The sequence below is a fragment of the Sarcophilus harrisii genome, chromosome 2 (genome assembly GCF_902635505.1).
Source record: "Sarcophilus harrisii chromosome 2, mSarHar1.11, whole genome shotgun sequence".
Lineage (NCBI taxonomy): Eukaryota > Metazoa > Chordata > Mammalia > Dasyuromorphia > Dasyuridae > Sarcophilus > Sarcophilus harrisii.
Genome location: NC_045427.1, coordinates 441659756 through 441948113, shown reverse-complemented (window position 1 = coordinate 441948113; position 288358 = coordinate 441659756). Strand labels below are relative to the sequence as shown.

The 288358-nt window shown below is 35.4% G+C and overlaps 1 protein-coding gene across 2 annotated transcripts; it reads left to right on the top strand.

Annotated features, from left to right (window-relative positions):
* Positions 1–59128: 59128 nt before the first annotated feature.
* Positions 59129–229934, top strand: BRINP1 (BMP/retinoic acid inducible neural specific 1). Of its 2 annotated transcripts, XM_031954194.1 has the most exons (9): positions 59129–59605; positions 109279–109461; positions 110251–110518; positions 166995–167185; positions 175172–175341; positions 178795–178900; positions 202402–202638; positions 205677–205899; positions 228311–229934. In XM_031954194.1, exons 3-9 carry the CDS (start codon positions 110301–110303, stop codon positions 229449–229451), a joined length of 2286 nt encoding a protein of 761 aa, XP_031810054.1. In that variant the 5' UTR covers positions 59129–59605; positions 109279–109461; positions 110251–110300; the 3' UTR covers positions 229452–229934. The 2 variants fall into 2 exon arrangements, with proteins under 2 accessions (XP_031810054.1, XP_031810053.1); XM_031954193.1 differs by lacking the exon at positions 109279–109461.
* Positions 229935–288358: the final 58424 nt, after the last annotated feature.

Genomic DNA, 288358 nt, shown 5'->3' with positions numbered 1-288358 from the left:
GTTCTATGACCTGGGGCAAATCACTTTATCTTAGTTTCCTCATCTGCAAAAAGAAAATAATAAGGGGACAGGGCCAAGATAGTTTGTCATTTTCTTCTCTAGTCTTTTTTTCAGATGAGAAAACTGAGGTAAACAGGGTTAAGTGCCTTACCTGGGGTCACCCAGTAGCTGCTTAGTGTCAGACCAGATTTAAACTTGGGTCTTCTTGACTCTGGGACCAGTATTCTTTCCAGCTTTGATGTATAGAAATCATAAATATCATTTAAAATAGGAAAAATAAGAAGGAAACAGAATAGAGAGCATAATCATAAGAGAGTTTTTTTCTGAACTTCTCCTTGGACCCACAACTAATTACCAAAATCAGCCTCTGAATTGGTTTTAGACCAGCAGAATTCACAAATATTGGGAGTTCAGCAAATTACCAGCAAAAGATAATTTTGAAGCTCGCCAGAAAAGGTCTGTTTTTGCTGGGAATAGGGAGATGGCCAGGCTCAGGCAAGGAGGCAGAGCACGGAGGCCAGCCCACATTGGGCAGACCCAGGGCAGGGTGCAGTCTCCATGAGGCAGAGAATCTATCGAGAGGACTCTACCACAGTACTGGCTACTCCGTCCTGGTTGCAAGCCAGTAGATCAGCAGAGAAGTTATAAAACATCCAACACAAATGCAAAGTTGAAGAGTGAACCCCAAAACGCTAGAATCTCCCAGGACCTAGCTACGCCGACCCAGCATGGGGAATGACTCAGTGTGATCCCAGCCCAACCACTGCCACTTGGTGGGTGACTGTAAAGGAAACTTGGAAAACCTCCCCTGCCCTAAAAGCAGATCCCAACTTTTAAAAAAATGAATAAAAAGGCAAAGCGAACTCTAACTATAAATAGTTTCTATAGTGAAAGAGAAGAGCAGATTTAAAACCCTGAGGAGACTAAAAGGAGATTGTCTCCAGATGAAGCCCCAAAAGGTGATATAACCTAGTCCCCATCACACAAAACTCTCTTAGAAGAAATTAAAAAGGATCTTAAAGGAGAGCTAGAAGAAAAAAGGAAAGGAAAACTTTGCACGAGGGTTTGGAAAAGGTATATAACTCATTAAAAGATAGATTTGATAAAGTGCAAAAAAAAATTTCGCTGAAAAACAGAATTTGTGAAATGGAAAAGGTTAAAAAAAACTCCTAGAAAAAAAAAATTTGTGAAGTGGAAAAAAATTCCACAGGACAAAACAACTCATTTAAACAGTCAATTGGACAAATACAAAAAGAAGAAAGTAAATGAAGAAAATAATTCACTAAAAATCATAATTGAACAAATGAAAATGATTGAGTCAGTGAGACTTCAAGAATCAGTCAAGGAAAGCAAAAAAAAAAAAAAAAAGAAAAAGAAAAAAAGAAAAGAAAAGAAAAGAAAAAATAGAAAAAAATCATAAAATACCATGTAAAATGCTTACTTGGGAAAACAACTGACCTGGAAAATAGATCTAGGAGAGACATTCTAAGAATTTTTGGACTCCCTGAAAACTATGATTAAAAAAAAGAGCCTAGACACTATTTTCCAGGAAATCATCAAAGAGAACTGCCCTAATGTCATAGAATCAGAATGTAAAATAGGCATTGGAAGAATTCACCAAACTTCTTATGAAAGAGACCCAAAAATTAAAACTCCAATAACTATCATGGCTAAATTTTAGAACTATCATACCAAGGAAAAAAGATTACAAGCAGCCAGAAAAAAAAAAGAAAGAAAGAAAACAATTCAAATACCGAGGAGCCACAATAAGGATCGCCCACGATCTAGCAGCTTTCAACTTAAGAATCAAAGGGACTGAAATCTGAGATTCTGAAAGGCACAGGAACTTGGAATACAGTTAAGAATAAACTACTCTGTTAAATTGACAATTTTCTTCCAGGGAAGAAGATAGGTATTCAATGAAGCAGGTGAATTCCATGCTTTTCTGATGAAAAGACTAGAGCTAAACAAAAATTTTGACTTTCAAATATAGGACTCAAAAGAAGCATAAAAAGGTAAAAATAACTCTTGAGAACTGTATTTCTGTTATGGGTATACATAGTGCATGTATAATTTGATTTTACTATTATAATATAAAAAAGGAATTAGAGGTAGAAAGGGTACATAGTACCAGAAAAAGGGAAAAGTGGAGGTAAAATGAAGGAAATTACATCTCATGAAGAGGCAAAGGAAACCTATTACATGTAATGGGCTGAAGTTCCAGTTGATGTACTGAGGTCCCAAGCACGTGAGGCTAAATAGCAATTGAATGATACTCTATTATATGCTTGGAGAAAGAATAGCCCTGCCCACTCTCTGTGCAAGTTTTGATGTGTTGTATAAGAAATGACATAGAGACAATTTTGGTGGGTGGAGAGAGAGAGGCAGAGAGACTGCTGGTCATTGTTCAAATTGCAAGTGCTCTCACTTCCTATCGCCATCCCCCTTCAACTCCGCAAAGAATAAAGATGGAGAATTTTCCCTTAACCTGAATTCCTGACTCCAGCTGATTTTAAACTACGCAGTCAACACAATTACATTTGAAGGAAAGAAGGGAGGAGGATGATTGTTGTATGAATATTACTTTTATCAGATTTGGCTCAAAGAGAAAATATTCGATATATTTAGTTTACAAAGAAACTTCTCTCACCTTATTGAAAAGAGAGAGGGAAGAGGGTAAAAGGGAAGGAGTAGGTTAAATAGAAGGAAAAACAGAAATAGTAGGTTGGAACACTGAGTTTGGAATCAAAAGAGGAGTTATCTGTTTCTGGTACTTGCTTCCTGTGAGACCTGAATGAAACAACTTAATTTTTCTAGGCCTCTGTTCCCTCATGTGTTAAGGAAGAGAATAGAATAGCTGCCCTATCCTATCCCTTACAGTTCATGATTTATGAATCTATGATTTTAAAAAAATGTTTACTAAAATTATTTTGTGCTTTATACTATAGTGTAACAGCATTTGAATTCAACTTCGGGTGAAACTTATGATGTAGATCATAGAATTAAAGAGCATTTATGTTGCTTAGTCATTTTTTCAGTCATTTCCAATTCTTTATGATCCAATTTGGAGTTTTGTGCTAAAAATATTTCGTTTGCTTCTCTAATTCATTTCATTAATGGGGGAACTGAGGCTTGGGTTAAGGGACTTGCTCATGATCACACACCTAGTAAGTCTCTGATGCCAGATTTGAATTCAGAAAAGGAGTCTTCCTAACTCCAGATCTGGCACATTATTAACTATGCTACCTAGTTGCCTATTAAAGAATATTAAATAACTCAAAAGATAACATTTCATAGAACCATAATATTAAAACATAGGATCAAGAGTGTAAGACCTGAAAGAGGTATCATGATGGACATGGTACATCACAGCTAAACTCTGAATTAGAATGGATTTCAGAGTTCCTCCAATTTTATTCATACCTGGACAAGAAATCTTTTTATGGCAGTCTTCCAAAGCAACCACCTAACCTCAACTTAAAAAAGATCAGCAATAAAGAACCCTGTAGTCTATCTCCATCATTTATAGGTGAGAAAACTGAATCCTAAATAGGTTAAGCACACAATGCCACCAAACCACAAATTTGAAAAAAAGATCTAGGAACACTTTTTCAAACAGAAAATTCTTATTTCACCCTTCTATAAATGTGGGAGGCAGTGAGAACATTTGTTGGAAAAATCAAGGGGATGAGTTAATGTAGTCCAGGTAGTTTGCATTCTGATGACTGAAATAAATCCAAGGACAGACCTTAGCAAGCCCAGAAGAAGAGATGGTTGACATGTTCATTAGACTATCCTTCCCAGGTACCTTATATATTAAGTGACTCTTTGCAGGTATTGTATCCCAGTCAATTCATGACTGAATTCACTAATAAGTGGCTATAGCACTTATAGACTGTTGATGGAAGATAGAGTCACATGCTTGAGAAAGCAAGATTGAGAAGAGAAATTACCATATTTCTGTGTGAATTTAAGAAATAGACTTTTATTCTACTTTCCACATGACTCCTTTCCTCATTCTTTCAGCTATAATTTCTCCCACACCCAGAAAATTACCTTCAATCAATTAATTGATGAATAAAAAAAAGTTTATATGCAAAAAACTATGTTAAGCACTAGGGATACAAACAGAAAAAGAAGATAGCCTCTACTTTCATGAAAGTCACATTCATTATAATAGGGAGATATAATGCATATAGGAAGCACTCATGCTCCTTTGGGTATGGAGCTAAAACAAATAGTAATGCATCATCTTAAATATAATCTCCAATGAAAAATTATCATATCTATTTCTGATATTGAACCATTTGACAGAATTCCGCTATTACTATTGAGAATACCAATGCTCTTCACAATTTCTCAAGCCTGCAACCTCAGGAGCTGTCCTGATTCTCATCCATACTCATTCCACATATCTAATACATAGCTAAGTAGGGTGACATTTTTACCATTGAAGCATCTTTCACATATTTCTTCTTTTCTCCACTCAATTGCCACCTCATATAAGCCTCTATTATCTCATTCTTGGACTACCATAAACTTTTTGGTTAGTGTCCCTACTTTTGATTTTTCTCCCACTCCAATTGATCCTCCCCTCAGCTGTCAAAATGTTTTTCTAAAATGTAGGAGTGATCATTTTCACCTTGTACCATATGCAGTAAAGACCAATGGCTCCCTATCACACCCAGAAACAAATATAATAACATCTGTTTGACACTGAAAGACCCTCACACGTTTATTTTTTCATTCTTCTTACACTTGACTCACCACATTCTATAGTATGGATACCCAGATCTTCCTGTTCTTCACATCTAATTGTCTCTTCTGAATCTGAGCCTTTCCACAATTTTATCATCTCTGCCTTTCTTCAAGACAGTGTAAATGCCACCTTTTGAATGAATCCTTTTTCATTCCCTTCTCCTATATCCCTCACTGCTATCAATCCTTTGGTATTATCTTCCATTCTCACTGTACGTATCTTGTATGTACAACTTTTTGCATGTTATGTCTTCCATTAGATTGTGACCTCACTTTTTCAAACTTCCCTATTACCATAAAAAATACCACTAGTTCTTCCAGTCAAACATATTCAAAATCTAGACATCATGCTTAACTCTTCACTCTTACTTATCTTGTTATATCAGTACAATCAAATTATACATGTATTCTTTTTGTATATCCACAACAGAAATACAATTCTCAAGAGTTATTTTTACCTTTTCTGCATTTCTTGAGTTCTATGCTTGGAGATCAAATTTTTGTTTAGTTCTGGTTTTTCTTCAGAAACAAATGGAATTCATTTGTTTCATTAAATATCCATCTTCTTCCCTGGAAGAAAATGCTCAAGCTTAGCTGGGTAGTTTATTCTTGGCTGCATCTCAAGTTCTTGTGCCTTTCAGGAATATCATATTCCAGGCCCTTCTTTCCTTTAATGTAGAGGCAGCCAGATCTTGGGTGATCCTTATTGTGGCACCTCGGTATTTAAATGGTTTTTGGCTGCTTGTAAAATTTTTTCCTTAATCTGATAATTCTGAAATTTTGCCACAATATTCCTTGGGGGTTTTATTTTAGGGTTTCTTTCAGAAGGTGTTCAATGAATTCTTTCAATGCCTATTTTACCTTCTGATTCTATTACATCTGGGCAGTTCTCTTTGATGATTTCTTGTAAAATAGTATCTGGGCTCTTTTTTTCATCATAGTTTTCAGAAAGTCCAATAATCCTCAGATTATCTCTCCTAGATCTATTTTCCAAGTCTGTCATTTTTGCAAGTAGATAATTCATGGTTTTTTCCAGTTTGTCATTTTTTTGTTTTTGCTTGACTGATTCTTGCTGTCTCAATGAATCATTAGTTTCTATTTGTTCAGTTCTAATTTTTAAAGAATTATTTTAAAGAATTATTTTCTTCATTAGCTTTTTTTACTTCTTTCTGTATATGTCCAATTGAGTTTTTGAATGTATTGTTTTGGTCTGTGGAATTTTTTCCATTTCACTAATTTTTTTTTTAGTGAATTATTTTCTTTTCAATTCACAGATCCTACTTTCTTGCGTGTTCTTTGTCTTTTCAATTCACGGATCCTACTTTCTTGCGAGTTCTTTGTCTTTTCAATTCACAAATCCTACTTTCTAGTGAGATTCTTTATTTTTCAATTCACAATTCTTACTTTCCTGAGATTTTTTTACTTTTTCCAATTTGTATTTCAGGAAGTTGTTGCTCTTTTGTAAGGCTTCTCTTTCCTTTCCCCATTTATCTTCTGACTCTCTTTTGAGACTTTTAATGGTCTCTTCTATGAGAGCATCATGTAAGGAGGACAGTCTGATGCATTTTTGCTGTTTGAGGTCTCTTCAGGTTTGCTGACCTGCTCTTTTTCTGCATAGAAGCTGTTGATCGTTCTTTTCATCTTTTTATTCATGTTTTAAAGCCTTTAGGGTAGGTCTCCTAGGCAAGGGGTTACCAGCTTCCTCTGCAGAGCAGGGAAAGATGTAAACCGATTTCAGGCTCAGAGGTATGGGAGTGCTCTGAGTGAGAGTCTTCCCTTCAGCACTGGCCGAGCTATCAAAGTGCCCAGTTGGGCTGAGTGGGTTAGCGATTGCCCTCGGCTAGAGACTAAGGGGTGAAAGTGTCACTGCCCCAGGCCGGAGCCTCTTGTGGGACTGTGAGTATTAGCAGCTGACCGCAGACCACAGACCGCAGACCGCAGACCGCCTGGAACTCTGCCCCAGTGTCTCTGCCCAATGCAAATCGGCCCTGGAAAAGCTCTATGGCCCCAAGCCGAGCTCCCCACTGCGCAGATTGGAGGCTAACCCGGGCTGCGTCCTCCTGCCGTGCAGGATCACAACTGCCCCAAGGAAAAGCCCGTACTGCGGGTTGGGGCTGCGCGCTTGTGCTGAGATCTGCCTTCACCCTTGGTTTGAGACTCTCCTCGGAACCTAATTTCTCTCCCGTCTGCGTGATCCTCCCCTGGCCCCGGAACCAACCTTTTTGCCGAGACTGCAGATTTTCTTCGGCCGGTGAGTTGTTCTACTTCTTATCTTTACGAATTGTAGCAGTCAAGACTATTTTTGAGGCTCGATATAATATTGATAAAGAGGGTAAGAGAAGAGCTTAGAAAGTCGCGTGTGTCTTCTCTGCCATCTTGGCTCCGCCCCCTGTCCACTCTTACTTATCTTATGTATGCAATAAATTATCAAATCTTGAAGTTTCTAGCTTAATAACTTCTCTCAAATCTGTCTTATTCTCTATCCACATAATCACCATTATAGGTCAGACTCCTGACTTCACATCTAAACTATTGCAGTAACTTCCTATTTGATCACCCTGTCTCAAATCTCTTACCACTCCAATCTATCCCACACATAGCGACCAACTCAATAAACTCCATTGCCTCTCTAATACTGCGAGACCTGTTGTCATTTAAAGCTCTTCACCTGCCCACTTCTTATATTTCCATTCCCCTTAGATAGTACGTCCCTCTCTTACTCTATGATTCAGTCATATTAACCAATAGTACTTGCTATTGCTGCTCACATGACAATCCATCTCCTGGTCTCCATGACTATGTACTTCCTGTTCCTCAATTTAAAATGTTCTTACAACTGGCTTTCTGGAGGAGAAGAAAAAAAAAAGTGTATATATGCCAGATATAGTTTTAAATTTCAGCTACATCATTAACATTTTCTACCAGTTTCTTAACTCTAGAAAATCAACAGTAAATAAAGTTCTAATTTATAGGTTTTGTCCATTTCTAAGGTATAAGTGTTTCAACATTAAACATTTAACAATTGGCTCTCAAGAAATAATTCAGTCTAGCTTTAGGAGAATTCTGCCTTCTTTTGAATATCTCCATTTTCTTCAATACTCTGCATATTCAGGACTTTCTACCTGAAAACTTTTCTGATCACTTTCAGTTGCTACTACAACTTCTTCTCAAACTATAATGCATTTGTTATTATTATACTGTATTATGTTCTATTTATATTTATATATGCGACTGTTAAAATATTAGCTCCTTGAGAACAGTGACTGGTTCCCTAGTCAGTGTATCACTGGTGTTTAATCATTTCATGTCAATTCATTAATTGATTGATATTGACTTTCTATCTCTAACTCATATACATAGGGACCCTATGTATGGCCTGAATGGAAAATCCTTAGTTACTGAATGAGACATCATTTTGAGCCAATCAAGAAAAGTAAGCTACAAAAGTGCCCTTTTTCAAGCCCTACCCTTAGGGTAAATTGGCTATTGGATTAATTATTTTTATTTTTAAGGTTCAGGAGATGATACCTACCCTTTTACCATGTATAACATTAAGCAATGACCTTGTATGGCATGTTGGAGAAAAAAGAATATATGATTCAGTTAGATGTCAAAGTCACTGAAAAAGTAAAGTCACTTTAAAGTCTGAGGAAAAAAATAATAAAATCTTAAGGAGAGTATGAGTATGAGAGTTCAGATTGCTAAACCATAAGGTGCTATATAAAGTTTTCTTTTTTCATAATTAGTGCTGCTCTTAACAACAAAAATCTTAATTGTATGTAAGTTAAGCTATGCTTCCCAAGACTATCTTCTTAGTAAAAATTAAGGTAAATTTTTTCCTTCCTATCTCTACATGGGTTTAAAAATTCTTGTGCTCCCTGAGCCAGATCCTTCTGTACTCAGAAGAACGCCCTAGGGCAAGAGAAAATTCCAAACCATAAGTACTGCAAGGAATCTGAGGCCCTGCACTAATCTCCCTGGGATAAGCTGTTGCAGCAAATTCTTTCCCAGGTTAGTAAAAAGGCTTCAGGCCCCAGGAGAACAGGTGCTCACTTGACCTAAGTGTCATGTGCATCCATCTAATATATCACATTTGCCTAAGGGAAATATAGCCTCCTTCATCCCTCAGTAAAGAAGCAACTGCAGAGGAAGAATAGTAAGCTCACTGAGAGAGGAGCCCAGAATCTTTTTTTTTCCAGAACACGTGAAGAGGGTGTGACCTCCACTGAGGTGAAAAAGAACTACTTGTGATGGTGTACCTCATCTCAGTCCTAAGTATGGTCTATATTTGGAAGGTGCTTTTATTCAGAAGACTATGAAATTAAATCTTTGCATAATAACCAAAGATCCTGAATGGCTTTCAAGAGGGACAGAAACATAGATAGCTTTAAACAAAAGTTAGTTTATATGGCAAAAGAACTCATCCAGTCACAATTCTGTCATCAACTAAGTGTGTAATCTTAGGCAAGTTTCCATCTCTCTGAGTTTCAGCCTCTTCACCTGTAAAATAAGAAGATTGAATCAGAATATAATCACTAGATGACCTCTAAAGTCTCTTCAACATCTAAAATTCTATGTGCCTCTGGGAGGATTAATGCTCTAAAGGAATATTAATTCCCATATATCTTAGTGTGAATTAATTTAATTCACCAGAAACTTGAGGAAGTTTTAGGAAATTTAAGTTTTTAATGAGGGATGTTGCTGAAAATGAGGAATATTTAAAGATATAGTTATAAAAAGTACAAACATTCCTTTCCTGTGTTGGGGATAAGATGGACATATTCATCCCAGGGCTACTTCAGTTTCTGGAGAAAGTGGGCTTATATTTAAATTAGCTCCAAATTCACCTCCAAATGCACTCTAGCTAATAGATGAATGAAGCTGAAGCTCAACTATTGCTGGACTAGATAATACTTCAGAGCTTCTTTTTTTCACTGGAAGTCCTGACATGGGCTCCAATTCCTAAACTTCTAATGGCTTTCTCTTCTTTTTTTTTTAAGTTATAGTTATTTTCAGTCTTCTTTATCTAAAATCAGGAAAAGCAAAGATAAAAGAGAGAATGAAATAACAAAAGAGCTGGACACTCTTAATTTCTTGCTCTGAAAAGTAAAAAAACAAACAAAAACAAAAACAAACAAACAAACAACAACAACAACAACAACAACAACAACAACAACAAAAAACTTGGGGTCATTTTCCATGCAGAAGCCTACAACACCACATCCTCTTTTCTTGATTGCGTGCGAGATGGGAAAGAGGAAGGGAATGAAATTTTTGAAGATGGAGTAAAGAGGAACCTTTAATATTAAAAAAGAGGATACAAAGCTTATGATTTCACTATTTTGTGAAAAATAAATAAATAAATAAAAACAATTCAAGTTCCTCTCCTAGATCCCAACTTTGTCCTAAGCAATCAAAATCTAAACTCTTCTTAAGTAATTTAACTAAGTGACCCTTGAATGGAGGTCATGAGAAAAAGGGGTTTGTCATTAACAATCACTGTCACAAACCTGGATCACTGTCAGCATGGGAAATAACGACAACTCTCACACTGCTTGAGTTTTGTTTGTGAAATTATCAATGAACTGATCATTTCCACGTCTAATAAAAGCTTTACAAATAAATGATATAGAAAACACTACAATTAAACAAAATGAAAGCAAAAATAATTATGAGTGAACAATGTTCCAAAGGATTTCATAGACTCAGGGGTCCAGGTTGAGTGTATAGGTTTATGAGGGAATGTCTATATGGGAACAATGTGTGAGCCATGGTATGTTATAGGGAATATTTATAGGTATAAGGGAGAGATTATATATGTCTGTGTGTATGATTCTTTGTGTTTCTGTAAGGGATTATATGTGGTGCATGATTGTATGTATGTTGGCAAAAACTGTGTTTAGATAAAGAACTTTATTTATGTGTTGGAAAAGGAGGGGAAGAACATATGGGTATGGGGATATTATATGTATGTGTCAGGGAGTAAGGAATACTTGTCTTTTCCCTATATCCCTGCCTTTTAATCATTACTCCCACTCATTTTCTTTGTATTTCTCTGTTTTTCTTTCTCTTTCTTTCTGTCTCTCAGTCTTTCAGTTTCTCTGTCTGTCTCTGTCTCTCCTCTCTCATTCTCCTTTTATTTCTCCTTGTGTGTCTCCTATTCTTCCCCCCTTTTTCCTCTCTCTTTCTCTCTCTCCTATTCCTCCTTCATTCCATTTATCTTTCTTTCTATCACTCTATCTCTCCATCCTCATTGCTGCAAGAGAAAAAGAAATTTTTCTCTCTCCTTGAAAAGCCATGACTTCCATGGTAATGACTTCCTATTCTGGAAACTATGGATAATTATAGTATTCTTAAAGATGGCAGATTTGGTAGTGGCAGTAAAGAGAATTCTACTAGAAATGCTGTTATTGGAACTTGTTGGCAGTTGTTCTCTGCTAACCATAATCACCATTCCCTTCCAGGTCCATTTATTCCAACATCAACAACAGTAGTGGCAGCGGCGGCAGCAGCAGCAATAATAATAACAATTGACATTACTATAGTATTTATACCTTGCAAAGAACTTTATATACATCATCTAATTTAATTCTCAGATTAGACCTAGGATCAAAGTGCTATCCTTATTCTGATTTTATGGATAAGAAAACTGAGGTTTAACAAAATAAAATGACTTGCCCATATATTTTGGTAAATTTTTTAGGCAAGATCAAATCCAGGGCTTCCCAACTCAGACCAGCATGCTATCTACTTCATGCTGATCACCTTCAAGAAAAATTCCTTGAGTAACCTCACCCTGTTGAATATAACTCAGTTCCTAATCAGGACATAGCATTTTATTGCATATAGTCTTTCATTAGAGACATTGTAGTATAATGAAACATCCACCACAAATTTTTCATGTGATCTTTGGCAAATTATGGACTGTCTCAGAATTCATTTTCCTCATCTATTAAAATATGGAATTGACTGGGTGATTTCTAAAGATCCTTCTATTTTTTTTTTCAATTTCCTTCAAGCTGCAATATTCCATCTAATAAGCTTCCTTTCAACTTTCATAGATAGAAAGATAAAGCATGTATTACACAATTTCTGCCAGACACTGTGCTAAATGCTGGGAATACAAATAGAAGCAAATAAAATGGTCTCTGACCTCAAGAAGTTTATGTTTATACAATCATGCCCCACATATAATCCTTTATAGAAACACAAAATTCATACACAGAGACACACCAACACATAAACACAGTTCTTGATATACACAATTTTTATCAACATACATATAATCATGCCCACATATAATCCCTTACAGAAACACAAAGATGGAGGAGATGATACATAAGAGAGAGGCAGAAAAGTTCAGATTGAGAAAATAGAAGAGGCAGTATAATGTAGCGATGGCAAGGAAGTGAGTTGAAGATCTCAATTCAGGTATAAGCACAAGTGAAAGGGGATCAGAGAATAGGTGAGTTCTAGGTGCTTAAAATAAGGCTTCAGTGAAGGGGAGATCTACATTAGAGATGTCAAAGACAAGTCCAGACTTGTAGCCAAATTACAAAGAAATTGGGAAAGATTTAACAAAGAAATAAAATATAATATAATATAGATATTACATTTTAAAATTAACTCAATATGTGCTCTCAGAGATCCTAATTATAGATTAGTGGTCTGCTTTTCTATTTGTTTGACATCATTGGTATAGAGGATGGCCCAAGAGGAGAAGAAATAGCAGAGAGATAGCTAGGAATAATTATTTCTTCTATATCTATAGTTTTAAAATTTCTCATCTAACAGTCCATATTTTATTATTCCTTACTCTTCTATGTAAAAATTTTAACTATTGAGACCAGGAGCTCTTTATAAATTTCATCTTTGAAGACACAGCACTTAGAATAATATCTTTTATATAGGTTAGTAAATACTTATTGAAATGAATTGTATTTTATTAAAATCTAATGCTACTGGTCATGGAACTTATACAAAAATTGATCATATATTAGGACATAAAAACTTCAAATTCAAATGCAGAAAGACAGAAATAGTAAATGCATCTTTTTCAGATCACAATGCAATGAAAATTACATTCAATAAAAAGGCAGGGGAAAATAGACCAAAAAAAAAGGAAACTAAATAACCTCATGCTAAAGAATGATTGGGTGAAATAGCAAATCATAGACATAATTAATAACTTCACCCAAGAAAATGACAATAATGAGATGTCATTCCAAAATGTGTGGGATGCAGCCAAAGCAGTAATAAGGGGAAATTTTATATCTCTAGATGCCTACTTGGATAAAATAGAGAAAGAGAAGGTCAATGAATTGGACGTGCAACTAAAAAAGCTAGAAAAGGAACAAATAAAAAAGCCCAGTCAAACACTAAACTTGAAATTCTAAAAATAAAAGGAGAAATGAATAAAATTAAAAGTTTAAAAAAAACTATTGAATTAATAAAACTAAGAGTTGATTCTATGAAAAAACCAACAAAATAGATAAACCCTTAGTAAATCTGATTTAAAAAAGGAATGAGTAAAATCAAATTGTTAGTCTTAAAAATGAAAAGGGAGAACTTGCCACTAATGAACAGGAAATTAGAGCAATAATTAGGAGTTACTTTTCCCAACTCTATGCCAATAAATTCAATAACTTAAATGAAATGGAAGAATACCTTCAAAAATATAGCTTGCCCAGATTAACAGAGGAAGAAATAAATTGGTTAAACAATCCCATGTTAGAAAAAGCTATTAATCAACTCTCTAAGAAAAAATCCCCAGGACCAGATGGATTTACATGTGAATTCTACCAAACATTTAAAGAACAATTGTGAAGTCTATGCTAGCTCCCTGGAGGCCTCAGGATCAGCTAGAGTCAGGATAAGCAAAAGTCCTTGATCTTGAAGGGGAGGAGTGAAGGAGATGGACAAAACTGCCAGGAGTTTTGCCAAGGATCTAGAGTTCAGAATCTCCAAACTTTTCTCTGTACTGAGACCAAGTGAGTCTGGCTCATCTCATTTCACCCTCTAATGCCTCCTATGATTATCAGTATACACCAAAATATTTAGCCGGCACAGAATAGTGAGAAGGGCCATTTTTCCAAGCATATGCTGATAGAGTTACTGTCCAGTAGGTAATTAGCCTTAAGTGCTTGGTTGTCTGATTCAAGCACACCTTTTAAGAGTTTCAGCCCTTTACAAACAATTAACTCCAATGCTATATAAACTATTTGAAAAAATAGGGATTGAAGGAATTCTACCTAATTCCTTTTATGACGCAGACATGGTACTGATACCTAAACTAGGTAGATTGAAAATAGAGAAAGAAAATTATAGACCAATCTCCCTAAAGAATATTGATGCTAAAATCTCAAATAAAATATTAGCAAAAAGATTACAGAAAATCATCCCCAGAATAATACATTATGACCAAGTAGGATTTATACCAGGAATGCAGGGCTGGTTTAATATTAGAAAAACTATTAGCATAATTGATTATATCAATAACCAAATTAACAAAAATCATATGATCATTTCAATAAATGCAGAAAAAGCATTTGATAGAATCCAATATTCATTCCTAATAAAACACTTGAGAGTACAGGAATAAATGCACTTTTCCTTAAAATAGTCAGGAACATCTATTTAACATCATCAGTAACCATTATATATAATGGGGACAAACTGGAACCATTCCCAGTTAGATCAGGAGTGAAACAAGGTTGCCCATTATCACTATTATTATTCAATATTGTATTAGAAATACTAGCTTCGGCAATAAGAGTTGAGAAAGAGATTAAAGTAATTAGAGTAGGTAATGAGGAAACCAAATTATTACCCTTTGCAGATGATATGATGGTATACTAGACCCCCCCAAAGATGCTACTAAAAAGCTATTAGAAATATTTTACAACTTTAGCAAAGTTGCAGGATACAAAATAAATGCACATAAATACTCAGCATTTTTATACATCACCAACAAAATCCAACAGCAAGAGATACAAAGAGAAATTCCATTCAAAATAACTGTCAATAGTATGAAATATTTGGGAATCTATCTACCAAAGAAAAGTCAGGAATTATATGAGCAAAAATATAAAACACTTTTCACACAAATAAAGTCAGATTTAAATAATTGGAAAATATTAAGTGCTCTTGGATAGGTGGAGTTAATATAATAAAGATGACAATACTACCTAGATTAACCTATTTATTTAATGCTATATCAATCAGACTCCCAAGAAACTATTTCAAAGACCTAGAAAAAAATAACAACAAAATTCATATGGAAGAACAAAAGGTCAAGAATTTCAAGGGAACTAATGAAAAAAAAAATCAAATGAAGGTGGCCTAGCTGTACCTGATGTAAAACTATATTATAAATCAATGGTCACCAATTTGGCGTTGGCTAAGAAATAGATTAGTTGATCAGTGTAATAAGTTAGGTTCACAAGACAAAATAGTCAATAACTATAGCAGTCTAGTGTTTGAAAAACCCGAAGATTCCAACTTTTGGGATAGGAACTCACTATTTGACAAAAACTGCTGGGAAAACTAGAAATTAGTATGGCAGAAACTAGACATAGACCCACACTTAACACCATACACCAAGAAAAGATCAAAATAGGTTTATGATTTAGGCATAAAGAATGAGTTTATAAATAAATCAGAGGAACATAGGATAGTTTACCTCTCAGACTTGTGGAGGAGGAAGGAATTTGTGACCAAAGAAGAACTAGAGATCATTATTGATCACAAAATAGAAAATTTTGATTATATCAAATTCAAAAGCCTTTGTACAAACAAAACTAATGCAGACAAGATTAGAAGGGAATCAATAAACTGGGAAAACATCCTCACAGTTAAAGGTTCTGAGAAAGGCCTCATTTTCAAAATATATAGAGAATTGACTCTAATTTATAAAAAATCAAGCCATTCTCCAATTGATAAATGGTCAAAAGATATGAACAGACAATTTTCAGATGATGAAATTGACACTTTCTACTCATATGAAAGGGTGTTCCAAATCACTATTGATCAGAGAAATACCAATTAAGAAAATTCTAAGATACCACTACACACCTGTCAGATTGGCCAAGATGACAGGAAAAGATAATGATGAATGTTGGAGGGATACGGGAAAACTGGGACAATGATGCATTGTTGGTGGAGTTGTAAACAAATCCAACTATTCTGGAGAGCAATTTGGAATTATGCCCAAAAAGTTATCAAACTGGGCATATTCTTTGATCCAGCAAGGTTATTACTGGGCTTATATCCCAAAGAGATACTGAAGAAGAAAAAGAGACCTGTATGTGCCAAGATGTTTGTGGCAGCCCTTTTTGTAGTGGCTAGAAACTTGAAAATGAATGGGTGCCTCTCAATTGGAGAATGGTTGAGTAAATTGTGATATATGAATGTTATGTAATATTATTGTTCTGTAAGAAATGACCAATAGGATGAATACAGAGAGGCTTGGAGAGACTTACATGAACTGGTGCTAAGTGAAATGAGCAGAACCAGGATATCATTATATACTTCAACAACAACATTGTATGAGGATATATTCTGATGAAAGTGGATATCTTCGACAAAGAGAAGATCTAATTCAGTTCCAGTTGATAAATGATGGACAGAACCAGCTACACCCAGAGAAGGAACATTGGGAAATGAATGTGGACTACTTGCATTTTTGTTTTTCTTCCCAGATTATTTTTACCTTCTGAATCCAATTCTTTTTGTGCAACAAGAGAATTGTATGGATCTGCACACACATATATTATGTCTAGGATATATTTTATCATATTTAACATTTATAAGATTGCCTGCCATCTAGGGGAGGGAGTGGAGAGAAGGAAGGAAAAAGTTGGAACAGAAGTGAGTGCAAGGGACAATGTTGTAAAAAATTATCCATCTATATGTTCTGTCAATAAAAAGCTATAAAAATAAATAAAATAAAATCTAATGCTACTAATTATATTTTTTCACTATTTGAAATTTGACTTGTTTCTATCACCCAGTCTGTAAACTCTTTGCAAAAGGAGATATATGTTATTTTTATATTCCTATAATATATAATCTTAAACTTATTGGATGTCAATAAATACTGAATAAATAAATGGGTTAGTGGATGGATAGATAGATTACAATATTCTTGCTTCCCATACCTGAAGTATGCATTATCTTACCTTTCTGATGATGATAATGCTCCTGACACAGGAGGATTTTGGTGAAGCCTTTTCTATATTTACTGTTCATCTATAGCAGTTCCTCAGACCTGATACTATGTCATTAAAGGGGTATTTATTTCCTGACCTCTGTCTTTCTGGATGACATTCCTCTGATTCTCTGGTTCTAATCTTAAATTATATGACTTTTGTTTATATCACTCACCTGTAAAGTATATCATTAGGGGAGAAATGCACATACATGCAAATATAAACATACTCAAGCAGATAAAATATGTAAAATAAATGCCAACTATTATTGCCATTATGTATAGGCAAAAGTGTCCACAGAGGCCCTCCAATATCTGTATATCAATATATCATAGTCAGCGATTTGAGATTAGTAATAAGGGAGCTCAAATTTCATCTTTTGATTATCTTAGTTATCTAAGACTTAGATGGATTAAGTGACTTGTCCAGTATCATACAAAAGTGGGATGGGTCTGTGACACTATGGAAAAAATTACTGGATTTTGAGTAAGAAGACAGAGATTTAAGTCCTTACTCTGTTTTTTATTTTCCATATTACTTTGAACAAGTCACTTAATTTCTCTAATCCCTAGGATCCTCATCTAAAAAATCGAGTGTGGGGAGAAAAGAGAAGACAATTATATTTTTCTCTCAAGGAACTTACATTACAATTAGAGCAGATAACATATATAAGAGAGCAGTGACCAGAAATAAGTTTAGTTTTAAAAGTTACCTGATTGGTGAATAAAATATAGAAGGGTTATATTGATACAATCTAGTAATGGTACCCATACAAATCTGTATATGGTCCCACAACTAGAAGAAGTTTGGGAGGGGGAAGGTGAGTCCCAAATAGAATATGTTTAGTGGAAAGATTATAGTCACAAAGCATGACTAGAGATGTACTGACATAGTGGAAAGCATAAAACACACATTTGTTAGGAGGTTAGGGACTCAGATTGGGAATTCTGGAGATATGACATTCTTTTGTGCATGGGCTTTGGTACCAACAACAAGGCAACTGGTGAGAAGATGGCCTGGAAATAATGAATTATTTCATACATAAACTGCTCTCACACATGTATGCACATACATGCCCCCCATGTACAATTTAAAAAATAAATACCTATCACCCTGTTCATAGATAAAAGGGGCAGGAATATGCAGGAAACTTGTCTCCATAGGTGTGACATTACCCAAATGGCTGGAGACTAGACCCAGTATATATTGAGAATAAAATTCCCAAATCCTAGGGCATCAGCAGAAGTTCCACAATTCCTGCTTTGAAATAAACCTTTATATTTTTTTAAAAAAGAAACACACCACACACACACACACACACACACATATATATATATATATATATATATATATATATATATACACACACACACATACATGTATGCATATGTGCATATATATATATATACACAATATACATATATCCATATATATGTTTGTGTGTATGTATGTATGTGTGCGTATCTGTAAGTGCATGTGTGTGTGGACATATTGGTCCTTTAGTAGAATAATAGATTATCAGTTCATTGAGGGTATGTTTCAGGTTTCAGCTTTGTATCCTTATGACTTAGTGTAGGCCCTGGCATATAATATGCACTTAATAAATGCTTTTTAATTAAGTGATTCTATGATCAAGATTACAATAGTTCTGCTGCACATATACATACATGTATGTGTGTATATATGTGTGTGGTGTATTTACATATATATTATAAAACACAAAATAAATTTGAGGTAATTTTCTTTGTTGTGGTGTTAGAAGCTAGAAAGAAATCACAAGGGTGAATCGTAATAGGTAGTTTTTAAATTGAATTTTGGGGAAAATAAGGTATTCTAAAGGCAGAATAAGGAGGGAATGATTCATGCAAAGGGGAGATCAAATGGCAAATATGAGGAACACAGTGTCCTATATGACTGGATCACAGAGTGTGGGAAGGGGAGTCATATACAACACAGTTAAAGAGATGAATTGGAGTAAGGATGTGAGAGCTTGAAAAACCAGACAGAGGAGTTCATATTTGATCCTAAAGATAATAGGGAGGCTTTAGAATTTACTGAATTGGGTAATGACATGGTCAGATCTTCTTTTTAAATAAGTCAATTTGGCAAGTGTGTAGAGGATGGATTGAAGTGGAGAGAGATTTGAATAAAAAAGACCAATGAAAAGCCTTATTTCAATTGTCCAAGAAAGAAGGGATGAGTCTGTGAACTAGAGTAGTAGCTGTATCAGTATAGAGAAGAGAATGTCTGTGAGTGATTAATCACTTCATTTACATGCATTTATTAAGCATCTATCCAGTGCTAAGCCCTCAAGAAAGAGGTAAAATAAAAGTATCAATCTCTCCTCATAAGGAACTTAACTATATAAAAAAAAATAAAACAAGGACCTATGCAAGTGTCTACTAAACATATATGAAGAGAGGAAACACAAACTTTGATATGTAGAAGTTTGAGGGGAAGGGCATTAGCAAGCAGTTCAGAGGATCATAAATGGCTTTATATAAAAGGAGGAACTTAATAAAGTGAGGAACTCATGAGAGAAAGGAATAATTCTCTGGGATACAGGAGAAAAGAGAGTATATTCTAAGTATTGGAACTAAAAATTGCAAAGGTGCAGAGATAGGAAATGAACTATTGAATGTTAAGAACACCAATAAGGTCATATTAACTAGATCACAAAGGGCTGAAAGGAAAGTATTATCCATTAACACTGGAAAGATAATCTAGGACAAGATCATGAAGGGTTTAAAAAGTTAAAGAGAAGAATTTATATTTGATTCTAGAAGCAATAATACAATGAGGTTTGTTGAGTAGTGGTAAAGGTGGCATCAGTCTTTAAAGAATATAACTTTGACAGTCATATGGAGGCTAGACTGAAATGGGAAGAGACAAGGCAGAGAAAACAATTGCAAAGACTTTAGAGTGATCCAGGTGAGAAGTTATGAGGAGCTGAACTAAGTGTGAGTGAGTAGAGAGTAGGGGTCAAATTGAGAGATTTTGCATATATGAGAACATTTATCAAATGATTACATCTCTGGGTCAAAAAAATGAGAAGTGAACGATAATGCAAAGGTTCCAAATCTTAGAAACTGAAAATATCCTGGAACAATCAAAGGAAATCTGGAAGTTTGGAAGAGGAGTGATTTGGTGAAGGTTAAGAAGGTAATGAATTCTGTTTTGGAAAGGATGAATTTCTCTCACATATTCATTTTCAAATATCATATAGGTAAGAGGTGATGAGAAACTGAAGGTTAGGAGAGACATTGGATCTGGATATATAGATTTGCAGGTCATCAGAACAGAGATAATCAAATCAAGGGAGATGATAAAATGTGTGTGTGCACGTGTACACATGTGTATGCATACATGTATGTATATGCATGCATGTGCACACACACGTGCATGAGAAATAGAAGCAGACAGACACAGAAACAGAGAGATGAGAGAGATAAAATTTGATGAATTATTTCATATGAGAGCTGATTAAGAGTTAGCATTTTAAAATAATCATGAATTTGCAACCCAGAAGAATGTTGATATCCTTGATAGAAATAGACAAGTTCAGAAAAGGTATAAGATAGGAGAAATTCTGATGATCTCTGTTTAGACATGTTACTTTAGAGAGGCCTATGACATGTATTCAGTTTTAAATATACAATAGGCTATTGGAAACTAGAATTCAGCAGAGAGACTAGGGTTAGTTATATAGATCTGGGAACAAAATACATAGAAATGTTAATTAAACCCATGGGAACTAATAAGTTCCCCAAATGAGAGATTGAAGAAGAAAAGAAGTACAGTCATCAAGTCACTCAGTGAACTTGAGTTTCCTAACCTTTAAAATGAAAGGGTTAGACTAAATATCAGAAGTATTTTTTTGAAAAAAGATTGGTGAAAAGACTATCTATCTAGATGTTCATAGATGTCTTTCTGCAAAAGGACTGACTTTTTTAATCAACTGTGGAAACTAATACTGTAGAAATTCCCTATATAGCTGAGATGGTCTTGCATATTTTCTCTGACTCTCTGATTTTTGTTCTTCTGCTTTAAAGAATTTTTCTTGATACCTCTCTATTAATAAAAGTTTAACTTCAAAGTTACCTATTGTGCTTAGAGATCTCAAACACTGGCTAATATTGTTGGAACAGAGTTTCAGACAGTTTCCATGCTAGTGTTATAGTCAGTGTACTTTCTCAGAAAGGCCTTATCATCAAAGACTCACCTCTTCTGAAAAATTGACCCCCAACCTCACTCCAGTCACTGGGGAAGGACCAAGTAAAGTTATATGAGTACATGGACACCCAGAGGGAGAAAAAAAGTAGACAAAATAATCAATCCCTTTGACCACCTGCCAAAAGTCAGAATTCTAGAAGAGATGGATAAAAATGAAGCTACATCAGAGGAGGCTCCTGAAGATCCAAATGAAGTTAGCCTTTCCATTCATGTGAATTACAAGCTTATGAATCTGGTTTTGAATTGCAAAAATCTGTCAAGAGGCTCCTTAATACAATTGTCTTATAAGTAATAAACTTAATAAATTAAAAAAACAAAAATGTCATTATATAGCATCTACTAAGTGTCAAACACTATGCAAAGTGCTTTACAAATATCATTTTATTTTATCCTCATAATAATCTTGGGAGGATTAATTATTATCCCCATTTTACAGTTCAATAAGATGATGGAATCATAGAAGTGACTTATCCAAGGTCTCAAAACTAGTAAGTGTCTGAAACTGAATTTGAAGTCAGTTTTTTTCTGACTCCAGGCCCAGTGCTCTACTGCCCAACCTTATTGCAAAACACTTATCAATAGACACTGATCTTTGCTCTTCTTCAATCTCCATGTTACACTTTCTGACAAATACACAATACTTTCACATTGAAGCCCTGTTGGGTCCAGTTTTGCTGACCATGGTGCTGAAATCGCCTTTCCCATAAAGCTCACTAAAAGCACAGTTCTTTTTCCTTTGAGGTCTTATAGCACTGATTGTCCAGGAGAATCTAGGTTACATCCCTAGTACCTAAAAGAAGTGCTATTTCTTTATTTTTATTTAACTGGTAATTCATTTTACTTAATAAATGTTTAGTTAAGTTGAGTCTCTACCACCTATGAAATACATAACTTTTCCTCCAGTGTTATTAGTTCTATTTTTATGTGTCAAACCTGTATCTTTAAGAAGAATATGAGTTCCCTTACTTTACAAAAGTAGATTGGATTTTTAAAAGAAGAAAAAGAGATCATTCCCCATTCCCTTGAAATCTACCAGATAAATGATCATATATTCAACTTACGATTAGTTCTTCTCTGGGTTCTACTCAAGTGTTAGTCCTCAAGAGAACTGAGAAAGAATTTTAGTTCCCATAATGCTTTCCAAAGCATTATCTTAATTAAGATTAATCTCTTTAGGAATTTTCTATGGATGACTGTCATTCCATTATAATAAATATATACCCTTAATGTAGATAATAAGATTGCTTTTCCTTTTTGTTATTGTGGAACAGAATAGACAAATGAAGGGTCCATATTTTAATGCTTGTCAGATTATATTTAGAGACTCTTCCTTTAACATTTACCCCAAAGAAAAGATAATTTTGTTGGGGGGAAGGAGAATAGTAGGGAATAGTTAAGGCTTAATTATGTCCAATAAATTATCTTGAAATGTAGGGTCATGGTTCCATCCAAGCCTTCAAACTATGATTGCTTCATCCTGATGTGGGTATTTTGTATTTTTATCTTGTGGGAGGGGATCCTCATAAATTCATTAAAATTTATCTCTACTCCAATGTTTTTAAGACTCTTTAACAATAACATGAGTGTGTGTCATAGGAAAACAGTCAATGATTACTTTTTAAAATGCCCAGTAAATGTGTTTGAGGGTGCAAGGGGTCACAATTGTAATTCATTGTGACAAATCAGGTTCTATATGCTGAAAAAGATGTAAGAAGTATTTACATATCTGAAAAATCCAAATTCCTGCAACCTTCAGTCCTTTTATCTAAAAGATAGAGGAAAATGTGAAAGAATATTAATTAGGAAACAAAGAGTCCCTGGATTTGAATCCTGGCTGTTCCAGAATGAACATGGGTAAGTTACCTTTCCACTTGATGGCTGTTTCTTTGCCTAGAAAGAGATATTGATGTTCAAATGATTGCTAATTTTCTTAATATCCCCTATTAGTCACTGAGGATTCAAACTCAGATCCCTTTTCTCCAAGATAGGTACTCTTTCAATTTCCAAAGAAGTCAAGACCTAGAGAGAAGTTCTTGCCCAAGATCACACATAAATTAGTGACAAAATCAGGACTGGAACCAACATCCCTTGGCTCCTTGTGCAATGTTCTTTTCACATGTTTGTTTTTGTGCTTTTTAGTAAAATAAGATATCTTGATACAGTGTAAAAAATCCTGGTTTTGCATCACAGGAACTGGATTTGAATATTGTTTCAGCCTCATTTTGTGACCTTTGTCAATCATTTGAATCTCAGAGCCTTAATTTCCTTATTTATAAAATTTATAAAATGAAGGTATGATCACCAAGGTCTCATATAACTCTAATTCCTTTACATAGATGATATTCCCAGACTCCAACCTATTTTGCATCTTCTTAGAATCATATAGGTTAGACCATGAGAAATTGAATATTTATACATAAAATGTAAAATTTTAGCTCAAAATGTATTATAAATCATTTAATATAATCTCAAAATATATAGAAGGAAAAACAAGCTCACAGAGGTCAAAGCCTTAACTAAGTTCACAAACTCATGTAATAACAAAAGTGAAACTAGAATTTAGATCTTCTGAGCCTATTAAATGCTGTAATTATAAGACATATTTGACTGTCCTTTCAATTCTGTCTCTGACTCTGTCTGTCTCTCTGTTTCAGATTCTCTCTGTCTCTGTTTCTCTCTCATTCCATATCTGTTAAAACAAACAAATATAGATTCTATATTCTGATCAATGAACAACCCATGGGGAAATTCTGAAAAAGGTCAATCTATCTTCACTATTTTACTTTGTAGATTTGCAATCCCCGCTTTTATTAAACTCACGTTCCAAGTGCCCAGAGTTCCAACCAGGCATTTTTTCTCCTATCCACTACCAACTGCTCTCCATGGAGCAAAAACAAAGAAACTGGAAAATTCTGAGCTACTTAGGTACCTTGTGAATCAACCTATTTGACAGAAACATAAGGTACCTATAAGGAAGTCGTGGGAGGTAAGTCTGCAAAGGCAGACTAAGGACAGATTATGCATGGCCTTGAGTGCAAAAGAGAGAGTTAGGAATTTATCTTGAAGGCAGTTGGGAGCCTCCAAAGGGTTCTGGGCAGGACAGTGGCAAGATCAGAGAAGATTAATTTGGCGTTGGTGTGCACTTATAGGGGAGACCATAATTTTTCCTTCCCTTGTATCACTCACACCACCTAAACCAACCTGGAAAATACCCAATAAACAGTAGAAATATAGGGTTTTCTAGCTTTAAAATAATGTTAGACATCACTTAGTCCAATTCCTTATTTTACTAATATTAAGTCCCAGAGAGAGGAACATGTTTCCAAAGGTCACATGGGTAAAAACGCAATAAACACAGGTCTTCTCATTCCAAATCCAAGGCTCTTTCCCCATACCATGTTGTCTCTTGTTAAATGGTTAACCCTAGACCTGCATCAACCAATTACTATCTGTGAGACCTTGAACAAGTCACTTCCTTACTTTTGGATTCTGTTTCCCCTTCAGTAAAAGGAAGCAGTTGAACTCAATAATCTTTAAAATCCTTCCTAGTCTATATCCTATGATCCTATTGTTGATTCTGAAAATAAAGTGCAGAGTCCTCAGACTCAGAAGTCCAGTTATCAGGGAATGGAATAATTTCAGCATGGCTGAACTTCAAAGATATATAGGAAGTCTTCCTTCTGGCACTACTAAATTACCAAGCATGAATCCAAGTGCCTTTCACTTCATGAGTCATCTCACTGGTTAGTATGGATCCCACACTGCTATGCTAGCTAAATCCTTATAATCACATGGAAATGTAGACACATAAATAAACATTATCTCCTTTACTCTAACACCAACTGGGCTACCTTAGTAAACTGTCCATGTTATCTTGGAGACTATTAATTGCAGCATATGGAGAACTCCTTGTGTTGTGAAAGAATTAATGTGCTTGGAGGGGCTGCGCCTCTAACTTTTCATGTTGTCTAAATTTGTTACCTGTAAGACTGAATTTCCATAAGTTTTGAAATGCAGTGTGTACCATACCACTTGGAGTTCCATCAGGATAAAAAGAACTTTGGAAATATAAGATGTTATTATTGTATTTGCCTGTGCAAGAGAAAACAGTCAAAGAAAGACAAACAGGGGGGGAAAGAGAGATCTGAGATAGATGAATCCTCCCACACTCCCTGAAATCTAGAAAAATGATAAGCCAGTTTAAGAACAAATCGTGAGTGAAGACTGAATGCTATAATCAGTCTTCTATGTGGGGAAAGTTTGTGTGTGTGTGTGTTGAATACCACAGAAGAGAATTAAACCCACTAAGGGAAGAAAAGGAATTATTACAAGGAGTTATGACAAATCCATTATCTGACATTTCAAGAATATGCCTGTTAAAATAAACCTGTTAGATAAATCTGCTGAGACACTAATTAGGTCAGCATCATACCTCACTCTGGTCTTCCTTCCCTTCAGCCAATCTTTAATGATTGGATTAGCTCAGGTATGCAATAAAAGAGAAATTTAAAAAGATCTACCCACTAGCAGGGTCTTCAAATATAACCTCCTTAAAACTTTAAGAAGTTTTTAAAAGTTTAATGAAAAGCAGGCTAGTACTTATGTATTCATTCATACAAACATTAACTTCATAATGAGTCTCTTTTGTTCATTTAGATTCCTCCATTTATTTATAACAGCCATTTATGGTTAGATGAGTGATTGGCTGTTCTAATGCTGCCCAAGAATTCAGTCCATTGGGTGAATTCCTTGAAAGAACTGATCAGTCTGATGAAAAAAAGAAGAGGTCAGACAAGTTGCTTTCCATAAGAGACTGGTTAACAGTGAAAACAACCTCCCCCCCCCTAGCTTTTAAGTTCTTTTGGAGGATTTCAATTTTAAAATCTCTCAACCATGGATATTCATATAATTTTCCTTCTAATATGTCTATTTCTCAAGTTAAAAAATAAAGCATTTGAAATGAGTTAGACCATATAATGATTAAGGTTATCTCTCATCTTAAAATTAATACTGATAAACATATAGCTCAGTGTGTTATAATGTTCTTTGTTACAAGACCCTTATCTATTCAAATGTTTTCCATATGCTCTAGTATTATATCCCTCCAAGATTATCTTTCTGTTGGCTAAAGTCATTTGTCTGGGAATATTATTAGTCATTCTATCATCAAAGTGTAACCCATACCCTTATCTTCCAAATAATAAACAGACATTTTATGAATAGACTATTCACTATGTTTAATTTCCTTTAAGGACATTAAATGATGAGGGGGAACCAAAAGAACTCATTATGAAAAACATAATTTCTTGCTCTAAATACTTCTCTAATTTTGTTTGAAATTGGTCTATGGGAAAACTGAAGAAGCCCTTCAGATTATTATATAGCAAATACAATTAAAGGGGAAAGGGAGATATGTATTTGTATAGTTTATAAAGTTTATTTGTATATTTCTGATGCCACAAAACATTATAAAATTATTACTTCATTGGAACTTCTTCACAATTCCAAATAGTAGATTGGAATCTTGTCCAAAGTTACTCATCAAGTCTATGGCAAGCCATGACTAGAACTCAGGTGTAATGACTTTGGTTCTAAAAAAAAAAAGACTTTTGCTTTCAAAAGTAGACAATCTTAGGAAATGTTGTCCTTGATTGAAATTGAAATTTCTTTGCATCATGATTGCATTATAAGAATGGGTTGGGAGGAAGTAGGGATATCTTCTTGCACCCTCATGTATAGTCACTTCTTTAAAGATAATAATTACTAATAATAACAATAAACATTACATAGTATTTGCTATCTGCCAGGTACTGTGCTAAACTTTTTACAATTACACACTAATTTATTCTGGGAGGTAGGTACTATTATTAAATCCATTTTTAGATAAAGAAACTGAGATTAAGTGACTTAAAGTCATGGCTAGTAAATACCTGATCTAAATTTGAAATCAGGTCTTCCTGACTCCAGGCCCAGCACTCTATCTACAGTACCAACTAGGTGTCCCCTACAGTCATATATCTGGTAAGTAGCCTTTGTTTCCAATATTGCAGACCAGATGTACCCTAGATTTGAGATAGTCACTGTCAAAACAACTGTGAGTAAAAATTGGTTTAACATCTAGAGATCAAGATCTACTGTTGCCTGTTGTTCTATTCCAACCTTTAGCAATCAACAACATTACTCATGATAACTGTTATTATTCTGCTTCTTATTTTAACCCTCTCCACGATCTTTGTACAACAATAGTAGCAACATATATACTTCTTTCACAATTCTCTTGTGAAGCACACATCATTATCATCAACCAATAAATAGAGTCTGAGTGTCATATGTAAAAGTAACTTTCTCATAGTAACACCGCTAATTGCTGGCTTGAAATTTGAACTGATTTTTTCCTCATTACTAGTCCTGTATATCTTCTGTGCATTACCCTACTTCTTAACACCATTAGCCAATTAACAACAGAGGGGAGAAATGCTATAAAACAATAATAATAGTAATAATCAAATGGTATTTCAATTTAATAAAATCTCTTTTCTGCACTAGCCAAAAATGCCCATGAAAGAATTCAATGACCCCCTATTTGAAATCTGTAATTAGTTTAGGATCTAGGTGATATGAGATTAATTCTAAAGAAGTTAAATAGAGGGAAGGAGCATAAAGAAAAGATAAAGAGGAAAAAGAAAGAATATGTTCATAGAACTATAGAGTTTTATAGATCAAGGGACCTTTGAACAGTGAATGTTAGTTTTGGAAGAAATCTTAGAATAGCAAATGTTATAACTGGAAAGGATCTTATAGAGAATATTTAAAAAAAGAATATAAAATAGAAGATACTTTAGAAATTATCTAATACAATTTTTCTTAACCTAAGATCTATGAACTTCTTTTAAAATATTTTGTTTGCTATATTTTAATAACTAGTATGTTATGTTTGTTATATTTTAATCACTAGTATGAATACACACATATATATATGTACATATTTAATAGAATTAGTATGAGAAACAGTTCATAGGTTTCATCAGACTGCCAAAAGGGTCCATGAAAGATACAAAATGATTAAAAATTTCTTGTAATTAAATCAAATTCTTTCATTTTTTGCATGACGAAACTGGTCAATGAGAGATAAATCTTGGAACAGGAAAAACATGTGTATAATCTGAAGAAAATAAAAGAAAAAAGAAAATAAAATTTTAAAATGAAGAAAAGAAAAGAAAAAAATTCCAGGTTCCTCTATTCCATATCACGACAAATTTACTGATCCAGTACTGAAAGTGTGAACAAAAGGCCCTAGTTGAAAGATGCATTTTTTCCTAGCTTCTGGCTGAACAGCTCACCCAAAGACCTTTTCTTCAATATGCTGTAAGCACACAAGAAATGGCCAAAGAATATCTACATTTTCTTTCAAGTGGAAAGTTGGGCCCTCTACTTCATGTCATCATGAATTTCCAGAAGCAGACTCAAGAAAAATCTGTATGGATTTTCTGCTTATGTTCCCAATACTAGCATCTCAACTGCCAGTCTTTTTTTAAAAATATTCTATAGATGGGGAAGCTAAGCCTAAGAAAAGGGGAAATCACTTACTTAGCATTATACATATAATAAGTAGCAAAGTAAGGAGAGGAAGACAATTGTATGCCCCTGTCTTTCTGTGCAGGAAGAAAAGAGTTCTGCGAATTCTCACCTCATTTCCAACTAATAAGAGTAGATATTTTGGGAAATGTCAGCTTGCAAGAATAGGAGGACAGGAGAGGGTTAGCTGGATGACTATAAAATTTTGCAGGAAGACCCAATTCATAGCACTTATCCACCATCTAAAGACTCTGGGCAGACACTGAAACACTGATGCACATTCATTTACTGATCTAGAGATGAAATTCTCCATTTCCCATTATCAACTCCAGTAGAATTCCACTCCCACTGGAGCAGTACTTGCCAACCTGTTATCTCTCTTTACCCTATCTGTTTCATAAACACAGATTCATGCATAGAACTAACTCTTTCTCCCCAAAAGGCAAACTATTTTTGTACTGCACTGGGCAGAGAGTGGAGGCCCCCTATGATTATAGTAAACAAAATAACTGGCATCAGTGTGCCGGAAGTTATATCTGGAAGATATAACAGGATATTTGGTGTCTAAAAAGAACCAGAATTAAAACTTCAGAATCACTGTGGATGAAATAAAGTCTATAGAAGTTTAGAGTAGAATTAAACCTGCCATTGTTGTTATTATTGTTGTTGCTGAACTATGTCTATCTTTATGATCCCATGTGAAATTTTCTTGGCAAAGATATTGAAAAAGTTTGTCATTCCTTGTCCAGCTTATTTTTACAGTTTGAGGAACTGAGGAAAGCATGATTAAATGACTTATGTAGGGTTACAGAATTAGTAAGTATCTGAGCCCAGGTTTGAATTCACAAAGACTAACTCCAGGCCTGGAATGCTATCCTACTGAATCACCTACCACCTTCTTTACAATGGCTTTCTTTATAATCCCAGTACACATGAGCTCTTTTTCTCTGTTTCTGTGTCTTTGCATCTCTCCATGTCTCTGTATATCTCTGTCACTATGTCTCTGTATCTCTGTGTCTCTGTCTCTGTTTATTTTTCTCTCTCTGTGTCTCTGTGTCTGTCTCTCTGTCTCTCTGCCTCTGTCTCTCTCTGTGTCTGTTGTGTTTGTCTTTGTCTCTCCCTCCCTCCCTCCCTCCTTCTCTCTCTCTCTCTCTCTCTCTCTCTCTCTCTCTCTCTCTCTGTCTCAACCTCTAGCTCCAGCTCACACTCCTTATACAAATTTGATCCCTTACTGATTCTACTTTTCTAGCTGCTCCCCACTGCTTTAACTCTATTTGAACCTTCTAGTTTCCTAGATCTTTAATCTTCCAGCTCTCATGACCTTAGTTTCCAATCTACCTCAACTATATACTTAAGTGATCCTCTTACTTTATGCTTTCCCAACCTCCCAACCCCAAACATAGAATTGTTCCATATGTCAAAGTTCCCAATTATATTTCTGGTAACTAGTGATCTTATCCTTCCTTAAATAATTACATAAATACTTTTACATTTATAAATTGAATCTCTTCTATAGAGAATGTGATATAGTAAGGTTTAAGAAGAATGGAAAAGTAGGAGGAAGGGGAGTTGTGAAACACTTTAAATGACAAATAATATTTTTGGAGGCAATAGGAACTTGCTGAAGTTTATTGAATATGTGTGGGGTAATGACATGGTTGGTTATGAGATTTGGGTAAATTACTGAGAAGACTGAATGGATGATAGATTAGGATTGATAGAGACTTTAGACAAGCAGGCTATTTCAATAGTTCAGAAGTAGGTGATGAGGGAATGAAAAGGAGCCATAATATAGTATAAAAATAGGAAACAAAGAGTGTATGGGTGTTAATTCTCAGCTCTGTCTCTAACAAACAAAGTAATCTTGTAAAAAGTATTTCCTTCTACTATGCATTGATTTTCTCATTTGTAAAATGAGGGGGTTGAATTGGATGATAGAAAAGTTTCTTTCAGTTCTAGTGTTATAGGTTCTAGGTTCTAATAATCTGGGCCCATTGTCCCTTTAATCCTGAAACTCTTATGATTCTATGTAAATCAATAGGTTTTCATTTTTGCTGTCTGAGATTGTGTGGGTCATTTCTAAATATTTGAGCCTTCTTTCTTGCTGTAATAGCTTCAAAGGTGTTAAAGGTGAAAGAGTGGGAACAATTCCAGAAGAAGCCTGGAAAGTTGCCCAGTGTGAAGGGGAAATAATCTTAAAACTAGCTTTGGTTTTTAAATTTTATTCATGCATCTATTTTTAACATTCATTTAAAGACATTTGACTTCCAAATCTTTTCCTTCCCTCCTACCCTGCCTACTCATTAAAAAGCAATATGATATCAATTATACATGTGAAATCACAAAAAAAGTCCATACTAGGCATGTTACAAACAAATAAACCAGGATATTAGGAAAATAATGAGGGAAAAGTATATTTTGATCTGCACTTAGAATTTATCAATTTTTTTTCTCAAAGTGGCTACTATTTTTGATCATAGTTCCTTTGGAATTGTCTTGGAGCGTTATCTTGATAAAGGTGACTAAGTCTTCCATGGTCAATCATCATTACAATATTACTATTACTGTTGATGATGTTCTCCTGGTTTTGCTCACATCACTTTACATCAGTTCATATATGTCTTTCCAGATTTTTCTGAAACCATACTGCTCCTCATTTCCTACAGCACAATATTATTCCATTATAGTTATATGGTATAACTTGTTCAGTTGAGCATCCCTCAATTTCCAAAGCTTTGCCACCACAGAAAGAGCTGGCATAAATATTTTTTGTATATATACATCTTTTTATCTTTTCTTTGATTTTTTTGGGTTACAGACTTAGAAGTAATATTGCTAAATCAGAGTAAGGGCAAACAGATTTATATTCCTCTGGATACAGTTCCAAATTGTTCTTTGAAATCATTGAATCAACTCATAAGTCCATCTACAGTGCAGTAGTGACCCTCTTTTTCAACATACTCTGAACAAAAAACGTTATGTTAGCCTGTTTGAAAATGGTGAGATGGTATCTCAAAGTTGTTTTGATGTGCATTTCTCTAGTTAATGGTTATTTAGAGATTTTTTTCCATATGACTATCAATAGTTTTAATTTCTCTTTCTTAAAACTGTTCATATCCTTTGGCCATTTATCAATTGGGAAATGACTTGTATTCTTATAAATCTGATTCAATTCCCTATATATTTTAGAAATGACACCTTTATTAAACAAATATGATGTAATTCCCCCCTCGCTTTTTCATTTTTTTTCTGATTTTGACTGCATTGGATTTGTTTGTGCAAAATCTTTTTTTAACTGGATGCAATCAAAATTGTTCATTTTATTTCATGTGATCCTCTCAAACTTTTCTTTGGTCATAAAGTTTTCCTTTAATCACAGATCTGATGGGTAAATTTTTCCATCCTCCTTTAATTACTTATGATATCTTTTTATGTCTTAAATCATTTATCCATTTTAACCTTATTTTTGGTATACGTTGTGAAATGGTGACATGTAGCTAGTTTCTGCCAAACTGTTTTCTAGTTTTTCCAGAAATTTTATCAAACTTTGAAAAATTCTAAGAAGAGATTCAAACATTGTCCCATATCTTCCATCTTCTCCTCCATTGTAAAATGTTTTTTCTTGTGAGATAATTTGCCACATTCCCCTTTTCCCTTAATGTTTTGGGAGGATAGGGATATCATCTGATTATAGTGAAGTCACACCCATGCCCTCTGTTTATGTATACATACTCCTTCTAACTGTTCCAATAGCATATAGTTCTTAAGAGTTCCAAATATCATTTTCCCATATCTCAATATAAACAGCTTAACCCTATTGAATCCTTTATGATTTCTCTTTCCCATGTACATTTTTGTGCATCTCTTGAGCCATGTTTAAAAAATCTTATTTTCTATTAGTCTTTTCATCAAGAATGCTTGATAGGCCTCTATTTCCATATTTCCTGAGAAGGATTTTACTGAATAGGGTGTCATTGGTTATAATCCTACCTCTGTGTCCTCCAGAATATTTTTCCTAAGTCCTCTGATTCTTTAATGTAGAAGCTGTTAAATCCTGTGTATTTGTGACTGTGACTAAACAACATTTTAATTGTTTCTTTTAGGCGGCTTGCAATATTTTCACTTTGTCCTGAGAACTCTCAAATTTGGCTATAATATTCCTGTGAGTTTTTGGTTTAGGATCTCTTTCTTCTGGAAGTTGATGAATTCTTTCAATTTCTATTTTACCTTCTGGTTCTTGCATATTAGCAAAATTGTCCTTGATAATGTTTTAAAAGATGATTTTAGGTTCTTTTTAAAAAATCATAGTTTTCAAATAATCCTATAATTCTTAAACTATCTTTAATCAACCTATTTATTCCCCTAGGCTATTTTCCCAATGAAGTATTTCACTTTTTCTTCTGGGTTTTTTCATTCTTTTGATTTTGTTTTATTGTTTCTTGATGTTTTATGAAGTCATTAGCTTCCACTTGCCCAAAATCTACTTTTTGAGAAATTATTTTCTTCAATGAGCTTTGCTTATCACTTATTATATATTTTTCCAACTTTACTTTTTAAATAGCTATTTTCTTCAATGAATTTTTGTACTTTTTTTTTCTATTTTGGAGGGGAAGGTTGCTATGTTTACCAAACCATTGATTCTTCTTTTTGTTATTCTCTTATATAATTTTCATTTCTTTTCCCAATCTCTACTTCTCTTATTTGATTCTTTAAATTCCCTTTGAACATTTTTAGAAATTCATTTGGGGCCACAGATGGATTCACAGTCTTCTTTGAGGTTTTTGCCTATAGCCAACATTCTCTGTTCTGAATTTGTGTTTTTATTTTCTTGGTCAGATCCCTTTGGGTTTTCTTTTTGCGTGTTCATTTATCCAAGCTATTTCATGACTTTTAACTTTATGCTATGTTTAGTTTTATGCTCTGTTTCTGGATGAAGAAGGCACTGTCCCAAGCTTTAGACTTTCAAGCTATCATTTTCAGAGCTAACTTTAGGTATCTGTAAATTTCAGTTCTTCGAAGCTAAATGTGTTTATTATTCTTTTGACTGTGTTCTTCTCTCATGGTAACTACATTCTTCTCCACCCTTGAATTGCGTCCAGAGTCCCTGCTCCTGTGTAGTTGCAAGCTCTAGTGTATTTATACTCCTTCTTGCCTTTGGACATCGACCCAGGACTGTGATTCAAATCTGAGTATGGTCAATGCCACAGTCCTACACTCAGTGTCAGCAAAGGATAATCTCCTTCTGACAAGTTGTCTGGCACCCTTATCATCTGCGGGCTGAAAACTCTGGAAGTTTCTGTGTTGATTTGGTTTCCTCCTGGGTATAAATTGGCTTGCTGGGATATGGCATTACAGCTGCCTTACACAAGGAACTCTGTATGCTGCACTTTCCTCCACTCTCACCCCACAGAAACAGACTTTTCCTGTCAATTGTCTAAACTGTATTGTGTTGGAAAATTGTTTCATCACATCCTTTTGTTGGTTCTGCCTCTTGGAATTCATTTTGAGGTATTATTTTAAAGTTGTTTGGAGGAGAATTTGGAAGAGTTCATGAAAGTTTCTGCATTTATTTCATCACCTTGGTTCCACCCCACTAATTTTACTTTTAAGTAGGTTTTTTTTTCCCTTCACTGAATTTTTTGTATCTTGTTTTCCAATTTGGCCAATTCTTTTTAAGAAGGTTTTTTCTTCAGTGGATTTTTGTGCCTCTTTTCCCATTTGACCAATTCTAGTTTTAAGCTCATTTCTTCCTCCTTTATCAAGCTGCTGACTCTTTTTTCATGAGTTTCTTGAATAAATCTCATTTTTTCCTACTTTTTCTATTAAGTATCTTATTTGATTTTTAAAATCCATTTTAGGCTCTTCCAGGGCTTGAAATAAATTCTTATTTTTTTCCTTTGAAGCTTTGCATGTAATTTCTTTTATTTTATTGTCTTCTGATTTTTTTTGTCTTTCCTGTAATCATAGTAACTTTCTGTTATCAGGTATTTTTGTAATTGTTGTTTATTCATTTTTTTCAACTTATTTCTTGAATTTTATATTTATATTAAAATTGAACTTAGCTCTTGAAATGGAAAGGGCATTATTCCAAACCTTATAATTTCCATTCTGCTATTTTCAAAACTAATTTGGAGTTTTTATAAGTTTTCAATTCCTCCAAGGTGTTATGATCTAAGGAGATATAAGATGAATGCTCTCCTGGATTGTGCTCTTTTTTGTTAATGACCACAAGCATTCTTTTCAAACTTGTAACCATGAACTGGGTCTCTGCTCCTATTAAGTCTCCTCCTTGCCTAAAAATTATAACCTGGAAACACAAGTGGGAAATGCAACAGAGTTCTTCTCCTAGTGTGACCAAAGGTTCCAAATTCTCTCTTTCTGACTTCCTTACCTTCTGTGGGCTGAGAGTTCTGAAAACTGCTCCTATCAATGATTCAGTAGCCCCTAAAATATGCTGTTGGTTGTTGGATGGGACTTGTATTGTACTGAGCTCATCCTAGTGAGACAGACCTTGCATGCTAACTTAAATTGTCTTAAGCTAAAAATTATTTTACTCCATCCTATTGTGGTTTCTGTCACTCCAGAATTTATTCTGAGGCATTATTATAATGTTATTTGAAGGAAAATCTCAGACAATTCTGGTGAATCCATTCCTTTATTCCATGATTTTGGCTCTGTTTTTTTAAGAAGTTTTTTTCATAAGTGAACTTTTGTACCATTTTTACTATTTGGCCAATTCTGTTTTTTTAATGTTATTTTCTGCAATATTTTTATATCTTTTTACCAAACTGTTAATTGTCTTTTTATAATTTTCTTGTATTTCTTTTCCCAATTTGTTCTTTTACATATCTTATTTTTAATATCATTTTTTATCTCTTTTAGGAATGATTACTGGGCTTGTGCCCTTTTGAGGCTTTGCTTGTAGTTTTTACATCACTTTCTTTTACTGAGTTTGTGTTTTGTCCCTCCTTGTCATTATAGTAGCTTTTTATGGTCAAAGTTTTATTTTGTGGTTTGCTCATTCTCCATCTTATTTGTTAATTCTGAACTTTATATTAAAGTTTAGATTCTGTTTCTGTGGTAGGTAGGGAGTTTCAGAATTTTTTGTACTTTTGTTTTCACAACATTATCTGTAAGACTTTGGAAGTTTTCAAGGCTTCCAAAGTTGTGTGATCCTGGGAAAGTTAGGCTCACTGCTTTCCTAATCTATGCTCTGGTCTTTAAGGTGGAAGGGCACTTCTTCCTTGGAACTACAAGTGATTCTGATCCTTTGGGCCCCTACTTTCTGGTGTCTATGATCACTAGTTTCTGATTTAGGATTCTGACTTAGAATAAACAATAAATTCCCAAGCCACTCTTGGTCCTAAGCCCAGAGCCAACAAAGAACTCCTCTGTAGTTTCTTTCTGACCAGTTGCTCAATCTCCTTACTGCCTCTGGCTTGAAAGCTCTGAAAACTTCTGCTGCTTTCATTGGTGATTTCAAGGCCTATAGCTATTACAGGAAGTTTTTCCTTCATGTGGGTTCTTGGACAACCCTCACTTCACTGTCACAGACCTCTCTTTCTGACCTCTTAAATTGTCTTTGGCTAGGAAAAAATATTTCACTTTGACCTTTTCCTGGCCATACCACTCCAAAATTGTATGTGAGGCATTATATTAAAGTTGTTTGAAGGAGAATGTTGGGAGAGCTCAGGTGTAATGCTTTCAGTATTGTGACATCTTGACTCCATACCTTCAGCTTTTTTTATGAAATTCAAGTTATTTTTATCATTAATATGCCCCATTACCACCATTAGCTATTCAGAAAAGCAAAGAAACTAAGAATAGATTCAGACCAAGCTGAAGCCTCTTTCTTTTTGTCCTGTGCTTAAATAGGTAAAATGCCACTGTATTCCAAGGGATTCTGCTGTGAAGTATGAATGTTGGTGGATCCAAAAGACTATGAATTATGCTAGAAAATTCACTGAATTTAGAACCAAAAATAAGGATTAAAATTCTATGTCTTCTACATATTAGCTCTATGAATTTGGACAAGTCATTTTTGTTCAATGAATTAAAGCTTCCTCATTTGTAAAATGAGACAATTGGACTAAATGACCTCTAAAGCCTCTTCTAATTCTAAATTCTGTGATACTAAGTGAATAATCCTGGTGCTCAATGTGCTTCCTCCCAGACTGAATAGACCTCCTTAGCTGCACAAAATAACTCTTTTCTAGCTGAATAGAGTTGGTAGTAAAAAAGACAAAAGAAATTACCCACCCCCTCTACACTGCCACTTTCATCACTTCTATCCATTGGAATGGAACGTTGTATTCAGTGGTATCATCCTGATTTGTTAGTGGGTTCTTTACCATTTTCCTAGAACATGATGTCTTTGACAATAACTATCTCTCTTGAGTCAGTCTATCCTGGAGAAATTTGTTACAAAGAATATGTGAATATTAATTTGAAGAAAAGGTGACTTTAGAATTCTGGAAGCAGAAATTCCCTGCAGATAACTTCCAATGACCAAATCCTTTGGAATACCTATGTCTATTATCAGAGACAGGTTTAAAGGGACAGATGAGGTTAAAAGGGAAGTGGCCAGCTGAGCATTTTGCAAGAAATCATGGTACAACTTCCAAATATAGATAAAATGTGGAATGCTGAAAAGATAGCTTGGTGAGTCATTAAGCCTTGTGCACAATGGGTTGGGATCACCACTTAGTGGGATACTATTACCAGAAGAGTAACATGATATACATTTCATTGGAGACCAAGAGTCTACCAGAATATCAACAGGAATACCATCCTCCCTTGGCACATTTAATCAATTTTGAGGCTGTAATAAACAAAGAGAACTCTGCCAACTTGACAATAAAGCATGATTGAAATTCTCCGAAGGAGATGAAAAACCATATGTATTCACAGAATATTCTCAAACACAATCGTATACATGTAAACAGCCTCACATTCATGCATGGTGCATTTATTGTGCATACATATATATGTATGACATATGTAAAAGCATGACATTATGTCATTTGGATTTATGCATATAATAGTTAATTCAAATTTTAGAGTTAGAAATAACCTTAGAGATCATCTAATTCAGTGACTATACTTTACTGAGGAGGAAGCTAAAGGCCAGAGAAGAGAAGGTGCTTGCTCAAAATTGCCAGAATTTGAAGCCCTATCTGCTGGCATCTAGATGACAGAGTAGATACAAACACAAATTTGTACAGACAGAGACAGAGAGAACATAGCCACATGTGCATAAACATACATTTGCCATCACAAGTCCATGGGTGGGTTGTGTATATTATATATACATATATATGTACATATGTATATACACATATGTGTATGTGTATATACACACATACACATGCACTGTACAGTCATCTATGATGAACTATTCATGAAAGAAAATCCACAAACATATGCATTTCAAGGCACACATACATATGCAGCAATACATAGTGTAACATAATGGGAAAACAGTGAATCTGAAGCCAAAAAATATGGAGCATTTAATAATAATAGCTAGTAATTTATAGCCCTCTAAGGTTTGCAAAGCAAATTACATATATTACCTATATAATCATGGCCATCCCCAGCACTTGGGGTGCTGCTGCTATTATTATTCCCACCTGACAAATAAGGAAACTAAGGCACAAAGAGGTTCAGTGACTTGTGCAGGATAACGCAACTAATATCTAAAGCAACATTCAAACTCAAATTTTTCTGAAACCAAGCTTTATGCTATATCTTTGAAGTCAGTCATCATGGTCTTAAATCTTGCTGATTTTGAGTAAATTCCTTCTCCCTTTTGGCCCTTAGTAATTAGATAGATGAACTCTAAGGTTATTTCCAGTTCTAAATTCCTGGAATACTATGATATGTATTAATCCCAATCGTACAATTCATATACATACATTTATCTATATACCTATAAACACACACATATAAATATATGTATATATAAAATATGTATCTGTATTTATATGTATTTACATATATAAATTATTGCATTTTATTATTATTTATACACAAATATCTATGATATTTATTAATCAAAATCATTCAATGCACATGTATGTGTGCCAGAATGCAAATTCTGGCAATTTGGAGCAACTCAATACATAGATGCAGATCTAAGTGTATGTAGACTCCCCACATTCTTAAATTGCATGTTTATACATACATACAAACATACATACTACATACACACACACACAGAGAAATGTACTCTATGCAAATGTACACACACATACACAGATACCATGGCAATAGAAACACTTTGACCTTCTGAATTCTGCCACAATCCTGTTCTGTAGGAAATCTGCCACAGCAACAGTGTTTTCGCTGCTCAGATACCCTTTGGAAATCTTAAAAGAAGTCCTACAGTGTAGAAGAAAGCCTGGAGAGTCTCATCAGCACTTCTATTCTATCAACCTAGGGGGAACATGTCAGATGTTTTTTGAGGTCTTTTCTAACTCCAGGAAAGAGCCCAGCTTATAAACTTAGTTTCTCAGAACACATCAGATGTAAAAATTAATGACTCATATTTCTGTTATTTTCCAGAATTCCTTGCCTACAGATGATAGACGAGACTATGCTATGTAATCTTTCTCTGGAAGTAGGGACATTTCACATGACAAGGCCAGGTTTTTTATGTTGAAACAGTTGAAACAGTTTATTTTGAAACAACAGTCCCCAAACAGAACATTCTCAGTCACCAATAGTCCCACTACCATCAATAACTGCTCTAAGCAATTACTGCTAGATGGAGCAGTGGATAGTGCACTGGTCCTGGAGTCAAAATGACATGAGTTCAAACCCAACTTCAGACACTTGATGTATACTAGCAATAATTTCTCTTAAGCCTTACATAGTTTATAAATTTATAATCACTTCTCTAACAGCAGCTCTGTGAGATAGTTTGTATTAATAATATCATACCTGTCTTACAAATGGGGAAACATAAACTTAGAAAAGCAAAAAAAAATTAGAATCACAAGTTTTATAGCTAGAAAAACAATATTATTTGAGATCATGTAGTCCAATCTACATTTTATAGAGAAGGGAGTGGAGGCCTAGAGAAATAAAATTATTTATTTAAAATCATACAAATAATAAACAACAAAGTAGGGAATTTGACACTTGCCAGGCCTTCTGTTCTCCATTATTTCATTCAGCTATATCCCAAATTATATAATTATTAAATAGTGAAGCTGCAGTTCAAAGCTGTCTTATAATTCCAAGTCCATTGCTCTTTATACCATACGTAAAAACCAATAAGATATTTCGGTAAGAATCTACTATATTGGAGGCCTTGTGTACGTATTATAAAGCCCTTAATTGAAGAAAAAAAAGTAAAGGACATATGGTTCAGACTTACAACTACAGCATTGGCATATTAAGAAACCATGAATTTATCTGAGTTAATAAGAGAAACAATGCCTTGGTTCTTAACTCATCCAGGGTAGTTGATTCATCTACATGAGAAGAGGAGAAACTTAAGGCATCAAAACTGAGGGACCCCACCATTCAGACCCACTTGATAATTATTTGACAACTTCCAATATCTGTCTTCTAACCTAATTTGTAGATTAAAAATTGAAAAATGTATTGAACAGCTACTATATGTTAGAATGTAAGGTCTTTCACTGAGTAAAATGAACCAGAAACCTGAAATAGTGGTTGAAAAAGAAGAAAAGTTCTAAGAGAATCTCTTAGCAGATTATGTCCTGTATTCTAAAGAGGTTAAATTCTAGAGGAGATATTTTTTGGTTGTCATAGAAGTAAAAATGACTGAATTAGTATTGTACATCTAGTTACTTTTAAAACTGAGATAAAAACTTAGATCTCGTGTCTCCCTGTCCAGTGTCTAACCCTGTCCACAATTTTTCATGTGAAATTGAGATTTTTTTTTTACTTATTAAAAATGCAGGTTGGAGTAGACATAGCTAAACAGAATTTCATGTGAAAGATACTTGGAATATTAGTAGACAGATAGATCAAGATGAATCAATAGTATGACATAATAAACAAAATAAAAAAGCTATCACAAATTTAAGTTACATTTCAAAATTTAAAGGGTTCATAAAAAGGGATACAATAGTTTCTCTGCATTTTGTCCTACTTAAGTCTCATTTGTAATATTACATTTAGTTCTGTGTGAAATATTTTAGCTGAAACTTTGAATACTTAGGGTATAACCAGAAGAATATCAGTAAGGTAAGTATGTTAGAGATTATAACACATGAAAATAAATCAAAGATATTGGAGCTCAGTTGTAAAGAAAAGAAAATCTAAGGAAGACATTTTTACTGTTTTTGAGGATTTGAAAAGCTGCCAGGAGTAAGATTAATTAGAGTTGATCTACTTGATCCCTGAGGACAGAACTAAGAGCAGTATGTAGAAAATTTCAGAAAAGTCAATTTCTGTTTGATGGAGGAAAAAAGATTTCTAACACTGAATGTCATCCAAAAGTAGAATGGGTTACCTAATAGATATTTGGGTTACATCACTGGAAATTTTCATGCTTGCGTTGTCAGGACTCTTATCAATAATACTACAGAAAGGAGTTCTTTTATTTTGTTTGATTTAGGATACAATTTGAAGTCCTTTTCACCTTTAAGAATTTGTGATTCCATGAAAAATCAAAACAAAAGGAAGAAAATAGCCAAATTAAACAAAGCTCAATCAGTTTAGTTAAGCTGCAGGAAAGTGATAGGAGACTTGTAAAGAGCTCATGTGCTGAATTATTAATCATAATAGGATATAGAAGGAGGAATTTGTAACAGGGATATCCCTTAAACATTAGCTAAATTTATGGCATTTCCTAGTTCATGTGCTGAAAGACATTCAAAAATTAGATGTTAATAGCAGCTTATAGAAACTTGTTAAAAAATACTTAAAAACATCAAAAATATCACTTTAGGTTCTTCTAGCCCAAGTGTTTAATTAAAATGGGGACACTTAGAAAGAGTTTGTAGGAAATCATAGGATCTTAGGATTTAGAGTCAGTATAGACCTTAAATATACCCTATGTCCCTCATTTTATTTTAAGGTGAAAAAATTCAGTCATGTGAAGGGAAATGACATTATCAGAGTCACACAAATAGGAAGTAGTCAAGCTTAAATTCAAACTCAGGTTCTCTAATACCAAATGCAGTGTTTCTAATATACCATGATACTGTCTTAGAAAGTTAGTTATTTCTCTAGTTCCATCTTTTAGTGAAATTTTAAGTCTAGAAAAGCTTATGTTTGACTTTCATATGAAATTGAATACCCCACCCATTTCACAGTCTCTACTAATCATATGAAGAAGTAGATTTCATAGTGAGGAATTCCCAAACTGGAGAAGTTAGTGTGGAAATATGGCATTGTGTTGGTTGACCATGAACTGAAGCTAGATCCAGTAACTACTTAGTTGGGAATAAGAGTGGTTAGATTAGCAAACTGGTTCAGCCATTTCTGGCTAGTTTAGTGATACTTTAAGAATCATATATCTCTATTCTGAGGCTCATCAAGACTCTGTGAGTTTTGTTTATTTTATCTCTTCTCTCATAGTAACAAAAAAGTACTTTATTAATAAAAGAGAGAAAAGGAAAAAAGAAAGAACATGAATATTGTCACATAATAATGAATATATGATTTTAGAGAAGATTCTAAGATTTGATTCCTGGATTCCCCATGTGCTATGTGTCTTTGAGCAAACAAGCTACTTTACCTTTTTGAACCTTAGTTTGCTGACCGATACAGTGAAATTGATATTAATTATACTATCTACTTCGCAGACCGATTTGAGAAAGCAGTTTATGTTAATCACTATTAAAAATTGAGTTATTTTTAGTGATAGAGAATATATAGCCTACCTTTATCAATTCCCAAAGCTTGGGGAGTCAGGATGTTCAGGGATATAATCCATAGTTCATAAATTGAGAATTGAAAGTGACCAACATGCTCAATTATAGTTGTGGATTCTGAGTCCAAAAATGTTTAAATAACCTTCCAAAGGACACAGTGACAAACCTGGGACTAGAAACTAGGTCTTTTAAGTTGAAATTATACCAAACTGGTTCATGAAAAAATCTGGGTGAATGGTATGGAATATATGTACAAAGGTTAGTCATTTCCTCCCTCAAGTGCTTTGCTTTCAGTTCCTCTTCAGAGAAAAATCCAGAGATGGTTAACCACAGTTGTCTGTGATTTATTAGTGATTACAGATAATATTTTAAAGTGTTACTCAGGAATAGTTGCATATGGAGACTTCCAGAGATGGAGCCAAGATGGTGGAGTAAAGCTCTCCCACTTTCCCTTGAAAATCACAGGAAACCAAGTATCTGAACAGATTCTGACAGAATGAAAACACTCTCTCGCTCAAGATAAGGTCAATCTTAATGGGATAAAAAGGATGTTCTGCCTAACTCAAATAGATTCTGGGAAAATTGGTGAGAGGTTCTTAATCATAGCAAATCAATAACTAAGATCCTCAGTTTTGGCTCAGGAGAGGAGCAAATCAATGGGGCAGCTTCCAGTCCCAGTTTAGAAGGCAACTTTGAGAATCCAGGCTTGAAAAGAGCAAGCAAAGCTAACCCCTGCAAACACAGGGGGCCTCTGTGCTCAAAGCCAAGGCTCAGAGCTGTACAGGAAACTTGGGACAGCACCCCATTTATACCAAGTGCAGAGCTCCACCATAAAAGTAAAAAAAAAGAAAAATACCAAAAGAAAAGGAAAGAAAATGTCCAAGAAACAGAAAAGAATCCTAACCATAGAAATCTACTATGGTGACAGGGCAAATCAAAACAAACTCAGAAAAGGACAGGGTGTCCACAGAAGGAATCTTAAATGATCTCAGGCACAAAGAGGTTACTTGGAAGTGCTCATAAAAGACAAGGCAAAAAAGGCAAATAAGAGAGTTAGAAGAAAAAATGAGAAAGGAAATAAGAGGTATGCAAGAGAGAGTTAACAGTTTGGAAAAGGAAGGGGAAAATTGTCAGAAGAAAACAATTCCTTAAACAGTAGAATTAGCCAAGTGGGAAAAGAGATACAGAAGATAATTGAAAAAAATCACACATTAAAAACAAGAACATGATGAATGAACACTAATGACTTTGTGAGACAGCAAAACTCAGTCAAACACATTTTAAAAAATGAAAAAAATGGAAGAAAATGTGAAATAACTCAGTGGAAAAAAAACATTACGGAAAATTGATCCAGAGTAGATAATTTAAAAATTATTGACATGACCAAAAAAAGAGCTCATTAAGGAAAACTGCCCCAATATAGAGGATGTGGGGAAACTGGGACACTAGTACATTGTTTGTGGAATTGTGAATAGATCCAAACATTATGGAGAACAATTTGGAACTATACCCATCAAACTGTGCATACCCTTTGATCCAGCAGTGTTTCTACTGGGCTTATATCCCAAAGAGATCTTCAAGGAGAGAAAAGGACCCACATGTGCAAAAATGTTTGTGGCAGCCCTTTTTGTAGTGGCAAGAAACTAGAAACTTAATGGAAGCCCATCTGTTGGAGAGTGGCTGAATAAATTATGATATATAAATGTCATGGAATACTATTGTTCTATAAGAAATGATCATCAAGATGATTTTAGAGAGGCTGAAGAGACTTACATGAATGGATGCTAAGTGAAATGAGCAGAACTAGGAGGTCATCGTACATGGTAACATCAACATTATGCAATGATCAATTGTGATAGATATGGCTCTCTTCAACAATGAGGTGATTCAAACCAGTTCCAATGATCTTGTGATGAAGAGAGCTATCATCCAGAGAGAGGACTGTGGGAACTGAGTGTGGTTCACAACATACCATTTCCACTCTTGTTGTTGTTTGCTTGAATTTTATTTTCTTTCTCATTTTTTTCAAGTTTTATTTGATTTATCTTGTGCAGCAAAATAATTGTATAACTATGTATGCATATATTGGATTTAATATGTATTTCTACTATGTTTAATATATATGGGACTACTTACCATCTAGAGAAGGAGGCAGGGAAAGGGGGGAATAAATTGGAACACAAGGTTTTACAAGGGCTAATGTCAAAGAATTATCTGTGTATATGTTTTGAAAAATAAAAATTTTTAATAAAAAAGAAACAGAGGTGGAAAACTGATTGAAAAAATCCATCAATCACCTTTGAAAAGAGATCCCACAAAGAAAACCCTAAGGAACATTGTTGTAAAACTTCAAAACTGTAATCTCAAGGGGAAAATACTGCAAGCTTCTAGAAAAAAAAACAAATATCAAGGAGCAACAGTCAGGATTACCCAAGATCTGACAGCTTCTGTACTAAAGGATTGAAGGGCCTGGGATATCATTTTCTGGAAGGCGAAGGACATATGGTTAGAAACAAGAATTAATAACCTGGTGAGACTGAACATCATCTTTCAAGGGAGATGATAGAGCTTCAATTCATTGTAGTAAACAGTTTAGTTTACATTTCTAGATGGGAAAATGATATCTATAACTCTTGAGAACTGTTTTTGTCACTGGGGCAGATAGAGGGGAGCAACATATGGACTAAGAGTGTGGTTATAAGTGGACTGTAACGTAATGACATCAAAGAAAAAGGCATTAAGAGGTGAAGAGGGACTATACTGCAAAAAAGGAAAAGGGGAGGTATAATGAGAAAATTAGCTCACCTGAAGAGGTATGAAAGACCTACTACAATGGAGGGAAAGAAGACAGAAGAATGAGAATTATCTGAAGTTTGATTTCATCATTATTGGCTCTAAGAGTGAATAACTTAATAATTCAGTTGGGTATAGAGATTTATCTAATCCCATAAAGATGTAGGAAGAGAAAGAGAAAAAGAAAAGGGAGGGAATAGAAGGAAGGACAGAAAGGAAAAAAAAGTAAGGGGGGAAGGGTAGAAGATAAAATAATGGATGGAGTCGGTTAAAAACACTAGTAAGAGAAGGAGGAGGTACTGAGTAGATAAAAAAGCAAACTATTAAGAGCATGTTGGAAAGAAAGAATAAAAGTATATACAGTGGAGAAAATGGGATGGAGGGAAATATAGAACTGGTAATCATAACTGTGAATGTGAATGGAATGACCTCTCCCATAAATCAGAAGCAAATAGCAGAGTGGATTAAGAAAAAGAATCCGACAATATATTGTTTGCAAGAAACATTTGACATACACAAATACAGAGTAAAGACAAAAGGCTGGAACAGAATTTATTATGTTTCATGTGATATTTAAAAAAACAGCAAAAGCAATTCTGACCTGAATTAAAGCAAAAGTAAAAACGTATCTTATTAAAAGAGACTAGAAAGGAAAGCACATCTTGATAAAGGGTACTGTAAATAATGAAGTAGTAATGATACTAAATGTGTGTGCACTAAGTGGTAGAGCAGGAAAATTCCTAGAGAAGATTTTAAGCCAATTATAAGGAAGAAATAGACAACAAAATTATTTTAGTGGGAGATCTTAATCTTCCTTTCTTGGGATCAGACAAATCTAACCACAAAATAAAAAAGAGACTAGGAAGATTAATAGGATCTTAGGAAACCTAGATATAATAGACCTATGAAGAAAATTGAATAGGGGAATAAAGAAAAACAACTTTTTCTTGGCAGTACAGGGCACCTCCACAAAAAAAATGACCATATATTAGGTCATTAAAAACCACACCATCAAATGCAGAAAGGAATAAATAGTAATTGCTTTCTTCTCAGATCACAATGCAACAAAAATTTATATTCAATAAAGCTGCAGGGAAAGATAGACTAAAAACTAATTGGAAATTAAATAATCTAATTCTAAAGAATGAATGGGTCACACAACAAATCAAAGAACAATACATAATGTCATTGAAGACAATAACAGTAATGAGACAACATATGAAAATTTATAGGATGCAGCCAAAACACTTCTTATGAGAAATTTTTATCTCTAAATAGCTACATGAATAAAATAGAGAATTGAAGAAGATAAAGAATTGGAAAAGATAAAGAACTCCCAAGAAAGTAAGATTTGTGAATAGAAAAAGATAAAGAACACCCAAGAAAGTAGGATTTGTGAATTGGAAAAAGAAAATAACTGAATAAAAAAATAGTGAAATGGAAAAAAACAATTCCATAGAGCAAAACAACTCATTTAACAACTCAATTGGACATATTCAAAAAGAAGTAAAAAAAAAGCTAATGAAGAAAATAATGCATTAAAAATCAGAACTGAACAAATAGAAATGAATGATTCATTGAGACATCAAGAATTAGTTAAGCAAAACCAAAAAAATGAAAAACTAGAAAAAAGTGTTAAATATCTACTTGGAAAAAAACAGACTTGGAAAATAGATCTAGCAGAGATAATCTGAGGATCATTGGACTTCGCAAAAATTATGATGAAAAAAAGAGCCTAGATACTATTTTGCAAGAAATCCTCAAAGAGAACTGCCCAGATGTAATAGAATCACACGGTAAAATAGGCATTGAAAGAATTCATCGAACACCTAAGCTAGAAAAATAACAAATTAAAGATCCCCAACTAAATGCCAAATTAGAAATTCTGAAATTCAAAGGGGAGATTAATAAAATAGAAATTAAGAAAACTATTGAACCAATAAATAAAACTTATAGTTTATTTTATTTTTTTTTTAATAGTAAACCTTTGGTTAATTTGATCAGAAAAAGGAAAGGGAAAAAACCCACAAATTATCAAGATCAAGAATGAAAAGGGTGAACTTAGTGCCAATGAAAAATAAATTAAAGTAATAATTAGGAGCAATTTTGCCCAACTGTAATGACGGCAAGTTTGACAATCTAACCAATATGAATGAATATTTACAAAACTATAAATTAACCTGGTTAAAAGAAGAGGAAATAAATTACCTGAATGGTCCCATTTTAGAAAAAGAAATTGAACAAATCATTAATGATTTCCCTAAAAAATTTCCTCAGGGCCAAGTGAATTCTTCCAAACTTTTAAAGAACAATTAATCCCAATACTATGTAAACTATTTGGAAAAATAGGTCAGGATAAAGTACTGTCAAATTCCTTCCATGACACAAATATTACACTGATACCTAAACCAGGAAAATCCAACCCAGAGAATGAAAATTACAGACCAATCTCCCTAATTAATATTGAAGCAAAAATTTTAAATAAAATATTAGCAAATATATTACAGCAATTATCAGCAGGGCAATACATCATGACCAAGTAAGATTTATACCAGAAATGCAGGGCTGGTTCAGCATCAGAAAAACTATTATTATAATCGATCATATCAATAACAAAACTAATAGAAATCATGATAATCTCAATAGATGGTACAGTGGATAGACTACAGCCCTGAAGTCAGAAGAACTTGAGTTCAAATATGGCCTCAAGACACTTAACACTTCCTAGCTGTGTGACCCTAGGTAAGTCACCTCACTCCAATTGCCACAACAATAACAACAAAAACAAACAAACAAACAAAACACTAGAGAGCATAGGGATAAAGGAAGTTTTCCTTAAAATAATAAGCAGTATCTTACTAAAACCTACACCAAGCATTTCTTGTAATGGAGAGAAGCTGGGTGCATTCCCAATAAGATCAAGGGTGAAACAAGGATATCCATTATAACCATTATTATTTAGCATTGTACTAGAAATGCTGGTTCTAGCAATAAGAAAAGAAAAAAGAAATTAAAAGAATTAGAATAGACAATAAATAAATAAAACTATCATTCTTTGTCAATGATATGATGTTATAGTCAGAGAATCCTAGAAAATCATCTAAAAACTTACTGGAAACAATAACACCTTTAGCAAAATTGAAGGATATAAAATAAACCCACACAAGTCATCAGCATATCTGTATATTACTGATAAAGCCCATCAGCAAGAGATAGAAAGAGAAATTCCATTTAAATTTGCTGTAGACAAAATAAAATAATACTTGGAGTTTTACCTGCCAAGACAAACCCAAAACTTTTATAAACACAAAACACTTCTCACACAAATAGTCAGATCTAAACAACTGGAAAAATATTGATTATTCAAGACTATGCAGAGCTAATATAATAAAAATGAGAATTCTGCCTAAATTGGTCTGCTTGTTCAGTGCCATACCAATCAAACTGCCAAAACATTATTTTATAGAACTACAAAAATAATAACAAAATTCATCTGGAAGAACAAAAGGCTAAGAGTATCAAGGGAAGTAATGAAAAAAAAAAAATAGAACGGATGTGGCTTAGCAGTGCCAAACCTAAAATTATATTATAAAGCAGCAGTCATCACAACCAATTGATACTGGGTAAGAAATAGAGTGGCAGGTCAGTGGAATAGATTAGATACACATAAGACAATAATCAATGCCTATAACAATCTAATATTTGATAAACCTCCAAACTGCAGCTTCTGGAGTAAGAATTCACTATTTGACAAAAATTGCTGAAAAAACTGGAAAATAATGTCAAAAACTCGGCATAGATCTACATCTCACATCCCACAACAAAATAAGATTAAAATGTATACATGATTTGGGCATAAAGGATCATTAGATAGAGCAAGGTATTAGAAGACATTAGGAGAGCAGTGGATAATTTATCTATCAGATCTTTGGAGAAGGGAGAAATTTATGACTAAAGAAGAATTTGAGAAAATTATGAAAGATAAAATGGACAACTCTGATTACATTAAATTAAAAAGATTTTGCACAAACAAACCCAACAGAAACAAGATTAAAAGGTAAATACAAATCTGGGAAAAAATCTTTACACCCAGTGTTTCTGTTGGAGGTCTCATTTCTAAAATACATAAAGGACTATGTAAAATTTATAAGAATACAAGTCATACTGATACATTGTTGGTGGAACTATGAATGAATCCAACCATTCTAGAGAGCAATTTGGAACTATGCTCAGAAAGTTATCAAACTGTGCATACTCTTTAATCCAGCAGTGTTACTACTGGGCCTATATCCCAAAGAGATCTTAAAGGAGGGAAAGGGACTCACATGTGCAAAAATGTTTGTGGAGGCCCTTTTCATAGTGGCTAGAAACAAGAAACTGAATGGATGCCCATTAATTGGAAAATGGCTGAATAAATTATGGTATATGAATGTTATAGAATATTATTGTTCTGTAAGAAATGACCAACAGGATGATTTCAGAGAGGCCTGGAGAGACTTACATGAACTGATGCTAAGTGAAATGAGCAAAATCAGGAGATCATTGTATATGGCAACAATAAGACTGTACGATGATTAATTCTGATGGATGTGACTCTCTTCAACAATGAATTGATTCAGACCAATTCCAATTGTTCAGTAATAAAGAGAGCCATCTACACCCAGGGAGAGGACTGTGGGAACTGAGTGGGAACCACAAAATAGTATTTTCACTCTTTATGTTGTTGTTTGCTTGCACTTTTGTTTTCCTTTCTCAGTTTTTTTTTTCTTTCTATATCCGATTTTTCTTGTGCAGCAAGATAACTGCATAGATATGTAGACATATGTTGTATTTAACATATATTTTAACATGGTTTGGAATACCTGCCATCTGGGAGAGGAGGTGGAGGAAAGGAGGAGAAGATCTGGAACAAAAGGTTTTGCAAGGGTCAGCGCTGAAACCCATGCATATAGTTTGTAAATAAAAAGCTATAATAATAGTAAAAAAAAAAAAAAAAAGAATAAAAGTCATTCCCCAATTGAGAAATGGTCAAAGGATATGAATAGACAATTTTCAGATGACGAAATTAAAGCTCTCTATAGTTTTATGAAACAATGCTTGAAATAACTATTGATTAGAGAAATGCAAATTAAAACAACTCTGAGGTACCACCTCATACCTCTCACATTGGCTAAGATGACAGGAATAGATAATGATACATTTTGAAAGGGGGATATAGGAAAACTAGAGCACTAATGCATTATTGGTGGAGTTGTGAAATGATCCAACTATTCTGGAAAACAATCTGGAACTATTTCCAAAGGGCTATAAAACTACATATACCTATTAATCCAGTAGTGCCATTACTGGTCTGTATTCCAAGGAAATCACAAAGGAGAAAAAAAGATCCATATGTGCAAAAATGTCTGTAGCATGCTACAACAATGAGCTGTAGCAGCTCTTTTTCTGGTAGCAAAGAGTTGAAAAATGAATGGAAACCCACTGATTGGGGAATGGCTGAACAAATTGTAGTATAAGAAGTTAATGTAATATTATTGTTCTATAAAAATGAACAAGCTGATTTTAGAAAAACTTGGAAAGATTTACATGAACTGATGCTGAGCAAAACAAAAGCCAGGAATACATTGTACACAATAACAAGAACAATTATCTAGTATGAAAGTCTTGTTTTTTCTCAGTGGCTCAGTGATCCAAAGCAATCCCAATAGACTTTGGAAGAAAATGCCATCTGCATTCAGAAAAAAAGAACTAAGGAAACTGAATAGAAATCAACACTTGCTATTTTCACTTCTTTTTTCCATTTTTTATCTCTCTCATAGTTTTTCCTTTTTGCTCCAATTTTTCCCCCCCAACATGATTCATAAAGCAATATGTGTAAAAATGAATTAAAAAATAAAATGAAAAATAAAACTGAAAAATGGAATAGTTTCACATGGATAGGAACCTTCTGAATAAGGGGAAGCTTTGGAGCTCTGAAAGGATGTACCTCAGTGGGATTTGGGGCAAGGTAGAAGAGTGTGCTTTCCACTTCAAATCACTCAAAGTAAGTAAAGCATTTTCCGGATGGTCTTCAATCAACTGATCAAGGGATGAAAATTAATAGACACCTGCTATGTGCCAAGTTCCATACCAAGTATGGAGAAAACAAATACAAAAGTGAAACAGCCTCTTTATTAAAAAATCAAAAAAACAAAAAACAAACAAAAAAAAGTGTATTCTAATTGGAAAGTCCACAAATAAACACAAAAGTACATACAGGATGTATACAATTGTGTATGTATATGTGTAAGCATAAATATATCTATATCTCTCTCTATATATGTCTACATACATATATATATATATATATATATATATATATACACAAATATATTTCTACCTGCTTAATTTAGCTCCCCATATATTTGTGTATGAATGTATAAACACATAAACATGTGTGTGTATATTCTGCATAAGGGTAGCTAGATGGTACAATGGAGAGAGTACCAGTCCTGGATTTAGAAAGAACCATATTCCAGAGTTTAAATCTGGCTTCAGATACTTACTAGCTGTATGATTCTGGGCAAGTTACTTAAATCTGTTGTCTCAGTTTCCTCATCTGTAAAGTGAACTGGAGAAGAAGATGGCACACTAGCTTAGTATCTTTGCCAAGAAAACTCCAAATGGGATTACATGTCAAATACAACTGAATAAAAACAAAATATGTTCTGTATATACTTATATATATTATATATGTATGTAAATGTATGCATATATATACTATATGTCTACACACACATATATATACAAACACACACATACATACAGAATATAAAGTAGTTTGGGAATGAAAAATACTATCATCTAGGGGTAGATAGGTGGAGACCAGTACTAGTTTCATGTTGAAGAATTGAATGAATTAAATTATCATCTATAAGTAGATGATTGTCAGACCTATTTATCTAATTCTAACCTCTCTTCTGACCTCCATTCTTGAATCTTTAACCGCCTAGTAAACATTTCAAATAGGGTGACTGTAGATACTTTAAATTCAACATCTCCAAAACAGAACTCAATATTTTTCTCCTCAAATTCTCTTCTTTCTAATTTTTCTGCTACTGTTGCTAACATCATCATTCTCTCAGTCACTCAAGACTAAAATCCTAGATACATCCTTGACTTCTCACTCTCACTCATCATATCTAATCTGTTGCCAATCTTCTCTTCCTTCTTAATATCTATTATATATATATATATATATATATATATATATATATATATCCTTCTCTCCTCTGATTATACAACTAACTCAATGAAGACCTTCATCACAACATGGCTAGCCAATTGCATTAGTTGGCTGATTGTTGTCCCTACCTCAAGTTTCTCCTCATCCCTTTACACCTTCACTCAGCTGCCAAAATGATCTTCTTAATGTACAGGTATAACCATATTACTTCCCCTATTCAAAAAACTTTTGCATCTACTTCCTACCTCCTATATCAAATACAAAATCATCTGTTTGAAATTTGAAGTCTTTCATGACCTCTTGTTACCTTTTCAGGCTTTTTGTGCCTTATTTGCCTTCAAGTACTCTACAATCTACTAACACTACACTCCATCCTTATTTTTCATATAAGATACTCCATCTCCCAACTCCTTACATTTTCACTGGGTATAAGTTAAACTTCAAATGTTTTCCCTCCTTATTTCTACCTCTTGAATTTTATGACTACAAGTCTCAACTAAATTTTTTACCTTCTTCAGGGAAATTTTTCTCATTCTTCTTAGTTGTTTGTACATAGGTGTTTACAATTTGTTTCCCCCATTAGAATGTTAACTCCATGAAGGCAGGTACTGTTATTAATTTCTTTATATGTCCAACACTTATTACAGTGCCTGGCACACATAATTAGTGCTTAATAAATGCTTATTGACTGATTGACAAATGGACATTTATTGATGGGAGAAATTATGTGATAAAACCCAAACATTTGCAAAGTCACTTTGTTAGCCATTTTGGAAAAAAAATTGGAGTTAGGAGAGATTTAATGCAAGGAAATTATTGTAAGAGGAGATTATTGTAATAGTTCCAATAGATAATAGGAGATTATTTTAGTAGTTCCAAGTAAGAAAAGATGAGGATCTAAATGAGGATGAAGATATGTGAATATAGTAAAAGGAATACATCTGAGAGATATTACAGAGATAACAAGGAAATTTTGCAAATGACTGATATGTACTGTGAATGAGTGAAAAAGTACTAACATTTTGAATTTGAGTGAATGGACAAATGGATAATGGTGCCCTTCACAAGAATGCTGGTGTTTAAAATAAAGGCAGATTTGATGAGGGATGATAATAAGTTGTGCTTTGGATATGTTGAGTTTGAGATGCCTATACAATAATTCATAATACTCTCTAGTGAATTCATATAGTTTAACTTTGAGTTTATGATGTGGGCATGGATCTTAGGAGAGAGAGATAGAAAGACTAGAGCTGGTTATATAGATTTGAGAATCATATATAATAACTCTATTAATTCTTTATTTTTGCATAGTACTTCCAAGTTTGTAATGAGGGACCCTGTACTATAGTGGAAAAAGTATTAGATCTATTATCAGGAGATATTTGGGTTTGAAACCAATTCAAATGACTTAATCTCTTCAAGGTTTATTTATTTTAATATAAAAAGCAGGCAATAAAAATTTCACTACTTTATTTCAAAGGTCATTGCAAAGAAAGCAGTTGATTTATCCCCAAAATACTATAGAAATGAAGTTATTAATATAATAAAGCACTTCACTTATATTATCTCCACCTTTATGTCATGTAGTTATGTAGAGTTGTCAGTGAAAATGTAATTGTGTCCATATTACAGATGAGAAAAGTAAGACTTGGAGATACACAATGATCTTCCCAAGGTCACACCAATAGTGGCAGAAAATGAACAGAAATTATTTTTTCCATGGAATCAGGCTGTGGAATGAAAAGCACCCTATTAATTAGTTATAAACTTTTGAGCTGAAGTAAACTATAAAGATCATTTACCTAATCTTCTCATTTTGCATAAATAAATCTGACACTCAGAGAAGGAATATTATGTGTTCCAGAAAGTGACAGAACTGGAATTCAAACCCAGACTTCCTGCCTTTAACTTCAACTCATCTATTGATACTGGGAGACTGAGATATGTCTATAGGCTGTGGTCTCAGCATATTCTGGACTGGAGCCAACTTTTATTAATCTCTTCCTTGCTCTCTGATCTCTCAGGCACTCTGAATCCCAAATCTCTTGAAGTAAGAAATTTAAACAGCTTTGGGATCTAAACTGGGCTACTAACATAAGATTTTGGGATACTACATAGTGCATTAGATCATCCAGTATGTATATAGATGAATCTTTCTTATTATTAGAACAGAAGGAGAAGTTGTAATGAAAGCTTATTAAACATTTCCTAAAAACTTCTGTCTGCTCCCTATTCCCTGTCTCTTTACTTCTCAACCTCTTAATTTAGGAGACAATCTTTGAAATTCCAGGTCAGACTGGATCTTGGAGATGTCATATATACAAAAGCAAAATCATATAAATCAGAGGTATCAAGCATATAGCCAATGGGTGACACATGGCTCACAACATGCCTGAGGGCAGTCAAAAAATTAAATATAGTTCCTATCTGATTTAAATGTGTTGATGAATAATAATAAAAAGAAACATATGAACACATGTGGTTTGCTCAGTCAATATGTAATCCACAGGGTCCCTTATGCATGGTTTAATGGTCCCTGTTTTTATTTGCATTTGATATCACTGATTAAAGTCATTTAAAAAAAAGAGCTTTTGTTAAATAGCATTGGTAGAAAAATTTCAGAATGACAGAATTTTCTAGCTGGAAGGAGCCATGGAATGATAAAGATCATGTAATCCAATATCACCATATTACAGATGAAAAACCTGACATAGTGGTATGAATATACAAACAGTGAATAAGAGATAAAATGAATGGGAAATTTCATAGGATGTCAGAGCATGAAGAGACCTTCAAATATAGAATGTAATAACTGGAAGGGACCTTAGAATATAGGAATATTGATTTTAAAAGGGGCAAAATACACAGTGAAGCAAATATGGATAGAAAACTGGTTTTAAGCCTGAGACATAACTGATACATATTGGCCATATGACTCAGAAAATCAGTGTCTCAGTGTCCTAAGCAACTAACTCTGAGACAGAGATATATACAGAGAATGTTCTGACCTGGAACAGTAGAGAGAGAGTTTCCCTACCCAACAGTTCCATTAGATATTGCATAATTACATAATTTTATGGAAGAAGAAACTGGATGAAGCTAGGCAGAGATTTTGTGGAAGAACCAACATTAAAAAATAAAATAGAATTGGATTTCAGTCAAATCTCTTAATTTCTTCTTGACTTTGGATAACCATTTCATATTTGTAGGCCTCAGCTTCCTGATTTGTAAAGAGGAAGATTGAATTCTACTAAATTTCTTACAACTTTGAATCAATGAATAGGATTTAAGTCTACTGAATTCCAGTAGGTCATTTTTTAACAAGTCAAGGACTTCCACAGATTAGTATTCTAGTATATTCAGATATTTTTAGTCTGAAAATCAGAAAAACTTTTGCTTTATGGAACAAGTCTTTTGGCATTTTCAATGAAATTAACAAACAGATGCTCACCTCCACCCTCTAGCATGGGCGAAAACAACATTTATCATACATATCAAACTGCCTGATATATTCCTTCTTTAATAAAGATTTGAAGACAAGAATTTGAATTAGGAAAAAAGGAAGAAGAGGAGGAAAAAGAAAATGAAGAACAAATAAAGATTTTGACTTCTAAACATTTTCTCTTCTGTCTTCTCACTAAATCCTGCATGTTTCTACAAAAAAAAATCCATCTCATATATTTCTACTTGTTTTTTCATAACTCATTAAAAACATTTCTCTGTTAAAATGAGTCTAGAAATATTTGATATGGTTCTCCAAGTCCCCCTTCACAGAGGTGGGAAACTGTCAAGTGCAAATTAACTTACATTCAGAAAATCTGAAGTTTTATTTGAAACTCAGAGGTAAGGTATTTTCTCCTCCTCTTCCCTTCCTTCTCTCTTTCTGTTCCCTTCCCGCCTATCTTCTTGCCCTATTCCCTTTTCTTCATATCCTCTCTCTGTATCTTATCTTTCTCTTTTTCTCCCCTGCCTACATGTCTCTGTGTCTTTCTCATCCATCAATTTGAATAAGAAATGTTAATTCAGGTCCTGTGGGAATGCGTATTTGTGTGTGTGTGTTTGTATGTGTGTGTAATATTAGAAATGGGGGAACAGATATAGGGAGGGAGGATTATTGCTCTTCATTTTTGGTTCCCTCCTGTCTCGGGCATTTGGAATAAAGCCCATTCTGAGATTGATCAGGAAAGCAGACAAGGTGGGAGGAAGCAGTATTGAAGTCCAACTTGCCTTTTGCTTCCTTGATTCTGTGTTACTAAATTGTTTTAAACCTATTTCAAGTACAGCAAATCTCCTGTTCCAGTAGAGTTCCTGTGTTCAAGGTGGGGAGCGAGGGAAAGAGAAGGAGAGAGAGGAGGGAGTGGGAAAGAGAGAGAGAGAGAGAGAGAGAGAGAGAGAGAGAGAGAGAGAAACAATCAGACTCGGGGCTATGTAATTGTATAAGTGGTGGATTCATGGAGCAGAGGTTTGTGTGTGGGATTGGAATCTCCATTCGGTCTTATAAGATAAGGACAAAATTGCTAACGAATTCACGGAGTACAGACACTAGGTGTAGACCTCAGTGGGAGTAGTTTTGTTCAGCTCAAAATACTCAATTCAGGATTGGAAGCTATGTAGCTGTCCAATGTTCTGAAAACCTCTGCTTACTGGACTAGAGTCAGAGAAAGTCAAATCTGGCCCCGGTACCCTGAACTCTGGGAATCTACCTGCTGAACTAACTAACTCTATCTGTCTCTCTCTGTGTGTCTCTGTCTCTGTCTTCCTTCCTCCCTCTCTCCTTCCCTTCTTCATTGTTTCCTTTCCTCTCTCTTTCCCTCTCTTACTCCCTCCTTTCCTGTCTCTTATATCTGTCTGTAACTTTGTCTCTGTCTCTGTCTCTCTGTCTCTCTTTTCCTCTCACCACCACCACCCGTTTGTGTTGAATAACAGGATCCTGTTCTCTTCTGAACTTATTACTAATGAAAGGCTCTTCATCCAATGACTTGGCCTTCTTCATAGTCAAGTACCTCCAGCTGTCCTCTTCCTCCTACCAGTTATTTCTGTAATACAGTGAGCAAGAAGAGAGATAGCCTGTTTCCTTGCTCGTGACAATCGCTAGTCTCTATCAGTCATCGAGGCTCCTGCTCTTATTTATCCTTACTCTCATCTACGTTCTTGGCTTTAACATATCATCCCCTAATCCCTTTGCCTTCCTCTCCCCCATTCCTCGCTGTCTTTGGAAGGCATTCTCATGCTCCTCTGTCCTTCTTGAGCTTCCATTCTCCTTTTGTGGGGGTCCTTCGCAGGACTCTTTTCGAGTCTTCATTTCTTCTAATTGGGTCCCTCAACCCCGACCTATCTTCATCTCGTCTCTTCCAAGTTATCCTCCCCAGACATTTTCTACATTGCTCTTCCCTCCTCCCCCATCAGAGGACTGCGTTTTAAAGCCTCCGATTTTATCAGTTAAAATCGAAGAATATTTTTTTAAAAAATCTTTCCTGGCCTCCCGTGCTTTGGGCGAAGCCCCTACAGCCGCACTGCCCAGCCGCATTTCCTGGGTTTCCTGTCTCCAGGAGAAGTCGGAGTACGCTGCTCTACGTGCACAACCTTTTCCATCCGTCACCATCTCTCTGTCTCTCTCTCTCTCTCTCTCACACACACACACACACCACACTCCATCCATCCCCTCCCAAAGGCTCTCCTTTTCCTGCGGTCCCCAGAGAACTTTGCCGGCTCCGCCCCTCCACTTCTGTGTCCCATGCCCATATTAAGAGCATGCTGAACTCTCGCATGCCTAGACACACTCAGCAATAGAACGCTTCAGTTCATACACCCACGAACACATATAGAGCCATCTAAGCACGCATATGTAACATTCAGTAACCTTAGGCTCAGCTTCTTCCACAGATTTGCAGCCACACATGGCCAAATTCATGTTCCTTGCGTCTCACTCACATCCTAGTGTAGGATTCCTTGCGAAGGGAGACACAACCACACAGATACACTTTAGTGATCCCACGCTCCGCTTCTCACACATACGTGGGCACACTCTCTGTCTAGCATCTATGTGAGCTATTTCTTCCAAGGCAGGCACAGCAGTGCACAACCACATCCGCGCCCGGCAACAGCACGTTAAGCACAAGCAGACACAGGGAATCTAGCGTTCTTGTGCCCATTCCAGAGATGCACTCCCCACTCCACGCACACACACACACACTTATACACACTTATACACATACACACATACAGAAGCACGTTCCACAAGCAAGGCGAGCGCGGGGGCGCGCACACACGCACACACACACTCACACTCCTGGGACCCACCCTTTCCCCTTTCCCGCAAGGCTTCTCCCCAGTTCCTCGGCAGCCATCCCTCCTCCGCTCGGCCTCGCTCCCCTCCTCCTCTTCCTAATGATGCTCAAAACCCTCCTTAGAATAAAGTCCCCTAGCAGGGCTCCTCCTCCCTCTCCGCCTCCCATTCGTTTCCGCCCGTCGCCGTTTAAGTCCCTCCTACCCCCGCGTAGTCCAGCCTCCGCGGCTCCCCGCCCGGAGAACGCGTCTCCTTTGGACCTGCCCCTCTCCATTCTCGGCCCGCCGCGCTCCTGTGCCCACGGCTGCGGGCTGAGAGCTGCGAGCTACGGGTGGATCGGCTAGCGGCAAACCAGGGACTCAGAGTGGGAGCAAGACAGCTAGAGAGGGAGAGCGGGCGGGTAACGGGGAGACTGACAGACCTGGGGACTAGGAAAAGACTGTGCTGAGCCGGGCTGTGCAGCCTCCCTAGATGCCGGCCATCTGGATCACGGAAGGGGACTTGAGAGCTGAGTATGAAAAGGATTGCTAGCATCCAGGTATCCCTACCCCTGCAGTCGCAGCACGGCCCCCAGTATGCGCGCCGGACACACGTCTCTTCTAAGTTCCCCCCGAGCCGAATAAAAGCCACCCGCGTACAGCTCTCGGCCCGCGAGGGACATTGAGATCAGGTAAGGCGGGAGTCGCTCCAGCGGCATTGGGGGTGGCTAGCTCGGCCCCCGACCGCATTGGAGGGGTAGGGGAAGGGATCACTCTTGTGGCTCCCCTTCCCTCTTGGGTCGCCTTCCCTCTCTCCCTCCGCTGTTCCAGGGCCCCCGCTGGCTGGGCGAGCTGTGTAGAAGCTCTGACCTGCTGGGGTCTCCTCATCGCCTCGGGGAGCAAGGAGTTAAATTCAGCTTTGAGAAAGTGTGTAAGGAGGGTGGGGGCCAAAGAGGGGAGACTAGAGGTCCTGTAACCTACTTAAGGTCTGGCCGTGTGTGTGTTGTGTGTTAGTGTGGGGTGAATTTGCGTGCGTTTGGTGTCTGGGCTGCGCGTTTGTGTGGTTGTGTGATGTGTGGTTGTGTGGTGTGTTACATGCTGTGTGTTTGTATGTACTGTGTCCTGTCTTTGCTGTGTGTGTATGTGACTGCTTTTAATTTGCGTCTACACGCATAGGGATTTGGACCACAGCATCACGTAGCCATCAGCAACGCTTTGTGGACGCCCTTTGGGGGCTGAGGGGATTTGGGGGTGTATGGAGGAGGAGGAGCGCAAACTCTTCTTTAATTCAAATGTGGATACAAATGAAAAAATATCTCAGATAGATCTGGTGCCTTCTGCACTTAACCCACCATTTGATTTGGGCTAGGGACAGAGGAACTGGGGAGAAAAATGAGCCGCTATCACTTTAAATCCCATATTGGGCTGAATGCTTTGGACCCTGATGGGAATTCGGAGAAACTGGGTAGGGTAGAGAGGATGAGGTTGGAAAGATGGGTGGGGGTAGGGCTCCTAGTCTGGAACCTGTTCAATCTACAAATGAAAGGTTGCTCCTCCTGGGGCAGGAACAACAGCAGGGTCACCTGTCTTGGCTTGAGAGACGATGCAGGCCAAGTTTGCTAGGGTTCTTCTTAGGGAGATGGAGTCACCCCTCTCACCAGTTACTCTCACTGAGGGGATTCTGACAGGTTTTTTCCTTTCTTTTTTAAAAAATTAGGCAGTTTAGGGAAAGGGATGGAGGTGGGGAGTGTTCCTTTAAGCTGGACTTCTTTGGAGGTCTAGATTCAGGATTTCAGTTTGTTCTGTGCACTCCCGTATCCTGCCTGATTCCTGAAGGGATATGGGGCTTAAAAAGAAGCATGTCTATGAGCAGAGCTGGAATTCTTTTCCTCTCTCCGCATCTGAGGATCTCTATATTGAAGTTGGGGAGCAGTAACTGGAAGATCAGGGGACAGTTTTATTTTATTTTTTTTCATTTTGAAGAAAACAGGCTTTAGAGGATAAGCGAGAGGGTGGGGGTATGTGGGTGGAAGAGGCCTGAGCTTGTGGATAATTGACTCAACTGCTCTGGATTTCTTTATTCACTATAAAATGACTGAGAAGGGTATGGAGGCCAATTGGAGGTTTTCTTAGGAGTATTGTCTTCCTACCTTAGTCTCTGGACCCAAGAGTCTGTTCCTAGCTACCTACCTGCTCAGGGTCTGGAGCTCTATAAGTCTCTTGACCACTGAATAGCTTCTGGCATAGCCTTAGGGGCTGCCTAAGGATTTGATTCCTGGTTTTCTGCCACTCAGCAGAAAAGGTGCCTACACTAGGTTTTATGACTCTTTGCATGTCTTCCAGACTGAGCAGCTGTTACTCTATCAATATAGAATGATAACATAATAAGAGTTGAAAGGAACTTAAAGATCATTAAGTTCAGTCCATTATCTTATAGATAAGGAAACCAAGGCCCAGGAAAGAAGTGTGTTGTCCAGTCCAAGGTCACACAGGTAATGAATGACAAAGTAAGGATTCCAATCTGAGCCTTCTGACCTCAAATCTAATGCCCTATCCATTATAACATATTGAGAAGCTTTGGACAAAACAATGGTACAAATTCAGTGCCAATCTATGGGAGGTGACTAAGGAGCAGTTATGGCTCAAGCTACCTACTGTCTGGGGAGGAAAATTCCCTGAGCTTGGCTGGGATTGATGCCTTTCTCTCCCTTGCTTCAGTGAGAGTTAAAAGGGAACATGTGTTTGCAGGAGTCTGCCCTAGCATGCGTGGGTGCCTGTGTTACATGCAGGCACATGCAAACAGCAGAAGTCTGCTCACTGGAGACCAAGCCTCCCACCTCAGAAACCCCTCATATGGTCTGGAGGAAATGTGTCACTTGCTCTAACAAGCCTATTTTGAAGAGGAACTCCAGGACATTAGGGGAAGGGGGTGGTGAGAAATGATGCTACTAGAAGTTTGAGATTTCTCATGTCTAGGTGATTATTCAGACACTTTAGGGCACCCTCCTCCCTCCTTGATTCAAGCCATTTTTCCAGTGAAGCCTTTCCTCTGACCTCTCAAACTTCTTATTGCACAGACATATTAAGTGTGAATCACTCCAATTAGAACATTTGTCCCCAGAGGGATTACACCCCCATCTTATGCACACACTTGAAACATGCACATTCTCTTAAGATCCTTAAAGATTCATGCTCACATTCACAAGATTTGAACATACCTACCAATAGAGGTACATTTAGTAGGCAGATATATGTAATCATATATACAAATGGTAATACATATGTGCATTTATGCACATTAACATACATTTGTGCATTCATAGATTTATATAGCCATACATACATATATAATCACACATGTACACAGAGTAGCTTGGGACAATTCTATACCACCAAGAATACAATCTATAAAGGCTTCCTGGAAGCACAGCAAGTCCTCTATATCACTTCATCCTGAGCTATTAATTAAAGAAGACAATATGGTGTTTATGCCACAGAGCTATAGATATCAAGATATAGATATATAAGTGATTATACATGTTTTTAAACAAACCTATTTCCCCATTAGTCAAAGACTTTCCCAAAAGCTTGTATACTAATGCACATAGAAGCATAAGTATCCTTGCCATTTCAGTTCCTTGATAATTTGAGTTAACTCCTCCCTCCCCCCAAAAAAATACTTTTGTATTTTTCATCATCAAGGACTCACATGTTCCATTTTTTTCTTACTAAAAAGACTTGGGGAAAGAACTAATTATGAAGAGTCTTGGGGCAGTTGTAGGACAGAAATGGTCTCTCAGTCTCATGGAAGGCTCATTCTTCTTGGAGAAAGATTCTAGGAAACCTTGCTGAGGGAGTGTTGGGGGTTTCTGTGTCCCTTCTGCCAAGAGAACCTCTTAACAGGCTTTTTATTTTTTATTTTTTTGAGGTTGAGGGTGCTTTGGCTCCCAGAAGGGGGAGCTCTGACTCCACTTGAACCACTAAGGGAAATACCAGCTAGGATTCAGCTGTTGGGACCCTGCTGAGTTTAGACAGACTGGCCCTGGCTGTAATAGGTTTAGGGCAGTACCATCAGAACCCACCTAATAAGCTTCTCTCTCTCTCTCTCTCTCTCTTTCTTTCTCTCTCTCTCTCTCTCTCTCTCTCTCTCTCTCTCTCTCATCATTATCTAATTGTCCTCTAGAATTTGAGGTAAGGACTAAAGAGACAAAGAATTTACCTTCTAAAGGGAGCTCAAGCACACAGAGGTTTTTGTTTGTTGTTTTGTTTTTAGTTATGGTTTGTCTCAATTTCTGGAAGTTAGAAGGTATACTAAAGTGGAGAAAATATTGAACTAGAAGTTCAATATGAGACTATTCTTTTATCTATTATCTGTGAAGTCATTGTTAAGTTATGTTCCCTGCAGGTACCTCTTTTTTCTTATTTCTAAAAAAACTGAATTAAATTATTTCCCTTAAAATTCTGAAATTCTGTGCTCTAAGGTTACTCCTATCTTTATGCTATTAGACTTTTTCTAGTTTTCATATATTTTGTTCTATATTCTAAACACCCCTTCCAGTTCTAACATTTTATGCTTTAATATTCCCTCTAGCTCTAATGTGCAAATTTGAAAAGTCCCTCCATGTCCTGAAATTTAATATTCTAAGGAATCTTCCATCTGGGACATTCTTCATACCAGGTAGCTTTCATTTGTAACATTCTGTGTTCTAAGGGTCCTTCTGATTCTTGTATGATGTTCTAAGGTTCTTTCCAATAATCTATAGTCTATAATTCTATTGCAAATAAGATCATAACATTATAGATTTAGAATTGGGAAGCTTGTTAGAGAGGGGATGGATAAGAAAACTGCGAGTTATACTGTTCTTTCCAGAATATATATCTAGCCTACGCTGTTGACTTTCTTCTTTTGATAATTACCATGCCATTAGTTGATGACAAAGTATTGTATCTCATATGATAAATGTACAGGATAGTATAATATGTGTGTATAATATTATACATAGATTTAGAGAAATTCAAAGACTATGGATCGTCTATAGATTGTTGAAGGAAAATTAGCAATGTTTTTGGGCGACACCATTAATCCTGTGATTTTAGTATGGAAAAATTAGTCTCAGAGAATTTTAGAATTGGGAGAAATTTGGTCCAACTTCCCAACCAATGTGTAAATTTCTAATATATTAACAAAAATATTAAATATGGTAATAAAATCTCTGATTAAAAACTTCCAATTGCACATAGCTCTAACAAAGCACAGAACCAAAGCTGTAACAAAGCATTCAATTTAATTTTTGAATGACTCTGATGATTAGAAAGTTCTTTTTATTGACTCAATATTTTGCTATGAGACTTTTACCCCCTGGTCCCTAGTTCTGTCCTCTGGAGGCATACAGAGTAAATCTACTTTATTTTCTATAACATAGACTTTGAGGAAAGCTTTATGACTCTCTTCTTTTTTTTTGTACCTCCTCCTTTCCTTTCCTTTTATATTATTCTCCATTTCCATTTTCTCAATACATGCTCATATGATTTGTTTTCAATATATTCTCACACTTTGGCTTCCTTTTTCTGGATGATCCTATGTTTGTCAATGTTATTCTCAAAATATAGTTTCCAAAACTGAATTCCACACACCAGATTGCTAAAGCTATTGCTTTACCATATTGTTTCCAAATCCATTTTATGATGTCCCCATAAGAGAAATATTCTCATCTAGCTGGATTAACATGTTCATTTCTGATAACCATCATCCAGAATTATTATTTTCTGTACTTCATCCATCTAAATTCTAGTGATAACTGAAATAAATGACTGATTATGCTTCTAAGTAGGAGAAAATACTAAATTGGTGAGAACCGAAGCTATGTGAGAGATCCTGTTGACCCCAAAACAAAAGGGGAATAATTGCAAGTTCCATACCAAATTTTCCAGTCAGAATTGCATCTCATTGATCTTTTTTTGCCCCTAAGGAATCTAATGCTGAGTCCCTTAATATTAACATTTCTATGACTACTCAATTCTTTTAACCAAGTTCATTGATATCTATTGTCTTTATATCATCTATATATCTTTTTATGTCTCTCCCCAACCTCTCTCTGAGAGCCAAAATTAAGAGTATTCATATACATGTATATATATCAAAACAGAAGAAAGAAAAAAATCCACAAAATTAACATATCAGTACGATATTCAATATCCATGAAGTCCTTTCTGCAAATGATCAGGAAATATCCTTTCAATCTCTTCTCTGAGGTCAAACTTAGTCATTATAATTTCACAGCATTCAGTTTTGGTTGCTTTGTTTTTGTTTTTCTTTCGGTTTAAATTTTTGTAGTTCTTGTGTGGGTGTTGTTTCCTGGTTCTTCACTTTTCATCAGTTAATTTAAGTTATTACATGCTTCTCTGTATTCATTGTGTTGATCATTGCTTATGTTTATGCACCACAATTGATTTAGCCATTCCCTTGTTGATGGATATCTGCTTTGTTTCCAGTTCTTTGCTACTGCAAAAAAAATGCTGATTTGAATATTTTGGTATATGGAAAGCTTTTCCTTTTACCATCAACTTATTTAGGGTAGATGATTAACAATGGGATTTTTATATCAAAGGATTTGAACATTTTAGTCACTTTCTTTGCAAATCTAGGAGATGGTGAACTCTAAATCAATAAGGAGGGTCAAAATATGTGAAAGGGGAAAATTGGAGATGGTAAGTTGTGAAGACAAAGATGATGGATTTTGGGGAATATAACTTGGAAATATTATATTAAACGTATATTTCAAAAAAGAAAGACATTGCCTCAAACCTGTGACAAGGAGAAACTTATTTTATGTTTTTATGTTTTTTATGTTTTTATGTTGATGAGAATCTATAATAATTATTATTTTATTCATTCACTGAGAATAAACTGGGGTAGCTGATGGAAATTTTATTTTTCCTTGTCATTGGTGGGGGAAAAGAAGCAGAGTGCTAATTATTACATGGAAAATTCATGTCACATCTACTATTAGAACACAGGTCTCCTCACCTCTATTTACAGATTTTAAAAATCTGTTTAAATTTCACTTATATATTCAAGTAAAAAGCTCTGGAGACTACAACCATGATGTGAGGATTGATGACATATTTGCGTGGACTCAGGCAATTCACTCTGTCATTCCTAATACCCCTGCCATTGTAGGTATTAAATCAGACTCTTATTGGGGAGATAGTTGCATTGCTATATTTGAGGTTGCTGGAGAGAGCTCAAAGGTTAATCCAGAGGTTCAATGAGGTGTTCATATTAGAAGATGAAAACCCTCCTGTATGCTATTCCAAATTGTGGTTTCTCTCCAGAGAATGAGATCTTATCTAATAGGGTTCTAGAATAATAGTGTTTAGAATTCATCTAATTTCACTCTTTCCTGGCAGCCATCTAAGGTAGGATGAATGTGTTTTTTCTGTATTTTACCACAGACAAGTAGTTTTTTCTCTATAAATCTATTGGTACGAGTGGTTCTCAAACTTTTGATCCCAGATCTTTTACAATTTTTTGGATGATTGAGGATCCTCCAAAGAATTTTTTGCTTATGTAGGTTGATATTTACTTTATCTGAATTTTAAAAGCTTAATATTTTAAAGGTAGTTTGACCTAGAGGACTTCTTCCCCACAAGGGCCTCAGGGACCCATAGGGTTCTCCCAGGTTACATTTTGAGACTGCTCTTCTATATGGTAGCAAGCCTAAAGAATCATTGCCATTGAAGGTGATAATAAGTATGAATATGTATTAGAACCATTTTGAAATAGCTCAAACAGTATTTTTTTTAATTTTAAAGAGCATAATAAATTCTTATTGTAAGAGTATTGGAATAAGAATTATTATCTATATATACCTACATATATATATAAATATATATACACATGTATATATATATATATATATATATATATATATAATGTGTTTTGTTTGTATACATATATATGTAGTGTGTGTGTATATATATATATATCTATATCTATATGTATCTATATCTTTCTCTTTATATATAATATGTGACATAACTTAGAAACCTTTGTTTTCTTCTCCTAAGTTTGGTTTCTTCCTTTGTCAAGTGTATTTGTATTTGTCAAATAATAATAAATATACTGACTAGTTCAGATTTTTAGAATTTTAGAATTGGACAGGACCTCAAACATTTTATTATTTCTTTGTTTTACTATAATCAAAGGAACAGTACAATTGATGGTGCAGATAGGAAATGAAAAATTGCTGTCAATAACCTAAGAAAGACAAGGTTTATTTTCTGTAGTAGATAAAATCAAGGAGAGTCAGAACCTCTGAGCTGCTGTTTGTACAGGCTACATATTATACTAGTACTATAGAGTACATTATTTTGAATGGAGGGCAAACAAGAGAGCCAGGTATGATTTTATGGGAGAGTTCTGTAGTTTTGAAGCTATTGTGTCCATGGGTGCCATTTCCTGTATTTCTCTGTATACTCTTGTAATTGTATGATTTCTAGGAAACCAAGTGCCAGGCCATACTAAGCTGCTTTAGGTATGAGGCACTGAGAACATAAAAGGGGATAGGAAATGATGAAAGTTTGTAACAAGGCTGGTGGCATCTGTGTTCTTGATTATATTCTCTATTATTTTGGGCATGAATCTCAGAAATCTTCATCACTTGATTCAGTGTAATCTGTGGGTTCTTAATTTTATATATATATATTCTGGACCCCTTTGGTAGTCTTGAGAAACTCAATAACCTTTTTAAATGTATAAAATAAAACACATAAAATTACAAATGGAATGTAGATATATTTTGTATATACTATTTATCTCTAGATGTCTAAATGTGTAACTCCCAGGTTAAAAACCCCTGATTTGGTTTAGGTATCTTATTTTATAGAGACAGAATCTGAAGCCCAGAGAGGGGGCATCTTTTATGTAAGGATACACAGCTGGCTAGTTGTGATCCTGGGGTTAGAGCATAGGACTTATTATGCCAAGTTCAACACACAACTTCCTCATTGTCATGAAAAACGATGAGAAAGAACTTTTTTGGATCAGTAAGACGTATAAGTAGAAGAGGCTAAATGTGAAATAAAGAGGATTTTTGGGTGGTTGCTGAAAAATTAGAATTATTGAAGAATTTATGGGGGGAAAGGAGTTAGGAAAAAGATTCAACTGAAATCATAGTTCTGTGGCTGACTATGTGACTTGAGGCAAGTCACTTTTCCTGTCAGGGCCTCATTTTGCTCATCTCCAAAATGGATTTGAACTGGAAAATCCTTAGTATCTCTTCTACTCTAAATCCTGTGACCTTGTGATATACCTGCCACTGAAAGGCTTAGGTCAAGAAAGACTGAAAACTTCCATTAAAGAAAGGGATAAGTACTGATTTCAACAAACACTAGGCGTGTTTGGCTATTGAACTGAGGGAAGACTAACTCCGTGATGCAATTCAGGACAATCTGAAACATGCCATCTCTGAGAAAGCTGCTTAGGTATCTGTAGACCCTCTGAGCTACTGAGGAGAAAATTAAAGACAATAATGAGGCTGAGGAGAATTTAAATTGATTATTTTCATCTGAGAGGAAAGAGGATATTTTTCTCTCAAGGGAACTTTCTTTTGGAGATTGAAAGTGGCTATAAGGAGAATACATTGCATAAGGACACAGTGTGAGAAGCTGAAGGACAGTAAATTATGGGACCTGGATGATATCCATTTGAGGAGTCAGAAGGGAATAAAATACAAAGCAGCAGAGGTCCAGATAAGCATATAAAGTATTTCTTTGTGGACAGCGCCAGTTTTCCAAGAGCAGGGGGCTGTCTCGCCCAGTGCCCTGCTTTGTATAAGGACACAGGAGTGATCCTGGAAACCATAGGGAGACTGTCTCCCCTAGGGCAGCAGAGGTAGATTCATATGGCAATTAAGAAGATCAAGGTGCCATTTTTCTGTGAAAGCTTCAAAGGTCAGAACAGCAGGACTTCCTACAAATGCGAGTCTGAGCACTTCGAACCCTTCACAAGGGTTAATCCAACCACAGTCCTAAGAGGTTCCCAGGACATAATTTATTTGGATTTTCAAAAGTCCTGTTGATGAGCCTGTGGGAATCCCTATGAAGAATGATGGTTTGTGGAGGTTCCAGGGAGCAATGGTCTTATAGATGAGAGGTTGATTTTGCCATAAAAAGACGAGCATAGCCAGTTTGTGATTTCTTCTCTGACGAAAACTAATTAGAAGCAGAGCCATTATAGGCAATCCATCTTCAGACTTGAGCCCAAGGTATTACCAGTTTGGAGGAAGAACATCTCATGAATCAGTAGAAGCCAGGGGTGGTTGTAAGTTCTCAAAAGCTGGAGAAGTCTCAGCAAAATTGTCAAGTACTGCAAGGTCCTGTGACAGAAACATCGACCTTAAGTAAGTACAAGGCATTTTACGTGATGGGGAGGATATCCTAAATTTCTCATAGAGCTTGATGAGCTCTGGGTTTATAGGAGCCTCAGAGGAAAAAGACCTACAAGGAGCCTTGGATAGCACTATAAAAATGTCTGCCCAATGCACAGGAGGCATTAAAAAAGAAAATAGGTACTTGTGTATGTTTAAGAGAGTTTGGGAAATATGGGAAATAGATTAATCTGCCCAAGTATGTAATAATGTGATCATTCAACCCCCCAGTATACACATAGTGAATATCTTTGAATCTAAAATTTTAAAAGAGATAAAATGCCCATGGCAAAAGGGAAAGGACATAAATGACCAGAGGTGGGTAAGAGCTGAATGACATCATAAAGAATTGAATTTTAAATGCATAAAAACAGGATTGAGTCATGCAGAGAATAGTTAGTAGAGTTTTGTACATAATTCCCAGAGTGAAAATGAATAACCCACTTTTATTTTTAGTCAGCTTTCTTTTTGTTCTTAATAGTTGGGCTGGAGTATTTGCTGTTCTATATGCTCACATTTGAGAGGTACCTGGGAAACTGCCTGGTAGTTCCAAATTGGCGTTTCTATAATCTTTGGCACTGGTGATTGAATCTCTGCCATTAAAACTCAATGGAATTTTCAAGCTAGAAGAGAGTTTAGAGATTATCTGTCAGAACTACCTTATTTTACAGATTAATAAACTGAAGACCTAAAAAAATGTCAAGGTCACACAAGAAGTAAATAGCAGAGCGAAAATTTGGAATCATTTCTTTTGATCCAAATTCAATGTTCTTATAATTAATTTATTCATAAGTTAATATAAGACCATAGAACTTAGAAATAGAAGAGACCTTAGAGATCTTCTAATATAATGTCTTTATTATTATAATTTTGGAAACTGGTAGCTCAGAAAATTTTCTAGTCCAAGGTCCCACAAGTGGAAAAGTATATCTAACTACATTCCTATTTCATAGTAGCATACTGAGAGCCATTCCTTTGGATTCTATGCAGTCATCTTTTCAAATTTCAATCTTTCTCCCACCTCCCTCTCTTTCAGGACTGAAAGTTCATCTAAATCCTTAACAGAGTAAATAATTCTGTTTATCAAAAGTTGTAAAGAAAAGATGTTTCACAAAACTAGGGGATACTTGGGGACTGAGAGGGAAGATTGAAAAGAGGAGAAAGGGCACTGAAAGGGAGGTTGCTAGGTTTATAAAAAGAAAACTCTCAACTTTTACTAGGTACTATTTGACAGAACCAAGTAATGTGAAAAGTAGTGTTCTTTTCTGCCTATGTGTCTGGAATACTAGTGCAGAGAAGTGGAAAAATGGCAAATTTAGGAGCACTTGAAGTTACTGATTCAGTGTGCTTTCTGATCCTATCTCCAGAGATTCCAGTATTTTCTACCAGTCAGTTCTCTAAAATGCTCCTTAGAGTGAACTATTTTTTGTCAGATTATCCTTAATGAGTCTTTTTTCTTTTGGGGGGGGGTCAGGGAAGAAGATGGTGGTAAAGGAGAAATAATGATATGGAATACAAAGTAATTTTCAGCCTTTTTGGTCTCAGGACATCTTTACACCATTAAAAAGTTATTGAGAAGTCCCTACTCTCCCCCCATCCAGAGTTTTTGTTTATATATGTTATCTCTTATGTTGTTTACCATATTTAAAATTAAAATGTTTTAGTTTTAATATAAAAATAATTTTGACCTAATAAAGCCCCTGAAATGATCTCATGGACTCTCAGGCTTCCAGATCACATTTTGAGAACTGTTAAAATAAAATATAAATTGGAACAAAGATTTAAGGATGGTACATGAGCTCTATCAGTTGGAATACCATCAGAAAAATTGAAGTGAAATATGGCAGGGTTATTTCTGGGAAGTGTGTGTTATATGTTGTGTGTGTGTGTGTGTGTGTGTGTGTGTGTATGTGTATGTATGTGTGTCCCTCCTAAATCTTTTTTTCTTCCAAGCTAAACACTCTTAGGGTAGCTCCCTAAATTTTGGGTCTTATTGACATTCTCACAAACCTTTAGCATGGTACCCAGGTTTTTTTTATAGAAATGGCTCTGTTACAAAATTATAGACCAGTTTTATCTTCTTCTGTGCTAAATTGGAAGTACTTAATTCCATTTTTCAGCCTTACCATGAGCTGCTACTTATATGGGAAAGTAGTTCATCTTAAAGGGAGAGTCAGGTATTATAAGGAAATCTTTGAAAGTGCATCTATAAATGTTTTACTTTGGTTTTTGCTATTATTATTGTTGGTGGTGTTCTATTGGTGAAGAATGAATAACTCACCCTTCTGACGCTGTCTACCTAATGACTTCAAAATTCCCTAAAATCATCTAGGAGTCTCACAAGGTCTTCTTGAAGAAATGTAAAGAAAGTTAGTGACATGGTAACTTCCCTCAAGAAGCTTACAGTCAAAATTCAAATTTAGGACTTAGAATTAAGGAACAGCTAAGTAGAATCATATATTTTTCAAGTTTTTTTTTTTTTTTTTTTGGTGATGGTGTTTTTGTTTTTGTTTTGCTCTGGGCACCATCTTTATAAATGCAGATAAGCTACTTCCCTTTACCTTAATAGATTAATTTACAAGTTATTGATGATAGGGAAGGGGAGAAATTGTCACCTAGTGGTCAACAGTGGAATGATAATTCTCTCCAAATTTAACTTAGATTGGTCCAACAAATTGAGGCATAAAATGTGTTGGCAGACTAATATATCAAAGGCTCTCTAATTTGTAGAACCTTCCAGAGCTTGTTTTTTGATGTTTTAGCCATTTAGAAGCTATGGCCGCTTGCAGACCACCTTGACACATGAAGAAAAGTATTTTAATGATTTTTTTTTTGAAAATGTAAAATAAAAATAGATTATTGTTTGGAGCCATATTGGAAAACATAACACTAGAGAGTTAAAACATATTACATTATCACAGTGATGGTTATTTTGGTGAGAGTGTTGATTGTAGGAAAGAACCCTTGGGACATCTTTGGGATTTTTCCTGGCAGGTTATGCCAATAGTAAATAACACTACTTAAAACAGTCCCAGGTAAGATTTCATACCCCTGCAGGGGTACAGGGGCAGACTTAATTATCTTAATAGGTATTATAAAATTCTCAAAAATAAAGTAAGTTGAATTTATTTTCATTAAAACTTTTCATAAAAATAAATGTACCATTCACAATGTGTATAGGTAACAAGTATTTATTTAGCATCAGTCTCTGTTCTACCAAGCATTAAATGGATTACAAAGAAGAGTAAGATACAGTCTTTGCCCACCATGAGATAATAATAATTCAATGAGTCCACTTTCTATAACACTTGAAGTGCTATGTTAAATACCAAGAAGAATCTATATGGTACAGCTTAGATTAAGTAAGACCTGAGTTCAAATCCAGAATCAGGTACTGACTAGCTGGTGATGGTAGACAAAACATTTAATCTCTGCTTGCCTTAATTTCATGTAATATAAAATGTCAATAGTAACAGCACCTGCTTCTCATGTTGTGAGGATCAAATGAGATAATATTTGTAAAGTACTTTGTAAACATTAAAAAGTTCTATAAATGCTTGCTATAATACTTATTATTACCCACAGAGTGTGACATTAAGTTGCCATGGGAACTCAAAGGTCAAAGAAATCACTGATCTTCCTGGAAGAGAAGGATTTGAATTGAGCATTGAAGGATAGTTAAGAATTGGCGAGTCAAATAGGAAGTAGATTGTCATTTTGAATGTGCTGTATGTCAATAGAGGAGGACAGCAGTAGCAGAAGCAAAGAAATGATATTAATAATGAATTAGGAGTGTTCAAAGGACTATGAAGAGGTTGACCTATTGAGTAAATGGTCCCTCTTGTGGGATAATGCATGATCATAATAGACATAGTTGAGGCCTATCTGTAGAGAGCCTCAAATGTTAGCCTGAGTAAATGGCTCAATTTTGTATGTATGGTTGAAATTAAGAGGCACTCATCATTATAGATTAGCTTAAAAAAAGGAGATGCCAGAGCCCTAGATTATCAAGGAAGGCTAGATATCTTCCTTGATTAATTCAGCAGGTGTTATACTTCTTCTAAGAAGAGTTAAGGTTGAGTATGTGATAATCATTCTTGGTGTCCAATTCTGAAATCTGATACCTGATAATATGTGTGTATTTTTCCACTCAGGAAAATGTATTTATTCCTGTGAAGTAATACTTTCTCTCCTACTTTTTGGCTAATGGAATCCTTTGGAAGATAACAGAGAAGTAGCATGGTGAAATGAAAAAAAAAAGACAGGATTTTTAATCAGGAGACTTGAATTTGAAATCATTCTATTACTGCTTAGCCCTAGATAAGGTGTTTATATATATATATATAAAATATATATGCATATGTATACACATATGTATATGTGGACATGTTTTATATATATATATACATATATATATATATATATATATATATATATATATATATATATGCAAGTGATGAGAGTGACAAAAATCATGTTTGGGAAATGATTTATCAAGAGAAGTCTTAGAAAAATAAAAATCAGAGAAAGAAATCATTGACTTCGAGACTGAAAGGGTGGACCAAGTAATTCAGAGGGTCCCTAAGTTTCTTTGTGGATAAAAATGCATAGTACATTGAAAAGATTAGGTAACAATAGATTTGAGTTTGAAAAGGATGGAAAGAAGGAAGGGATGAAGGAAAGAAGAAAAAAGGAAGGAAGGAAGGATACAAGTATTTATTAAGTACTCAACATGTGCCAAAAGATTCAGTATTGTACTATGTGATACACATATACCATACACACATGCACACAGAGATAAAGATATATCTATATATGTATGTAGGTATTATATATGTATAATTTATATGCATATAGATAGATATGTATATATTTATATATATTCATACAATTTAATCTCACAACAAATTTGGGAGGTAAATGCTTTTAATAAGCCATTTTATAATAATAGAGGAAATTGAAGCACACAATGCCTAAGTGATTTGCCCTGGGTCATACAGATAATTAATGTGTGAAGTTGGATTTGAACTCAAATCTTCCTTATTCTAGGCCCTGTTCCTGTGCCACCTAGATCTTTCTGCCTACTTGCTCAACTCTAAGTAACTGTTGCTTTGAGCAGGTCCATTCCATTCTCTGGGTTGCAGTTTTCTATGCTGATAGGTTACAAGCTCTATATAACTTCAAAGTTCTCTTTCCGGTCTGAGGATTTATAAATAATCCTATTAGTATGCCAGACCAATTAAGATCCCTATAAAGTGTAATCTTTGTCTATGTAGATAGCTTTCAAGGCCTGGACCATTGCTAAGTTGTGAAATGAGGGTAAAAAGCTTTGGTAGAAATATAAAATTGTTCAATAGGGAAATTAATGTTTTCTCTTCATTGTGATGATGAATTTGAAGATTGTATCTTTATTGTAGAGACACTTTCTTGGGTATAAGAGTTTCTGTGTATCTGTTACAGGTTAAAGTTAATATCCACAGCAGGGAAGAGCAATTAGCAGAAATGTGAATTGTGTCCTTGCATACATTTCTATTCTCAAAGCTAATGATTTGTTTAATTAAAATTTAATGTCTTCAAAAAAGGTGCTATCACATGACAATATGTGATGAGCCTGCTGTGAATGTAAGATGTGGCAAAACCAAATATACCTTTGAACAGAGAGTATTACATCTAAATCATAAGGTTTGGTAACCAAAATGGGATTTTTGTCTTCAGGAAAAGGGATCTGAGAAACCCATTGACACTTTAGGTCATAAAATCTCAAAGAAACAAGGGGCTATGTTTGAATGGAAACATATTTGTATGTAGGGTGCAAGTGAACCTATGTGTATTTATGGATTAGTATGTGATTTTGAGTAAGTTTGTATTTATCTTTGGATAAATGTTCTTATGTGTGTGTATGTTTATGAGTGTGAGATTAATGGATGTTTATAGATCATTAGAGTGGGTCTCTAATGGTATTGTAAATATGAGTATATAAATGTGTTTATGAATGTATTTTGTTTAAATGTACATGTATTTATATCCAACAAATATTCAACAAATATGTTTAGTGCCTACTATGGACAAAACAATATATTAGGGAAAAGAGAAAGAAAAAAAATGATTTCATCCCAGCCTTCAATAACTTTACTTTCTACAATACATGTATGCTCACACGTATTACAATTATAATGTCATATGTTTCTATAACTCTTTGCAGTTTACAGAGAGTCTTCTATGAGGTAAGTAATGCAGTTATAATTATTTCCATGTCACAGAACAGGAAAAAGACTTCAGGCTAAAGGGAACTAGAAGCAGATCTCAAAATCAGGTCTTCTGAGTCCAAAACTTATGTTGTTGTTTTGTAGTTAGTAGTGGTTCACTGCCATGAAAAAATGTCATTTCCCAAATTAGGCTATTATCTGTATAGGGACAAACCCATTTACAAGATCGGAGTACTTCCATGGATGGTTCTATCATCTGAGAATAGATGAAAGAATAAGACCACTCACTGTCCCTGGACCTAAATCCTGACTTTTAATTTGAGGCATTGCTCTTTGGTCTCAGTTTCCTCATCTGTAAAATAAGGAGGTTAAACTGGGGTGATCTCCAGAGTCTATTTTGGTTGTTAATTCAATGATTCATAAGCTGAGAAAATTATTATGATAAATTTAGATGATGTTTTAAGATCCCTTCGAGTTCTCAATTTTGGATTTTAGGATTGTATCACCTGCACCCTCTAGTGGTGAGCAAGTAAAGACTTTAAGGCAAGAAGAATTGGGATAAAAAAGAATTAGTGAAGGGGAAATCATATTGTTGAAGGGTCCCCTTCTACTTGACAGAGGAGGAAACTGAAGTCCACAACTATCTAGAACAATTTGCTTAAGGTTACTCAGTTTAATAGTAATAGTTCTCTGATGTTACAGTCTGTTAATTGTAACCATCTGATAAAAATTTGATACTGAGTCTATTATAGATACTAGGAATAAAATTCTGGATAAATGAGTTTTCTTTCTCCAAGGATAACCTTTTTATTTTAGTCTATTTTGAGGAAAATTCTTTGAAAGGTCTTGAAAGATCATGTAATCAAAATCTTTTCATTTAAGAGATGAGAAAACTGAGGCTTAGGTAACACAATTTGCCTTGTTGTTTGGTCATTCAGTTGTGTCCAACTCTTCATGTTCCCATGGATCATACTGTTCAGTGAGTTTTCTGGGCAAAGATACTGGAGTGGTTTGAAATTTCTTTCTCTAATGGATTAAGGCAAATAAGGGTTAAGTGAGTAGTTCGGGATTATACAGCTTTTATCTGCAGGTGGATCTGAACTCGGGGCTTCCCAACTCTAAACTCAGTGTTCCATCTCCTGAGTCACCTAGTTGCAACTTCCCTGAGATCACACAAGTTAAAGAGCTAGGATATGAACCAAGACACTAGACTGAGAATCAAAGTTCCTAAATTCAAATCCCATCTTTGGCATTTATTATCTGTGAGACTTTAGGTAATCCACCACACCTCTAGTTCTTCAATTGTAATGTGCAGGGACAGCAGGGTGTGTGTTCTTAGATGGTCTTTAAGGTCCCATCCAATGGAAAACTGATAGTCCTCCGATTTTCTGATTCTAAATGCAGATCCAGAGATTTTTTAATTAACCAGCGGAAAAGATTTAAGGGACAGAAAATATAAGAGGGGACAGAATAAAAAATTGGACTATGGCATATGGGGGTTATGAGAATGGGATGAAAAAATTTCGAAATAAAGAAGAACTGGATTTTTTTTTTATTGCCATTATCCAACCTGAGAGTTTTCTAACACACAGCAAGAACTCACACAAATTTCAAGTCTGCTGAATCCCAGCCAAGTATCATAAACATATTTGTCTCACTGTTGTTATACTAGAAGGGGGTTGAAATAGGACTTTGAAAACCTCTCTCACTTTTAATTAAAAAAAGATTTAGGATGAGTTGGGGTTCCATCTCTATTTAACTATAACTACTTTTAACTTTTGTTTTATTGTTATTATTGCAAATCTGATAAATTGGCCATCTATTTTTTTCTTGGTTTCTGCTCCATCTGTAATGGAGAAAACATTTCCTGAACTGTTTCTTCTTGCTTTTCAAAACTATATTTTACTTTTTGTCAGAGAAAGGCATTAACCAAAGAGGGCAGAGAATAGCTCAAGAAGTCTTTAATTCCTTCTTTCCTTAAATGAAAGCATCTCAGAGTTGAAGTACTTCAGAGATAGGTAGTCCAACTCATAACTAGACAGTAAAATGAAATAGTTCAGAGTGCTACACTTGAAATCAGGGAGATCTGAGTTCAAATCCTGCCTTAGATACATAATGGCTGTGTAACCTTTCAAACATGTGACTTATTGTATCTGATTTTTTTTCATCTTTAAAATAGGATAATATTGGCACATATTGGCACCTACCTCAGAGGGTTCTTTTGAGCATCAATTGAGATAACAAGCATAAAGTTCTTTCAAAACATTAAGAGACTAAATAAATAGTAGGTTCCTCTCCTCCTGTTCTTTCTCCTCATTCTTCCAGGCTTTCTTTTTTTCTTCCAATTTCCCCAAAGTTTTCCTAGTAAGGCCAAATAACTCAAGGCTAATCCCTTTTCTAAACAAAAACTTTTTCCCCTCAGGCAATTGGGGTTAAGTGACTTGCCCAGGGTCACACAGCTAGAAAGTGTTGAGTGTCTTAAGACCAAATTTGAACTCAGGTCATCCTGAATTCAGGGCTAGTAAGCAAATAATTTTTCAAAGCTATCATACTTGATTGTCCTCTACTTGCCCCTACCCCTCCTTTTTTTCTTTTAGAGGCTAAGCATCCTCAATTTCTTGAAATCTTGATTTCCTTCTTCTGGATTCTCTCTAGTTTATCACTTTTTTCCCCTAAAATCTAATATCCAAAATTGAACATGTTACTTTAGTTGTAGACTGTTTAGGACAAAAAAAGAACTTTAACTAGGATTGAGTAACTTATGTTTTGCCCCCAGAGTGCTATTTTTTGGGGGGTGATAAACATTCCTCTTTGCCACCATTCCATTACCTCCTAGTCCTCTTCTGACCTAAAGGGACCTGAACAATTAACATTAGAATTGTCTAATTTTATTCCCTAATCCATTACCTTTCTCTATATTTATTGTCAATATCCTGGAATCATGAATGGCCATTGTGTTGAACATAGTTCTTACAATTTTCAAAGAGATTAGGTTTTCTAGTGCTGATGCTGTTATTATTAAAGACTGATCTAATTCTGCTTATTTAGTTCGTCAGTTTATCAAATTCCTCAAAACTGTGTATTTTTTACAATATTGATACTAAAAGTCAAAATTATTCTTTTGGTCCTGCTCACTTCACTCTAAATCAATTCATTTTTCCATGTCTTTTTGAAATCATTTATTTCTTCATTTGTCATAGCACAATAATAATCCACCTTGTCCAGTCATTCCTTAACTAACTGATAGACATGCCCTTAGGTTTTTTTTTTATTTTAGCCTTATGGTGGCAAAATTGCATAATTGTTAAATGTAATTATGTAAGGTGATTATAAAATAATGTGCAGAAAATAAGCTTAGGTCAAGAGTAACCTAGAGCCCTATAAAAGAACAGGAAACAACTTTGAAAAATTATTCCATTTATCTATCTATCTATCTATCTATCCTTCTATCTATCTATCTGTCTATCCATCTATCTATCATCTGTCTTTCTATCCTTCTGTCTATCTGATTGCCTTTCTATCAATATTTGGATATGGTCAATGCAGGAATTAATTTTGCTTGACTATTCATATTTGTTATAATTGTTATTGAAATATTTCTTTTTTAATGAGAGGGGATAAGAGGAAGAGGGAATGGAATTGATAAAAATGGAATTTAAAACAGAAAATATCTTATTCAACTTATTCTTCTTAACATCATGTAGAATGACACTTATAATTATATACTGCAAATTGGAAGAACTACTTTTTTTCTCTCTCCACCCAAAGAACATTCTTTAGTCACAGGAGGAGTACTTATGACACTCTATTTCTGGACAAACCACCCCTTATTGTTATGAAGAAGTTGAGAAGGAAAGAAATGAGATCCAAGTTGGACCCAAGTTCTGAGAGTGATGTTATTTTCCATTCTTGAATTGTTATCAAGTGTACTTAGGAGCTGAAAAGTCTGGAAAGGTTTTCTGTAGAGAGATTTCTCCCTTTCCAGCATGCGAGCAAAATCAGATGTGTGTGTGAATATTCAATGAGACAGGGGTTAAGGGTCCTCCTAGCATTCTGAGTTCTGTTTGTTGCCAGAGATTAGGCTGCCATCTGGTTAGTACCTGAATCCAAGAAGTTGCTGAAATTCTTGCTGATTTTAACAAGTTTTAGATGCATAGTATTGTACATAAAAGCATAACAGATTTCAAGTCGTAAGAGACACCATCAAGTAAAACCCCTTCATTTTACAGATGAGGAAACTAAATTTCAAGGTAATAATGAGATTTCCCAAAGGTCATACTTTGGAATCCAGAAGTGGGATTCAAATCTAAGATGTCTCTCTCCAAAACTTTTCCCTCTGTACCAATAGGTAGCATTTCCCTCTGTACCATTAGAAGAAAGTGGCTTAGAACATTCTATCTCATAGCTGGAAGCATTGTGGGAACATATATGATCATAGGAAAGAGAGCCTCAACCATAAAGAATTAACAGAATTCACTAAGTTGTGGTCAGGACCCTGAGATTCAGAAGAAACTCATTTGGTTTCACAGGAAGGTTGGCAGAATAGGGATTTGAACTGAGGTGACCTGATTTTTAGTCCAATGGTGTTCCATTATGATTTTGTTTTCTGAAGACTCCAGGAGAGTCTAGTCTCAAAGTGCCTGAGTGTCACTAGTAGAGATCTGGTGGTAGGAGAGTTGGTGGTGAGGAGGGCTTTGGATCAAAGGATTGGTACCTCCTGAGCATTCTAGTCAAAAGGAGTGTAAAAGACATAAAACTTTAAATTAGAATTCTCCTGTGCATCACTCAGAATTATAAAATGCTGTAACCAAGAATGTTAGGGATGGAAGGGACAGCATATACAACATAGAATGCACATGTATTTTTTTTTTTGCTTTTTTTCCCCGAGGCAATTGGGGTTAAGTGACTTGCCCAGGGTCACACAGCTGGGAAGTGTTAAGTGTCTGAAGCCAGATTTGAACTCAGGTTCTCCTGACTTCAGGACTGGTGCTCTATCCACTGTGCCAACTAGCAGCACCACCTAAGTGAAGGGGCCTTAGACTGTAGAGTATTAGATCTGGGACAGACTTTAAAGACTATATAAAGACTGTATAGAAGAAACAAGTTAAAGTACGGATAAGGATTCAATAAGGATAGTGAGTTAGTCATTGTCATAGAGTTGGTAATAGATCAATGACTAGACCCTAGGTATTTTGCTTCCCAGCCCACTGCTTTTGGAGATAAGATCATAGATCTGGTATTGAAAGGGATCTGAGAACAAATCATTCCCTAATTGATAAATTGTCAAAGGATATGAACAGATAATTTTCAGATGAAGATATTAAAACTAACTATAGTCATATAAAAATGCTCTAAAACACTATTGATTAGAGAAATGCAAATGAAGTACCACCTTTTACATCTCAGATTTGCTAAGATGAAAGGAAGAGATATATGATGAATGTTAGAAGGGATGTGGAAAAACTGGAACTCTAATGCACTGTTGGTGATTATGAAATGATCCATTTCTGGAGAGCAATTTAGAACTATGACCAAAGGGCTATCAAACTGTGCATACCCTTTGCTCCAGCAATGTTTCTACTGATTCTGTACCCTAAAAAGATCATAAAAGAGGGAAAAGGACCCACATGTACAAAAATGTTTGTAGCAGCCCTTTTTGTGGTGGAAAAGAATTGGATGCATATCAATTGGGAAATGGCTAAGTTGTGGTATATGAAAATAATGGAATATTATTATTTTCTAAGAAATGATGAATAGGCTGATTTCAGAAAAGCCAGGAAAACTTACATAAACTGATGCTAAGTGAAGGTAATAGAACCAGGAAAACCTTGTACACAGCAACAGTAAGCTTGTGTGATGATCAGCTATGACAGACTTGGTTCTTCTCAGCAATTCAGTGATGCAAGAAAATGCCATTTGCATCCAGAAAAAAACTATGGAGACTGAATGTGTTTTGAAGCATACTGTTTTCACCTTTTTTCCTTCTGTTTTTTTTTCTTTCTTGTCATTTTTCCCTTTTGATCTAATTTTTCTCTCCTAACATGACACATATAGAAATATGTAAAAAATGAATGAATATAAATATATAACTTTAAAAGTTTAAATTAAAATATAATAAAATATTTTTAAAAGAAATTTAAAAAAGAAAGGGATCTCAGAGGCCATTTAGTGCAACTCCCTCATTTTATAGATAAGGAAACAGACCCAGGAACATAAAGAATCTTGCTAAATGTCATGCAAGAAGTATTAGAGGCAGCATTTGAACCCATATTTTCTCACTCCCAAATAATTGTCCTTTGAATTTATTGTGCCATTTAGTCCCTCATTTGCTCTGAATGATGTAAGCAGATTTTTATTTATTCTCCTTGTTCTCTCTCCTTCTGCCTTTGCCTCTCCCTCTCCTTTTCCAATCCCCCCCCACTCTCTTTCTTCTCTCTCTCTCTCTCTCTCTCTCTCTCTCTCTCTCTCTCTCTCTCTCTCTCCCTCTCTCTCTCTCTCTCTCCATCTCTCTCAAGAATCTTAGATTACTGTTTCCTCATCTAGCAATGATCACTCTCTGCACAGGGACTTTGCAAGGCAGGATTGGCTTACTGACCTAATAAGGGACACCTAGCTGGTATGAAGATACAGATTAAAAAACAGGCACTAAATGTAGAAAATGAACTTCTTTCTACAAGATTCTTTTTGGAATCAGAGGGAGGCTGTCAAGCAAGAAGGTGTATTGAGGTGAGGGAAATTAAGTGTTAGAGGATATAAGATCCACAAAGTCAAATGCATAAATGTAAGTGAAGAAGGAGCAAGGGAAGGATTCTGATGTCAGACAGGAACTAAAGCAGTTGCTAAGACCAGTGTTTATGGCTTAAGAAGCATGACCCATATAGCCAGATTTCTCTTACTGATGTGTTTTTAATCAGATGGTCTTCTGAAATTCACCCTCCACTGACTCTATCATTCCCCAAAGACAATCTGGAGCAATCTGTTTGCATCTGCAGTATGTACAGATGTGTTTTCTTTCTCCAGTCACACCTTGTAGGTCATTTCTTAGAAGAATCACAGAGCCCAAAAAGGCATTCAGCGTTTGAAAGTTGAGTAAAGCTTAACCTGATATAGTTTTTCATAAGAACCTGTTATCAGCCTATATGTTTTGGTCAGTTGAAAGCTAGATAGATTTTTTTATAAAGTCAAGGGTTCTTCAGTGATCTCTGAGAAGATCTTGGGGAAAAATCCTACCAGACTTCAGGAAGTACCTCATTCATGATCTTATTTTTAAGTTTGTTCATAATTAGCACTGGCAACTCACTTAAATACATCAGATTATATTGTTTACCACACCAGTTTTCAAAGTATGGTCCTGATATCTCTGGGCACCCTGAAGATTTTTTAGGGGGTACATGAGGTCAAAACCAATTAGATAATCATACTAAAGATGCTTTCATTTCTCAAGTGGTAAATATCAATAGATATAACCTACATAAAGAAAAGCTCTTTGGGATCCTACTCATTTTAAGAATGTCAAAGAATCCCATGACTAAAATGTGTGACAACTGCTGCTTTTAATAATTGGAGCAGGGCAACTAAATGGTTCAGTAGAAAGAGCACTGACCCTGAAGTCAGGAGGACCTGAGTTGAAATCCAACGTTAGACATTTAGCACTTCCTAGCTTTGGGCAAGTCACTTATTCTCAATTGTTGTAGGAAAAAAATCAATAATTGGAGTTATTGAAGTGAATCCTGTAGAGGAGTATTATCAACAGATCCTGAACATTGGAAGAATTATTTATTTGGATTGAGCTTTGGAAAAATTGAAATGATAGCATGTATAGGATAGATTGGATGGGAAAGAGCCTAGAGTTCATTAGGAAATTGTTTCTTTCAGATGGAAAGTATTGAAGTCTGGACAAAGATAGTTGAAATGGGAATTAAAAAGGTAAAAAGTATAAATTTCTTTGTCCCCTATATTCCTTTTTGATAAGAAGAAACTAAAATTCATCATATCTTTACATAAGTCTAATGTCTGATATTTTAGGACTGGTTGCTTTTAATCCATGGCCAGTGAAACAGGTACTGACTAGTATTTTAATTTGCATCTGAAATGGGAAATTCAATCATGGGATTTAGTAAGATAATTTTTTTGGATCCCCTGATATTGCAAATAAGGGAATTGGCTGGGTCCCACAGAATTTAAGTCATAGGTTACTGACTTTTTTGGTCTCTGCCTTCTTAGATTTTCATTAAAGTTTCTTATACCTCCTTTTTGATAGGAAAGATAATACATTCTAGAATTTGCCACACATTATTTACACAAGCAAAATAAATTAATTTCAAAAGAATAATATAGTTCTTTGTCAAATATTCTTCTGACAAGCTTCTTGAGGTTCTTGGGATACTTGTACCCCAGGTTGGCAACTCTGAGATCATTAATTTTGTCCGAGGTCACATAGATGAGAAGCCTGGAGTTCAGACCCAGTTCTTGCATTTCTTATTTTAGCATTCTTCATTTCTCTTCATTCTTCCTCTTTCTTCCCTCCCATTCTGTTGTGCATTTGATAAAGCTTTGCTTCCATGAAATATCCCATCTGTTCCCCATTTCCCCTATTATTTTCACCCTTCACAAGCATGTGGATAATAATTGTATATCAGAGGCCTGGGTGGGTGCTCACCAAGTCCCAGGAAAGCCAAAGATATGGTCTGAGCAATTCTCAGCAATGAGCCCAGCTTCAAATAAGTATCAATATCAGTGTTTTGTAGCCCTTCTCTCGTCTCCACTTCACTATAGCAGAGCTATTTATGTTCTACTCTTTCCCCAGATCTCTTCTTCTAAGACCTATCTATTCCTCACTGTGTATATCTCTTTTTCATTTTCCAAATGCCTTTCTGTCTCACCCACCTTCCCCCCAAACTCAATCCCACCACAATTACAGCAAGAAAGGGCAACATTAGGAATGAAAGGCCTTCATGTTTAAAACAAAATAAAACCAATAAAATACTACCATTCATACAGACCATCACCAACTCCTGTATTTTCTGAAGAAGCTGCTTAATATGGATGTAGCAGAAAGAATTACTCTAATAGCTGTTCTAATTTAAATTTTCCCACTAGGTCAATTAACTTCCCCATCCTGTTTGCTTATCTGTAAAATGGGAATAATATTTTTGTACTACTTATAGAGGCTTATGGATATATGTTGTCACGAGCCTTAAATGTGATAGGATAGACTGAGTTCTTTCTAAACCCTAATGGTTTAGGATATAATGGAAAAAATGTATTAAATTCTTTGGATAAAGCTGAAAATACAAATAGAAAATTGAAACATATTCTGTTTTCAAAGAGGGCATTTTACTTGAGAGAAACAAAATGTACAAGATAATTTACCTGTAGGGATGCTAAAAAGGTCTGGTGATCTTTGAGGTACAGAGAGTAGAGAATGGCAAAACCCAGGAATACTTAGGCAGGCACCAGGCAGGTGACATAACTAGAGGATCTTCATGGTGTAGCTGATGGGCAAGTGATAAAGTCTAATGGTTCTTAGGATCTGGTAGCGGGGAAGATGGTAAAATGTGATCTTCTATATAACAGGATGCAATGTAGTTATTGAAATAAAATGCGTATTGAAATGAAATGGTATAAACAACTTCCTCTGCACTACAGTTGGGAGGCTTAGCAAAGAAACCCACCACTGTTAGTAAGGAAAGACTCTAGTGGAAATCAACCAGTAGGTTGAGAAACTAGGAAAGACTTTTGGTTGACACTCTCTTATAGTATATAGATCTGGTACACATATAGTATACATGGGTAAGCAGAGATTGGGTTGGGGTCTTTGGGAGACAGGGTCTCACATGCTAATAAATTTTAGCTCCTATTATCAGCAAGTTGACAAAGTGAACATAATACTGGACTTGTAACTAAGAAGACCTCAATGAAAATTCTGCTTTAGATACTTAATAGCTGTGTGACCCACTTGTCACTTCTCTATTTGCCTCAGTTTCCTTTTCTGTTAAATTGGGATACTAATAACACCTACTTCCATAGTTGTTATAAAGAGAAAATTAGATATTAGTAAAGTCTTTTGTAAAGTTTAAAGGATTATATTTAAATGCTAGTTATTATTTTTTGTTGTTATTGTTGTTAGCATTAGCAGCAGCATATTTCTCTGAAAAAATGGAGTAGTCAGACAAGACAATCTCAAAGATACTTTTTAGCCCTGAATCCTGAGATCTTACAATTCTTCACAAAGGGCAGTATAATAGAGAAATAGAAATATCTTCAAACTAGAATCCTCCCCCACAATCTAAAGTTCTTATAAGCATTCTTGCTTTAAATATCTTCCTCACTCTCTTCTCTTTCTTTCTTTCGTAACTTCTTTCCTACTTTGATTTACTTTTATTGATGTCTTTGGTTTTTACATCCTGGCCATCACTGTAAATCAACAGATCTCAGTTTTAAAGCAGTTTAAACAAAACCTGTCAAGATATGTGTTTTACAAAAATAATGTGTTATTTTACCGCTATTGTAGCCTATCTGTCCAGTAAGAGGAAAAAGGTACAATTTCTCAGTTCTTCTCTGGCTGCCACAATCAGTTGTTATAATTATATAATTATTACAATACTCTTTAATTTCATTTTATTTCATTTTTCAGTTACATTGCAGCTTCCATTGTATACTATTTACCTGTTCCTGTTTATTTCATTGTGCATTAGTTCATAGAAGTCTTTCTTTAGTTCTCTGATTTTCTTATGGTAATCATCATCTTTTATGGCAGAATAATATTCTTTTATGTTCATATATTAAAATATGTTCATGCATTCCCCAGTTGATGGGTAGTTACATTGCATCAAGTCTTTGATAGCACAAGAAAATCTTCCAGCTTCATTTGAGAGATGGGGGGGAGAGAGAGGGAGAAAGAGAGAAAGGGGGGAAAGAGAGAACAGGCAAAGGGAGAGGGACAAAAAAGAAAGGAAGGAAAAGAATGAAAGAAGAATAGACTTCATGAAAGAAAAATTTAGGTGAGACATAAAGAATTTCTCTTCCATAAAAGAAGCAATAAATCCTATTTTACTATAGTTTAATTCAGTATGATCTGCTGATCATTTGTAGATAATAGGGTTCGAATGATAAATCATTTATTTGAATCCCTTTACATTAGGAGGAGGAATTTGAGCCTCACGAAGATGAAGTAAGCTGTTCAGGATCATACAGATATTAAGTAGCAAAGTTAGAATTCAATACTAGAACTTCCAATCCCCAGTCCAGGGGTCTTTCCATTTTAAGCACTGCCTACTTATATGATCTGTGTCGGGGGTTACAAAGATGAAGAAGACATGTGCTCATGGGGCTCATGGGGCTCATAATCTAACAAGCTTCTCAGGGAAGTCTTTCTTTCTACATCCATTTTTCTATTCCTCTCCCTGCCCAAGCCTTATTCTCTCCCATTTGGTTTCTGTCAAGAGAACATTATAATCTTTCCTCATGATCTCCAGCAGGGCACTGCCATGCCATCACTCACTGTTAACAGACCCCATTGAGAACTTATAGTATATCTTGAAGCCATTTTTTGTTTGGAAGTCAATGGCAGTCAGCCAAAATTCCAGCAATATTTGCTTTCCTTAAGGCTTAGACAAATCAAACCCATTCACTTCTTCATACTCTTATACCTCATTGCCATGTCTCTTGCTACTTGTGATTTTCTCCTTGTTTAAGGTGAGCCAAGAATCTTTTTTTCCCATTCATCTCCTTCTGTTCCCTCCCCCACCACCATAAGATGTTAGAGCTAAAAGGAAACTTAGGGCATAGAATGTTAAGTCTGGAAGAGATCTTCAAATAGAGCACATATATATTAAAGGCTGAAGGGAATTCAGAGACTATCCAGGAGAACTTTTTCATTTTACAATTAAGGAAGGTGAGATAAGATCATTTGCCCCAATTAATACTCCTTAATTAGCCTGTCGGCACACTATCCCTTAATTAATTAATTTATATTAATTAATTTATTAATTAATTAATAGTTAATCCAATAAACTTATTCAAGCTAAAGTGTAATTGGTTGATATCAGTTTAGAATTATCTTACTTGTGACATTTTTACTTTAACTAGAATAGACCTGTAGTTAAGTTCCTGATGGGAATATTTCTGGCATACTTGAAGTTGGGAAAGCCTTACTTTTTTAACTACCTTTCAAATGTACTGAAAATATGCCTGAGAACTGGATCTGAAATCAGTGAGATCTCTGTTCATATCCCAGTTCTACTACTTTGTATGTGAATGTATATGTATGTGAGTATGTGTGTGTATGTATGGAAGAGACAGTGACAGAGAAAGTAACAGAAATAGCAGTAGAGAGAGAGAGACAAAGAAAAAAAATGAGAGATTGACAGAGACAGAGAAATAAAGCAAGAGACAGACTGAGAGACAGAATCAAAGAAATGGAGAGGCAGAAAATAGACAGAAAGATAGAGTGATTTTTTTAAAAAAAAGTCATTGGCTAATGATTCTCAGATATACTAACCTCTCTCCTAATCTCCAGACTTACATTTATATTTTTTAGACATTCCCAAATAGATGTTCTATAGATGTCTTCAATTCAGCATACCCCAAATTGAACTTGCTCATTTTCCTCCCAAGTTATTTCTTCTTCTTAACTTCCCTTTTATCTAGTATTCTTCCGGTCATCCAATATCATAACCTAGATTGTTGTCCTCGATTCCTCTCTCTTTCAACCCCCATATTCAATCTATTGCAAGTCTTGTTGATTTTACTTTTGTAAAACATAATGCATAGCCCCTCTTCTCTCCTCCAACTACCCCCTTGTGCAGGGACTCCATTACCTCACTCCTGAATTAGTTCAATAGCTGCTGATAGGTGTCTCTGCTTCAAAATTCCCATCACTCTAGTCCATCCTTCACTCAGCTCTCAAATGAATCTTTCTAAAGTGCCTCCCTATCCAATAAACTTGAATGGTTTCCTATCACTCCCAGCATCAAATATAAAATCCTTTGATATTCAAAGCCTTTCCTAACTCTGCCTACACACACACACACACACACACACACGCACACACGCTCTTGCAATCTCCTTATACTTTATACCCTCCTCCTTCCATATACTTTGCCATTCAATGACACTAGCTTCCTCATTGTTTCTTGAATAAGATACTCCACTGCTGGACTCTGGGAATTTTCACAGGGTAGCTCCCATGCTTGGAACACTCTCCTTTATTTCCCCTTCTTGGCTTTCCTTCTTTCCTCCAAGATCCAGTTAAAATCTTACCTTCTTTAAGAAGATTTTCTAAACTTTCCCCACCTTCCTTAATCCTAATGCCTTCCTTCTGTTAATTATCTACAACTTATTTTGTACATTGCTTGTTTGTTGTTTGCATGGCTTCTACCCCATTAGATTGTAAACTCCTTATGAAAACAGTTTCTTGCTTTCTTTTTATCCCCAACATTTGACTTAGTGCTTTGCATGTAAAAAGTGCTTAACACGTGCTTATTGACCAATTAGTAGAGACAGACTTTGAGGAAATTATTTCTTGTTGTGGAATTTCATTTTATCATCTTTAGAATGAGGGGTTTGTACTAGACCACCTCTAAGGTTCCTTCTAATTCTAGTTCTATGATCCTCTATCTCAATCCTATATCTCAAAAACCTCCTAATTCGAATTATTCAGTCATTATCAGGTACCTACTAAGTGCAAAGTTCCCTTGTACCTTAGATAGATGGTTCATCCTTTTAGAGAAATTAGCCCTGAAAATCTGGAAACCCAAGCTGTTTTCTCTGCTAAAAGGACTTCAGGCTTCCCTGAGGAAATTTAGACTTGAGATTGCTTTGGTCTGGAAAAAGGTAAGGCTTTGAAGATTAAAGAGTAATTTTACTTAAAAAGAGGCATTACAAAAATTCTAATTGAATTACCCCATTTCTTTTTGAGGTGAGTAAAAACACTAAAAAAAAATCAGCAGGCATGTCCAGGTTTAGCCAGAGGCAGAGTGGGTAGCCATTGACAAAAAGGAAATTGAAAGGCACAAATAACATCAATAACCATTCATTCCTGTGGGTTAAACATATCTGTCTGTTTGTCAAAGATGGGAGCATACCTTCTCAAAGTCCTAAAGGTCAGAAAATACTTGACTTTCTCTGGATTCTTTCATCTTTATTTGGAGAGATTGGGGCACCATAAAAATACAGGGTATCTATAAGGCTGTTGGGATTGAAGAAATATGAGAGGGCTCTGGTTTTGTTTTTAAAAGCACAGGATGGCATAATTGGACTGGACACTGGAATTCTAGCTCCATTGCTTCTAACCTGTGTGAACTAGAATAAGTCATTTAATATTTCTGGTCCTCAATTCTCTTATCTGTAAAATTAAATGAAGGGATTGGACTTAGATTATTTCTAAGGGTCTTTCTAGTTCCAATGCTCTATCATTGTAAAAATAATCTTACTTTTCTCCTGGCATAAAAGCAATGACATCACATGCTATGTGCATTAGAGGCACTAGTCTCATAGGAAAGTTTTCAGAGATCTAGATTTCCTCAGAATAGTGGAGAATCAAAGTGGAGATAAGAATATTTTCCAAATCTAAGGCCACTCCAACCCACCTGATAATCAGAACTCCTTAGTACATATAACACACCTTTAAGTAAAACATATTGTAAAGCTTCTTATTTCTCAGGTCTTATGTTTTCCCTGATGATGATGATAGAAACTTAATTGCCTGCTTTAATTTATTAGTTCATCATTAATAAATTACTCATTATATTTTAAAGGATGAAACAATTCCCTAAGAACTAACATATTTCTGTGAACTTCCATTCAGGAATTGTCAGAAATCTTCCAATTCATTTCTTTAGTGAGCTGCTAGAGGCATCATACCAAAGGCCATGTTATTTGTTAGGCAAGTTTTTGAGATTCAGTTCAAATAGCAGCCCTGATGTCTTATTCTATTTTTTCCTGAATAAATGGAGAATAGCCTTAGGCTAGAATTCAACCAAGGTTGCCTATTGAGAGACTGAGTCTTCTATCCTCTTTCCTACTATGATTCCTGCTTCCAATATTGGTGTCCATTGAAATAGCACCCAAATGTTATACTATGGAATATGTGAGCCTAAATAATTTCTGAGGCTGTGGAAGCATCCCTCCTGGAAAGAGATGGCAGAAACTTAGATTAGCCCTTTATGCTTCTCAGATTTGTGGGTAGAGAAGTAAGAAAAAAGAAATGTATAAAAATAGTATTTATCTAACCATTAAATAAACTTGCCTATTTGTGAAAGAATAGATGAAATATAAAGTGAAGGAAGGTAATGGGCAGATGCCTTGGTATTTTAGAGAGTTTTTTATTTTTGTGTTTGTTTTGAGCTCTATGATGAGGAAATACCTTATTCTAGAAGAAATGAGAGAATATAGAATGGAGAATATAGAACATTGCATGTTAAAGCCAAGGAGAGATTATAGAATGTTAGTTATCAGAACAACAAGCACAGTATGTTGGAATACCAGGGGATCTTAGAGATCATTTATCAAGTAGTTTTCTTACTCTCCTCAAACCTATTACACACACACACACACACACACACACACCCTTTATGGCACATTATTGTTCCTTCCCTTGAGCAATATAAGTGTATTATAGAGGAACCTGAGAGACTAAGAGTGCATCCGTGATTGTGAGTTTCACATAATTCCTGACACACCTAAGTGTACTATAACACACCCTTTGGAAAGTCTAATTCCTTAATCTGATTTTTGAGGAAATAAAAGAATGTGAAATCCCAGGGAAAAAAATATAGCAAATCATTTCTCTTATCTCAAATATTTTAAGAAGTTTTTGTGTGTGTGGGGGGGGGGGGATGATGATGATGAGAGTAGCAGGAATTTCTTCTTATTTCTTCACTTTTCCTCTGATTTTTTTTTGGGTTTTCATAATTGTAGACATGGACATGCTAAAAGAGTGGAAAATTAGATTACACAAAACTTGTTAGATTCCTAACTACTAAAAATTTCCTACAATTTCCCTGTTTCTTCTTGTTTTAAATATTTCTGGACATTTTATTAGTGCTATTTCCCTTTTTACTCACTACCTGGCTTGAAATGTAAACAGGTCGCCCCTCTTAAAAGACTATTTCTATGATCATTAACACAGTCTTTCTTTTGTTTAGGGTGAGTTGAGAAGATATAGGATATCCAAATTTGAGTCATTCATTATAGTGATGAGATTTCAGGTGATCAGCTAATTTTGGGAGGGAAAGAAGAGAATGTTCTGTGGTTTTAAAGCCAAGTAGAGCTGCTGATGGAAAATCTCCTCTCACCTTTACAATTTTTACTGAAATTTTTAAAACTGCCTCTTTAATGAAGTCTTTCTGGTTCCCCAGGCAACATTTTTTTTTACCTTGGATCTCATAAACGATTTTATTTATGTAACTTTATGTATGTTCTTAGATCAATTTTTTATCACATTTATATGGAGCATTCCTTTTTTTTTTTGAGCATTCCTTTAATTAATGCAGTTCACAGTCTATCCCTACCATAACTAAGTATTTAGTGACATCTTTTCATAATCACTTTCATTTCTGGTTATATTCCTTCTTCACTCCAGCCACATGAAGCATTCCTTATAACAAAGAATAACAAAAGAAAGAGAAAAAAATTAACAGAATTAACCTACCCATCAACAGAATCTTACAGTCTATGTACTGTTTTGCACCCATAGTCCCCCACTTCTGCAAGTAAGGAAACCATACATGCCTTCTCATCTAGTGTGGTTCTTACTCCTGTCCTTCAGTATATACTCTGTAGAGAATTCAACCAATACGCTGAAGACTTTTATGCACTTATTATATGCTAATCAATCAATAAGCATATTATTCCTACATTAACATATAGTGTTACTATTTGTTAGATACTGTTTATATGAGACTTTATGGTTATAAGTTTATAGAATCAGAGAATTTCATAATTAGTACTAACCCCCCTCCCACTTGAATCTCCACTAAAGCATCACTAACAAGTATTCACCTAGCCCCTGAATGATAATTATGAAGTTTATCATTCCATTGAGGTCCAAATCTGTCTTTTTGCACTTTCGTTCATCATTCTCAGTTTCATCAATTAGAAAAGTAATTTCTAATCTCCTTCCCACTGGACAGCTGCCTTATGAAGGGAGGGACTTTTTTTCATCCAAACTTTGACTTTCCCCAGCCTTGTATACTTCTGCATACTACTGTGTCTTTAGTGTAAGTCTGTTGAATTGAATCAGCTCAGTGCATGAAGTGCCAAGTGATGTAGGATGTCTTTCTGGCAGGACTGGGGTTTCCTACAATGTGTTGCTGAATTCTAGGACTCTGTTGTCAATAATTTACAAAAGCAAACAATTAGAAAAATGCCACTGCGTGTGGGATGAATCCAATTTCCTTAATAATACCTCATGCTTCTGCAGAACACTGTTTAGCCAAGGAACCCATGTGCTTTACAAATAATTCCCATCTTCATCCATACTTGGCAGACGTAGAACTAAGGCAGCAACAGGGTGAATGACTCATTGAGGGTCACGAGGAAAGCAAAGGCAGAGCCAGAAATAGAATTTGTATTGCATAGAATACTGAGCTTTAGTGGCAGGTAATATCTGTCATAATGCACCACACTATGCCATTAGTTGTTTGATTTTTTTTCCAGAATAAATTACGTGTTCCCAGATTCATGGTGGTTTACAGTCAGTGTCAAATTGGTTATAGCAAATAGGGATTATCCTTTCACAGTGGGTTGACTCTATGTCTCTATGGTGCTGGTGATGGGTGGTAACTCAGGGAGGCAGCACGTGGGAGAGAGAGATGTGACTTGTAACTAGCATCCTTAGAGGAAAAATCCAGGTACAATGTATACCAAACAACAAAGAAACCTCCCACTCTCTACCATTTTCAAAACAAGGAAAGAGTAGCTACTTTCCCTCTTCTTTCACATTCTTCAGTGAAATTATATTGTTCTTTTGCTAACTCTTCACCCCTGTGATACTGCCATTGTATCTCCTTTACCCCATTTCTTCAAGATTAAAATGCATTGTGAATATAGAATATATGGCAGGTAGATCAAAGCAAGCTTTAGCTATAGTTTTGTCTATATTTTTCTAAAGTATTTTACAATCCTATAAATAAGATGATGTGGGAGAGTTAAGTTAGAAAGCATTAATTAAGGTCCTATAGTGTGTCAGACACTGCTAAGTGCTAGAGGTACAAAGAAAGACCTAAAACAGTTTTTGCCTTCAAGGAACTCACAGTCTAATGGGGAAGACAACATGCAAATAACCACATGCAAACATAATATATAAAGTATAAATTGGAAATAATTTCAGCCAGAAAGCAGCAGGTACTTTGGAAGTGGGACAAGGAAGGTTTTTTTTTTGAAAAGGCAGGACATTAGTTGAGACTTATAGGAAGTCAGAGAAGCTGGAGGTAGAAATAAGGAAAAAGATAGTTCCAGGCATGAGAGACAGCCAAAGAAAATGTCAAGAATTTGGAAGTGGAATATTTTGTGAAAAAAAATTAGTTTTGTATACTAAAACACACACACACACAAATACACAAAAATTTAAACTGCATTAAGAGAAAAATACAATTGGAAATTAAGGAAGCAGTAGTCTTCTTGTACATTAGACAGGACAAAACTATTATTTAGAAAAAATATTGATATACTGGAGATCATCTAGAGGGTGACTAAGACGGTAAGAAACTTTGACATCAATTCATATGTCAAATGAAAGTATTGGAAATGTTTAGCCAGAAGAAAATGATTCAGGGACAACATGAGAGATGCCTTCAAGTATTTGAGGTACTGTTGTGAAAGAGATTGTATTGTCTGGCTTGGCATCCAAAGGCTTCCAGAATTAAAAGACATAGATAGAAATTATAGAGAAACAGATTTCAGCTTGAGGTCAGGAGAAATTTCTTAACAAAGTTAATTCAAAGTAGTCTGAGGTATCTCATGATATAATGCCATCCCCTTCATTAGAGAACTTCTACTTGTGGGTAGTTGACTAAATTTTTTTGGTATGATATAGAGAGGGTTCTTGGTTAGGTGTGACTTGATCCAAATTTTCATTAGAATTTCTTTCAATCCTTTGATTGTTTCTATGAGTCTGCAGTCTTGGATTTGGCTGTCCATCCACATTACATATATTTCCCTTTCATGACCTAAGCTTGCTCACTTGCTGTCATTATAGAGACTGACTAGAAGAGCTTATTCCTAGAATCTTATGATAATCTATATATATATATGTATATTCTCACATACATGTCTATTGTAATATATGTTATATATTCACATGTAGATAAATATTATCATATACACATCAGTATATATAAACTAGATATGTAGGTATATATAAACAGGCATGTCTTTAAAGTCTGCAACATGCTTTATATGCATCATTTACCTTTTTAAAAATTTGTATTCATCTCTAATACTTGGAACAATTATCTAACACATATTAACATTAATGAAGTTTATTGACTAAACCATCATAGCTACCTTTTAAGATAGATATTCGATATCAGCTTATAGAAGAAGATAAAAATTATCTGTAAAACCTCAGGAACATTAAGTGACTTACCCACTGTCACATGTCTAGAGAGGTAGAATTTGAACAAATATTCTTATAATATATTATTTTACCTTAGAAAAGCTAATGGCATATGTGGTACATTATGACACATATTACCTGTCACTCAAGCTCAATATTCTGTGTCACAATAATGGTCTAGTTCCTCCTAGAGGAGATATATATATATATATATATATATATATATATATATATATATATGACACAGTGGATACAGTGCTGGAACAGAGCTTAAAAACATCCAAGTTCTGAAAAACACTGGATAAGTCATTTAATCTCTAACAGACTCAGTTTCCTCATCTGTAAAATGATGATAATGACACCAATCTCCCAGGATTTACAAATAAAACATTTATAAAATATTTAAATATGAGCTGTTATTTTTTAGTATTTATAGGAAGAGGGAAGAAACAAAACACAAAATTGCATTATTCTTTGATAGACAGACATTGGAAGGGGAAACAGGGGAAAGAGTTGACTTTTTCTTGCACTTTCACTCAAGTCATATCTTCTCTCTATTATGAGATGCCTACAGTTAATAACTCTTTTAAGAATTTCCCTCCTGGGGCACATCTCAATTTTATGTTACTTCTCCAAAGTGTGCTAGAAATGTCATGTTTGCTCCAACCTCTTGAATCCAGACCCTCAGAATCTCCTTCTCCAATTCCAGAGATCTATGCATTGTGCCCTAATGCCTTTAACAGGGAAAACTGCTTTAAAAACAATTTAATTTGTTTATTAGCAAGCACTATGTTAAGCACTGAGGGTACAAGTAAAAAGAAAGACATTTCCTGTCCTCAAGGAACTTACAATTGAATGGAGAAAGACAATATACGAAAGAAATATAAAAAGGTCATGGATAGAAAAAAGTACCCTGAGGGCAGAGCCAACATAGCAGAGAATATACAGGTCTTTGAACTCTTACTAGGTTTCCATCAACTCAACAACAGATCAAGCTTCTGAATAGATTTTAGAGTGTTGCGGAATCCACAAATACTTGGAGTATAACATATTTCCAGCAGAAGATATTTTGGAAGAACTTCAGGAAAGGTCTGTCTTAATCAGGCAGTGGGTGGGTTTCAGGCCAGTACACACTGCAGTACAGTGCAGGGAGACCTAGGGTGGAGAGTTTCCATGTGCTGGGAGAAGCTAGTGGGAGGCTTGTAGCCAAAATACAGCAGTGGTTGCTACTCTGTCTTGGTTGAGAAGCCAGCAGATTAGCAGACTAGCTGGGAGATGTCCAACACAACTACAGAAGGCAAATACTGAAACCCTGAACTCCAGGATAACTTGGGACTTGGGCACACCCACCCTGGGAGGAAGCCTGAAGTATTAACCCCAAGTCAGTCCTCTGTTGCTTGTAGAGGAAGCTTGGGACAATCTCTTCTTTGCCTTAAGAACAGATCTGAACTTTTAAAATGAGCAAAAAAGCAAAAAGAGCTCTGACCATAGATAGCTTTTATAGAAACATGGAAGAAGAGACCTTAAACCCTGAGGACAATAAAAATAAAACATCTCCAGATGAAGCCTCAAAGGTGAGATATAATGTGGTCCCCATCTCACAAGGCTTTCTTAGAAGAACTCCAAAAGGATCTTAAAAAAGAGTTAGAAGGAAAATGGAGAAAGGAATTGAGAACTCTGGTAAAATAAATACAAAAATTGTATGAAGAAAATCACTCCTTAAAGAATATTCTTGGTGAAATGGAAAAAGAAAACTCCTTGAAAAACAGAATTTCTGAAATGGAAAATAAATCCAATGAATAAAACAATATATTTAAGAGTTCAGTTGGCCAAATGGAAAAGGAGATAAAAAAGCTAACTGAAGAAAATACTTCACTAAAAATGAAAATTGAACAAATGAAAGCAAATGACTCAACGAGACATCAAGAATCAATCAAACAAAACCAAAAAAAGAGAAGAAAATGTAAAATACCTCATCAGAAAAAGAACTGAAATGGGGAACATATCCAGGAGAGACAATCTATGAATTATTGAATTGCCTGAAAAGCACAATGAAAAAAGAGCCAAGACATCTTCCAAGAAATCATCAAGAAAAACTGCCCAGATATTCTAAAACCAGAGGGTAAAATAACCATTGAAAGAGTCCACTGATCACCTCCTGAAAGACACTCCAAAATGAAAACTCCAAGGAATATTGCAAATTCCAGAATAATCAGATCAAGGAGAAAATAATGCAAGCAGCCAGAAAGAAACTACTTAAATATCGTGAAGCCACAATCAGTATTACTCAGGACCTAGCAGCTTCCACATTAAAGGGTTGAAGAATCTGGAATTTGATACTCTGGAGGGAAAGGGAACTTGGCCTGTACCTCAACTATCCAGCTAAATTAAGCATTATGTTTCAGGAAAAATGTTGGACATTTGAACATTTTGTGAACCTGAATCTCATCAGATTTGGCTCATAGAGAGAATATCAGACATACTTAGTTTGAAAAAGAAACTTCTCTCATCTTACAGGAAAGTAGGAGGGCAAAGAGGAAAGGAAAGAGGGAAATTAATAGAAGGAAGAACGGAAGTAGAAAAGGAAAGGGATAAGAAAGGGGGAGGTGCTGTACAAAGGGAGGACAGATTGAGGGAGTTGGACAGAAAGAAAACATTGATGAAATAGGAAAGAGGAAAAGGAAAGAGAAAAATATAATTTGGAAAAATAAGATAGTGAAAAAATACATTTAGTAATTTTAACTATGAATGTGAATGGGATGAACTCTCCCTAAAAATGGAAGTAGATAGCAGACTGGATTAAAAGCCAGAAATCGACAATATGTTATTTGCAAGAAACAAAGCAAAATGATACATACAGAATAAAATAAAAGGCTGGAGCAGTATTTATTATGCTTCATCTGAAGTAATAAAATCAGGGGTAATGATCCTAATCTCAGATAAAGCAAAATCAAAAATAGATTTAATACAAAAAGATAAGGAAGAAAATTACATCCTACTTAAAGTAATATCAATACTGGAGATATATTTACCAAGTGGTATAGCATCCAAGTTCCTAAAGAAGTTAAGAGAGCTGCAAAAGCAATAGATAGCAAAACTATACTAGTGGGGAATCTCAAACTTGTTCTATCAGAACTAGATAAATCAAACCATAAAATAAATAAGAAGTTAAGGAGGTAAATAGAATTTTAGAAATGTAAGTATGATAGATCTTTGGAAAAAAGTGAATGAAGACCCAAATGAATATACTTTTTTTTCTTAAAGGTATATGGAACCTACACAAAACTATTAATACTATATTGGGGTATAAAACCCTCAAAATTAAATTCAGAAAAGCAGAAATGGTAAGTGCATTTTTTTCAGAACATGATGCAATAAAAATTACTTTCAATAAAGGTCAGGGGAAAATAGACCAAAAATTAATTGAAACCTCAATATTCTAATCCTAAAGAATCATGGGTGAAACAACTAATCATAGACACAATCAATAATTTCATCCAAAAGAATGATGATAATAGGACAATATACCAAACTTAATGGGATGCAACCAAAGCAGTTCTTAGGGGAAGTTCTATATTTTTAAATCCTTATTTGACTAAAACAGAAAGAGAAGAACATTGAATTGGGCATGCAACTAACAAAGCTAGAAAAAGAACAAATCAAAAATTCCTAATGAAATATTACATTTTAAATTCTTTTTTTTTAAATTTATTTTAAGTGATTTTTTTTAAATTATAGTAACTTTTTATTGACAGAATCCATGCCAGGGTAATTTTTTTACAACATTATCCCTTGCACTCACTTCTACATTTTAAATTCTGAAAATAAAAGGGGAGATTGATAAAATTGAAAGTAAGAAAACTAATGAACTGAAAATCACAACTAAGAATTGGTTTTATGAAAAAAATAGATAAATCTTTAGTTCATTTGATTAAAAAAAGGAAAAAAAATCAAAGTATTAGTATCAAAAATGAAAAGAGTGAACTTTCTGCCAATAAAGAGGAAATTAGGACAGTAATTAAGAACTATTTTGCCCAATTTTATGCCAATAAATCTGATTTAGATTATCATTGTAAAATGGATGAATACTTACAAAAACATTGCCCAGATTAACAGAGGAGGAAATAAATTACTTAGTTTCACTTTATAAAAAAAGAAATTAAACAAGTTATTAATCAACTCCCTTAAAAAAAATCTCTGGGATCAGATGGATTTGCATGTGAATTCTAAACATTTAAAGAACAATTAAATCCAATACTATACAAAGTATTTTGAAAAATAGGGAAAAAAAGAGCCTGCCAAATTCCTTTTATGACACTGAATTTGGTGCTAATATCTAAACCAGGTAGGATGAAAACAGAGAAAAAAAATTATAGACCAATTTCCCTCATGCATATTGATGTAAAAATCTTTTTAAAATATTAGCAAAGAGATTATAGCAAGTTATCACCAAGATATATCAACTATATGAACACAATTACAAAACACTTTCCACACAAATAAAGTCACATCTAATCACTTGGAAGAATATCAAATGCTCATGAGTGAGCTAAGCTGATATGATAAAAATGACAATTCTAGTTAAATTAATCTGTTTATTCAGTGCCATACCACTCAAGGTCCTAAGAAGTTATTTTACAGAGCTAGAAAAAATAAATAATAAATTTGATCTGGAAGAAAAAAATGACAAGAATTTTAAGGGAATTAAGGGAAAAAATGCAAATGAAGGTGGCCTAGGTGTACTATACCTAAAACTATATTATAAAGCAGTGGTCATGAAAACCATTTAGTACTGGCCAAGAAATAAAGTTGTTTATCAGTGTAATATGTTAGGTTCGCAAGACACAATAGTCAATGACTATAATAATCTAGTGTTTCATAAACCCAAAGAACCCAGCTTCTGGAATAAGAACTAACTATTTGACAAAAATTCCTGTGAAAATTGGGAATTAGTATGGCAGAAGCTAGGCATTGACCCACATCTACCACCCTCTACCAAGACAAGGTGGAAACGGGTTCATGATTTAGACATAAAAAGTGATACTATAAGCAAATTAGAAGAACAAAGGATAGTCTGTCTCTCAGATTTGTGGAAGAGGAAGCATTTTGTGGTCAAAGAAGAATTGGAGTACATTATGTAAGACAAAATGGATAATTTTGATTATATTAAGTTAAAATTTTTTTGTACAAACAAAACCAATCCAGACAAGATTAAAAAGGAAGCATTGAACTGGGTAAAACTTTTGCATCCAAGAGTTTTGATAAAGGCTTCATTTCTAAAATATATAGAGAATTCATTCAACTTTATGAGAATGAAAGCCATTCTCCAATTGATAAATGGTCAAAGACCATTTATTTGACATAGACAATTTTCATATGAAGAAATTAAAATCATTTCTAGTCATATAAATACTCTAAATCCTTTTGATCAGAGAAATGCAAATTAAGAGAACTCTGAGGTACCACTAGCCACCTCTCAGATTGGCTAAGATGACAGGAAAAGGTAGCAATGAGTATTGGAGGGGATGTGGGAAAACTGGATCAGTAATGCATTGTTGTTATTGTTGTGAAATGATTCAACCATTCTGGAGAGTAATATGAAATTATGTCCAAAGGGCTATCAAACTGTTCATATCCTTTGTTCCCCTGGTGTTTGTACTGGGCCTGTATCCAAAATAGATCATTGAGTAGGTAAAAGGACCCACATGTGCAAAAATATTTGTAGCAGCCCTTTTTTCAGTGGCAAGCAACTGGAAACTGAGTGGATACCCATCAGCTGGGGCAATGGTTGAATAAGTTATGGTATGTGAATATTATGGAATATTGTTGTTCTGTAAGAAATGATCAGCAGGATAATTTCAGAGAGACCTGGTGATAATTACATGAACTGATGCTAAGTGAAGGGAGTAGAATCAGGAGAACATTGTATACAATAATAGCAAGATTATATGAGGATCAGTTCTGATGTATGTGGCTTTTTGCAACAGCAAAGTGATTTAGGCCAGTTCCAATGGTTTTATGATGAAGAGAAATATCTGTACCTAGAAAGAGGACTGTGAGGACTGGATGTGGATTACAGCATAGTATTTTCACTTTTTATTTTTGTTTACTTCCATTTTGTTTTCTTTTTCATTTTTCCCCTTTTTGATCTGATTTTTGGTGTGCATTATGATAATTGTGAAAATATATATAGAAGAATTGCACATGTTTAATATACATTGGATTACTTGCCATCTAGAGGAGAGGGTAGGGGGAAAGGAGAGAGAAAAAATTTGAAACACAAGGTTTTGCAAGGGTGAATATTAAAAATTATCTATGCATATTTTTCAAAAATATAAAAGCTTTTTAAAAAAGGAAAAAAAAAAGTACTCAGCACAGAGTAATGATGGAGAAATTCAAGTCAAAAAGAAGCATAGCTGATGGGAAATGGGGAAGATGCAATACTTGTCTTCCTTATGGGACTTTAAACAGGAAAAGATGAAATCAGTGATATGTTAACACTTCCAAAATCAATATATTCCACCCTCTGATATCCCCTGAGGAAATCCACCCACTCAGCAATATGGCATTAGTAGAGAAGGGCTACAATGTATGGAACAGAAATTATAGAGATATTTAAAAGGTACATTTAAAGTACATATTACTTCTAGAATTGGAATATTTCTCATCTCATTTTTATAGCTGATCCTTGGTGCTTCAAGGATCAAATGTGGGTCCAGTAGCTTGAGTATGCTTGCCAAACCCTATCTTATACTGTCAACATTTGGAATATTGATAGGATATCTTATGTCATCATTTTGACTCTACTGCTACTTTACCATAATAGTTTCAGTCCTTTAGTTCTCAAAGTTTTGTATCCTTCATGATCTCCCTGTGAAGATACTTATTTTTTTTCTTATTGATATAGCTGATAGCCTAATTAACAATAATTTAGATTTACATCTTTCTTTAAGGTTTGGGAAGCATTTTTTTTTTAAAAGAAGAAATGAAAAAATATTAGGTTGTTAAAAAAAAGTTTAGATACTACTTTTTCACAACAATTCAGTGAGATAGAGAATGTTTGTTTAACATTTCTATTTTTCAAGATAAAAATGAGACTCAGAGACAGGTAGGGATTTATCCATGGTCACATGATCAGTAGGTGTTAGAATTAGACTCATACTTTTGATGGCAAGATCAATGTTCTTTTCCATTACAATACTTATCTGTTGGTCTTTTGGCCTTGGTCAGCAGAAAGCTAGACTCCAGAGAATTGAGAGGGATTGAGGAGGTTAGAACAGGACTTAAACTTTTTCCACTCACTGCACCGTTTTGCCTGAGAAATTTTTATGTGAACCTGGGTAAATATGTATATAAAATAGGTATATGAATCAAGAGTTACTGATAATAAATCATAATTCCATGACCCCCCCACATTCAATTACAAAACTCCACTATGAGGTCATGAACCACAGTTTAAGAAGATGGAAGGGCAAGTGACAGAGCGCAGAAGCAGTCACCAAGGACATATTTTATCTTATTCACATATTTTCCCTGTAAATTATTGTTTTTTTTTCTTAAAGGCAAGCAATCCTGTTATCAGGGTTTAGCTGAATTGATGAAAAATAGCTTTATACTTGATATGAATGTTAATATCCAACACTGACATTTCAGCCCCATGGGGAGAGCAGGGAGAGGTGTTGATGGGGAAATCAGTGCAAAACATTCAGCTTTATTGTGACCACAGTGCCCAAGAGGGAAATGTATTTTTCATGTAGGTTGCATTTCCTCAGATCAAATTATTGCCTCCTCTCTGCTTCTTTCACTAAATACTAATTTTCCTCTTATTTTAAAGTGGTCCTAAGTTTATGTCTCCTTAGCAAAGATGGAACAGTGAAATCTCATGTGATTCAAACAGTAAGGACACTGAGAATCTCAAGTCAAAAGGGATCTTCAAATGGCAATGTGGTATGATAGAAACCAAGAATTGAAACCAAGTCTGAAATCCTGACTCTTATTCTTGTTGTCTTTGTGAAAAAAAAGATTAAATTTTTCAAAAATAAAAAGCTTTTTAAAAAGAAAATAAAAGAACAAAAGGGGAAAAAAGTATTCAGCACAGAGTCATAATGGAGAAATTTAATTTGGTCCCAAGTTTGTGTCTCCTTAGCAAAGATGGAACATTTAAATCTCATGTGATTCAATCAGTATTTGATTGTTACTTGACCTTTCTGAGATTCTCAAATTAAAAGGAACATCAGAGGTCAATATAGACCACCTGTTCCTGTTGGCTGGGGGAACGGGGAGAAAGAATGCCATGCATCATACTCAATGAGTGATCATCTATCCTTTGCATGAAGACTTCCATTGAGGAGGAATTTACTTCCTCCTGAGATAATCCATTTTATTTTTCAATAATTCTGACTATTAGGAAGGTTTTTCTTTTTTTTATTGACAAATTTAAAATATATATTTATTATCAATAGTGCAAATTCTCCAGCTAATTAAAAAAATTATTGTTTAGAGACTTAGATGTTTAATTGGGTGTCCCATCTGTTAATACCTTCTCCATTCTGAATTTTTTTTTTATTATAATAACTTTTTATTGACAGAACCCATGCTAGGGTAAATTTTTTTATAACATTATCCCTTGCACTCACTTCTGTTCTGATTTTTCCCTCCCACCCTCCACCCCCTCCCCTAGATGGCAATCAGTCTTATATATGTTGAATATGTTGTAGTATATCCTAGATACAATATATGTGTACAGAACCAAGCAGTTTTCTTGTTGCACTGAGAGAATTGGATTCAGAAGGTAAAAATAACCTGGTAAGAAAAACAAAAATGCAAACAGTTTACATTCATTTCCCAGTGTTTTTTTGTTTTTTTTTTTCCTTTGGGTGTAGCTGCTTCTGTCCATCATTGATCAATTGAAACTGAATTAGGTCTCTTTGTCAAAGTAATCCACTTCCATCAGAATACATCTTCATAGAGTATCATTGTTGAAGTATATAATAATCTCTTGGTTCTGCTCATTTCACTTAGCATCAGTTCATGTAAGTCTCTCCAAGCTTCTCTGTATTCATCCTGCTGGTCATTTCTTACAGAACAATAATATTCCATAGCATTCATATACCACAATTTACCCAACCATTCTCCAATTGATGGGCATCCATTCATTTTCCAGTTTCTATCCACTACAAACAGGACTGCCACATTTTGGCACATACGGGTCCCTTTCCCTTCTTTAGTATCTCCTTGGGCTATAAGCCCAGTAGTAGCACTGCTGGGTCAAAGGGTATGCACAGTTTGATAACTTTTGGGGCATAATTCCAGATTGCTCTCCAGAATGGTTGGATTTGTTCACAACTCCACCAACAATGTATCAGTGTCCCAGTTTTCCCACATCCCCTCCAACAATCATCATTATTTTTTCCTGTCATCTTAGCCAATCTGACAGGTGTGTAGTGGTATCTCAGAGTTGTCTTAATTTGCATTTCTCTGATTAATAATGATTTGGACCATTACATTGAATTCCCAATCCCTATATTTATGCCCACCTGCATTTTTTATTTCCTTCACAAGCTAATTGTACAACATTTCTGAGTCTGATTCTTTTTGTACAGCAAAATAACGGTTTGGTCATGTATACTTATTGTGTATCTAATTTATATTTTAATATATTTAACATCTACTGGTCATCCTGCCATCTGGGGAGAGGGTGGGGGGTAAGAGGTGAAAAATTGGAACAAGAGGTTTGGCAATTGTTAATGCTGTAAAGTTTCCCATACATATAACCTGTAAATAAAAGGCTATTAAATAAAAAAAAGAAAATATAAAAAAATAATGATTTGGAACACTCTTTCATATGAATGGTAATAGTTTCAATTTCATCATCTGAAAATTGTCTGTTCATATCCTTTGACCATTTGTCAATTGGAGAATGGCTTGGTTTCTTATAAATTAGAGTCAGTTCTCTATATATTTTAGAAATGAGGCCTTTATCAGAACCTTTAACTGTGAAGGAAGATGTTTTCCTAGTTTGTTGCTTCCCTTCTAATCTTGTTTGCATTAGTTTTGTTTGTATAGAAGTTTTTTAATTTGATGTAATCAAAATTTTCTATTTTGTGATCAATAATGGTCTGTAGTTTGTCTTTGGTCACAAATTTTTTGACAATAAATATAAACTCATTTTTTCACCTTCTACCAGTTGAACCAAGATAAGCCTCTAGGATTAAAGAGAATAAATGGAATTCTTCTTATATGCAATAGGACTTCAAATCCTTGAACCTATCCTTTTCCCCTAATAGCTTTACTTTTCAAAGGTAAATGAAGCTAGTCATATTATATCATCTTGAGACTTTTCACAACATCATTCCCACATGCTGGATGACTTCCATATAGCCTATTAGTGTCTTTCTGACAAGTGGACATCCAACCCTGGACAAAATACTTGAAATTTATTCTGACCAGGGAAAAGTATAAAGAAACTATTTATCTCCATCATATTATTGCTAATAATCATTTTTATTTTCCCCTTTCCAATCCAAAGATCATTCTTCCTGGTAGAGAAAATAGAAATAAAACAATTAATATAATAAACTTTTCTTTCTCTGGGTCATCAGTTATTATCATTCCATGTGCCCTGAGAAATGATCTTATCCCTTCTTTCTGTATATCTCTCTTTTGGCCTTCTTGTCTATCTGTCATTCTATCTCTTTATCTCTTTATCTATCTGTCTGTCTGTCTGTCTGTCTCTCTAGCTAACTGGCTATCTTCCTAGAATCTATCTATCTATCTAATATTTAGTTTATTTTGAGCTTTAAAATACAGGAAATAGTCTTAATGTTATCTCCTTATCCCATTGTTATGATCTTTCATCTTCTTCTATCCTTTTTGACCTCCTGAATGTTTTTCCCCTAAAATATGTTAACTGGATAGTCTATTCATTTATTATAGTTTATACTATGTGTATAAAATATATATATATATATATATATATATATATATATATAAAACATACATTCATATATATATGTGTGTTGTGTGTTTTGGGTGTGTTTATATACCACCTTCCATCCTTCATTAGAATCCTTTCTCTTTATTTCAGAGAACTCATCCCTCTTGACATGACTTTTTATAAAATTTTTAGTCAGTCCACTACCTTTTTTTTTTCTGAAACCTTTGAAATTTGTTTTCTCTAAATCTAAGATACACATTACTTGTACTACTATAGTGATAATGATGATGATGATAATAATAACAATCTAGCATTGATATGGAGCTTACTGTATTCCAGGCCCTGTGCTAAGAACTTTTAAAAAATTATCCCATTACATCTTCATTATTACATTGAGAGATATGTGCTATTATTATCTATGTTTTATAGGTGAGGAACCTGAGAAAGACAGAGATTAAGTGACATGCCCAAAAACATACAGTTAGCAAGGGACTAAAGCTTGATTTCAACTCACGTCTTCCTGATTCTAAGTACAGTACTCTACCCTTGGTATTACCAAGTTGGCTGTAGACAGACGAGACTGACTGTAGACAGACGAGACTGACTTTTCTTGTCTCTTAGAATTACATATTATATAATACAGTTGTCATTTCCTCAAATCATACAGATCATCATGACACTTCAAAGAATTTGAGAATTGAAACATCCATTAAGTTCAATTTATTACTGAAAAGCAACCTCCCAATACTATAAAATCACCAAAAGATCATCTAGACCTCACTTAAAAAAAAACCTCCAAGGAAGAAGTAGCCACATTCTAAGATAGCCGGTTAAATTTTTGGATAGTTCTAATTTCTTTTCTTTTCTTTTCCTTCCTTCCTTCCTTCCATCCTTCCTTCCTTTCTTAGGCAATTGGGGTTAAGTGACTTGCCCAGGGCCACACAGCTTAGGAAGTGTTAAGTGTCTGAGGCCAGATTTGAACTCAGGTTCTCCTGACTTCGGGGCTGGTGCTCTGTCCACTGTGCCACCTAGCTGCCCCCCCTGAAGCTTTTCTTTAGGTCTCTTTGCAGCTTCTTCCCATTGTTTGGAAGTCTCTCCTTTTGAGTCAAGTAGAAGAAATCTACCCTTTTTTCCATATAAATAACTTCTAAATGTTTGAAGCTAACTATTTTCCCACTTTCAAACAGATTGCAAATCTTAAGAGTCAGTATTTTCCATGATTTAGCTCCCAATGGCCTTACCAGGATGGTGTTAAAAAGATAAAATTTTGAAGCAAGAAATACCTTGGGGCCATTGAAACCCCTAAACAATTTTCACCATGTTTTCTAGCAGAAGGCCTTGGGCAGAGAAAATATTTGGTGTTTGGCTGAATTAGCACCACAGAGAATAATATCACTTTTGAAGAAAATGATCATGTTCTCAATTTGTTCATCTATTAAATTAAAGTTAAATTAAGGAACTTGTAGCTAATGATTTAACTAAGAGGAGTTTGTCATGGTGGAATTTAAGACAGTGACAGGTTAGTGAAAAAGACATTGACATCCAAAAAAGCTTTTCAATAGTCCTCAAACACTGCACAAAGCTATAACAATTTGCCTCTGATAACATTGCTTTTGTCCCAAGGAAACGCACATTTTAATTTAATAAAATCATTGCAGATTTCTCCATTCTTTAACAATGCATCTCTTCTTTCCCACTCAGTTCCCAAATGCACACAGACTATGTTTCAGCTCACAAACCACTAACTTCCATGAAATAGGTCACTTTTTGGCCAATCAGTTTATGTTTCTGAACCTCAATTTCTGTGTCACCCAAGTGAAATAGTTGGGACAGCATTCTACATTCTTATGTTCTCTCCAGGCCTAACATTTTATGTCATAAATCCTAACATTTTTTCTTAAATTCTAACATTATATTCTTAGGTCCTTTTCAGCACTGACCATAGGAATGATTCTCTAATTCTATAACTAATGTAGCTAAAACTCTTCCCTTTTTCTCATGCACGCTTCATGCATAACTCTGGTTCATACCCATATCCACCCTTTTTTCACCATCACCCACACCAACATATTTGTCAGTACTGTGCATATAGCTTGATATTTCCTTAAATACATAAAATTATCTAGATTCTGTTTTTTTGTAAATAAAGCCTTCACATGGAGACATGCAGAAATAACATGCACATAGCATCCATCTGCCTCATAACCCATGAAAGATGGGTCATCTTGGAGCTATCTCAACTTTTCCAGGTCAGGCAAACTCTAGTAAACTGTTTTAGTAGAACTGCTGAGGCGCTATATTTTATGAAGCTTACCTGGAGTTGGAATTTAAACAAAACTTCAGAATCTAGGTTCCTTTATCCCCAATTTCCCCAGCTACATCCCACCTATGTGTCATATCTCAATACTTGCAGTTAAAGCTTACAATGCTAAGAAAATTTCTAAGTCAACTTTGAATAATAAACCATAATAAACTAGTAGAGCCTAGTAGTAGTATGAGGATGGTATCCAGTTGAGCAGAAAAGACAATTCTCCCATTTTATTACCCTTTTCTTAGACAGGGCTCCTTCTCTATCTGGCCAAAAAGGAGAGAACCATTTTATTCCTAATAATAACTCACATACCTATATCATGCAGTCCACAAAAATGTTTTCCTCAAAAAAATTCCTATTTTACAGAAGGAAAAATTAAGGCTCAGAAAGATTTAGACATTTTTCCATAGCCACAGTTTTGAGAAGAGTCAGAAATGGAATTGGACCTGATTTATTTTGATAGAGCTGAATTTTCTCCCCACTTTATCTCTTAAAAATCTATCCATTTCATTTTTCTCATCAACAATGAGATGATTCAGGACAATTCCAATGGACTTGTGATGAAGAAAGTCATTTGCAGTCAGAGAGAGGGCAATGGGAACTGAATGTTGACCACAACCTAGTATTTTCACTCCTTTTGTTGTTTTCTTAGGTTTTATTTTGTTTCTCATTTTTTTCCTTTTTAATTTGATTTTTCTTGTGCAGCATGATAATTGTGGAAATATGTATAGAAGAATTGTACATGTTTAACATATATTAGATCACTTGCCCTCTGGGGAGGGAGTGAGGGGAAGGGAGGGAAAAAATTAGAACACAAGGTTTTGTAAAGGTGAAGGTTGAAAATTATTTGTGTATATATTTTGAAAATAAAAAGCTTCAATTTAAAAAAATACCCGTACATTTCCTCTCTTCCCTCCATAGTGACTTCAAGAAAATAAAAACTTAGCAGTTGTGCTGAAGGAAGGTGAGATAAAGAAAGGAAAATTTGCTGAAGATCTAAGATCGTGATGTTTATGAGAATTTCTTCAGAGTTGTGGTTGGGTCATCTTGTAATCTCCCTCATTTCATAATTTAAGAAACTGATTCTCAGAGAGGATATAATGGGTAACTATCTAGCTTTGAAGTCTTTAAGATCTCTTGAGTACATATCCTATCTCTGACACATACTGACTGCACGATCCTAGGCAAATCATTTAACCTTTTAACAAACACTTGGAGTTTGTTGCTTGTAAAAGAACTGAGGCATCTTTATTCGTAGAGTGTACTTCTTAACAAACAAATAAACACAAACTTTTTTTTAAAAAAAATTATTCCTAGATATGGGACATAGGGCTAGGATTAGAACCCACTAGCTCCTAATGACAGAATCTTTATAATATTACTCTGTTGTCTCTCCTGATTCCTTTGCCTTCTACATACTCTCTCTCTCTAATCGTCCCCCCTTCCCTTATGATGATAACAGAACTTATCAGTTAATGAGCATTGATTAAACACTTGTTATTTGCCAAATATTAAAAAAAAGGCGCTACATGTCTCAGAGAACAAGTGCAAAGAACCCTGAAGATGACAAGGAATTTTTTCTCTTGGGGTTTCAATTTCCCCATATATAAAATGAGAGATTCCTCTGATAGCCATTTCTGGCTTTAATATATTAACTATTCTATAACCTAAAATTTATGCTCCAAGATTTATTCCAGTTTAAACATTCTTGAATGCTGTCTTCTAATATTCTATGATTTAAGGTTTCTTCCAGGGAAAGAGCCTTCTAACACTTTATAATCGTTGGGATGCTCACTTTCTTTTCCTTCATATTAACCATTGTCCTCCTCTCTCTTTCTCCTTCCTCCCTTCCCCAACCTCTTCCTTCTTTCATTTCCCTCCCTTTTTCCATAGGACTCCACAGAATGGAGCAAGAATGAGAGGAATAAGGCAGACAGAAAAGCATGAACTGGAGGTTTGTTGAGTTCATCTACTTCCTGTTTATATGGGACCATATAACAGTGCAGTCCTCCCACCAGGAAACAGCTGTTACCGACCAACATGTCTCCAAGGAATTTGATTGGCTTATTTCAGACAGGGGACCTTTCCATCACTCCCGGAGCTACCTATCCTTTGTGGAAAGACACCGTCAAGGATTTACAACCCGATATAAAATATACAGGTATGTCCTGAGCTGACCTGGCTCTCCCTCAGTACTCTCAGTAGTAGTCTTTGCTTTCACATATTACTCTGCTTGGGTGGGCCAAACTTTGTCTTAGGTATGGCTTTAGGAAGGGAAGCCAAGCAAAGTCATCACAGTCCTTTCAACAGAAAGGAGATGTCGTTGAGTCTACTGGCTTAGCAACAAGAAGCAGCCTTAAGAGGTTGTACTTGCAAAGTATTCACGGGCACCTGAAGTCAGACAGAAAGCAGTCCACACACTAGTAAATAATAAACATTAGTTGTCATTTCTATAGTACTTGAAAGTTTATAAAATATTTTCCTAACAGTAGCCATTGAAATAGATGCTGCAAGGGTAATATTCTCCATTTTATATATGAGGAAACAGATTTTGGGAGGGAAGAACATACTTGTCCATGGTCACAGTAGGTTATTGGTAGATCTGGGATTCAGTCCTTCATTTTATTCCAGTGGGAAAGGGGCTGTATGAATATAAGCAAAGGGAAAATAAACATGATATGGAAACAGAGGAGAGGTGGGAAAAACCAGTACCCAGAAAGCACTGACAAGAAAAGTGATTCATCAGTGGTCTCCCAGCTAATACACAGATCGGTAGCAAGGCTTGAACCCAGACTTTCCTGATTCCAAGTCTACCCCTTCTATAAATTATAATAAACATCCTTTCTCTTAGAATATGCATATGGTAAAAAATATTCTTATCTTAAACAATATTTAAATACCTTCTGCTTATCTTTCCAGTTTTATTTATTTATTTTTCACATGAATTTATTCTAGACTCTAGATTCTAGCCAAATTAAATTGCTAATATTTTCCAATCCTGTGTGTGTGTGTGTGTGTGTGTGTGTGTATGTATGTGTGTGTGTGTGTGTGTTTCTCCCTCTCTCTGTATCTCTCTGGCTTTCTCTTTCTGTCTCTGTCTGTCTGTCTCTCTCTTTCACACTCTCTCTCTCTCTCACACACACACACATACAAACACTTCTCACTCTTGATTTTCAAGATTCTGATCAGCTTGTTACCCATGTATATATGATGCTATCTTCCTCTCTGTGAAGTAAATCTATCCTTCAAGGTCAGGTTTAGGAGTCATCTCCTCCATGAAGGCTTTCTCAGTTCTACCTGGATCAAAGTGCTCTCTCTCCTTGTTTTCCTGGAGCACATCATTTTCTTTGCTCCTATCACATTACCACTTATATTATGCTTATTCATATATTGATGGTTGATGGTTTATTAGATTAAAAACCCCTTAAAGGCAGGAACTATTTCCCCTTTGTATAATCATCATGTGACCACAGAACCAGCATAGAAATGCATTGTCTTGCACATGGACTAGGTGCTTAATGTTTCCTAAATTGAATTCAATCTCAAACCAATATTCTCAAAACCCTTTCCCTAAAAATAGACTTCCCTTAGAACATCATTATATTGAGAGGTATGCATGCATAAGCAAAATATGGAAACTTGTGACAAGAGAATGCCAGTATCAATAAACTGTCCTGAAAGTGAGGGCTAGAATGAGGTCCAAATATTGGAATTTGGAGTGTATGGGGAAAAGATTGAATGTGTGGTACATTACATAGCCAGTTTGGATTCTCTAAATCCTTGCATACTAATATGAATGCTTTGATTGAAACTATAATGTAATGTTCATGTGGTGTAATTAATACAATTTATTTACGTGTAAGTGGCCTTTACTATATGTATGCTAGTATATGTGAGGAAAGCCCCACCTAAGCCAAGTTTCTAGAGGAATTTGATATTTTCTCTATTAAAAATAGAGTGAACTGGGGCAGCTAGTGCAGTGGATAGAGCATCAGCCCTAAAGTCAGGAGGCTATGAGTTCAAATCTGGCCTTAGACACTTAACACTTCATAGCTATATGATCCAGGGCAAGTCAGTTAACTGCAACTGCCTCAGCAAAGAAAAAAAAAAAGAAAGAAAAAAAAGTGTATATGTTTGTGTGTGTGTGTGTGTGTAGTGAATTAAAATTTGTTCTCTTCAAATACGTGAAAAGGTAACATGTAGAAAACTCTTATCCTATCCAAATTCAGAGAGAAGTTATAAGCCTATTGAGTATAGGTTATGAGGAGGCATGTCTTGACTAAATATGGGGGAAAATAATAATTCCTAATAATTTGAAATGTTCAATAAAGAAATGGTATATGTTGGTAACTAGTGAACTCCATGTCACTTTATTAATAAATAGACTTATGAATCCCTAATACCCTAGAAAGTAGAAGCTAGACACCATCACTGTGGAAAAAAAGACATCTGTCTTATTAGGCTTTAGACCTTAAAGAGGTCCAGTGGCAAAAAGGAGCTATTTTTGGTCTTTTAACCACAAGATTCTAGAAGTCATTTATTAGATGTGGTGAAATTGTTTGTCAGTGGAGACAGTCTGGTATAGGGAAAAAGAACTGCCCTCCAGTTAAAGACCTGGATTCAAATCTTGATTGTGTTATTTACTGCATGTGTCATTGTCAACAAGTCCTTTTCCTTCTCTAGTTCTCATCTTCCTTTTCCATAAAAAATGGGAAGGTCAGACTAGGTATTCTCTAAGTCCTCTTCTGGGTCTGAGTTTGGGTAATTTTAGTATTTTTTTAAGAATATATATTCCAGCCAAGCCAATGTTTCCTAATCAAATCCTATATTCCTTAGTCTCAATAAAAAGCATGATTGTTCACAGGAAAATCTAGGTAAAAGATCATGGATGGTCATATACTTTTCTTCCTTGCACTTAGAGAAAATATTCTAAGCACAGTGGTCACCAGGTGGCAGTTTGGGAGTGATATCATGGTCTGTAGAGGGAGATGCTTGGCTAGTCTGCCCTGCCCCAGCCAGGGGGAGGTATGGACTCCCATCTTAGCAGAGAGTTCTCAGGCAGGTATCCAGAGAATTCAGCTCATCCATGAAAAAAGCTGAGCAAACAATGACATTTTTACATGGACATGCTCATCAGAACTGTAATGAATTGGCAATTTCTCCCCTAACAACACATGGTTTTGTTGAAATCCTGTCACAAGCTGACTGGTGATTTCCCAGGGGGTCTGGCTGTGAGGTAACTTGGACACAGCACATTAGAAGCATGTCATTTTCATTGCAGACCTGCAGGAGATAAAACCCCTGCCAGAGTTGAGATGCACCATAAAGCCTGACTATCATGAGCATCCCGAGCAATTGTTTGTGCAACACTCAATTCCCCAGTCTTGGCCCACCCCAGTTCCTACATCTCTCGAGCATCAGGCCCAGTAGTCAGAAGTACCTTTACTCAACTCTCAATCTGTCTGCACTAGGCTCAGAGGGATTCTGGGCGTTGCAGGAAGGGAATGAGCACCAGGCAGATCTCTTCCTTTTGCACAATCAGAATAATAGCCATAGCTCATGCATATGTGGGGAGGGGGGCTCTTTCTAGCTCTTTTTCCTCTGTCAGACTCACTATGGGAAGAGAGGGTAAGAAAGAATCAATGCTGAAAACTGCAATGAGAATCTTTTAAATTAAAATCCTAGAGTCTCGTTGTGCTGCATGTTGCTTTACTGAGTGATAATCATAGCAATAACTACACATCTGGAATTCAGGTTTGTACCTAGTGAACAGAAGCCTGCTGCCCAACCAGGGTTTGCTCCTCATTTTGAAGCAATGGGGTCCATGGGGAATGTGACACTTATTTGGCTTGGAAGGGGAGGACATACACTTTATAGAAAGGAGAAGGCCCTTACTTTTACTTTCACACTTCACTTAGGCTTCCTAGTGATGGGCATTCCCAATGGGACATTTCTGTTTTTAACAAGAGTTTGGAGTCCATCTCTCTGCAATTCAAGGTGAGCCTCTTCAGAGTGCTTAGAACTGGATGAGACCTTATAGGTCAGCTAATCTTTCTCCTTCCTAACATTTTACAGATGAGGAAACTGAGGAATAGACTTCCCTATGATTGCACACATGATAGAGTCAGACTTAGGCCTGAGTCTTCTGATTGCATAGCCTGTATTCTTACCTGAAATATACATCTATCTTAATGCAATGAGCTTTAAAGTATTACATCAATGTAAACATTTTTTATTATTAAGAATGACACTAAAGTAGAAAGAAATCTTAGAATGTGTAATATTAGAGGGGAGGAGACTTTAGAAGATGGAATATCAAACAAATTATAGCACAGAGAATTTTGGGGCTGGACAGGACCTTAGGATGTAACATATTAAAGTTAGGAAGTACCCTAGAAACAGAATTTTAGATTATATATTACAGGGAATGTTAGAGATGCATGGGAACTTCCAACATAGACTGTTAGATCATGGAATTTTTTTTTTACTTTCAATTTTATTAATCTCTCCTTTTTTAAAAATTTATTTTATTATAATAACTTTTTATTGACAGAATTCATGCTAGGGTAATTTTTTACAACATTATCCCTTGCACTACTTCTGTTCTGATTTTTCCCCTCCCTCCCTCCACCCCCTCCCCTAGATGGCAAGCAGTCCTATACATGTTAAATATGTCACAGTATATCCTAGATACAATATATGTGTGCAGAACCAAACAGTTCTCTTGTTACACAGGGAGAATTGGATTCAGAAGGTAAAAATAACCCAGGAAGAAAAACAAAAATGCAAACAGTTTACTTTCATTTCCCAGTGTTCTTTCTTTGGTGTAGCTGCTTCTGTCCATCATTGTATATCATGAAATGTTAGGGTCCTCTGAAAATATCTATGTCAATACCATTATTTCTTATATACAAGGAAATGAGGGGGTGGGAGGTAGAAATAAGCATTTATAAAGAGCTTACTATGTGTGCATCACTGTGCTAAGCACTTTACAAATATTATCTCATTTGATTTTTGAATTAATTCTTTGAGGATTATAATTCCCTTAATTAACAATTGGGGAAACTGAGACAAATAGAAATGAATATGAGGGGTACACAGCTAATTTCTGAGATTGGATTTGAACTCAGACCTTCATGATTTCAGACTCAATTGTCTGTCCACTTTGGCTGCCTATATAAAGATTTAAAAGCTTACCAACACTGGAAAATTAGTGGATGCCAGAGCCAATAATACTTTACACTTCTGCTACCATGGTTTCATAGAATTTGGGACTCTAAGGAATATTATCAGTCATCTAATTCAATTCCATCATTATACAGATGTAAAATTGAGGTTAGGAAAGACCCAATGAGTTCCTTGGACAAGGTTGTATGTAGCTAAATTGAAATCCAGATTCTGCTCTTCCTTATAATCATTAAATATAAATCACGATAAATTACTGAAACACATTGCCTCTAATTTCTCCCCGAGCACTGCCTAAGGTTTGCCAGTAATTCCCTATGAATTCTTCTCTATTTTCAAAAGTCGTTAATTGCTTAAATGATAGCTAGTTGATCAAATTTAATGGCTAAAAAAACTTTAAGACAGAAAAATCACGTAGAATGGAAGGAAAGAAGCTACATCTTATGTACCATGGGCAAAGAACAGTTACAAAAAGAAAGGAAGGAAGGAACAAAAGAACAAGTATTTTTTGAACATCTTCTATGTGCCAGAAACATAAGCACTTTACATTTTACTTTCATAAGGTTTGAAATAAGGTTGAAGTCTGATTCAGTGGCTAGGGAGCTGACTTTGGGAGTTGTAACCTATAAATTTGAGTCTCAGGTCTGGCAGCTACTAGCCACATGACTTTGACTAAGTTATTCTACCTCTGATCCCTGTTTTTCTTTATTTTTTTTTGTTGTTTTAATTTTTTCTGTCAATGTAGATAAAGATTTAATTATATTATTTCAATATATTTTATTAATATTAAATAATATCATAATATTATTTAATTTATTTTTTATCTGCAAGTGGGGATAAACCCTAGTATCAACACATTCTACTCTGAAAAATTGTAAGGAAAGAATTATTATTATTATTATTATCATTGATGAGGCAATTGGGATTAAGTGACTTGCCCAGGGTTTCACAGCTAGGAAGTGTTAAGTGTTTGAAGTCACATTTGAACTCGGGTCCTCCTGACTTCAGAGCTGGTGCTCTATCCACTGCTCCATCTAGCTAAGCCTAGAATTATTATTATTTTTTAGCTATTGTCATGATATTGAATGTGTATAACCCTTATGAGAAGCAAATGTCTTCTTAAGAAATCATAACAAGATTTCTAGTTCAAAGCTTCCGAATTTTGAAATTTTCATCTTTTAAAGAAGTAACAGAACTCAGAGAGGTTCAATGACTTATCCACAGTCGCACAGAGAGTAAGTAGCAGAATTACTCGGAACTCAATTCTAGACCCGCTACCTCCAAACCAAATTTTCTGTCCATTCTATCAAGCTTTCTCTCTTTTCCCTTTCCCATATAATTGTCATTTCCGATTATAGAACTTCCTTTATGCTAATTGTCTTCTAGGATTGTCTCTCTTAACCAGCGACTTTACTTCCTAAGTTAGAAACTGCAGAGACAAGCTTCAGCTCAATGAAAGGAAGAGCTTTTTAAAAACTAAAGCTGTCCAAATATGGTGTGCTTCCTCAGGAGGCTGCAGGAAACTTTAAGGGAACTGTACTTTATTCTGTTTCCTTTTCTTCCTCTTTCACTCTCCTTATTTCTTTTTCTTTATCTCTTTTCTCTGTGTGTTCCTTCTTTCTTTAAAAAGTAATTTATTTATTTTAACATTCATTTTTTTAAAAATTGAGTTCCAGATTCTTTCCTTCTCTCCTGTGTCTCTTCCATTCACTGAGAAAGAAAACAATATGGTATCAAGTATACATGTGAAACCAGGCAAAACACTTCCATATTAACCATGTAGGGAAAAAAAATCAAGAAAGATAAAGTGAAAAAAATCTATTTAAATCTGCACTCAGAATGTGTCTATTCTTTCTATATGTCATGCTCCCATACTTGTTCCTGTACAGTTGTTTGCAGATCAAATCTTTGTAAATATAATCTGCTTTTCATGCAAATATAATCTGCCTTACATGCATCAAATAGATGTTCCAGTTTCAGTTTTGACTTGATTTTTAATTAATTCTTAATGGTTTGTTTTTCCAGTTTCTCTGAGTACTGGTTCCCCCAGTAATGGACTGGGGGAAAATTTGTTATTTAAAGTTAGTCATTCTGTATTATAAATCATTATATGCTTCTCAGATTCTGAAACCTGAATATTTCTATAAAGGTGGCAGAAGTGATAAGCTTTTGTATAATGTCTACTATATGCTAGACACTGTACTAAGCACTTTTTACAAATATTGTCTCTTTTGATCATCACAACACAAGGTAGGTATTATTTTTCTTCATTTTACAGTTGAAGAAACTGAAGCAAAGAAAGTTTAAGACACAGCTAGGAGATTTTAACCTGTGTTTTCGACTTCAGACCTAGAATTCTATCCACTGAGCTGCTAGCTGCCTCAAATCTCTTCCCTTTCACAGTTTTGTGGAGTAGGTATTGAAAGAATTATTATCCTCATTTTGCAGATGTGTAACCTGTAACTCAGAGTGATGAAATGGTTTGCCCAAAGTTATATAGCTAATAAATGAGTAAGTGGAAAAGTCAAAATAAGGAACCTAGAGTTTAGAACTAAAGGGGAACTTAAGAGGTCTAATCAAGAGATTTGACTCAGCATCTAAAATGTAGCAAGAGTCAGAATTCAAATCTAAGCCCTCTGACTTTATAATGAATATGATTTCAAACTCTATATTCCAGAATCTATCCTTTTGAGAAGGTTCAGGGTGTTCTGGGGACTTTTTTGTGTAGTTACTTAGTTTTTATTTGTGTTTAACTCTTTGGGATCATTCTGAGGTTTTTTTTTTTTTTTTTGGCAAAGATATTAGAGTAGTTTGTGATTTACTTCTCTAATTCATTTTACAGATGAGGAAACTGAGGTAAGCAGGGTTAAGTAACTTGCCCAGGGCCATACAGTTAGTAAGTGAACTCAGGAAGTCTTCTGATTCCAGGCTAGGTATACTATCCATTGAGCCACTTTGTGGGGAATAGGAGATTTATTTCATGCCTCTACATCCAACTCTGACCTAAAGGGAAGAAAGAAGAGTTTTCAGTTATTACTGTGGGTGACCTAATATTCTCATGCTTTCAATCAAGCTAATGCTTAAAACTGGAAGCATTCCCTCCTCTTTAGCTACCCAACCCACCTTTTTTTTCCTTTTCTTTCATGCTGCATCTGGGGTTTTAAAAATTCATTTATGTTTTTGGGGGATTTTTTGTATGACTGTCACTTCCAATAACACATGCAATAAAATTCTCCCTTGTAACAAATAGAAACAGTTAAATAAAACAAACCTGCACATTAAACGGCTGAGAGCATAGGCAGCATTCCATTTCCATAGTTCGTTGGTTTTCTGTTAAGGGAGGGAACTCTATTTTACCCTCAGTTCTTTGGAGTCAAGATTGCATATTATATTAATCTGCATTCTGATGTCTTTTATTATTATTTCCTTTTTGTTATTGTGGTCATTGCATATATTATTTTCTTTTTCTTTACATCAATTCATACAAATCCTATCATAAATTTTGTATTTATATGCTTGTTTTATGTTACTGAATCCATTTTTTAATTTTTTAAAATTCAATTCAATTACATGTTTTTCAGTGCACAAAAACCTGTGTTTGCTCCCTTAACTCCTTGCTTTCACAATTGGGGAAAAATAACAGCAGCAACAACAACAAGAAAAACAATATTGTAAAAGATATATACAGTCAAGCAATACAAATTCTCTCATTGGTCATATCTAAATGTATGTATTATCAATAGTGCTCTGGTGTTTTAACAAATGGCTTTCCAAAAGGAGGAAAAAGGATGTTTAATATGTTTTTAATTGAAATTATCAGCGTTCTTTGCAGCAATTCTTAAAATACAGAAAATCAACAAATCATAAATCAATTTCTGATTTGTATCATTAATTGATTTCTTAGGTGTAAATGATTACATTGAAAATTTAACAATTTGGGACAGCTAGGTGGCACAGTAGATAGAGAACCAGCCCTCAAATCAGGAGAACCTTAGTTCAAATCTGGCCTCTGATACTTAACACTTCTTTAGCTGTGTGACCCTGGGCTAGTCACTTAACCCCAATTATCTCAGAAAAAAAAAGAAAACGTAACAATTGTCCTGAGAGAAAGTATAAGCTAGCTGTAACATATCTCTGGCTCTTTTTTTTTCTTGAGTATCACTTGTCTATTAGCAGGTAGATAGAATGCTTTATCATTGATCTTCAAGAATTATGGTTGCTTTTTAACTCTTACTTCTCATTATTGGTTGCTTAAATTATTGAATTTCATAGGAATGAATAAGGCCTATCCATTGATATTTGTCCCAAGTCTTGCAGAGAGAGTTGTTGTCACTTACAGGAGGCAGAACTATATACCAGAACAATGAATCGGGAGACAAAACCCTTAGATTTGCCATGGTTATGCCATTATGTGACCTTAGACAAGGAATTTTAAATTCTTTTGGCCTCAGTTTTTTAATCTGTAAAAACAGGAGGTTGGACTAGCTAAGTGTAATTTCATTCTAATAATTTAGCCTAATATTTTTCTTTCAAAATGTCTATCTTTAACAATTCTTTGATTCCCATTTAGTTCTGTGATTCTCTAATTGTCCATGCTTCTATAGGTTTTTGGATTTCTATCCAAGATCATTATTCTAGCTTAGTGACCTGCAAGTGTAAAGCAAATGCAAGGCAGCCTTCATGAAATTTTTTACTCAGATAACTCCAAATGTTTATACTTGAGAAGGATCAGAAATGGGAAATTTTGTTTCCTATCTATTGTGTTACTCAACTATTTCTTTTATTTTTCTTCTGATTCCTAATTTTGAAAATTCCCCTCAATGTAAAGGACATGGTAACTTTAGCAGTTAGGGCAGAACCATCTGTCGTTTGATCAAATTACATGAGTTTTTCATTTTGTGTAGATCTAGCCACGGAGAGCTTGCTGGTGGGTGGGCGAATGTGCACTGCATTATGATTTCTGTAGGAGGACCATTTCTGCTCCAGAGAGGGTGTGTGGGTGAGTCTGCTCATAGTTTGTGAAGATCTCTAAATTTGGGAACACCTGTCTCTCTTCCATCAGGCCTTTGGGAGGGAAATCCTCAGTGTTCTTCAAAACTCCATAGATGAAAGGCTTATTAGATAAGGGTTGCCTGCTCCATATTCCCACGGGGTCCATATTAACACTCAAGACAAGACTATAAGAAATAACACATCAATTCAGACATTGCTGGTCCTTGTGTTTGGGAGGTATTTGCCAATCATGAAGGCTAGCAAAACAGGGAGGAAGCTGTGAGTATGATGCTGCTGACATTTCCTTCTTTTAACAGTAAGCAGCAGGGAAGCCATCAGACTTAGCAGGTATGCTGAAGAAGCTTTTCCTTATTGCATACATATATATTGAACTTAAAGAGGAGAATCCTGGAAATTCAGGAGGTGCCTTCTGTATAAGTTAGGAGACATGTACCAACAAGAAGCAGTATTAAAGAGAATTAAAATTCTAGGGTCATAGAGCTGTAAGGTACCATAGGCCGTAGTACATTGAATGCTAGAGCTGGAAGGAACCTTATGGTTGGAATTTAAAACAGAAATTGTTAGAGATGAAGCTGAGGCCCCAGAGAAAATTCATGAGTTTTCCCAAATTATAGAACAATTTAGCAACTGGATGAGGACTGAAATCCAGGTCTATTGTCACCCATGTTTGCTACCATTGACCATTTACCTGGATATCATTATTTCTCCTCTTTTGTCCTTTGAACTAGTCTAAGTGGTCCATGTGGATAGCAGTATCTCTTCTTAGATGGAGAAGACAATGGTTCTGGAGGAAGGTAGAGGAAAGTCCAAGAGAAAGAACAAGGAATGGAGAAGTTTCTGATTCCATACATCTGTATAGCATGACTTCTTTAGTCTGGGGTGCATTCAAACTTTCAGTGCTTATTGATTTATATACACTACCCACGTACTCTCATTTGCAAGTACCTCATCCCTTAATCAGCCAGGTGATAGGGACAGTCTGTACCTTCTGGTCTTTCAGCTCACTCCTCAGGTTGAATTTGATCTATAGAGCCCTAGAGAGGCTGGGGTCCTCTGGGACTGTTTTCACCTGAGTACCATCACAGCAATCAGCATTATTTCAGGAGTGCTGACTTGTGCTTGCCTCGGAGGGTAGCTTCCTGTTTCATTCAGGGCCAGCATGGGGGAAGAGTATGTAAGCCTAGACTTGATTGACAGGGCACAATTGCATGTGATATGTCAAGCTCTCCATGGGCCTTATATTACATCCTGCACCTGGGAGACAACGCAGGTGGTTCAAGGAAGAAAGAGATGATATGAATGGTGCTGTGACCTGGATGATGTTTCCCTCTCTGATAATCTGAGCTCCTGGGGAGCAGGATATAGACTGACCATACAGACACTAAGTTTGAATTCCCTCCAGGATTCTGATAGAAGATAGCACTTGAGACATAATAATGGCATGAGGATGGCTTGATTTCAGAATATTATTTTAGGATAGCAGTGAATAGCAGCTGTTACATTGGACAAAGAGTAAAATATAAGCCCGTTCTATCTGCTAGGTAGTTAGAATGAATGTGTGAGGACAGTTGACCCAGACAAATTGACCGATGAAAGGATATGTTGTACTGTAAAATAATGACTTCAATATTCTTTTGATTTATAAAAATGTTCTGAGAATGAGTCCCTCAGTATACTCAACCACAGAGAAACTTGGATACAAAGGATCTTGTCCTGATACTCCAACTGTGTGAGTGGCGTAGTGGAAGGAAGCTTATAATTAGACTGAGAAGACCTGAGTTTGAGTCCCGTTTCTCCTTAAGAACTTTTTGCGTAACCAGGGGCCCTCTCAGTTTTCCCATCTGTAAAGTGGAGATAATGATATTCATATCACCTATTTTAAGGTTTTGAGGCAGGCACTTTATAAACTATGTGGTGCTATACAAATGGGAATTAGTATTATTGCTTTGACTCTCTTACATTGTTCAGCACAATAAGCAGGGCAGTAGACTACTATGAAGGTGACATAAGGGCAGAGAAAAGGACAAAGAAAGTTCAGTGATATGCAGCACCATGATAGTCAGTCAGTCAGTAGTCTAGTTAGTATTTATTAAAATCTTGGCACTAAACTAAAAGTGCCAAACACCAGGAATATAGATACAAGTAAAAAGAAAGACAATTCCTGTCCTCAGGAGCTTACACTCTAATGAAAGGGTATCAAAGATAGGGCTGGATTTGGAGTCAATAAAACCTGATTTCAAATTCTGCCTTTAGAAATTATTAGCTGGGCACTCCCAGGCAAGTGTTGCATTTTCATTATCTGTAAAATGAGGGGGATGAGTTAGAAGGCCTTCAAGATCCTTTCCAGCTCTAAATTTATGCTTAAAATTTTGTAAAGGGAACAGTGCCAATTACAAGCAATTACAAGCAAAAATAATCCCACCTAACAGAAATATCCTATCCAGACATTTGAATAATGCTTCTCCATGGCATTTCCCAGTTTTTAAGACACTCCTCTGAAAGCAGGAACCACAAATAATATTGTCCACATTAGGAAAATGAGGAACAAAGTGGTAAAATTATTTGCCCACATAGTTACCAGGTGGCAGGGGCACAAGTCAAAGCCATGTTTTCTGGCTTTCAGTGAAGTTAACTTTCTAGTAGATCATCCTATTTCTTAGCTGAACTGGGGTGAAATGTAGAGTTCTAAGTATTGAGGTAAACATGGCCTCCTAGGTCACCTTGTATAAGTCCCTCATTTCACAAATGTGGAAAAATTGGTGTAAGCAAATTAGGCATTTTTCTTGAAGTTACATAAGTAATATCAAAAGCTGAATTTAAACCAAGCTTTTTTTCTGATTCTATAGTTATTATTCTTTCCACTGTACAACATAGGAACCTCAAGCCCCAAGAAAATAGATAATAAAACAAAGTTAAAATATCCTGACCATCTGACTGTTCATGGAACTTAGCCTAAGCATATGTTTTCTAAGTGAGTTAGAATGAAAACAAGAATATTAATTAAAAAATCATCCAGTGTTCTGAACCAGAAGCAGACTGGAATTTTTTTTTTATATTTAATATTTGTCAAATTTGATATTTTACAAAATCAGTTGCAAAACTTATATTTGAGGAGATTATGATTTTGACCAATTGAGAATTGCAAAGGACAATCAATGTTCTTGAAATGAAAGTGAGCATCCTGGTATCATTCCTTTTTATGAGTTTAGTTTACAAACATTTCATATTCTGTTTCTGCATGTTAATTAACTATTCCTGGTACTAAAAAGAAGGTGTTCGGTCATCTGGCGGTAGGGATTGGGTTAGTGCTGGTTGAAGCATCTCTTCTTTATTATTTATTTATTTTTAGAAGCAGGATAAAATGTTCTGTGAATACAGTTCCTTTCCAAGGCAAACATCTTCATCTATCTGTTTATGCAGAGTAATCAAGAACACTAAAGATTTTAGTCACTAAATTTAAAAAGACAAAACCATCACCAAAACTGACCTTGGAATCTGAAGATAATTTAGCTTTCATCTGTTCTTTTGAGATCCCAGGAAAAAGCTCATTTTTTTGCAGAACCATTTTGCTCAAATATTTTTTCCTGGAAATTTGTATAAATTGCTATTCCAACGTGGATATTATAGTCATCGGATTGCAGAGCAGAATGGGAACTTGAATGTTCATCTGGGTCAACCCTTTTATCTTATAGAGAATATCTCATCTAAAATCTTTACAACACAATGCAATAGGGAAATGTGTTCAATTAGAGGTGAAGAAACTTCACATCTAGTCCTGATTCTCCCACAAATTGGCTGTGTCACCTTTGAAAGGTCACTTTCCTTCACTGTGATGCTGCTTTCTCATCAGTAAAATAAAGTCAGATTTGTTGATCGTTTAAGGTTCTATGCAGTTTTAACTTTTTATATTTCTAAGATTCTTTCCAGTTCTCATACTCTTTCATTTTATGCTTTATCTGTAACTATTCAGAAAGCATTAATGAATGTCCTGTCTATTACTTCCCCCACCCTTTTGATGGTCACCAAACATGACCACCATCAGAGTTTTAGACTCTTATTTAAAATATAACTTTGAGTTGACCTTAATCAGTTTACCCAATCTCTCTGAGCCTCTGGTCCTTGAAAAACTTTTATCTTTGTAAAATGTTACTAATTAAGCAAAAGAGATCTTTAATGCTGATTTCATATCATTTGCTATCAAATGCTATTAATAGCATTTATATGCTATAAATGTGTAATTGTTTTTTAAAGACTTGAAAAACTGAGGAAAAAACCAAACTTGGTTTTGTGACATTGAGATACCCTTGATCTAGATGTATCACAGTATGGAAGACAATTTTTGTCCTGAACTATTTCCTCCATCTAACTTGGTTATTTCTCCTGCTCCTGAGCTTAAATAGAGCATACAGTACCCTCTGCCAACCTTGATGCTTGTCTTCTTCAAGGCAGGTAAAATTTAGTCTACAAAGGTTCTCAGCTTCCCCCCCCCCACATAAACAAGAAACTCTACTGACTGTTACCTTAACTGACCTTGGAGTGAGCAAAGACTTTAACCTTAATTATTTTTCCTAAAATAGGTATCTTATAGTGGTAGCTTAAAGAAAAAAAAGGAAAAAAAAGAAGAAAAAATCCCAGTGCATTTAAGTATAAGAATTCTTTTGTTCTGGTGTAAATGGAAGGAGGATGGTGGGAAGGTACATGATGGTACCTTTTATGTCTTTCTATTTCTGGCTCCCCTATAATTCTCTTCCTTTTGGGGAAAACTATTCTTTAACTAAGAACCACCCACTTGCCTCTGGGATACAGGGCCACCTCAAAGAGATTCACAGACGTCTCAATTGCTTCCTTGAATTCCCTTCAGTGGGTACTGGGTTGTCAACAGCAGTTTGAGACTCTGCCTCTAAAAGGGATAGGTAGGTGAAGCCAGGTGTAGGTTTTGAAAGCCCTCAACCTACATTTGTTGAATGGTCCCTGTGAACATAACCATCTGTTTATTTTGGGGGATTCATTAGATGGTGCTCAGATATAACTCTTACTTTGAGTAGAATTGTAAGGTCAAGAAAAACTAGTGTTGTGGGAAAGAATAATGTAATCAGAAGATCACTGGATTAACAGTTTAAAAAAAAAACTAGACTCAAGTCTTGGCTCTAGTACTTAATATTATATTATAATCTTAGGTAGATCATTTCATTTCTCTTAGAATTAGTTTCCTTATTTGTAAAATGAAAAGATTGAACTTGATAATATATAAAGTTCCTTTCAGTAATGACTTTGGTGATTTTAAAATTCAAAGTTATCATAAAATGGTTTTAGGATTATGGATTGCAAAACACTTTGGTGGATATTTAATAATGGGCCTAAATTTAGGAGGTAGGGTGAGACTTTTAGGTGTTTGGAAAAGTTGTGTCTTCAAAATCAGAAAAAGTAGGCTCAGCTTCTCTGACTTTGGATAAGTTGCTTAAAAATGACTTGATCTAACACTGAAACCCAAGAGTGATTTGTCAAGGAATAGAGATAGCAGACTTAGGACTTGAATTCAGGGCTTTGGATAAGTTGCTCTCAGTTTCCTCAACTATAAAACAATAGATAGTAATACCAAGCCTCCCTATTTCCTGGATTCTAGTGAGACATACAAAAGAATAATAGTGATTCAAATTTCTGTAGTATACTTTAAGGTTCAAAAGTGAATACTGAGTTGTTCTCACAGGGTTGTATTACTATCTGAAAGATAAATAGTGCAAGCCTTATAATCCCCAGTTTCCAAATGAAGCTCAGAGGTGTATAATCCGGGGCAAAGATAGATTCTTGCTAAATTGAGTTTTCCTATCTTCAAATAGGTAGATATTCTTATATTTCTTTATCTTATTTAAAAGTTTTTTTGGAGATCATTTATTTTTATACCTTCATTTTTAAGAATATACTTCTTTCTTTACTGAAAAAGTTATCCTACAAGGCTGCTTTAAATAAGGTGCCTTATAAAAGTACTATGTAAATTCAGACTGCTATTATTGGTGTTACTACAACTATTATTACTCAGATTGATAATATATTTTTTCTTTTAAAAATATTTTTATTCATGCCTATTGTTTTATGCTACATTTGCCAAATATATTTCTCTTTTCTCCATTACACAGTGAGCCATGTCTTGGAACAAGGAGGGGGAGAATGCAGAAACAGACAGAGAAAGAAAGAGAGAGGTGGAGAGACCAAGACAGAGACACAGACAGAGACAGAGAGACAGAGACTAAGACAGAAGGAGAGAGAACAAGAGAGAGAAAGAGACAAAGAGACAGATAGAGATACAGAGACAGGAGAGACAGACAGAGACAGAGAAAGAAGGAGAGAGACAGATACAGAAAAATAGACTGGAAAGAAAGAAAAACCCTATTTGATGCAGTCTTTTAGTATACAACTTTGGAATCTGACAAGATTGTGGACACTAGAAGGAACATAACATAAGGCAGAGGTTTTTAACTAGTGGATGTTATTATTGTTGTTTGGATAGATGAATGGGTATATGGTTAAGTGGATAACTTGGATCCTTTTGCTAATTTGGTGACACCTATAAATCAGATTAAATTACAAAGGAAACCAATTGTGTTGAAATTCATTTATCAAAGTGTTAAAAGCAAGTTCACAGATCTCGGGTTAAAAATCCCAAGTATTATAGAAATAATTCTAACTGGATTCAAAAACCCTGAATTCAAGTCCTAAGTCTGCTATCTCTATGACCTTGACAGATCACTCTTGGGTCTCAGTTTCCTCTTCTGTAAAATGAGAGGATTTGACTAGATGATCATAAGGTACTTTCTAGCTATGAATAGCATAATAATATGACTTACTCCAGGTCACTTGGCTGGGGAGTGTTAGATCAAGAGCTCACACCTATTTTGCCTGCCCCCAGGACAGCTCTCAAACATATATAAAAGTGCTTTACAAACTGGAAAGTGCTCTCTAAATACAAGTGGTTGTTCTAGCCTTCCTCTGGGTATTGCTGGAGTCTACACTGGGAGGAGTAGGGGGGAACAAACAAACACTACATGGGAGGATGCTTCTCTCCTGGGAGTAGCTCATACCCAGACTAAAGAGGAGGTCAAATTCCAGGAAGATGCAGGTTGCCTTTCTCACATTTGGCCTCGAAAAGTCTTACACTGACATAATCATTCACAGTGAATTATTTAGAGGAAGCTACAGGGAGGTTGGAGTTATTTGTCCTGGTTAAATGAATCCTATCAGGCGAGAAGGAAGAAGTGGGGGTAGGGATAGGAGGAGAGAGGCCTTCTATGTAAAATTCTCATAGCACTTATATATCCTCCAACATCCCATGACATAGCAATATAATATAAACTATGCAAAATCTTAGGCCCTGTCTGTCTACCCACAGCTTTCTGGGGATGGATAGAAAGGAAATAATTTCATTTTTCTCTTAGAATTCAATGACCTAGAATAATTTGGAGTCAAAGGATCTGGGTTCAAATTAAAATGAATGCCTTTTTTCCTCTGTGACCTTGGACACTTAAATTTTCCTCTTTAACTTCAATTTTGTCATCTGAAATTGAGAATATTGGACTAGATCTATTCTTTATAATCTCTAAGATGCTTTCTAGCTCTAAATATGATTAAGCCTATAAAACATTTTTATCACCTGTTACATTAAGATATAATTGATTTAAAATTAAAATTTCAGGAACCTCAAAGCTTATTGAATACAACTCCTCTATTTTATAGGTAAAAAACTAAGGCCTGGAACAAAAAGATGAGGTGAAATAACTAATGAACATCTCAGATGAGCACTTTTTCAGGTCCTTATCACACCAAGTACCCCATTCATCTTATTATACAATGTTCCTTCATTTTCTGTCTCTTTCTTTGTCTCTCTCTCACACAGATACACATATACACAAAGACAATATAAAGACACATGTACATGTATTTGCATTTTAAAATATCTGAGATATCCTTGTCCTTATGTCAGTATTTGTTCCACACATCAGCAAATTGTCCTGAGGTATGGTCATGGACAAAACAGTTTATTATCTGATGACCACCTTTTGAATTGGCTAGTTAGTGGGTGATAGGCACACATTTTGTAGTCAGACAAAATCTTTGAGAACAGAGTGTCATCTCTGTGTCCCAGGAAGGCATCTGAGGACTTTGAGAGAATTAGACAGCAGAGATACAGAGAGACAGAATAAGAGACAGAGTCAGAGAGACAAAAGCAGAAAATAGTGACAGAGAGACACACAAGAAGAGACTGAGACAGAAAAACAAACAGAAGTAGAGATATACAGACAGAAAGATAGAGGGGGGGAAGGGAAGAGAGAGAGAAGAGAGAGGGGAAAGAGAAAAAGAGAGAGAAAGGAGAGGATGAGGGGGAGAGAGAGCAGAGAGAGAATGTAGTGAATATACTACTTCAGGGAAGAGTTTTCAGATTGCTTTAGAGAGTAGGGAATAAGCAGCCATAGATACAATCCTTTTCTTAGTGAGAATAACTAGAGAATTTGATTCTTTGCACTCATATATTTAGGATGTTTTTTTCAGAAGTGGTCCCTTGAAATATAGTTTGTTTGATGATAGAAGAATCCTTAAGGGGCAACACAAACCACCATGTAAATTATTTAAAACTAAAGTGGTCTAAACCCTTGAGACGGGGAGTAAGGAAAAATCTAGTACAGAATCCTAGGAGAGTAGGATAGATGAATCAGATGAGTATGTCTTTGGTATTTGATATTTCTATGCACCTTTGATTTTCTCCAGGCTAACCTGACTATGGGGAGGTTGATAATGAAATTATAGGCTCTTACTTCTCAATTATGCACTAATATTTTTCTTTTTTTCCTCTACCATTATTCCTTTTACCTTTGAATCTTCTCCAAGTTACACCATATCAGATCAGAAGATTTTGTCTTGGCTCAGCTATGAACATGTTGGGTGGTCATAGTGAAGTCATTTGGTCTCCCTGGGCCTCAGATTGCCCATATGTAAAATGAAAATATTAATCATCTTCTGATATATTATCTGTTCTCCAATCCCTCCCAGCTATAGCATTCTATTCTCTGTTCTTACAGTCTAATGTCTAGGGTCCCTTCTAACTTTGACTCCATATCCTAATATTCAATGCTCCAAGGAGGTCCCTTCCCTCTGTAACTTTCTGTGTTCTGTAAGTATTTTCCAAGTGAAATATTCTTTATTTGTGTTTGATATGCTATTTTCTCAAGTTCCTAGAACATCACTATGTGTATTACGTATTCCTTACATAAATAGAGCCTTAATAACTGCTTTTTGATGATGATCCTGCTGATGAAGATGTGAATACTGAGAAGAGGTAGGCTCTGGATGAGCCAGGCAGAACACATTTCATATTGCTCTTCGCCTTTCATGCCTGGTCTGGCAGAGATACTTCTCTTCATATGGGATATTTTATTCCATTTTTAAGAGCTCTTCATTTGTCATTTGGGACAGAGAGTTGGAGCTAGTTCCAATCTGCAATCAATCAGTCCGCCTTTGCGGAAGAGCTACCAGGAAACTACTGCTTGCCCGCCTTGGGTCTTTTAGCATTGATGTAAACATTCAGACATCACTTATACATTCTGAATGAGAGGGGGAAAGGAGAAAGAGGGAGAGTCAAAGATAGCGAAATGGAGCATGAGGCAGAGAGACTGAAAAGGAGAGAGAGGGGGACAGAGAAAGAAAAATAGAAGGGGAAGACAGACAGACAGAAACAGAAGTAGATAAATAAACTGACAGGGAGATGGAGACAAAGACAGAAATTGATTGATAAAAGAGATGGATTGAAACAGAGACAAAGACCAGGACTGATTTATAAATATAAATAAAGTGACAGAGAGAGTCAGAGATACAAAGAGACAGAGACAGAAAGATATACACAAAACAGAGATAGACAGATAGAGACAAACAAAGAAAAAGGGACAAAGATATTACAAAGACAAACTGACAAAGAGACAAACACAGAGGGAAACAGAGAGAGAGAGAAAGGCAGAGACAAAGAAATTAGCAAAGACAGACAGAGACAAAGAGACAGACTGAGAGAAAAAGAGACAAAACCAGAGATAAAGAAACTTAGAGGGAAGGAGATAAGAGGAGAAAGGAAAGGAGAGGAAGAGGGAAAAATGAGAGGAAGAAGGTAGGAAAAGAAAAGAAGTGGAAAGTGAAGGGAAAGAAGGAAAGAGATGAAAGGCAAAGCAGAGCAGAGAAGATGAAGAAAGGAGGGAGAGAGGATGTCTATTTGATCATCTGACTGGTTTTTCCTTGTTGTAGCAATTTCTTTTTTTAAAAAAAATAGGCTGATACCAAACACAATAAACTCTATTGGTCTTTTTCAGGAAAGAAAAAAAGATTCTTTCAAGAAGCCCAGAAAAGAGAATGTTGCTTTTGCATTTTTAAATTTTACAAAGAAAAAATATTTTTCTTGTTGAATGAAACAATTAGACAAACAAGTTACCCCTAGAAGGAAAGGAGCTCAGTGTGTCAATTTTCACTTTTGCTATTCCATGTCTATTCAAAATTCAAATGCTTTGGTTGTTGCCAAATCTCTGAGATAGACATGTTGCTTTCTATTTATAGTACGTTGATTACCATTAGGACCACCATCCTTATTATCTTCATCTTTGTCTTCCTTATAACTATCATCAATGTAACCATCACCTTCTATAAAAACGCAGATTGATGCCTAGAATTGACACAAAAGGTCATCTGTTCTAACCCATTCATTTAACAGGTGAGGAAATTTAAATCCAGACAAAGAAAGTGACCTGCCTAAATGTCATAAAGCTAGTTAGTGGAAAAGCCAGAATTCAAATTATTTAGATAGTTTCTTCTTCCTTAGTGTTTGCCATTCTTCTCTCTCTAACTTTTTCTCGTTTAATTAGCAGTTCCCTTTTCTGAACCTTCCTGTATCACATATCTGCAAAGTGTAGGTATCTTTCAAAGCTCCGTTGTCAGCATTTCTAAAGGAATCTTTTTTATACTTAAAGGATATTAAAAGATACATAGTCCTACCCCCCTCATTTTACAGATGAAGAATTGATGCTAAAAGTTCCTGGCTTACTAAGGGTCATACAGTGTCAGAGGAAGAGTTCAAGTTCAAATTTTCCTTACTCCATAGTCAGAATTCTTTCCACTGTGTCATCTTACCTATCTTCCTTTTTCTCCATATCTTCTTGTTGTGATATATTAAGCTCTTGTGAATTCAGTTATCATATCTCTACAAATGACTCCCAAATCCCTATATGTGCAGACCTTATTTCTCTCCTGAAATACAATCCTATATTTCTACCTAAATGCCTCATGGGTTTTTTAATTCATTTTACTTCCCCCAAAGCCATTCTTCTTCCAGTCATATCCTAACTTTCCCTTTCTCTTTCAGCCCCATTTGATACTTTAAAACACATTCCAGACTCTGTTCCCTCTACATCTGGAATATCTCTCAAATCAGTTCCCTTCTTGTCCCTTACATGGTTTCCACCCAAATTGAGAACAATCTTTTTGTTTAGTGTTTTAGTCTTCCAGCTTCTAGTCTATACTTACTACCCTATATTCTCCATACAGCTGCTAAATTAATATTCCCAAGACATAGTACTGACCATCTTAATCTTTTGGTCAAAAATCTATAGGAACTCCTTAGTACCTTAAGATAAAATACAAATAAATGCCTCAGCCATCATTTAAAGACCTTCAGAATTTGGCTTTCCACCCATTTTATACTGCTTCCCTTCTTGCACTTAGTGATTGAGTCATTTAGCTTTTCTCTTCTCTTGACATCCTATCTCTATTTCTGTGTCTTTTTCTACATGCTTTGAAAGCATTCACTTCACAGCTCTGTCTTTTAGAATCTTTGGTTTTCTTTTAAAAATCAGTTCCAAGGCCACCTACTGTATAATTCTTTCCCTGCCCCCACCTTCTCCACTTCTTAATTCTCTCTCTCTCCTCTAGTTATCTTATATTTCTTTACATTTGCATGGTATATCTTCTAGTGGAATACAACATTTTTAAAGATAAGGGCTTTTTCTTTTCATTTTTGTATCTATAATTTAGAATATATTTGATGAATTAAAGCAAATTGAATTGAAACCAAATCATCTGTGCTCCAAAATCAATGTTCTTTCTACTTTGCCTAGCTATTTTTCCAACATTACTATCACCATTTTCAGTGTAATACTCATAACCACATCTGCTAATACCATCACTATCATATATATTCATAATGACCATTGTTACCATCACTGTTACCTCTGTGACAGACTTTTTTCTCATTTCCATCTTCATCACCATCATCAATCATAACTCATTAGATTTCTTGTAGTTTTACAAGAGTGGAAATCCATATAAGAACAAAGAATAGAATCTTAGAATATCTTGGATTGCTATTCAAAGAATCCTAAGCCCTGATTTCATGCCCATGAAGCAACAAGAAACAACTTATAGTTCAGGTCCCGTCTAAGAAACTATTAATGTCAAAGCATTACTCTTTATACTATGCTCCCTTCCTTTTCTGTTTTTCTCCATTTTTTCTCATTTCCTTCCCTTTCTAGATTCTCTTTTTTTGGGCTTCTACTCTTGTACCCTCTTGTTATTTATTTCTTTTCCCTCTGATTTTGGATTGATGAGCCTCTCCTAGACTCTAAGCTGTGGTGCTCAGACCCAAGCAGACAAATGACTTCTGTTTTTCCATGTTTGATTACTTTTTGTTGTTGATAGCATATCACCCACCTATAAGGTGTAGTAGAGACTGTGACCTGGACTTACATCCTTCTTCTTTGACACAATATGTATATGATTATGAGAAGGTCATGTAATCTTTCTGTAAAATGAGAACAAAAATTCCTGCTCTAACTGCTTTACAGGGTTCTTATAAGCTTTCATATTTAACAAAATTTTAGAGAGGGAGACTTAGAGATTCTTTTGTACAACAAAATGACTTACAACTAAAAAAATATGTATATAATTAAATACTATAGAAAATCTATAAATATCTATAAAGTATATAGAAATTATATTGTTGTAATTATTGTCCAGATGCTTAGTATATTCTTAGTTTTTAGTTACTATTATTCCCCATTCACTTAATCAAGTGAAACTTTTGTCAGTCCTCTTTTCTGAATAAGGAATTCAGTCCTTGACTGAATTGTTTTTGCTGAAAAGGGGGGTCTCATCACCTAGCTTCAACTTGGATTTTTATTAGGGAAACAAATACAGGCTTACCCAACTCCTGCCCACTCAATAAAAGTATTTATCACCCTGTAAATTCCCACATATCAGTACCTTGTTGTGGAGAAAAAGGTCACTGCCAAGAAAGATGTGTCATTCCACAGGAAATTTGGGTATAATATATACAAGAGAGCTTGGTGGATGGAAATCTTGTTGGATATGATAAAGTCTTATAATGAAAAATATCACTACAATACAGGACTCATTTTAGCAGATAAATATTTAATATAGATCAGCCAAGATTAATTGCTGAGCGAAATGCGCCCATCCTCTGGTTGGTGTTGGAAGGGGAAAAAAAAATTCTGTTAATTTATGATGTCGTTTTGGAAACAAGCAAAGCCTTGGTGTGTTCTGGGGTTCATTACTCCTGCTGTTGAGAAATGTATCCTGTAGTTCCCACAGAGAGAAGGCTGCATGTGAAAATGTATAAGAGATGCGATGATCGCTGCTGCAGTGGAGAGTGGAGGGACTCCCCCTTGTGCATACTAAGCAGGCCCTTGTTGGTCATAAGTTCCAGCTGAACCTCAGAGATTGAAGGATGGAACAGACCAGTTAGGAAGGTCTCTCTGTGTGCAGGGTGTGTTTGGGGAAAGGTTAATCCGGCATTTTATTATAGAGAAGTACAGGGAGAGGAGCTGGCAAGGAAGCATCAGAATGGAGTTTCCTTTAGCTCCTTCGCATCCAGTTTTTACTACTATCCAGATGAGGAAACGCTTCATGACAATATACTAAGATTCAATTTGATAGTCAAGAAGGAAATTATTAGGTATCTATTATATGCCAAAGTTAATGCTAGGTACTGAAGATTAGAAAGACAAAGATTTAACCCTTTCAAACCTAGAGAAGCTAATATGCTATTTAGTTAAGTTAGGAGAGTGTGGTAGAAAAGAGCCAAATAAATGAGTTTGAGCTAAGTAAGCATGGTACAGTGGGAAAAGCAATGGTTCCAGAGGTAAAGCATTGGGTACAAATCCTGCTTCTGTCATGAATTCTTTGTGTCACCTTAGTCAAGTTCCTGATTATACTGGGCCTCAGTTTCCACATCTGTAAATTGCAGAGAATGAGTATTATACCTTGTATGTCTGATTATATGAGCCCTTCTATTCTTTTCTCCCCTGTAAATATGTATTGAATTAGACTATTTAGGAATGTGTATATGTGTGTACATATATATAAATATACAGCCTATATATATAACATTATATTATAGTATACATGTAATTTATATCCTTTCTTCTAAAGTATCAATTCTAATATTCCAAACTCTAAAATAACTTTATTATTAATAATAGTAATAATAATAATAATAATAGCTCTCATTTTTATATATCTTTGCAATTTACTGAGAATTTTCAACAACACAGTAAGGTAGGAGGTTCAAGTTTTATTATTTCCATTATTTTTCCCATTTTTAAAGAAACCTAATATCAGAAAGTAACTTTCCAACAGTGACAGAATTTAAAAGTGTAAGAACTAGTATCTGAATCACAGAATGAAAAAAATGAAAGAGATTTCAAAGATATCTTTCTGGACCTCATTATTTTATAGATGAAGAAACACCAAACGGTGAAAAGAGACCTAGTACTATAATTTGAGGACCTGGATTGAATTCCATCTTGAATGATTCCTACCTGTGCTACTTAAAATAAATCACCATCTCTAGGACTCAGTTTGCTTATATATAAAATGAGGGGAAAAGAGAGAATGGACAACAGTGTCTGACATGCAATAGACAATAAATGCTTCTTGATTAACTTATTGTTGCTTGAATGGATGGTCTCTGAGGTGCCTCCCAGCTTTAAATCACATATCAGACTAGGTAAAGAATAGGATTTTCTGATTCTAAGTCTGGAATCTTCCGCAACCATGCTGTCTCGGACATTTGGATTGGTAGTCTATGCACAAAACTAACTCTCTCTCTCTCTCTCTCTCTCTCTCTCTCTCTCTCTCTCTCTTTCTCTCCTTTCTCATTCGTTCTGTCTCTCTCTTTCTGTCTCTCTCTCTCTCTATCTGTCTGTCTCTTTCAGGCTCTCTGTCTGTCTGTCTGTCTCTCTTGTTTTCACTCTTTTTCTCTCCCTCCTCTATGTTTATATGTATTGATGTAACAAAATTATATGACACAGTACCTACCTTTACAGGACCATACATAGAATGTATGGCTCTAGCTTTAAATATAGAGCTCACTGTTGCCTTGAGTCGTTCCTTCCTGGAAGAGTGGGCTTTGGGATGAACCCTCAAGAGCTGATAGGAATGAATAAGGAAAGAAGAGAACATCGGAGTTAGGAACATAGCAAGAACAAAGGAGTGAATGAGATCTGCATGTGATATAGTGAGAGAATCAGAAGGTCAATGAAAAAATCAGAAGGAGAGAGACAGACAGATGGAAAGAAACAGAGAAATAGATAAAGAGACAGAGAGAGAAAAACATAGAGAGACAGAGACAGAGACAGAAAGAGGAGATATGGGACATTTGCTTTTTAGAAAACTAGGGGGCACTTGAGAAAGAGAGAGGATGTCACTTAATCATGCTTACATGAACTCAAGCCAAGGATACATAAGGAAAAATGCTAGTGAAAACACTGAGATTCCAGGTCAGAGGCCAATTTCTAAAGTCGGATAAATCACAATCAGAAGACAGAACCAGAGGCCAGCTGAGACAAAGTCTGCCAGTCAAGAAGCCTTTATTTAATACTACTATGTACCAGGCATTGTGCTGAGCATTAGGAATACAAAAAGAGTCAAGACATGATCCTTTTTCTTAAGGAATTCACATTCTAAGGGCAGAAATAATATATTCATAACTAGATACAGGATACATCAAGAGGAGATCCAAGGGGCATCGCAGAGGGAAGGCTCTAGCAGCAAATAGTGTGGGGGAGTGGTAGAATTCAGGGAAAATAAATGTGACTTCCTGCAGAAAATGGGATTTGAGGGAGTCTTACAGCAATCGGGGAGTTAAGAGATGGAGTTGAGGAGAGAGTTTATTCCAGGTGTGGAACAGTATTCCATTCTATCAGTGCAAAGATGTGGAGTCAGAGATAGAGGTTTGTTTGTGAGAAGCAGCAGGTAGGCCAGTGAAGCTAGATTATAGAACAGAAGAAGGGGAATAATATATAAGAAAACTGTAATGATGAGAAAGGAGATGAGCTATCATCCCACTTCTCTCTGCCTCAGTTTTGTTTAGCTATTAAATGGGCATAATACCAGATACCATTCTACAAGAAAATTGAAGAAATAAAAGAATGAGGCAGAGTGAGGGGATAGGTACATTTATATTAAAGGAAAAGATCTTCGGTGTGGGGAATCTGACATATCTTTTCATCAATCTAAAGGGCTGTCATTCAGAAGATGGATTGGACTTGTTCTATTCTGTAGAGCAAAACTCAGAGCAATGGGTAGCAATTGTTGAGAGACCTATTTTGGCTCATTATAGGGAAATTTCTTACATATGGAGCTACTCAAAGTGGTATGGGGTATTTCAAGGAATAATGGGTCCATTCTCACTGGTAATTTTCAAACAGTCTGCATGATACCTTGTTAGGGATATTAAAGGGGTGATTCTTGGTCTGTTACTAATTGGAATGAGTGACCTCTGAAGTCCTTTCTAACTTTGAGATTCTGAAAATCTGTAAATAGGAAATTTATTTTCCTATATATATGTCATGGGGCTAATGGATACAAAAGTGCTTTGAAAATTAAAAAAATACAGTAATGTTTTAAGGGATGATTATTATTTACTAAGTTCCCACAGTACAGTTCCTAAACTAACCAGCTTCCCATAACTATCCCTCATTCTATAGTTCCCCACTGAAGTAGTCTCAAATTTAATGTATGGAACAAGAAAATGATTTCATAATACTTTCTATATGCAGCCAGACTAAAATGGCAAAGCAAATCAGGAAGCAATCAGTCAGAGGACTTCAGTGCTGCCTGTGACGGTGCCATTCGGGATGGTCCACTGCCCAGGAAGATTAAGGTTCTAAATACAGTCACTACCCACCCCTGGAGGGGGAAAAGGGAGGTGGAGAAAGGACAGGCTTGGGAGAAACTGAGCAATGATTCCATGTCTCCTGGAACACTTTCTCCACGGCCCTATGAAGTAGCTAATATTACATATTCTTGTCCTTACTTATCAAATGAAGACATTGAGGCTCAGAGAAGGGAGCCACAAGATCACTTAATTTTGAGTTGAAAGGGACTTTCAAAATCATTACCCCCTTTACTTTTTACATAAGGAAACGGAGACTCAGAGAAGATAAATGACATACACAAGATCCCCAAAGTGACCAATGTCCATATCCACCACATGATAGTTCAAGCTCATAAAGCTTGATGATGGAAGTACTCAATCAATCATAAGATCATTTTCTTTTCCAAAAAACCAGAAAGGTCTGATACAGGAAAAAAAAGTTACTTCAAGATTCAGTGATTTATTTGATACTGGATATGTTCAGGTAGTAAATAGATGACCATTTGTGGGGAATGATGAAAAGACATATATACATGTGTGTATATATATATATATATACACACACACATATATATTAGCACATATGTACATATGTATTTACATGTATATAATATATATTGGGGATTATACTAGAGTGAGACTGGCTAGGGTTTGGTTGAAGAACTAAGAAAATAAGCCCCATGGGTTCTGGTGCAAACAGTGTTGTATAAATCCTCAAGGCTAAAGAAATCTAGGCAAAAAGAAAAAAAAAAAAATCCTATAACCAAGTCACAGGATGAATCAGTAGAAGGCTAGATATCCCATTCCTGTTGTCTCCTGACCCACCAATCGCCTGTCTACAAGGGACTTAATTAGACATACTGATGATTGGCAATAAGAGGATGAATATATTTAGCTGTTAAGGATTAATTCTGACCATTTTTACCTCTGAGGTGACTTTCACCAAAAGCTGAAGAGGATTCATTTACAGAAACAGAAAATATCAGAAAGTTTATGAGCCCATCTATATAAGGATAGATTTCTAAGAGTATACGTTAAACTCAAAGGGCCTTAGTTTCCTCTTATGCAAAATGAAGACATTTGACTAAATGTTTTCTAAACTCCTTTCTAGGGTTTCAAACATTTAATCTATTTCTGCAACTGTATTCTAACTTTCATTCCACTCTAATTAGAATTTTAATTTATATGTACTAATAATTAGTATTTTTATATAAAACCCTAAGATTTGTGTATCGCTTTATAAATATTGTTTCATTTCATTCTCCTACTAACCAGGTAGGATAAGTACTATTTGTTGTTATTCAGTCATTTCAGTCATGTTTGATTCTTCATGATACCAAAACACACAGGTTTTCTTGGCAAATGTACTAGAATTGTTTGACATTTTCTTCCCTAGCTCAAGTTACAGATGAGAAACTAAGACAAGTGACCTTCCCAGAATCACACAGTTAATAAGTATCTGAGGCCAGATTTGAACTTAAAAAGATGAATCTTCCTCATTCTACCTAGTTGCTCTGCTATTATGCTTCCCAAATTATAGATGAGCAAACTGAGCCAGGCAGAGGTTAAATGATTAAACAACTTGTGAGTATCTGAAGCCTCATTTGAATTTGAGTCTTCCTGACTCCCAAGTTCAATATTCTGTTCACTGTACCCTTTAGCTGTAGTGTTCTAACATCCTATTTTGTAAGCTCTAAGTCTTGTTTTCAAGGCCCCATTTTAATTTTGAGGACTTAACCCCTAAATTAACATTGACCAAGTAAGATTTTTTTAAACCCACTCAGGCAGAGAGAATATGGACTCATAATGGTTTTACTATCAGCGTTGGGGGAAAAAAAAGTCTTATGCTGTAATTATACCAAAGGTTCAATTTTGCCTCCAATTAAACGCTGACTCTTACTAATCTTTCCCAACCATCTGTTATATAAAACTCCTTCATTCTCTCTACATTTAAGCCAAACTAAACAATTTTTACTGTCTTCTTAATATGCATTATGTCCTTGGCTTCTGTACCTCTGTTGTTATTGTTCTCTTTGCTTATAATGTCTCCCTTTTACCCTGTTTCTACCATCCTTTAGAGCTGAATTCAAATAATTCTCCAAAAGTCTTTCTCTGATTCTCTAACTAATTTAACAAAATATTCCTTCCCTCAGATACCATACAAGATTTTTTTGTGACCAACACATTTTACATTTAACATTATATGTTATGATTGTATAGATGAGCTCCATAATGGCAAACATGGTATCTAAATTAATATTATATATTTTACATCTTCTCCAGTGCCAAGTATAACTCTCTGTAAACACTATACAAATAACAAACATTTGTTTGTAAGAAATGATTGAATTGTTAGAAGATAGAACATGATTCTGCTCTAGTCACTGGAAGACTGGACTTTGAGTCAAAAAGCTTGAAACAGCAATGTCCTAAATATAGTAGGTATTCAATAAAACTATGTTGAATTGAATTATATGCTCTTGCCCTCTCTGCCATTTTCTAGCTATATGACTTTTAATAAGTCACTAGCCTTTAGAAATCTCATTTTTAAATATGCAAAATGGAGGTAATAATATTTGCACTGTTCACCTCATAAACTTCTCTTTTTATATGTCTTAATTTAACTTCTTGTTCTTGAAGAAACATTTCCAGTCTTTTAGTCTCGGGAGAATCATTAGAACATGTGGCTCCAACTTTTTGGTCTCTGGATCTCTTTATAATCTTAAAAATTATTGAGGATTCTCCAAAGAGTTTTTGTTTATATTACTATTTTAAAATATATTTACATGTTAAAATTAGTATTATTATGAAAATAGTTTTTACCTCAGGGACCTGTTGAAAATATCTTAAGACTATACATTGAGAACTGTGACATTAAAGATATATGATGAGAAAAACTTTTTATTACTCCAAGAATCCAGTCACAATATATTTTCTCATCCAATAGATTAAATTTTACAAATGAAGGCACTGAAAATTAAAATTACTAGCCTTAGGTTACATATAGTAAGTAGTCCATTTGAGATTCAAACTTAATTATATATATCAGTGTTTATTACACCATTGTTCTCATTAAGTCATGCAACCTGTCTAAAATTCTTCTGCATTCAAAATAATAATAATAGAAAACACCCAAACATTCTATCCCAGTCTTTAGTACAATATAACAGTATTAGATACAATATTATTCATTCCATGGTTTCTACTTCTTGGTTTTGTGGCAATTTCTAAGACTTGTTCCCCATATGGGAAGCTTTTCCTTTCAAATGTTCCCCTCCTACACCCTCATTCTGCTTCATTACATGCAGATAAAAACTTGGACCCCTATCTTCTGCCTATCACTGGGATTATAACATACTCTTCTTCCAAGCACTTCTCACCTAGAACCTTCAGAATTCATTACACAAGCTTCCACTGACCTGGTCAAAAATATATTTGGGGGCGGGGGAGCAGGGAGATTCTGTTCCTTGTAAAAGAGAAAGAATTCTAGCATATAGAGAATCTGAAGTCTGACCTAGTATGAACTCTTCATTTTCTGAAAGGACCCTGGGGAAATAATATATAGCAGGTCTCAGAAATGAGATGTTGCTTAATTTAGGATATTGATATATAGTGGAACATCAAGACTGTATTTGGAGTCTTAGGCCCCAGATTTGAATCCTTACTGTTACTTCTTAGATCTGTTTCTTTTAATCCCTTTGGGCTAAAATTTACTCATCTGTAAAATTATGACTGTTGAGCTAATTGACCTCTAAGGTTCCCTTCAGCCCTGAATCTTTCATTTCGTGTGATAAGTTTGCTTGTGTGAGAGAGTCAGGGGTGGAGACATAGAAAGAAGTAAATAAGTGGGATCAACATTAAAACATAAAACATCCACTAAGTGTCATATCAATAAGAAATAATCAGCTTCAATGATAAAATACTGTCCAAGTTAATCAGATACTGACTGGAGGTCAGCCCTTATAGAAAATCAGACTGAGACAGAAAAAGAAAGAAAGAAAGATAGAGAAAAGGAGAGAAGGGAGGGGGAAGAGGAAAAAATGAGAGCACAAAAAAGAATATCTCTTCTGGAAAAGTACCAAGTAGGTTTGCTGAAGAATGGTTGCTAGGTAATGAGTTCTATAAGATGTGGTCATCAACACCCTTTAGACTCAGGAGAAATAACATGGGTAGTTGTTTCTGTGGAAGTGAGAGATGAAGGGTTGACTGATTTGCCAGAGAAAATCCTTCAATTTTCTGCTTTGAAGAAAAGTAGATGGTGATACTCTAAGCCACAGGAAGAGCCCCTTAGGGCCCCTCTATGCCCAATTCAGAGATCAACAAGGCTGATTATGTCTACTCCTCCATCCTCTTGACAATCAGTTTTTGTCTTCTCCAATCGGAAGTTTAATGCCTCTCCCACTCCTGATTGTCAGGGATGCCAGTGACCACTTACCTTAAGAGACATTGCTAATTCCGCCAGCTATCCCCTTGAGGAATATGCCTGAATATTCAGCAGTCATTTCCATGTTCTAAAACTCATCTCATTACTACCATTTAGATCCATTCCCTGGGCTCAGTCCTAATGATTTACTCTTTCACATGTCACTGTGGCACCTAGGCTGTACTGAAAATGATTTCTGTCTCTTGTATGGCTCTTGTTCAGCACTACAAGCATCAAGTGCATTTCTGTATTCATGAATCACTAGTCTTAAAACTTCTAATTTGATTGGGTTCCTTCTTGTGACCAATTTAGCCACTAATGATTAGAATGCACCTAGAGATATAATCATTTGTCATTAGACTGATCAATTACTAGGAAAATTCTACAGCAGATCTTTAAAAAAGAGGGTTAGGAAACATCTAGTGCAGGTAGCAGGGTAAGTGTATGACATACAAAGAGTATAATTATATATTAGACATATAATTACTATATTACATATATAATACAATAATTATAATTGTAGAAAATGTAACCATAGCTTTATTGACAAGTTTTGCCAAATGAAACATTTTAAGCAAGATTATTAAATGGCTATATAGGAGGAAGAAAGAAATTTTACTCAATTTTTAACGAAGAATTTGGTAAAATAATTTGGCACTTTATTGTAAAAGAGAAGAATGGATATAGGCCAGAGCATAATATAGTTAAATAAATTTAGAACTGGTTCATGTGTCTGAATTCAAAGAGTAGTTGTAAATGGTTCAGTGTCATTCGGGAAGGAGATCTCCAGTGTAGTGCCCCAAGGCCGTGTACTGCTTAATACTTTTGTCAATGATGTAGATAAAAGTTTACATGGAATAGTTAAAAATTTTACAAATAACACAAAGCTAGGAGGGATAGCTAACATACTATATAACTGTAAGGATCTAAAAAGATCATAGAAGGATAAAGCATTAGACGATCTAATGAGAAAAAATTGAATAGTAAGATGTCAAATCTTACACATGGGTTCAAATAATTAAGTTCACAAGTATAATAATGGGGGGGACAATGAAGAAATCTAGTTACTTGAAAAAGATGGAGTTCAGTGACCTTCAAAGTCAATATGAATTATCAGACTTCTCTGTCAATCCTAGATACTTAATACTATTTTGGTCTGCATTAAAAGGGAAGCTTCCAAGCATAAAGATATGACAATCTCACTGTCTTCAGCATGGCAAGATCATGTTTAGAGTGCTATGTTCATTTGTGGGGAGGGGAGTGAATAGTTTGGAAGAGATTAATAAGCCTGAATGTATTGAAAAGAGGGCAGTCTGGGTCATAAAGTATTCCATGAATAAGGATTATTTAAGGAACTTGAGATATTTGTTCTGGAGAAGATTTAGATATGGAGTGGGTGTGGCTAGCAAATATGATAACTGTTCAGATATTTGAAGAGCTCTCACATGGCAGAGGTTCTTATTCTGTTTTGACCTAGACAGCAGATACAGGAAGTTCCCAAGATAGTGATATTGTTTTAATATTAGAAAAAAACAAACCCCAAATGAACAAAACTTCCTAACAATTAGAGCTGTCCCAAAGGAAAGATGGGCTACTTTTAGAGGTAGTGAAATTCCTTTCATTGGAGATCTTTAAGAAAAGACTTGAGGATCAGTTTAGTGGTCTGTTTTTGTGGATGTTTGAAATTGCAGATTTATTCTGTATAACTTGTTTTTTTTAATTTTTGATATACAATAAAGTTATAAGGTAACTATATTTTTGTTCTTTCCCCCAACTCTCTGCCCTAAGATGGCTACCATGAGAAGTATTTCTTTTCAGTCACAAGTTGCAGTAGTAGATGGCTTCTAACATCCCTTTCAACTCCATAGTTCTGAGATTTTGTGAATCTTGAAGAGAATCAAAGAATGTCACACTTGAAGGGGTCAAGATAAAGACATGTGTTAGTTGGAAAGGATCACAGAACGCATTTGTTCTTGCACTTTCATTTTATGGGTGAAGCACAGAGAGGCAAAATAATAAGTTTATAAAGCTAATTAATGGTGGGTTCAGGTATCAAAATAAGATCTCCTGACCCTTACATAAGTATTACTAGTCAAGCTGTCTTTTTACTTAAAAAAGACTTTGTTATTTAGTTATGAAGATAGAAGGAGTATCGTGAGGTTAAGTGACTTGCCTAGACTCATGCATAACTATAACAACAATAATTGGTCACATTTGAACTCAGATCTTCCTGATTTCAGGCCCAGTACTCTATCTACTGCAGCACCTAACTGCCCCATATTGTGGTTAGTGCATTACATATATTAAGTCATTTGATTCTCACAACAACCTTGTAGAGTTTATACTGTTTTTATAAACATTTTATAGTTGAAGAAGTTGAAGAAGAAAGATGTCAAATGATTTTTTTCAACCTCATTCTACTACTGAATGTCTGAGTCTACATTTGAATTCAGATTTTTCTGATTCTAGGCTTAGCACTTTATCTACTTCTTTACCTAGCTAAAGAGATGCATATTTCAATAACTCATAATTATAGTTCTTATTTCAATAATGCTGTAAAGGCTTACTTTTCTTACAAAAAAGGTTATGAGGTAAGGGTATGAGGTAAAGAGTTCCAAAATTATTACCTCTATTTAACAGATAGAGAAATTGATGCTCAGGATTGAAAGAATATATGCTGTAGTAAATAAAGCACTGATTTTGCAGCCACAGAAGATCTGAATCTTAATTATAGATTGGATGATCTTACTATATCCATGAAGAACAAAAAGGGGGAGGTGGAACCAAGATGGTGGAGTAAAGTCAGGCTCCCCAAAATTGCTTTAAATTCTTTTAAATAATGACTCCAAACAAATTCCAAAGTGTCACCACACTTAGAAAGATGGAGTGGAACTTTTTCCAGCTGAATACAGCTTAGAAGATCAGCAGGAAAGTTCTGTGGGAATCCAAGGTTGCACAACCCTGGTCCCAGCCCAGTACCAACGAAGCAGGAATGGACCTTGGGTCTCTGAATCAGCAGCAGTACTGGTATTCAGCCCAGAGATATCAGAGAAGACTTGGAAGGTCAGCAAGAAAGGCCTGTTAGCAGGGTGAGAGAGCCTTATAAAACCAACAAATCAGGAGTGGGATGTAGTGCTGGAGAAGGGGGCAGCTTCTGCAGGACTCAGCTCACAAGAGGTCCCTTTACTGGCACTGAGGAAGGGTTGGTTTACTTTTGCACATCAGAACTTACTGCCACATGGAGCATGGACACTCCTCATAGTTCCAGGGCAGAAAGGAATGCTTGGGATCAGTCCCTAGAAGAATCTCTAGAAACAGGTTAGGACAGTGCACCCTCCATCCTGAAAATGGACCCCTGTTTTAACAGAGTTAAAAGTCCAATAAGAGGCTGAGAAAATGAGCAAACAACAACAACAAAAAAGAGTCTGACCATAGAAAGTTAGTATAGTAAAAAGATCAAAATATATACTCAGAAGATGATAACAAAGTCAAAGCTCTTTTATCCAAAGTCTCAAAGAAAAATAAGAACTGGTTGCAAGCTATGGAAGAGCTCAAAAAGGATTTTGAAAACCAAGTAAGAGAGATAGAGGAAAAATTGATGGGAAAAAAAGAATTGGACAAAAGTCCCTCCCAGTTTTTATGTGATGTTACTGACAATGCTTTCCTTTGATGTAGAATATAGTTCACCTATGCCTTCTCATCTTATGCAATTTTTGCATGTTTTTTCCATAGATCATTGAATGATAATGTCACAGATTTAGAGCCAAAATTGACCTTCGAAGCCATTGAGTCTTACAACTTCATTTTATAGATATGGAAGGTGAAGATCCAAAAGTTTGTCATTCACTGAAAGTCATACAGGTAGTAAGGAGCAGAACTGAGATTCCAACTCCCTTTGATTCCAGCAGTTCGAATTCCACTATATTCCATTGTTTTTCTTTTACCTAGATATCACATATTACACATGTAAATTGTTCTTCTGTCAGTGTTGATGAAAGAGATCATTTTAGAAATGTTTGTCAATCTGATCTACTTTCTATCCATTTGTTACCCTACTGCCAGCTTCATCTATGAATGCCTATGGAATGACAGGGCTCAGTTGTATCTCATGCCAAGTTTTCCATAGGCTGTTTTTTGTTTTAATTCTTTCTTCTATTTTATGAAATGAATACTGTCTGCCTCAAAGGGTTATTGTGAGAAGATGCTTTATAAATCTCAAGTGATAGGGCCTGGAACTATGTGTGCATTGGTACAGAAAACTCTCAGTTAAGGAAACTCCCCCTTCCACTTTCTAAAATTTGACAACTTCTCTGTAATTTGTAGTCAGAGAAGATTGCCTAAAGAGAAAAGAAAATAAGCATTTATTAACTGCCTTCCATGTGCCAAACACTGTGCAAATATCTCATTTGATCCTCATGATAACCCCATGAAGTAAGTCCCCATTTTATAGTGGAGAAAACTTAGACAGCAGTTAAAAGACTTGCCTAGGATCACAAAGTTAATAAGTGTCTGAGACCACACATATTCAAGTTTTCCTGATCCCAGGCCCAGCACTCTAACTACTGGGCCATCTAGCTGCCTCAGCTAGATGTTATGCGACATGTCCAGAGTCATGTAGACAATATGTAACATAGGAGAAATCTAAAACCAAGTATTTTTGGTTTTAAGGATCTCTATCCACTATGCATACCATCTCTCTTAAGCACTACAGAAGCAAATTATGATTATTAACATCACCAGCTTTCTGATGAGGCAATTAATATTCCATGGCATTGTAACTTTCCCATGAGCACACAAATTGTTAATATTGGAATAAGGATTCACACCTAAGCCTGAGTCTCCCAGATCTACAGCTATTTTCTACTAAGCAATACAACAACCTCTGATCATGGCCATTGAATTTATCCTTGTTTAAAAATAAGGATTCTGGTTTTTGTGCTTGCTCTGTGTGTGTGTGTGTGTGTGTGTGTGTGTGTGTGTCTCTCTGTCACTTTCTCTCTCTCTCTCTCTCTTTTCTCTCTCTCTCTCTCTGTGTCTCTGTCTCTGTCTGTCCGTCTGTCTGTCTGTCTCTCTCTCTCTCTCTCTCCTCTCTCTCTCTCTCTCTCTCTCTCTCTCTCTCTCTCTCTCTTTCTCTCTCTCTTTCCTTCTCTCTCCTTCTCTTCCTGCATCCCTCCCTTCCTCTCTCTTTTTTTCTTTAGGAGTATCTTTCCCACTCTGTGGACCTCAGTTTCTTTATCTCTAAAATGAAGAGATTGAACTAAATCCTCTCTAATTTCCCTTCTAGCTTTAAAATGTTACAATTTGAAAAAAAACTATTATTTATAAAATCACAATGCTTAATGAGATTTATGATAATTAGAAAATAATTGCAGTTCCAAAATTTTATTAATCTATATTTGGTGATGAGTCATTTTATAACAATAGATGCTTTTGGAATTAAGTAGACTGTTAGAGTAAACAGATTTAAGTATTTTATTTATATGCAATATATGTGATCCCTTGGGCCTAGGACCACATTAGACTCATTATGAAAAATCCATCAGAATCTGCATACCACAATTGCCTTATCAGAAGGGTTGAATATTCTTATGTAGTATATTCTTAATTTTTCATATGTGATGTTTGCAGTTTGGACATTAACTACTTTCTTACCTTTGCTTGTTTCTCCCTAAAGAGCAAAAATCTTACTAATATAAAATAAGATTAAGTATTTAAAAGAAGATCTAAGATGGACTCCTTTTTGTTCATCTGAAATACTAGTCCTCTATTAATATAGAAAAAACATAATCTGATATATTCTTAGAAATAAACTAAATGGTCTAGGCTGCATGTGTATACATGAGGCATCCTTAAAGACCCTAGCCCCCTTGGAAACCATTAAGCAAGGATATTGCAAATTGACTTTCTTGCATATAATCTCTTTAACCCCCATTGATGATCCCTGCCCTGATTAATTAGAGTAATAGCTGAAACCAGCCTTTGTTAGTTGACTCTCTTTTTTTCTTTCCATATTACAATCTAATCATACGGTCTTAGGGGAAAAATAATCTAGAGCTGTAAGGGACCTCAGAATACAGGCTACTTAGACAAAGAACATAAAATATTAAAGCCAGAATGGATCCTAGAACATCGAATATCAGAACCTAAAATGAAAACTAGAAGGAACTTTAGAGAATCAAATTGTTTTAATTTTTTCCCCATCAAAAAAAAGCCCTCCTGTTAGGCTTTCCACCTGCTTTCTCTTCCTGTACCTTGAGAAAAGAAGAAAAAATAAAACCCTATTACAAACATGAATAGTCAAGCAAAATAAATTTCTGTTTGGACATAAAAAGGCTTATTCTGAGTCTGTCACTTTTTTATTCAGAGATGGGCATCATCATGAATCCTCTCGAATTTTGTATGGCCATGGTATAGATCCTAAGTCTTTCAGAGTTGTTTAGGATGGAGAATGTTAACTTAAGAATTGACTTTAAAGAAGATGTTAAATCTGGCATAGACATATTCTTTATTTGAATAGGAGATTGATTTGATTCCTGGGCCACTGAGAAATTTTGATGTCTCTGTAATACCTCCAATATAAAAGAAAGGAAATGAGATTGAAACATGAACTTCTTTTTCTGTTAGATTATAGAGTTCTTACTCTCTGCTTTACACACATTTACCAATTCAATTTTGTCTCTCTCTGTCTCTCTCTATCTCCATATATCTGTCTGTCTGTCTGTCTCTCTCTCTCTCAACTATTTTTCAGATTGAGCATGTGCATGAGCATTTGCCACTAATGGTGTATCACACACTGGAACGCTAAAACTTTTTATTCTTTTTATGGTTGCACCCTACCTTCATTAGAAGCCTTCATTCTTCCTCTTACTTTGTGAGAACCAGAACCTGTGACCCCAGGTATACAATAAATTAAGCTGTCACAAGAAGTGTGGTGAAGTGTGACAATTAATAGAGCTGGAGTCAGATGACCTATATTTAAAGTCTAGTTCTGAAGCTTTCTCAGTGTGTACCATAGGAATGTCACTTAGCCCCTCTGGATGTCAGTTTCTTCTTACATGAAATAAAGGAGCTGCTTAAACTAGGTGAGCTTATAGAAAAACTAGTCCTGTCAAATTCCTTTGAGTTCATACTTAGATAGCTCCATGATTTCATACATATAAGACTGTTGGTCTCAAAAGCAGCTTATTCATTCTTTCTCTTCTTGTGTGATTCTTCCTCATGTTCCCTCACATGTTTTTTATAAAATACTTTATCTATGCTGAAGGCTTCTTAGAAGCTTATTTTTCTCCATGATTTCTTATTTTTTGCCTTCAATAGATGATTGGTCAACCCCCTCTTCTAGTCATGTATTTCCATGTTGGCCTTTTATACCTCTTATTCCATACATATCATTGTTGGCAATATGGGTTAGTTATTTTTACTCATGCTCGACCAATTAATCAATAAGCATTTATTAAGTACTCTCTTTGCTCCAGGAACTCTTCAAGGTACTTAGGGATACAATGACAAATATGATACGGTGTCCGCCTGCAAGGAGCTTACATTCTTTTCATTTCTTTGCTGCCCTTTGGGTCATATGAAATATTGATTATTTAGGGATCAAGATGTTCGATGATTCCCAGAAACATAACATTGTGTGTTGTGTGTGTGTGTGCACACATGGGTGTGCATGCATATATGTGTACAGGTAGCTTGAAATGGTTGAAAGTATAGCACAATTTTCCAAATTCAATACAAATTCATTTTTTTGTTTTTATTCTGATGAGCTTCACTCATTGTTGCATTATATGTCCAAGATACATGAATAAATTAATTAATATGGTTTCTCTAATATTTCTGGGAAATATACATTCCTTGTTCAATTATATTTTCCTTTATAGATCACTCAATCAACTTGTTTTAACTATTGAAATGACATTGATATTTAAGATTTCTTAAAGAGGGGAAGATACTAAAATAATGAGAAAATAATCATAGATCACAATATTGCAATTTTTTTTCCTATGAAATCTGAGATAATAGTCTATGAACATACCAAGGATATTGTAAATGGAAATAGGCAAAAAGAACAGAGTTTTCTTTTTTTTTTTTCTTCTTCAAGTAGAGACAACTATTTATTTCTCAACAAAAAAAATTTAAAAACACAAAAGATTCATAAACATATATTGGCCAATATCTAAAATATGAATCAGTATCCAATGATATGACCAGAATACAAATGCTTAAAAATAAAATAATTTGTAGGATTGCTAATTAATCATTGACTTTCACCTCAGATCTGTACTGATTGAACAATACAGGTGAGCTCCATAACTGCTGGAAACTGCTCCATAACTCAAAATATAGCTTGAGGTTTCTTAATCCTTTCATCTATAATATCCTCATGTTAGTAATCATCTTTTCCACCTTAAGAAATTGTGGTGATCCTCTCCTACTGAGAAACTAGTACCTAGAGCCACAATAGCCTAATCTCTTGGAAACATGTGTTTGCCATCAAGATTAGTAATATTCATCTCTACATGACTATTTGGCACCTGTGTCCAGGGAAAGAAATACAAGGCAGACAGCTAGGATCTTGGTATACAGCCTCTGGCTTAAGTAGACAAGCACAGATTTCTACAGCTATATGCAAGAAGTAACTATAGTTCATTGTGTTGGGGAAAGAGATACAAAAGATTCCTTCCTTCCCTCAAAAATCCTTAGGAAAAACTCAGAGATTCTCAAGACACTTGATAGGAAAAAATATATATGATTTTTTAACAGGAGACTTCATCTATAGAATTTCAAATGCCTGAAAGAAATATATGTATACCTCTGTTTGATCTTCCTTCATTTCCTTATTTATTATTTATTTTTTGCTAATTACATAAATAAATAATTTTGATAAGAAAAATAAAGCCTTACATGTTTTCATTTAGGGAATTTTCTTTTTATTAAAGCTTTTTATTTACAAAACATATGCATATTCAGGGAATTTTCAGTGCATTGATTAAGATCATTTGTGATTCCTTAAATGTCCAAATACAAGGGTAACTTTATTTAACAACATTCTAATTATTCATATAAATTGAGGGATAAAACTGGAATGTGCTTGACCAAAAAAATGCATGATGAAAAAGTCTGAGAGATGCATCCTTATTAAAGGATTTTCTCCCTATTATAGAGGATATCAAGTATAAGGTCCACAAGTATGAGAAGGTCCCTTTAGATGTTGAGGTCTTCCAGATGCTTCTATTTGTGGGTAATATTTTATTGATTGAATCAAGACTCAGGATATACTAATGTTCCCTTGAGGATATCCATGGTCATTTAAAGCAAAATGTCATATCCAGGCCAAACAATTATTTCTAGTTATAATCTCTTTAATTTTCAGAGTAATTAAGTCCCTAATTTTTGCAATATGAATTTTTCACCTCTTAAGGACAAGAGTTAAAGATAATTTCCATAGGCCAGTAAATAAAAAGAGTTAGGATTAGTCAGGAGAACTGAGTTCAAGTTCTGGTTTTGTTTCTAATTTGCTGTAAGAGTTATTTTAAGTTTTGACTAGTTACTTTTCTCTGAGTTTTAATTTCCTCATTTGAAAAGTAAGCTGGCTGTATTAGGTGCTCCAGTTATGGAGCTATGATCCATGAACCTCTGCCTTGCCTATGTAACAGGACTCTTAAAATGACCTAATGAGAATACAGACCATAGTCTCTAAAGTAGGTAGAAAACCTTAGATGTTACTTAATCTAACTTCCTTATTTTACAAAGGAATAACTTAAGTTCTAGGGAAATGAAATGACAAATTCAAGGTCACACAGGTTGGAAGTATCAAGCCCAGAATTCATGCCCAAGATTTGTTATAGGATTTTAAATTATAAATTTATATGTAAAAGGAAATTTAGTAGACATTGAGCCTGATATGTTCATTTTACAGGTGAGGACAATGAAACATGTAGAAGATGAATGGCTTGGCTTAATACATAATAAATATCTGAGTCAGCATTTGAACCCAAGTTTTTCTTACCACAAATACAATAGACTATTCACTAAGCCAAGATTTCTCTCAGTTATTCTAATTCTCCATTCACTATCATTTTACTATAATACTATATATATAAAAACATTTCAAAACATAAAACATACTTGATAAACATAAATACTGTTATTGTTAACTAGGAAGTTTATCTTAAAATTTTTATGCATTACTGAAATGATAATAGAACTAGCCTTTTGTTCTTTTTTCTTCAACCCATAGATCTTTTCTTGGTCTGGTTTTCTTCAGTTACCCCCTAGTTATAGGTTGGTCTTTTGAAGATGGATAGCCTAATTGAGTCTGACACACTCTCTATAGCTAATGTGCATCATTCTCAGTTCATCTGTGCCCTTGGATTCCCCTTTCCCTATGCTGGCTAGGGGCTTCTGAACTAAAGGAAGGGGAAGGAAGGGAGAGCCAGAGAAATGTCTTCTTCTGGTTGAATGATTTCATAGCCATACTCTCTTGTTCCTTGGTGATTCCCTGTATATATCCTAGTAGGATAGGGAAGGAGGGAACATGCAGTTAACTGAGACCAGAGTGTCCAGATCCTCCCCATTGGTTTTATAATTCAGAGAGGCTTTAAAAGAGAGGAAAAATATAAATTTTAAATGAGTTAGTGCAGCTGAAGTTATAGCATTTCTAGAAGTAAACAATCTCAAATATTCTCAAATTTCAGCATATCATTCAATCAGAAAATAGATTTTCTAAGTACCTGGGCACTCTGCCATGTACAAAATGGAAAATTGAAAAATCATGTAATCACAGAGTACTAGAGCTAAGAAAGATCTTAGAACATAGAACATAGCAGGTAGAAAGGGCTATAGAATATAAGAACATTAAAATTGTAAAAACACTTAGAACCAAGGATTATGGAACGGAATGCTAGCTCTGAAAGAATTCTTAAAACAAAATAATAGAACACAAAACAAGAAAGAATGTTAGATCTAGAAGAGATTTTTTGGATACAGAATATTAGAGGTGGAAATAAGTTTAGAATATAAATTATTCTAAATATCTGACTCCAGGCAATATCTGTAGAAAGAATCTCATATACAGTTTTTTTCCTTACAAATTTTCATCTAGATCTTGCTGAAAGAGCAACTGTGACTAAAACCTCTCTAGTTCCTAAACTATCCTTTTCTATTATTGCAGAATCATTCCTAGCAAATTCCTCTTTCTACTGAGGGAAATCTGCCCCTTTGTATAACATCTCCCTCTACCATCATGTACATACATGTTCAAGTTTTGCCCTGTAGTTATTATAATTAAATTATACTTTCTTTCACAGGTCAGCCATATATACATACATACACACAGAGATAGATAATTATGTGGATAGATATATAAATTGAGAAGTGACCATAAAGTACATCAATATTATATATATATATGTATAACTTAGCTTTCTTTACCTAAGATCTTTATCTAGAATCCACAACAAATCTAGGAAAAAATTTAATAAGGTTTCTGAATAGTCACAATGAGATCTATAAAATCTAAAAATCAAAATTTATATAATTTTGAAGAGAATCCTTAAATCCCTAAGTAAATTAGTCAGAATATCTAAAGCTTACTTTGTGTCAGGTACTGTCCTAAATGCTGGGAATCTAAAAAAAAATAAAAGACTGGTCTTGCTCAAAGATCTCACAGTCCAATGAGAAGAGACAACAAGCGAACAAATAATGTTTGAATATGCAGTATATAGAATAAATAATAAATAAGGAAGAGAAGCACTAGATTGAGAGAATAGAAAGGCATCCAAAAAAGGTGTAATTTTAGTTAGGACTTAAAAAGAGCTAGGAAAAACCCATAGCTGGAGATGTAGAGAAGGATCATTCCCAGAATGGAGAACAGCAAGAGGAAATGCTCAAAGCTGAGAGATGGAGTATGTCATTTGAGAAACAGCCAGGAGGCCAGTGTCAGATCAAAGAATATGTTATAGAAAGTAACTTGTAAAAAAAAATTGAGGAGGTAGAAGGGAGCAAGGTTATTAAGGTCTCTGAAAGTCAAACAGATTTTTGTATTTAGTTTTAGAGGCAATAGGAAGCCACTGGAATTTATATAGGGGAGTGACATGGTCAGACTTGCTATTAAGGAAAATCACTTTGGTGGCTGAATGGAATTTAGATTAAAATGAAGAGGGACTTGAGGCAGGTAGTCCAATTGTCATTGTAATAATCCAGGCATGAAATAATAAGTGCCTTCAGATGATATCACCAAGTGAAGCAGCATGGAAGGACAAGAAAAGATGGATCAGGACACAACCTTGGTGTCCACCTATGGTTAGAAGGTGTGATCTAGATGAAGATTAAGCAGAGGAGAAAGAGAAGCAGAGAACCAATGGTATATTCAGGTACAGCCTCAGTAGACTTCTGGGCATAGTTCTAAATTGCTTTCCAAAATGGTTGTACCTAGTTAACAGGTCCACTAGCAGTTCATTAGTGTACCTGTTTTCCCCTGTATCCTTCAAATTTCTCTTTTTCCTTTTTTTTTTTTAATAATGATAGACAATCTTATAGATATAAAGTGGTACTTTATAATTGTTTTAATTTATATGTCTCTAATTATTAAGGATTTGGAGCATTTTTATATGGCTTTTGATAGTTTTGATTTCTTCTTCTGAAAATTGTCTATTTATATCCTTTGACCACTTATCATTTGGAGATGTCTCTTGTTCTTATACATTTGACTCAGTTCCTTATATGTTTTAGAGAGGAGACATTTATCAAAGAAATTTCCTGCAACAATATTTTCTTGCTGATATTCTTCTAATTTTAGCTGCATTTGTTTTGCTTGTGTAATTAAAAATTATGTTATCAAAATTATTCATTTTGTCATCCATGATGTCCTCCATCTCTTGTTTGGTCATGAATACTTCTATCCATAGGTATGACAGGTAATTTCTTTCTTTCTCCACTAATGTGCTTATGTGATATCATTCTTTATTTTTAAATTATGTGCTCATTTTGAGCTTCTCATCATGTATTTTATAAAATTGCAGTCTCTGTTTAGTTTCTGCAGGATTACTTTTCATTTTTCCCAACAGTTATGTCAAATAGTAAGTTCTTGATCCAATGTAGAAATCTGGGTTTATCAAACAATAGATTACTGTGTTCATTTGCTTGTATATATTGTGTATCTAATCTATTCCATTGATCAACCTTTAATTTTAAGTAAACATGAAAGTTTTTTGATAATTGCATCTTTGTGTGTAGATTGAAATCCAGCACTGCTACAAATCATATTTTTTTCACTGATTTTTGATGAATTTTGTTATTATTTTTCTTAATTCAATAAAACAATTCTTTGGTAGTTTGGTATTATAGTAAGCTAAATATAGTTTAGGTAGCCTTGCCATTTTGATAACATTGACTCAACATACACATGAGCAATTAATAGTTCTATACTTATTTATATCTACATTTGTAGCTAGTATTTTATAATCATACCTATATAGTTCTAGGTTTGTCTTGACAAGTGGACTTCCTACTATTTAATACTGTCTGTAGTTATTTTAAGTTGAATTTCTCTTTCTATCCCTTCCTTCTTAGTTTTGTTGGTAATGAAGTACTAATGATTTGTGTAGCATTATTTTATATACTGCAACTCTGCTGATTTGTTGTTTTGACCAGTTTTAGTTCAAATTGTAGGATTCTCAAAGTAAACCATCAAAACATTTGCAAAAAAAAAAAAAAAAAAAAAGTGTTGGTTTTGTTTCCTCATTGACTATTCCTATATCTAATTTTCTTATTGTATTATTGCTATAACTAGGATTGCCAGCATATTAAAAAAAAAAGGGTAATAATGTCCAAATTTCTTCATCTCTGTTCTTTTGGTAAAAGATTCTAGTTGATCCCCTCTATGTGTGGTCTTGGTTTTAGATAGCTGTAACTCATTATTAAAAAAAAAAAAATCTTCATTAATTCCCAGATTTTCTAGAATTTTTTTAAAAACAGGAACGAGTATTGTATTTTGTCAAAAAGCTTTCTTTGAACTTATTGAAATAATCATATAATTTTTGTTATTGATATGTTTAATTATATTTATGATTTTCCTAATCTTGAATAAATCCTGAATTTTTGATATAAATCTAGCATAGTCAAAACATATGATCTTTATGATATATTGTTGTAATCTCCTGAATGGTGTTTTATTTAGTTATTTTCAACAAATTATTTGTAGCAAAATTAATTATGAAAATTTGTCTATAGTTTTCTTTCTCTTTTAGCTCCCTTTGCTTTATATATCAAGACCATATTTGTCATAGGAGGGATTTAGAAGTACTGCTCCTTTATTTATTTTTAAAATAGTTTATGTTGTATTGGGTTAATTGTTTTTTTTTTCCCCAATATTTAGTAAAATTGCTTGTAAATTCATCTGTTCCTAAGTCTTCTTTGTGCGGTGGGATGGGATAGGGTGGGGGAGGGAGGGGAGTTTATTTATGGTTTGTATAATTTCTTTTTTCTAAAACATATATAAGCCTGTTAAATCTCTTGATTTGCTAACCTGTGAAGTTTATGGGTTGTTTTTTGTTTGCATATGTGTGTTTGATTTTTTTTCCTTTAATAAATATCCAAATTTAATTTAGATCATCAGCTTCATTGGCACATAGTTGAGCAAAATGACTTACTAATAATTGAATTTATTTTATATTCATTGGCTGTGATTTTATTCACTTCATTTTTGATTTTGGTAATTTCTTCTTTTTCTTTCCAAAAATCAAATTAGCTAATTATCTATTTTGTTTTTTAAGCCAGCTCCTCACTTTATTTATTGTTTGTTGTTTAGTGTTTCAGTCACGTTCAACTCTTTGTGACCCCTTTGGGGTATTTTCTTGGCAGAGATACTGGAATGGTTTGCCATTTTTCCAGCTCATTTTACAGATGTGGAAACTGAAGCAAACAAGTTTAAATGATTTTGCCTAGGATCACACTGCTAATAATCACAGTAAAGTGTCTGATGCTAAATTTGAACTCAGCAAAATATGTTTTCCTAACTTTAGGTCCAGAAATCTTTATCATTGCATCCCCTGGCTAGCAGTTTATCTATTAGTTCATTGTTTATTTTCTTTTCTTTCAATTTTATTAATTTTGCCTTTGATCTCCAAAATTGCTTTTTTTGGAGATGGGGTGGAGATTAATTTGTTTTTCTAGGTTGTTTTTCCAGCTTCATGCCTAATTTGTTTTTTTTTTTTTTTTTTTTACTTTTTCTCTTTTATTGATGGAAATGGTTAAAGATATGAATTTTTTCTTAAATGTTGCTTCACTTCATCTCAAAAGTTTGGTCCATTGTCTCATCATTATTTGTAATGAAATTATTCAATTATTCAATTCAATTCATTAAATTAATTCATTAAATTTAATTTCTATGATTTGTTCTTTGACCTACCCATTCTTTAGTATTAAATTATTTAGTTTCCTATTAATTTTTAATTTATACTTCAAATATCTTTTATTAAATGTAATGTTTATTGTATTATTGTCAGAAAAAGATACATTTAATATTTTGTTTTTTCTGTATTGGTTTATGAGGCCCTTGTGCCCTAATACATGGCCAACTTTTTGAGTGTGCCATATATACGTAAGAAAAAAGTAATAATTCTTCCTATTCCCATTTAGCATTCTTCTAAAAATCTTTTAATTTTCCTTAAAATCCAACTTTTCTAAAATCCTGTTCATTTTCTTACCTTATTTCTTAATTGTTGTGTGATTAGGTTTTCCTGAGTCTGAGAGAAATAATTTGAGATCTTTCACTAGTATGGTTTTACTATTTTCCTCTATAACTCATTTCAGCTTTTCTTTAAGAATTTTGATAACATTCCATTCTATGTATAGTATTAGTGGAAAGGGGGGAAAGAAAGGAAAGACACAACAAGACAAGACAAGAAAGGGCTGTGTCACTCAATTGTCCAGTTCCAGTTGAGTCCTTAGTGAGGTAGCTCCTACTACTACTCAGAAAAATTGTTTACCCTTTGTTTTTGAAAAGGACTCTGACATCAGGGAGATGATGCCAGGATATGCGAGTCACATGAAGTGTTTCCCATTCCAATTGTTCCAATTGCTCACTCTATTGTACAAACTCTTCCTTACATACTCCATTCAGGTGAGATAATTTTCCCTTTTCATCCCCCCCTTTCCCTCTCTCCAAGTGTATCTCTCCTTTTTACCCTTCCATTCTTCTTTTAAGATCATCTCAATGTAATATTATCACCCCTGCCCATATTGTCAATTTTGCTAAATAGTTTGGCTGTAATGTTAAATCTCTTTCCTTCCAGAATCTGGTTGGTCTTACAATGAAATATTTAATATTTTCTTCTAAGTTTTTGCAAATTTATTTTGTTTTGTTGTTTTTTGAGGTCTTATGGAGTTGTTAGCTTGCATTTGTCCAGTTTTAAATTTTTAAGGAATTATTTTCTTCATTAATGTTTCTTACTCTTTTACCAATTGGTCAATTCTAATGTTTAAGTCTTTAATTTTTTTCAGTAATGTTTATACCTCTTTAACACAGCTGTTATTTTTTTTGCTTATAATTTTATTGCATAGATCTCATTTATTTTCCCACTTTTCCTCTATACCATTTTTTGTCCTTTACATTTTTTTCTTTAAGTTTTCTAAGAATTCCTGTTGGTCTTGTATCTAATCTTCATTTTTCATTGAGGCTTTGATTGTGGATATTTTTCAAGTCATTGTCATTTTTCCTTCTATGTCTTGAGGTCTCCTATCACCATAGCAGGGCTTTGTGGTAGAATTGTTCTTTATTTACTTGTTTTTGTTTGTTTTGTTTGTGCTCTCTAGCAGCCTATTTTTTGAATTTGACCTTTAAGTTAGTGTGGGGCTTTGCTCATTTTGGGGATTAGGGGGAGGAAGTGGCTGAGTTTGGGGGGTTTTATGTCCTGTTCTTTTTTCACTTCTCAGAGTCTTGTGGCCTAGACATTTTTAGTGCTTCCAAAGTATTATGATCTGGGTTGACATTTGTTCACTTTTTTCTTGGTCTGAGCTCTAAATGTTCCTGACCCAGATTGGGTCTATTGGATTGTGTGTGACTGATTTTAGTAGACTGCTGCTGGACTCCATCACTGTTTGCCTGCTGGGAAATTCTGCAGGTTTAGAGTAACTTAAATGCTTGAATCCCCTTTGGTCTTGCTTTCTAATCCTGGTTACTTCACTCAAGACTTATGTACGTGCTAAAAGTTAGAAATGATTCCTACCTCTGTCTTTGGGCTTAGAACCACATAGCTAAGCTTTTAAAACTTGCTCCTTCCTTATTCTGTGTATAATTAGGAATTTCCCTGATTGTCACTGCAGCCGCTACTCTGTCCCAGAACTGGGCTAATATGTGATGGAGCTGTCACCTGACCCCCATTCTTGTTCCCATGTCCCTTCAGAGGTCCCTTAGAATCTCTTTCTGCCCCAGTGCTTACTATTTTGGTTTTTAGTCTCATCCCCCTTATAATCTTTGGGTACTAGAATGTTTGCTATTGATACTACTGATGCATTCAAAGCTGCTGTGTGACCTGACCAGACTCTACTTTTTACTTCCTCATCTGCAAAATGGGGATGACAAATGTATGTTTCACCAGGCTACTATGAAGAAAATGCCACATATATGATAAAATCCAGAAAAAAAGAAGAGGTGCTCTGCCTTAAAGGAGATCGTAAATTTAGACCTAAAAAATATCCTACAAATCACTCTGGATGAGACTCAGTGACCATTTAGTCCCACCCTCTCACATGACAAATAAAGAAATGTTGTCTCAGGAGGCTAAATGATTCCTCTATTGTCACACTGATCATACTACATAGCCTTAAAAATAAAACTTCTGACTTTACATTCAATGCTTTTCCAGCTGTACTATTCTGATCACGATGCTCCTTCTCTGTTTGATAAGAAGTAACTGATGGATACCTCATGCATTTCTATTTCAACTTTTTTAAAATTTTTCTAGCACTTAGTAGTAGAATGAGGCTGGGAGAGGGCTAGAAATTCTTCCTCCTTTTGCCTTAAGAATAGAAAATGACAATTTTCCCAGATCAGCATAGGCTGCTCCTCATCTGCCTCTGTAAGTCACCATTTTCTGTTCCTGGGGCAGGGAGAAAAAGAAATTCTAATTAGCTCCTGTTATATACTTTGATGTAGTTGTTGTTGAGTCATTTCAGTCATGTCCAACTTTCTGTGACCCCATCTGAGATATTCCTGACAAAAAATTATGAAGTACTTTTTTATTTTCCTTTCCAGCTCATTTTACAGATAAGGAAACTAAGTCAAATAGTTTGCCCAAAGTCACACCCCTAGTATCTGAAGTCGGGTTTGAATTCAGGTCCTCTTGACTCCAGGACTGGTGCTCAATATATCATGCCTACCTATCCTGTATCCTGGAATAGAAGTCCCCAGCAAAGCATGTGAGGGAAATGAAAAAAGGGAAAACAGAATAGAAATGAATCATTTCCTAGTTTACTCTTTTAGACCACAGTAGGTACACTTCCTCTGGCACAAATTTATCTCTTTCATCTCAGTCAACTAGTTCCCTAATGACCAGAGTAGTTCCTTATGTTTTCTCTGGAAGGAGGAAGGGCACACACGCTCACTTCCATGTTAGCTGCTTTTCTAACTAAGCTCCTTACCCTGTATTCTCAAGTTGCCTAGGGAATTAAAATTGATCTGGCGTTCTGATCACCCTTGTTATACAGCAGTGATAGATAAAACCTTAACCTCTTTGAACTTCCTCATCTATAATATAACATGGATATTGTGGTACATTCATTATCTCAGTTTGTGAGACTCGGATGATATAACATACTCATGTGAAGCACTTCATACACTATAAAGGGCTATATAAATGCCAGTTGTGGTTAGTAAATGGGTGCTATGCTTAGAAAGATAGGGAAATAAGATTGCTTCATAATATTTGAGGTCAGAAATGAAGTGTGGATATGAAGATTGATTTTCTTTTGTGGTTCCTGAATTGGCTTTAGGGTCTATTCTTTCTGAGGATTCTAGAAAAGTTTCAGTAATAACAGTCTCCCCAGAGTAAGCATGTAGCCCCCCGAGGGAATATAGCATGCTTAAGTTCTGGTCTGTTTGCTCTTGAAGGCTCAATTCCCTGTTTTTAAGGCATTTTCAGTCTAGTTGCAATCAGAAGAGAGTGACTGATCCCCAGTTTCCTATCTTTTTACCCCAACCCAATTTCAACAGTCATGTTTCATAGGATCTAATGCTAAAGTGGAAACTAAGAGCCATATTATTGGATAGTCTCATTTTCTATGAAAAAGTTGAAGAACTAGGGCCCAGAAAAGTTAAATGTTTCCACCAAGATCACAGAGTTGGTTAATAATGCCTCAGTTCACTGATTCCAGATCCAGGATCAATATCCAATACCATACAACTTCCCTAAATTCTTATATTGATTGTGTTAGTAAATAAAGGAAGCCCTGAGAAGTTATTACTAATGAATTTTATAATTTTCACTTAGGTCAAAGTTGAACAGGGAAATAATTCATATTTAAATAACAGTTTTCTAGGTATAAAAATGTTTTCTTCAGAACAATTCTGTGAAGCAAATAGTATTATAATTACTATCATTTCCATTTACAAATAAGGAAATTAGTCTTGTTTCTAAGATCACCTAGATCCAGAAATTAAGTTCATGTCTTCTGCCTCCACTGTCTTCAAGCTTTAATTGTTCTCTCTAGACTTTTTATAACACTTCTTTCCAACATAATACTGCCATCAACCATTACTATCAAGATACTTCTCCTCCTATTCCTCTTCCTCCTCCTCCACTACCAGCACTATCTCCTCTTCTTCCTCTTCCTCTTTTTCCTTTTTCTTCTCCTCCTCCTTTTCTTTTTTCTCCTTCCTCCTCCTCCTTTAAAAAAAATCTCATACTAGTTGTCTAAATAGTATTGCTGAAATAATGAATTTAATGAATTGAGTACAATTGCCTTAATATAAATCTAAGCCATCCCTAAAAATGCTCTGTCCTCTGAAGGGAACTTTTATGTCTAAACCATTTCAGAGGCAATTAAAAAAAACAGTATTTCCAAATTTTATGGGAATTTGCATGAGTTTGTTCTCAGATTTCTAGAGCAAAAAGTGAAAGAAAAGAAATGGTACGGACTAAAGTTTTGTCCTGCTAGATTTAGTAACTATGATGATTCTTTCTGATAATCATTCAAATATTTATTTAATATGATCCATTGTGTAGAATTATAGAGTATGTATATTTTTAAGTTAGAATGGGTCTTAGAACAAAGAATATTAGGATATAATAGGTTAGAATTGGAAGAAATCTTGAACTATAGCATATTAGAACCCATAATGTTAGACTATAGAATGTTTGCACTTCAAAGATATAACAGGAAATTTAGGAATATACCTTATAATATAGAATGGTAAAACGAAGAAAGAAAGTGATGAATACTGAGTGAAAGACTTGGCCCCTCCTTTTCTCCCAGTCGAAAGGAACCTTCCTGTAAGGAGGAAGTAATTGTCAATTATTTTTCTAGCCTGGAGCTTAGGACTTTCCCTTGATTGGTGGCCCAGCCTTCTTTGCCTTCTGTGGGAGGACATAGAATGTCAAGCAATAGCTAGTGGAAAAGTCTGTGGTTGTTTTCTAGGAATTAATTATTCTCGCTTTGGGGAGGCTGCACAGATGGCAAGCCTTGCTTCTGTTGGCTGGTGAACTTTAGGAAGTGCTTGTTGAAGCAACTATTGTCAAAACTGTCAACTGCCTTCTTGCTCTTGAGTTACTCATCAATGGGTTTCTCCTGTCAGAGGAGGGGCATCAATACAGACAGACCTCTCACCATCTAATACTATTTTGTCTTTCTATAGCATCATATAATAACACGAAGCATTTTATATATTTTTTTGTTGATTTTCAGAACAGTCAAGTGAGGGAGATAGAGCAAAGATTTGATTTCCACTTTATAAATCATGAAACTGAGAACCTGAAAGGGGAAATTACTTATTCCATGTCATACTTTTAATATTTAGAAACTAATACTCAAATACCAGAAACTTTTTTTAATGCCTTATAGCTTCCATCTATATGTAGGCTCTCCCTTTTTCCTGTTACTTGTGATGATCAAATGACATCAGAATTGTGAATGAATTTTAAATGTAAAGTGTTATACAAGGACAAGTTATCATTAGGAATAATTTTTATTAATAATAACAAGGAAAACAAATACCATTCAAGACAGTGAATATGAGGCAAACATGTACAAATAATGAAATCATATAAGATTTAGAGTAGTGAAATATTTATATCTGGGGATTAGTGAAGATTTCACCCAGGAGGCAAGATTTTAGCTGAACCTTGAATGGTGGATTTGATTTAGATAGGGTGAGGAAAGATTTAGATGAAGATCACACATTCTCAGGCTTAGAGGCAACTTTTATTTTCAACTATATTCAGGGATGGTTTTCCTCCAACTAGGCAAGGCTCCTTTGCAGCAATAGATTACAAGAGAACACTCTGAATTTTATTTCTCACTTTTTACTCTCCTTTTTTGCACCTTCCTCTGTTTCTCTTAACTGTCTTGGAGTGGAAGAAGAGAGAGACAGAAAAATAGAGACAAAATGAGGCTGAGGACTGAGAAAGACTGAAGCCCAAAGAAAAAAGAAAAAGAGTCGGAGAGAGAGAGAGAAAGAGAGAGAGAGAGAGAGAGAGAGAGAGAGAGAGAGAGAGAGAGAGAGAGGAAGAGACATACACATACCAGAAATGGACTGGTTAAACCTTGCCACTTGTTATTTTTCAAATTTGATTTGCTGGAATTTCCAGTTTATCTGCTTTTGCCAGAAAGCTCTGGTAATGGATCTAAGGCAAATTGGGACATTGAGCTGCTTCTTGAAGATCAGAGGGTATGCATGGAAAGAGGGGAGAAAGTCATTTAAAAAAAAACTCGAAAATGCTAAATTTCCATTTAGTGTGAGGTTGCATAGTTCTGTGCCTCATTGGGCACAGATGTTTTCTGATTGTTGTCATTCATGAGGGATTAATGTTGGGAGAAATATTGGCATTTAAGGATCTGATTTCAATGTGTTTTCTATCCATTTCTCCCACTACTGTTCCTCACACTAAATTAGACAAACTTGCATGACTTGCCATTCCATAAATGCACTTCTTGCTTCCTCATTTATGTGCCTCTGTTCATGTCATTTCCTATGCCTTGAATGTCCACCATCCTTATCTGTTGAAATCCTAATCTTTTTTTAAAGATTCATCTCCACTGCCATCACATTCATAAAACCTTCTTTTACCTGCACAGTTTCTATAAGATATCCTTTTCCCTTCTCATGAATTCTAAGCAATTTCTTTTTTATTTTTATATTCCGCTTTGTAGGATATTTATATTTGTGCTTGCTTTCTCTTCTTCCATCCCCACTATAAATATGTAGTAAAGTCCTTGTGGGACTGTGACTTATTCAAAGAATCACAGAATAATTTGAAATAATTTTTAAAACTGTTTAGTCTATACTTTCATTTTTTAAAGCATCATTCCTAGGCAAAGAAGAAGGGAAATGATTTATTCAAGATCACAATTTAGTTACAGGCAGAATGAGACTTTGAAGTATATTTTCTTGGGTTCAAATTCCATATTCTTCTTGTTACATATTGTGATCTCACCTTTTAATCACCCACATTGCCAAATAGAAGGTCCAGAGTATACAAGATGTTCAATAGATGCTAAATGATTGAATCATTACTGAAAACAAAAGAACAAAAGGCAAGGGTCAGAAGCATCAAACTGTACCTAAATGATTCTAGGTTTTGGATCTGTGGTTTCAGTCCAAGGTCCAAAGCCCTATACCTTATCACTCTAAAATTCTGGAATAAATCATTCAAATTTTTATTCTCAATAATCAAATTTTTATTTTTATTTCCCTATATGAATCACAGCTTTTGTATCAAGAGGCTCTGAGATCTCTGAATCCAAATGAAAATAATAAGCCTATCAGATATTTAGAAAATAGCATTTTAGATTATGAAATGCTATAGAACCATTGTGAAATGCTATAGAACCATTGATATTTTCTGCTCCATCTTATTCATTTTACAGAGGAGGTAATTAAAGATTAAAATTAAGGGACTTGCCAAAAAACACGTCGTACCATTGTTGTATAGTTTCCTTCCTCAAGGAACAGATCTTGTCTTTCTGGAAGTATGGATTGAACTTGGAGATAGAGAGTCCCATAGGATCAGAAGAACAACATATGAGATGGAGTCTCTGTAGGAATGTGTGTGTGTGTATGTGTTTACAATAGAGCTATATGGAGATAATAGCAGCAACATGTTTTAATACATAGAACATAAAGAATTTGCAAAGCATAGTCCATTGGTATAATTTTAGAATGTGTGATTAAAGAGATCTCTAATGAGTATCTAGGATCACTAGTTTAAGAGCTAAAGGGAGACTAAGAGGTCATTTAATTTGGTCCATCTTCTTCATTTTACAAATGAAAAATCTAAATCCTAGAGAGATAATGAGATTTGCCTAACATCAATCCAGTAGTCAGCATTTGAATCTCAGTTTTTATACTTAGAAGATCATTTTAATTTAGTCTTAAATTCTGTTGCCCCAGGAAGGAAATGATCATCACAAAGAGCCAACATTGCTTTATTAAGAACAAGACATAACAGACTAATCACATTTCTTCTTTTTATAGGATTAGTAGGCTGGTAGAGAATTTTTTGTAGTTACAGTTTATGTAGGTTTAAGCTAACTTGGTGACAAAATCACTGATGCTATATTGGTAGATATTGTAGAAGATATGTTAGATAGATTTGGACTCAGTGTCAACTTGGAAGAACTTCTCTAGTATAATACTCCAGAGACCTGTTTGGTCTTGTGAGCCTTAACATTTTTATGAGAAACCTGGACACAAAGAGCAACATGTTTATCAAATACTTAGATGAAAAAGAAAAAAAAACAAGCTAAGGGAAAGCTTACACATTGGATTGCATAATCAGTATTCAAAAAGATCTTGACACATTAGAAATTTGGGCTAAATTTAATAAGATATTACTTAATAGAGACTGATATAAGATTTCAAAGTTGAATGTGAAAAGCCAATTTCACCTAAAAAAAAGATCTGGAAGCTTTTATTGTCTGCAGATTCAACATAAGCCAACATTTTTGATTCATCAGTCCTATGACAAAGTAGGAAAAAATTCAACCCAAACTTAGGTTACATTAAATAAGAGATAGTGCCCAGTAATAGAGAAATATTAGCTCTAGTATAGTAGTCCCTGGACATACTACCACTATCATATTGTGTTCAGTTCTGAGTATTCCATTTCAAAAAGGATAGTAATAAGCTAGAGATCATACAATTGAAGATGAAGGGATAGGGAAGCAGCTGAAGATAATTTCAGATGAAGAATTTAAACTGAAGTAACTGGGGATGTCTAAACCAGAGAAAATAATAATATGGAAACAAAAGCTATTTTCAAGATTTTAAAGAGAAATTAGGCTTTCTCTGTTTAACCTTAGAAGATGGAATAAGGAGCAATGGGAGGAAGAGATAGAGAGGAAATGTATTCTTGATGGAATGATCAATTTCCTAACATTTAGAACTATTCAAAGGTGAAATTCATTAATGAGAGAGCTGGTAATTTTCCTCTTACCAGACATCTTCTAGTTAAGTCTTAATATCTGCTTCTGGGGGTACTATAAAAGAGATTTTTCTTCATCTATTAATTGTACTACAATGCTTCTGAAGTTCCTCCCAACTTTAAATTTTGCTTCTATAACCCATCTGCTATTTATCTGTCCTTGTTACCCAATATACAGGGAGTTTGCCCGTTGGAAGGTGAGGAATACAGCCATTGAGCGGCGAGATCTGCTCCGTAATCCAGTGCCCCTTATGCCTGAGTTTCAGAGAAGCATCCGACTCCTGGGCAGGAGACCCACAACTCAGCAATTCATTGATACCATCATCAAAAAGTACGGCACCCACATCCTCATCTCTGCCACTTTGGGAGGTAGGTTGGTGGTTGACTGGGTTCAGTTCTGGCTTTAAGCTAAGTCTAGCAGAGTAGGAGATGGATGAGATATTTTGGATCCTTTTGGAAGAGATAATTGATAATGCCTCTCCTGGTGATAAACAATACAAAATGCTAAGTAATTAAGTGAACTTATCTGAAAATGAAGACTCATAAACCATGAATTAATTGGGTTATTCTTTTGCCATCTACTTTGGGAGACAATAATAGAACATTAAAGTGGGAAGAAACCTGAGGATATAGGCTTGATAGAACTTAGAATACAAACCTTAGAATATGTTATTTCAGTTAGAGTAAACCTGGAAATATGGAAAGTTAGACAATGGGTCTTTAAATTGTTGGCACTGAAAAATAATTTAAAGACTATCCACCTCCACTTTGAAAATTTATAAATAAGAAAATAGAGACTCAGAGAATGAAAATAATTTACCCCACATCACATGGCGAAGTCATGGTATAATATGCTAGACCTGAAGAGTTCCTTTCATAAAATCAGCTCCCATTCATTTTACCAAAGGATTAAAATTGGGGTAGGGATTGAGGATGAAGAAGTCTGGGAACAAGGGTGTTTGCTCTCTTCTCACAATTCTGGCCCACAGCCTTGGCTATTTTGTATTGTGGGAAAGAGGAAATGAGTATGAGAGGAGACTTATGGGTGATAAGATTTGTGAAGTAGGTTGAGACTATATCATGAAGATTTTGGAATGCCAGGATAAAGACTTCAGAATTTATTGAATCACCTTTGGAACGTGCTTTAAGATTTGCAGAATGTTTTGCATCCATTTTCTTATAAGATCATAAGACTATCAGGTTTAGATATAGAAAGGACCTTGGAAATCATCCCTTCCAATCTCTTCATTTCACACATGAGAAGACAGAAGTATGAAGAGGCAAAATGATGTATCCATCATCTTGTAATGATTTAGTAGTGAAACCAAAATTAAAATCCAAGTTTCTTGTCCAATTCAAGACTTTTCACAATTATGAGGGTTCCTTAAAGTTAGCGAGTCCAAATCCCTCTTGTTTTACATATGATGAAATTGAGACTTGAATTTCATCAATTGAGGCAAGCAGTGCAGAAATTAATTTATCCACTTTAGAGATAAGGAAAATTAGATTCATAGAGGTCAATTGACATGTATAAGATCATGAACTGAGTTAGTGGAAGACCCTGATCTCAAGTTCAAGTCCATACACACACACACACACACACACACACACATATATATATATATATATATATATATATATATATATATATATATATATATACTGGACTATATTACTCAAAGTTTGGCTTTGTCTCTTATGAAGATGTCATCTATCAGTCTCAGCTTCTTTATCTTTAAAATAGGAGATAATACATGGAGCAAATTTCACAGGATTGTTGTGGGGAAAACTTTTTGAAAATTGTAAAGCAATATAGATATATGAGCTATCATTACCCCCAAGAACAGAAATAAATATGTAAAAAGCACATTTTTCTTTGGCAATGATGTATTCCTCCCATCTTATATTTGGTTCAGATCATCATTGAAAACTTAAGATGTCAGTAGGTAAATTGAATTTCCCCATTGGAAGCTATTTTCCTCCCATGTCCCTAGAAATTCCAAATAATGAAGACCTTTTGCAGTGAAATATATTTTTAATTTCAGTAAAGGCAAGTGGTAAATTATTCACAGCGCCTTGTTCTGCTCCTGTTCTTACAGCACAACATTTTAAAATATGCAAAGCTTTATGATGAGAGTCACTGTTGGACAATGAGATTGAAGTATACACTCAGTCCATAGTATGAAGGAATAGAGGATCAAAGGGCCATAGGTTGAGATTTGGATGAGATAACACCAGAGGAAAAATAGGAAGTGGGAAAAAGGGAATAAAGAAGCCTAAATAATGGAAAGAGGAAAGAAAAAGGCAGCAAGGAGGACACATGAAAGATTCTTTTATTTCATCAGATCTATGACTTTATTAAAGCATTTTTTGTTGTCATGGGTTAGGGCAATGGATCTGGAATCATGAAGGAGTGAATTCAAAGCTATTTTCAGATACATATTAGCTATGTGATGCTGGTGTTTCACCTAATCTCTATTTGCCTCAGTTTTCTCAACTATAAAATGGAGATTATAACAGCACCTATCTCACAGAGTTGTTGTAAGGATCAAATGAAATAATATTTATTTTAAAAAGTACTTAACACAATGACTGACATTATAGGTGTTAGATAAATGCTTATTCACGTCTTCTCTCCCATATCTGAACTTATCCAAGTCCTGTTATTCTGTACAAATCTTTTTCTATGTCCTTAGCAGTGTGGTGTGGTGGACAGAACACTAATCTGGGAATCTCAAAACCTGAGTTTAACTTGACCCTACTACTTATTATCTGTGTGATCTTGGAACAATCACTTTACCTCAATAGGCCTCAGTTTTCTTATTTGTAAAATGTAAGAGTTAGATTAGATGATCACCAATTTTTTTTCCAACTCCAAATAGTTCATTAATCCTTTGTAGAAGATCAAATCAACATGCTGAGACGTCCTTCTGCATCTTTCAGTATTCATGTTTAGTCATACCGCAGTTAGGTTGCCCATCTGTGATCTTTTATTGCCACAAAGTGACCAAATTCTCTTTGGTAGGACTTATATGACCTTAATGTGGTCTTCTGCACCATTTCTGCACAAAATAGTCTTGATAATGTACAACTGTCATATAGGCACGGTGTACTTTTATATTTCCTTTTGGGTCATTTGTAATTTTAACTCTTTGGAGATTTGAGTAATTCACACATAAAATCTATAGAGTCTCATAGGGGAAAGTTAGTACTAAAATAAGATCACATATTAATTTGGAAAAAAATAGATTATTAGAGCTAAACATCAGCCACAATACTAACCTAACAGTCCAACTACTGCTACCATCACCTCCATTGTTATCATCATCAACATCATCAATAGCAAGGTAGCAGTTTACCCTAGGGATGATTCAATTTGGACTATGTTGAAAAAAAGATCAGAATAGTATTAATAAAATTGTAATAATAAAATAAAATAATAGTATTAATAAAAATTAATAAAATAAAATATTTTGTGCTTATTCTGTTTATATACACATATGTTATCCCCAAAGTCTTGGTATATTTTAAGCTTTGTTATCTTCAAAATTATAGATATTACAAATTATAAAAACATATATGCAAGTCTAATTAATTTTTTTTTACTTATTTAGTTTTAAATAATACACTTTTAATTTTAATTTTAATGACATGGGACATTCTATTATTATACATTACTTGTTCAGCAGTTTCTTAGTTATATTTTGTTGAGACTAGTGGATTGGCAGAGTAGGTCCTCTTGCTTGGGCACCTCAATAATCAGTTCTGTCTCCATTAGACTTTTGTTTCCTTATAAGGTTCCATCAAAACTGTCATGCAGGAATCAAAACCTCCTCTGGATCATCTTAAGGCCTGTAATAGAAATGCAATTCTGTCAGTTATTCAGAAATATCTGATGATGAAAATTTTTACTCAGTTTGAAAATCAACTAGAGTGATATATTACACATGCTGTTGATTATATTGAATTTTAATAAGAAAGATAATTTTTTTTAATTTTAATATGTAATCTCTCAAATGTTCTTTATGTAAGCACAAAGCATTTATACCTCTGAAGTTACTAAACCTTAAAACTGTCCTAAGACTTTAGGATGGCCCAAATTTCTGTATTATATATTTTGTATGTATGTACTTTTATTTATTTATATTTATATATATGTATGTGTGTGTGTGTGTGTGTGTGTATAGTCTTCCCCATACAAATGTATATTCTTTCTGAAAAACAATTGTTTAATTCTTTGTATCTGGATTCTCTGTACCTGACACATAGTAGGTGCTATTTATCAGCTTATTGATGAGAAAAACATCTTCCATTTCTAGACTGTTTAAAATAGCCACAGCTCTTTCCTCAGGACAACTCTTGTCACATAGGGCGCCTGTGAAGTGAAACCTCTGAACATAGATTATCAGAAATAAAAAGAGGGATCATGTAGCCAAATTCCCTCACATTTTACTGATGAAGCCTTTGAGGGTAATGCCCAAGGTCATCCAGGGGAAGGCAGTAGGGATTGAATGAGAGCCCATTTATCCCTCTCTTCCCCACAGTTTGCCGTCTCTCCCTGCTCTTTCACATTCGTTGCCTCATAGTGTCTGTGATTTCTTTAACCTCTCTGAAGACCCTCCCTCTGGAAAACACGGCACTCCAGGAGCTCAGGAGAGTAGCTGTGTGTGAGCTTTCATTAGCATCCCCATTTCCATCAGACCTTCCCCTGGCTGAGGAGAAAAGAGAAAGCCAGTGTGGGGGAAGACAGAGATGCAGGCTTCCCTGCCATCCAGAAGCCACATCTGTACGCAATGAATGGCTCACTGTTAATCAGGGTGTAAGACAGTCAGATTCCCCTCCAGCCAGTGCCTCTTTTTTGCCCCCAGCCTTCATCTGAGCCAGTCACACCCTTGTTGGGAAGTGGAGGCGGGGGAGCTTGTACAAAGTCACTTGGAGGCCACAGAAGCTCAGGAAGGGAATCTGTGAAGCAGAGAGGTAATTTGTAGGAATACCCAAAAGGGAAGACAACTTTGAACAGAACATCATCTTAATAAACAGGAAATTAAGTCTTAATAATGCAGCAAGAAGCCTATTAACCCCTCCTGATCTAAGCTCAGCTTCTACCAGCTCTGAGTCCAGAGGGAACCTTGGTTCCCTGCCAGCTTGCCCTCCTCCCTTACCTTCCTCCACCAGCCTTAAAACTTCCTTTCCCTAATCCTGACTTTCTAGTAATTAGTTATTATAATTAAACTTCCACTTTCTATAGTGCTTGAAAGTGTTTTCCTCACCAGAATCATGTAATATACAAAGTACAAGGAGTGATTGATGTCACTATTTTAAATAAGGGTGTCATGACAGGTGATTTTTAAGTTTCCTTTCACCTCTAAATCTGTTGTCCTGTGACCATTCCATAATGCAACAATAATAGTTGACATTTACATAGCACTTTGTATATCACCTCATTTCAGCCTCACTACAACCCCATGAAATAGGTCCTAAAAAGTCATATCCTTATTTTGCCAATGAGAAGACTAGGGTTTAGATTAACTGACTTGTTCAAGGTCATATAAGTAGTAGCAACAGCAGTTCTTTTATTATTTAATAAAACCACTCTTTACAAAATTATAAATGATTTCTCAATTGCCAGATCCACTGTCTTTTTCTCAGTTCTCACTCTCCTCAGCCTCTCTGTAGACTTTGACATTTTTTCATCATCCCGTCCTCCTTGATACTACTCTTTTTTCTCTGGGTTTTCAGAACACTAGTCTCTCCTGATTCTTCACCTATGTATTTAATCCCTCTTTCTCAATAATTTTTACTAGATTCTCACCTAGATCCTTCCCTCTAACTGTAGATGTTTCATAGAGTTCTGACTTAGACTATTTTGTCTTTTCTTTGTATATTATTTCATTTAATTTTCTCATTGACTACCATGAATTTAATTTATCATCTCTGTTATGATCAAATCTACTACAAAATCTAACCTTTATTCTCCCATCTCCCAATTTTTTTTCAGACAACTCAAATTGTATGTCCAATATACATCTTATAAACTCATGTCCAAAATCGAATTTATCATTTTCCTCAAAGACCCTCCCCCCATTTCCTATGCTATTATAGAAGACACATTATCCTCTTAAGTCTTTCAAACTCACAAATTAGATATCATCCTCAATTCCTCACTGTCTTTCACACCCCCCACCTCAATCCAATCTATTGCCAAAGTCTGTTGATTTGACCTTTGTAATATCTTTCAAATATGTCCTTTTTTCTCCGGACCCTGCAATAACTTTGAGGCAGGTCCTGGACTTTTGCATTTGCCTATTGGTATCTTTCCTCACTCCAATCCATCCTCCATTTAGCCACCAAATTGATTTTCATAAAGTGTGGGTCTGACCATAAACTGGTTCAATAAACTCCAATGGCTTTCTATCACTTCTATGTATAAATATAACATCTTTTGATTGGCCTTCAAAGCTCTTCAAAACAGCCCTCTCCCATCTTTCCAGTCTTCTTATACCTTATTCCCCATGATGTATTCTTTAGTCCTGTGATATTGGTATTCCATGAGAAAGACCCAACACTCAGTTCCATTTATTTTCTTTGGTTGTCTCCCAAGCTTGTAACAATCTCCTCATATTTGTCTACTAGTTTCCCAACTTCCTTTAGGTCCCAATTAAGATCCCATCCTCCTTTAGAGGTCTTTTTCAATCTTTCTTAATTGTAGTGCCTTCCTTCTCTTAATATTTTCTATGTATATTTTATATAGTTTTTTGGTTGATATTTGATTGTTCTTTCCTTGATCAAACAGTGAGCTCCTTGAAGCCTATCTGTGGTCTGTCTCTGTCTCTATCTGTTTCTGATTCTGTCTCTTTTTCTGTCTCTATGTTTCTCGCTCTTTCTGTCTCTTTCTCTTTCTCTTTTTCTGTCTCTCTCTCTCTTCTCTCTCTCTCTCTCTCTCTCCCTCTCTTTCTCTCTCTTTCTGTCTCTGTTTCTATCTCTCTTGCTCTTGTCTCTCTTTAAAATCTCAAATAATTGTCAGAGCCCCTGATACATTTTAGGTGCTTAGTAAATGTTTATTGACTGCCAAACTAGAAAATGGTAAGGAATGCTTACTCTACTTTCTATGTACCTGGCTCTAGACTGAGTCCAGAAAGGTAAGACAAAGATAGCTAACTTGACCAATGTCATAGAAAAAATAATCTAGAATCACAGATTTGTGATCTTTTGACCTAAACCCAGTGATCTTTATTCTCTACTAAGCAAATTATAAGGTCTATTTCCTCTCCCCTAGGTAAATCAGACTATACCACCTTCCATAAAGAGATAGAGAATGAAAACTGAATACTTGAAAATGACTCTACGCATGGGTCAGACTAACCAAGCCTCTTGTGGAATGGCATAATGCTGTCTCATATGGAGCCACCTCCATAAGCTTTTCTTGTTAAACATGAATACCAAAGAAGGAATTATTCTAAAGAATCCAAGGAAGGAATGCTTCTAAAACAGAAGGCTGGTTAGTGTGTTAAAATCTGTAAACTATCTCAGAAAGTACTCCTTTTTTTGTTTTATTTCTTTAAGAATCTCCAGTTCTCCAATTGCCAAATTTGGTGGTATGCATTACAAAATCTTCCCTGAAGACTGGCTAATTAGCCCTTAATGGCTGGCCAGAAGTCTTCTCACTTCAGATTATTAGGAATAGATTATCCTCCAGAGTAAACTTTCAAGCCAGTCAATTAATCAAGTAGCATTTATTAAACACCTACTATGTGTCAGACATTCTGCCTAGTGTTGGAACCAGTGAGAGATATGCACCCAAACTTTGATTGGGTTGGCAAGGTCACTGGACTGTATAACAAATAGATCTTTACAAAAAGCATAGAATTTGAAGGGATCTTATGTCACAGATCTAGAGGAGGCAGGAATCTCAGATCTATCTAACCCAAATAACTTATTTTACAAAATAAAAAAACTGAGGTCCAAAGAGAATAAGTGGTTCAGCTAAGGTCATAAAAAGTGAGTAGCAGGGTAGGGATTTACATTCAACTTACTTGATTCTAGGGCCTGTGATTTCTCCATTTCTCTCATCTTCATTTGACTCATACAACTTATAGAATATTGTAATGAAAAAAAAAACTTAGAGATTATCCCAAGGTTATCCATGATCTCTGATGTTTCCTTTAACAAGTATCCCAGGGCTTGAATTCTACTCTTGAGTTTCAAAGGGAAAAAATAGAAATGAATTGGAGAAAAGTCACTGGTTACCGAATGGCCTATGAAGTGAAACAAGGTGGACAGGTAAAGGTGACTAGCAAGATGCCCACATTAGGAAGCCTTCTGCATGATGTAATTTCTCTGATTTTTCCCCCACAGGAGAGGAGGCCTTGACCATGTACATGGACAAAAGCCGACTCGACAGGAAGTCAGGGAATGCTACCCAAAGCGTAGAGGCTCTGCACCAACTTGCATCCTCTTACTTTGTTGACCGTGATGGCACAATGAGGAGACTCCATGAGATCCAGATCTCCACCGGAGCAATCAAGGTGTGGCTTGGGGTATTTTCCTGAGAGAAGGAATACAGAGTAGACATACAAGGCAGGGATAAGCAGATTTTCCAAAGCATCATAGATTTTTAAGGATAGATTGGGTGACTATTAGAAAAGAACATATGGAATTTCAGTGCTAGAAAGGTCCTTAGAACAAAATATACTTGAGCTGGAAGAGAACATAGTATATAGAATTTGAGAATATAAAACTACAATGTAAGAACTAAGGAATTGCTAGATCATAAACCTTACAATATAGCAGGCCATGATATAAAAAGAAAGCTCAAAAAGAGTTTACTTAAAGAAAGTGACATAGTTTGTGGAATATCCAGGACCAGAATCTAAGTCAATGGATTCAAATTCAAATACTCTTTAAGGTTGAAATGGATACATTTGGGACTAAACCAAGTTGGTCAGGACTGTTAGTACATGGACTGCTACAATAGTGAAATAGGTAATGATACACAAAGGCATTACATGTAATTTCATATTTAGCAAGTCATTTTTTACCCAGCCTTCTTGTGATATAGGTGGTACAAGGAGAATTATGTCCACTTTATAATTGAGCCCCAAAGATATGAAATTACTTTCCCATAATCACAGGTCTGTGACGTATTGAGTCAGAATTCACACGTAGTACTTTTCACAACCTATAACCCCATAGCCATCATTAGAGTCCTGCTCTTAGCAAGAAATAAATTTCTGTTGTAAAATGCATTTCTAAATAAGGGAGATCATTTTTGAAGTGAACCATATGGTTAGTACTTTTGTCAACCAAAGCGGTCTTCTGCCATACAAAGCATGCATCGCTTTGTGAGTATGGATTTGTATATATGAGTTTTCTCATATGTGCAAATGGATTTTGGTATATACATCTGCTTACAGGTATAAGTATATGTACAAACATATTTATACATGCATATATACACATGTATGTTGTACTTTGATTTTTTCCATAGCCATATTAGGGATTTTTCACTAAATGATTTCCAAATATTTAAAGTTCACTAAGACTATCCTACTCCTTTAATATCTTTCTCCAAATTTGTTAAAGGAATAGGGACCAGATGCAGGTAGGCAACTGAAAAACGTAAACCTTCAAAATACACAAAGGTAAAATGAAGAAGGGAATTCTTAGCTTATTCCTAAAATGTAGACCTGAAAGAGACTGTAGAGATTGAATCTCTTCATTATTGCAGATGATCTGTAGTTCATAGAGGGCAAGTGACATACCCATATTTATATAAAGAATAAGAAACAATTACATGCTTTCGGTATAGGTCATATTACTTTAAATGCTATTCTTTCTTTGTAGCATATGGATATACTAAGAAAGAGAAAAGAGAGAGAGAGAGAAAGAAAGAGAGAGAGAGAGAGAGAGAGAGAGAGACAGAAAGAGAGACAGAGAAAGAGAGAGAGAGAGAGACAGAGAGAGACAGAGAAAGAGAGAAGAGGAAATGAAGGGAAGGAAGGAGGAGAGAAAAAAGGAAAGGCAGGAAGGGGAGGGAAGGGGAATTGAGCCAGGGAAGAGGAACAGAGGGGAGGAAACAAACAAATTTGCCAGAAAAAGGGCCAATTTCTGTGATACTCATGAACCCAAATATAGGGGAGGAAAGGATTCCCATTATTAGGGAATTCAGTACTAAATGCAGGATCTGTATGAAGCTTTCAGTGTATGAGAATTCTGAAAGAGCTGATTTTTTCATGACTATGAAATGGCTCCCTGACTTTGTCTTTTCTCTTCCCCCTTCCTCCCCCACTGCACATCCCCACTATGGGATGCTGAATTGAGATATTGAAACTCTGACAGCTGATAATCCTCTCTAGTGCATCTGGGAAGGAAAAGCTTCCTCTTTTCAGGGTTTCCCGGGCAATCACATGTAGGAAGCCTCAGTGGACAATCCATTTCTCTCTGCAACCCAGGACAGAGACTTTGTTTTTGTATTTGTATTTGTTTTTATTTTCTCCTTATCTTTGCCCATCACTTGAATATATTGCCACCTTTAACTCTTTACTATTCCATTTTGGATCTTTGACTTGAGAACTATCATGACATAACAATATACAATTCAAGTCTCAAGATGTAGATTTAAATCTTTATTGTTATTTATTCTCTTGTGTGGCAATCTCAGTTTTCTTAGTATTGTTTGCTCATTGGTGAAATGTGGATGAGGAGTGGCTAAATATATATTCTCTTAAGACCCTTTGAACTTCTTCAACTAGGATTCTCCTATGCCCTGTCAGAAAATGTTGATTTTATTAGGTCCAGTTCTGGGTGTGCTACCACAAAGCACATGCATATAACAGATTCTGTAAAATTGTGTATTGAAGTTATATGATTTTTTGGTTCATAACACTTTTATTCATATAATGATTTGCTATTTTTTATTCTTTACAATCACTCTTTGAAGTAAAAAAGTCATTTATCAGTATCTCTATTTTACAAAAAAAAAAAAAAAAACAAAGTCTAAAAGCCTTTGTTTCACACACATTAAGGTAGCAACAGAAATAACACTGACACTCACTTTTAGTCTATAGACAGATCAAAAAAAAAATAACCCAACAAACAATGTTTTTTTTTTTTTTTTTTTTACAAACAAAAGGATTTCTACATGCATAAGATTAAAGCACTTATAGTGGAAGGCTTCTTAAAATGAAGTCATCTTGATTCCCTGTCTTCCAATCTTCAGTCATGAAATCTTCCTATTGTAAAACATTAAAGAGACTGAGAACAAGCAGAAATGAAGGGATAGTGTTTAGAGAAGGGAGAAGTTTGATGTTCCTTTTGATAACTATCCAAACAAATTCAACCATTCATAACACAGTTGTTATACACTTATTATTTTCAAGGTTTTGTTAAGTGGTCAGTATATAAATGTAAAAACACCTTCTTTCCAATAAGGACATTCAGTTGCTGAATGGAGGGAGAGAAAGATTAAACAGTTCTTTTCTTTTTCTTTTTTTTTTTTTGAAGTAGTATTTGTTAATGAAGAGTAAGTAGAGAAGACAGAGTGAACATTTTAAGTTGGTAGAATGAGTAGCCAGCCATTGATGTGACATGATTTGAGGATCTCTATTCAAAATATCTTTTCTCCCATGTCATGAGACCTAAAATTTCGCGACTAGTTCTCCAATCCTTTGGATCTTGAAAATGTCAAGGTTTATCATAGACACCTTCTGGCCCAAGAATGCCACTACCTGAAAGAGGAGAAAAACTTTGAGCTCTTATCAGTATCAGATGGATGGAGACTAACTCACAGAGGGAAGAGAATACAGGCTTGGAATCTGATATGGGAATTTGGAATGGAATAGGAGAGAAAAGACAGTGCTGAGAATGAATGAAAAGCCATAAAAGACTAGCCCTTCCTACTCTGTCATTTGATAAGGGCTGACCCTGTTCATGGTCCCTGAGAGGCAACTCTTTAATGTTGTTCTTGGTTATTATACTAGGTAACAGAAACCCGCACTGGTCCCCTGGGCTGCAACAGCTATGATAATCTGGACTCTGTGAGTTCTGTCCTTCTACAAAGCACGGAGAGCAAACTCCACCTCCAAGGTAAGAAAGTGGGATATGGAAAACAGAGAGTGAATTGGAATACAAAAGACAGACCAGGGGGTAGAATGGATAATAAAGAAGCTGAGGTAGAGAAAGAGGAACTGGGGGAAAGAAAAAAAAAAGAGAGTAGGAAGAGAAGTGATAGTAGCAGAGAATAAGGAAAGTAGAGAGGCAGAAGAAAGGAGAAAAAGGGAAGATGATGGTAAGAAAGAAGCAGTGAAGAGAAAGAAAAGGAAAAGAAAAAAGAGGGAGAGATAATAAGAAAGGGGATGAAAAGAGGAAGGATAAAAAGACAGTAGAGGGAGGAAGATGAAAAACTAAAAGCATAGAAATCAGGAATTGTGAAAATGTGATTTAAAAAAATCTAACATATACAGTACATGAAATTCGTGGTTATTAATTATTTTCTGACAGAAAGTATGGAAATGTGAGCTTTATCTGATTATTTTGATGAAAATGTCCAAATAGTGTTATTTATAGATACCTCAGACCTAATATATATTAAAATTTCATAACATGTCGTCTGGATATTTCTCCATTATTGTTTTTGACTTTCTATGTGTTTTGACAGGTGTTATTTGAATTCCAAGAAATATAGGGTATTTTATAGAACTTTGGTTCTCTATGTTGGTTCCCTCTATGATTTTTTTTCTTTCATTTTATTTGCTAATCATCCCTGTGCATATTTTTTCTATCAAATTATATCTGAGCTTTGACGAGACTGAGCAACCGACAGATATGACCTTCTCCCAAAGTGCAGAATAAGGATGGCTCAGAATGTCAGTGGGAGGAAAATTGGCCTTAGATTTGCAAAGCAGATCTGAGCATTGATTGATGTGACTTTGATGTTCTGATATCTTGGTAACTCTTTGTGCTCCCATTCCTGCTAGAAAAGATTGTGGATAAGGAACAATCAGTCCCATTGCTTCATAATAAGGGGAAAGAAGGGAAGAAGGGGATACAGAAGGTGACTTAGAGGGGAAGTATATGAATAAGTCTCTCTGAAAGAGATTAGGGCCTACTAAGTCATACCTTGGCTTGAGTCCTTGGGAAGCACTCAGAGAAGTGATATTGAGTAGGAAAGAAAGAAGAAAGATAGATATATCATACACCTTTTTGAATCCCTGTCCCACTTTGTTTTTGTCTCTGAAACGTTTTCATTATCTTTATCCTCTCTATTTATAATTGCCCACAATACAAGTCTGTATCATCTCTTCCCTAAATTATTACTGTAGTTTCCTGGTTAGTTTTCTTGACTTGAATATCCCCCTCATTCCAGTCTATCCTGAACAGGCTGCCACAGAAATAAACAGATGACTATCTCCCTTATCTTCAATACCTGTCAATTGCTTTGTATTACAAAATAAATAAATTCCAAACTCGTTAGTTTTGGATATAACACTCTTTATAGTCTGACCCAATCCTTCCTTTCCATCCTTTTCTCGCACTAATAATCTCTTATATACTCTATTGTCCCTGCTAAACAGGCTCATCCAAATATGCCTCAAGTTTTCCTATCTCTTGTACTGTCCTTCTTCCATAATTCCCTGGGGCATCTGTTGCCCTCATGTAATATATAATTATGTCAATAATACTTTATATTTTTGATGGCCTTGCTTTCCATGAAGCATTCCTTGCTCCCCTTCGTAAAAAGGAAGAGACCTCTCCCTGCTCTGATGTCATTGTTTACATTTTTTAAACGCATTCATAGTGTTCTTTTTTACATTATATCTGTGTACTTTCCTTTTCTCTTCTAAGGATTTTAAGTTTTTTGAGGACAAGAGCTTACTTGTCTTTGTACCTTCTATAGCACCAAGGATAATGACATGTACATAATGAGCTATTCCTAAATGCTTTTGAATGACATCTCACTAATGTCTATGATAGTGTAAGTGCCAAATTAAACTTTTTGTGATGGTTCTTGTTGATGATGATAATGATGTTGATGGTGATAATGATGATGCTGATGACCACTATTGATGACAGTGATGGGCAGCAATGGCCAATAGTTCCTTTAATGAACGTTCATCCTGTAATCATTTATAAAATGGATGCCAAGGGAGAAATAGAAGCAAGAAAGAGGAAAAGAAAATGAGATGAGAAAAAGAAAATGACAGTGGGGATGGGGAAAAATGGAACATGAAAGCAATAAAGAGAAGTTAGTAGTCAGAGCAGCTGTGGTAGCTGCAGTAGTAATAACAATAGTGATACAATGATAATTCTGTATTTTTATACATCTCTCTCCAAGAAACCCAATAGTTCTTCTATGGACATTATGTAATTGAATCCTGTATCCATCTGAAGAGGGCAGATATTATCTTCCCTATCTTACTTTTGGGGAAATTGATGCATAGATAGATTGAAGATTTTGTCTGGTATGGGGAAGATCTATGAATTTAATACAGATCTCATTTCTATGAAAGAAAAAAAAAGACAGATGGGAAAAGGTAGAAACTAAAGGAAGTTGGAATAGAGGGAAGGAAATAAATCCAGACTGGGAGGTAGGAAACCTAGGTTCTTTCTCTAGCTTTACCACTAATGAAGTTTTGGCATTGGGCATTACATCACTGGTTCACTTTCCTCATCTATGTACTGAATAATTTTATTTTGTAATTTGTAGAATTCTTTTCGACTCTCCTATTCTAAAACATTTGACATTCTAAGATGCATTCCAGCTCTTAACATTGTATGTCCTATAGTCTCTTACAAGTGTGATAATTCAAGAATTAAAGGAAATTGGAGCAAAAAATACAGCTGAAAAGCAGGGAATCATAACTGGGATAGTGAGGAAGTAGAAATATAGATTGGTAGAGCTGAAAGGGAAAGCTGATGATGTCTTGAGACATCATCAAATCTATATCCCCACCTCCAGGCGGTACTATACACAAACCATCTGGTCAGATGAGGATCTATTATGTTTTCAGAGACCTCCAGAGAAAGCAATTTCACATCCATAATTCATCTCAGAATTTAACCATCTTCTCCAGCACAAAGTTCTTCTTTTGGTCCAACTCTGTTTTTTTTTTTTCAACTTAAAATGCATTTCTGCAGGTTTCTATCATGGTTTAGCAGAAAGAACTCTAATCTTGTCCATGTTTGTCTAAGGGGAAAAAGTCAGGGTTCCTGTTTTCTACTCCTGATTTTATAACTTACAGACCTTGAGTCAGTCATAGACTGCAAAGAGCTGGAAAGGACATTAGATACAATTTAGGTCATCTTCCTTATATTATATTATATATAATAATATATATGCAGCACAAAGTTGCTTTGCATAGTAAAGTTAAATAGCTCCTTCCCCCTTTGGACCTCAGATTATTCATCTTTGAAAATGAGGGAGTTGAGCTAGACGATCCTTAAAGTCTCTTCTAGTTTTAAAACTGATTCTATTTCCTATGAGAAATCTTCCCTTCAACTCAATTGTTTTATTCCATATCTACTTCTTTTCCCTTGAAACTTCCTGGATGTCAGTTTCCTCATCAGTAAAATTCATTCAATTCATTCAACAAACATTTATTAACATTTTGCTAGGTGTAAGGCATTGTGCTATAAAGACAAAAAAGAAATCGTTTCTGTCCTCTCAGGAACTCTATTCAATCTAAAGGACAGAGAAGGTGCAGCAAGTCTCCAAGTATATCCATCCTAAGGATGTACAAAACATGCACATAATTTCATGATTTGGAAAGGCTTGGCATAGGAATAGGCGACTGAAGTGTGCTCAGAAAGAACCCAGAGATTCTTGGAAGTGGCAATGAGAAGCAGTTCACACCAGATATGGGGGTCATGCAGAGGATTGACCAAACTTCCAGAGTCCTTGACTCATGAGTCTGCTGTAGCAATCTCTCCTCAATGCAGTTTATTCTCCATTAAGCTGTCAAAGTGAACTTCCATCTGACCACATCACCCCACTACTCAATCAAGTCTAGTGGCTTTCATGTCTGGAATCAATTATGAATTCTCCTCTACAGCATTCAAAGCCCCCTTTCTTCCAACTTTCCTGTCTTCTTCTACTTCACTCAATACAGCATATTCTGGGACTTGAAGAAAGCCATGGAAATCAGGAAATGGATATGAAAAGTGAGATCATTTCAGGCAGGGGAACAGCCAGAGAAAATGTCCAGTGTTAGGACATGTGTTTCTTGTGAGATTTCCACAGTTCTCTTCAAGTCCCAGTTACAATCCCACCTTCTCTTAGAAGCCTTTTTCAGTCTCCCTTGATGCTAGTTCCATCCCTCTGTAAATTATCTCCAATGTATTCTTTATATAGCTTGTTTGTGCATTTTGTTTCTCCCATTAGAGTAGGAGTTCCTTGAGAACAAGGGACTATCCTTTACCTTTTCATGCTCAGCACTTAGCACTGTTCAGGGTGAATAGTAGGTACTAATTATATGTTTGTAGACTGACTGACTGATTGTAATTCTAGAAGAGAATAAATAATGAAGCTCTTTTGGTATATAAGAAGATCACAATGAGAATAGTGACTTCAGAAAAGGAAATTTATATGTGATTGTGTAGCAGGAAATCTACATTCAAAGAATCTGCAAAGGGATGGATTAACCCCCCAAAAGTGTTGTCTTAATAAAGCAAGTGACCTTTAACAATATTCCATATGTTATCTTTTCAATCTAGAGGGTGGTTTTCTGAGTAATTTTGACAAATCCCTTCTTTCATCTCTAGCCTTTTGGCTGAATCTCATTAAGAACAAGTCACAGGCCTGTAGGTAATGGATTGTGACTGAGGCTCCCTTCATCTGATTAGCATTGGAGCAGGAGACACTGACAAGAATCCATGTTTCTGCCTTCGTGTGGCTCTGGCTGGGAGGCCTGTTCAATATACCAGCAGTGTCTTCACGACAAAGGCAATTGCTGACTTCCGACCACCCGGCTGCATCCAAATATTGGTTTTGTTTTATGAGCCTAGAGCCCTGAATTCCCTGTAAGACATCAAGCCTGTAGAGAAACACCCAGGAAGGTGGGAAAACTTGAAGATTCAAATCGATTAGACAAAAGTTAAGTTGCAGTGTAGAGGGGAAATCTTACAGATCTGGAACATGGATTCTTATCTTAGTCGTGTGTGTGTGTGTGTGTGTGTGTGTGTGTCTGTGTGTCTGTGTGTCTGTGTATCTATGTATATTCATCTGTAAGAAGATGACTTGGACTAGATTAGGGACTCTTCTTGATTTTTTTTTATGTCATGGACCCCTTTGATCTGATGAAATCTATGTACCCCTTCTTAGATTTTATATATGTGCATATGCAGTTATTATATATTCAATTGTTTTATATTATATAACTGTTATATAGTATAATTATAATTCTTATCTATTATTTCCTATTACATAATGAAGTAAATGTTACATTCCAGTTAGACATGAATAAAATAAAGATTTATCATTTTTCTTCCCCAGGTTAAGAATTTCTGGAGTCAGCTAGCATTTATATAGCACTCTAAGATTTACAGGCATTATACATGTTATCTCATTTGATTCCAAAACAGCCCTGAAAGATACTGCTATTATTAGTCCCATTTTTCAGATGAAGAATTGGAGGCTGAGAAAGGTTAAAGACTTGCTTAGTGTCACATAGCTAATAAATGTGTCTAACATTCATATCCACTGGGCCACCTCGATGCCTCAGTAATGACCAAAGATGATTATCAATTTAGAGCTGGAAGAGAGTTGAGATGTGAGCTCTTAAACATCCTCATTTTATACTTTACAAAAATGAGGCATATAGAGATAAATAACTTATCTAAGGAAACTAGAGATGGAAATGTCAAATCAGGAAGAGACCTTAAAACATAACATTTTAGAAGAATAGACTGTAACAGTCACAGCACATAAAAATCATTAAGATCTTAGAGATCAGTTGTGCAGCGGCAAGGTCACTGAGGTAAAACTTAAATCCTGTTCTACCACTCCTAATTTGACATTTCATATTCTGAGGTCACTTCCATCTCTACTTTTCTACATTATTTCTTCTAGCACTCTATGTTTTATGGTTCCTTTCAGATATTGCATTCTGTGATTCTAAGGATATGAATGAGAGAAGAAATCTTTGGGTTCAAGATCTGGCTAGTTTCGATTAAAGGAAGGGTAATATCAAATCAAACACACAAATATTTATCCCTCTCCAAAAAAGAGTAGGAGAATAAATGATATCTTATCTATTTACCAAGCAGGATATGGGCACCATAGACACTAACATGAATAATTCTAGGTACTTTTATGCCACTAATAGATAAAAGGAAAGGAAGAGATTCCAATGATAAGTCAGTTTTCAGAGGCTAAAGTCTAGCCAGTCTTCTGTAAAAAGTTATGGGAGGATATAGACAATTATTGTGGGAGGGAAAAATACAAAAAACAAACAAACAAAATAGCAAAAACAATAGTTATCTGTCAGTGAAGAGACCTAGATTCTAGTCTCAACTCTACAGCTATTTATGTGATTGTAGTAAATGATGGATACTTAGATCTGGGAATCATTTGCATAAACATAACAATTGTAGTGGAAGGAGCTGATGAGATAGCTACTAGAGATACTATAGAAGAGAGCCCAGGTCATACTATTAGAGCATGTATAGGTAATGGTTTTTTTTTTTTCCTGGATACAAATAAGGAGGGAAAAAGTCATTAGAAAAAGAGTAGGGCAAAGTGGGATCAGTGTTATAAAAATCAAGAGAAGAGAAAACATACAGGAGGGAGAAGGTGATTGAGACTACTAGATGTTATAAAGATGGATCAGAAAACAAGGAAGATTTTGGTGAAGAACAGAATTTAGGGTCAGAAGACAGAAAAAAGATGGAATGATAAAATATTATGATCATATAAAGAAATTTTGAACTTCATGAATATGGAAGCAATACACAATTTCATCAGCCTCAAAATATTTTTACCCCTTCAGGCAATCTTTATCATTGATTGTATGTTGGGTGAAGAAGAAAGATCATACATACTCAGGATACACTGACTTCCTAAATCTTTTCATTGAAATTCTCAGCAAGCCCTAAGGAATCCTCTTTAGTCATTGAATGGCCATTGAAAGTATATTCATGAACTCATCTAAAAATCTTGATCCTATTAATTTTCTCAGTCTATATAGCTTCTATGGATAATGAATGGCAAATGTTTGCTCTCCTGGGTGCTGGGCAAAGTACTGCTTCCTTATCTGAATCAACCTCTTTAAAGCTTTTAAGGGACCTTCATCTTCAAATATTCAGATCCATAGATTGAAAGGCTAGAACTAAAAAAGCACCTTTGAGAATACTTAAGCCTATAGATTCATAAAATGTTAGAGCTGGAAATGACCTTAGAACATAGAATGTTGCAATACAGAAGATAGAACATAAGAATTGGGTGAGATTTTTAGTTGATAAAATTTAACCAATATTTCTCAAAGTCCATTAGAGTTCTAGGGTGAACTGAGGATGAAAAGATTTAAAATAAAAAAAGAAAGAAAGAAAGAAAGAAAGAAAGACAATCACAGTCGCAAATAGATTACATTCTACTGTAGGCAGTACACAGATAACTACTATTAAAGGGATAAAGTAAAGATGCTAAAGGCTAGGTCAAAATACTTAGGAATCAATTCAGAGGAAAATGCAGTTAGCTATGAAGATAAGGGAAAGCTTAGAGAAAATTCTACCTGTACTGAGTATGAAGAAAGAGAAGACAAAGAAAATGAGAGCATTTTCTAGGCTGACAGAATAGCTTATGAAACTAAAGGGACAAAGTGGGCAAATTCAGGAAATAGCTGATAAGGCATTTTGTCTGAAGTACAGAATATACAAAGGAGGCTAATCAGAATTAAAATTGTGCAGGTATGTTGCATCCAGAATATGGGGAGGCTTAAATGCCAAATCTGAGCAGTTTTCATTTGATGCAAAATTAATAGGGAGTCACTGAAGATATATAAATATATATAGATAGATATATATATACATATATATATATATATACATATATATATGCATATATATATATGTAATTTTTTTAATCAGGGAGGGTAGCTCATATTTTAGATATTTCCATCCCTTTTTGAAACTATGTGTAGAAAATGTATTGTAGAATGTGGAGATATGTAAAAGAGGCTCCAATTAGAAATTATAATAGTCTAGAAGAGAGATGACAAAAGCTTAAGCTTGGCTTTTGTCAGCATGGGTGAGAAGGCACTATAGGTGGGAACTTAGAATTTTACAACTAATCAGAGAGGAGCATGAGCAAGAGGAAAGAATCAAAGGTGACTCCAAGATTATAAACCTGGAAACCAAAAAGGCTAATGAAATATTCTTGCTTTTCTAAGTGAGGTAGGAGATAAAGTTATCAGCTATATGAGAAGATGGAGTAGACAGTATGTGGGAATTCAAAAGGGAAGAGGAGATGTGGAATAACTGTGCTAGAGAATCCTACATTTAAAGTAGTTAACGAAATGGTAAAGACTGTGACAAGAGTAGAGTGAGGTTATGGCATGAGTGATTGGCAAAGTAGGAAGAAATCAAGGGACCAGAATACCAGAATTTTCTGAAATGACAAAAGATATATATATATATATGTGTGTGTGTGTGTGTGTGTGTGTGTGTGTGTATTTATTTATCTTTTGTGGCTCTCTTTACTTTATTTATTTTTCTTTTTTAATAACTTTTCTATTTTTCCAAATACATGCAAAGATAGTTTTCAACATTCACCTTTGCAAAACCTTGTGTTCCAAATTTTTCTGCCTCTTCTCTTTCCCCTGCTCTAGTCAGCAAGCAATCTAATAATTCTTCTAAGCATATTTTCATATTTACCATTCTGCACAAGAAAAAAATCAGATCAAAAGGAAAAATAAAAACACTAGAAAAACAAACAAACAATCAACAACGACAATCACAAAAAGGTGAAGATACTAGGCTTTGATCCATATTCAGGTTCCATAGTTCTCTCTCTGAATATAAATGGCTCTTTCTATCATAAATCTATTGGAATTATCTTGAGTCACCTAATTGTTGAAAAGACCAAGAAGGACAAAAGAGTAAAAAAGAAAGGACTAAAGACCCTAAAGAAAAGGATTGGAGGGGGTGATCAGAAAGGAGAATTTGAATGTCCAAAGACAAGGGCTATAGTGTGTGAGGCCGAGATAGAATAGAGCTGAAGTTCTTGGCAGTTGAGGTGATTGATAAACTGGGGATCTGAGAGATTGAAAAAAAAACAGTATATCAAATCAGGTAATATATATAAAATGCTTTGAAGTCTTGATATGAGTTAACTGTTGTTGATGGTGGTGATAATGATGATAATATAAACATTATTATTATAACAATGTGCCTAAGACTGGGGGAGGAGGGGACGAATTTTTCAGAGGAGAATATACCTAATAATGAATTCCTTGAGCAAAAACGGAGAATAATTAGTAGTTTAGAAAATGGCCACAATGATTTCTAGACAAGGTTATAGGAATGGATGATATCAACTTCAAATGAGTAGGGGAAGCTAGGTGGAGCAATGGATAGAACACTGACCCTGGAGTTGGGAGGACCTGAATTCAAATGTGGCTTTAGAATCTTACCTAACTGTATGATCCTTGGCAACTCACCTAACTCAAATTCCATTCCCCTCCAAAAAGAAAGAATTTTAAATGAGGAGTGATTGTTGAAAAATGATGACAGTAGGAGGATCTAGAAGCATCAGTTGCTGATTATTTTCTGGCAACATTCAGTAGGGGCAGAGCCTTCATTACTCCATCTTTATCACCATTGTAATAAAGATTAGACTGAAGCAATGGTGGGGAAAATGGTCCTTATTTTTGTAGGAGATGGAAATGCAGTTTCAGCAGATGCTCATGTCATCCTAGAGAATCATGTGATAAGAAACTTCCAATCTGATTCCCTGTGGAATCCTGGGTTGGATCAGGATCAGAGAAGCAACAGTAGGGGTTTTAATATTAGAATATAATTTATATCCAAAAGAGTCACAAGAATCTATCTACCTATAATAGAACAAGGAGAAAAATGTCCAAAAGTACCATTAAGAATTTTTGTGTATGATAGAATATAAATTAGAACACTATGATGAAGCTAGAAGGGTCCTACCAATTCTCTCTTTTTTGTCTTTTTTTGTTTGCTTTCAAACTTATTTTTATTTAATTTTAATGTTCATTTCTTTTAAACTTTTGAGTCCAAAATTCTCTCTTTTCTCCCATCCCCATCCATAATTGTGAAGAAAAGAAATGTGATATTAGGTATACATGTAAAATCTAGCAAAACATTTCCATATTAATCATGTTATTTTTTTAAAGCAAGAAAGATAAAGAAAGTGAAAAAAAAGTTACACTTTGATCTTAATGAAGATTCCATCACTTATTTCCCTGGAGGTGGAGAACATTCAGGTTCATTATAAATGCTTTGAATTTATCTTGGATCATTTTATTGTTGAGAATGGTTAAGTCATTCTTGGCTGATCATATGACAATATTATCATTACTAGGTACAATGTTTTCTTGTTCACTTCACATGAGTCTGTATAATTTTTCTTGGGTTTTTCTGAAACTCTGTCTCATCATTCTTAATGACATATAGTATTCTATCACAATCATATACCATGACTTGTTCAGTCATTTCCCAATTGATGAACATCCCCTAAATTTTTACTTCTTTTTCATTACAAAAATACTGCTATAAATCTTTTTGTACGAATAGTTCTTTTTCCTTTTTTGATGTCTTTAGGATACACCTAGTAGTAATAGTTATGGTGAAAGGGTGCACATAGTTTTATAGCCCTTTGGGCATAGTTCCAAATTGTTCTCTAAATTGCTTTCTAAAATGGTTGCACTCCACCAACTAAACATTTATTTCCCAATTTTTCTACATTTTCTCCCACATTTGTCACTTTTCTTTTTTTGTCATATTAGTCAATCTGTTAGGGTGAGGTGATACCTCAGAATTATTTAAATTTGATTTAATCAATATTTATTTGGAGCATTTTTTCACATTTCTACCATAGATAGCTTTGATTTTTATCTTCTGAAAATTGTCTTTTCATATCATTTAAACACTTATCAATTGGAGAATGGCTTATATCCTTATAAATTTGAATCCATTTTCTATTTGAGAAATAAGGCCTTTATCAGAGGAATTTGCTATAATTCCCCCCTCCCAATTTCCTGTTTCCCTTTAAATCTTGGCTGTATTAGTTTGATTTGTACAACAATTGATTTCATGTAATCAAAATTTACATCCTAAACTATTCCCTTATCCTTATATTTGAGACGTGAAATTTTCCATGCTACCCTAATTTACTTATGCTGTCATCTTTAATATCTAAGTCATATACCCATTTTGACCTTATCTTGGTGTGAAATGTTGGACTTACCCATTCTCACAAGTCAACTTTTCGTGCCTCCCAAGTATTCCAATCTCATTTCTACTCCTGAAAATATTTGTCTTCCTTCTAGAAATAAGCCAGATATCAACTTCTCTGTGCTACTTTCCTGAATAATAGCAATCATTGCTGCCCTTTCCTCCTTAAGTTTTACCTGTTATACATTTTTATGTACTTGTAAAGCTCACATTGGGATACTGGATCCTCCTCTAGGACAGGAGCTGTTTCTTTTTCTTTTTTTCCTCTGTGCCTAGCACAGTGTTTTGGCGATAGAACAAGCAATTCAGAAGTGTTTGTTGAATGAACTAAATAACCCTTGGCATGTGTAAAATTCTTACACATTAGTTAATTTATTAGATCCTCTCAACTTCTCTGTGATGGAGACACAGAAAAGATTAATATTCCACTTTTGAAAGGAGAGAGAGAAAAAGAAATAGAGAAAGGGAGAGAAAGAGAGAAGGAAAGAAAGAAGGAAGGAAGGAAGGAAGGAAGGAAGGAAGGAAGGAAGGAAGAAAGAAAGAAAGAAAGAAAGAAAGAAAGAAAGAAAGAAAGAAGAAAGAAAGAAAGAAAGAAAGAAAGAAAGAAAGAAAGAAAGAAAGAAGGAAGGAAAGAAGGAAAGAAAGAAAGAAAGAAAAGAGAGAGAGAAAGAAACAAAGAAAAGAGAGAGAGAAAGAAACAAAGAAACAAAAGAAAGAGGAAGAGAAACAGAGAGAAAGAGAGACAGATAGACAGACAAAGAGAAAGAGAGAGAGAGACAGAGAGAGAGTGAGGTAGTGGTGGAGTTGTCAAGATCTATGATTTTATTGGAATGAATAACTCTTATGAGGAGACTTCTACTAATGAAATTGTCACCTGGATGCACTGAATGGTTAAGTGACTTATCCAAGGTGACACATTAGGTATGTCTCAGAGTTAGAACTTGAACAAAAATCTTCCCGACTATGGGACTGTACCCACTATTCCACTTTGCTTCAGAATCCCACTTTAAAGATCAGGAGAGTAAAGGAAGGGAATAGCACTTACTATGTGCCAGGCATTATGCTAACCACTTTGACAAACCTACAGGGTAGGTACTGTTATTATCATCCCCATTTTACCATTGAGGAAATTGAGGCAAATAGAGATATAATAACTGGTCCAATGTCATACAACTAATAAGCCTGTAGGTCATATTTGAACCCCTAGTGATCTATCCATTTTATCACCAACTGCCTCAGAGAAGTAACTTGCCCAAGTTTAATTAAATTTTAGTCATAACTTCTCAGAGCTTACCTGCATTAGAGGTAATCCAATCCAGATTTCTTTGACTTTCCTAAATTCCCACTGTCTATTTTTGGGAGTAGGTAGATATTTTGCTAACTAGGGGTGATGGTTTTAAACTATTCTAAGGGGTAAATAGCAAAGAAGACAGAATGCCAGACCACATATCACAGGATCAAAGATTAGAACTAAAAGGGAGTTCAGAGATGATGGAATCCATTTCCCTTATTTTATAAATGAGGATATCAAGGCCCTAAGGTCACATAAGTAGCAGAGCCAAGATTCAAATCCAGCTGCTTTCACAAGCCTCATATTCTATTATACAACACTGCCTCCTGAATTTAGATTCAGAAACACTTGAATTTTGATCCATTTTCTCTCACTTGTTCTTTGACCATAGACAAATCACCTCCATTTCCTCAATTCTAACAGAAGGATAAAAACACCCGTGGCACTTTCCTGTCTCAAGGCTGCTATATGGCACAAATAGATAATGAATATAAAGTAATTCACAAACTTTAAATGCTATGTCATAATTTTTTTAAAGTTAGCTGTAATTAGAAACTAGACCATCATAGGATCTGTAAGCATCAGGAAGGCAAGAATTGTTTTTGATTTTGTCTTTATGTTCCATAAACCTACCATGATACCTTTGTACATAGTAATTGTTAGATAAATGCTTGTCAGGTTCTATTATGTTGAAGGAAATGGGTGTATTTAGCCTTGAGGGGGGAAAGACTCAGAGCTAGCTGTAAGATTAAATTAATTAGTTTGAAAGCATTTATTAAATACCTAATAGAATGTTTTAAGCACCAGGGATACAAATTGAAAACAAAACAGTCCCTGCTTTCAAGATACTTACATTCAAGTGAAGGAGTAGTGGTTGGACCATTTTGTTATGAGAAATCATAGGGATGATAAGTACAGCAGTAAGAAGTATTTTCAGGAGCAATGACACTATTGATTGATAACTATTTCATAAGCAAAAAGTAGAAATATGGCATTGGGGATATACATTCAGTAGCAATGTGAATGGCAAAGAAGATGGCCAGGGTATCAAAGTTTTTCTTTTTACCCTTGATCCTATTCCCTACCACCTTGTCCAGCAGATTGCTTCAACTATGATTCCCTTTTTCTAATCTTTATTTTTTCACTGCTGTCTTTTTTCCCTAGTGACTACAAATATATCACAATCTCTCTATCTTGATTTACTAAAGTACATCATCCTTCCTCACTGTCCTACCTTTCTCTGTGAAACATTTAAAAAAAATTTTGCTTCATACTTTAATCTCATTTCCTACCAGTTTCTCCTTAATTAAGTCCTTTCATTCTGGCTTCTTGCCATTCAACTGAATTCTTATCATTCAACTGTAATTGTTCTCTTCAAAGTCACCAAACATCTTTTAATTGCCAAATCTATTGACCTTTCCTCTACCCTCATCTTCCTTGACCTCTCTTTCCACTCTGTCTCAGACACTTAACCTGTTATGTGACTCTAAGAAAGTCAATTAAATATCTTTCAGTCTCATATTCAGCATCTATAAAAAAAAAAAATCTATCTCAAATGATTGTTGTGAGGATCCATGAAATCACAAATGTAAAATGCTTTTGCAAATTTTAAAATTCTGCATACTAGCTATTGACCACCTTTTTCTTCCTTAATATTCTCTCATCTTGGAATTTTTAATGACAGTGCTCTCTCTTGGTTCTCCTCTTAGTTGAATGGACTTTCTCAATTTGCTTTGCTAATTCGACATGTCCCCAAGGCTAACTATACAAGTCTTTCTTCATTTTTCTTTCTACTCTCCCAAACTTGATCATCTCAACAGTTCCATTGGTTTTCCATCTTTCTTCAGATGATGTGATCTTTTTATTAAGTCAAACTCTGTCTCCTACATTCCTATTTCACATTCTGAATTGCCTGACTGTATTGAATAGAATGTCCCATATCCATCTCAATCTCACCATATCCAAAATAGAATTATCTTTTCCATCAACCTCTCCATTTTTCTGACTTTTCCTATTGCTTTCAAAGACTATCCAGTCACCTAGATTCCTTATATTCATTCTGTCCTAATAATCAAACAGTTGACAATTCTTTTAGTTTTTAGCTTCACATCTCTTATGTACCTTTCTTTCCTCACTCTACACTGACTTGGTACCACTGTTGCTCAGATCTTCATCTCCTCTCACTCCTCACTCCAATTTATCTTCCATACAGCTGCCTGGGCAATCTTTTTAAAGTGCATGTTGATCATTTCCTAAAGTCTCAAACATATTACAGTGGCTCCCAGCTGGCTCAAAAATCCATTATAAATTCTTCTGGCATTTAAAATACTTCACAACCTGGCACCTTCCCACCTTTCTAGTTTTCTTACATATTATTTCCTTTCCAACACTCTCAATCCAGGAAGATGTCACAATTTATTGTTCTTTACAGAAAAACCTCCTCCAGTCTCTCTGCTTTTTTACTGTATGTTTTTCATGCCTGAAATGCACTCACTCTTCAACTCTTTTCTCTGTTCAGATCTACTTGCCTTCTAAGTTCCGTTCAAATGCCACTCTAAAAATGAAGTTTTTCCTGATTCTCTGGAAGTAGTAACTTCCCTTCCATAAGAGATAGAGAAATACATTAAATATAGATAAAGAATTAAATTAGGTGCTACAAGTCACTGCTAACCTCTGCTTCCCTCCATTTTCTCATCTGTAAAGTGGAAATGATAATAGAACCTCCCTCCCAGGGTTGTTGTGAGGATCAAATGAGCTAATAATTGTCATTGTAGCACAGTATTTATATAATATAAATGTTAGCTCTTATTTTTATAAAAATATGTCTCTCTATATAATCTATAACTACAAAATAATATATTTATATGCTGCAATAATTTCATGCATATATTGGGAGAGGAGGACTTATAGAAAAATGGCATAGGCTGCCCTGAAATCGCAGCTTTTTCATCCCCAGAGGTCTGTAAGCAGAGTCTGGAAAACCACTTGTTAGGGGTGTTAGAAAGGGGATTCCTTTTCCTTTCACTTCTGACATTCTGCGGTTCTGTGATCTGGACCTTAACCAAACCCCACTTCCTACTCCCTTCAAGAAGGAAGGCAAACAAGTGGTCTCATGAAATTGTGAGAGCCCTGTGGCTGCCTGTCTCCCTTTCCCACAGCGTAAATGACCCATCACAGAGACAGGACTGAACTTCTGAATGAGATCACAGCCTTTTCGCCCTTTCTGCACAGTTTCACCCGGTGAATTATTGTCTTATTTCCATTCCACTCCAATGAGCTGTCAGCGATGGATACTGTAATTCAGCGCAATAGAAACACAAACAGATGGGTAATTGACCTGCGTGCCTTCATTACACTGGAGTTCAGTGCTGCTGTTCCAGCCATAAAGTCCTTTATCTGCCAGTCTGAAATCCCTGGGCCTTTTGTGAGGAAGGAGATCAGGCTGGGAGGCTTGCAGGCGGTTCACCCGGAGTTATTATTCCCTCTGCCTCGTGCGTTTCAAAAACCGACAGAATCTGACAGGCAGAACTTACCAGGTACAAGACAACAGCTGGGAGTCCTATAGGGCTTGACGATGTCTACAGGGGGTTGCATTCTGGTGCTCTAATGGGAGAGAAAAATATTTATCTTCCATCGCAGGAGGATCTTTTTTTTTTCCTTCTCTGTCTCCCTCATCTGGTACAGTTTGCCTCTCCTTGATACCAGAAGAGAACGTGCATTTAGCTCCTAATGAAATAGGTCAGGAAGCAAACTATTTAGTCAGGAAAGATTTATCAAGTTCCGACAGGGAGGATAGCGCCCGTGTAGGTGCTTGGGGTGTACGATGAGGAAGGGGAAGATATGGCAGAGTGTTTGCTGTGAGCTTGGAGTCAGACTCGGTTCCTCACCACTTATCTGACCTTGAAGAAAGTCACTTCACGGCTGAAGGACCTTTGTTGTCTCATCTGTAGAATGAAGGGATTGCATTTGCTGTTTAGGGCCCTTCTTTGTCCAAATCCTATGTGAAATGGTCTCTGCCTTAAAGGGGCTTTGAGTGAGCCACGATGGTCTTGTGTGGCTCCAAACATTTTTCCAGGCTCCTCTAAGAGTGTTAGTGCTAGAAGATGAATTCAGAGTCAGCCAGCCCAATCTCCTCATTTTACCTGAGAATAAATCTAGGCCGGTGGAAAGGAAGGGATTTGCCCAAGATCATACATCTGATAAATGACAAAAGAGACAGCCTCAAACTGAATATTCTGATTCTGTTTTGGGGTCAGGGGATATTCCCCAAATACTCCCCAAGGTAAAACCCGTCTGAGCTTTAAGGCTAAACCAGACTAGTACAGGGAACAGAGCCAGTGTGCCTGAGGTCAGATCCCATCTTCAGAGCTATGACTCAGTTTCCATTTTTGATGCTGCCTGTTTAATTTCAAAATCCATCAGGCCCTTCCCTTTTGTTATTTATCAAACATTCACTAACTGTCTGATGTGAGGTAAGGGAAGAAAAGAATAAGATCTGTCCTAATGTATCTTAAAGTCGGTTTAAATATATGACCCAGACACATGATACAAGGGAATGTATAATCAACTGCTACCTCATTTCAATGAGACCCTAAATGGCAAAAGAGGTCAGAAATTTGAGTGATAAATATGCAAAAGTAATCTGGGAGCAAGGGACTGCAGGGACGAAGGCTATACTGATCTGTTCTGGAAAATTGTTAGAATGATTCTAAAAAAGCTTGTACACTTGTGTCTGAATTTGAGTAATTTTGTAATTTTGAGGAGCTAGGCAGGAAATTGTCCTCCAACTCAGAGAGGGATAGGCATAACAGAAGGAAAAGACCCCTTTTGGAGTGATGGAAAGGGCTTTGGACTAAGAAGTAGAAGACTTAGGACGAAGTTCCAATTGGGAACCTTGAACAAATTGCTTTTTAAGTCTGGTAAAGAGTGTCATTATCTAGACAGCATAGAGGCACTATACCCAGAATCAGCAAGACCTGAATTCAGTTCAGATGCTTGTTAGTTTTGTGACCTGGACAAGTTAATCACTGCCTACCTCAGTTTCCTTATTTACAAAATAGAGATAATAAATAGTACCCACCTTCTTGGATTACTGTAACAATCAAATGGAATAATAGTATCAGGGGTTTAGAGACATCTAGATTTGCAGTGGATTGAGTGCTGGGAGTCAGGATGTTCTGAGTTCAAATTTGGCCTGACACTTAGCTGTGTGAGCAAGTCAATTAACCCTTTTTGTTTCAGTTTCCACAATTATAAAAGGATTTTTGTTCATTCTTCATTCTCAGAAAGGGTCCATGACATCAGAAGGGTAATGTCTTGACTTGTAAATGATGCAGATTTAATGGGCAGTTTCTTCTCCAGAGTCATCAGTGGCAAGACATATGTCAAGATATCTTGTGATGGCCCCAGATGCAGTGGGAGATGACCTTTCTAAGCTCAAGTCTTTCCCAGGTTTCAATTTGTCTGAGGCAATACCCATTCAGCAATTAAAGGTTGGGTTAGAATGGAGGTAAAAGATGACTTACTTTGCCTTCACAAAAGAATCAATCTGGAAGGGAAAGACCCTTAGAGTTTCTAGCCAGAACAGAAACAATTGCCATTTATTCTGTAAAATAAGCTGGAGAAGGAAATAGCAAATCACTCCATCTTTGTCAAGAAAGGTCCAAATGGGATCACAAAGAGTCAAATACAAGTGAAATAAGTGATAAAAACAAGAATGTGATGCAGGAACTAGAGTTCTGGTCTAGGAGACAGGAAGGCCTGATTTCAAATGTGACCTCAGACACTTATTAGCTGTGTGACCTTGAAGAAATTGCATTAATTTTTTGCCTCAGTTTCCTCAACTGTGAAATGGAGATAGTAACAGCATCTACCTTACAGGGATGTTGTGAGTATATGTTGTGAGGATTTGTAAAATGCATAGCACTGTACCTGGCACATAGTAAGTACTATATAAATGCTTCTTCTTTTCCTTTTCCTTACTCTTCCCTCAGTCAAACTAAAGTGATCAGAATGGAGAAGGTGCATGCTATGTCAGGATCAAGTAAAAAAGGATTAAATATATTAAGTCAAGTCCCAACAGTCACCGTGTGAAGTAATAAAGAGAAAGAAGCATAAAGTTATGGTCCTCTTCTTAATGTTCACACATCTCCCGTTGCCCACACATCCTGCATATTGAAGGCATCCCATTTAAAATTCTAAGTAGTCTGAGAGGAAAAAAACAAAAAAACAAAAAAAAATCCATATGTTCAGTGTGGGTGAGTTGGTTTTGAAATGAAAATCAGAATTTTTGTAAATCTTACCATTTGTGCAGTGGAATCTATAACCTTCCCAAAAGAGTGGCCTTCGATTTTTTTTGACATTCTTTGTAACTCATGTGGGCACCAGATCTGGATCCAAGTTCTCATTTTCCTATCTACTTATTAGCTGTGTGAACTTAGGCAAATCTCTTGCCCTGTCTGGATTGACACCCCCTCATCTGTGAAATGAAGATAATTAACAATTAACCTTGAATTACCAAACACAGGGTTATTTTGAAGAGAGTAAACCCTAAAGCACTGGAAACATGACATGTTATTTGCATATGAGTTATTATTCCATAAATTTGAATTATTATTACTTGCATATAAGCAAAAGGAATAATGTGTGTATGTACATGTGTGATTCCTTGGGAGCTACAGAGAACAAAATATCCCACAGCAAACAGCAGCTGGATATCCGCACAACAGGGATTCTATGGGCCAAATTCTGCCCCAAGATATTTATGGCTCCCATTGAAATGGGAAACGAGGAACGAGAAGCCAATATATGAAGCCAGAACTGGGCTTCTTTGTTGAACACAGGTGACTGAGAGAAGTCTTTGGCCATGGCTGCTTGTGAATCCCTGCTGCTAACAAAATAGTTATGTAACTTTCAACAGTTAATGACATTTTGCAGAAAAGTACTTTCTAATTGCCTCTGTCTTCATTATTCTCTTTCAAAATTACCCAAGAGATCCTGCCTCAGAGACGCGGAGGCACGGACAGAGTTTCCGTTTTTAAAGAGAAGCCTGTTTGTGTTACAACTGCTCATAAAAAAGCCCCCAATGCCAAGCCTTTTCTGTCTTTTTTTTTCCTACAGTTATATTAAACATAGAAGGTAATACCGCTTTTTGAATCCTTGCCAAACTAAGAAACTATTTGATGCATTTTTCTAAAAACTTGCTCTTCAAGTTCCTTTTGGGCTGAAACCAAGAATAGAAAATGTTCACCACACACACAGGGGATAGAGAAAATGATGAGCAAGCACATGGAAATAGAACAGCAGCATGGTAAAATAGAACCTTGGTCTTGAAATAGAGAAACTTGGGCTGACACTTCTACTAATGAGCCTTGGTTTTTCCATCTGAAAAAATGGGAAGAATAATCCTTTCATTGCCTGCCTCTTAGATACTGTTTTTGGGGGGCAGGGTGCCCTTAATCACTTAGAAAGTTATTGAAATTATTATGATTATTAAATAAAGTTCAAAAAGATGAGATTCCTCCATACTATTCTATATGAATGGACAAAAATAAAAATAATTTGTAATGGGATGAAAAGAATAGATTAGAGATGGGGCTGAAGCGTCTCAGAATTGGAAATAGTGAATGTTGGAAGCCAGACCATAATCCTAAATCTTCTACACAGGAAAGTTTTCTATAGGTAGTTCAATGACCAATTTAGATTCCATTCATTTATCTGGTATTGCTTTATTACTTCTCACTTCTGAGTGCAAAGCACTGGGCAGAGGATGTATGATAGAGAAGATGGATCATAGAAAAACCTGAAAGAGAAATAGGGAAGAAGAGACTGTGGATAGATGAGTAGAGGAGAAGAAAAGGGTAGAAAGAGAAGAAGAGAATCAAAGCACATCAGGAAGAAAATAGCCAAGTCCCATGTGGATTCAGTTATCCCTGGGATATTGTCAATGGTCCTCAGATTGGCAGAGACATTCTCTCTTAGGTCACACCTGGAAATTTGTCTTTAACTTCTACTCGCCTCACCATATAGGATGAAAGGTAGGATGAAAGAAAGGTAGGATAAAACTACATTCTGATACATTCTGAAAAGTCACTTGATTTCCTAGTGCTCTAAATAACTCTCTACTAGTAGAAAGAGTTTCCACGCCTGTTTCTTCCCAGGTCCAGTTTCTGTCTCTATATTCATCTATGTTTGAGTCTTATTATCCTAATAGATTTTCTCTAGAAATATCTTTGGCCTCCAGCATTCATTGTCTGCAATTCTGAGCCTCTTCAGGCCCAGCTCTATCCTCTTCTCTCCTTTCAGCTACTGATTATTTTTATCCCTTGTCCATTTTAGGCAGAATAGTATAGAAGAATATCATTTTTTCTTTATGTCTTTATATAATCATAATCATTATCATTTTCTAAGTGATAAAAAAGTAGGGACACAGTTAAAATCTTATATTTGATGATGTCATATTCCTAGAATGCACACTCATTAAGTGTTAGTTAGATAAGTTTTCAGGAAATTGTTGGGTAACCTCCACTGACCTATTTTTTTGATGGTTAATACTCTTTCCTCTCAAGAGATTATATTGGTTATTCTTAAAACACACCATATACTGTATGATATTGCCTATATCTGGAATGTCCTATTGCCTGTCTTTTTCCTACTTAATTCTAAAGTCCAAATCAAAAGCCATCCTCTCAATGAAGCCTTCTCTAACACACTGGATCAATAAAAATCTCCCCTTTCGATAGTTCCTAAGTGGTCTTTTGTTTTGAAATATCACTCTAAAGTACTTATTGCACAACAGTATATATTGTAAAAACTGACTAGATTTCTTACCCATCTTCTAGTCTGTAAAGTCCATGAAAGCAAAAATTTATGTCTTATTTAAACTTTGCATACCTCCCAATAACTGGCACAATGATCTGAACCTATTATATGTTTAACAATTTTTTTATTATCATACATTTTCCAAACATCTTAATCAGCAGAATACAGTGGATCTTTAAGAAGTATTGGCATCAGGAGTTTCCTGCTCTCTGGTCTTTGATAATAAGGATACATAAACTCTTCCATGCTATATATTCTTGCCTAGAACTGCTTTGTGCTCAAAATGTGAGTGGCAATAGGAGAGGGAAAGGGCCATCACGGTAGTTATTGTGCATCTTCTTGGGAAAGATGTCTTGAGCTGCAACAAGAATCTGTTCCAAAATATTATATATAGTTTATATAAGGTACTTGGTTGTTACTTAAGTTCAATACTGAGCAAGATTTCTTAGCAATGTTAAATATCTCCCCAGAATCAGCCTGGAAAGTGATTTTCCTTTCTTATTAGCTATGTCTGAGAAGTTTAAGGTTTGAGCTACTAGAGAAAGTGCAAGAGTTGAATCAGGAAAATCTAAAATCGAATCTTGCCATAAAGAATTATGAGCTATTCTGGGGTATTTATTTAACTTCTCTCAACCTTGGTTTCCTCATATATAAAATGGGGGGTACCACACAGGGTTTTAATAATGATAAAATTTGGTAACAAATGAAAAATGTTTTGTAAAACTTAAAGTGCAATATAAATGCTAGCTATTAACAAGTTTAAAAAATTCAGGTCCAGGCCTGATTTTTTTAAAAGATAATCAGGGTTTAATGACTTGACCAAGGGGATACAGCTGATATCTGAGATTGTATTTTATCTCAGGTCTTCCTGATTCTAGAATCAGTGATCTATCTACTCTGCCACCTACCTATCCCCAGATCTGATTTTTTGGTGAAGCAATTGGGGTAAGTGACTTGACCAAGGTCACATAGCTAGAAATTGTTAAACATCTGAGGCTGACTCTGAACTCAGAACCTCCTGAATCCAGGGCTGGTGGTCTATCCATTGTGTCATTTAGCTGCTTCCCCCTGATTTTTTTTTTAAATATTTTTATTTAAAGTTTTGAGTCTAAAATTCTCTCCTTTCTTCTCTTTTCTCCTTCCTCCTTAAGATGGTAGCCAATGAAATATGTTATACATATGTAATCATGTAAAACATTTATTTTGTATAAGAAGACTTGAACAAAAGGAAAAAATAGGAAAAAAGTGAAAAATAGCATACTCCAGTCCATATTCAATCAGTATCTCAGTTCTTTCTCTAGAGCTTGACAGTATGCTTCAACATCAGTCCTTTAGGATTTTCTTGGATCATTGTATTGCTGAGAATACTTAATCATTTACACTTTTTCATTGAATAATATAGCTGTTACTGTGTACAACATTTTTCTGTTTCTATTCTCTTCACTATGTATCAGTTCATGTAAATCTTTCCAGACATTTCAGAAATCATCCTGCTCATTTCTTGTAGTATAATAATATTTCAGTACAATCATATACTATGGTCTGTTTACCTATTTTCCAATCAATGGGTATCCCTTGTTTGTTGATGTGTGTGTGTGTGTGTGTGTGCAGAAAAAGTCCTTTTCCCTTTTTTTTTAATTTCCAAGCCTGGTTTCTTATTCAAATACCAAACTAACTAAATATGAAGAAGTTTCTCAATAGAGCATTTCCCATCAGTTGATGCATATTTTGACCATGTCAGCTCATAAGAAATTTTCGGAAAGTGACAGGGGAGTTAAGATCTATGGCAATGGAGGGTATTCTTGTACTAAAACAACAATTTATCCATGAAGAAAAAGGACATTGCATAGTAAGTAGAATTGGAATGAACATGATTGAAAAAGAGATCTTTTTGGGCCTCCACAATGCTTGAATTTTGGTCCATCCCAAAAGATTTCAGTTGTAACAACAGAAGAAACCTGGCAGCCTTGAGTCCCAGTGTGTTACCTTTCCTAATAGTAAATGAAGTAACTTCTGTTTAATGTTCTTTTTCTCCTTCTGCCCTTTTTATGTTCTCATGCAGGTCTTCAGATAATCTTCCCTCAGTATCTACAAGAGAAATTTGTCCAGTCAGCCTTGAGTTACATAATGTGCAATGGGGAGGGAGAGTATGTGTGTAAGAACAGCCAGTGCCGATGTCAGTGTGCGGAGGAATTCCCACAGTGCAACTGCCCAATCACTGACATCCAGATCATGGAGTACACCTTGGCCAATATGGCCAAATCTTGGACAGAAGCCTATAAGGACCTGGAGAATTCAGGTAAAGAGCCTACCAACTTGATGACTTTGTGTTGTTCCGTGTGTGTGTGTGTGTGTGTGTGTGTGTGTGTGTCTGAGAGAGAGAGAGAGAGAGAGAGAGAGAGAGAGAGAGAGAGAAGAGAGGAGAGAGAAAGGGTGAAAAAGGGAGGGAGGGAGGGAGGGAAGAGAGAGAAAGAGGGAGAGAGAGAAGGAGGGAGAGAGGAAGGGAGAGAGAGAGAGAGAAAGAGAGAGAAAGAGAGAAGAAGAAAGAGAGAGAGAGAGAGAGAGAGAGAGAGAGAGAGAGAGAGAGAGAGAGAGAGAGAGAGAGAAAGAAAGAGTGTGAGAGGGACAGAAAGACAGGAAGACACCTAAACAGAGATTCACACAGAGAGGGAGGAAAAAGAAGGAGAAAGGGAGGGAGGTGAAGGAAAGAGATATAGAATCATTGTAAGAGCGACAACAACAAAAATATAACATCCAACAGTCACCAAAACTAAAATAAGCTCTGGATGAAGATAGTAAATGATCTCCAACTATTCCTTGGAGAACAAGAATATTTCAGAAACATTTCCCTGTTTGTCAGGGAGGTAAAGATATTTATCAAAGGTAAAACAAGTAAATCCAATAGTAAAAGTGTGAAACTAAGATCATTTGCCTTTTGACAGAGAACTCCTTTTACCTCTGACTTCCAAACAAGATCATCGCTAGTGTCCTTTTCCATATGTTCCCTAGGTGCCTTTAAAAGTTCAAAGACATAAATGACAAGTAATGGAATAGTTGTTGTAAATAGTCCCAAGACTCACTGAACAAGAGCACAGTAATTCTGGTACTCTCTAGGTAAAAGCATTGTAAAGATCCCCATTCAATCTTGACTGTGCATAGCCTCAAACTAGTTAGAAAAGGATCAAAATAAGTCTAATGATGGGATGAAAAACTCTTTGGTTCCACAGTATGAGATATTCACACCCCTGTTTGGAGAGCAAATCAAAATACATAGAAGAGTACAAAGTGCCCTATATAAAAACTGGTGAGGGTTAGAGCAATGAGTAATTTTTCTCTTACAAAGTTCTGCCTGACTTGTGTTTGCATTGGTACTAGGGATGGCCAGGTGGAGTAGCTTGATAACCTTCTCCATGCTTCTGATCACCTACTTAGCAATATGCACCATTTCATCCAATTATAAGATTATCAGAATCTATATTCTAACACTCTATGTTCAAAATGTCCCTTCCATCTAGATCTAATAGCCTATTTTAAATATTCTGTTACATATTCTATTGTTTACATTTTCTTCCTATTTAGGCATTCTATTTTCTACAGTCTATTCTACGGGGGCCCTTCCAGCTCTAATATGCAATGTGTTGATATTTTAGTGTCCTAAGGGTCATTCTCACTCCAACATTCTGACTTTATATGCTATTGGCAATTTTACTCCTAGTTTATTTTTTGCAAGGTCACATTACTGAGGTAAAGCTGCTAATGTTACACAGTCGCTTTAAAATTGTACAGAATTTGTGAAATGAAAAGGAGTCTGTGGCACAATTTATATTATGTTTTTTTGTTGTTAATCCAAAAAAAAAGGCATGTTTGTGAAAATAAAATTGTAGGAAGAATTCTGTCCTTATAACTCCTAGTTCTAGTCAAAGGGAGACTGCATGCAAAATCTGGCTGGCTTCTCTGAATCAAATTCTTGGGAAGAAAGAGAAACCACTTTGGGTGGGGAAAGACAAGAAGATGAGAAGCCAAGTATTAAGCTGAATAGACCACTTAGATGACTTATGCATTGTGCCTGCTTCCCACAAGGACATTCATTCTCTAATGCCCATGTATGTATCAATTGAAAACAGCATCGCCCATTAAGAAGAAAAATCCATATATGCATCTGTGGTTTGATTTTTTTTTTCCTTCTTCTTCTTTTCATTTTCAGCCCATAATAGCATTAACAGCTTCAACTCTGGGTAATTTCATCGGATTAATGCCCAACTACAGCTAAAGACTGTCAACTCCTCCCCCCAGGCAGAAATGACTTCATGTCCCCAAATGGTTAGGCTTAAACAGGACTCAGCTAAAACACACACAGATTCAGAGGCCTATTTATGCTTACTGAAGGAGTCGGTAAGGAAGCCTGCTTGATTGTTAGAGCAGGGATTTGGAGCCCCGGACTCCTGGATTTCCCCTCCCAATCTGCCATAAACTCTGAAGCCACAGAATAACTGCAAATAGATTAGAGGGAAACCTCAGTCTGTGACAACAAATGGGCTAGCTGCTGAATGGACTCAGAAAAGTTTCATAAATAAAAATAGAGGTGGAAGGAACCTAGGAAGTTTTAGTACTATTTACTTCCTTCAGGTGGAGTACTTAGGACTAATAGTCAACCTTTTTCATTTTAAGGGTCTGTAGGGATAGACAGGCATTCTACCCCTTAACCAAAGTACCCATCCCAATATTTTTGCAGGTCTAAAAGTAAAAAGGTCTTATAACCAACCAAATCTTGCTTTAATTTTAGCTCATCTTAGGTGTTATCATTTAGACATTGAGAAAAATTACTCAGATCTGCCATATTCAAAGCTTATTACTTCCATCTTGTTGCAACCACTTATAGAGCATAAATGATACCCAGATCCTAATAATCCTTCAGCATAAGAGCTGGAAAATAGCACTGTTCTAGAAACTTGGATTCAGGGTCTTCTACTAATTTGCCGTGTGACAATGGGTAACCACTTTTCCTCTCTGAACCTGTTTTCTCCTTTGCAAAATAAAGATGGATTAAATGATCTCAAAGGGTCCATTCAAACTCACATGGTCTGTGAGTCATTTTGCAAAAGAAAAAAATGAAACTGCCTCTTTTATGACCCCTGTACTTCTTAGGAAGTAGGGGAGAGTGTGAAAGGTGAGAGTAAGAAAGAAACTGGTAACATGATTTCTATTAATGGGGGATTTAAAATTACATAACCTAGCTTGCAAGCCTGTTTTATTCAGTGATCATTGTTATCATGTGGATGTTTTTGGAGGGCATTTTCTGGTCTCATCCTTTTCATTTGGACTTGTGTTTTTCAACAGATGAATTTAAGTCATTCATGAAGAGGCTGCCTAATAACCATTTTCTGACCATTGGGAGCATCCACCAGCATTGGGGGAATGACTGGGACCTACAGAACCGCTACAAGTTGCTCCAGAGCTCCACTGAAGCTCAGAGACAGAAGATTCAACGCACTGCCCGAAAACTCTTTGGCCTCAGCGTCCGCTGCCGCCACAACCCAAACCACCAGCTGCCAAGAGAAAGGTGAGCCCTCTCTTCTCAACCCTCAAACCCTCAAACCCTCAAACCCAGGTTTGAGAGCAGTGGACCCTTCCATTGGAAAAGTTCTTGGAAGGAAAGGACAATGATGGCCTACTTTGAGAACCTCATGGCTTAGCCAGGTGGAATGTGTTCCAGACCTGGAGGCAAGAATACTTGAGTTTAAATCCAGCCTCAGACAGATTAACAGTTCTATGATCCCAAGCCAATCACTTAACCTTTATTTTCCTCAGTTTCCTTATCTGTAAAATGGGATTGGTAATAGTACCTGCCTCCCAAGGTTGCTGTAAGGATCAAATAAAATAATTGCAAAACATTTAGCACAATGCTTGCCCCAAAATAAGCATTATAGCTATCATTAGTATTATTATTAGGAGTCATCTAGGCAAATAGCCTCATTTTATAGATTGAGGAACCTGAAGGTCATGGAGTGATTTGCTCAAGATCACAAAATGCAATGTAAATGCTACTAAAGGATGTATGATCAGGAATCCCTTGATAAAAATCCTGGGAAAGATTGGTTTGTTATCTTTTTAAAATTTCTGAACTTGGAGACAGAGACCCAGGTTGGAATCTCATACCTGCCACTCTTTAGTCTTGTGGTCTTGGAGAAATGACTTGTATTCTCGGAGTCTCAGTTTCCTTAAATATAAAATGATGAGTCTAAACTAGATAATATACGTAGAACTTTTCAACCTTAAAATTCTGCAGCTCTTAGATCCTCTGATGTTATGATCCACTAGCACCTTGAAGCATATTTGCTTCATAGATTAGCTAACTATGATCAGGGCCTGCACCAGACATTTTTACATCACAGGAAACTTGGGACATTGTACAGCTACTGGAGGCTTGAAGCATTTACTCATAGCACAAGCTGTTTGACTTAGCCAAAAAAAAAAAAATCTCTGAAGACCCAGGATTGTTGGATTTATTCGGCATTCAAAATGTGTACATTTATTAAAAATTGTATTAACAATACCCTCAGTGATTGTCTGCTTTCCCTAATCCTAATTCTCTGCCATCCACCTTGGAGAAGAAATCATAACCACAGAAGAAACAGTATATTAAAATTAAGTAAACTTATTAGAGTAGATGGAAAAAGGAAATATCATAGACTATCAGAGGGGGGAGGGACTTGAGAAAATTGTCTAGTCTGACTTCTTTATTCTGAAGCCCATAGAGGTCCTGTGATATACCTGTTTGCAAAGCTATTTAGTGGTAAGTCATAAACTTGAACCTAGTGCTCTTTTCACTACTAAACCACACAAACTCCTTGAGAGATAGACAATTGACAGAATAAGATGCTGCTCATGAAGGAGAGGTTTCAGTTGGACTCTAAGCAATTGCAAGAAGCCATGGAGAGCTTGGATTAATGCCCAGGGAGGAAGAAACCATACTCACTTAGCAGTTGTTTCTTTGCTTATTTCTGGCACCTGGGAACTTACCTAGCTCTCTGTATGGAGGTTACCCCTGGTTGGTGGCTTCTTGGCAAAGGTCAATGGTCCTGAGTTCTTGCCTTGGCTCTTCCACTAAGTGTCTGTTTGAAAATGTACTAGATACTTCTGCTTTCAAGGCCTCGTTTCATATTTTCTATTTTAAAGTGCTTTCCAGCTCTGACTTTACACCTCTTTGTGGCTAGTTAGCTCTGTAAAGGAGACATTGATAGCTGGAGCTAATGAACAATCGGTCCAGTTCCCTCCAGAGCACATAATGACACTGGGGAAGTGTTGCCGATTCCACCGAGGGCCTGGCAGTGGGGTTGAGCTCGGCCTTGGTACGGCTGTGCTTCTGAGGACTGGCTCTAAAGATTTAATGAGCATTTCTCACTAAGGTAAGGAACCGCTCTGCTATTAAGAGGTGACAGCTGCAGGCGCTGACACCAGAAACCTTTCACTGGGCCTGCTGGCTGAGCAAGTTAGCATTTGCAGATGAACTGCTCTTTTCCCACCCCCCCACATCAATTTGATGCCTTTGCTGAAGGCTGTGAGAAATCGGCCTGCTGGCCAGGTGCTGTTCACATCACCAAAGGGTAAGTAAATGTCTACCAGTTTGTCATTTAGCTCCTGAAGGTAGGTGAGCTATTTACAGCTCTTTAAAAAGATACTTTAGTGTAGCAGAAAGAGCCCTAGTCTCAGAGTCAGGAGACCTGAGTTCTAGGCCAGGCCCTGTCAGTGAGTAGCTAAGTAACCTTGGACAAAACATTATCCCTCTGGGCTTCAGTTTCTCCATCTGTAAAATGAAAGGGCTGAACTTCATGTAATTTTAACATTTGGTAAACTTGCTCTCCAACTGAGGATACAAGGAGCCTGTGAATTGTTAAAGAAAAATTAAATTCAGTAATTTAATTTGTTAAATAAAATATAGACAAGGGTCAGAAGGGATTCTATCAGGACAATTATTTGTCATTCTAAAAATTTAATCAACCAATCAATCAACAGACATTTATGTATGAGATATTCACGAGGTGCTGAAGATGCCAAGTTAAAATTACAATAATCTGTAGAGACTCAAAAGATGTTCTTCCTACTGATATTTGTTCATTTCATTTAATACACTCCATTGAACGCCTACTATGTGCCAAGTTCTTTATTAAATGCTGGGTTCACAAAGATAAATATAAAACAGCCCTAACCCTCAAAGAGTTTATATTCTCTTATTAGGAAACACATAAATATAAGAAAATAGATTTTAAAAATATAAATACATGCAAAATAACTATTTAAATATCTAATGGGAAGCGTACCAGATGAGAAGGTAATCAGAGAAGACTTCTTAGAGAAAGTTGTTAAATTTGAACTGAATCATGAAGGAAACTAGGAGTCAGGAAGAGATGAAATTCGCACATGTTAGATGACCTGGGCCAAGACAGAGATGGCAAGAGGAGAAGGAAACAAGCATGGTATGGAATCTGTACCAAGTAATTTTTACAAATATCTCATCTAATCTTCAAATCAATTCTGCAAAGTGCTATTATTATCCTCATTTTTCAGTTGAATTAATTAAGTCCAACAGAGATAATGTGTCTTGTCCAGGGCCACATAGTTTGTAAGTTCAAAAACTGGATTTGATTTCAGGTCTTCCTAACTCGAGGCTCCACATTCTATCTAGTACCACCTGACTGCCTCTAGGAGATAAAATATTTTTATGAACAATAAATAGCAGGAAATCCCGTTTGGATGTACTGTGGACTAATAGAAAAGAAAATGAGTGAATATAATAAGACTGAAAAGTAGGTTAGAACTAGGTTAGAAGAGCTTGTATTTGATTCTAGGGGCAAATAAGAACAACCAAAGCTTTCATGAGATGAGCAGGTAAATAACATGATTGGGCCAGCTTTTTAAATAGAAAAAAAATTTTGAAATAGGCATACCGATTAGGAAGCTAAGTCAATGTGCCAGGTGAGAGGTGATGAGTAAAACACTAGTACTAAGATTGTGCCACTGGGAATAAAGGGAGAAGGAAAGGAACAAACATGGAAGAGCACCAACTGTGTTTCAGGCATTTTGCTAAGTAAGCCCTTTAAAAATATAACCCATAATATAATTGTCTTTCTGACTTTGGACCTAGTCTTCTGTCTGCTGTACTACCTCACTGTCCTAGAGAAAAGAGGAGGAAGGAGAGAGATGTGATGGAGGTAAAATTGTCATGGCTTGGAAGTTGGCTAGATATATGGGAGGAGGGAGAAGGAAGATCACTCAAGATAAAAACCTTAGCAACTGGGAAGATGATGAGAAGATATAGTCAGCCCATCACTAAGTTTCTATCTGAAAGTCTCCCTTCCCTCACCTTATGTTCCACTGACATAATGTTTGAGAACCCACTTAGAGAACTCTTGCTAAGATAAGGGATTGAATGAAGAATTTAGATGGAGAGTATTTTTTATGTAGAGCTTTTATTCTAGAGTTAAATGGGTCTAAAGAGTTAAAAAATTCATATTTCAAAGTCAACTTTTTTGTTTCTCTTTCCAAATATGTGTATATAGCTATATAAGCTGTTGTTCTTCCTTCATTTGTGAAGGGGATCATGGCCTCAGGGAAGTAAAGTCATGACTAGCAAGTGAGTTGAATTTAAGTGAGGGAGAGCTTGGCCAAAGTCACCAGCTTGACTTTCTTGTCCAGAGTCATCTGGGTCCAGTGGCAAGATGTAGATCAAACTGGAGATGGTCCTGGATGCAGTGGGATGCAGTTGCTCTTTTTAATTCAAGGTCTTTATCAGGTCTCAGTTTGACTGAGGCCATGTCCTTTCACTGATTAAAGCTAAAAGAGTTGAAGCAAATCGGCATGATAAATGTGAAAATATGTACAGAAAAATTGCACATATTTAACATATATTGGATTACTTGCTGTCTAAGAGAAAAATTTGGAACACAAAGTTTTGCAAAGGTAAATGTTGAATACTATCTGCATATGTTTTGAAAATAAAAAGCTATTATTAAAAAAATAAAGAAGGGAAAAAAAGAATTGGGGCAAAGAATGGCCTCTTTTACCTACTTAAAAAAATCCAGTCTGAGAGGGAAAGACCCTCAGATATTCTGGCCACTACAGAAACAATTGCTATTTACATTCACTTTGTGTCAATTTGGACCTAAACAATAACCAGTTAGACTTGCTCTGGGACCTATTTTGACTAACCAATGAATTATATATCTATATAAGCATATAATGATAGTAGCTCCCTTTTATATAGTACTTACTGTTGGTCAAACACTATTCTAAGTGCTTTGCTGTTATTTTGAGATTTGAGTCTTACAACTCTAGAAGGTAGGAGCTCTTAGCCCCACAAAAAAAAATGTGAAATATTTTTCAGATGAAAAAAACTGAGGCAAAATGAAGTTAAGTGGCTTATCCATGTTTACATAGCTAGTAAGTATCTAAGTTCAGATTTGAACTCAGATTTTCCTGACTCCAAGTTCAGCCCTCTATTCACCGCATCATCTACCTACTTTAGAGAAAAAGGGGAGAAATAGTAGAGATATTGTGGAGGTATATATTAGAATATTAGAGCTAGAAAAAACTATAAAGCAAAGACTTTAGGATGACACAACTAGAATAGACCTTGAATGTAAAATATTAGGGTAGATAGGTATTTTAGAACATAGAATTTTAGACCATAGAAATAAGTATTAATACTGTAAGAAAACTTAGAATCATCTTATTCAAATGGGCTTCATCTTACCAGTAAAAATTGTGACCCAAAGAGATATAGTTTTATCCAAGATCACAGAGCCAGGACTTCTGACTCTCCACCCAGCATAGTCTCTAATATACTCTTCTTTGTCCCCAATGCTTTTGTCTTTGTCTCCAATGCTCCACCAGGGCAAAACAAGCCAGATGTTGTGAACTTTCAAATACAGTCTCTATTGTCATAATTATGACACTTTTTTGATGGCTCCAATTCTTTGTTTTGTTTTGTGTCAAAAGCCCATCTTCTTGACAACACTGTAAGCATTAGAAAGCCATGTATGGCACTAGCAATGTTCTGATGACAATCTTCAGATTAAGAATTAAGCTGTTAAATGGAAAATAATGTTGATTTTCTAGTTCCTCAGTTATATGATGCCCTCCTATTTATCTTCTAGAGTCACTCTGAACAAGACTGATACCTCTTCTATATGACAGCCCTCACATTTAGAGCCAGAATTCTCTCTGTCTTATTTTTTGGGAAAGTATTTCTAGTTTCTTAAAATTCTAAAATATCATGGTGTCAAGTTGATTGCCCTTCTCTGGGTGTGTGCTAATTTGTTTTTGTTTTTTTTGTTTATTTCCCCTAAAATGTTATGTCCACAGCTATATGCCATTGAATACACAAAGGACTTTATCAGGATTTTTGTAATGAAGAAAAGATCGAGGTCTCTGCCAATATCACCTCTCTTCCACTATTAATTCAAATGTTATCTTTGTCCTGGACTTATAATGACATGCCCTCATCCATGACTTGCCTATTTAGATTTTTTTTAAATAGATTTTTATTGACATCTTTTGGGTTTAAAGCACTAAGATGTTCCGTATGTTACTCTCATTCCCTTCTCTCAGAGAATCATATCTTACAACAAACAAATTTTTAAAAGAAATAAGAAAGGAAGGAAGGAGGGAGCGAGGGAAGAGAAAGGAAAAAAAAAAAGAAAGAAAGAGAGAAAAAAGGAGAGAAAGGAAAGGAGGAAAGGTAAGAGGGAAGGAGGAAAGAAAAGAAAAAAAGAGAAAGAAGGAAAGAAAAATGAAGATAGAGAAAGAAAGAAAGAAAAATCAATATGTTTTAAGATTCTAACATTTTAAGTAATGTTCCTCATCCATGGAAATCCTTCCTTACCTCCCTCCTCCCCCAATCCCTGTCCCTGCCATCTAATAGAGCAAGGAGTGAGAGGTATTTTTTTGCATCTCTTCTTTGTGCCCAAGGCCAGGGTTTTTTATCTTCAATTGTCTTGCTGTTCTTCTTTTCATTTAGATTGCTGTAGTCACTGTGTATTCCTGACTTTGCTTATTTTGCTTTTTCTTAGTTCATGTAAGTCTTTCCTTGTTTCCATATATTTGTCATGCTTATGTTTTGCCTACCGGATTCTTGCCTTTCCTTCCTATTTTTTCTTACTTTTGACTTCTGATAACATCATTCTTTACTACTTATTGTCTGAGACTACAATATCTGCCTATAGACTTATGTGTCCTCTAGCAAAAGAAACAACTCTTTTGATACAAGTTTTCATGATTTTAGATTTCTATGTATCATATTTGCTTAAAGCAAGACCCACCTGTGCTCACTATAGTTTCCTGACAGTTCCCATAATAATAATTCAGAATGTCATGTATATAGAGCTTTTACATTTGCAAATTCTTTCCTCACAACAACCTTGTAAAGATTCTGCAATTATTGTTATGATCATTTTATGGAGGAAGTAATTGAAGCTTTGAGAAAGTGATTTTTCCAGAGCCACACAGCTAGTAGATGTTGGATCTGAGATCGGAAACCAGGTCTCCTGACTATGAGCCCAGAGTTCCTTCTACTACATCCCATCATCTGTTGTTATTGGGCAGCCCCTTTTTAAGTCTCCTGTAGCTTGCTCACCTCCCCACCCCAATAAATTCAGCTGGCCCTGAAACTGAGGAATCTAGGTGACTGTGACCCATAACTCACCCTCAGCATATATTAAATACTCCCATTAACTAGTTTTTTTATACTTCAGATGAATAACATCAAGTTCCTGCATATAGTCCATCAGTTACATCAGCCTACACATCACTCCTCCAAGCATATGCCGTCAAAACTCTTGGCTAATTGGGAGGCAGGGGGGCAGTTCTTAGCATCCCTTTTCTATTTATGGATAAAAACAAACCAGTGAGGCAGGAAGCCACCTTCACCCAGAAGCATCCAGTCTTAGGGGCAGATAAGTGAATGCTGACAACTCAAGATTTTTTTTTAAAAGAGTGACGAACTGAATTTATTTAGGCCAACATTGCTAGGCGTATTTCCATTTCAGCTCCTATTTGTCATTCTGCATTTGTACCAAGTAAGGCAATTGATTCACTTGACTGACATAAGTAAAAAAAAAAAAGGGGGGGGGAGAAGGAAGTATATATCTAGATATACATATATATTTTTTCTTTTTCTTTTTGCCTACTTTTATATATATATATATATATATATATATATATATGTATACACATAACATGTACACTTATGTATGCATGTATTTATGCATAGTCCTTCCCCACCAGCCCTAGAGCTTAGAAGTAGTTTTCTCTATAGATAGAACAAACTGATCCTGCACGTTATTAGTTCTCAAGAGAGAAGAAGGTCACTGTAATATGCCAAAAAGAACACTGAAATTATGGGTCATAACACCTGGGCTTAAGTTCCAGCTTTTACGAGCGTTAAAAATATTTTCTTATCAGATTTTTACAACAATACTGGGAGAAAGGTAATAATATTATCTCTATTTTGTAGTTAAGGAAAATTAGGTTGCACAGGTTAAATGACTTGAACAGCGATAGTAACTGTCTGAGGCTAAATTTGAATTTAGGTTCTCCTGACTCCAGGTCCAGTGCTTTGTCCACCGAGTCACTAGGTTGCCTAGGAACTATCTAAATTGGGCCTTGAAAGTTAATTTTTTGAGTAACTTTGATAGGTAGAAATGGGATGGGGAGCACATTCCAGGAATAGAATGGAATGGTTTGAGCAAAGGGGAAGAGACAAGAAAGGTTTGTTTGGCTTTTCAAGTCCTTCCCAAAGTAACCTCAGCCTACTTTTTCAGGTTTGTTACGCCATTAGTTTTCTTCCTATGTTCTAGGTTCCAAACAAATTGATGTAATTCTTATATTCAATGCAATTTTGCTAGTTGTCTTTTTCAGACAATTTTTTGCTTTTTCAGAGGCTGCCTCCTCTGTCTCAATGGCTACCTAGCTTCTTCCAAGGTTCAGCTCAAGTGCTATCTGTTACTTAGGGCCATAAGAAGGCTTCTTGAGGATAATTCTGAAGCCTGCATCTCCCACCCCAAACCCAGAAAATCAATGTGTATACTTTTTTTAATTACTTAGTGTTTCCTCTGACAGAATGTAAGGTCCATGAGGTCAGGGATTATTTTGTTATTAATCGTCTTATTACCAAGATATAGCACAATACCCGTCACAAAGTAGTAATAGTCGTAGTAGTCGTAGTCGTAGTAGTAGTAGTAGTAGTAGTAGTAGTAGTAGTGGTGATTGAATTATTACAATTAAAAAAGACAACTTTTTCCTTGTGGAAAATATACTAAAAACCAGAAACCTAGGCTTTAAATCCTGACTACTATTAATTCACTTAGAGTTCCTGGTATTCACTTTTGTAAAACTTTTACTTGCTTTTGCTAACTTGGTCCTATAAGTTAAATATTTTTAATTATTATTATAAACAACAATAATTATAAATGGGATAGCTAAATGATGCAGTGAATAGAGTAACAGATCCAGAGTCAGAAAGACTTGTCTTCATGATTTCAAGTCTAGCCTCAGACACATTAACTTTGAAACTGGGCAAGTCACTTAATCCTATTAGCATCAATTTCATCATCTGCAAAATGAGTAAGAAAAGGAAATAGCAAACCAGTATCATCTTTTCTCTGTGAAGCCTTCTTTTATTTCCCCAGTAACCAATGATTTTCTGAGGGCAGCGAGGAGAGTTCCAGGCCTGGAGACAGAAAGACTTATCTTCATAAATTTAAATCTGGCCTCAGACACTTATTACCTATATGATGATGATCAAGTCACTTAACCCTGTTTGCTTCAGTTTCCTTATCTGTAAATTGAGTTGGGAAAGGAAATGGCAAACTATTACAGTAGATCTGGCAAGAAAACGCCAGACGGGGTCATGATGAGTCAAATATGACTGAAAAATAACTAAACCTAAAAATAATAAATATATTATGTAATAATTATTTCTGGTTATATTTAATAAAATGTCAAATTAAATAAATCATGCATAATAATATATGTGATAATTATGCAATTACATCAGTTTTAATTATAGCTACATAATTTATATATAATTATACAGCATGTGTGAATGTAATTATACAATAGCCACAATTGTAAATCTACCTCCCAAAAATTCTCCCTTGATGCTATATCACAGCTTGGAAGACAAACGATCCTGTGTTCTTAAAGCCTGTGACATTAGAGAACCAACTCTTATAGATTCTATGAAGTTGGAAAAGCTTCACATATGGGACTAGTGACAGACTCTTCCTATGTGAGAACTGACCTAGCCAATGCAGGGAAGATATTGTCTCTTAGTTGATAGAGCACTGAATTTGGAATCAGCAAGTTCTTCAGGTCCCACTTGAGACACTTATTAGCTGTGTGACCCTGGAAAAGTCACTTATGCTTTCTCAAACTTAGTATCTTCATCTGTAAAAAGAAGTTAATACTCTTTGTAGCATTTACTTCTTAGGATTATTTGGCAATCAAAGGAAATAATGATTGTTAAGTCCTTTGCAAACCTTAAGATGCTGTGTAAGTTTTGGTTAAGTTTATAGGCATATATAACCAGATTGGTTGTAGATAATGGATATATGTGTTCTCAGTAACTTTCAAAAAAAAAAACTACCAAGTCAGGGATGGTTAGGATCTGCACTGATTCAGGAGTATTTATTTTGCTAAAATGTCATTGTTTTTCAGCTGTCAGTCATCTGTGGCTCTGTGAGACCATTTGGAGTTTTCTAGGCAAAGACACTACAGTGACTTGGTGTTTCTTTTTCCAGCTCATTTTACAGATGTTGAAGCTGAGGCAGACAGGGTGAAGTGACTGGGACAGGGTTACACAGTTAAAGAAGTATCTGAGGCCAAATTTGAACTCATAAAGATGAATCTTCCTAACTCCAAGTCCTGTACTATATCACCTAATAACCATTGATAAAACTACAGATCCTTGAATGTTCTAATTATGATATTTATGCAGTGCTTTAAATTTTTCCAAGAACTACACACATATTATGCCATCTGATTCTCTTAGTAACACTATGAGACAGATAACTAGCTCTACTTATTATCATACCCAATTTTACAAATGAAGAAATTGTGTTTCAGAGGTTTGTTACTTGTCCATGACCATATAGCTAATAAGTGTAGAAGGTAGAGTCTGAAACAAGATCCCCTTAACTTCTCCTCCCAAAAGTCCAGCATTCTTTCCACTATATTATTGAATAGAATCCTTATCTCAAAGATGAGAAAGTAGAAGGTAAGAAAGAGGAAGTCATCTGACCAAGGTCACTGAAAGTAATGGCAGAGTTGTACTAGAAGCCTAGCCTCCTCATTTTAAGTCCAGTATTTATTTCTCAACATGCAATATATATATATATATATATATATATATATATATATATATATATATATATATTTTGCTAAGGCAATTGGGGTTAAGTGACTTGCTGAGGGTCATATAGCTAGGAAGTGCTAAGTGTCTGAGGCCAGATTTGAATTCAGGTCCTCCTGAATTCAGGGCTGGTGCTCTATTCACTGAGCCACCTAGCTGCCCCTATATTATCTCATTTTATCTTCATAATCAACCTGGGAGTACAATTATTATCTTCATTTTACAACTGAGTAAGCCAAGTCTGAGAGATCTGAAGTGACTTGTTCAGAATAACAACATTGTTTCAGACTGAATTCAGTGTTTCAGACTGAATTTGAACTCCATTCTTTTGGCTCCAGATCTTAGTTTTTACCCCTATTCCAGCTATATAATTCAATAACCATCAAGTACTGTCTTGGATCCACAGTTTATAGAAGTAGGCTTATAAATAGAAAGCACAATTACTTTTTATGTCTTTGTGATATTTTCCTGAGCATTTTCCCTTGGTGGTTCTAGGAATAGGTATGAGGAAAAAAGTTATGAGTCCTGTTCTCTTAGAAAAATTTCCTTTCCCTCCTGATCAAAATAACTCATGATAATATGAATTTGGATCACACAGACATACAATCAGAAAAAAACTTTAGATGTTATCTAATGTACCCCGTTCCTGAATGAAAATTCCATTGTGACATTTTATGTTCTTTTACCTTTCCCTATTGAAAACATGTAGAGATGGAGAACTCACTACCTTCCAAGGCAGCCCCTTTCAGTTTTAGATAGTTCTGGTTTTTAGGAAGGTTCTTGTTTGGTTTTTTTGTTAGTTGGTTTGTTGTTTGTTTTTTTACAATTAAGTTGAAATCTGCCTTTTTGCAACTTTAACCTCTGTTCTATGTTTTGCCCTCTGGAACTAAGCAGAATAACTCCACTCCCTCTTCTACATGACAACCTGATTCAGATCCTTGAAGCCAGCTATTTTCTTCTATTCTGCAGGTTAAATATCTCTTGTTTCTTTCATGGTCCTTGACCCATACAATTTTGAATGCTCTCCTGTTTTTCCTCCTCTAATCACTCTCCATTCTGTCAATGTCCTTTCTAACAGGGTTACAAACTCTGTACAGAAAGTGTTTTATATTCATCAAGTTTTCCCATCACAAAAGTTAGCATTTCAGGTGAAAGTTTATTTTTTATCTCCCTATGGCTTATACGAATGAATGGAAGGAATCTGTATCAGTTTTCAAAAACCTCAAGAGCTTCCTCCCAAAGTTCAACTCCTTTCTTGCTTTTTTTTTCCTATAATGTTGCTTTCATCTCCAATCAGCTCATTCCCCTCTCCTTCAACTGCCATCTCTAATATTCCTTTTGCTCCTCTCAAATCTCTTATTAGTAGCTACTGGAAGATGGCTCTATCATTTGCATTAAATGTATCCTATGATACTTGTAGCCAACTCTGGAAAAACATAGGAGATCAGTCCTCCCAATTCTGCTGCAAAGAATACCTTCAAGGTATCCTTTTTTGATATTGGGGTTGATATCTTGAGTACTCCCTTATTTCTCAGACTTTTTTTTATCTCATCTTAAATTTAAAAACCAAAAGAAATCCAAACGCCTTGATCCCAAAACAACAATTGAATTATTCATTCAATAAGGAGGTCTCTATGGAGAAAATATGGAAAATTGGAAAGTTTCTCAATAACTATTTACTGAGTTCTAGGGTGAGATTCTATGTATAAAAGCAATGAGTCAGAATGTTAACACTAAGAGATACTGGATCATACAGAATTTTAAAACATATAAAATTAAATGTTGTACTTGAAAGCTTTTTCAGAACGTGGGCTAAGAATTAGAAGAAACATTAGCACATAAAATACTAGAACATAAAACATTTGCATTGGAGAGCCCATGAAAAGACAAGACTTAGAATGCCAGACCTGAACATGGAAAGGATCTTAGAATATTAGAACAAAAATAAAAAATCCAAAACGAGATCTGGTCCCTTTTGCTATCTTATCTAATCAACTCATTTAACATAGGAGGCTTAGAGAGGTGATAAGTTAAAATTTTAAGGTCACATAATTAGTAAATTTTAGCCTTTTCAGAACATAGAGTCTGAATGAAGAAACAAGGTTAGCAGAGCCCAAACATACCCAGAATGTGCTTGATGAAGCATAAAATAAATTGCAGGAACAATATCCAACCTTGATCCCTAAGAGTCCAAAATAGGATTGCATAGTAGTCTGGGGACATTGCTCAGAGATTAAGAAGTAGGGGCTAGTATTGGTGAGGTGAAGGAAAGACATAGAAAATTTTATTTACTTTCTAATTTTTAGTTTAATACTGTAAAATGCAAGTCTGGCTATGCTTTCTTTGAAATTAGGTCCTATGATAAATTGCATCTATTTAAAAGACAGGTTTAGCACTTTCCCTTTGAAAAAAGACAGTATTTTCCTGTCTCAGTTTCCTCACTTATAAAATACAGTATTTGGCCTGGAAATTATGTTTGGCTACATCCAACTTTAATATTCTATATTCTAAGGTCCTTTTTAGTGTCAATTTCATATGATTCCAGAGTCTCCCAAATCTAGTTAAGGTTCTCTTCTTTTGTGATACAGGAAGTTCTAGAAAGCATGGATCAACCAAATTAACAAGTGCAATTTATTTTACAACATAAGTCAAGTCAATGAGCATTTATTAAATACTGCAATCGAAGTATTATTCTAAGCCCTGGAAATGTTGTTATGTTTTGTCCTTCATTCTTGAAGAGCACCATGGCATCAGGGAGGAGATGCCATGACATGGAAGAGAGTTGGATTTAAATGAGGGAGGGCTGTGCAAGGTCACCTGCCTCAGCCATCTGAGTCCAGTGGCGAGACTGAGATCAAGATGTCTGGAGATGGCCCTGAATGCAGTGGGAGACCTTGGTCTTTTTAAGCTAAGGTTTTTAACTGTCTCAGTTTGACTGAGTCTGTACCTGTACAGTGATTAAGGCTGGGTAGCAACTAAGACAAAGAATCTCCTTTTTTTCACCTTGTCCAGTAATAAAGCAGAAAGAAAAGACATTTGCTGTTCTTATAGGAGTTTACATTTGTGTAAAAATGAGATGAAAAACTGTGGGATATTTGGTAGTAAAAGGGAGAGGAGAGTTAAAGGGGACATTGGAGAAGTCCACAAGAGTCAGGATTGCAGCTTGTAGAAAAACAAAAACATGGCTGGCCTGAACCTCTTCCTCCTTAAAATGGAGGTTTTGGAAAGAACCAACCAAATAAAGGGAGCCGCCATAGTGTAGAAGGTGCTTCCAGTGTATGAAATCCAGGGACTGAGGGAGTTTCCAGAATGAGGAGGTTTGGGGGCATTCTAAAAAAAAGATCGAGGGGAGCTAGAGAGGACTGAAAACAAAACTCACCTGGAGCTTCCCTTTAAATGTCTTTATTCACAAGTGATATATCTTTCTTCCAAACCTGGATGAATTCATCAGGGCTTTTCAGGTTTAAATGCAATGAAGTCAAACGATCCTTTTTCTCTTTACGGCCTCTTAGTCAGGCCACTCCTATTGTCCCTTCTGATTGCTGCCATTTTGCAAAGGCCAGTCCCGGGAACTCCCTACCTCTCCCTGCCCTTCAGCCCCATCTCTGAGAGGCTTTTGATGCTTTCTCTTGACCCTACCAAGTTCAAGCCCTGAGTGGAGCTGCCACATAGAATGGGAGCCTGGAGCTGCAGCTGATGATGTACATCAGCCACAAACCAGAATAATTGTGCGAATCAGTCCCGTTTTTCTCCTCAATTAAGGTCCCGACTTTCCAATTTTAAAGAAACACATATGACTTTTTGTCCAGGGAGAAGGAAATCCTTGACTATGGCTGCTTTGCTGTTTTCTGATTTGGTGTCCTTGTTTCTCTTCTCTGATCAATATGTTGCCTGCTTCCTGTCTTTTATTTTCCTGTCCTTCCTACTTTGCGTTCCCCCTCCCCAGCTATATGGAGCACTTTCTCAAATTGTCTTCCAGAAATTCCTGACACTACCAATTATTGCAAGTTAAGCCACAGTGATTTAAATGGTTCATGGAATCTTTTTTTTTTTCCCTGACATTTGCATTCTGCTAATAATATGACTCACAGATTAAAGCTTACCATTGTGAGGGAGCCATGGGGGGATACCATTGTAGAGGAAACATCAGATCAGAAGCTTTAGAACTAAAAATGTAAAAAAAAAAAAAAATTATAGATGAAGAAACTAAGGCCCAAGGAAGTAAATTAACTTGATTAAAACCACATAGGTGGTGTCTTTGATAGCAGTGCTAATATTCAAACCCAATACCTCTGTTACCAAATCCACTTGTCTTTCCAACTTCATAAGAAAAGATAAAACCCTTTTTTATTTTTCTGCAGCTGGATATTAGATGGAGTACCAAAGCTGGAGTCAGGAAGACTTATTTTACAGAATTCAAATCTAGCCTCAAACAATTACAAACTGTGTGATCCTGAGCAAGTCACTTAACCCTATTTTGCCTCAGTTTCCTCATCTGTAAAGTAAGCTGAAGAAGGAAAAGGCAGACTACTCCAGCATTTTTGCCAAGAAAATCCCAGGTGGGGTCACAAAAAGTCAGACATGACTGAAAGTGACTGAATAACTTTGAAGATAAGCACTAGATTGAAAATCAGATAGCATAGATTCTAGTCCTAGCAGTGTCATAACTGGAATGGAGCAATGGGAACTTTCCTCCATGGCACTGAAATTTTAAAACCATAGAAAATAATAATATTCTTCAGTAACACCAAAACCTAATTCACCAGAATAACTAGTTAAAAACATGAAGTTATCTCCCTACCTACCTTAACTCCTTCAAATTTCTCCTACTTGGCACCTTCTCCATATTGGAGGCTTCCCCAACAGCTTTTTGAGGTATCCTAGAGTGGCTCTTCCAGTAGACCATGGATCCCTACTCCCTCCATCTTTCATAATAGAATTTGTCTTTAAAAAAATTAATTTGAGACACATTGTATGCTATTAGTCTCATATGTTCAACTTCCTAGTTTAAGTCTGAGTCCCTAACCTACTCTGCAAATCAATTTAACTCTGTTATTGCCTTAGATTCCTCCTAATGATAATAACAACTCACATTTCTATAATGTTTTCTTTTTTATAGCCTTGGTGAAGTAGTTAATGTAAGCATGCATTTCCATTTTCCAGATGAAGAAACTGTGGCCCAGAAAAATGGGTTCCCATGCCAATAAGGATTCGAGTAAAGATTCCAACATGGACCTTGTCATTTAAAATGCAACAGCCTTTCTGGGGGTACAGAAGTACCCCATAGTTTTTCTCCAAAGTGAAAAAGAGAGTCAGGAAAGATAGTCCTTTTGAGCTTTAACATTGTCATCTAGTCCAACCACAATGTTTTACAGATGAAGATGAGGAAACTGGGACCCAAAGAAGGGAAATTATTCATCCAAGATCACAAAGTAAAATGACTAAAGAGAGTAACTTTCTTTACTAAATGTGCCCAATTAGAAGAATGAAATATTTGCTGTGAAGCAAAATGATGAGCAAGGAGCGGGCCCACAGTCCAGCTATGATTCATAATGCCACATCCATAATCCAAGACTCCTTTTAGTTGAGCTTAAAGTGTTTTGCAGACCTTAGCTTATTCATCTTTTACCAGTGTCTCTCCAAAATAAACAAATAAATAAATAATGTAAAATAGAATTCAGTGTATCATCCAAAAGCTAAAAATTACTGTTTATCTTACATCCTGGCCTATACTCTAAAGTGTAACCATTTTATAGAACTTCAGGGAATTAATCAGGCTCTCATTATGGTGTCAAAGAAATGCCAACAAAAGAGCCAGAAGATAAATAAAGGAATAATTCAGACCAAGGGCTTCATTTTTAAACTATCCATCCTTTCTACTTTTGAAATTCACACCCAGTTAGCAAATGAAGTTATGGATTAGTTTTCTATTTTATTTCTATCTCCTTCCCTACTCAACCTACCCTGACTCTCTGGCTATATATATTTGTATGATCTTCCCCAAAATGCCACCAGCCCTATTCTGTGTTTTCATAGGCAAAGCCGCCAATTAAAACCAGCAGGGTGTTTGGTGTGAATTAGAGCTCTCAGGCTGGACTGCTGGAATGGAGTGGGTGGTGCTGAAGGTGGGGGGAAGTGGATTATGCTGAGGTAATGGCACCCTGGGTTAAGCCCCCGTCTTCGGAAAGAGAAACTCTTATCACTCAATTTCTTGGCCAGTTCTGGAGAGGGAAGATGAATCCCAACTGATCACCTCCCTCCAAACCCTATATGCCCCAGGTTAAGATTCTGGGTAACTGAAAAGTTGGAAAGAGTCCTAGGATGCAATGAAGAAAGTCTGGTTCCATTTTTAGCTCTATGCAAACCCAGTTACTTCTCTGTGACTCATCTTCCTCTATTAAATTAAGGGGTTGGACAAGATAGCCTAGTCTCCTTGAGCTTTGGATCAGGGATGCTAGGAGCCAGTGACCTGCTCTACTGTTTTAACATTTATGCATCTTCTGGCATCCTCCATATTTAGCACAGTGATTGGCACCTAGTAAGTTCTTAATGAATATTTTTCACTGTTTGAGTCCTAAAATCCATAGTCCTTTCCAGTTCCAACATTCTGTGTTCTATCATTCTGTTCTAAGGTTCTCTCCAGCTCAGATGTTCTATGAAGTTCATTTTTTATCATTTTTTTTTCTTACTTTAATAGTGTTAAAGAGCTTTGAAAATAGGCAACGTAAAGCAAAATCATGTCATTTTCCATAGAGGAGCTAAATTTCTATCAGAGTCTGCTGATCAAGCATTGAAAGGCTGGGGAGGGGGGAGTAGGGTGTGAGGAGGGGCGTGAGCAGCCCAGTAAGAAAGGAACAGAGAGATTCCCTTCCTCCCTTCCTCTTTCCTTCCCCTTGGTACATCATGTGCCTCTTTCTAGTCAATACGTATTGAAATCCACGGGTAAAGAAGCTAGTTACTTGGTTGTATTGGAGTTAAGAGTTTGCCAAAAATGGAAGGCACGTTAGGTCTCCAGGGAGGGGAAAAAAACATCTTCAAAAACGTTCCTTGTTGCCTTAAGCCAAATGCCTTGCAGTAGGGCTGTGTCAGCCCTTTCTCAGAACCTTTCTACTAGCGCTGTCCTATTAAGTAGGCCTCTCCTGTTCCCAGGGCTGAGGCAGCCTGTCACTCGCTAGCCTGGGAGCGGTTATTTATAGAATTCAGTCCCTCCTTCCCATGCTCCCTAGCCTCGCCTCTCTACTTGCAGGCTAGCTCCAATTATATGTGAATGGGGGAGAAACAACCTGGCAGGTTTGGAGCAGGCAAGCAGTGTGGTAACGGTTCCTTCACACTCAAACTTTCCACTGTCACTCCTCCTTTCCTCTTCTTCTGCCTGATGATTTTGTCCTCTTCCATCCTCCACCCCATCCCCACTGCTGGATTACTCTTCTTACAACACCTCAGTTAATCAGACTTTAAACTTACAGGAGATTTCCTGGTGAGTTGATTTTTTTTTTGGTTCACTGAAAATGAACCTTAGACAAGTCAATTATGAAATATGACCCTCAGTTTCTTAAAAAGTAATTATCTCTGAAGTTCTATTTGGACTAACAGTCTATGTCCTGAGATCATATAATGTTTTAACATTCTATATCTAAGCAGTTTATAGCCCTTTAGAGTGATAAATTCCTATTTTCTTTGTCTTAAGAGACCTTAGGGCATGTGTAGCAGATCTATTATATTCTGAGGTCCCACTATACCTATCCAGTATTTTATATTCTAATTTTCTGTGTTCTTAAGATATAACTTCTTATTAGATGGGCTATGTTTTACATAAACTTCTAGCATCCCCACTTTGTTTTCAGATCATTTCAGCTTTAATATTCTATGTACCAAGGCCCCTTCAAGCTATAACATTCTATGTTTAAATGATCTGTCTGTGCTGATATTTTAAGTCTTAACTTCAGCATATTGATTGTAACTGAAGTTTAGTTAGTCATCTTTTTTCCTGTTAGTGATCACTGTCCTTTATAGTGGATGGAAATAAAAGCATAGTAGGTTGAGATTGAATGTACACTGAATACAAGTTGCTTTAAAATAAGCAAATAACATTAGATTGCTAAAGTGACCTTTATCCCTTTATCCTTAAAAATCTAAGAATGAAAAAGAATATAGGCCTGAGAGTCAGGAGACCTGAGATCTAGATATGACCATGGCAAAATTCTTCTACTTTAATTGAAACAAATTACTTCTGTGTCTGTTTTCTAATTTTTGAGAGGTGGGGAATTTGGATTAGATTAGTCAGAAGATCCCTCAAAGTTCTGCTAATTTATATTTCCAATTTTATGTGCTAAAGCAAAGGTGTCTAACTCAAATAGAAACAAGTCCCTATTGGCACTATACTGACTTAGAAAACCACAAGTTTACATTATCTATGTTGTGTTTAATTTTTATTTATTTAGCTAAATACTTTGCCAATCACATTTTAATCTGGTTCAGGATACATTTGCTCTAGGCTGCACAAATTTAACAGCTCTGTAAAGGACTTTGTTTTTTGCACTTGAGGTTAATCATGAATTTACTAGATTTCCTCATGCATATCTTTTCGCTCCAAAGGACTTAAGGTCAGAAGATGAATTTGAATCTCAGCTTTGCTACTTATTAGTTATGTGTCTAAGCTTGCAAAAGTCATCTCACTTCTCTGACTCTGACCTCATCAATAAATTGAGCAAGTTAGATTTCTCTCCCCCACTTTTAAATCCTATTAGCTGATGATCCTATTACAATATCAACCTTCAATTGATGTATCATGGAATCATGGAATTCCAGAGTTGGAAAGGACCTCAAGAATCACGTATTTCTTCCCCTGTCCCACCCTCATGGCATCTTTCTGTGTTTTTTCTAAGTCATTTTGCATTTTTCACTCCTCTGTCTCTTTCACCTTTTTTCATTTTCTTCTCTCATCTTACTCTTCCCTTTTTGCCATCCTTTCCCTCCATTTTCTTTCTCTTTCCTCCATGTTTTCCTCTTTCCCTTTGCCTCCAGCAGTCCTACCCCCCATCCCTACACATTGTCCTCTTTCTCAGCTCCCTTGCTGTTCTTCATTGCTGTATCATTAATGTGCTCTTTGATACAGCTCACAGCCTAATGATTATTCTGAGGTCAGCCTATGCAGGTGCCATGAATTTCACTAATCCAACTCAGAGAGCCTCTGTCCATAATCGCCCCTCCTGTTCTACAGGGTCTGAATCCTAATTTGTTATTAGCCACGTCTGCTGCTGCTATATTCCCAGGGCCTTTATTTTGTCTTTTCTTTCTCTCTTTCTTTCTTTTTTTTTTCTTTTTTGCCCAGAGCTCTGAGCTGCTCAGAGGAGTCTGAGAATTTGTCACAATGAAGTTTCTATTCTGAGGGTAGGGGTAGAGGTCTCAGGTTTTATAAAGAGTTCCAATGATTGGCAATGGGAAAGGGGGGCGCTATCAGGGCAGAAGAATATTTGTTGATTGGGAAAGCACCCTCTAAATGGATTATTGTTCTGAGAGCTTTGAGGGAGGGTGAAAGCCACGTGTGGTCCATATGAAAGAGAGTCTATGTGGGGATTTTCATTAAGTGGTATGAAAGGTCACAGAATGTCAGAGTTTGAAGGGATCAGAAATCATACAATTCTAAAAGCTCACATTTATATAGTTTTGGGGAATCACAGAGGACTTTACAACCATCATCTCATTTGTTTCTCTCCAATAATCATATAAGGTAAATAATATGAATATTTTTGGTCCTCATTTTACAAATAAGAAAACTAAGATTCAATAAACTTATGTAACTTGACCAGCATCATGTAGCTAGATAGTAAGTGGCAGGGTCAGACCCTGAAACCAAGTCTACTGATCCTTCCTTCCTTCCTTCCTTCCTTCCTTCCTTCCTTCCTTCCTTCTTTCCTTCCTTCCTCTCTCCTTTGTTCCCTTCCTCCTTTCTTTGTTTCCTTCTGTCCTTCCTTCTTCCCTTCCTTTCTCTTTTCTTCTCTTCTCCCCTTCTTCTTTCTTTCCCATTTCTTACATTATTTCATTTTTTTCTTTTTTTTTTCATTTTTTCTTTCATTCCTTCTTTCTTTCTTCTTATTCCTAATTTGATAGCTACAAAAATAGGCCCAAAAAGGAAAACAGAATCATCAAAGGTCAGCATGCTTATTAACAGCCAACACTGACTGAAACTCAAATCTCCTATCTCCCCATATAGTGATGTCTCCACTTGTTCAAAAAGATTTGTATCTCATACTTAGAAAATGCAGATTTTAAGAAACCCATGGGTAGCTTCTTAGTATTCTGTCTGCTTCTCTGAGTATGGTTTTTCTTCTGTGATGAGATTGCCTTCCCCAAACCCAAGTTCTGGGAGTCAGGGAAGGGAGAAATTTAAGCTACTTTTAACACCACATGAAAACAAATTCATGGTTAATTTTACTATGGGTAAGTGGCCAAGACAACAACAATTCTAATCTTCAATTCAATTAAAATATATATTGAATACCTAATTATATAGAAAGCACTAAGTTAAGTACTAAGAGAAAACAGATAAATAAAAGACAGTCCCTTCCTTCAAGGAGATTTGAGTCTAGCTTATTCATACTCACAATTATAATTAAATTATGTGTTTAATGAGGTGATTCAAGGCAATTCCAATAGACTTATGATGCAGAGTATCATACATATCTAGAGAGCGAACTATGGAGATTGAATGTGGATCAAAGCATAGTATTTTCACTTTTAAAAAAAAGTATGTGTTTATTCCACACAAACATTTGAGTTGCATAAATGTTGGCCTATAATATAAAATATACTATAAATATGTAAGAAGGGTATAAGGGATGTGATAAGATATTTCCAACAAAAAGGAATGGCACGTGTGTGTGTGTGTGTGTGTGTGTGTGTGTGTGTGTTGTGATCAAAGATGACTTTGTGGAAACTTTACTTTGATTGATTCGTAAAAGGGATGGATAGAACCTTGGACAAATCATTTGAATATTTTTAATTCAAAGAACTTAAAGCTTAGGATTCTTCTAATCCAGCATGTTAGTTGAAATAAACTTCATTTTGGGTAGGTGGGAGTGAGAGAGGGAAATTATATCACAAGATGGAAAGTAATTCACCCAAAGTTGCAAATCCATTCGATAATAGGACTGAGATTCAAATCCAAACAGTTCCCCTGACTTCAGATCCAGTTCTCTTCCCCTGAAGCCAATGATCTTGTACTTTCTTTGTTTTTCATTTCCAAAATGGGAGTCAATCATTTCTAATATGCCTTCTAGGACCAATGTTCACTAATCTTAACATTTTATGTTTTCAGGGCTCACCCATTTTTATGATTTCATAGTCCAAAGTCCCTGGAAGTTCTGATCAGGTTAATTTCTTTAAAGAAACCATTTAAAGAGTGGAAAGGTCTCAGTAGTAGTCTTGTGCATGGTCCTGTATTTATTTTCCAGATTAGATGCTTTTCCCATCCTGACTCCCCACAGGTTATTGAAAGGTGGCTGATTCTTTCTCTCTCTCTCTCTCTCTCTCTCTCTCTCTCTCTCTCTCTCTCTCTCTCCAGGACTATACAACAGTGGCTTACTAGGGTCCAGTCCCTCCTCTACTGCAATGAGAACGGGTTCTGGGGAACCTTCTTGGAAAGTCAGCGAAGCTGTGTATGCCACGGAAGTACCAGCCTATGCCAGAGGCCTATCCCCTGCATCATTGGGGGCAACAACAGTTGTGCCATGTGCAGCCTGGCCAACATCTCCCTCTGTGGCTCCTGCAACAAAGGCTACAAGCTCTACCGAGGCCGCTGCGAGCCGCAGAACGTGGATTCGGAGCGCAGTGAGCAGTTCATCAGCTTTGAGACAGACCTGGATTTCCAGGATCTGGAGCTGAAGTACCTATTGCAGAAGATGGACTCCCGCCTTTACGTCCACACCACCTTCATCAGCAACGAGATCCGCCTCGATACCTTCTTTGACCCCCGGTGGCGCAAACGAATGTCCCTTACCCTCAAGAGCAACAGAAACCGCATGGACTTCATCCATATGGTGATTGGTATCTCCATGCGTATCTGTCAGATGCGCAATAGTAGTCTGGACCCCATGTTCTTTGTCTATGTCAACCCCTTTAGTGGGAGCCACTCTGAAGGCTGGAATATGCCCTTTGGGGAATTTGGCTACCCACGCTGGGAGAAAATTCGCCTCCAAAATGGCCAGTGCTACAACTGGACTCTGTTGCTGGGCAACCGGTGGAAAACATTTTTTGAGACTGTTCACATCTACCTACGCAGCCGGACTCGGCTGCCTTCCCTACTGCGCAATGAGACTGGACAGGGACCGGTGGATCTGTCCGATCCCTCCAAAAGGCAGTTCTACATCAAAATCTCTGACGTGCAGGTGTTTGGCTACAGCCTACGGTTCAATGCCGACCTCCTCCGGAGTGCCGTGCAACAGGTCAACCAGTCGTACACACAAGGCGGGCAGTTCTACTCCTCCTCCTCCGTGATGCTGCTGTTGCTAGATATCCGGGACCGAATCAATAGACTGGCTCCCCCCGTAGCCCCGGGGAAACCTCAGTTGGATTTGTTCTCCTGTATGCTGAAGCACCGCCTGAAGCTGACCAACAGTGAGATCATCCGTGTGAACCATGCACTGGATCTCTACAATACGGAGATCCTTAAACAATCGGACCAAATGACAGCCAAACTCTGTTAACCCCAGGGACTGATCCTTTTGCTGTACAAAACAAAAGAAAAAAAAAAATCACAAAGCCTAAACAAACAAAAAATCACCACCCACAAAACAAAACAAAAAAAAAAAAAAAGATAAAAAAATTTGTAAAATGTAATTAATATTCAAAGAAAGGAGAAAATTCTTCATTTGTTGGAAAACTAAACCGTTCTAGCAACTGTATAAAACTGTCGGGCATGTTTGTTATTTCTATAATCCGTCATAAAAGAAGGGTCGCACCTTTCCTCTCAAGCTGTGAAGGTGTTGCTTGGTAGGCTTCAGGGGCTGCATTAAGGGGGTAGAGGAGGGAACATGTACACAATGAATTGTAAAGATCTCTGCTGTGCAGGTGCTAAGATTACAAGAAAAGAGCTATATGTAATGTTAAAAAAAAAAAAAAAAAAAACACTGCCATTTTTCCTTGTGGGAGGAAATAGGCAAAGATAAAGAAGAGATTTCTTCAGATGAGATGTCTATCCTCTTCATGCTCATTTCCTTGTGGGAACCTGACACTTCCCTCTGAAGGTGGGAGAGGGTAAAGGGGAGAAATCCAGACCAACAGAAAGGAAGGTTCTGTAGGGAAGAGGGTTGGCTGGTGAGCTCCATGTTTCTCCCTTACATGCTGGGTAAAAGAAATCCTTTCTCTTTTGGGCTAGTACTTTGGGGGCACTAATTAGTAGAGTGCCAGAGAGTTAGAGAATTGTACAGTCGATTTGGTACTTTGAAAAAATAAACATGCCAAGAAAACTTTACTTGTGAAACTTCCCAGGAGCCTCCAAGGAAAATTTTAAAATAAAAATAAAAGATAAGAAAAGAAATAGAATTGACCATATTGTAAACAAACCCTGGCAAATACAAACTCAGTGATCCAAGTGGAAAGAATTAAGAATATCAAGCGGAAAACAGGAAAAGATAGACACTGATATGAAAGTGCATGGTGTCATCGAAAGAACACTGAATTTGGAGTCAAGATCTGGGTTCTAAACATGATGGTTCTATTATTTTCTAACTGTATGACCTTGAATGACTCTCTCTGAGTCTTAGTTTCTTCATTCATAAAATGAAAATATTGACTTAGATGATCTCCAAGTTCCTTTCTGGTTCCAAATCCCCTGAGTCTCTCATCTTAAAATCTGATTTTTAATCATTACCTGGGATGTATGTAGCACTATTATCAGATGTACACATACATATCTGCATATGTGTATATAAGCTATATCTATTCATAAATCTAGAGTTGAAAGAGATCTTAGAGATCATCTAGTTCAATCCTCTAGTTTTACAGATGAGGAAATGAAATTGGTAAATGATTTGCCCTTTTTATATTGATAATAAATGGAAGAACTAGAATTTGAATCCAGGGTCTGTGACTCCAAGTGTGTTGTTCTTTCCGATGAATCATGCTACCTAATCCTTTTTTGGTTTAGAACTATTATATCAAGGGAAGTCCTATTGTTAAAAACTCCCTCTACCAGTTCATGTCTTCAACTTGATTGTAAATCAATAGTTTTAGCTAATTTCCTGGAATATTGAGATGTTAAAAAGAATTATCCATAATCTTGTATCCAGGATATGTTAGAGATTGGGCCTGAATCCAGTATTTTTTGACCCTAAGGCCAGATTCTTTTTTTTTTTTTCACTATTCTTCTATTCACTTTTCTATTCACTTCTTTTCTTCTTCTATTCACTACTCCACATTGCTTTTCAAATTCCCCTTGCATGTGAATATGCAATATGCTTTCATGCAAATATGTGTGTACATGCAGATATACATACGTATATACATACATGTATCAATCTTTGTTACATCTCAATGGAGAAAGAAAGATACAAAAGAAAAAATAAAGCCTAACCTAAGTTTATAAGTATGAATAAGATGTTAGGCATTAATAGGAAAAAAGTATGGATCCCTTTCAGCTGAAAAATCAGGGAAAAAGTTCATGGACACAAAAAAAAGTAGTTATTAAAGGATAAATAGGATTTCAATTCTAGACAGAGTTGAAGGTTGGCATTCTAGATAAAGAGATGTGTATTTACATACGTGAGAAAGAGTCAGATAGAAGGAGACTAAGAGGTAAACAAGTATACACAGCATAATAAAGCTGAAAGTTATTTTAGAACATATAAAGGTTACACAAAAATAGCCTTAAAATATCTAGAATCATCAATTTCAACTTCTCTTTTCATAGAGAGGAAAGAGAAAGAGAGACAAAGATAGTGAGAAAGACAGAGTTAGAAACAAAGAGACAAGGGCAGACAAGGATAGAGACAGAGAAAAGTAGTACATAACCACAGATAAAATATAAAAGGTTTTGTAATGGAAAAAACATTATGTTGTTTGGTGTTTTTGGTCAATCAAAGACTCCATCAAAACAGAAATGAGTTAGGAGTGTTTTAGGAAGTAGGAAATAAAGAAAGGAGAAAAATATTCCTGAGTAATTCACTGATGAAAGAAATCAGAATAGAATATCAGGAAGGGAAGAGATCTTTGATACAGAGCATGAGAACACATTCTCATGAAGAATGTATAAGTTGCACAAGACTTGAAACTTTGGAATATTAGAGTATGAAACTGAATCTTATAATGACATCATCACAATACCCTTCATTTTATGAAAGAGAAAAAAAGTCCTCGAAAAAAGTTTAATTCAGAAAAAATTAATTAACAAACTAATCCAAGATCATACAGCATTATAGTGGCAGTTCTAATACCAAAACTTGGGAATCCTGAATCCTAAATTAGCGGTAGTCTTCCCCATTTGCAATGCAGCTATCTTTATCCTATGATCCAGTAGCTCTTTAATAATTGCTTTATCAGCATTTGTGAATCACTTTGTAGAGGGGCAAGGATGCCAACTTTTATGAAATCTACACAGATATAGTTCTTTCAGTTTCTCACATTCATGAGTACCTGCAGTATTATTTTTATATTGAACATCAGCTCAGGCATAATGTAGCTGAAAGTTGCCTTAGAACATAAAATGGAAAAGCCAAAATGGCCTTAGACTATAGAATGTGGGAATGGAAAATATTAAAGGTAAAAAAAATCATATAAATCATTAATCTCAAATTCCTATTTTCATAGAAGAGGAAGGCAAGGTCTGAAGAGGATGTTTTTGTCCATATTCACATATATTTGTCTGGTCAGGAGTAATTATACAGCCAATATATCATAGTTTTATAAGGTGGAATAGGCTTTTAAAGTCAATCAATTCATATTTTGAGGTAAGTTTTGGTATATATCTTGACAATCACCCCACATCACTATAATTGTCCTAAAAAATACAAAGTGTTAGGGTCTCAATTATTGTAGCAGATGCACCGAGAAATCCCTTCATAGTAATATTCTTGTGATCCTTTAAAGAGTAGATTTCAGCATATGGCAAAATCATAGATAACCTTGTTGCTAACCAGTACCTCAATAGGAACTACTGCTATCATGATAATACACATTGGGTATGCTGTGGACCCTTTTAAGGAAGACCTTTTGAATATCAGATTCAGAGAATGAAATCAAAATGTTTAATGTTGAAAATCCTGTGCTGAATTTACACCAAAAGTTTTGCAGTGACTAGCACATTACAAAGAGTAAATAGGTTGACATCAAAAGAATTTCACATATGGTATGACATTAATTTGACAAAGGATTTCATTGAATGGAAAATAAATCAGGGAGAAAAACAACTTGTGCCCTTAGACAAATCATGTCCAAGCCTTATCTTACTTCTCTGGAAAGTGATGAGTTGGATTAGATGGTCTCTTAGATCCCTTCCAAATAAAATGGAATATGCTTACATAATTGAATGTCTTTGAGGGTATAGCTAAGATAAAGGCTTATTCTTGGACAAAAGATAGGAATTGAAGAATACAGATGCTGTACCAGCATCATTTTTCTTCCTTTTCCTTAATCTTCAAATCCTTTCAATTGTTCAAATGGTCAAATTATGCACCTTCAGTTCTTCCTCACTCCTTGCCAAATGTATTTAGTGAAGGACAAATGGTGATTTTTTTTTCTTTGTTTTGTGTTTATATGGGGACTTTTGAGAGAAGTCCAGGTTTAATGATTAGAAAATGCCAGGGAAATAGGACTATTCCCAAAGGCTAAGAATAAATGAGTCATCAGGACTTTTATTCCAAGTTTCAAAGACTGTCTTCCCAAAAGGGAAATATGCTATCCTTTGGACCTCCTTACTCTTTCTGTTCAGATACTATGCCAAGAAAGATCAGGGTCCCTCTCTGAGTAGAAGAGATTCCTGGAGGCTCCCAGGGATTTTGTAATTCAATTACTGTCTTACCAGCTTGCTGCAGCAACCAAGGAACAACAGTGTCTTATTAATATGCTGATGCTAAAGCACCAAAGTGTGTAGAATGCCCATTTGTATCAGGACTCTAAGCAAAGTATGGAGTTGCCATGGAAACTAGGAAAGGTTATTAATTAGCTATCAAATGAAATCATTGGAAAAATCTGGACTTTGGCATCTTTGAACCCATCAAAGCAGAGGGCAAGAGGCTGGTCAGAGCCACCAGCAAGTCCCTATTTGATTATTAAAATTATGATTGCACATAGGGTGAGACTTCCTTTGACAATGTAGTTAGGCTGGTGTACAAAGAGTCAGAGAATGTGATCAATGGTAACAGGAAATGGGATCACTTGGATCATATATGCATTTTGGGTCTGGATTAACGATTCAAAGCAAGGGCTGTTTGTATTGAGCAAGTTAACTAGTTCCCAGTTACTTTATTCTTTCCATTTGTAGGGCATGGAAATAGCCAGAGGTATAAATTTGGTCACCTACATAGAGTTGCATGGGCAACTTTGAAGATCAGGGTGCAGTAGGAAAGAATTACAGGGGGCAGCAGAAGTCACATATCTATATAGATATATATAGGCGATGATTATCTTGATAATACATTTCCAAATATGGATCAAGTTACACATCAGGGATGGTTGACCCACATTATATTTGGGTACCACCATCTTGACAGTACAACAACATTACTAAAAAGTATTTTTGTTATGATACATTAATTAAATATGGTACTGTAGAAGGAGAACACCTGATAGAACATCATTTCAATATATTTCCATTTCATTTAGCATAAAAATCCACTAAAATTTCAAATTGGAGGGAATTTCCTAGTGGTACTAATGTTAATCTTAAAGTTTTAAAGTCTATGGATTATCATAGATTTACTTAATTAATTTAATAAATATGAACTAAGTGCCTACTATGTATATATAGCCCTCTCATCATCTTCCTCCTTAAATAGAAAAACAAACAGAAGAGCCTAATATTAATATCAATATCAATATATATGTGTCTATGTATGTATGTACATAAAACAATGCTTCAAACATTTATAAACTTGATCTTGTGTAGGGTACATTATGCTTAAGGAAGATATAAAGTTTAGTAATGGCCTGACTCCCTGATATTATGGAGCTTATAATGAATAATATAGAATAGAATGGAATAAAATTCAACAGAATATAATGCAGCAAAAAAGAACAGAACAGAATTGAAAAAATAGGATTTCTGTAAATAGACTTTAGTGATCATGTTGTGTTCCCCAAGGTCCATGAAAAGATTATCCAGAAATAATCTATAGTCTCCCAGACAGGAAACACTAAGAAAAAAGCTGGATTCATTACGTGACTTGAATATGGATAGATGATGGAATTTAAGAAAACTATATATAAAAAATTCAAATTCATTAAGTACATAGGTGACATATTCATCATTATATTAAATTATATGTCTCTCTCCTTGAGCCTGTCTTGGCAATAACTGTCTTATATGCCAAGTCCTACTTGCTTAACTAGAATGTCTATCCTGGTTCTTCCTGGACATAGCCTCTTCATGCTACTTTAGTTTCAAATAATAACACTCTGATGTGACATAGATATATATATGCATATGTATATATACTTATATACTTATTTTAATGCTTCAAGGTTCTTCCATTCTTTCAGTGTGGGTCCTCTCAGACATAGAGACATTCTTTAAATTATTGTGGCTAAAAACTTTATCTCATGGTAGCTGGTCATCTCATGATGATCTCAGTACTTGGTTAGGTAGATTCTCAAAAAAAAAAAAAAAAAGACATGTCCTCTACTGGACACATATTAAAGCCTCCTTTGCAAGCAAGTAAGGTGTTCTCGACTAGTTTGTGCTCCACCAGCATGTCTTTATGCCATGATAAGGCATCTGGGAAAGACTAGCAGAGGCCAATTGTTTAGGTAAGAATAATTACCTGGATTTCAGCATGCAGCTAGCTAGACAACCCATCAAGGTAGTTTGTTAGTATTATGTTTTTTTGACAGGTACTACCAATGGACCCTGATCTGGGAACAGACTGAGATAATGACATTTGGCTGTTATCAAATGTGGGAAAGAAAAGCATTTTCATGATTCCAAACTTCCCCTTGTCATCAAAACAACAGCTTTTAAACTTTAATATTCTTCTGGGGATGCTATATGATACTAAATCATGGAATATTACAATTTCAGGAAGAATAGAATTGCAGTGACCTAGAGCAATAGAAAGAAGACAGAGTGGGTACAAGTAGCTTTCAGTACATTATCAACTGTGACTTGTCCAAGAAGTAGAATAAAAGATAGCAAGAATATCTATGGATAGAATAGGAGAAGCATCAGACAAGGAGTAAAGGAAGGCTTTAGGTTGTTTAATAAAAATTGAGGAGGATTTATGAAGATAAATGGATAGGAATTTCACAAGATCAAATCATATATATGGGTTGTCAGCTTTACCGATGGCATAACTATCTATGTAAGATGGAAGTATACACATGCATACCCCTCTATCAATAGATGCAGACACATATACACACAGAAAAGAGAAAGAAACAGAGAGAGGGAGACAGAAGGACAGAGATATAAACAGAAAGAGAGAGAGAGCATTGAAACCTTATTGTAAACATGAGATATAATCATATAATAAAAAAGAGGCTGAAGACAAGAAGAGAAAAAGTTGAAATGACCAAGTTAAAATAACCACTAGAAGATGGGAGGGAGTTTGAGGTTCAGAAAAGAAGTACTAACTTACAAAGCTATTAGTAAACCCCAAAAATTGGCAGATAATCTACATCTTCTCCAGAAGTCATAGGATGTTGGAGTTGAAAGCATCTGTGGAAGATTAAAAAAAAAAAAAATATATATATATATATATATATATATATATATATATATATATATTTAGATGTTAAAATCTTCTCATCTGTAAAATGATAGGGTAAGAATGAATGATATCTATGGGTTCTTCCAAAAGTCTATAATTTCCCTCAAGGTTCCTAAAAATATTAAATCCCTCTAATGTTTTTAAAAATAATGCGATTTGTAAAGGTTCAGTTTATATGCCCATTTTTAGGAATGAATGAGTCTCATAAAGTCATATCAAAAACACCTGTGGATATTCATATGAATATGAATACTAATACAAGCAATATGATATTAATGATCCTTGAAACTGGAGTGATTATTTCCCCCAAGGACTTTCACAGATATCACCTTATTCAGCCCTACAATATGCAAAGTAGGAAAGAATGAAATATAGATTTTTAAATCTGTAAAATTAAAGCACAGAGTAGGAATACAATTTATCTACCATCACAGAGCAAGTCATTGGCTGGTTGCTAATGTCTTCTCTTTCCACATCTAACCTTTTATAATATATTTAAGAAGAATAAGTTTCATAGAAGCAGGACAATAGACATTGTTTGTTTTTGGTATATCTAATCTGTGATGTGACTCCATAATCCCCTTCCCCATCAAGCACACCAGTCACCTATGGACTTTTGACTACATTTTGACTATGGTTTCACATCCTGTTAAATATGAAAGAGAAAATAGAAGATAAAATTTTAGACCAGAGAATGTTAGCATGGGAAGAGACCCTAAAAAATTATGTGAGAGTTTAAAGTGATCCTAGTGTTTATATAAACTCTACAATATAAATACCTCATTTTTCAGATGAGGAAAATTGAATCCCAGAGGGGTAAAGTGATTTGTACAAATTTACAGAGAGAGTTAGTGTTAAAAACAGAAAAACTGGCTGCTAGATGAGGATAGTTTCCAGTTCACCAGTGCATGAGTTTTCTGGGCAAAGTAGATATCAATATCACCTGATCATAGAAAGTGGAAGGAAGATTTGGGGGCCTGAAAAGAAAAATTTTCCTAATGTGGGGATAATCAGTCTCTGGGTTTGAAGCTACTCAAAACCCTCATAGAGGATAAAACAGCACAAATATAAATATTTTCTATTGTAGGATCTGAATTTTTAAATTTTGCTCATCAGTATTTTTCTTGTCTGATATCAATTGTTTCTTAATCTTCTACCCAGATTTCTGATTTTAACTGTTTGCTACTTAAATTCATGGCCTTTATAACTGATTGGACCAACCATATTTTCTGATTTGGGATAATTGTTGGGCCTGAATTTCCTGGTCATACCCCTGCCTGGTGACTTTAGTTCTAAAGTTGCCCATAAACCTGACTTAACAGTATCCTGAGGATTCTCCTGAATTCTAATTTGGCTTTTTCCTCTGGAGAATCGAGAGTTGGAAGGAATCTAAAAGGTCATTTTGTCCAACATTTACTACAAGAATAAGATCCCTGACAAATTATCATCCAAACTCTACTTGAAGACCACAGGTGATGTGGAATGCACTTTTTCTTTAGATAGCTCATTTTACCTTGGGATAGCTATCACTTTTAGCTAATTTGTTTGTTTTCCCTATATGTATCTGAAACATTTCCATAACATTTATGTATAGATAGGCAGAAAGACAACCACATTTATTAAGCATTTATGATTTGCTAGGCACTGTGCTAGGTACTGGAAATAAAAAGTACAAAGAAAGACAGTTCTCACTATCAAGATGTTTCCATTCTAAGCAGGGAAGAGGAAACATGAAAGAAAGTTAAGGGGGAAGGAGACTTGATACCCATGAAGGTATATGATGAAAAAGTCTAGAGAGTCAGTAGCACAATAAAAAGTAAAACAGAATATGACAGGTTCATTCCCCAAATTGAAGCCCTTGAAAGGAATTCACCAAAAGGGGAAGGGAATGGAAATTGTGGAGTGGTGCTCCAGTTTTATAAGACTTCAGACTTGGAGGAAATCTCTAGTAAAAGAAGTCAACTGTGTTATGGTGGCAGTCTTGGGAAAGGCAGGAAGCATAGACAGAAGAGGAATAAAGTATGACTGAACTAGTCTTATCTCCAAAAGGGGAACCATGAGGGAACTCAAGCTTGGGAGAAGTAGGGCAGAATGGAGGGTGGATTTTCCAAAGTGAGAAGTCCCCAGGTAATCAGGGAAGATCTAGACTGAGAAGGCAGCTGAGTTAAGGAGACAAAGTCCAGGAGAAATAGAAGCACAGCTCTTAGTTGTCTTCCTAGGTCCTACTAACCCCGCTTTCTCACGACATATCTTCAAATACTTGTAGAAAGCTATCATATCCTCTTAAATCTTTTCTCTAGACTTTTCCATATTTGCCATGTTGCTTTGAGTAAAAACAATAAATAATCATAACTGATATTTATGTAGCAGTTCAAGAGTTCAAGAGGGGTTTCCACATCCATTTCTCATTTGATCCTTACAGCAAGGCCCAATATTACATCTTTATTTTCTTGTTGTTATTGTTATTTCAATCATTTCTGACTCTTTGTGAAACCATTTGGGGTTTTCTTGGCAGAGACACTGAAATGGCTTGCCATTTCCTTCTCCAGCTCATTTTGCAGTTGAGGAAACTGAGGCGAACAAGAGTAAGTGACTTGCCCAGGGTCACACAACTAGTGTCCAGATTTGAACTCATGAAGATGATTCTTTCTGAGTCTAAGTCTGGCACTCTATCTACTGTGCCAACTAGCTACCCAATATCTTTATTTCAGAAATAAGGAAACTGAGGTTCCCAGAATATATCATTGTTATACAAGACCAGCTCTGCAAGGTACCTTAAAGATTCTCCAGTTCACCCTCCTGTACTTTCCTCAAGAAGACAATAGTATATTCTCACCCACAATAAGAAATAGTTTAATCACAGACACACACACAAATTCATATAGTTTTAAAATAACAAAATGTTTTCTTGGATTTCTCTTCCATTTAAGATTTCAGAGAAGGGGAAGAAGACAGCAGAAGGGAAGAATGAAATAAATGTGTTTTTCTTTCAGTAATGGTCAGACATTTCTTTCCTTCTAGACTAAGCTCCAGGAAGAAAGGAAAAGTTACTTCTCTTAATTCTAAATATATCTGAGTGCAATACTCTCTACACATAAGACATTCAAAACATATTTATTGAATGACTTTTTGAAGTCCAAATGAAACTCCTTCATCCTTTCTGTATTTCTAGGCTGCACTAAATCTTCTAGAAATGTGGAATTATTTGCCCAAGGTGACCTTGGTCATTAGATATAGGACAAGGTTCAAGCTCTCTTTTTCTCTGGCTGCTAACCCTGTATTGTTTCGATTGCAATTTTGCCTTACAGTGTTTTTTTTAAATTTTCTTCAGTAATACTCAATCTCATGCTCTTTGGGAGCTATAAACTTTCCTGACATGACTGAATTGTGAAGAAAATGCCTTGGGCATTATTTAATCATTAAATAAGCATAATATAAATGTAAAATAATCATGACTATTATTAAGACATACTAAACTGTTAGTATACGTAAGCTCGCACATCTAGTACTACTTGTTTAAAAAAACAAAATAATACTATAACAATATCATCACGGCTGAATATCAAATAAGAAATTGCAAAGTAGATGGTAATGAAAAGAAGTAGAAGATGTGGTAAAAAACAAAACAAAACAAAACAAAACAAAACAAAACAAAACAAAACAAAACAAAACATAAAAACCACTGTGGTCTCAAAGTAAGAACTAGGTTTGACTCCCTGCTCTATCTAGCTAAATGAAATTGGTAAATCATTTCATTTCTCTGAGGCTTAGTTTTGACATTATAAAATGGGAGTAGTACTTGCATAGCCTACCTCCCAGAACTATTGTAAAAATCAGTTGCCACAATAGCCATAAAGTGTTGTGTGGTCACAGGACTACAGACTCTAAAAGCTGAAAAGCCCATTGGGACTATCTGTTGTTCTTCGGGTTTTTTTTTTTTTATTTCAGTTGTGTCTGATTCTTCATGATGCCATTTCGGGTTTTCTTAGCTAAGATACTGGATGGATTTCCTATTTCCTGCTCCAGCTCATTTTATAGATGAAGAAACTGAAGCAAACATAGTTAAGTGACTTGTCCAGGTGATACAGCTAGTGTCAGGAAGATGACTCTTCCTGATTCCAGGTCCAGCAGTCTATCCATTATTCCACCTAGCTGCTGGGGCTATCTAATACAATCTATACCTGACCAAGAAGATCTAACAGCATCTCCAACAAACCTTTTCTTAGATACTTCCAATGAAGTGAAAACCATTATCTCTGTAGGCAATATATTCCATCTGGAGACATTTCTGTCAGGAAATGTTTTCTATAACCAAAGACTTCCTAGGACTCATATTGACCAAGTTTAATCCTTAGGACTTAACCCTAAAAAGATAATTTTGTCTCTTTTATTCATTACCCCACTGAGAGTATCTCCTAGTATACACACAGAAAATAGAATTCATATCAAAGTTTTGCAAAATAAGGGAAATAGAAATAAATCTTCCACAGAATCACTTAAGCTACCAAATTCATATTGGTTACAGGGTAGTCATTTTATCACTACTAAACATGCAAAGGATGGAAAGGATTCATAAAAGCCCATAAACATACAAAACACTCAAATATTCCATTTAGCTGCATTTATAAGGAAGATGAATTAAAGGTTCCTTTTAGAGGAAGGTTTGATATTTGATTCCTTTTTTTAAAATGCAGTCTCTCTAAAACAGTGAAAGTAGCGTGTGTGATCGAAAAGTTTTGGAGTTAGAGTCAGATGATATGGGTTCCAATCTTGTACAATTATGGGCAAATTATTTAACCTCTCAGGGTGTCACTTCTTTCATCTACAAAATGAGATAATTAAATTATGTGGTCCCCAAGGTTCTATAGTTAAGATTCTATGATACTTTAAGATATGTAATCCTACCTTCCCTTTGGTTTAGAGAACTAAAAAAAAGATTAACGTGATTTGTTGTATTGTTTGTCTAGTTGAATGGTTTTTGAAGAGATCTGGATCTATGATTTCCTTTATATAGAATTATTAATTCTCAGTGAGAAAGTTCTTCAACCACTTTAGATCAGCAATTATTCTGCAATTTATGATCTTAAAGTGGTATGTGAAACACTGAAAATTTTAATAGTTGTACAATGTTACACAATGTGTATGATGTATCAGTCTTAAAGTTGGGTGATACCAATTCTAAAGGTAATGTTCTATCCTTTCTGCTACACTTCTCCTCAGACTTAAGTATGAGGCTGCTAACAAACAACTCCATCCATTTTACCCTTTATAATGTAAGTAACTCTTCAAATAAGTTTTTCTCTGCAAGTAGGACTCTGAATAGGAACTATATACACTAGCCACATTTTTTTCTTTCTTTCAAGGAATATACTGCATTAGAGAATTCCTTTCTTTCTCTAGTTGATCTGATCTTAGAACTTTCAAATTATCTATTAACTAAAACTACGACCTAGTGTATTTCCTTTTTCTGTTAGAAAACTAGTTTCCAGTATCACAATACCAAAGAAACAAAATATTTCCAATTCTGCAAGGTGAGTTGGGGTTCAAGACTGAACTACCTTCTCAAGTCATATACAAGTACAGTCTACATTCTACCATGTGACTCCATCACAAGTTGCAATGTGATCTCTTGGAAAAACAATCCAAGCCTCAATTAAATCACCTGTCCTCTAGGAAACCTTTTCTGATTGATGATGACATTGTCCCTCAAGCCTCACTTGGCACCGTTGACTTCTTTAATACATAAATTGTCCTGTGATTGTTATCTATCCATCTTGGTTTCTCTTTCCTCTCATTTGGCCATTATTTCCATTAAGTTGGGGCTTTGTCCAAGCTAAATTATGTTTCTCCTAGATATTGCGTACAGTGCGATATGCCCAATAAATGTGTAATAAATGTTTATTGATTAATTTTGATTTGATGTTCTCTGTCCTAACAGTCTATGTTCTAAGGTCTTCTTCAGCTTTTAATAGTTGTATACTTAGGCTCCTTCTTGTGCTGATATTTTATTTTTCTCTTTTCCTATTATTAACCTCTCTTACCCCTTCCACCCTATCACTGCTAGTTCCTAGGAGAGTACACACAGATGTGATCTCTCCCACTTTTACCCTTCTATGCCACTAATTTAGAGACATAAACTGTTTTAATTTAACTAGCTATGTGATTCAGTGTTTTAAAGCAACTTATTGAAGGAATGCAATGTTCCTCTCTAGGCTTCAGTTTCTTATATTTCCCTCTCTCATGAGGGAAATGGGTTTGTCATAGTCTGCCTTGCACTGTGTTTATGTCTACATGTCTAGCCCCTTCCATTAAACTATAAGCCTCATGAAGAGCCATTTCCAGTTGTCCTGATCTATCTCTGGCCATTGGACCCAGATAGCTCTGGAGAAGGACATGAGGCAAGGTGATTTTGCACAGCCCTTCCTCACTTAAATCCAATTTACTTGCATTTATGGCATCCCTTCCCTGATGTTCTGGTCCTCTTTGAGGACAAACAGCAACAAGAACACAAGAATCATGACTTGTACTGGCTGCTTTGTTTCCACTAGAGTGTTTCACATAGGATTTTTTAAAATTCTGAATGAATTCAAGATATTGTACTTGTCTGAGGCGTGTAGGCAGCCAAATATAAAAGGAAGAAAGGAAAGATGGAAAAAATATACATAAGATAGGAGAATCACAAATTCTGAATCTCAGAATTGGAAGGGAACCCAGTATTTCATACCTGAAAAAGCATTCCTTGTACAAAATATTCAACAAGCAGTCATCCAGATAGGACCATTTGATAATGATACTTCCATAAAGGAGAAATCTGTCTCATTGCAAAAACCAGCTTTTTTTCTCTAAATCAACCAGTCAATAAACATTTATTCAGCACTTATTATGTGCTAAATACTATACCAAGCACAGGAAATCCTAAGAAAGGCAAAAAAAATAATAATCCTTGCTTTTAAGGAGCTCACAGAATAATGGGAAAGACAAAATGCAAATGACTATTTATAAATAAGCTAGGTACAAGATAAATTGGAGATAATCAGGTAGAACAAGTTTAATCCTTCTTCCTCTTGATCAGCTTGCAAATACCTATATAGCTGTTTCTCTTAAGTCTCCTCTTTTCCTGGCTAAATATCTCCAATTCCTTCCATTGATTCTCTTCATATGACATTGAGGATCCCCAATATCCTGTTTACCCTCCTCTGGGTATTATTTAATTTATTAATATCCTCCCTAAGTTGCAGTTCTCAGAATTGAATGTAGTATTCCAAGTGTGGTCTGAGCAGGGCAGGATATGGAAAGAGTATCCTATTTCTAGTCCATAATTCTGATTTTTAATAAACCTAAGATCACATTAGCTTTTTGACTACCATATCTCACTACTGACTCATACTGAACTTATAATCAACTAATGATGTAAATTTGTATTGATTTAGGCCTCTCTCATTTTATATTTATGAAATTGATATTTTATTCTTTCCATGTCCCTTCACCCCTTCTAGTTTATCATCAATGTTCTGGCCTTGGCTTCCTCCCTTGACAGTCTCAATCCTATGGTTAGCCAGTTCCCTATACACAGTAGTTTAATCTTAAATTCTTCAACTACTTATTCTATTGCCTTGTCAACTCTGTATAACCCCTACCATCCATCTTATCCATTCCTACTTAAATTATGTTGAATAGTATTGGGGAAGGGAAACTAATGTAACTTTGCAGACTGGCTCTTTTACAAATACATATTCACTTCATCTGAATCCTAAATGTTCATTGTTTTTACCTTCTCTGAATCACTATCAGACTCCCCATAATTGTTTCAAAGTTTCTTTTCTCAAGCTTCAAATCAACCTTTCTCATGTCTTCTATTCCTCTAATTTAGTTGAGGACATTGCTATCTATTGTACTGAGTAAATAAAAGGCATTTATTTTTTAATTCCCATTTCTCAACTTCATATTTTAAAATCACACTATATCTCCATTATCCTGCCCATTGTCCCAGAGTGTATGATATGGCATGTCTTGAGGTCAAGACTATCCATTCTCTTGGTTTCTTCAATCCATTCTCTCTGGTAACTTGTCTGTTTGATTATTCCCTTTCTTTTATATTCAGTTTATACTTTTTCACTGGCTTTATCTTCCCTATCCTTAAGAACACCTTAGACATGTTATGTAGTATCTCTACATCTCAGTCTATCATCCATAAACTGAAGATTAGACTAGATTGTACAATCACTTCTAGCTCTAAATCTGTGTTTGTTTTTTGTTTTTAATTTGAGACTATAAGCAAATTAGGAAAATACCTGTACAATCAGATAAGAAGAAGAAAGCAATCATAAAAAATAAAAATAAGACTGACAACCTTATAAAAGCTAAATCAGAAGAGACACTGGCATAATAGAAATATTGTACAATCTTTGAATACAAAGAGCTCTTTTCCAAATTCCATCCAGTTCTAATAGTTCCCATTGGTCTGATTTCAAGCAAGTCAACAAAACTTTCCAAGTCTTAATTTGTTTCTGTAAAGAAAAAAATAATCATTTTACTACCAATCTCATGGGATTTTTGTGGAAAGACATTTTCTAAATTGTAAATAACTATAGAAATACAGACCATTATTGTAGTGCAGGTTAAAAGGACCTATAAGGTCACAGAATTTTCAATATGGGGGCTCCCTGGAAATATCCAGGCACTCCAGAAACATGGAGATTTTGTATTTATATGAGTTGGGGATCCTAAAAATCCCTGGTTGTTTCTGGGCATGTAAAGAACCCAGTACTAATAGAACTTGTCACTTTAAGATAATGCAAAAAACCCTCGGTACTCTCTTGATCTTTCCATAAATCATGGCAAACATAGGAAGACAAGGCACTAAATTACTCTACCTTCAATCCTCTATGTGACATCATAACTCCAAGACTTCCAGTGAAGGAAGAGGATGGGCTGGTGGTTTCCACTAAGGCATCATGATGAATTCATCAAAAATGGGTACTATTTCAAGGGAATCAAGCAGGTACTATTGAGACATGACTCCTGATTTCACTTTCTACCTTATGTTTTTGTTTCTCATTTTCGAAAAATCTATTGAGAAAATCTTTTTTAAATTTAGTTGTAGAATGGTAGAAGGGAGGAAAGAGCAGAATACTCAATAATTACTCCAGGGCTCTTGAAGAAAATGGCTACTGAAAAGAGTATTGGACCTATTCTAACATGTTATACTAAAATGTACGTACCAAGAGCTGTTTAGACAATATAGCTGAGGTTAAATGTAGAATGAATAATCAGCAAACTGCAAACTGCTTTATGTTTAGCAGATTTTAAGTATCAGCTTCTTGAAAAGTTAACTGAAGAAAAAAATCTGTTAAGTTTCTCTGATAAATATCTCATTTCTAAGATTTATAAGGAACTAATTCAAATTTATTAGAATAAGAACTATTCTACAAGTGATAAATGGCCAAAGGATATTAACAGACAGTTCTCAAGGAAAGAAATTCAAACTATCTATAGCCATATGGGAAAAAATATTTCAATCACTAATGATTAGATAAATGCAAATTAAATCCAATCTGAGGTTCCATCTCCATCCATACTCATCAAATTGACAAAGATGGTAAAAAAGGAAAATAACAAATGTTGGAAGACCTTCAGGAAAATGGACACCTTCCTGTCCTAATGTAGAACTGTGAATTGGAATAGTCATTCTGGTAATTAGAATTCTGTCTTAAAAGTTAGTGTTACTATTTCTCCTTATTCCCTAGAGATCAAAGAAAAAAGAAAATCTATTATAGGCACCAAGATATTTGTACATGCTCTATTTGTAGTGGCAAAGAACTGAAAACTTACAAGTTGTCCTGTATTTAGGAAATGACTGAAAAAAATAAAATAACAAAAATAAAAGGAAAATTTTAGAGAAAATGGGGAAGATTTGAATAAACTGATACAGATTATTGTGAACTGAACCAGATCAGTTTATACTATTCTGTTCAACCCAATTATCAACCATGATTCTAATGTTCCAATAATGAAGCATGCTACTAACTTCCTGATCAAAATGGACTAATATGCAGATTGAAACACATGTTTGTACATGACTCATATGGGGTTATTATAAGGGTTTTATTCTTTTGGCAGGCGAGGTGGAAGAAATGAAATAGAGAAAAATAATAATTAAAAATAGGAGAAAAAAGTGTCAATCCTTCAATCATACTTAATAGTAGTTGACTCTGCTACTTATTTAGTTTGTCTGTCAGGCAGCCTATGAGAGTCTTTATCATTTCTTTTTTTTTTTTTTTTTCCTGAAGCAACTGGGTTTAAGTGATGTGCCAAGGGTCACACAACTAGGAAGTGTTAAATTAAGTGTCTGAGGCCAAATTTGAACTCAGGTCCTCCTGACTTCAGCACTGGTACTTTATCTACTATGCCACTTAACTGCCCCCACCTTTTCATTTCTTTTCTATATAGGAAATAAATTCCTATTCCATAATTTATTCACATTTTACACTGAATACCTTTCAATACCCCTCCTCATTTTGGGGGGGGGAACCTTAGAAGTGAATCAAATCCTAAACTATAAATAAACTGTTGCACTGACACTGAAGAGTAGGAGGGTATTTCATAAATCAAAGAGAAAAAGAGCTTAATATATCTTTCATTAAAGGCCAAATTCTTTTAATACCGAGCCTGGTTTTATATCATGTGCATAGTTTCAGAGTAGATGTTCATTTTAGGGAGAAGGAGAGGTTGCAATAGCCCAGCTGCTATGGGAAGAACAGGTATTATAGATTGTTAGATGTCAATCAAACTGTACACTATCATACAATAGGAAAAAAAACAAGAAAACAAAAAATGTTGGTTCTGAAGTCAAAGCACCTGGGTTCAAATACTGCCCCAGATGCTCACTACTCAAGTCACTTAAGTTCCCTGGGTCTTAGTTTCCTTGTCTACAAAATTAGGTGATTGGATTACATAACTTCTAACTTCTCTTCCAGTTTTGGACCTGTGATCCAATAATATAACTGTAATATTTATTCCCCTAACTTCTATAGATAGATGACTAATTCCTTTAAATTTTGCTGGATTCTTGTTTGTATTTTTTTATCTGGACTATGTTATTTCATCCAGGTGGAAAACTGCAGGTATAAAAACTGCATTAATATAGATAAGGGGCTTGTCTTTTGCTTGAATCTTAGAGAGTTGTCGGGTTATGTGACCTGTGTAGCATCCCACAGCGAGCATGTGTCAGATATGGGACTTGAACTCAGGTCTTCATAACTCTGCGAGAGGCCATCTATTCACTATATCACAAAATCTTTTATTCTGGTCCTTGTATGTTCCTATTTCTGCAGAGCACCTATGAGATCAGTTGGAAGCAGCCTGTATTATTTCTTCTAAGTCCTTATTTTAAAGCAATTTCTAAAATGGAAGAGAAGGAGCAGAGGAAAGACTGAGTTTAAAGAGTTATAAAGAGAATGAACCCAAGAGGGTTGTTCCAAACTCTCTTCCCTTCTCTGACAGAGACTGGCGTTGGAGTCGCCCCATTTCTGAGTGCAAAAACGTTGCTTAGCAACACCCTTAGAGCAGCAAAGAGTGAGCCCTGGGCCATTATATTAATTGCTGTTATTGCAGTCCTGAAACAAACCAAACTTTTGCTTAAATTTCTGCCTTTCCCTGTGAGGGGCACCTGCAAATGGAAACTCAGAAAGTGGAAGGACAAGCCACTTAAGAAACGGGTGAGGAGGAAGGCACAGGAGGGGATGAACTCAAGTGAAAATAGAGAAAGTTTGAATTATAGAGCATTTATTTTAAAAAATAGTTTTATTTCTTTTAAATAATTTAGTAGCTTGGCTAGCTAAAAAACCGAGAAGGCAGAGTGATGCAGGGGAAAGAATGCTGAGCCAGAGGGTCTGTGTTTGAATCCCCCTTTGTGATGTTGAAGAAATCACTTGTTTTTTTCTGAGCCATCTTTAAAATGAGGGATTTGGGCTATCTGGCTTCTAAGAAATTCTTCATATGATGTCTTTATAAGATTATGAATGAACATTAATTCTTATATAAATAAAATGTCAAAGTTACAACATCTCTCGGATTATGAATCCCCTAGCATTTTTCAGTTTGAGACATAAGAGATGGGACTCTCTTCAGAGCACCTGGACTAGATTCCCCTTATTATAATTTTCACCTGTGTCATCAAGCAGATACGTCCTTCATATCAAGTAGATGGTATTACAGGAACTTTGCAGAACGTAGGCTTGTCTGAGCATGGGGTCAGCTAGTCCAAAAACTACCATAGATTTCCTTTCTTCCTCCTGTGACCTGAGGATCATGGCATCCTAGGGCTAACCACCTATTTGGTCATTTTTTTCTTGTGTTGTTTATCTTCTGCATCTTCCCATTTCCTTGATGCAACATAGCAGAGCTTGAGTTTTCCATTGTGTTCGTTAAAATAGGTTATAATAATAGTATTTTTTTTCTTTTCCACATTTCTATCCTGACTGAAACTTTTGCACAAATCTCCATTAACTGTTCTAAGTGCTAGAATCAACCAGGATAGTCAAGCAAAATTTGATAAGTTTTACAGATGAGGAAATAAAGGCCCAGAAATATAAAGAAAGATATTCAGTGCCATAGAGATAGTAGATATAAGACCTAAAAGTCAAATCCATCCTATCTAGCTCTCTTCAATCCTTTTTATACTTAACTATGCTGGCTGCTGCTTGCACATTCTCTCAGAAAAGAATGGGAATTTGAAGTGCTTTAATAAAAATTTTTGAATCAAGAGTAATTATTATCTGAATGGAAATAAAAACCATTAAATTATTTACCATAGCATGAGAGGAAAATGAAGGACAAATCTGGGGTCAAGATGATCTCCCTAGGTTCAAGTCTTTCAAGTCCTACATATGACTAAAAAAAATCATTTTTAATATTTAAAAGTAACTCTCTAAGACTGTATATTATACACCTGGGAAATCTAATACCAAAGTCATAGGTCCAAGATACATTTCCATTCTATACTTATATATAAAACTTCTTTTTAAAAAAGTATAACATTTTAATCCCAAGAGAAGGGACCCTAAAGATCATCAAATGTGACTCATACATTAAAGATCCACACTAGTTGAGGGTCTGGCAGATCGATTGTCATTATTTTTTTCTTTTTTTAGTTTGCCCTGAATTCTGTCTGGTCCACTAAAAACTTATTCTTTGCTTAGATGTGGATTTTGCTTCATAGTGTTTGTTTTATTTTGAGGAAATGAAAAAAAAAAAAAAACTGAAACCTAATGGAGGAAATGTTGTGATCAAAGGTTACAGTCTCATGTTATTTGAAAACAATTTATTCCTTTAAGTTGGTCCCTGGCTTCTAAAATCTAGTTTAAACTACCATTTGTTTCACTTCAATTTTTTAAAAATATAATTTAATTTTTTTCAATAAAACGTCTATTTTTGTTTTCTTTCACATCTCTCACCATAGTGGGGGTAGGGGAACCTTTGTTTTAAATCAATAGTCAAATGAAATAATTTCCTGCATTGGCCAATTCTCCAAAATACATCTTTCTGCAGTCTCAGTCTGACTTTCTTTATTAGTAAGTGTAAAGAATGTTTTGCCATTTGAACTATGGGAATTGTGCTTGGTAGTTTTATGAAGAAGTCTTAAGTCTTTCAAAATTGTCTTTGTAAAGTTTTTATTGTATAATTGCTCTCATGGTTCTACTGACCTGCCTACTCTATCAGTTTATGCAGGTCTTACCAGATTTCTTTGAAACATTCTCAATCATTAATTACAGCACAATAGTATTCAATTAATTCCAGATACCATATATTTTTCAACCATTCCCCATTTAATGATTCTCTCTACTTTCAGTTATTTACCACCTCAAAAAGAGCTACTATTAATACTTTTTGTACATATGACTCCTTTTCTTCTTTTTAGATATTTTTGTGACACAGATCAAGTAGGAGAATGACTTGGTCAAAGAGTATGCAGTGTTTAGAATCTTTTAAGACAGAGCTACAAATTTGCTTCACAAGTAACTAGACCAATTTACAACTTCACCCATTGCACATTAATGGTTCATTTTATTTTCTGTGCATTTAGAGCAAACATGTTGGAATATCAGATATGACAAATGATCACGTCTGATTTAACATGTTTTCACTGTAGCTTTTTGCCATAGGTATTGACTATCCCTGAATTTTTTAGGTTTGCTCTTCTTTAACATTCAGTAAAAATAGAATTATCCAGCAGGCCTAACCATCTGTGTAGTAAAGGACATGGCTAGAAAAGAGATGAGTGCCAGTGGAACTACCACCAAAATGATAAGTTATAAGATTTTTCATATTTCTACATAATGCATTTTGTGGAGGATGACAAAAACAGACAAATAAAAACATGGTTCCTGCCTTCAAGGAACTTAGAATATTTCAGGGGAAATAAAACATTTATATAGAGATAAGCATAATTCAAATTAGAATATAAATTTAAATAAAACACAAATTCTAGACGCTGGCATTCAAAGCCTCCAATCTACCAAATGCCCTTTCCCTCATACTATCTCTCATTATGTTTTGAATATTTTAGAAAAACTGAACTATGTATTCTGTTCTTGTTCTATCTGTACAGTCCCCATATCTTTATATATATATATATATATATATATATATATATATATATATATATATATATATATATGTATATTCTTCTTTATCTGTTGAAATCCATCTTTCCTTCATGGTTCAATGCATATGCTCCCTTCTTCAAGGAACTTTCCTGGACCATCTTCCTATCCCTTTAGGAGAAAACTATCTATCCCTCCTAAAAGGTCTTAAACAAGTTGTCTACCTCACTTTTGTTTCTATCATACTTTAACTTTTTAAATACCATACAGACATGAAGACCTCCCTAATCACATTCTTCCAGCTGTAAGTGATTCCCTCCCTCATTAAATATCATAACAGAGAATTAAGGTTAACAACTTCCTTCTTTTTCCCTGCTTTCCTGTTCTCTCTCTAACCCTCCCCTTATTTATGGGCATATCATTTCTCCATCACAACTTCCTATTTGTTTACCTAGATAGTAAGCTCCATGAAGTCAGAAAATGTTTGATTTTTCAATGTGATAAATTTTATATTCCTATTGGGAACATAAGATAGTGCCGATAGTAAATGCTTCATGAGTATTTAATGAATTGGAATGAATTGTTGATAAATGCTTAGAGTTCCATTTAATGAGCTGGGGAATCACTTCCAGCTGGAGACTGTGATTAGGGAAGCCTTTATGACAAATATATTACTTGGGCTTGAGGTTAGATTTCAGAGTTTTCCAAATACAATCTGGCATAATGGAAAACTGTTGGACTCATTGCAGACACCTCAGTTCAAATCCTGCCTCTCATACTTAATACTTGTATGATGTGGGCCAAGCCATTTATATTGTCTAACCTTCATATATTCTCCTCATATCTGAAATAGAGATGATAATAACAAGTGCAGTTTTTGTTTTACATAGTTGTTATGAGCAAGTGAGAAAATGCATGCAAAGCACTTTGTAAAACTTAAAATTCTATTTAAAAGTCAGATATTGTTATATGAAGAATAATGTGAGCCAAAGTGAGTAGACGGGAATGCATGGGACCTGTCTGGTAGATGGCGAGTGATCTGAAGTTTACCTGAAGTATATAGATGAAGATAAAAGAGCAGCCTGGTGCTGTATCATGGAAGACTTTGCATGCCAGTTTTAGTTTGGATTATATGATAAATAAGGGGATCCAATGATGGTTTTTGAGCAGAATATACAACTAAACTTTTCTGTTCTGTAGTATTTCATTCAGGAATGTTCCAGATGGATTATCTAATGGGATGAATTCTGTCTTAATAATATCCATTTCCATGCAATTTTAATTTTAACAAGCACATTGCTTCCTTCATCCCCTTGAAAGAAATAAGCATCATACCAAGAATTCTACAGATCCATTGGTGAAACCAGGGAAGAATTTTTATTCACAAACTGCAAGACTAGGTGTCTGGAAACTGGCACACTTCAAACTGATAAAACATGTCTTTTTATACCCCCAAAACACAAATCCCTCCCTGATTCCCCATTGAGCTCCTACCCCTGATTACATCTCCCCTTGGTTTTCTTATTTGGATTTAGCTCAGTCTCTCCCTGATTCCCCACTGGCTGGGTATTACCTAGGTTACAGCCTATCCTGAATGCTTAATTCCCCCACATGAGTGTCAGTCCCCATCCCTAATTACACTTCATAGTGAGTTTTTAAATTCTAATTGATGACTTCCCTCTTTAAGTTTTGTAACCTTTAGATTTCATTTAAGTTTCAGTTTTATTTTTCTGACAAGTTTTGTAACTCTGTAGAAACTAAACCCTCATTCAATTCTTGCACCTCAGGGCTCAGCTTCTTACCCTGTGGTTCATGACCCCTATGGGTCTTCTAACTGAAAGTAGGGGTTATAAAATTATGAGTAAATGTTTGATTTGTATACCTATTTTATATACTTATATACCCAGGATCACAAAAATTCTTAGACAAACAGAGATCACAAGTGAAAAACGTTTAAGAAGCCCTGACCTAGAAGTAGTAGTTATTGAAAGTATTATTTCCATTTTACAAATAAGAAAACAAGCTCAGAAACCTTTCCCAGTGCTACATAGAACTGAGATTTGAATCCAGATCTTCTGACTCCAAGTTTTATATAAGTTTTAATATAACACATTGCTTCTTTCATCCTCTGTCCCCACAGGAAGGGAGTGTGCCATCATTTGTGACTGGCAAGCTGGATGTTCATTAATGACACTGACCTGAATCTGTCACTTTGCAATGAGCCTTTCAGCAGCTGGGATTTGCCACTGGATAACAGCTTTATTTTATAAGGAATCATCTAATAAGCTGATTAAAAAGTATATGTATTTTTGAAGCCTTGATATATATGTTTCTGACATCTGAGAAGTAGCATCTAAATGGGAAATGTTAACCCTGATGTCTAAGGCAAGACTGGTATCACTGTAGATACAGCTCAGACCCAGGTTCGCACATGTCCGTCATTTACTCATACTGCTAAGCAGGGAGTTCCACATAGTGACATATTGTCCAGGAGATGTCAATGTAGTGTTGTCAAGCTTATTACATGGATCTAAGTCTCCCTTCATACTGGATCTTCATGATCTTGACCAAACCACTTAACTATTCACTTAACCTCATAAGTTTAAAGATAAAGGGGGGAGAAGAGAGAGAGAGAGAAAGAGAGAGAGAGAGAGAGAGAGAGAGAGAGAGAGAGAGAGAGAGAGAGAGAGAGAGAGAGGAGAAAGACAGAGACAGAAAGTCAGAAAGGTGGGGAAGAGGAGGAGGAGGAAAGGAGAAGGAGGGAGGGAGAGGAGGAAGAAGGAGAGAGACAGAGACAGAGATGGAGAGAAACAGAGAGAGGAGAGAGACAAAGAAAGGGGGAAGGAGAAAGGGAGAGGAAGGAAGAAAGAAAAAAGAGAGAGGAAAGGAAGTAGGAAAGGGAAGGAGGGAGAGGGAGAGACTGAGACAGAGAGACAGTGAGAGAGACAGCAAGAGGGAGACAGAGAGAGGGAGAGGGAAACAGAGAGGGGGAGAGAGAGAGAGAGAGAGAGAGTGAGAGAGAGAGAGAGAGAGAGAGAAAGCTGGATGAATATTCTCTAAGGTCTTTTCAAATTCCGAAGCTTATTATGATCCAATGTCACATTTGTGACCATGTTTTAAGATTTAAAGAAATGCGGTTTTATTCCATTTAAATAATCACATTTACTTAACTTTATATTTGGAGCTGGAAAGAACTTAATCTAATAGCCCCTTTTAAGGATCAGGGCACTGAGGCCCAGAAAGACTTGGTCTAAGCAACACAGAGAATCAGCAGCAATAAGGACTCACACCCCCTCCTTGGATGTCAAATTTATGATTTTTTGTACTACATCATGATTCTGACATCATAGCAGATTGCAGTCCCAGCCTCAATCGCTTTTATTTCTTGGTGGAGATCTCATCTGGAGGCAGCCTAGCCTAGCTTCCCAGCCCAACCTGGAGGTAAAATGAAGGCAAATAGCTGGGGAAGGGGCAAAATACATTGTTGATTCCTAGATTAGAAACAGTTCCTAGAAGAGTTGTTCAGTCATATCCAAGCTTGGTGACCCCATTCTAGGTTTCCATGGCAAAGATACTGGAGTGGTTTGCCATTTCCTTTTTCAGCTCATTTTACAGATGAGGAAACTGAGGCAAATAGGGTTAAGGGACCTGTGCAGGGTCACACAGTTAGTAAATGTCTGAGGTCATTTTTCAGAGTAGTTCTTCCTGACTCCAAGTGTAGAACTCTATCCAATGAGCCACCTAGCTGGGTGTTGTTTCTCAAACAACTTCATCTCCCATCCTTAGGCCTTTGGCCTGGTTGCCCCCCAACCTAAAATGTATTTCATTTTCACCTCTGTTTCTTAGAACCCTTAGTTTCCAGTAAGGCTCAGATCAAATGTCACCTGCTACATGAGACCTTCCCTTATTCCCTTGTGGAGATAATGAATTATGCCCTTACAACCTTTCTTTTCCTTACAACTATTTTGTATATATGAACATTTTGATTTGTAGAAGAAAGAAAATTTTGTTATCAGAATGTGCTATGTGACTGTATTATTCCACCCTCATCCCTCAATTCTACTGCAAACCTCTTCATCCCCATTTTCCTGTAGACTAAATATACAAAACCTTATTTAACTAGTTTCATCTTGTTTAAGCCAAATATCCAAAATTTTGCTGCCAGAATTTTCACAACCCTGCCTCATTTAAATCCAAATCATGGACAAGTCATAACATCCTGATGTCATTGGTCCTTTTTGAAAACAGATGTATAATAAGAACAACACACTATTCTATATCTTTAAATGACTACAAATGTATTCAATCACATACTTCTAGACTAACTTCCATGTAGACATAGACTGCACCTCAGTGATCCATTCAAACAATACAGGATCTTTCTAATTTCTTATGTTCTCTAAGCATCTCTGAAACAGCTAGATAAACCAAACTCTGAACCCTAGGAAGGTCACTGCTATCAGTGACCAAGCTTCCTTGGTGCTCTAATCATTTCCCTTCATTTTTGTATTGATAAATTGGTTTATTTTACCTTCGGATTTTCAAGAACCCAAGATGAAAAATTTCCCAAAAGTCACCAATTTAGACTACAAACGTCTTGTGATCAGTCTGTTTGATTTTAGTCTTTGCATCCTCAGTGTCTAATTCAGCATTAGACTAATAGAAGGAATGCTTGATGATTTTTACTCACTGTATTATCTTGTTTTTGGACTAAACAAATATGGCCTCCATTGTAACCATTACAACAAAAGAGAAATTTTAAGTCACTGATGTCCAAAAAGTAGCCGTTTCCTTCCATACAATTAGTAAAGACCAGAGATCTTCTGACCTTGAGGGGGAGTCTTGTCTCACAACTTTATTATCTCCATTTAAAAGACACTGAGCTGAAGCTCATGTGTGGGTGTCCCAGGATAAGTGTCTTCCTTTTGTCAAAAGATCAATAGCTGTACAACTGGCAATGGCAGCAAAGCACCTTTTAAAACTAATAATTGTGCAAGGGCCAAATCCTTCATCATAAAATCTTTAAACCTTTATACAATTCCTTTGTAAGGCCATCTTCCCTCAGAGGCCTGTAATTATTGAGAGATGGGAGAAAAGCTCTGACCTCCCTCCCTCATATAAAGTTGGAGAGTGCAGACCAAACCTTGCTGGGAATAGAGGTAATAAAATCTGAATGAGAAAATAAATGGGGATCAATTTTTTCCACCAAACATATTTTATTTTATACAAATTATAAAGCATAAACAGCCTCTGATTTCCCCCTAGACTCTGCTTATACCTTCTTTAAGAAGCCCACATTGCCAGGAACAGTAGCTTAAACCCAAATATTGCAATATACACGATGATCCATTCCCCAGGAGGTCTCTTGGACTTACTTCATCCTGCTTCTCATGACACTGTTTCTTTTTCCCCTATGATATAAACTCAAGTAATTTAGAATTTGGAATCTTTTTTTCCTTTTCTGTTTTGATCTTCTAAAGACAGACATATCTATTTTCTCCCCTATCAATAGAATACTTTAAATAACTGAGTCTCCTTTGCTGTCAGGGAAAGGCAAGGGGATGGTGGAGAAAAATGTAGGCAACTTGACTTAGCCTGACCTTCCAGCAAATATGTTACCCTTAGTCTTGTTCTTCCCTTGATTCCACTATGTGAAAAAGTCCTTAGTCTTGTTCTTCCCTTGATTCCATTATGTGAAAAAGTCATGGTTTATCAATTTTAAGTGTGCCAGTTTCCAGAAATCTGGTCTTTTACTCAAAGAATATGGGTGGCAAAAGGTGTCTTAAAATATAGAATGATAGAACATAGTTAAAGCTGGAACATTAGAATGTTAAAAGGAGAAGGAACCCTAGAACACAGAATATTAGAACATAATACATTTTACATTAAAGCTTGGATAGGAAAATAGTCTAGATCCTAGCTTCTTAAACTCTGGTTGTCAATTCCATATGTGGTCTCATAACTGAATGTGGGGGTCACAAAAGTATAGCTTTTTATCAGGAAATGTTTAATATATTTTGTATTCCTATATGCCTTACATACCTATAGATGTCATGTAACATTTCTCCGGTGAAAAAGGATTGCAAAAGGAAAAAGTTTAAGAAGTCTGGCCTAGATTCCCTCCCCCAATCTTGCCCAAGATCACATAGTGGAATCAAGAGGAAAATCAAGTATTCTTGAATCTCATTTCAGAGCCCTTGTCACTGTTCTGTGACTTTACCCTCTTCTCTCCATCTCTCCATGTATATATGATGATTAAACTATCTTTCTAAAAGCAAGGTGATGTGAAAATGTTTTTTAATACAGTAAAATTCACTCAGTTTATACATGTGGGGCAGGATCTCAGGTCCTTAGTCATGCAACACAAGAGGAGAAAAGCTCTAAAATAAAAGCATTACAACACAGGAAGCAACACAGTGGCTCAGAGCTAATTTCAGCTTGCACTACATTTTCCCCCAAGTTCCCTGACATTATCGTGGAAAAGGTTGATGGTGCTTTTCCAATTTCATTGAAGCTGATTGCATGATCTAGTGAACAAAGGTGACCGTTGGTTAATAAACTAGGGCAAGGGTGACATTTATTTTAAATCTAGGATAGAAAAAGGTAGGATAGGATAGGATAGGATAGGATAGGGTAGGATAGGATAGGATAGGATAGGATAGGATAGGATAGGATAGGATAGGATAGGATAGGATAGGATAGGATAGGATAGGATAGGATAGGATAGGATAGGATGAGCTGGGAAGGGAAGGAATAGGATGAGATGGGATAGGATAGGCTAGGATGGGATAGGCTAGGGTGGGATGGGATGGGATAGGATGGGATGGGATGGGATAGGATGGGATGGTTCCTGCCAGCTGAGACAGAACTTGATTGGATGGGATAGGATAGAGTAGAGTAGGGTCTGATAAAGTAAGGCAGAAAAGGATATGGTAGATAGGAAAGGATAATGTAGGATAGATTAAGGTGATGAAGTATAAAATAAGAGTAGGACAGAATCATAGAGTTAGAAGAAACTATAAAGGTAATCTAGTTTAGTTTTTTTCCTTCCTCTTTCTCCATCCCCATTTTATTTCAAGTAAGTTTGTGGGTTTCAATCTAAGTTAATTTAGTACCATATAGAGAAAGGTACCAAAGGGTAATGCCCTAAATTTAAAGGGCTAAGCAAAAAGTATGTAGAGGAAGGTCTAACATTAATAGTTAATGAACTCTAATATTAGGGTATGGTCCTGGAAAAATTTCTTCATTTCTCTGGGACTCAGTTATACATCTCTAAGGTGATGGTGGAGAGGTTATAGGGGGATGCTTAATACTAACTACATAAAACACAGAGTTACTGTGAGAAAATGCTTTGTAAATTTTAAAATGTTAGATAATGATAATAGCTAGCTATCATATAGTGCTTTAATGTTTAGAAAGTGCCTTATGTTATATTATCTTATTTTATCCTCACAACAACCTTGTAAAGTGTTATTAATATTCTTATGTTATGAGGAAACAGGCTGAAAGTGATTAAGTGACTTGAATAGTTGGGACACACAGCTGGTAAGTGTCTAAGATTGGGCTCAAGCTCAGTTCTTCCTGACTCCAAATTGAATATTTTTAGCTATCATACCCTTTAACTGTCTCATTATCATTGTTAGTTCTGCCTGGAATCCTTTCCCTTTATATCTCTTCAGATCTAAATCTGATGTGTACTTTTGAGCCCAGATCCAGGCTTAGAGATTTCATGAGGTCTTCCTTGAACATGCCAAACTTTAATGATCTCTGCCTCCTCTGGTTCAAAAATATTTATAATTTACAATTTATTTATCTTATTTCATCCTACAGGCACATATTAAGCATCTACTCTGTGGAGGGTATTATGTTTGGTCTCTGGAAGAATACAAGTAGTTATGAAAAAAGTCTCTGATCTAAAGAAATTTTCTGGGGAGGTGGGATGGAGGGAGGAATGACATTAGATACAGCATGTACATTCAACAGCATGTTATAACTGGGTGTGATGAAGGGAAAATTGAGATTCTGACAAAGGGTTCTAGAAAATTTGGGAGGGAAAGAACATTGCAGTTGGGAGCAATCAAAGGAGATTTTATGGAAGCAAATTACCCTTGATCTGTGACAGGAAAGAAGAGAAGGATTTTGAGAACTTAAAACTATTTTCATATAGTCAGGAGACATACCAAGGTTAGTCTCAGGAACAGCCAGTTCAGATATTCCAGTTTTGGTTGGAATAAGCAACAAGGAATCAACAGAAGATTTTTTTTTTATTAAAAGTGGAGGAGTAACATGATCAAACATGTGCTGTGCTAAAATTATTTCCAGAAATCATGTGAAGAATAGATGGAAGTAGGAGATAGAAGGAAGAAAACAAATTAGGTTATTACCTTAGTACAGGTTTGAATAAATGTCTTAAATTGAATTTAGACACTCAGGTCAACAAATATAGATGTGGTGCTAGGATATAAAAGCAAAAACTAAGCAAGTCCCTGACCTCAAAAAGCTTTCATGTGTCTGGAGTGGATGTGAAGGGACAGTGAATGGCATATGCAGATGGCTAAACACAAATCATATATAAAGTTATTCAAGAAATTTAAAAGGGGCAGGTCACTAATGACTGGGTGGGATTAAGAATAAGCTCATGTAGGAGGTCATATCTACCTGCCCTGTGCTTTGTGAGAACCTAGGGATCTGAAGAAAAAAGAGGTGAAAAGGAAGTGCTTTCCCAACAAGGAAAATAGCTTATATATCATCCCTGAAGTAGGAATCAGAATGTTATACATTCAAACAGTTTTCAGATTATTTTGAAAGGAAGGGAGAATATATGAATCAAGGTAATATGAGTAAGACTGGAAATGTAAGACCCATATCGTAGAGAGCCTTACAAATGCCCAACTGAAAATTTTATATTCTGTCCTAGACCCATTAGGCAGCTACTGAAAATTTTGAGAAAAGGAGTAGTGTGTTTGAAAATAATATCATGAGGTGCTGTTTCACCCAAAATAGGCAGGTAGGTGGCACAGTGGGGAGAGTACCAGGTCTGGAGACAGGAAAACTCATCATCCTGAGTTCAAAACAGGCCTCTGGCACCATCTGCATGAATATGGGCAAGCCATTTTAACCGTGTTTGCTTTGGTTAATACAAGCTGGAGAAGGAAATAGCAAACCTCTCCAATGTCTTTGACAAAACAAAAACAAAAACAAAAACCAATGGAGTCACAAACTCAGACACAACTGAGACAGCCAAACAAAAACAACATTTATTGAGTACTTGCTGGATGGTAAGTAATGTGATTGATGTAGACACCAGAAGATAGCAAGCACCAAAAATTGGGATTTGGTCATACAAAGAATTCACTGTATCCATTCTCTTTGGCAAAAGACAAATTTATTCACTATTGATCAGAGAAATGCAAATTAAGATAACTCTTAGGTATCACTTCAACCTTTCAGATTGGCTAAGATGACAGGAAAAGATAATGATGAATATTGGAGGGGATGTGGGAAAATTGGACACTAATACATTGCTGGTAGAGTTGTGAACAGATCCAACCATTGTGGAGAGCTGTATGGAACTATGCCCAAAGAGCTATCAAACTGTACATACCTTTTGATCCTACAGTGTCTCCACTGAGCTTGAATCCCAAAGAGATCCTAAAAAAGGGAAAAGGAGACACATATGCAAAAATGTTTGTGGCAGCTTTTTTGTGGTGGCAAGAAACTGGAAACTGAGTGGATGCCCATCAGGTGAAGAATGGCTGAATAAGTTATGGTATATGGATGTTATGGAATATTATTATTCTGTAAGAAACAATAACAGGATGATTTCAGAAAGGCCTGGAGAGACTTACATGAACTCATGCTAAGGGAAATGAGCAGAACCAGGAGATCATTGTACACTGCAACAAGAAGATTATACAAAGATTAATTCTGATGGAAATGGCTCTTTTCAAAAATGAGGTGTTTCATGCCAGTTCCAATGATCTGGTGATAAAGAGAGCCATCTGTACTCAGATAGAGGACTAAGGGGACCGAGTATGAATCCCAACATAGTATTTTCACTTTTTGTTATTGTTTGCTTGCATTTTATTTTTTCCTATTTTTTTTCCTTTTGGAATCTGATTTTTCTTGAGCATCATGATCATTGTAGAAATATGTGTAGAAGAATTGCACACGTTTAACATATATTGGATTACTTGCCATCTTGGGGAGGGGGCGGGTGGAAGGGAGAGAGAAAAAAATTGGAACACAAAATTTTCCAAGGATGAATGTTAAAAATTATCTTTGCATGTGTTTTGAAAAAAGCTATATAAAAAAATTTATTTAGGGGAAAGATTATAGACAAAATGAAGGGATACAATAGACATCAGAAATGATAAATATGAAATAGAATGGTAGAGCATATGGAAGACAAGTTCCTCAGTGTAACTCACCATTTCCCAATAGAAAGGGAGCACCCCATGAAGTTGGGGCATGTCCTTAGCAATAAAGCTAAATATGAAAGGAACTTCGTACCCTAAAAGAGTTAGGTACATAAAAATAGTGGAGTTGAGAAGTATAGTAAAATTAAGAAAGATATCACATGCCATGAGGAAGAGCTAAGGAGAAACACACCTTGAGGCAGAATGCCCTGGCAGACTGACCCAAAGCGGGGCAGCGAGTGTGTCATTGCCATAAGTAGATTTTATAAGAAAAATTTAACCTCAGGAACATGACTGGTATTTCTGACAGAACATGGCAAGGTGAGGCTGCCCAAGACCCCTACAGAGGGTGCCTCAAGGGATTGATATAATTTGTATTTCTGATTGGATGTCTTCTCCAGAGAGTGGGACCATGTAGCTAAACTCATCTCTATTAATGCCTTTTCTCTCTGTGTGCTTCAGGGATCAATTCCTCAGTTTTCCTCTGCCTAAATATACCATTCAGAATCTCATCACCAAGCACTTCATTAAATACTAGGTATTCAAAGAAAAGCAAAAATAAAACAAAACCGAAACTAAAACCAAAACCAAAAGCCCCTATTCACAGTTTAATGGGACAGGCAGCTTGCAAGTATCTATTTACAAATTAGATATAGATAAACTAAATAGAGATGAATGTCAAATAGAAGGCAGTAGAATTAAGTATAGACAAAAGAGAATAGGGCCTAGGACAGATGGGGGGGCGGTATAGAGTATAGGGGAAGATGATGAACTAGTGACAAGACTCTTGAGAAGGAACAATTAGAAGGGTAAGGTGGAAAATGGAAAAAATTATCTTAAGGAAGACAAGGGAAGAGAAACTATTCAATAGGAGGGAGTGGTCAACAATGTGAAATGTGATAGAAAGGTCAAGGAGGGTGACGTTTAAAAAAATATAATTGCATTTAGCAGTTAAGAAGTCATTAGTGACCTTGGAGAGAGTAATTTAAATAGAGTGTGAGGATAAAAGCCAGATTGCAAGGACCTGAGAAAATGTAGGCAGTGAATATATATATTAACTGTCTAGGACTCTAGTAGTGATAGGCTTATGTAATAGGCTTGCTGTACTATTTTCACAATTTTTTTGCACATATTTTGTCCCCAGCTATACTGAAACTCCTTGAGGGCAGTAACAGCCTTATTTATCTTAGATCTTTCCCACAGATTAAAATTGGTCTTGCAAGCAAATTTTGTTTGTGGATTCTTATGGAGATTAATTCCAGTGCCTGTTATAATTTCGCCCCCCATCTCTCAGGCTAACAATATAACGAGGCTTGATTGGCTCTTCCCTTTCCTAAATTTTTCCTGGAAACAGCAACAAGTAATTGGAATACTCTCGATCAGATATTCATGATGAAGTATAGTGGGCCACAGATAATTGGAGATAGATAGAATAAAAAATTATTTACTTACCTTTAGAGTCATCATGAAGAACTGACATGAGCAGAAAATACATCAACTGAAGATAAAAAAAAGAGATAAAAACATAATAAGCAGGAGTTTTCTAGTAAATGTTTAACCACCAGCTCTCTAAGGGAAAAAATGTATACACGTTTATGTTTAATCTACATTACCAACATTTTCCCCATCACTTTCTTAAATCTAGATACACATTTAAAAAAAAATCAACCTCAAATTTGTAGCTTTTGCTTATTTCCAAAATGTAAATGCTTATCCATTTAACAATATGCTCTGATCCCACTTGACTTCAATACACCTCTGACAAACTATCATAAGCTAATCTCTAATTAGAAAGAGTCCTACTTGTATAAGCAGAGATAACTGGAACTATCTTCTGTATGTGAGGTCTGGAGCTGTGTACCTGAGTGTGGAGCATATCTCATTTTCTCCTCATTTATCCATGGGTACCTTACATTTCCTCATAGGCCATTTAGTAGTTTAAGAAAAAGATTTAAGAAAGTTGCTCTGCTTTGAGGCTGTGTTTTGAATAGAAAAGAGACTACTATGAGACTATTGTTATTATTATTATTATTATTTTAAAGCATTCTTCCTTTAAAGGGCATTTTAAAGAATGCTCCTTGGGAAAGGGAAAGTTCGCCATCTGCTAGAGAGTGAGAATTACAGAAGAACTGTGGCATAATGGGAAGACTCAAAAAGGGAACTGTACTAAATGACATCACCTTCTGGGAGCCTAGAAGAAATGTGGGAAGAGCTGAGTAGGGCACCAGAAGGAAGCAACCTTTAAGATATTATTGTGGTTGTTTGTCCTTCTCATAAAGAAAGACCCATGACATCAGGGAGGAGATGCCATGATATGCAAGGGAAAATGATTTAAGTGAGGGGGGGCTGTACAAAATCACCTGCCTCAGTTTCCCTCCAGAGCCATCAGGGTCCAGTAGCCAGGTGTAGATCAGAACGACTGGAGCTGGCCCTGGATGAGTGGGAGACCTTGGCCTTTTAAAACTAAGGTCTGCACATAAAGAGACCTGGGATATTCAGAGACAGAAGTACATCATGATACAGAGCTGAACTCATAGACAAGACTTGAGTTCAAGTCTTACCTCTAAATAGACTGCCAGTGTGACCTTAGGCAAATCACGTAACTTCTCAGTGCCCCTAGGCAGCTCTATAGAATTCAGGTGAGCCTTTAACATGTCATTTAGTACAGATATATCAAACATATGACCTAAGGCCAGGCAATATTCCTGAGTACATTAAGAAACAAATTAAAATGTAACTGGGAAATATTTGACAAAACAAAAATAATATAAAACAGTGATATAAATGACATAACATATTAATACAATTGATATCAGTTCTATAGGGATTCTCCATGGTTTAACACCATTCACCTAATATAACCTTACTTCAGAAATAAAGAAACCAAGAATCTTAGCTATAAATTATTCTTCAAGTTCTGGTATAAGTTAAGATCTTAGGATTGTACTGCTAAAACTAGGAAGGACCTTATAAGCCATCTAGTCCAGCCCCTCTCACTTTAGAGATGAGGAACTGAGAAAGGTTAAGTGATTTGTTCAAAGTCATCTAGGTACAAGTAGCAAATAGTCTTCTTGTTGCTGGTCTTTCATTTTCAGAGGACCAATGACGTCATGGGGCGATGACTTAGACATGAAGTAGATTTTAACTGAGGCAGAATTGTACAAAGTTTTCCAGAATAATCAAAGTCCACTGGCAGGACAAAAGCCAAGATGACCACCAATGACCTTGAATGCACTGGATAACCTTGGAATTTTCAGTGTCTGACCAAGCTGTCAGTATTCTTCGATGCCTGCTTTAGTCACCTTCATGGCTATCAGAACAAGTTGTTCTCCTCTGCCTATTCCATTAGGGCATGTCTTTACATATTCAGGATAGACATCCTCTAGGATTTGATCCTAATTTCTGACATTAAATCTGGTGTTCCTTCCAATTTTTTTCCAAGACTGGAACGTTATCTGGCAATGATATTGGGGTAGCAACTGAATGCCATCTTAAAATTAAGTACTTTACTCTCTTTTATTAATTAGTTATTCAATAAAGCTTCTTCTTGTCACCCTAATTAGATTGTAGTTCTCTAAAGTTAGAAGGCTAGACTTGAGTCCTGGCTTGACCATTTAGTATTTGTGTGATCTAAACTCAGCAAATTATTCAGCCTCTTTCTGTTTCCTCCCTTTTACAATGGGGAAAATATCTCCTGCCCAGCCAACTTTATAGATGAACTATGAGGATCAGATGAGATAGTGTGCATAAAACACTTTGTAATTATAAAATAAAACATAAATATAAACCATTCTAATTATTCTAGGCAGGAACTTAGTAGTGTTCCTCACAGTGCCTAAGCTAGTACCTTAGAAGAGGTTCTCATAAATGCACCATGCTTTAGTGGAACCAAAGCTAGACTTGAAATCTATAGATCTAGGTTAAGAATATACCTTTAATACCTTCCCAATAAGACAATTAATCCTTTGGATTCTCAGTTTCAACAATTGTAGGATAATGAAAATCATCTTTGTATTAGGCAGCATCCCTAGATTGCTGTGGGCAAAGAACTTAATTCAAAGTCACAAAGATATCAAATAGCAGGATTTGAACCTAAGATGTTTTAACTCCACTTAAGGCACTATGGGAAGATGGATAGTCAATCATCATCATCATCATCATTGTAATAGTGATAATTATTATTATGTAATTATTACAGTGATGATTGTAATAATACATCATTATAATAATGTAATAATTATGATACTGATGATTCTAATATATCATTGTAATAATATATCATAACTAAAAGAATAACAATTACTATTATTACAGTGATGATGATAATGATGATTCCTTCTCTTCTATTCAGGTTGAATCTTTGCTCTCACCAAGGTGATTTCTTTAAATCAATAAAGTAAACAAAAAATAGTTCACCTAGTGAGATAGTCTTTCAGAAAACCCACTCATGGGAGCAAAATAAAATATTATCTTTGGAAGGATATAGTAATATGATATGCCACTATGTCTGCAAGGCAGAAGAGACAATGCCAGAATGTTAGAGAGTAAAACACATTATCTACACTCTGCTATAGCATGGCAATTCCCTATGGATAACACCATTAATACTCCATTTCAAATTAAAAAGCATACGCTTTTTTTCCCTTAAGAAAAACAAGAGAATATTGCCCATTTTCTTCCCTTATAAAAACAAAAGCTTTTAAAATAATAAAAAAAATATCTAGCCCATCTGCATCTGATTTAGTTAAGTGTTATTCTTGTATCCTTTTTTTTCTTCTCCTAATGACTAGTTGAAGAAAAATATATAAACACAAAGAGAGGTCTTGAGAAAGTTCATGCAATTTTTTTATTCAATTACCAAGCAACTTAACCCTATCCCTGATTTGACTTGAAAACCAAAATCAGGCCCTTAATGTAGAGCACTGGAGGGGGAAAAAAAGACCCATAGTTATTTTTCTTATCCCCCATGTCTCTTTCTTTGCTTCTGCACTGATGATGAAAACTAAATCTTGAAAAAAAAATTTAAAAATTAAAATGAAGAACCATTAGTCCTTTGGCACTTAAGATAATCCCTATTACAGGAATCATTTTTATTGGTTAGTGCATACAACAGCTCAGAGAAGAAGATTGGGGAAGTTTAATGTTCAAAAGCAGTAAGTTTCTTATATACTATTAACTCCAGTATTATAAATAGCCACTGGCACTGGAGATTGGCACCGGGTATGATCTTCCAATGTGCAATTAAAATAATAGGAGATATCATCAGCTACACAAAAGCTTAGGTGGTTCTGAATAACTGGGTTGAGATCATCCCTTTAAGGTAAAGGCATGACTGTATCAGAGAATTATGATAAACATTTTGCTGATAGTGTGTTAAAATGAGGGTCTCCCAAAATCAGACTTCTAGCCAGAATATGTTAAGGATTCAGGACAGGTGGCTCCACCTGATTTTCCAGGTGTTTGATGATGCAAGTGTCTACTGGGAGCTTTAAAAGAGAATGTATGCTTTCTATCTGGGGGGAATATATACAGAAGGAATCAATCAATAACAAACATTTATCAAGCCTCTACTATGTGCCAGGCATTAAACTAAGTGCTCAAGATGCAGGCAGAAAAAAAAAAAAGTTTCTGTCTGCAAGGAACTTGTTCTATGGGGAAAACAACAGTTGTTCATATTAGGAAATGCACAATATAAGCAAAATAAATTCAAGGTAATTTCACTGACAAGAGCAGGTACAAGCAATTGGGAAGATCAGGACAGACCTCATACAAAAGGTAGAAACTCTGCTATGCCAATAAACCAGGGATTCTAAGAGACACAGGTCGACAAGGGGAAACATCCAAGGTTAAGAGGAATGGCCCTTTGCAAAACACAAAGGCAGGGAGTAAACTTTGTCTCTAGTTGGGTGTGGACATTGAGGAAAGTGGAATTGGCTGGCTCACCATCCTCAGTCTGAGATTTTGTTTTCTTACCTATAAAATTGGGAGATATAACTCTGTCCATCATCTATCTTAAAGATGTATTTGCAGGGTCAAAAGAAATCACACAAATGAAAGGTCTTTTGAGAATATTAGCCTTATGTCTGTCTTATATATGGTTTGCACATACATATCTGTGATATTTGTTTTACAATATCTATTTTATGAAAATAAGCATGCATGCATATATAAAAACTACATACATTCGTATGTATGTATGTATGTATGGTATATACATATGATATTTGGACCAAATTTATGATTTCTTGGATTAGGGAAATTATATATACCTACACACAAATGTATGTATATTGTGCATATGTATGTGCAGTGGATAGAGCTCTGGGTCTGATGTCAGGAAAACCCAAGTTCAGATTCAGTCTTAGACACTTCCTAGCTGTGTGACTTAGAACAAGTCCCTTAACCACTGCTTGCCTTAGTTTCCTCAACTGTAAAATAGATTTAATAGTACTTACCTTTGGGGGCTGTAATAAAAATTAAATGAAATAATGTTTTAAAGCACTTCTCATCATACCTGGCACATTTTATTGTTCTCCAGTTGTTTTCAATCTTGTCCACTCTTCATGATCCTATTTGGGATTTTCTCGGCAAAGATACTGGACTGTCATTTCCTTCTGCAGCTCCTTTTTTATAGATCAGGAAATTGAGACAGTTAAATGACTTAACCAAATGAATCTTCCTGACTTTAGGCCTGAAACTCTATCCTTTGCACCAACTAGCTACTGCACTTGACTCATAGGCATTATAAAAATACTAGTTATTATTGGTATTTATTATTATTATTATTATGTATAAAATGACCATTAGTATGAATAATATAACCAATAGCTCCTAAGTAGTTAGAGCTAAAAAGAAATGAGAACTATTTTTATGAACAATAGATAAGAAAGAATTAGAAAGATTCCAGAGATTATATAATTCACACATATCATTTCATTGATGAGGAGAGGTTCAAAAAAAGGAAATTATAAGTTCAAGATCATAGAGCTTGTAATGGGTAGAACACTAGCCTTGAAGTCAAGAGGACCTGAGTTCCAATCAGGCCTCAGACACTTGACACTCCCTAGCTGTGTGACCACAGGCAAGTCACTTAATGCCAATTACCTCAGCAAAATAAAATAAAAAAATTAAAAAGCTATCTAGTCCTTAGCTAATGAAATGAGCTCACTAGAGAAAGGGCAAAAATTAAAGCATCAAAATTTTAACCTCATCAAAAATGGAGAGAAGTCAAGTACCAAATTTACCATTTACTATCTGTTTCCTTGGGGAAATTATTTAAGCACTGGAGACCTTTTTTTTTCTTCATCTATAAATAAATATATAAATATAAATAAATAAATAAAAATAAAGAGGCTGGACAAGATGACCTCAAATATCCCTTTTTTATGACTCTATGATCCAAATCCAGTTCTCTTTTTACTACTTTATATTATGTCTCAGAGTTCCATTTGGGATGTATTGGGACAAGGTGCACTCATTGTTGAAAGGCAATGAATTCTACTGCTTAGAACACTAGACTTGAATTTAGGAAAACTGGATTTAAAATCTAGTTCAAATAGTTAGCTCTTTGATTATGATCGACTCACTTAATAATTTGGAATCTCAGTTTCCACATCTATAAAATGGGAACACAACTATTTGCACTAGTTCATATTGTGTTAAGAAGGTGCTTTGCAAACCTTAAAGTGCCCATAAGCATATGACTTATTATTACTGTTAAAATGCAATAAGTATGATAGGCATTAGGTGTACCCTTTGGGGACAGTTTTTTTCCATTATAGGTTTCAATGAAGGAAAAGAAGAAAAGATCAGAAAGGGGAGGATTAAAAAGTACTTATCTTAGGCTGTGTAAGGCAATAGTAGGAGATGTTCTGAGTTAATGTCTCCCCTTTTCCCCACCCCACCCATTTCTGTCAGGCATAAAAAATAGACCAATTTGTCACTGCCTCTGCATAATGCCAGCATAAAAGTGGGTCTCTCTCTCCCTTGCCAGAGGTCACTGGATAGAGTGTCTCAAAGATTGTCGGAAAGAAAACAAATGAGCGTGCACATAAATTGGAGGCGAGATGCTCTGCAGTGACTGGGGAAATGTCGAGATGATGACTTTTGGAAAATTGCATAGAGTTTATCCACCACGAGAACGTTTTAATCACTTCACAGTGGGGCCTGCTTCAAGGACAGATGGAATATGCCTGTTTCTTGAGAGCCAGTAGAGAGATAGGGATGATTTTGGTGAATGTTGCGGTGGTCATTAAGCAAATTCTTGTCCTTGGGCATTTGCTAAGGGTGATAGGCTCTGTGTCATTGAGAAAACTTTGGAGTTTGCCAATAGACTTGAACAAGCACTCAGGAAGCTAAAAAGACTTTGAAACACCGATTCCCATTGAGACTTAACTCTTACAGATCCTTAGGGAGTGACTGGAAGATGAGTGATTGATGAGTAGTCTGACAGATACATTGACCTTGTAATACTCATCGTCTCCAAACTCCATTCTCTGAGCTCTTCTTTGAAACTGATCCGGATGCTGTAAATTAAGGAGAATGGAAGGTGGAATTCAAGCATACCTTCTTACCTTCAGCCTTTAGCTCCCTAAATCTGGTCCCTTTAGTGTAAGAAGATGAGGCAGATAAGAGAAAGAGTAAAGTATTGCAAGAGGCAATAAATGAAAATACCTAAAAAGTATGATCTACCCAGTAGACAATGAGATGCAAACAAAAGGAGAATGATTTATCTAGATTCAAGCCTTGACTCCAACACTTCCAACAAGTGTTGGAACATAGAAAAAGTCATCAGATCTTTCTAAGGCTCAATTTTGTTTTTCTTTTTCCTCTGTAAAATGAAGCATTTGTGCTTCCTCCCATATGTTGTTATTATGAAGTGGAAAAACCTTTGTAAACCTTAAATCCTTATATAATTGGGAGATATTATAGCCTAGGACACAATCTTTTTAGTGTCCTCAGTACTATATTTCTTAGGATTAATCTATACAGAGTTGCCTGAGTGCACTGAATTAAAAAGTATTCTAAGGCATTGAGAAGATGAATGACTTAACCAAAGTCACACTGCCAAGTATGTCATAGAGGAGACTTAGATACCTGCCTTTTTGACACAAAGGGAAAGAAGCTTTCTATCCCCTACCTCAGATTGCCTCTTATAAATCACAGGTCATAAAACAAAAGCCAACCTTCCTTGGTAAAGACAATTTCCTCATCAGAACTTTTCTACAATAATGAAATCAAGGTCAGATCCAAAATTTTGGATATACTATATATTTATAGATATGCATATATATGGAGAAAATATGCTATAAAATCAATTCACATATCTATCTAAAAAAATCATTCATCTCTAAAAGATTTTGATTTTTTAACTTAGTCTTCCCCCCGTCTCCCTACCTTCCTTCTTCCTTCCCTCTTTCTTTCCTTTTCTCCCTCCCTTCCTCTTTCCCTCTCTCTCTTCCTCTATCTTTTCCTCCCACCCTTCTTTCTTCCTTCCTTTCTTTTTGCTTCTTTTCTTTCTTCTTTCCTTCCTTGTTTTCTTTATTTTAAATTTTACACTGAAAACTTGTGGGATATTATGTATGTATATAGACATGTGTATAGTTATATGCATATTTGTTAGTACATATGTGTATGTATATATATATATATATATATATATATATATATTTATATGTGTTCATACACAGACATGCTTACAGGGCCCCAATCTAAGATTTAATTTGTATAAAAAACTAACACTCCTAGTGAGGAAATCAGTGTAGTTTCCCCTCACTGAAAATTCCCTATGCCAATAAAATCATAGATCTTACCTTAAAACACAATCATATGTATGTGCATATCTATGTATATACATTTTATATATGTGTGCATTAATGCACATATACTAGCTTATACTTCTTATTGCACAAATTAATATAAATATTTACATATGTAGAGTAATAATTGTGTATATTATCCAGATACTTTAAGGAACAGTATGGTATAATGGAAAGATCACTGGTTTTAGAACCAAAGATCTAATTTTCAATTCCAAACTCAATACTTAAGTACTCTACATCTTGGATATTTTTATCTTTAAAATTTAGATGTTATTATTTATCTTCCAGGTATTTTCTAAGTAAAATCATGTGAAAAAATGTTAGATTTAGAAGGGACTTTAGAATACAGAAAGCTTTAATGTTAAACATGGAAAGAGAAAATGTTAGAACACAGAATGCTACCACAGACAAGGACCTTAGGAAAGAGCAGATGGAATCAAAAGCAGAAGAATAGGACAGAGTATCTGAATAGAGAATTCCAGGATCCAGAACATAGAAATTCAAACTATATAGACAACAGAATGGGGTAAGTAGTTGGTATGCTGGACAGAGTGACAGGCCTAGAATAAGGAAGATAATGTTCCTAAATTCTAATCTGGCCTTAGGTATTTCCTAGTTGTCTGACACTTCAAAAGTCATTTAATCCCTGTTTGCCTCAGTTTCCTCATCTGTAAAATGAGTTGGAGAAGAAAATGGGAAACCACTCCGGTATCTTTGCCAAGTGAAATGGGATTATGAGAATTTAACACAAGTGAAAACAACTTAACAACAGCAGCAACAAATTTAACTTTAAAATGGAAAGGTAATTATCTGGTAACCTAGTGTCATACCCAGAACCCTATATTTTACAACCATTTATTCAAATTGATGAAGAATTATAATGAATATCTTTTAAGAACATAATCCCATTTTCATGATATAGGTCAATTGTTCTGTGAATATCACAGGAATCCAAGGAATCATTCACTCTACATTTTGGAAAAAAGAGAAGGGAATGAGTTTTCTCTAAAATCTCTGAAAGCAATTGTGAATGGTTGATGCAAGTGACTTAGAATTCCTCCACCACCTCTGAACCGCACAGCTTTTGTCACTGAGTGAGGCATCTTTTCTTGATGAACAAAACCATCTGTTGTTATAACCTGACTATGAAAAAAGAGACTTCTTTTTGGTGCTATTTCCCTGTGTCACTTTGTACTATTCAGATGACATCTCAAGGGGAAAAAAAGAAACAAGAAAGAAAGAAACAACAAACAGACTCCATGATGAAAGGGAAGAAACTAAACTTCCATCTTTACCTACTTTTCAATTACCACAAGAAAGAATGCACAAAATGTAGACTGTAAAACCAATGCAGTCACTCAGCTGACTGAGTGTAAACATTACTGTCCCTTGTAAGTTCTGGATTTTTTTTTTAACTAAAGAATCCCTTCTCCCCACCTTTTTCTAGGATTAGATTTTACATAGCCATGTATAGTATATTAGCCTGATAATATGTATATATGTATGTATATACATATGTATCAAAAGAACTCACTGAATTGTGTATATGAATATATGCAGACTGTATAGTCCTATCATTTGATACACATGTGTATGTATGTGTATTTTTGAATTTAAGAGTCCCCCCCCTTTTTCCCAGGATTGGATTTTGCATAGCCAAGTTAAAGACACACAGACATATTTATAAATATCAGTATATCAAGGATTGTATTTTTCCTGTGGGGAAATTTCTTCCATTGACCAAAATATTTTTAATTCATCTAAAAATTTAAAGACTTTTCTGAGGATCAAATATTCTAAGAAATTTACACTTGATCACTTAGCTAGTAATTATCAGAAGTAAGTTTTATACTTAGGTCCATCTCATTCCAATTTTAGTGTAATTTCCATTAATAATAAAAACTTCCCATTTATATAGTAATTTAAGGTTTTTCAACCATTTTCCTCATAGCAACCCTATGAGAAGGAAGAAATAAATAATGAGTGAGTCAAACAGCTATTAAGTTCTTAGTGTTTGCCATGAACTGTTCTAAGCCCTGGGGATACAAAGAGAAAACTATGATAGTAGCTGATCTCAAGGAGTTCACATTTCAATAGAAGAGAAAGGACATGGACTGTATCAGCATGCTCTTTAGAGGAAAGCAGAAAAACATATTTTAATGCTTTTTCTTTAATGTCATTTCCACTAGTAAAATCGTATCAGTCTCTTATGTTGAGCCATCTGACAATACTAAAAACTTTGATGACAAGAATATTATTTTCTGAGTCTTCAATAGGTATGGTTAGAACATTTGTTTGAGCAGTTGTGCACTGAATAGGAATCTGCTTCTGAGGACACTGACTATGGACACTGGACTAGAACCATTGCAGAATCCTGAACTATCTCCATTAGGTAACGAAGGAAGATATCAGCAAAGTTGTAATGTTTTGACTTTCCTGGCACATATTGTTTCTCATCTCTCTTTTAGGGTACCTAGTTGATTCATATAAGATGGCTTGCCTGTTGTGTGGATAGCATTTGATTGGGATAACTGTCCCTTTCTTCAAAGCATTGCTTTCCCAGATGATGATGGTGAAGGTTGGACTGGAAGCAGGACAGATGTCATGGAATTTGTGATTATCCTCAGGGTTCCTGACCCTATTTGAGAAAGTCATTGTAAGTAGTATTAGCCCCTTTTTACAAATCAGAAAGCTGACATTCAGAGAGGTTCGGGGACCTTTCTACAATTACATAATTTTAAAATATTAAAGGCTATCTGGAAGTAGAATGTGGATTCAAATTTCCTGATTTAACTTTGACATTCTATTAACCCATATTTTATACTGTCTTTATCCTTAATCTCTTCTGAAGACAAGGCCTTTCAGGACCCACTCAAAATATTTGAATAAAGAGAGAGTGGTAGCTTTAATGATGTATTTACATGCTAGTCTTCCTGAAAATTGCCTAATGGATCCTTTATTTTGGGGATGTTAGGCCATACTTAAGATTCAAGGAACAGGAGTGACAATCACTTGTTACCCACTAGACTGCCTAGAAAACCAGCCTAGCTAAAGCATCAGGACACCCAGAGGGAAAGCTGAAAAGCCAGTATATACCAGGCAAATGAAACCATCACCACTACCATAATCGCTAGCTCCAGATCCTGATAGAGATAGTCAGGATCCTGAAACCTAAGGCTCTTTTAAATGGCAATAGTTTTAACTGAGTGCCTGAAGCCATCCTTCTGGGAAATAACTTCCATAGAGATGTAGCCTGGCAATTGCTCCTGTGGGTACTCTAGCCCCAGCCACTGAAGACCCAGAAAATAAAGTTTTTTACATCAAAATTCTTGGTATAGTCAGTTGGTTCAATTTCAGAAACTGTTTTGATTTTATCAGGGGAAATATGGCTAAAGAGGAAGCATTACCATTAACTTTATTGTTGTACCCCTAAAGATCATGGGATTTTTCCACCTGACTTGAAAGTAAAACTTTCTCTGTGTGTTGTATCATCCTACTGGATGGGAATTTCCTTGAGGATAATCCTACTGCTTAGCATGTTTAATTTTTTTTCACATTTATTTATTTCATTTTTTAAATTTGTGGAATAAAACAAGCATTTCCATGATATAATAAAAACTGATGGCTCATGAAATGGTAACTCTATTATATACAACTTGCTAATCCTTTTAAATATATAGCAAAGATATCATGTAATTTTTTCCTCCCTCCCTCCATATCAGAGAAGGGTACCACTACACACACAGGCACAAATACACACACATATACATATGCATACACCCTATATCTATACATTCACACATATATATTCTATGTATAATTCTATCACTTCTGTACATGATACCCAACGTTCACTTTTTTATATAAAGCTTTTTATTTTCACAACACATGAATAGTTTTCAACAGTCATCCCCAAGAAAGCTTGTGTTCCAAAATTTTTTCTCCCTCCCTTCCCCCAACCCCTTCCCCTAGATGGCAAGTAATCCAATATATGTTAAATATGTGTAATTCTTCTATACATATTTACACAATTATCAAGCATTCACTTTTCTAAGTGCTGGGTATGAATCAGAAGATGCATGAGATATAGTTGCTGACTTCAGGCAGCTAATGCTAGTGAATTAGAATAAATGTTCATGAAACCCCTGGAGAGCTGGATAGCACTGGGTTTAAGTATAGAATCATCAGCTATTAGATCTTTAAGAGAATTGTAAAGAGAACAAAGCTAACTTCCACTCCACTACAGAGGAAGCAAAGGAGACCCAGAGATTACCAGGTGGGTCACACAGCTGATAGGCTGGAATCAGAATTTAGGTCTCTTTACTCCCAGTAATATACTTTTTTTTGCCATACCACAGCTGCCTTCTCTGGAACATCAAGGTGCCTCAAATTCTTTTTCGAAAAAGGCTGGGTATAGATCAGATAAACCAGTGTTAAGATGGAAGGTACAAAGTAAAAATTATATAAGATCATTGTAAGACATTACAAGAACACTTTATTAGTAACACTTATAAAACATTTTACCATTTACAAAATGCTTTCATATAGAGGATTTCATTTGATATTTTCAACAGTTGTATGAGGTCAGTATCAAAACAGGCCTAGAGAGATGACACAGAGCTAAGACAAGTGTCAACAATCTTCTTGCTGTTCCATCCACAAGCTATTCCACCTCTTGGCTCCAGACATTTTCTATCCCAAATATTTGAAATGTCCTCACTTTTCATCTCTGCTTACTAACTTCCTCTTTAACTTTAATCTAAAATCTCATCTTCTACGGGAAGCCTTTCCCATGTCTTCCCTCTGTTAATTATTTCCTGTGTGTATTTTGTATACACACACACACACACACACACACACACACACATATACACACACCTGTTGAAGACTTTAGCTTAAAAAGGCCAAAGTATCCCATTACATCCAGGGTCATCTCCATTTGTTCTGATCCATATCTTGCCAGAGGATATAGACAGTTCTAGAGAGAAGCCTTGCACAGCCTTTCCTCATTTAAATCCAATTCACTTACATATCCTGGAAATACCTCTAATATCATGGACCTCTTTGCATTTGAAGGACAAACAACAATCTTTCTCTGGATCCATATAATGTTTTTCATCTAAGTTGGATATTTATTATAGTCAAAATGACTTATTCACCTGAAGTTATTCCTAACACAATATTGTTGTTACTGTATTCAATGTTTTCTTGGTTCATCTCATTTTGCACTTTTTAAATTTCATACAAATCTTTTCATTTTTTAAAGATCATTGAGATCATCCTTTCCTATAGAACAATAGTATTCTATCACAAATACCGCAACTTGTTTAGGTATTCTTCACTTGATGGACATTCTCATAATTTTTGAGTTTTTTGGCACCACAGAGATAGCTGCTATAGGACATTTTTTTTCCATTTTCCCCTAATCATCTTTGGAAATAAACCTAATAGTGATGTTCCTGGGTTAAAGAGTATAGACAGTTCAATAATTCTTTGGGCATAATGATTGTTTTCCAAAATGGTTAGATCAGTTCACAATTCCAATTGTCCCATTTTCCCCCCATATCCTTTAACATTTTAGCCAATCTGATAGGTGTAAAATATTTCAAGATTGTTTTAATTTGCATTTCTCTAATCAATAATGATTTAGAGCATTTCTTTTTTTTATTTAATAGCCTTTTATTTACAGGATATATGCATGGGTAACTTTACAGCATTAACAATTGCCAAATCTCTTGTTCCAATTTTTTACCTCTTACCCCCACCCTCCCCAGATGACAGGATGACCAGTAGATGTTAAATACATTAAAATATAAATTAGATATAAAATAAGTATACATGACCAAAACGTTATTTTGCTGTACAAAAAGAATCAAACTCTGAAATATTGTACAATTAGCTTGTGAAGGAAATCAAAAATGCATGTGTGCATAAATATAGGGATTGGGAATTCAATGTAATGGTTTTAGTCATCTCCCAGAGTTCTTTTCTGGGCATAGCTAGGTTCAGTTCATTACTGTTCCATTAGAAATGATTTGGTTGATCTCGTTGTTGAGGATGGCCTGGTCCATCAGAACTGGTCATCATATAGTATTGTTGTTGAAGTATATAATGATCTCCTGGTCCTGCTCATTTCACTCAGCATCAGTTCGTGTAAGTCTCTCCAGGCCTTTCTGAAATTATCCTGTTGGTCATTTCTTACAGAACAGTAATATTCCATAATATTCATATACCACAATTTATTCAGCCATTCTCTAACTGATGGACATCCATTCAGTTTCCAGTTTTTAGCCACTACAAAAAGGGCTGCCACAAACATTCATGCATATACAGGTCCCTTTCCCTTCTTTATAATCTCTTTGGGATATAATCCCAGTAGTAACACTGCTGGATCAAAGGGTATGCACAGTTTGATAACTTTTTGAGCATAGTTCCAAGCTACTCTCCAAAATGGTTGGATTCGTTCACAACTCCACCAACAATGCATCAATGTCCCAGTTTTCCCGCATCCCCTCCAACAATCATCATTATTTTTTCCTGTCATCTTAGCCAATCTGACAGGTGTGTAGTGGTATCTTAGAGTTGTCTTAATTTGCATTTCTCTGATTAGTAATGACTTGGAGCATCTTTTCATATGACTAGAAATAGTTTCAATTTCTTCATCTGAGAATTGTCTGTTCATATCCTTTGACCATTTTTCAATTGGAGAATGGCTTGATTTTTTATAAATTAGAGTTAATTCTCTATATATTTTGGAAATGAGGCCTTTATCAGAACCTTTGAATGTAAAAATATTTTCCCAGTTTATTGCTTCCCTTCTAATCTTGTCTGCATTAGTTTTGTTTGTACAAAAACAGTTTGGTATAATCGAAATTTTCTATTTTGTGATCAGTAATGATCGATTTAGAGCATTTCAATAAGATTATTATAAATTGTTTGCACTATTTAATTATCCATCAATTGAGAAATGACTCATTTTCTTATAGTAAATGTTTATTGATAGACTGGTTATTGTAGGTTTTTTAGAATTTAATGTAAAATAATATCCATAATTTGCATTTACTTTTTCCTCTAGGGTCAAATACAAACTCTTGTTCAATTCTATATTTTAAGTCTTTCATATCCTATCTTCTGTATACCTTTCTGTATTCATTGCACAATGTTTCTTTTCACATACTTTCCTTGCCAAATAGGTTTTCCTCATGTCCCCTATATATAGATTTAGCACAAGTTATACTCAAGTCTGAAACAAATGTCTTTTAATCAATTTTACCTCTTAAAATACATAGTTTTCTTCAAGGTTCAGTATGCATGCTACTTCTTAAAGGATGATTTTCTTGATCTTAGTTGTTAATGTTCTCTTATTATTTTAAATTATTATGTATGTATATGTAATATGGCATAACTTGATATGGCATCATATCATATATTATATATGATCATATCATAATATATTATATTATTACCATGCCATAATATGCCATATTATATATTATGCCATATTACATTTACTTGGAATATCATGTTACTGATAAAGGGACTTTTGTTTATTTTGTTATTCTATGGCCAACACCTACCCCAATTTCTCACAAATATTAGTCACCTAATACATCTATTTAAAAACATTTTATATTATAAAAGTACATTTATTTTTGAAATATTTCCATATATATCATGTTGAAAGAGAAAAAAATCAGAACAAAAGAGGTAAATCATGAGAAAAAAAAAAGAAAAAATGGTAAACATAGTATGCTTCAATCAACATTCAGTCTCCATAATTCTCTCTCTGGATGCAGATGGAATTTTCCATTCAAAGTTTATTGGAATTTCCTTGGGTCATTAAATTTTCTGAGCAGAGTCACGTATGTCATAGTTGATCATCACATAATCTTGCCGTTGCTATGTACAATGATTTCTTGGGTTGCCTTGCTTACTTGGCATCAGTTTGTGTAAGTCTTTCCAAGCTTTCCTAAAATTACCCAGTTCATCATTTCTTATAGAACAATAATATTACATTATTTCATATGCCATAATTTAAAATATTTGTGAACTAATGGGAATACACTCAATTTCCAGTTCCTTACCACTACAAAAAGGGCTGCTGCTACAAACATTTTTGCAATTATGGGTCCTTTTCCCCCCTTTCTGGGGATACACACACAATAGTGGTACTGCTAGATCAAAGGCTATGCACACTTTTATACCTCTTTGGGCATAGTTCCAAAGTGCTCTCCAGAATAAATGGATCAGTTCACAACTCCTCCAACAATGCATTAGTGTCTTAGTTTTCCCATATCCCTTCCAACATTTATCATCATCTGTTGCTGTCATCTTAGTCAATCTGATAGGTATGAGGTGATGTCTCAGAGTTTTCTTAATTTTCATTTCTCTAATCAATAGTGATTTAGAACATTTTTTCATATGACTACAGATAGCTTTAATATTTCCATATGAAAATTGTTTAATCACATCCTGTGACCATTTGTCAATTGATGAATGACTAGTATCTTTTTTTATTAAAGCTCCTCTCCCTTTCTTATACCTTTCCCCTACTATTTCTGTTTTCCCTTTTATTAGCCTCCCTTTTTCCTTTTTTTTTTCCTTCCCATTTCCCTATAAGTGAGACAAGTTTCTCTATAAAACCAAATATATCTAATATTCTTTGAACCAAATCTAAGCAGAGTAAGATTCACACAATGTTTATTCAGCACCCTTTTCCCCCTTATTTATTTATTTTTATTATTTTTTGCTGAGGCAATTGGGGTTAAGTGACTTGCCCAGGGTCACACAGTCAGGAAGTATTAAGTGTCTGAGACCAGATTTGAACTCAGGTCCTCCTGACTTCAGGGCTGGTGCTCTATTCATTGTACCACCTAGCTGCCCCTTTTCCTTGTCCCTCATTAATAATAGGTCTTTTTTGCCTCTTCATGCAATGTAATGTCCCTCATTTTACCTCCATTTTCACATTTTTCCAGTACAATTTCTTTTCCATCTCTAGTTTCTTTTTTATATTATAACAGTAAAATCAAATCATACCTACACTCTCTATATATATACCCATAACAGAGATATAGTTCTCAAAAGTTCTTTCCTTTTTACCTTTTTATGCTTCTCTTGAGTTCTGTGTTTGGAAATCAAAATTTTTGTTCAGCTCTGGGGTTTTGTTCATCAGAAATAAATGAAATCCACCTGAATTATTGAATGCCCATCTTCTTCCCTGAAAGAAAATGTTCAATTTAGCTGGATAGTTTATTCTTGGCTGCATTTCAAGTTCCTTTGACTTTCAGAATATTAAAATCCAGGCCCTTAGATTTCTTTAGATGGAAGCTGCTAGGTCCTGGGTAATCCTGATTGTGGCTCCTCAATATTTGAATTGTTCTTTTCTGGCTTCTTGTAATATTTTTCCCTTGGTCCCACGGTTCTGAAATTTAGCCATGATATTCCTTGGACTTTTCATTTTGGGGTCTCTTTCAGGTGATCAGTGAAATCTTTCAATGGTCATTTTGCCTTCTAATTCTAGGATATCAGGGCAGTTTTCTTTAATGATTTTCTGAAAGATAATGTCTTGGCTCTTTTAATTATGGTTTTCAGGAATTCTAATAATCCTTAAATTTTCTCTTCTAGATCTATTTTCCAGGTCAGTTGTTTTTCCAAGTAGCTGTTTTACATCTTCTTCTATTTTTTTTTTCATTTTCTTGGTTTTGCTTGACTCATTTTTGATATCTAATTGAGTCATTCATTTCCCTTTATTCACTTCTGATTTTTAATTAATTACTTTCTTTAATTACCTTTTTTAGTTCTTTTTGTATTTGGCCAATTGAATTTTTAAATGAGTTGTTTTGCTCTATGGATTTTTTCTATTTCACAAATTCTGTTTTTCAAAAAAATTATTTTCTTTTTTCCATTTCACAAATTCTGTTTTTCAGGAAGTTGTTTTCTTTTTCCATTTTGTCAAATCTATTTTGTAAGGAATTTTCTTCAGATAATTTCTGTGTTTCCTTTTCCAACCCTCTTGCAAAGTTCTCATTTTCTTTCCCCATTTTTCTTCTAGCTCTCTTTTAAGATCCTTTTAAATTTCTTCCAAGAGAGCCTTGTGAGATGGGAACCAATTTATATCATCCTTTGGGCTTTATCTGGAAATGATCTGCTTTTAGTGACCTCAAGATTTGAAATCTGTTCTCTTTCACCCTAAAAAAAACTATCTATGGTCAGAGTTCTTTTTGCTCTTTTGCTCGTTTTTTTTAAAGTTGATGTCTGCTTTTAGGGTAAGGGAGAGCTTGTCCAAGATTCCTTTACAAGCAGTACTAACTGTGCTGGGTCAGTGCTGAGTAACTTCCAGTGCTGGATGGGCAATGTGAATTGTATGTGTCTGACAGCTTGCAATATCTTTTGTGGTTTTCTTTTTTTAATTAAAGTTTTTTATTCTCAAAACATATGCATGAATAATTCCAAATTTTCTCTTCCTTTCTGCCTCCTCCTCCCCTAGATGGCAAGTAATCCAATATATGTTAAAAAAATGTTAAAAATATATATATACATATTTATACAATCATTTTGCTGCATAAGAAAAATCAGGTCAAAGGGGGAAAAAATGAGAAAGAAAACAAAATATCTTGTAGTATTTTTAGCTTGATACTCTAGTTTTAGAGTTTTGCAACAGTGTTACTTGGGGTTTCCTTGTGAATTCTCTTTCCAATGGTAATTAATGGATTCTTTCAATGAACATTTTGCCCTCTTTTTCTAGAATATTGAGGCAGTTTTCCTTGAAGAACTTTTTTAAAATAACTTTTTATTGACAGAACCCATACCTGAGTAATATTTTACAACATTATCCCTTGCACTCACTTCTGTTCCAACTTTTCCCTTCCCTCCCTCCACCCCCTCTCCTAGATGGCAGGCAGTCTTATACATGTTAAATGTGTTATAGTATATCCTAGATACAATATATGTTTGCAGAACCATACAATCTCTTGTTGCACAAGAAGAGTTGGATTCAGAAGGTAAAAATAACCAGGGAAGAAAAAAAAACTACAAGTAGTCCATATTCATTTCCCAGTGTTCCTTCTCTGGGTGTAGCCGATTCTGTCCATCATTGATCAATTGGAACTGAATTAGATCTCTTTGTTGAAGAAATCCACTTCCATCAGAATACATCCTCATACAGTATTGTTGTTGAAGTGTATAATGATCTCCTGATTCTGCTCATTTCACTTAGCATCAGTTCATGTAAGTTTTCTAAGCCTCTCTGAATTCGTCCTGCTGGTCATTCTTGAAGAATTCTTGAAGAATGCTACTCAGGCTCTTTTTTTGATCATGGCCTTTAGGCCATGATTTTTTATTTTAAAATTATTTCTTCTGGATCTATTTTCCAGGTCTGCTGTTTTTCTGAAGTATTTCCCATTCTCTTCCACTTTTTTCATAATTTTTAGTTTGACTAATTCTTCAGGTCTTATATTGTCATTAGCTTCCATTTGTCCTGTTCTAGTTTTTAATGATTTGCCCTGTTCTAGTTTTTAATGAGTGATTATCTTCAGTTAGTTTTGGATTTCTTTTTCCATTTGGTTAATTCTATTTTTGAAGGTGTTTTCTTCAATAGATTTTTTTTGCATTTGGACAATTGTATTTTTTAAGGAATTGCTTTCCTTTCCAATCTGTTGACTCTCTTTTGCATATCTCTCATTTCTTTTCTCATTTTTTCTTCTAACTCTCTCATTTGTCCTTTTGTTGTTGTTATAGTTTACATTCAAAAAATTATTTTAAACTCAAATGCAAATTAGGAAAAGGAAAAAATGCCACATTCACAGCAGAACATGAGAGTATTTAAAATTATTAAGCAATACATTTCCACTTCAAGAAAGTCTGTATAATGACTATTATACGTTGTGTTCAGAACTGTCCATCTTTGCTTCCTTGTAGATTGTCTCTTGTTCTCTGATGTGTACCTTTTATTTCCCAATCCTAATTTTATTTATTTAATATTTTCCCCAGTTAAGTTCAAAATGATTTTTTTCATTTCTTTTTAAGATTTTTGAGTTCTAGGTTCTCTTTCTTATCCCCACCCACAATTAAGAATCCACATATGAAGTTACACAAAACATTTACCTAAAAGTCAAATTGTAAAAGAAAACATAGATCTCCCATCCTAATAAAAATAAAAACCCTCAAGAAAAAAATAAGCTAATAATAAAGAAAGAGATGGATAGAGAATTGGAGAATGCTTCAATGTATATTCAGACTCAATCAGTTCTTCTTTGGGTATAGATAGGATATTTTTATCAAAAGGCCTTCAGAGTAATTCTGGATGATTCTACTACTGGGAGCAACAACGTAATTTATAGTTGGTCATCCCATAATATTGCTATTACTTTATATACAATATATTTCACTTTTTTTCATGGAGGATTTCCAGGTATTGTTGTTGTTGTTGTTGTTGTTGTTTTTCTGTTCATCATTTCCCAGAGAACTATAATATTCCATCAGAGAAACTTGCTTTGAAAATTTTACTATTTACTTTGAAATTTTACTGTTTAAAATTTACTATTGTCAGGTGTATATTTCCCCCATTTATTTTCTCTCTCCTTTTACTCTGATCCTGCTCAAAAGTGTTTTTCTATGGACTACTACCTTCCCAATATGCATTCCCTTTTATCCCCTACTACCCCTCCCCTTCTCACTTTCCATCTTCCTCCTATTTTCCTGCAGGGTAAATAGATTTTTCTGCCCCTGTTAACTATGTATGTTATTTCCTATTTGAGCCAATTCTTGATGAGTAAAATTCACTTACTTCCCCCCTCCTTCTCCTCTTCCACTCCACTATAAAGGCTTTTTTTGGCCTCTTTTTTATAACAGATAATTTTCCCCATTCCACTTCTCCTCTCAATTCATTCTTCTCACCCCTTAATTTCATCATTAAAAAAAAGATATTATTCTTTCATATTCAATTCACACCCATTTCCTGCCTTTATAAACTCCCTCTAATTACCATAATACTGAGAAATTCTAATGAATTACAAGTATCATGCTCCCGTGTAGGAATATAAACAGATAAACCTTAAGTCCCTTATGATGTCATTTTCCTGATTACCTCCTTATGCTTTTCCAGAGCCTGTATTTGAAAAGCAAAATTTCCATTCAGTTCTGTTTTTTTCATCATGAATGCTTGAAAATCCTCTGTTTCATTGAATGACCATCTTTTTCTCTGAAGGATTATATTCAGTTTTGCTAAGATTCTTGGTTGCAACCCTAACTCCATTGCTCTGTGGAATATCATATTCCAGGTCTTCCAATTCTTTAATGTAGAAGCTACTAGGGCTTGTATTATCCTGACTGTGGCTCCACTATACTTGAATTATTCTTTCTGGATGCTCACAATATTTTCTCCTTGACCTAGGAGTTATGGAATTTGGCTATAGTATTCCTGGGAGGGTTTACTTGACGATCTCTTTCAGAAGGTAATTAGTTCTAGAATATTTTACTCTTTGGTTCTAGAATATCAGGATAGTTTTCCTTGATAATTTCTTGAAAGATGATGTCCAGGATCTTTTTTGTGATCATGACTTTCAGGTAGACCAATAATTTTTAAGTTATCTCTCCTGGATCTATTTTTTAGTTCAGTTATTTTACAATTAGATATTACTAGTTTTTCTATTTTTTATTTTTCTGGTTTTGTTTTTATATTTTCTTGATTTCTCATTAAGTCATTAGATTCCATTTGCTCAATTCTATTCTTTAAGGAATTATTTTCCTCAGTAAGTTTTTGTACCTTCTTTCCCAATTGGCCAATTTTGCTTTTTAAGGCATTATTTGCTTCATTAGCTTTTTTTTAAATTTCCTTTTGCACCTCTCTCAATTCTTTCCCTAATTTTTCCTCTGTCTCTTTTGCTTGATTTTTTTTCCCGAGGCAATTGGGGTTAAGTAATTTGCCTAGGGTCACACAGTTAGGAAGTGTCTGAAACTAGATTTGAACCAAGTCCTTCTGACTTCAGATCTGGTGCTCTATCCACTGTGCCATCTAGTTGCCCCTCTTGCTTGATTTTCAATGTCCCTTTTGAGCTGATTTGCTGAGATTAAGACCCTCTCATTGGCTTTCCCAGAGTTCATCTGAGCTGAACTGAATACCCTTTTCACCCCAGTGAGACTGACCTTTCTTGAAGTTTTTTCCATATATATTGAACTGGAGAGAGCTTCAATTCCATGAGACTTTGTTCAGAGGCTTGGTTTCATGTGATTTTTGAGGATATCTGGGAAAGCTGGAACAGCTCCCTGGCTTCACTCCGCCTCCTTGGCTCTACCCCTTCTTCTGCATTTGTGATAAAGGGACTACTGTTTATCTTGTTCTGCTATTCCCCAATACCTATCCCAGTCCCTCCAAATAACCTAATGTATGTATATTTTAGTCAGTTTTATTGAATACTAATTGAGAAAGCAGCAGTCTAGAGTGACTGAAAGAGCACAAGGTGTGGAGTTGGGACATGATGAAGCTAAATCCTTACACTAGCATTCACTTGTGCTATGATCTTGAGCAAGTCACCTGAAAGCAGCATAATGAAGTGTGGGGGGGGGGGAATGCCGAGCATGGAATTTGAGGACTTGCTTAAATTGATCAGACCTTCATTGTAAAATGAGGAAGTTGGTACACATGGTCTTAAAAGTCACTTCTGAGGCCGTGTGGGGCAGTGCCAGCCCTGGAGTCAGGAGTTTGAATCTGGCCTCAGACACTTACTAGCTGTGTGACCCTGGCAAATCACTTAAACTTAATCCTGTTTGCCTCAGTTACTCATCTGTAAAATGAGCTGAAGAAACAAATAGCCAATTGCATTAGTATTCCTGCCAAGAAAACCCCAAATGGGATCATGAAGAGTTGGATTCAACAATAAATTCCCTTCAAGCTAACCTTTGCAATGATACTACTATCTTCTCTGAACCCATTTTCTCATCTGAAATATGGATATCATCAATATTGTGCTATTTATCTCACAATATTCTTCTGACAAAAATATTTTGGAAATTTCTTATTAAAATCATCAGAAAGAGTTGAAGGGAGAATGGGCCATTTGTTCCATGGTATAATGTCAAGAAGTCTGAGTTTGGAGTTAGAGGACTTTGTGTCAAATCCTTGCATTACTATTTACTGTGTCATGCTGGCCAGATGACTTAGCTTCTCTGTTTTTTTTTTTAATTTCTTCATCTCTAAACTGAATTCATTAGACAAGATGTCTCAAAGTTTCCTTTCAGTTTGAATTTATGATCCTAGGATTATATGGCAGGACACATTTTCTCTCTCACTATAACAAACATCATTTATTGTAGTCCTACTCTGATGTCTAATTGGGAAGGTTAAAAGTGCCTGGCTTCTTAAGAGTTATACAAAGGGAGCAAATTTTATCTCCAAATTTCTGGACTTTTCACTGAGTGTTCCCCATATCTGGATTGCTCTCCCTCTTCACCTCAGCCTCCTACTTTCCCTAGTTTCTGTCAAGTCTCAACTAAATTTTTACCTTCTATAAGGTTTTTCTTGATTCCCCTTAATTTAATCCTTTCTCTCTGTTCTCTCAACTTATCCTATGTAATTTATTTGTATAATGTGTCTCCATGAACTCCTTGATCTCGGAAATAGTCTTTTTCCTTTCTTTTCATCATCAGTGCCTGGCATATACTGGGTACTTTAAAATGTATATTAATTGATTAACTTACTTAGATATCAAATCATGAATGTGGATAATGAAAATTTAGTATGAACCTATTGTTAGCCTATATAACTGTTTTCCAAGGATCAGAAGAACTACTCTTAGATATGTTTATTAATAGGTTAGCTACAGTAAATTTTGAATACCATCTACTAAGTCAAAACTCTATTATCAGTATTGGTAGAAGCAGAACTTTGTAACAGTAAATTGCAGATTATTGAAATATAGAGGTAACAGACCAATTTAATGAACTCTACCTTGCACATGGTTAATACCAGTTTTTTACTTCCAAGTTTAGTATGAAAACAAAATAAAACAAAAAAAAACCCACCTTTATTGTGTCTCTGCTACTTACTAATCTGTGATTGTGTGCAAATATTTTTTCCCCTTGGACCTTGGTTTCCTCATCCACAAAAGGAAAGTATTCAACTATAATATTTAAAAGACCCCTCCTGGCTTTAAATCCTATGATTTTCATGACTGCCCCCCAAAAAAAGCAGGGGGAAGAAAGAAAGGAAGGAAGGAAAATTCTATGCAATATTTCAGACAATCCCAAAATTAATTACATCAGTCAAATAATACTATATATCCTGTAGCAGTATTAGGAAATTGGGCATCCCAATTTTGGTATCTGTGAGAACTGAAAACATTGAGTAAAGTAGCATATATTCATTGGAAAATAGATAATCTTGAGGGGAAATTTCACTGAAAAGAACATTGGAGTAGCTTCATTTGGATGCTTTCAAGGAAGAAAGGTGAGAGGAAAACTGTATCAAATAAGTCCAATTTCATTGTCAAACTGACTCACTTTGCTAAATCATGGCTTGAAAGGACAAGAAATCTTGTGAATGTTTAAAACCATTAATATTTCAGGAGCACTTTATGCCATCAATAACAGGTGAGGTCATTCTGTACATATACAAGTTATTCCCTAGTCACTTCTAAACACAGTGATTGTTATAGTAGAGTTTTTGCATCCTCTATAAATACATGTTGAATGAGTCATAGGAGCATAGACCCTTGTAACCAGAAGAAATCTTTCATTGCAAGGACTATTTCAATGAAAAACATAAGATGTCAAAGAGTCAAGTAGGATTTCAAAATGCAGAATAACAGAATTAAATCTTAGATCTATTCTTAGCTGTTTTAGAACAAGGGATTCAT

Bases quoted from the DNA above. Each gene is read 5' to 3' on its own strand.
- BRINP1 (XM_031954193.1), top strand. From the start codon at position 110,301: ATGAACTGGAGGTTTGTTGAGTTCATCTACTTCCTGTTTATATGGGAC. The intron at 167,186-175,171 runs GTAGGTTGGTGG...TTTCCCCCACAG, and splicing joins CATCTCTGCCACTTTGGGAG to GAGAGGAGGCCTTGACCATG. The intron at 202,639-205,676 runs GTAAAGAGCCTA...GTTTTTCAACAG, and splicing joins TAAGGACCTGGAGAATTCAG to ATGAATTTAAGTCATTCATG.